At 43.3% G+C, this 288,358-nt stretch overlaps 4 protein-coding genes, 1 long non-coding RNA gene, 3 other non-coding genes and 1 pseudogene across 9 annotated transcripts; 2 read left to right on the plus strand and 7 right to left on the minus strand.

The window, feature by feature from the left end:
• Positions 1-40,953: 40,953 nt before the first annotated feature.
• LYN (LYN proto-oncogene, Src family tyrosine kinase) lies at positions 40,954-174,023 on the plus strand. Of its 2 annotated transcripts, none has more exons than XM_002819091.6 (13): positions 40,954-41,251; positions 104,396-104,532; positions 108,949-108,994; positions 110,157-110,262; positions 112,991-113,089; positions 113,213-113,316; positions 114,507-114,656; positions 116,369-116,521; positions 129,330-129,512; positions 132,354-132,430; positions 160,982-161,135; positions 162,057-162,188; positions 172,532-174,023. In XM_002819091.6, the coding sequence occupies exons 2-13, from the start codon at positions 104,401-104,403 to the stop codon at positions 172,732-172,734; spliced, it is 1,539 nt and encodes a 512-aa protein (XP_002819137.1). In that variant the 5' UTR covers positions 40,954-41,251; positions 104,396-104,400; the 3' UTR covers positions 172,735-174,023. The 2 variants fall into 2 exon arrangements, with proteins under 2 accessions (XP_002819137.1, XP_003777300.1); XM_003777252.5 differs by having other exon boundaries at positions 40,958-41,251; positions 104,396-104,469.
• Positions 63,800-63,932, minus strand: LOC112134800 (small nucleolar RNA SNORA1). Its single transcript, XR_002916151.1, has one exon. It is a non-coding gene; the product is annotated as a small nucleolar RNA SNORA1 (small nucleolar RNA).
• LOC134761929 (uncharacterized) lies at positions 132,437-152,992 on the plus strand. The gene is made up of 2 exons (XR_010141113.1): positions 132,437-138,637; positions 144,374-152,992. It is a non-coding gene; the product is annotated as an uncharacterized LOC134761929 (long non-coding RNA).
• A 38,428-nt stretch (positions 174,024-212,451) lies between the features above and the next one.
• Positions 212,452-213,996, minus strand: LOC100448201 (26S proteasome regulatory subunit 10B-like). The gene is given in 2 exon segments (XM_054561629.2): positions 212,452-213,465; positions 213,468-213,996. Coding segments are annotated over 2 exon segments (1,167 nt in total). The 5' UTR covers positions 213,994-213,996; the 3' UTR covers positions 212,452-212,824.
• A 21,661-nt stretch (positions 213,997-235,657) lies between these two features.
• On the minus strand, positions 235,658-237,207 carry RPS20 (ribosomal protein S20). The gene is made up of 4 exons (XM_009243817.4): positions 236,986-237,207; positions 236,664-236,763; positions 236,299-236,372; positions 235,658-235,876 (listed from the first exon to the last, which is right to left on the minus strand). The coding sequence occupies exons 1-4, from the start codon at positions 236,986-236,988 to the stop codon at positions 235,694-235,696; spliced, it is 360 nt and encodes a 119-aa protein (XP_009242092.2). The 5' UTR covers positions 236,989-237,207; the 3' UTR covers positions 235,658-235,693.
• On the minus strand, positions 236,439-236,505 carry LOC112134835 (small nucleolar RNA U54). The gene has a single exon (XR_002916182.1). It is a non-coding gene; the product is annotated as a small nucleolar RNA U54 (small nucleolar RNA).
• A 29,720-nt stretch (positions 237,208-266,927) lies between the features above and the next one.
• LOC112134656 (nucleophosmin-like) lies at positions 266,928-268,279 on the minus strand (annotated as a pseudogene).
• An 8,282-nt stretch (positions 268,280-276,561) lies between these two features.
• Positions 276,562-277,887, minus strand: MOS (MOS proto-oncogene, serine/threonine kinase). Its single transcript, XM_002819094.5, has one exon. The coding sequence runs from the start codon at positions 277,713-277,715 to the stop codon at positions 276,675-276,677; it is 1,041 nt and encodes a 346-aa protein (XP_002819140.2). The 5' UTR covers positions 277,716-277,887; the 3' UTR covers positions 276,562-276,674.
• A 7,102-nt stretch (positions 277,888-284,989) lies between these two features.
• LOC112134797 (small nucleolar RNA SNORA3/SNORA45 family) lies at positions 284,990-285,100 on the minus strand. Its single transcript, XR_002916148.2, has one exon. It is a non-coding gene; the product is annotated as a small nucleolar RNA SNORA3/SNORA45 family (small nucleolar RNA).
• Between the last annotated feature and the right edge of the window lie 3,258 nt (positions 285,101-288,358).

A 288,358-nucleotide genomic window follows, 5' to 3' on the forward strand; every position in this document is an offset into this window, starting at 1 on the left:
CGGTAGCTCACGCCTGTAATCCCAGCACTTTGGGAGGCCGAGGCAGGCAGATCACGAGGTCAGGAGGTCGAGACCATCCTGGCTAACACGGGGAAACCCCGTCTCTACTAAAAATACAAAAATTAGATGGGCGTGGTGGCGAGCGCCTGTAGTCCCAGCTACTTGGGAGGCTGAGGCAGGAAAATGGCGTGAACCCGGGAGGCAGAGCTTGCAGTGAGCCGAGATTGCGCCACTGCACCCCAGCCTGGGCGACAGAGCAAGACTCTGTCTCAAAAAAAAAAAAAAGAAAATAGAATCAACAATTCCCAGCCAGGCGTGGTGGCTCATGCTTATAATTGCAGCACTTTGGGAGACCAAGGTAGGCAGATCACGAGGTCAGAAGTTCAAGACCAGCCTGGCCAACACAGTGAAACCCCATCTTTACTAAAAATACAAAAATTAGGCCAGGCACAGCTACTTGGGAGGCTGAGGCAGAAGAATTGCTTGAACCCGGGAGGCGGAGGTTGCAGTGAGTCAAGATCACGCCACTGCACTCTAGCCTAGCGACAGAGTGAGACTCCGTCAAAAAAAAAATAATTCCACTTTACAAAATAATCAGGAGGATAAATTAAGGGATTGTGTAGTATGGTGCTTAAAAACTTTAGAGTCATCAGCCAGGCGTGGTGGCTCATGCCTATAATCCCAGCACCTTGGGAGACCGAGGCGAGTGGATCACTTGAGGTCATAAGTTCAAGACCAGCCTGGTCAACATGGTGAAAGAACATGAAAGACCATCAATAAAAATACAAAAATTAGCCAGGTGTGGTGGCACATGCTTGTAATCCCAGCTACTTGGGAGGCTGAGGTGGGAGGATCGCTTGAACTTGGGAGGCAGAGGTTGCAGTGAGCCAAGATCACTCCACCGCACTGCAGCCTGGGTGACAGAATGAGACTCTATCAAAAACAAACAAACAAACAAACAACTTTAGAGTCATTAATACCTGTGTTTGTGGTTCAGTGTCTCCCTGAACCTCCTCTGCTTAAACTGTGACATGGTAATGATGCTGTACTGGCATGGAAGTGCTAAGAAAACACAGCTTATTGTTCCTGTTACTTCCTAAACAGCTTTTAAGAAATGGGGGCCGGGAGAGGTGGCTCACGCCTGTAATCCCAGCACTTTGGGAGGCCGAGGCGGGCGGATCATGAGGTCAGGAATTCGAGACCAGCGTGGCCAACATGGTGAAACCCCGTCTCTATTAAAGATACAAAAAAATTAGCTGGGCGTGGTGGCATGCACCTGTAATCTCAGCTATTCAGGAGGCTAAGGCAGGAGAATTGCTTGAACCTGGGAGATGGAGGTTGCAGTGAGCTGAGATCGCGCCATTGCACTCTAGCCTGGGCAACAGGGCGAGACTCTGTCTCAAAAAAAAAAAGAAAAGAAAAGAAATGGGACTCAGTGCAGAGCCAATATGAAGGGCAGTTAAGGGCAACATCCATGGGCTTGTTCATGAATAGCTCCCCTGCCTAGGAAGCCTGCTAGTTTCCACTGTACACTCAGGGTGGACGAGCTCCAGGTGTGGTTGCCGTATCATGCCCTCAAGTAGAAATGTTAAAACATTCACTGGTATGTGCTGCTGCTTTTTTAGTTTCACTACCGGAAAAACCTGCTTGGATGGAAAGATTTCATTTGCTATGCTTTCTGCTTTTGTGTCTGGGTAGCATTGTAGGCAGGTGTTCTTTCACTCAAAACATGTTGTGGCCCTTGTTGAGAGCTGTCATGCAACAGGCCAGTGCAGCCAGGGGACCCAGCAGGTCCAGACTCACCCACGGCCATCGCCAGTCTCTAGAAATAGTTACAACAAGAAGCTTCACCCTGTGGCTGGCATGCCATATCTTATATACCTTGCACCAAGCAACCGTCCTTCCATTTCTTGTAACTAAGCAGAGGATAGCAGTAAATATTTCAAATTTCTCATTTCTAAGTCAGGGGTTAGCCAACTATGGCCCACAGTCTGAGTCATTGCCCAACAGTTTTTTTAGATGGCCAGCAAGTTAAGAATGGTTTTCACATTTATAAAAGATTAAGGCCGGGCATGGTGGTTCACACCTGTAATCCCAGCACTTTGGGAGGCCAAGGCGGGTGGATCACCTGAGGTCAGGGGTTCGAGACCAGCCTGGCCAACATGGCAAAACCCCGTCTCTACTAAAAATACAAAAATTAGTCGGATGTGGTGGCACATGCCTGTAATCTCAGCTACTTGGGAAGCTGAGGCAGGAGAATCGCTTGAACCCAGGAGGCGGAGGTTGCAGTGAGCCATGATTGCTCCATCGCACTCTAGCCTGGGCAACAAGAGCAAAACTTCATCGCAAAAAATAAAAATAAAATAAAATAAAAACACCGAGGCCAGGTGTGGTGGCTCACGCCTATAATCCCAGCACTTTGGGAGGCCAAGGCAGGTGGATCACGAGGTCAGGAGTTCGAGACCAGCCTGACCAACATGATGAAACCCTGTCTCTACTAAAACTACAAAGATTAGCCGGGCATGGTGGTGCATGCCTGTAATCCCAGCTACTCAGAAGGCTGAGGCAGGAGAATGGCTTGAACCCGGGAGGCAGAGGTTGCAGTGAGCCAAGATCATGCCACTGCACTTCAGCCTGGGACAGAACAAGACTCCATCTCAAAATAAATAAATAAATAAAAGTAAAATAAAATAAATAAATGTCCACTGAGCAGTCTTTTGAGTCAAGAGATGAAAATGGCCTAGATATCCCAAAGCCATGATTTTTTTTTTTTTTTTTTTTTTTAATAATCTTACCCATTCAGGCCAGGCGTGGTGGCTCATGCCTATAATCCCAGCACTTTAGGAGGCTGAGACAGGCGGATCACTTGAGGCCAGGAGTTCGAGACCAGCCTGGCCAACATGGTGAAACCCTGTTTCTTCTAAAAATACAAAAATTAGCTGGATCTGGTGGTGGGTGCCTGTAGTCCCAGCTACCTGGGAGGCTGAGGCAGACGAATTGCTTGAACCCAGGAGGTGGAGGTTGCAGGGAGCCAAGATCGCGTCATTGCACTCTAGCCTGGGCAATAGAGCCAGACTCCATCTCAAAAACAAAAACAAGGGCCTGGCGCGGTGGCTCACGCCTGTAATCCCAGCGCTTTGGGAGGCCGAGGGGGGTGGATCATGAGGTCAGGGGATCAAGACCATCCTGGCTAACACGGTGAAACCCCGTCTCTACTAAAAAATACAAAAAATTAGCCGGGCATGGTGGCGGGCGCCTGTAGTCCCAGGTACTCGGGAGGCTGAAGCAGGAGAATGGTGTGAACCCGGGAGGCGGAGCTTGCAGTGAGCCGAGATGGCGCCAGTGCACTCCAGCCTAGGCGACAGAGTGAGACTTCGTCTCAAAAAATAATAATAAATAAATAAATAAAATAAAATAAATAAAAATAATAATAATAATAATAATCTTACCCATTTAAAGTTTGAGAATAGGTTGAGATCATTTTGGCCCCAGGACCTCTAATATTAACTTTACTGGATAAAACTGTGTGGGTTGGGTTTTGGGAGAGCACCAACTATCCTAAGGGAAACTTCTGAGGGAACCAGCTAGTAGATGGCTCAATTAGTCTTTTGTCCCTATACCCAGGTCGGACAATGGATTTGCACGACAGCACTGCAATGGACCTCCACCAGAGTGTCATCTGGCTTCGCCCTCCTCAGGCACAGTTCACCATCTTTGGGGTCCTAACATGCACCTGTGCTTCACTCCCCCATACCAATTTCCCAACAAAACCATGAATTTTTAAATAGACTGTGGTTCATCCACATGGAGCAATACTATGTAGAAGTACTGTAGAGATGCTATGTAAAACTCAGTGGAGAACTTCTGTGCAGTCATTACAACAATCTGGCAGAAATGAATTTCTGAGTATATCAATCTATTGGTCCCCAGTTTAAGGGCCACCTCCTCTATTAAGAGGTTCCACGCCTCTCCTACCCCTCGGTTCAGCATTTGTAGTCTGTGGCTGTAGTTACCACAGCCCATTCGTGGGCAAAAATCTCCACAGCCCGCGGGGCCTCCTCATTCCAAAGGAATAAGGGAGGGAGAGAGGGAAAAGATAAAAATAATTAAGTTGCAATAAACGTATTGTTTTTCACAAGAGAAGTAGTTTATTCAAATGATAATTTAAATATTTTTATTCAATTTGAATATTTAATACAATATCCTGTAGACATAAAAATAAACCAGGAATTTTATTGAATTTATTTAACTAGAAGATAGCCAAATTTGTAGCACTAGTACAAATAGCACTAATTTATAGTCAGCCTGTCACCAAAAGCACCCAAGAAGGATTGCATGTTTGGATCTTTCTGTAAGAAAACTCCCCTGACAGCATCTAAACCTCTGGTTTGGTAACGATTATGCGCTGAATTCTGTCTCCCCAAACATTCATATGTTGAAATCCTGACCCTCAGGACCTCAGAATGTGACTGTATTTGGAGATAGGGTCTTTAGAGAGGTAATTAAGTTAAAATGGGTTCATGAGGTGAGCACTAATCCCATATAAGTGATGTCCTTATAAGGAGAGGAAATTTGGATACAGGGGGAGCTACTGGGGCACACAGAGGAAAGACCCTGTGAAGACAGAGAAAAGATGGCCGTCTACAAGTCAAGGAGGGAAGTGTCAGGAGAAACCAATCCTGCTAACACATTCAGCTGAGACTTCTGGCCTCCAGAGCTGTGAGAAAATTAATTTCTGATGTTTAAACCACCCCATCTGTGCTACTTTATTATGGCACTCCTAGCAGACTAACGCAGTAATTAATCATTTGCTAAGGAGAGACTTCTTCCATTCTTCTTTCATAATTTGACATGAGTGCCATTAAAAACTTCGAATATGTTTTGTGTGGTTTTTCCCAACTAGATGGTAAGGTTCTTGACGGTGCTGAACATAAACCAATTAGCTCAGTGTCTTGAGTAGAACTCACCAGATGTTTATTGATTAAATTTAATGACAAGATGTGTAGCCTGGTTCTGTGAAAAAGAAGAAGTGAGAAAAGAGGGGAAAGTTAGTTGGGGGTAGACACTGACATTTCTATGTGAGTGCTCCTTTCAAGTTAATATTTAATGAAAGATTGAAATGGTGCTTTAAGGGTTTACAAAGTGACGTTCATAGACCTGATCTCATTCACGCTTCACAACGCCGTCATTGGCTACATTTTGCTGAGGAGGAAACTGAGCTCAGAGCTGTTGCCTCCCCGGCCGCGGTCACACAGGACCAGAGGCGCCTTAGAACTAGGGCATAGGCTGGCTCCTCTGTGGGATTCAAATGCGCTCCTGCTAAACCGCATTCACTGAGCTCACCCCCGCTCTCCTTAAACACCAAGTTGAAGAGGACTCACAAATCATGCACTCTCAACTAAGCCCTTTGTAAGACTCCGGACCTCCGGCTAGCACAGGAGAGAGGTTGCTGCAATTAAAAAACAAAGTATGTGCATGTTTTTAAGTTCAGGTAAAGAAATTAAGCTCTGGTACGGATATTGTGCACTTACTGCAAGTTCTCAGAGTTTCTCGGGGCAGTTTTTCTTTTTCCATTCGCGGTTTTCCGGCCACGGTCAGGGTGGCTGTGCACTTAGTTACTTGGCTGAAACGTTCTCACTTCTCTCTTCCCCGGGCTTCCTCCTGAGTGACCAGCTGGCTAACAGCTGGCCCGTTCTCAGTAGACCTGCTAAGGCGTTCTTTATGCGAAGGCCAGAGGGCGGGCAGCCCCCAGCTCTCCTGGGTCCCTCCCTCCTTTCTTTGGGGCTGCAAGCCCTCTTTTCTCTCATTACAAACCCAGTAAACAAATGAGAATAGCTGCTAAACACTTGAAGTCAGAAAGGATTTATATGCTAATAAAGGGATTTTTTTTCTCCAATAGTTAAGTGTTTGGGAAAATAAAATTAGATCTCAGCCTCCGTGGAAGCCTCCACACCCACCCTAGACACTGAGAAGACCTAGCACCACTTCCCTCCCCACTCAGGGTTGGGTGATGCAAACTAAAAACAATGCTGAAGACAGAGAACACTCTAAATATAACTGCCCAAAGGGTTGTTCACCTTGCCCGCTGCCTAGACAGAGCCGATTCATCAACACAGGGGAATTGCAATAGAGAAAGAGTAATTCACGCAGAGCTGGCTGTGCGGGAGACTGGAGTTTTATTATTACTCAAATCAGTCTCCCTGAGCATTCAGCGAGCAGAGTTTTTAAGGATAACTTGGTAGGTGGAGGGAAGCCAGTGAGCCAGGGGTGCAGATTGGTTAGGGATGAAATCACAGGGAGACGAAGCTGTATTCTTGCACTGAGTCAGTTCCTGCGTAGGGGCCACAAGATCAGAGGAGCCAGTTTATCAATCTGGGTGGTGCCAGCTGATCCATCAAGTGCAGGGTCTGCAAAATATCTCAAGCACTGATCTTAGGAGCAGTTTAGGGAGGGTCAGAATCTTGTAGCCTCCAGCTGCATGACTCCTAAACCATAATTTCTAATCCTGTGACTAAAGTTAGTCTTGCAAAGGCAATCTAGTCCCCAGGCAAGAAGGAGGTCTGCTTTGGGAAAGGGCTGTTGCAGTCTTTGTTTAAACTATAGATCACAGTCAGGAATTCCAGAACAGCCTGGCCAACATGGTGAAACCCCCTCTCTACTAAAAATACAAAAAATAGCCAGGTGTGGTGATGTGCGCCTGTAATCCCAGCTACTCAGGAGGCTCAGGCAGAATTGCTTGAACCCAGGAGGTGGAGGTTGCAGTGAACCGAGATTGTGCCACTGCACTCCAGCCTGGGCGACACAGCAAGACTCTTCAAAAAAAGAACAAAAACAAACAAACAAAAAACGCTGGGTCCAGTGGCTCATGCCTGTAATCCTAGCACTTTGGCAGGCAGAGGCGGGTGGATTTCCTGAGCTCAGGAGTTTGAGTCCAGCCTAGGCAACATGGCAAAACCCTGTCTCTACTAAAAATAAAAAAAAAGTTGCCTGGTGTGGTGGTGCATGCTTGTACTCCCAGCTACTCGGGAGGCTGATTCAGGATAATGGCTTGAACCTGAGAGGTGGAGGGTGCACTGAGCTGAGATCATGCCACTGCACTCCAGCCTGGGTGACAGAGTGAGACTCTGTCTCCAGATAAATAAATAAACAAACTATAAACTACAAACTAAGTTTCTCCCAAAGTTGGTTCAGCCTATGCCGAGGAATGAACAAAGACAGCTTGGAGGTTAGAAGCAAGATGGAGTCGGTTAAGTTAGATCTCGTTCATTGTCTCAGTTATAATTTTGCAAAGGTGGTTTCATAAACTTCAGGAAGATAGCTGATGCTTTTAAAGAACTTTCAAATTCGTTGCCCCCCACCCCTCACTGTATTGTTTTGTCTTGTTTCTAATTTGGATGACCTTGTGGTTATTATTAAATTACCTTTTGGCTGGGCGCAGTGCCTCATGCTTGTAATCCCAGTACTTTGGGAGGCTAAAGCTGGAGGATTGCTTGATCTCAGGAATTCAAGACTAGCCTGGCCAACATGGTGAAACCCTGTCTCTACAAAAAATACAAAAATTAGCCAGGCATTGTCCCAGCTATTCAGGAGGCTAAGATGGGAGGATCCCCTGAGCCCGGGAGGTTGGGGCTGCAGTGAGCTATGACTGCACCACTGCACTCCAGCCTGGGTGACAGTGAGAGACCCTGTCTCAAATAAATAAATAAATAAATAAATAAAATAAATTACCTTTTAGATATCCAGCTTCAGTCTCTAGCACCTGATCTTAAGTACCTTGTGTCTTAAAACAAAAATCCAAAAACGCTCTTCAACTTCTACCTTAAAAGTTTCTACTATATTCTGTAGTTACCCTACCTTTATCTTTCCAACCTCACCAAAAATATGTTATGTACGTCTCCAGGTATATCTGCAATGCAACAGCACACCTACCTTATTTTTACTTTATCTAAGGTGCTTTTTTTTTTTTTTTTTTTGAGACAGAGCCTTTCTCTGTCACCCAGGCTAGTGTGCAGTGGTGTGATCCCGGCTCACTGCAACCTCTGCCTGCCAGGTTCAAGCAATTCTCTTGCCTTAGCCTCCTGAGTAGCTGGGATTACAGGTGTGAGCCACCATGCTTGGCTAACTTTTTTTATATGTTTAGTAGAGCCGCGGTTTCACCATGCTGGCCAAGCTGGTCTCAAACTCCTAAAGTGATCCACCTGCCTCAGCCTCTCAAAGTGCTGGGATTACAGGCGTGAGCCACCACACCCGGCCCTAACGTGCACATTTAACCCTAAAACTTTCCAGGCCCTTCTGTTGGTGGATGAAGTGCTGTCATCCACCCAGATAGAGCGACAGTCATCTTTGTGTCCCCAACGCCTAGCAAGGTACCTAGAACAAAGTTGACCTCATGAAAGGCACTGAGTGAATGAAGTCCTCTGAGCAAGAAATCAAAGTGTCTGTGGGCTGTAAAAAATGATCCCATATCCCTTTCCATTAAGCATCTGTCTCCATGTGCAGATGTAGAATATTTTATGGATAAGAAGTGGACGCTTTTTTGCATAATTAAAGTAAAACCTATATACATCTACACATATACGTGAAATGTGTAGCAATGTGTTTTAACAAAGGGTTAATTACGCAGTCTGAATTCTTTTTTTTTTTTTTTTTTTTTTTTTTGATACGGAGTCTCTTTCTGTCCCTCTGTCCAGGCTGGAGAGCAGTGAGGTGATCTCCGCTCACTGCAGGCTCCGCCTCCCGGGTTCACGCCATTCTCCTGCCTCAGCCTCCCGAGTAGCTGGGACTACAGGCGCCCGCCACCACGCCCGGCTAATATTTTTGTATTTTTAGTAGAGACGGGGTTTCACCGTGTTAGCCAGGATGGTCTCGACCTCCTGACCTCGTGATCCGCCCGCCTCGGCCTCTCAAAGTGCTGGGATTACAGGCGTGAGCCACCGCGCCCGGCCCACAGTCTGAATTCTTAATCTCCCTGCCTCAGGCTGAGTCATGAGGAATCGGGGCAGGGTTGGAGAGATAGTGAGGAGGAAGATAGTGGCTCCAACTGCCATACACTCTCCAGAGAACCCTGTGATGGCTTCAAGGGACAGGGTGGGGGCCCCCCGGAGATAAGTGTAGGTTTCTGAATGCCTTTCATGTAGCTTCTCCTCCTTCCAGTCATCTCACTGATTGCTGTTTTTGGTCTCAGACCATAGGAAGATTTCAAAGGGAAACCCCAGTGGGATATCACGGTATCCTGACCATCCCTGCCAGCTTCCCATTGTAACTCGCTGAACGAGGCTCTGTTGTTCCCCGTGAATGTGAACTCAGGGGAGTTCTGCGGAACGAACAGAGGAGAAAAACTCCACAAACCAAGGGAAGCTTCTCCTGGGGAGAAGGGCAGGGCATTGTCGGAACCTGCGCTCTTCTCTGAGGTTTGCAGGAAAGCTCATTGACAGACCTGCATGCAAGTCCCGGTGCTGAAGTCAAAAGGGCAGGAGGTCTCCATTTGCTCTGCTAGCGACTGGGGGCTTTTCACTGGATTGGAACTTCTGAGCAAGCTGCCTCAGTTCTAAATTGCTGTTCTCCAAAAAAGTGCTCTAATCCCAAGGCCTGCTCCCCAGAAGCACTTTAAATGGCTGTTTACAGTTTATGACGTTTTCAAATGCCTGGTCTGCAATGAAGTTTGGACAAAAGGATTTTCTTTCTAGGATTATATTTTTTGTTTGTTTTGTTTTTATACACTAAATTACCTGTGAGCCTATTTTTTATTACCAGGGGGGTGTCAAAAGCTTTGCTCAAACAATTGATTAGTATAATTATTTCCTTTATTGTTGGTGACAGTAATCCTAGGTGTTTTGCAATTGCCAGGTCACCCTGTGTTCATTCACACTGAATGGTCCAGAAAAGCCCAGGGGGCTGCTCTGCCCTTCAAGAGGGTTTCTTTTACTGTAATTATTATTATTATTATTATTATTATTATTATTATTGTGGTTTTTTTTTTTGAGACAGAGTCTCACTCTGTCACCCAGGCTGGAGTGCAGTGGCACAATCTCGGCTCACTGCAACCTCTGCCTCCTGGATTCAAGTGATTCTCCTGCCTCAGCCTCCCGAGTAGCTGGGATTACAGGGGTCCACCACCATGCCTGGCTAATTTTTGTATTTTTAGTAGAGACGGGGTTTCACCATATTGGCCAGGCTGGTCTCGAACTCCTGACCTTGTGATCCACCTGCCTCGGCCTCCCAAAATGCTGGGATTACACGTGTCAGCCACCGCACTTATTATAATTATTGATCTTATTATATATTATTATATATAATTTATATATTTTATACATATAATATATATTATATTATTATATATTATTGATCTACCTTTGATTATTATAATTATTGATCTACCTTTCTCTTTTATTTCCAGTGGTTTGTAGCATACTCTGAATTATTTGTGCCACATTGAGCAGCAGTCCCAGCATGTGGCTTCTATTGGCTTTGTGTTACTATTAAGCTTACTGTTTCTAGGTCTTTATCTTCCATCAATTACCATTTATTTTATTCCCCTTTCCCTCCATGTTCCTCTATTTCCATGTCCCACTTATCTGATCTCCTGGAAGGGCATTGATTTGGCTGCTCTCCTGGGCTTCCACTGAAAATGCTGGAAAAGTCCCAAGTAGGCAGGGGCCATGAAACCTCCAATGAGGCTCAGAATCCTGTGTGTCTCTCTGGGATTCCCTCCTCATCCACCCAGCGTGTCTCCAGCCCGAGGCTGCTTCTCTCTACATTATTTGAAGTGTTCCCATGAAAAGTCCATACAAGGAACTCCCAAGATTTACTCAGCACAACACAGCAGCCTGGCATTTATAAAACAAAAAGGAGGGCAACAAAAGGAGGTACTACTTAAAGAGTAACTACGGGCCAGGACGCAGAGGTCATGCATTTAATTCCAGAGTTTTGGGACGCTGTGGTGCGCGGATCACCTGAACCCAGGAGTTGGAGGCCGCAGTGAGCTATGATCATGCCACTGCACTCCAGCCTTGAGCAAGACCCCGTCAAAAAAAAAAAAAAAGTAACTACAGTCCAAAGAACCAGGTTTCTGCTAGTACTAATGACATAGTCTCTGCTTTCTGCTTCCAGAAGAGGAGCTGGAAGCTCAGGGTTACAAGGGTGGTCACCTCTGCCCCCGGAATAGCCTGTCTGTAAGGACAGCTAAAGCCACATGCAGCTAAGGGCAACATGTGGCCAGTCCAAGACAAAAACACACACTCGGGGCCGGGCACTGTGGCTCATGCCTGTAGTCGCAGCACTTTGGGAGGCCAAGGTGGGAGGATCACCTGAGGTTGGGAGTTCAAGACCAGCCTGACCAACATGAAGAAACCCCATTTCTACTAAAAATACCAAAAAAATTAGCCAGGTGTGGTGGTGCATCACTGTAATCCCAGCTACTTGGGAGGCTAAGGCAGGAGAATTGCTTGAATCTGGGAGGCAGAGTTGCGGTGAGCCAAGATCACGCCATTGCACTCCAGCCTGGGCAACAACATTGAAACTCCATCTTAAAAAAGAAAAAAAAAAGAAAACACACACTCGATTTGAAGTAATGGTACAAAAAATGAGTGTAAAATATATGAATATTAATAATTCTTAGCCAGGCATGGTAGCTCATGCCTGTAATCCCAATACTTTGAGAGGCTGAGGCAGGAGGATCGCTTGAGCCCAGGAGTTCGAGATTAGCCTGGGCAACATAGTGGGACTCCATCTCTACAAAAAAAATTATTATTATATTAATAACACATTTCATAATAATATTTTAGGTGTTTGGAGGTAAATATATGGTACAGTGAAACTAATTTCCCCTGCTTCTTTTCCTTTTTTCTTTTTTTTTTTGAGATGGAGTCTCGCTGTGTTGCCCAGGCTGGAGTGCAATGGCACAGCCTGGGCTCACTGCAACCTCAGCCTGCCGGGTTCAAGCAATTCTCCTGCCTCAGCCTCCCAAGGAGCTGGGACTACACGTGCATGCCACCATGCCTGGCTAGTTTTTTGTATTTTTTAGTAGAGACGGGGTTTCACAATGCTGGCCAGGCTGGTCTCGAACTCCTGACCTCGTGATCCGCTCACCTCAGCCTCCCAAAGTGCTGGGATTACAGGCCTAAACCACCGCGCCCAGCCCGCTTCTTTTCCTTTTTTTTTTTTTTTTTGGAGATGGAGTTTCACTGTTGCTCCCCAGACTGGAATGCAATGGTGTGATCTCAGCTCACCACAACCTCTGCCTCTCAGGTTCAAGCAATTCTCCTGCCTCAGCCTCCCTAGTAACTGGGATTACAGATATGCATCACCACGCCCAGCTAATTTTTTTTTTTTTTTTTTTGTATTTTTAGTAGAGACGGGGTTTCTCCATGTTGGTCAGGCTGGTCTCAAACTCTCGATCTTAGATGATTAGCCCACCTCAGCCTCCCAAAGTGCTGGGATTACAGGCCTGAGCCACCGCGCCCGGCCACTTCTTTTCCTTTTTAACATGGCTATTAGAACATGAAAAATGAACCAGCCTAGGCAACATACTGAGACCCTGTATCTACAAAAATTTAAAAATTTGCCAGGCGAGGTGGCACATGCCTGTAGTCCCAGCTACTTTGGAGGCTGAGGTGGGAGAATCACTTGAGCCCAGGAGTTCGAGGCTGCAGTGAGCTATGATTACACTACCGTACTCCAGCCTGGCAGCCGGGGTGACGGAGCAAGACCCTGTCTCAAAAAAATAAAAGAACATGAAAAATGGCATGTGTGGCTGGTAGTATATTTCTGCTGGATGTTGCTGCTCAAACAATGGCCTTATCTCCTGCCTGGCCTTCTTCAGCAACGTGCCTACTTCCTGGAACCACAGGGACAAAAATCCTCTGATTGCGCCCCCCACCTCCCGATCTGTTCTACTCTTCATTTGGAGGCAGTCACCTCATTCACAGCCAATCAGATGGACGGCAGTGATCGGCTACAATATACAAGGGAGGAATGGTCTGCCCCTTACAGGCCGGCTTCACTGTTTCGTAATCTCCAAAGCCCTACCATGAGGATTGTAACATCTCCTCCCCGCACCCAAACTCCATATCCCTTTCAGGTCTTTTCTGAGGAAAATGCAACATCCAGGGTGATTGTTTATTGCTGGATAGTTAAGGACCCCATTCTACCGACACAGCCTGTGCATGTCTACATAGAAGAGCCACAGGGCCTCGGCACATCCTTCGGCACAGAGCTTAGGAGAGCAATGGCGACCTCAAGGAGCTTTGTCTGGATTTCTGTCTAAGTTGTACTGTTTTCATTTTTCAAAGTATTTTTAGAGACAGGGTCTCACTCTGTCGCCCAGGCTGGAGTACAGTGGCTGGATCATAGCTCACTGCAGCCTCAAACTCCCAGGCTTAAGCAATCCTCCCACCTCAGTCTCCCAAAGAGCTGAGATTACAGGCATGAGCCTCCGCATCTGGGCTATCTAATTCATATTTTTTTGGTGCATATAAAGGAGGAAAATTAACTTCATATTCTTTTGGTGCCCATAAAGTGTAATCTTTTTACTACGACTTGCCCATGGGATAAGATTTTCTCTACCTTTTAGGGGGTTAGAATGCCTGATGATAAGGGACAGGGAGATAACTGACATGCTCTTAGGACAACAAGCTCTTAGGATGCATCTACATGATGCTGAACAACTGGGTGTCTGGGAACATCTGAATGGTCCATTTTGTCTACCAAAAAATCTGATTAAATATTTCCTTGCCGGGTGTAGTGGCTCATGCCTATAATTCCAGCACTTTGGGAGGCCGAGGCGGGTGGGTCACATGAGGTCAGGAGTTCGAGACCAGCCTGGCCAACATGGTGAAACCCTGTCTCTACTAAAAATACAAAAATTAGACGGGCATGGTGGTGGGTGCCTGTAATCCCAGCTACTTGGGAAGCTAAGGCAGGAGAACTGCTCAAACCTGGGAGGCAGAGGGTGCAGTGAGCCAAGATCATGCCATTGCCCTCCAGCCTAGGCAACAAGAGTGAAAGTCTGTCTCCAAAAAAAAAGCTTTCTTTTTTAAATTATTTAGTTATTTATTATTCTTTTCTAGAGAGGAGCTCTCCCTATGTTACCCAGGCTGGTCTCGAACTCCTGGACTCAAGTGATCCACCCGCCTTGACCTCCCAAAATGCTGGGATTATAAGCATGAGCCACCACGTCTGGCCTGATTAAATGTTTTAACTTTTCATTTACCTATTTGGACCTGGTATAAAGACAGCTGTAGATTTATTAAAGCAGTATAGTCTGAAAAGACTGTAGGAAACTAGATTTATACCGACCACAGACAGCGCAGCACAGGCCGAGGCAGCTCCTGGTCATAGAAGCGTGAGGAAACAGACAGCAACACCCAAATACAGATGGCTCCTGATAATTGACCGGCTCCTTTCCAAGTGGCCAAAAGTTATTTCCGGAATGGAGCACAAAGCAAACCATCTGCTAAGGTTTTGGGAGAGGCTGCAGTTGGTCATACATGTAGAAGAACACAGCATCCAATCCAGAGCCCTCTCCCCGCCACCTCCTTTATTAAAGGGCTGTCACACTTGGGGCCATTATGTACCTGTTCTAATCGCCCAGGGACAGGGACCAAACAACTATGGAACAGCTCATATTCCCCAGGCCCCTGAAATCATCCAAGCCAGCCAATCCTAAGCCTGCTTACCCTGCGGGGTCCTTCCATGGAAAGCGCAGTAAAGTGGATTAGGCCCAGCTCAAGTTCAGCCACAGAAGCTACCAGAAGTCTCCCAACCCCCAGGCTGACAGCAGGGTGGGGGTGGGGTAGGGGTGGGGTAGGGGTGGGGTGGGGATGTGGAATCTCCAGGAAAATGTGGAGGTCTCTTGGAGGAACTGGTTCCTCAGTGGGGCGCCTGCAGGATGGCTGCAGTGACAGAGGGAGGTCTGCCAGCCAGCCCTCTCTTGCCCTGTGTGTCTTCAGGACATGCTACCCTGCTGTCTGTTTTCAGTCACCACAGGGCTGTAGCTTTTCCCCAAAAAGTGTTTCAAGGAATAGTGTCTCACATTCCTAGTTATATAATCACACACATCCTGCAACAGTTAGACAAGGCAAATTAAACAAGGATCATAACACCTCGCAAGTAGCTGTTTAATTTTGCAAAGTCTTGAAGACAGTGAGCTTTTCCAATATTTTTTAAAACCTGTATCCCAGGTGTAAAGTTCTATTTTGAAATGATTGAAAGGCCAAACTGAACTTTATTTTTTGTAGAAACAAGATCTCACTATGTTGCCTTGCCCAGGCTGGTCTCAAACTTCTGGGCTCAAGTGATCCTCCTGCCTCAGCCTCCCAAAGCACTAGGATTACAGGCATGAGCCACCGTGCCCAGCCTGAACTGACCTTTGTAAACATAAACCATGCCTTGCCAGGTCAGACAGGTGGACATCTCCCTCACTGACAGGGTCTGTCCCTGGTGGCTGCATTCCCTTCTCCTTTGGTCTGCCCCTCAGCACACTTCACATGTAGGGCAAAACCCAAGGTATAGAAGAATAAGCCATAAAATAAAAAATATACGTATGCTGAAACAACATACCTTCATTCTAGATATTCTTTTTTTTTTTTTAAGTAGAGACAGGGTCTTGGTATGTTGTCCAGGCTGGTCTTGAACTCCTGGGCTCAAGAGATCCTCCTGCCTCAGCATACCAAAGTGCTAGGATTACAGGCGTGAGCCCCCTTGCCTGGCCTAGATTTTTTGATTGTTAAATTCAAGGTAATGCTTTCCCTCTCTTGCTTCCCACCATCTATTTCCCTTCTTTCTGCCCCTCCCTGCTTTGCTCATGGCCCATGCACCTGCACAGGCTGCCTGGTGAGTAACCCAGCTTTGGCCTCACCTTCAAATACTCATGCATCTCCACACTCTTTAACTTCCTACATAGTTCATTATGGTTCTAGCTTCCATGAATGCCTCTAAAGTGTCAAAATCATCTATCCACACCCCGCCCCTAATACAACATTCCATTCATCAGTTTCTGTCATTCTTGGTATCTCTGAGGGTGGCACAAGGGCCCCTGATTAGCTGTCTTATGTGTCCCAACCTATGGTCATCTTTGAACAGTAACTGACCAGGGAGCAGGGTCCCAGCCAGATGGCTTTATGACCCCAGGGCTTCCTTTTCTTTCCCATTCAGCATCTTGGGGTGCCCTTCCTTCTTCTCCCCCTTCTCCCTCAGTCCACAACCATCCTCAAGACCCATGGAGGATTGGTCACTGGGAATGGAACATGATGTCCCTCCCTGGGCACCCTTTCCCTTCCTCCTTCTGTCAGTCTCAAAGCTGGTCTCATGGCAGCCCTCCCTGCTCAACGGAGATTCTGTTCCATAGCGCATGCAAGAAACGCCACTGCAGCTCCTGTGATACAATGACCAGATGTGACAGAAAGTCCCAATTAAAATGTTTCTTTTAAAATTTTATTTATGGGCAAGTGTGGTAGCTCACACCAGTAATCCCAGAATTTTGGGAGGCCGAGGCAGGCAGATCACCTTAGTTCAGAGGTTCGAGACCAGCCTGGCCAACATGGAGAAACTCCATCTCTACCAAAAATATAAAAATTAGCTGAGTGTGGTGGCACACGCCTGTAGTCCCAGATATTGGGAGGCTGAGGCAAGAGAATCGCTTGAACCTGGGAGGCAGAGGATGCAGTGACCCGAGATTATGACACTGCACTCCAGTCTGGGCGACAGGGTAAGACTCCATCTCCAAAAGAAAATAATAGCAATAATAAAATAAAATTTTTATTTATTTATTTATTTATTGAGACAGGGTCTTACTCTATTGCCCAGGTTAGCATGATCATAGCTCAACGCAGCCTCAAAATCCTAGGCTCACTAATGTAAAATTTTCTGTTTGCCAAATGCTAACTCTCATTTGAGAAATTATGGCCACTTGTCCAGTACAGAACAGAAGGAAAGGCGCTATTAACACCCGTAAGATTAAATCTGATTTTGTAGTTTTTAGAGTCTAAGTAAATGTCCAGTGGCAAAAGAAGAAAGAGGGAGAATCAGAGTTACAACAATTTTACAATTTGACCTCTTGTATTTGCTAGAGACTTTTTTTTTTTTTTTTTTTTTTTGGAGACGGAGTTCTGCTCTTGTTGCCCAGGCTGGAGTGCAATGGCACAATCTCGGCTCACTGCAACCTCTGCCTCCCGGGTTCAAGCGATTCTTCTGCCTCAGCCTCCTGAGTAACTGGGACTACAGGCATGCTCCACCACACCCGGCTAATTTTGTATTTTTAGTAGAGACAGTGTGTCTCCATGTTGGTCAGCCTGGTCTCGAACTCCCAACCTCAGATGATCTGCCCACCTCGGCCTCCCAAAGTGCTGGGATTACAGGCGTGAACAACCTTGCCCAGCCTAGAGAATCTTGAAAAACTAAGTAGACTGTGATTTAGGAGAAAACCCCAAGCTGTGACACCAAACTGTCCACCACATGAACAGAGAGAACAGAAACTGGTCAGGAGCTAACCACACAGAGTGAACAGCAAGACCTTTTTCTTTTTTTTTTTTTGAGACAGAGGCTTGCTCTGTTGCCCAGGCTAGAGTGCAGAGGCGCAATCTCGGCTCAGTGCAACCTCCGCCTCCCGGGTTCAAGCGATTCTCCTGCCTCAGCCTCCCGAGTAGCTGAGACTGCAGGCGCATGCCACCACGCTCAGCGAATTTTTTTTTTTTTTTGAGACAGAGTCTCCCTCTTTCGCCCAGGCTGGAGTGCAGTGGCGCGATCTCCGCTCACTGCAAGCTCCGCCTCCCGGGTTCACACCATTCTCCTGCCTCAGCCTCCCGAGTAGCTGGGACTACAGGAGCCCGCTACCACGCCCGGCTAATTTTTTTTTTTTTGTATTTTTAGTAGAGGCGGGGTTTCACCATGTTAGCCAGGATGGTCTCGATCTCCTGACCTCGTGATCCACCCGCCTCGGCCTCCCAAAGTAATGGGATTACAGGCATGAGCCACCGTGCCCGGCGTCGGCTAATTTTTATATTTTTCAGTAGAGACGAGGCTTCACCGTGTTAGCTGGGATGGTCTCAATCTCCTGACCTCGTGATCTGCCCACCTTGGCCTCCCAAAGTGCTGAGATTACAGGTGTGAGCCACTGCGCCCAGCCTGACCCTTTCTTTTTCTCACTGATGCATTCACTCTTTTGTTCAACCCTTATTGAGTTCATGCTATGTGTTCGAAAGTTCTGAGCCCTTGGGGAATGCAGAGTGAACAAGACATTCTCCTTGCCCTCTAGAAGTTAAATATGGCAGAGAAAGTGGGTACAGTCGGAAATTATTCTCTCTCTTGTTTCTTTTTCTTTTTTTTTTTTGAGATGGAGTCTTACTCTGTTGCCCGGTTAATTTTTGTATTTTTAGTAGAGATGGGATTTCGCCATGTTGGCCAGGCTGGTCTCGAACTCCTGACCTCAGGTGATCCACCCGCCTTGGCCTCCCAAAGTGCTGGGATTACAGGCACGAGTGATCGTGCCTGGCAGTTGGCTAATTTTTCTTTTATGGCACAATCTCAGCTCACTGCAACCTCTTCCTCCCGGTTTCAAGCGATTCTCCTGCCTCAGCCTCCTGAGTAGCTGGGATTACAGGCAAGCACCACCACGCCCAGCTAATTTTTGTATTTTTAGTAGAGACATGGTTTCACCATGTTGGTCAGGCTGGTCTCGAACTCCTGACCTTGTGATCTGCCCGCCTCGGCCACCCAAAGTGCTAGGATTACAGGCTTGAGCTACCATGCCTGGCCTAATTTAAAAAATTTTTTTGCAGAGCTGGGGTCTTGCTATGTTGACCAAGGTGGTCTCAAACTCCTGGACTCCAGTGATTCTCCCACCTTGGCCTCCCAGAACACATTACAAGCATAAGCCACTGCACCTAGCCAAAAAAACTCTTTGTCTCCTGATCTGTTGGCCTCATTATACCTAAATAAAAATAAAACCTGGCCAGGTGCAGTTGATCACACCTGTAATCCCAGCACTTTAGGAGGCTGAGGTGGGAGGATTGCTTGAGTCCAGGAGTTGGAGACCAGCCTGGGCAACATGGCAAAACCCCATCTCTGCAAAAAATACAAAAATTAGCCAGGCATGGTGGAGTATGCCTTGGAGTCCCAGCTACTCAGGAGGCTGAGGCTAGAAGATCACTTGAGCCTGGGAGGCAGAGGCTGCAGCAAGCCATGATTGTGCTACTGCACTCCAGCCTAGGCGACAGACGGAGACTCTGTCTCTAAATAAATAAGTAAATAAATAAATCAATCCTATTTTAAAACGCTATCACCCTTTAATACTTTCTACACAATTCCTACAAAACCACAGAACAAGGATAAAAATTAGGTAATTAACATTGATGTATTACTTCCATCTAATCTTCAGATAACCTTTAGGTTTTGCCAGTTGTCCCAACCATGTCCTTTAGAGCAAGACTTCCAGACCAGAGTCAGGCACTGCATTGAGCGAAGATCTCTTTAGTATCATTTAGACTGGGACAGTTCCTGGGACCTTGACCCTTTGGGATTTTACAAAGGGTCAAGTTATTTGGGAGATTGCAGGTCAGTTATTTCGAAGAAAGCCCTTCACTCAGGCCTGTCTGATGCTTCTTCTTAAGATTGACTCAGGCTCTGCTTCCTTGGTGATGCCATGTCTTTCTGTGTGTCCTAGAAGATCGTAGCAACACCAGTTTGTCTGATTATTTTGACCCCTTGAAATTGATGTCTGCCAGGTTTTTCCACTGAGTGGTTAGCTCTTTCCCCCTTTATAATAAATAAGTATTTTCTGAAGAGAAGCTTTGAAAGTAGGTAAGTATTCTGTTCCTCATCAAGCTTCCCATTTAAATGTCAGCACAGGCCAGGCGCGGTAGCTCATGCATGTAATCCCAGCACTTTGGGAGGCCAAGACAGGCAGATCATTGGAGACCAGGAGTTGGAGACCAGCCTGGGCAACATAGCGAGACCCCTGTCTCTACTGAAAATAAAAAACAAATAGCCAGGCATGGTGCTGCGTGCCTGCAATCCCATCTACTCCAGAGACTGAGGCATGAGAATCTCTTGAACCTGGAAGGTGGAGGTTGCAGTGAGCCAAGATCACGCCACTGTACTCCAGCCTGGGCGACAGAGCAAAACTCTGTCTCTAAATAAATAAATAAATAAATAAATAAATAAATAGAAGTGAATGTCAGCATAGACTTATGGTTTGTATTTTCTTCTACAGGTTACACTCCATTATAATTTGCTACTTACATTATTTTATAATTTAACCAAAGCTGGTTAAATTGACCCAGCTTTGGCAAGTGGGAGCTTTTTTAGGGTGGCTCTGGTATGCTTTTGGGACTGTTCCCATCATGTTTTGAGTCCTCACTTTCAGCCTCAACTAGGTGTTCCAAGCTCATCTTGTACCTTCCTGGCCCCAGCCCTAGCACTGGCCTCTTCCCCAGGGAGTCTTGTATCTTCTTAGAAGTCAAGACCTGGGCACTGGGTGTTCATTTTGATTGAGGTGCAGCATCTCCTAGGGCCTCCTTGTGAGCAGAGGGAGGGTGTATCTGTACATGCACTACATTTACAGTTGTGTCTCCATCTGTGTATTTCTCCCTAATGTGATTTTTATCCTGGAAGAAGGACATGATAGGGGAGATGCTGCCACTGGATTTGGAATCCTGTGCATTTAGTTTTTTCCTGTTTTTTTTGTCTGATTATGGGTTGGTTGACATATTGGTTTCTAGGGCTGCCACAGCAAAGTATCGCAGACTGGGCCATTTCTCCAAATACGGTCACATTCCAAGGTACTGGGGGTTAGACTTCAACATAGGAATTTTAGTCAGACATTACTCAGCTTATAACATTTGGTTTACCAGAAAAATCAGCACGCAATTTGGCAAAAGTCTGTCTATTCTAAATCCAGAGGATCTAGGCTTAAAAGAAGCAAACAATAACAAAAATTAAGAAACAAACAAGATTATGATTCCCACTCACCCTGATGAGTGGGGAGCCCAGTCTAAACTGTGCAGTGGGTCGAGCTCACCCTCAATTCGTGACCTCTTTCCCTTCCAGGACATCCCCAGGCCAGCGGAGGCTTTATTTACCATAGTATGTTTAATGTGGTTATAGTCAACTTATAATTTAAAATTTTACTTTTAGCCAGGCAGGGTAGCTCACGCCTGTAATCCCAGAACATTGGGAGGCTGAGGCAGGCAGATTGCTTGAGCTCAGGAGTTTGAGACCAGCCTGGGCAACTGAAAATAAAAAAATTAGTTGGGCATGGTGGTGCACACCTGTAGTCCTGGCTACTTGGGGGGCTGAGGTGGGATGATTGCTTGAGCCCAGGAGGTGGATGTTGCAGTGAACCATGATCACACCACTGCACCCCAGCCTGGGCAAAAGAGTGAAACCCTGTCTCAAAAATATAAATAAATAAATAAATAAATAAATAAATAAATTTAATATCCTGAAGTGTCCTTTTATAATTTGTTAATTTATTAAAAATTTATTACTTTGACCCTCAAGCTAAGCAGATACAGTACTGAGAGAGTTCAAGTTCTCAAAAATTGTCTTCTTTTCTTTGTTTCACAGTATTGCCAGTTCTACATTTAATCCAAAGTTTCACTTTTAAAAAAACATTTAAACTGGATCAGAAACAAAATTTCTTCTTCATTTATTTTCATCTCACTTTTTTTAGAAACTAGTATTCATTAGACTGAAACTTGTCAGCAACCTCAAAGTCAACCAGAAAGTTATTTTTAGAAAAAAATTATCTTCTAATGAATTTATAGCTTGATTTGATGGTTAACCAGATACTTTGTTTCTTTTCTTTCCTAGTCTCTCTTTTCTCCTTGTGTCAGGGTGTTTGAAAAAGACCAAAGAGTATTCCCTCCCGCTTGGGTTTCTGTATCCTAAGGAGGCAATATGTAGGGTAGAGAATGTTACCTTATAACATTATGTTATATAATGTTATAAAGGCAGCTGCAGAGGTGTCTTGTTTGGGGATGTCACCACATTCATTTGCATTTCACACTGGATAACACAAGTGTGCAACTGCGTTATTTGATCTTCTGACCAAGGCTAATTTTTGTTTGTCAGGACAGATTTTTCACAAAGTTTCCGTGCATCAGGTCAGCTGACCAAGCTGGGGGTGGGGTGGGATGGGGGAGTGCTCAGTGGATGAGCTGGGCTGTGAGCTGGGCTGTGAGCTGCACTCCCACCTGCCAGCTGTGTTGTTAGAGGCAAGTCGCTCAATCTCACCGACATTCCATTTCCTCTGCTACAAAACGGGGATCATTTCTACCTGTCAGAGCACTTGGCACACAGCAAACATTCAACAATAACTTCACATTGAATAAATATGGGAATGAAAAAGAGATAATGTATGCAAATACTTAGGCACCTTGCCTCTAGGATGCACCAAATCTTCTTGCTGTGTCCTCACTTGGCAGAAAGAGGGAGGGACAGAGCTCTGAAGTCTCTTTCTTTTCTTTTCTTTCTTTCTTTTTTTTTTTTTCTGAAGCAAGGTCTTGTTCTGTCACCCAGGTAGGAGAGCAGTGGCATAATCACAGCTCACTGCAGCCTCAACCTCCTGGGCTCAAGCAATCCTCTTACCTCATTTTATGAGTTTTCCAAAGAGAGAAGGTCTCATGTTGCCCAGGCTGGACTTGAACTCCTAGGATCAAGCAATCCTTCTGCCTCGGCCTCCCAAAGTACTGGGATTACAGGAGTGAGCCACTGCACCTAGTGAGGTCTCTTTCATCAGGGCACTAATCCCACTGATGAGGGCTCCACCCTCATTACCTAATCACCTTCTCAGGCCCCACCTCCTAATACCATTACACTGGGATTAGGATTTCAATATATGAGCTTTGAGGCAACACAAACATTCAGTCCATAACAATAGATAAAAGATAAAGTAACTGCTATAAGAGCATAAGGTAGAAATTGGAGGAACTACAGTCCATTTCCTGTGGACAAACACTCCCCTATCCTTATCCTGATATGATAAGTCACACAGCTGTCATTCTTTCTTTTTATTTCATTTTGCACATAGGGCTGATGTGGAGTTGTGCAGCCAGGCTCTTTGTCCTGCAGATGTATTTGCATTTCCTCCCCCCATCAGTGAGCCGCCCCTCACTTGCCATGGCTGGAAGACAAAGTCTGAGTGGACAACACTCCACCCAAGATGGGCAGCGAGTGCCATCCCACATGAATAGAAGGGCATTTCCTTCCCTTCTGGAGTTCCTCGAGTATGAGTTATATTGAGAGTATTATTCCATGCAGACTGGAGGCATTCAGACTCTGAGGCTGAATTAGACACAGTAGGAATGGTTTGAAAGGTTGAAAACAGAATGCAAAGTTCCTTTCTCTACCCAAGTGAAGCATTCCTTGCAAGTCCCTGCATTTTCTCCTCTTCCCTTCTACCTCCTCTCCTTCTCCTTGGAGAAGTTCCCATGAGCCAAGCTACATTAAGTCCTTTATGTGTAGTATCTAATTTAATCCTCAGGCCAGTCTTATGAACCCCAACGCCATGAAATCCAAACCCTCAATGCCCAGGAATAGTGCAACCCTAGTGATGCCCCACAATGATTCCAATAATAAGTCCCCTCCCTGTCCCTGCCAGCCACCAGCAGTGACTCTCCACTGCTCATTAAATGGCATGTCAACTCCTTGCCTCCGTATCAAAGATTCTGCACAATCTGGCCTCCCACCTGTCACCTTTATTTTCTAATTTCACCTCAATGCCTTCCCATGGCTGGCCCACTTTTCAAAACTTCTTTCCCAGACATTACACTCCACACACACACACACACACACACCCCTACACACATACACTGGTATCTGCATGCACTCAAACCTACATATACTCGTATAACACCTCCCACATACATCCTTGCATGCCAACACTCCTGCATACACACATACAAACAGCCTTACACACAACACAGTCCTGCACACACACACTCTTACCCACACAGGTATTCTACATACACCTGTGTGTGTATATATATATCCCTGTATGCACACTCCACACAGCTCTGCACACGTACCTGTATTTGCACACAAAATACCATACACCTACACACATACAAATACCATCCCTACACCCCTAAACACACACTCTACATACACACACATACCTGTACAGATACACACAAACACACACACACAAATATGCCAATATTTGTTTGCATAAGGATGAAAAATGGAAGAAACTAGGGCCAAATATTATCATTTAACAATCCCAGTGACTAAGGGAAATATTTCTTTGTTAAATTATTTGTTTCTTTTTCTTTTTTTAAGAGTTGTTTGGCAATAAATGTACACTGAAAGGAAAAAGATTGAGCTAAGGTAATTGGGAAGCATTTATGCAGAGGAGACATTTTAGGCTCCTTAAATAAGATGGTGTAAACCGATATTAAAAAAACAAAAAAGAGGCTGGGCACAGTGGCTCACATCTGTAATCCCAGCACTTTGGGAGGCCAAGGTGGGCAGATCACTTGAGGTCTGTAGTTTGAGACCAGCCTGGCCAATAGGCGAAACCTTGTCTCTACTAAAAATAAAAAAATTAGCCAGGCATGGTGGTGTGTTCCTGTAATCCCAGCTACTTGGGAGGCTGAGGCAGGAAAATCACTTGAACCTGGGAGGTGGAGGTTGCAGTGAGCCGAGATCGCACCACAGTACTTCAGCCTGGGCGACAGAATGAGATTCCCTTTCAAAAAAAAAAAAAAAAAGAAAGAAAGGGAAGAGGGAAGGGGAGGGGAGGGGGAGGGGAGGAAAGAGGAGGGGAGGTGAGGGGAGGGAAGAAAGCAGCCCAGCACAATGGCTCACACCTGTAATCCCAGCATTTCACAGGAGGATCACTTGAAGCCAGGAGTTTGAGACCAGTTTGGGCAACATAGGGAGACACTGTCTCTACAAAAAAATCAAAACAACAGCAGCAAATTAAATTAAATTAAATTAAAAGTAAACAAAAATAGCTGGGTGTGGTAGTGCACACCTGTAGTCCCAGCTACTCAGGAGGCTAAGCCAGACGATCGCTTGAGCCCAGGAGTTGGAGGCTGCAGTGAGCTATGATTGCACCGCTGCACTTCAGTCTGGGCAACAGAGCAAGGTCCTGTCTCTGAAAAAAAAAAAGAAAAAAAAAAAGAGGAAGAGAACAGATGCATGTGTTCTTCATTTTATTTTGTTTTTTTTTTTTTAAAGGATTCAGAAAATTGAATGCATGGAATTTGTTTTGCTTTATCACAATGGGAAAGTGTTGCCATCCCTTTTCATGTGAAGCTGCTCTTATTATTATTAGATTACTGATGAGTTTTTGCAATGCATCACTTTTGTATGGCTCAAGGCTAAAGAGGTTTTTCAATAGAGTGAGCGCTACCCCGACTTTGCCAAACAATGGTAAAATATATCAATTTAATCAAGAGACATCTTCCTCATATCATTTATTATCATCTACTTAAGAAGGGGTAATTACCAGAGTTTCTGAGAGTTCTGAGACAAGGCTTGACTGGATGCTGCGTATACTTTCTGAGTTATCATTGCATAGAATTAACTTCTCACTTCAAAAAGAATTATAGCAGACACCTTTATATTTGGACAAATATAGCTTGTTATCCTGAAATCTATGTGTTTAATATTTGTGAAGAGAAAAGTACCATGCACAATAAAACCATTTCCGACGTGTCAAGTTTTATAGTGAGTCACGGGTCTGTCTACTCAGATAAATGCAACAGGACATCCTGTAGTCGCTGTGCAGTTTTTCCAATGCTTCTAATTTTTTCTTTTTGGCCCTGCATGAGATGCAAAGGCAACCATATTTTAGCCAAAGACTAAAACATTATAATTATAGTTGCAATTTTGCACAAAAAGAAAGAATTTTAAAGGCACTGTTGAAGGACACTATTTCTGATAAAATCCCTGCAAACTAGATTTTTCTTTTAGAGTACAGATCCTCTTTTTACTGATTTTTTTGTTCATTTGTACTCTCCTCACCTCTCACCCCCACTCTTTATTACTATTATTTTTGAGATAGAGTCTCACTCTGTCACCCAGGATGGAGTGCAGTGGCATGATCTTGGCTTACTGCAACCTCTGCCTCCTGGGTTCAAGCAATTCTCCTGCCTCAGCCTCCTGAGTAGCTGCAACTACAGGTGTGCACCACCACGCCTGGCTAATTTTTGTATTTTTAGTAGAGATGGGGTTTCACCATGTTGGCCAGGCTGGTATCGAACTCCTAACCTCAGGTGATCCACCCGCCGGCCTCCCAAAGTGCTGGGATTACAGGAGTGAGCCATCGTGCCCAGCCTCACACCCACTCTTGACATTTGGCTATTACTTTTTGTTTTTAATGGGAAAATAGGTACTTCTCTAAAAAGCTAAAAGGTATATACTTTTGTTTTGGTAACATGCTATTTTACTGAGAGTTCTCATATTGATTTTGAAATGATTTTCTGTTTCTTCCCAATAGAATGGTGAGAGAATCATCAGATAAATAGGCAACAGCTTACTGGGCTACCAGTCAAAATGGTAGAGGATTTGCAAGAAAAGGACAAAAGTCAGCTAATATGTATAGAAAGAAGAAATAATTAACAAATTAATTAATTATTATTTTGGTTTTGCTTAAAGAATTAAATTCGTGGTTTCTTTAGCTACTGATGATGACAGAGACTATTAGAAAACATTAACAAATTAGGTTGCACTTCACTTTCACAAGTGTTCTCAAATTTCTTAAGCATTTTATTTCATACCAGAAAGTTACATTCACCACTCTAATCCACAGGACAAAGGATGAATGCGTAATCAGTTCACTGTGATTAAACATTTGACTGTTGATATTAATATATTACACAAAGGCAATACATGAATTTGAGAATTATTTTTTCCTGACAATTACTGCCTGTGTGATATTTGGCAAGTTACTTCTCTGAGCTTTACTTCCTCATCTGCAACCTAGGAATTAACAATACCAATTACAAATCATTGTGTGAGAAGAAAATACAACAACATAGGCAAGTATTGTGGTTGGCACGTAATGAGAAAAAGCAAGCATGTGGTAACCGGAGGATCACCAGCTCTGGGGTCAAAAAGGCATTGGTGGCTCATGCCTGTAAACCCAGCACTTCAGAAGGCCAAGGTGGTAGAACAGCTTGAGCCCAGGAGCTTGAGCCCAGCCTGAGCAACATAGCAAGACCCTGCCTCTACAAAAATTAGCCAGGCATGGTGGCACATGCATGTAGTCCTAGCTACTTAGGAACCTGAGGAGGAGGACTGCTTGAGCCAAGGAGTTGAAGGTTGCAGCGAACCAGTCATCGTGCCACTGCACTCCAGCCTGTGCAACAGAGCAAGATCCTGTCTCTTTCTCTCTCTCTCTCTCTCTTTTGAGACAGGGTCTCACTCTGTCACCCAGGCTGGAGTGCAGTGGCATGATCACAGCTCACTGCAGCCTCGACCTCCCAGGCTCAAGTAGTTCTCCCACCTCAGCCTCCTGGGTAGCTGGACTGCAGGTGCATGCCAACATGCCTAGCTAATTTTTTGTATTTTTAGTAGAGACAGGGTTTCACCATGTTACCAAGGCTGGGATCCTGTCGCTTTAAAAAAAAAAAAAAAAAAAAGCCGTGGCGGTGGCTCACACCTGTAATCCCAGCACTTTGGGAGGCCGAGGCAGGTGGATCATGAGGTCAGGAGTTCGAGATCAGCCTGACCAATGTGCTGAAACCCTGTCTCTACTAAAAAACAAAAATGAGCCAGGCGTGGTGGCACACACCTGTAATCCCAGCTACTCGGGAGGCTGAGACAGGAGAATCGCTTGAATGCACGAGGTGGAGGTTGCAGTGAGCTGAGATCTCATCATTGTATTCCAGCCTGGATGACAGGGCGAGACTCTGTCTCAAAAAAAAAAAAAAGAAAGAAAAAAAGGCTATATTCCATCCCAGAACAACAGATTTGCTAGTTTAATGATATCAGATGAGGATATTTTACATCTCTGCACCTCAATTTCTTTATAGTGAGAAGAAACAAAAAATGAGCATGTGAAGCACCCAGTATCCACCTAGCTGTGGCGGCAGCTGCTGTGTTCCTTCTCCTGCACTTTCTTGGCTCTCTGATTCTCTAGCTATGACATTAAAGTGAAAAATGGCAACAAAACTTGACTATTTTTATTGGAAAGAAAAAAATAAGTTGTAGTATTATCATACAGAGATTATTTCAGTCTGTAAGAGGAACCACAGTATCCCCCCAAATAGATCATAGCTTCATATAGATGAAGCTTATATTAAAAAGAGGTGACATCTAAGAGCTTTGTGTGGCAAATGCAGAATAATTATGTACAGAAAGGGTCTCTGATATTTGTAGCTTCCTTTTTTTCCTTTTCTTTCTTTCTTTCTTTTTCTTTTCTTTTCTTTCTTTCTTTCTTTTTTTTTTTTTTCAGGGTCTTGCTCTGACACCCAGGCTAGAGTGCAGTGGCGTGACCTCGGCTCACTGCATCCTCCACTTCCTGGACTCAAGTGATCCTCCCACCTCAGCCGCCCGAGTAGCTTGCACTACAGGCCTGTGCCACCACACCTAGCTAATTTTTCTATTTTTAGTAGACATGGGTTTTGCCATATTGCCCAGGCTGGTCTTGAACTTCTGGGCTTAAGGGATTCTCCCACCTCGGCCTCCTGAGTACAAATACTGGGATTACAGACGTGAACCACACAGCCTGGCTGATATTTGTAGCTTTCACTTACTTCCATTTTATCACCAACCATATAGCTAGTTATTAGCCAATTACAACATTGTTTATGTTGGCTAGGCCACTGTTCGATTAGTACAATGCCAGGCATGCAAAATGTGTAAATTAATGAAAAAGCTGGAAACAATCCAATTTTCTGAAAACATGTAGTGTCTTGGAATTCTCTGCTTCTTGACAGAAGAGCTTTGCCAATTACTGCCTTGGACTTAGAACCTACTGCTCAGAAACTTAGTGTGAAGCTTCCAGCTATTTCCAATAGAGCCTTCTCAGGGGTCCCCATTTCTTATTCCTGTTTCCACACTTAAGTGACACATATATCATCACACGTGGATGTATATGTGTATATCTATATATACATATATAGCATGGCTTCTTTAATTTATTTTAATACATTGTCCTAAAATTTGAATTTTTTCCCCTCAATCTGTGTTAGCCTAAGGTATTTGATTACTATAGCTTATTTGATTAGTTCTCAATCATTTCCTGAACGCATCTCTCTGGGACACCTTTCTCTTAGGGTTGAAAACTGGGTACTGCCAAAGGGATAAGTTAAAATTGAAAAATACTCTTTTACAACTATTTGTACTTTATCAGAAATGTGCCTTATTCAGCCATATATTTTAGCAGTATTCTAAGTTTTTGGGTTCAGATCACAAAATATTCTTAAAGGAACTTTAGAAGATTTCATATTAGTTTTCTAGTCCCTGTAAGATATTCTTTTGTTTAGCACGGGTATCTAGTTGGAATGGCTCATAAAGGATGGTGGAGGTTTAAGTTTCTTCATCCTGGCAATCTTCTTACCACTGTTTTTGTATGCAGATGCCCCTCAAGTGTTTTTCCTTATTGAAAAGCAGCCTCCGAATTGGCCTAAGCAAAATTACTGCTTTACACTGCCCAGTTCACTGCTCCAGGGCACAGTGAATCATTTTCTTAGGTAAAATGCCCTGAACTGGCAACGAAAGTCCTCACACTCAGTGTTCCTCTAAGAAGTATAGCATTTGAGACCTGGAGGTTACTACAGATGACATCCGGACCAACCCCACCTCTTAAAAATGAGCAAATCTGGGTTTCACAGCTAATACATGGTAGAGCTAGGGCCAGCACTGACATCTTATAATTCCCATACAATATTCTTTTACTCAGAGAAAGGTTATTTTTGTGGCTGACTGACACCCTAGAGAACTTAGCCTTAATCAATTTATAAAACCATAAAATTATTTTGTTTATAAAATTAATCTTTAATAAATTGAAAAATGCATTCATCTAACAGACATTCACTGGACATTTTTGTGCCTGGCACCGAGCCAGGCACATGAATGTAAAGGTGGGCAAGGGTCTGTCCTCAACTTTAAAAGCTCAGGATCCTCTTGGATGTGCCTGTGAAATCCTGACTTGGGATATGGCCATGTGCCATGTGCACGTGAGATAAAGAGATGACAGATGAGGTGGCTCATCTTTGAACAATGGCACAGAGACTGCTGGGAAGCACCCTGGGTCTGGCTCAGGAGGCCTGAATTGAGGCGCAGCTCCTCACTCACCAGCTATGTGACCTTGAGCAAGTCTTATCATTTCATCTGTAAAATGAGAGACAGAGTAGCCACACTGGTATGGCTTTGAGGATTAAATGACATATATGTAATGCCCCTTGGATGATACCTATCACACAATAAATGTTAGTTACTTTCTCCCTTGTTGAAAAACTGGGTGGAAATCACATCCACCAGTTGTAGATTTATCAAGATTACTGAAATAATACATTCTAAAATAATTTGTAAAATATTAGTCTCTTTTACCCCAAGATTATTACAACCACCATCTTACTCCTTGTTTCTTTCCAGCCCAAGCATTCCAACCACTTAAACAAAATCCATCTGTGTGGCCCCAACTAGCCTTAAAGCCCACCAAGACCAGAAAAAGTAAGAGGTAGGAATTTAAACCAAGTCAGAAGTTGTGTTTCTATGTTCCTGACTGCATCTCTATTGGTCCAGTTAATTTTTCATTTACTAAGCTCCAACACAGATTACGTAGTAATTGCATTTCATCTTCAGTCTACTTTTGTCAAGATTTTATTTTTGTTTTATTTCTCAGGGAGCTTATTCAAAGATTGGCTTATATTTATAATAAAAATACGTTTAGCATTAAGTACAATACTTCTGTACTATGTTGAACCATGTACATTTGCCAATGTTCGATTATTTTTAACCTGTAAAAATGGCAGTGGTGGTGCTTGCCCTGAGCCGAATGAGCTGAGTCCCTGAGGCATGTCATCGAAGCTCTTGGAATCTCAGGTTCTCATGCCCAACAAGAGAAGCTGGCAAAGATGTATTCCATTCCTGGAGCTCACGAGAAGAACCCTGACCCCATTCCCTACATCATAAAGGGCCTTGCTCTGCGTAGGCCCCCCTGTCAGGAGAGAAGTCTGTGGATTTGTGTTCTTCTGGAGCTCATGAACCTTCCCAGGCCATGCTCTATGCACCACAAACCCCAAAGTCCCTGCCCATGTGTTTGTGGGCAGACCAGGTATTTTGTAGATGAGATTAACATTTAATTCAATAAATATTAAGTAAGGCAGATTACCCTGCATAATGTGCCTGGGTACAATCCAATCAGCTAAAAGTTTTAAGAGAAAAAGACTGAGGTTCTATGAAGAAGAGGGAATTCCGTCAGTAGACTGCCTCTGAACTTGAGTTGCCACATCAACTCAGCCTTGGGTCTCCAGCGTGCTAGCCTGCCTGGTAGATTCCAGACTCACTATCCCCAAAATCACATGAGTCAATTCCTTAGAATAAATCTCTCTCCTTTGAATAGAGATATCTCCTATGGATTCTGTTTCTCTGGAGAGCCTTGACCAATAAAAAGGTACATTTAAGGCTGAGGGCAGTGGCTCATGCTTGTAATCCCAGCACTTGGGGAGGCCGAGGCAGGCAGATCACTTGAGCCCAGGAGTTGGAGACTAGCCTGGGCAACATGGTGAAACCCAGTTTCTGCAAAAAATACAAAAATTAGCTGGGCCTAGTGACGTGTGACATGCACCTGTAGTCCCAGCTACTTGGGAGGCTGAGGTGGGAGAATCACTTAAGCCCAGGAGGTTGAGGCCGCAGTGAGCAGTGATTGCGCCACTGTACTCCAGCCTGGGCAATGGGCGTGAGATTCCATCTCAAAAAAAAAAAAAAAAAAAAAAAGGGTACATTTGTCCAAGTAGAAGGATAGACCATATTTTATTTAATACTTTGTCATTTGAAGGCCGGGCGCGATGGCTCATGCCTGTACCCAGCATTTTGGGAGGCCGAGGCAGGTGGTTAACCTGAGGTCAGGAGTTCAAGGCCAGCCTGGTCAACATGGTGAAACCCTGTCTCTACTAAAAATACAAAAATTAGCAGGACATGGTGGCAGGCGCCTGTAATCCCAGCTACTCAGGAGGCTGAGGCAGGAGAATCGGACCCGGGAGGCAGAGGATGTAGTGAGCTGAGATCATGCAAGAGTGAAACTCCGTCTCACAAAACAAAACAAAACAAACAAACAACAACAACAAAACCTTTGCCACTTGATATACATAGATGAGACACATGGTACTTGGGCCTCCATTTTTACTCTCACAAATCGCCCTGCAAGTATTAGTGTTGAGCCTGAATATTTCCACAGTTCCCACTTTATGGAATACACAGGACCTATGTATGAGTGCTCTCAAGGTAGCTAATATCCCAGAAAGCTCCAGAAGAATCTGTACAATGGAAGGAGATGAGGAGAGGGAGTGTGGCAGCACAGTAGAAAGGCCACAGGCCAGGTCAGCCAAGCCCACAGTCAGATCTTGACTCGATCACTCACTAGCTGTGAGTAACCTGTGTGATCTTGGAAAACTTTCTTAACCCTTCTGTAACTCAGTTGCATTGAAAGTAAGACAGGGTTAATAGCATGTTCCTCAAAGATTACTGTGAGAACTACGTGTGTGTGTATAAAATGTACAGAAGTGACTTGCCCAGCCTGTGAGGCAGATTGAAGACTCAATCGCCATTAGGTTTTTCACCACAAACCAAGCAAAATATTGCCTCTCTGGGTTCCAACACAGTAGGCGTTTCCCCTTACACCATACTAACCTTTCATTTAGCAAACTCGCTCTGAGTACCTTCTGCTTACGTGCACTGCACTTAATGCTTAGGGTAACAAACAATAATCAAAATGAAACCAAACAGACAGGCCCAGATCCTCATTCAGGAGTTCACCATCTGGTATTAAGAACTCTGTGTAGATAAATAACAATACTAGAATAAAGGTATAAACTGACAAGTGTCAACAAGAACTAGAGATCACTTTCCATGGGATTTCTTTCTTTCTTTCTTTTTTTTTTTGGAGTCAGAGTCTCGCTCTGTCTCCCAGGCTGGAGTGCAGTGACATGATCTTGGCTCCCTGCAACCTCCGCCTCCCGGGTTCAAGCGCTTCTCCTGCCTCAGCCTCCTGAGTAGCCCTCCTGAGTAGCTGGGATTACAGGCATGCGCCACCAAGCCCGACTAAATTTTGTATTTTTTAGTAGAGATGGAGTTTCACCATGTTGGCCAGACTGGTCTCCAACTCCTGACCTCAAGTGATCCACCTGCCTCAGCCTCCCAAAGTGGTGGGATTATAGTTGTGAGCCACAGCGCCCAGTCTTTTGTATTTTTTGTAGAGATGGAGTTTCACCATATTGCCCAGGCTGGTCTCCAATTCCTGAGCTCAAGGAATCCTCCTGCCTCTGCCTCCCAAAGTGCTGAGATTAGAGGTGTAAGTCATTGTGCCTTTCTGTGGGATTTCGAGGAAGGAAGAGATATGCTGTGTCTGCAGAAGGCCTCCTTGGTGAGGTGGCATTTACACTGTCCTTGAAAGATGGGTAAGACCCAGCTGTGTGAGGACGGAGGTCAAGAAAGGCAGTGAGTGAAAACAAAGGCATAAAGATGTCTGTTGTTGTGGCCTGAGCCACCCGAAAATACTCTCAATATCGTTTATACTCATAGTATTAGCCAGCCTCCTACTCCTCCTTCCACCTCCTCCTCCACCTCATGCCATCACTTTTCTCCTTAGATTGGGAACACTGGGCCACTTGGCTACCTTCCCAGCACCTGTGTGAGCTAGAAGTGGGTCATTTTATAGATGAGCAAACAGATTCCTGTTGAGTATAGTTTTTCCAGTAATCACAGGTACAGAAAGAACCTCTTCTGACATCCTTGGGTCATGTAAGCAAGCAATTCAGGTTCAAAATCATATTGGTTCAGTCAAAACTCTCCTGCTGGGTTGAAAGGTAAATGAATACAGCTCCCTTTCTGACTTTATGAGTGCAAGTTTTTCCACTTGTAACTTTGCATCCTGTCCACAATCTGATTTGAAGAATCCCTAACTAAGAACCAAATACTATATGTCATAGGACAGTTGTATTTTTAGGATAGTGGTATTCTTGGAGCTTAACAATAACTAATCAAGATAAACAGGACTTCCGTGGAACAGACACACATAAACCATTCAGATCAATGAAAGGACGTGCCCAGAGTCAGAGAAAACCGTAGCCTACCCTGGGATGAGCTTTACCTTGTGGAGGGTGGCTGAGATTTTACTGAGTCACCTGGAGCAATGCTCTGCATTTTCTGGACTTTTCTGGAGGTGGAAGTAAGGAATGGAAAGTGACTATAATGAAGCCATCAAGATGTCCTTAGCACTGTTGCTGGGCACATGATATCATTAGCTTATGGGTCTGGGAAAACCAGCCAATGAGGTTCATATTAAAGCATACCTACACCTCTTCACCCATAATTCAAGCTGTCTTACGGGGTATGAACATCCAGCATTTCTGAATTTAGTTTGGGGTGACGGTGAAACAACAACCAGCTTGCTGGCTCTGAGAGGTCTCTATTGATTTCTGTGAAATATCTCTTGTCTTACAGCAATGCTGGCCACATACAAGAAGTGGTAATAACTACATCATACTATGAGGCTTGAGCACTAGGAGGGATTCAGCCAATGCCTCCTACCAAGCTAAAAACTAGAAGCAGCATTTGAAGCTGTGTTTACTCAAAGGCAACCTACATAGACAGGCCGGGTGCAGTGGCGCATACCTATAATCCCAGCATTTTGGGAGGCCAAGACAGGTGGATCATTTAAGGTCAGGAGTTAGAGACCAGCCTGGCCAACATGGTGAAACCCCATCTCTACTAAAAATACAAAAATTAGCTGTGTATGGTGGTGCATGCCTGTAATCCCAGCTACTCATGACGCTGAGGCTGTAGAGTCACTTGAGCCTGAGAGGTGAGGCGAGGGTTATAGAGAACCAAGAGCACTCCAGCCTGGGTAACAGACTGAGACTCCATCTCAAAAACAAAAAAATACACACAAAAAAACCCATAGACAGAAACTGAACATCCAAAATGGCCACCAAACCAGACACATACATACATGAAAACCACACAACATCAAACAAGGCAGACAATGTTACCAGAACATAAAATCATTATTAGTATTACACAAACATCCTCATCTGGCTCCATCATCATCTGATGGCTGCTACCAAACTGCTTTTGTAGAATTGAATATTGGACCCCATCTTGTTCCTGGCACACAGGAGGTGATGAGTGAATGGAAACATAGTCTAGCTCATACAGTCAACGAATAAATGGGAGGCAATGGCTTTGACTGGACCCTGAAGGGTCCCCGATGGTTCATCATGAAAGGTTACTTTGGACAAACTCCATCCCGATAGAGTGATGTAAAGCTCAATGAAGGAGGCTGGCTTTGCTGTCATACTGGGAACGGAGTGCAGGCACCCACATGTGTCACTTCCATGCTCACGATTTAAACTATTTTGCTGTCAGCCAGGTGCAGTGGCTCACACTTGTAATCCCAGCACTTTGGGAGGCCAAGGCGGGCAGATCACCTGAGGTCAGGAGTTCGAGACCAGCCTGGCCAACATTGTGAAACCCTGTCTCTACTAAAGATACAAAATTAGCCAGGAATGGTGGTGTGCACCTGTAATCCCAGCTACTCGGGAGGCTGAGGCAGGAGAAGTGCTTGAACCTGGGAGGCAGAAGTTGCAGTGAGCTGAGATCATGCCATTGCACTCCAGCCTGGGCAAAAAGAGTGAAACTCCATCTCAAAAAATAATAACTGTAATCCCAGCACTTTGGGAGGCCAAGGCAGGCGGGTCACAAAGTCTGGAGTTAGAGACCATCTTGGCTAACATGGTGAAACCCTGTCTCTACTAAAAATACAAAAAAATTAGCCTGGGCACGGTGGCACGCGCCTGTAATCCCAGGTACTTGGGAGGCTGAGGCAGGAGAATCCCTTGAACCCGGGAGGTGGAGGTTGCAGTGAGCCGAGATCATGCCATTGCACTCCAGCCCGGGTGACACAGCGAGACTCCGTCTCAAAAAATAAGTAAATAAAACATACACACACACACACACACACACACACACACAAAAACTATTTTGCTGTGATGCCTATGCCAGTGGCCAAGGCAGCAGCCCATCAGCGAGCACAGTTCCAGGAGCTCTGCTGGTGCCAGGTGGCAGTGATGCATGACATTCCTGCCCACTCTCAGCTGTCTTACAGTGTATGAACATTCAGCATTTCTGAATTTAGTTTAGGGTGATGATGAAACAACGGCCAGCTTGGTGGCTCTGAGAGGTCTCTATTCACATCAATAGTGTGTCTTCTGCTTGACAGCTGGTCCCAGGTGCAGCTTTCAGCAAATCCATCACCTGGGTATATGAGTTGGGACAAAAACACACTTAGCCCCTTCATGGAGATTGACAGTGACATCATTGTGCTACAAGGAGCTTTGTGAGACTGGGTTCAGCTCAAAAAGTTGCCAAACCTACTTGACCATGAATACTTTCTCCACATAATACCTGTTTTTTTTTTTTTTTGAGATGGAGTCTTGCTCTGTCGCCCAGGCTGGAGTGCAGTGGCGCGATCTCCGCTCACTGCAAGCTCCGCCTCCCGGGTTCACGCCATTCTCCTGCCTCAGCCTCCCGAGTAGCTGGGACTACAGGCACCCGCCACCATGCCCGGCTAATTTTTAAAAATATTTTTAGTAGAGATGGGGTTTCACTATGTTAGCCAGGATGGCCTCGATCTCCTCACCTCATGATCTGCCCGCCTTGGCCTCCCAAAGTGCTGGGATTACAGGCATGAGCCACCGCGCCCGGCCTGTAATACCTGTTAACATTGGATAAGTATTTTTTAAAAAATCTGCCTTGTGGCAATTTATGTATAAATAATATTTCATACAGTTGTTAAAATTTTTTTGTAGCCTAAAATAATTCTTAGCAATTTTTGTTTTTCTTTATTAATTCCTTGTATCTATAATCACTTGTGCTAAAGTCACCCATTTTCCCCAGTAATACAGGTTTAATATTCTCAATCCTTACCACTTTACCCTCACACATAGACATATATCCATGCTACTTTTTTTTTTTTTTTTTTGAGACCGAGTCTCACTCTGTTGTCCAGGCTGGAGTGCAGTGGCATGATCTCGGCTCACTGCAACCTCCACCTCCTGGGTTCAAGCAATTCTCTTGCCTCAGCCTCCCAAGTAACTGGGACTACAGGTGTGAGCCACCACACCCAGCTAATTTTTGTATTTTTAGTAGAGACAGGGTTTCACCATATTGTCCAGGCTGGTCTCAAACTCCTGATCTCAGGTGATCCACCCACGTCAGCCTCCCAAAGTGCTGGGATTACAGGTGTGAGCCACTGCCCCTGGCCACATGCTACTCTCTTAAAGACAGAGGACCTGGGGGCATGAGGGCTTGAGGAAGGTGGACGTTGTTCAGAGAGGTGAGCTCCAGGCTAGGGGAGGGCGGAGCACACTCCACCAGTGGTTCCCAAACTTGGCTGCTCATTGGAACCACCTGGCAAGATTTTCAGTTTCTGATAATTGGGGTTCCCCTCACCATCCCCATCCCCCAAGGACTTTGATTTAACTGGTCTAGGTAGGGCCTGGGCATGGAGATATTTTAGCAGCTCAGGTGATTCTAATGTGCCGCCAGGGTTGAGCACCACTACTCTGTATTATTTGTTACTTGGTAGTTAGGTCTGTGGCCAAGTTGGCAAGAGTTGGATGGAAGAATATTAGAAGAGGCAGCAGGGGCAGCCCACACAGTGGCAGTAGGATGGGTTGCAGCACAGATGATTTGGTGGACCAACATGAAGAGGTGAGCAGCATGACCAATCCTGGCCTTAAGCACCATGACCATGCATGAGATGATGATGGTGGTGCTAATAAAGAAGTTCCTAGAGGTCAGATATTTCATTTTCCCACAATGGATGATGGGATGCTCTTGTATGCTGCGTCCCATTATTTGTGGTAGTTATGTTCTATAGTCACTGTGAACACTGAATTAGCGAATACCAAGCCACTGCTTCTTAGGTTCCTGTGAGTCTCTGGACACAACATTTTCATTACATTATGATTAATACATAACCTTACATGGTGTGTGTTTCTGTTTAATGGACACCTTATTTAATATATGGCTGATTCATTACATTGAGTTCACAGCCAATAGCACAGTAGCTCCTGCCTGCAGGACGGTTCTCCAGTGGGCACACCACAGCCTCTGGTGCTTAGCAACAACAGACAGCACTTCAGCAAGCTCTACGCTTCAGGCCATTTATTTTTTATTTTATTTTATTTTTTAATTGGGGGGGTGTCTCACGATATTGCCCAGGCTGGTCTTGAACTCCTGAGCTCAAGCAATCCTCCCACCTCGGCCTCTGAAAGTGCTGGGATTACAGGTATGAGCCACTGCGCTCGGTCACTTGGGGGCCATTTTAAACAGCAAAATCACCAACAAAAAGCACAGAAGTGTGGAAAGCATAAACTAAATGGACAGCAAAAAGAATACAAGAAGGCAGAGCATTGCCTTGTTCCACCATAGCTGGGAGGGTGTGCGTGGGGCAACTCAAGATTTTTACTGCTCTGGGATGTGCATATCTATGAGTGACTGGGAAAACACCTCAAGTATTGATTTTGGGGTTACAAATACATTTTAGCAAGTAGATAAGTTCACAAATATGATATCTGCAAAAATGAGGATACACTGTACGTAATGTATTTACAATACTTCCTTCTCTTGCCTCACCCATCGTATTCCTTCCTTTCTTCAAAGGCCCACCTATCCTGCCAAGGAGCCTTAATTGATTTGCACCCTGCCTCTGATCACTGCCTTCTGTGCTCAATTTAGAGAAAACCGGTGAGATGAATCAGTCAATCTATCAATTAACCAATCAATCAATACTAATGAACTATTTTAAAGCACCCAACATAATTTCTGGGAGGTAGAGTGGGGAATAGATAAATATAAAAGGCAGTGCCTTCCCAAAAGGGGTTTACCAGTAGTTGAGAAGACAAGCCTAACATGGGCAAACAATGCTAAAAAGTACCTAGGTCTAGTTTAAAATAATGTTGCACACCATACATGCTATACAGATGCTTTAAAAAGTTGCCTATCAATAGGAGCTTTAAATAAAACTTTCCTGAGAAATAGAACTTTCATGGGACATTAAGAAGGAAAGACAGATATGGAGAATGATTGAATGAAGTATTCAGCAAGTATAAATGCAGCCTAAGAAGTGGAAATCAGCATCGTATCGTTTTTTTCCAAATAAGAATGAACAGATGAACTTAGTGAGGACACTTTTGTGAGGAGTTAGGGAGTTGGGGAGCTGGGTGCAAGCTCAGGTCAGCCTGATGATGCTTTGTTCCTTACCCCGAGAGACATTTTACCAAAAACACTGACAGACATTCCTGATAGATTAACCAATACCAAACGTTTTTGAATCCCGTTCTTATTTGCCACACACGTTTAGTCAGGATCTCAAGGATTCATCAGTAGCAGCAGATACTTTAATGTAGGGTTAATATATTTGAGAGGTCATTCTTAAGAAAAGTCTAGGCAATAGGCCCTCAGGTAGTGAATTATTCCATAGGATTCTTTGTTTTTTGTTTCATTTTGTTTTTGTTTTTTTTCATTCTTCTATTTTTCTCCATAGGATTCTTGATAGGTTTCAATCACATACTTTCCCATGGGTATTCCCATGGGTAACCCACCCCTTCTCTTCAGCAGTAAACTAACAACTACATACCAGTGAACATCACAGGTATAAACCACCTTTCTTTTTTTCTTTTAAGGAATTAGTATGCAAACTTTAGTGCTCTTTTCCTAGTAACAAATAACTGCTGTATCAGATTGTGTCACAAGGCAGCTGCTTTGACTTATTGCTCTGTAGCTGGGGCCAGCCTCTTCAGAACATTGTTAATGAGAGAAAGGAAGTGCTTTGGGCAGTGTCTGGCCCATCAGGCCCTCTGTAAATGTTTGCTATTAATGCAAAGACCAAGTCTCCTACAGTGTCCAATTTGTTGCCTTGTAAATTCTTCAAGGTACTGCAATGCTGAGATCCCAGTGAACAGAATCTGGCTTAGAAGAAGTGGGTATCCACGGTGCCCGAGCCTAATCTTACATCTTGGATTTGTAAGTGGCATTTATTGAGTTGAACATGAGCTTGAGCACGCGGTCACACATTCTTTCAGCAAACACTGGTTAGGCACCAGCTGCTACGTGCAAGCACTGCCCTACATGCTGGGACGCAGCTGTAGTAGGAATGAAATAACGCCGGCATTCCTGCATGCGGGCAGTGCGGGCCCTGTACAGAAAGGTACACGAGATAGGCATCCTCACATCCATTGTCCTGGGAGGGAACTGAGGCTTTGAGAAACGGAGAATTTGCCGGGCCATTTGACTCCACGTCATCTCCTCCCCCATCAATGCCCTGAACAGCCTCCTGTACACCCTTAAGGAACTTACTTTGTAATGATTATTAAGAACTCAACGAGCCCCCAAGCATCACCTCGGCATATCGCATCCTTTCTCTAGAGAACCCCTAATGTTGGAAGGGATCAGAGCGCACCTCCTCCGCTCCTGGGAGCACCCCCTTCCTAATACCTTGGGGATGGGTCGGAAGGAAAGGAAAGGAGACGCGAGAGGGGTCGTCGATGTGCCTGCGAAGCCCAGGCTCCTCCGGAGATCCTTCCGTCCGTCCCTACAGGAGAAGGCTGGCCCGGGCTGCTCCACTCCCCGGAGCTGCAGACTGAGTCGCCAGGTTTCTGTGCCTTCAAAGCCCTGAGCGACGGCCACACCAAACACCCAAACCTTGGGCAGGGACCAAACGGTCACTTCCCCGCCCTCCGGGCTCAATATGCAAATCCGAGCACCAGGAAGTAGCTGGGACCTCTCGGCCGAGCCCAGAGACAGCCAGTTCCTCTCCCGCCGCGCCGGGCCGCGCTGCCGCTCGCTCCCCGGCCGTGGCGCCTCCGGGCCAGACGCGCTGCAGCCTCCAGCCCGCGGCAAGCGGGGCGGCCGCGCCACCCCCGGCCCCGCGCCAGCAGCCCCTCGCCGCGCGTCCAGCGTTCCCGGCCAGCAGCCTCCCCCTACGCAGGTCCTGCTGGGCCGCCCCGTCGCGCCCCCCGCTCTGAACTCAAGTCACCGTGGAGCTCCGCCGCCCCGAAACTTTCACCGCGAGCGGGTGAGTCCTCTGCGCGAGCCCAAGGGTGGGCGCGGGCACGCGGGCAGTGGGTGCAGGGGCCGCGGCTGTGCCACCAGCCGGAGTCCCGGGCGCAGGGTCGATTCGGGGCCGGGGGCATCGGCGCGGCCCGCGGCGGCTTCCTGGCCGCACCGCCTCCGGGCCCCGGCGGCGAAGGCTCTCAGATGTCTTCAGCCGGCTGGTGACCGGGCCCGGGGGAGCCAGGGCGCGGGGACTGAGGCTCCGCAGGTGTCCGACGCGAAGCCGCGCAGGGGAGCGGTGGGAGGTGCGGGCGCGGGGGCGGGCTCACCGCGGGTCCTTCCCGGTGAGGGCCCGAGGGCCGGCTGCTGTCCCTGCTCCGGCCGCTCCTCGCGCACAGTGGGGAAGCCCCTGCCCTTGCGGAGGGGGCGCGCGGCGAGGATACTGGAGAGGACTCCTCGGATTGTGTAATCTGATCTCCCCTCTGGACCCTGGGTCCCCTGGCAGTGGGAGATGGGGCTCGGCCGGCGCCCTCTCGAGGACCGCGGACAGTTGCCCTCCCTGGTGGCCCCGGGCAGGAGCGTGACGTCGAGGGGCTGCGGCGGAGGCTGGAGCTCACCCTCCGGCTGCGGCGCCTCTCGGCCTGCCGAGGAGCAGTCCGGTGCTTTTGCCGGCTGAGAGGAAGCGAGAGTTATTTTAAGAATTCAGGGGTTGCCTTTCCTTCGCCTTGGGGGAAGGGCCTAAGAGTCAGTTCCCACTTTCCTGCATTCTCTGGGCCCATGGTGGCATCTTTTGCTTGCGGTGCATTCGTAACTTTCCAACAGCCTGCCTGTCATGCGGATTAGCGGTTGTGTCCTTGTATGTCCGTGTGTGTTAATTATCCCAAATTCGCCCTTCTTCGCCAGCTCAGAATCTAGGCCTTGCACTTTTCTGGCTGTATATTTAGGGGACCGATTATTGAAATTCTCTGTTCGAGTTTCTTCATCTTTGAGAGAGCATATATACCTCAGGGGCTGTTTAGTACACACAAAGCCCCTAGTACATACCAAGCATTTCATAAACGATGTTACTGTTATTTGTTGCAGTGAATTCTATTCATATAAACGAGGCTTCTTGGTTCTTTGCAGCTTGGTGATGTTGAACCTAAGACTACCATGTCTGATTTAGCCATCTGACCTTATTAGTAAATCTGCTTAATAAATACATGAGGGATTTGCTGTCCCAAAGCAGGGCCCAGTAGTCTGACTTTCTCTAAAGAACTAGCCAGTAAACTGGTGGGCTACAGGGATGTTTTCTCTGTACAGCCAACACCTAAAGTCATGCCCTGGGGAATAGGCACTGCAAGAACCCAGGCCTTACTAAGCCCTTCTCTGTAAGAGTAAGCTTTGTTGGGAAAGGGTGGGATCCAGTTAGTCCCTCTATTCTCATTTGGAGGTAAGCAGGTAAGCGCTTTGAGGCCTGAATAAATTTCACTGGATCATAGAGTCTTTGGTGACTTGGCCTCTTTGGATGTAAATGTGTGGCCCTTTTGCTGAGTGAAGGATAGAGTGCAGCAGATGTAAGGGGAGAGAAAATAGAAGCCAGGAAACTTGAGTTTTGGCTTCTTCCATCATTTAATATGCTGTGATTTGGGATAAGCCACTTGGGTCATTTATTCAGCCAAGATTTCCTTTATAGCAGCAGCCAGAGTTATATTGATTTGTCTGCAGGTTGATAGTCTGTATTAACCATTACAGTGGAAGCTCCATGAAAACTGCTTCATCTGTCTTGTCCAAAATGATGGCCCCAGTGCCTGGTACATAGTAGGTGCTCAGTTCGAGATTACTTGGAAGAAGGAATGAAGGCCTCCTGTGAGCTTGCCCTATGCAAAACTGAGAACATAGGGAGATGAAGAAATAGAGCTGGTCCCTAAGGTGTTTGAAGCCTACTGGCCCTTTCTGTTGTGGTTTCTAAAACGGGGATTTGAGAGGCTTTGTTGACTGTAAAGTTACCCAGCACTGAGTTACCCACATTTAGTGTTCTAAATGAGAGTCTCCACTCAGCACCGCTCTTCTCTACTTATTACTGGAAGAGAGGTCCTGATGTGGGGTGGTTAAGATGTTTCCTGCAAAGGTAGTTGGCCCAATCCAGAAGACCTACATTATTTCAGTCATTGGTGTTACAAAGGTAGGTGGAAACTTTGTAATCCCGCCCCTGCCCTCCAATAGCTTTCTTTTAGCAGAAAAGTGGTCCAGCATTGTTCAATGACTTTGAAAGCCTTTTACTTCTATCTGCAGTATTTGTTTTTAGAAATAAATCACCAAAAACATCTGAGATTCCAGTTGGTTCACACGACTATGTGGAGTTGTAACTTCACAGAATTAAATCATATTATTCATGTACAAACCCATACTAACTTTATAAATAAGGACACCATGTATACATGCCCACAGCAGGGAACATTGTTGTAAGCTCACTCCTACTGATGATCTCAGTGATGCATGGATGAGTGTTAACATTGAAAGGCCACCACAATCATTACTCAGGGCATTGATCAATGTCACATTGATAGCAGAGATAGCCTCAGACCTTTTCTGGCTCTTCCTAGCGATGATGGTGAAGGTGTTAGCACCTTTCATTTGTTCAGGGCTCTGAAGTCTTCCTGAAGTCTAATTTCATTTGAACCTCTTGTGGCTCCTATAGGATGGAGAGGGACAGATACAGAAAAAGATTCAGGGGGTTGTCTAAGGTCACGGACTTGGTTAAGTGGTACCATTAGGAGTAGTAGGTATGTTTTTTGGCTCTTTCTACTTGTCCACCTTTGGACTTGTAGTGTGTGCTCAATTACAAATGCCTCTCAACTTATGATGAGGCTGTGTCCCAATAAACCCAATCATAAGTTGAAAATACTGAAAGTAGAAGATGCATTTAATACACTTAACCTACTAAACATTATAGATTAGCCTAAGCTACCTTAAACATGGTCGAAACACTCACATTAGCCTACCGTTGGGCAAAATCATCTGACACAAAGCCTATTTTATAATAAAGTGTTGAATAGCTCATGTAATTTATTGAATACTGTATTAAAAGTGAAAAATGAAATACTGTATTAAAAGTGAAAAATGAAGTAGTTTTTATTGAATGGCTAATGCTTTCGCACCATCGTAAAGTTGAAAAATCATTAAGTTGCAGACCATCTGTGCTTAAAAGCAAATAAATAGTTCATTTAGCAAACATTTTAAAAGTGAAATCATGAGTTAATTTTCTTTTATCACTTGGTAATTGTCTGAACTAAGTGGCTAACTGCTCGGGACATAGCAGATGCACCATCAAGCTGGGCACTTCAAGCTGTCTTCTAGAAATGAATTTCTGTGCTTTTTAGCACTGCTTCTTGGGGGTGGGAAAGGGTGGTCTCCAGTAACTGCTAAGATGACACCTATACTGGCTGCTGTCTGAGCAGCTCTAGTGACTGTCTTGGGGGCAATCAGTTGCTTATTGGTTAATACAGAAGTACCTGAGTAATACTTTGCAAAAGGACTTTCCCCCACCTCTGCTGGGAGTGTCTCCCTGTAAACTTTGCCATCCTCCTGGTTGTTTTATCAGTGAGAGCATCATTTAAGTGAAAATATAAATTAAGGAGACAGGGCTCATAGGACGCACATTAAAACACGTGATCATTTTGAGCACCTGCTGTGTGCAAGGCACTGTTCTAGGCCAACAGTATAGATAATACATTGCCTCCCATCTTTTAAGGCTGATAATGAAGAGAAGAACATGGAAGAGGAAGTTGTTGGGTTTTTTTTTTTTCCAGTCAGAAATACTGAAAGATTTCTTACAGCTGCCTGGTTTCCTGATACTTAAATTGTGAAACTTTGAGTTCACTCCATTATCATTTCTAAAATTTATTTTGAATAAGTTCCCTTTCGGGGGAGATACCCATGTGTAGAGAATGGTATGGAAATCTGCCAATGGAGGGATTAGAAATTTTGTCAGTTTAAAGACTTGGACCTTTTAGATTTTTGTTGTTGTTGTTTTGTTTTTTCTTCTTTTTTGAGATGAAGGCTTACTCTGTTGCCCAGCCTGGAGTGCAGTGGTGCAATCTCAGCTCACTGCAATCTCCATATCCTGGGTTCAAGCAATCCTCCCTGCCTCAGCCTTCTGAGTAGTTGGGATTACTTACAAGCATATGCCACCACACCCAGCTAATTTTTGTATTTTCTGTAGAAATGGGGTTTCACTATGTTGGCCAGGCTGGTCTTGAACTCCTAACCCCAAGTGATCCGCCCGTCTCGGCCTCACAAAATGGTGGGATTACAGGTGTGAGCCACTGCTCCTGGCCTCTCTGGGTTATCTTTGGCTTAAGTTAGTTGGAAGGGCTCTCTTTATTTTTTATTCTGCCTCCCACTGAAGAGGCAGAGTTTTCGCTCTTGTCACCCAGGCTGGAGTGCTTTGGCGTGATCCCAGTTCACTGCACCTCCATCTCCTGGATTCAAGTGATTCTCCTGCCTCAGCCTCCCTAGTAGCTGTGATTACAGGCGCCTGCCACCATGCCTGGCTAATTTTTGTATTTTTAGTAGAGACGGGTTTCACCATGTTGGCCAGGCTGGTCTTGAACTCCTGACCTTAGGTGAGCCCGCCTTGGCCTCCCAAAATGCTGGGATTACAGGTGTGAGCCACCTTGCCTGGCCCTCTCTTGTAATTTAGAAGAGCAAGTTTAAATACTTGGGATGATGTATTAAAAAGCCTCATCCATGCTGACAAGAGCAGGGCCTGTAGTAGCCTTTGTTGTTTATCCTCTTCATCCTGTTCTGTACTTCATTTTCTCTCATTACTGAATTAGCTGGCAGCATTCCTTATTTGCCACAGAGCTATTTCTTAAAAGCTGTACTTACACTCAGGATACAGTTTTCCTTGGTAAAGAACTCTTCCGTGGCATTGCTCTTTCACTGGGCTTTATTAACCCTCAGGCTTCCAGTACCCCTTCTTCTGCTCTCCCCAGTTCGTTCCCTATCATCTTATAAAGGCTTCTTGAACCAGGAATTGGCATGAGCTGACCGTGTATGGGAAGAGATTGTTAGTTAACCTCATTATTGTAAATGCTCAGTGTTCAGAATGCTGCTACTTAAATGACATCCTATAGAACTGCATGAATCGGGATACATTTAAAGAATCCATTTAAGTGACTGTTTTGATGGTTGAGGCTCTGCTTTTGGGTTGTAGAACACTGGGAAGAAGTCTTCATAGCTCAGATAGTTTTTTAGTTGGTCTCATTTCCTTTCTACAGTCCATGCTTCAGGCAAAGTTACATATTGCCTGCCTGCCCACACCTTTCTGTGAGCATCTGAAATCTTGCTCACTCCTCTTTATTGACACCAGACCATACTGGTTGGAAGCTTCTTTCCAGTCCCCGCTTTCCTCCCTCTATTGGTAAAACATCTGGTGGGGAGGTCTTCATGTGGTCTTTGGGCCTACCCTTGGGCGCTGGTACAGTGAGACTGGAGGGATGGGTGTGTATTCATTCTGCCTCCCACTGAAGCAATGACGTCTTCTTGGTGTTTGGGTCTCTGGGTGCCCCCACTCTTCCTGTAAATGTTAACCCCCACAGAGGTGAGGGGAATGGAGAAGCTTGTCTCAGAGAGGCTCTCTGGAGAGGGAGGACCACTTCTGCTTTCCAGGGGGAAGCTGTGTCACGGAGAGCAGAACTGTAGCCCGATGCTGGAGAGAAAAGGCCCCAGAGGAGGCAGGCAAGGAAGTGATACTTCCTCCTCCCCAGGCCCCTGGGTCATTTGCCTGCAGCCCCACCTTCCTTACCACCCAATGCTGTGTTTTCCTCGGGGTTCTTTCTACCCTCTGCCGCCCTCTGCATTTTCGGTTTGCCCTTAAGTGAGGGGTGGGGCGGGGGTGGGAGAGAGGAGGAGTCTGGAGTCTTAAGGGCAGAGCCTGCTTTGCGAAGCCCACCCTGGCCATGCCAGACTTTTTCAGCAACGGAAAAATGTACATTTTGAAATTCCCCGTCATGGAAAGTGTTATGAAACTGTTGGGTAGATGTTTCGAAATCTTTTAATGTTCAGGCTACATAATAATTTTTAAATACTAACTATAATAATTCAGGACTATTTAAAAAATTGTTAAATTCCTTGTTAAATTCTTGGGATAGAACAGTGGCTGTCAAACATCTTTTTTTTTTTTTTTTTTTTTTTGGGATGGAGTCTCGCTCTGTCACCCAGGCTGGAGTACAGTGGTACGATCTCCACTCACTGCAACCCCCACCCCCCAGGTTCAAGCGATTCTGCTGCCTCAGCCTCCCAAGTAGCTGGGATTACAGGCATGCACCACCAAGCCCAGCTAATTTTTGTATTTTTAGTAGAGACAGGGTTTCACCATGTTGGCCAGCCTGGTCTCGAACACCTGACCTCAGGTGATCTGCCCGCCTCGGCCTCCCAAAGTGCTGGGATTACAGGCATGAGCCACGCGCCCAGCCTGTCAAACTTATTTGACCACAACCCACAGCAAGAAACATTTTACCCTGTGCTCAAATACACTTATATCTGTAGGCAAAACAAAATAGAAAAAGGAAAATACAATCTGGTGGAACAGCCCCTCCCCTTAACTTGCAGGGGAATGTGGCCTGGAGCAACTTTTCTGAGGTAGGATTGGCCAACTCCATCAGAGTTTGTTTGTTCTGATGCATAATAGATATACATAGTTTCAGGGCACATGGGATAATTTAATACATTCATATAATTTGTAAAGATTAAATCAGTATTTGAGATAGCCATCACCTTAAATGTTTGTTTTCTTTTTAAATGCTAGAGTCTTTTGAATTCTTCTAGTTGTTTTGAAATGCACAATAGTTAATTGTGAACTCTAGTCACCCTACTAGATCTTATTTCTTCTATCAAGCAGTATGTTTGTATCCATTAATCAACATTTTTTCATCCCCCCTTCCAATGTACAGAGGTGGGCAGTCCAATAGGGAGGTTTATTAAACAAACACAAACTAAGTCACATTCATATAATGGGATACTTTGTAAATATCTTAAAAGATAAAACATTCAATTACAGTTACTAATATGAAAAATTTTTTTTCAAAAGCTGAACAGGGCCAGGCGGCCAGGCGCAGTGGCTCTTGCCTGTAATCCCAGCACTCTGGGAGCGTGAGGCAGGAGGACTGCTTGAGCTCAGGAGTTCGAAATCAGCCTGTGCAATTTGTCTCAAACAAACAAACAATAACAAAAGAGCTGAACACAAACTAGTAGATGACATGATACCATTTCTGAAATAAAATATTCATATATGGACACATCATCTATAAACTGCATTTCAAACAATTTTTATACTAAGATCTTAATAGTGATTATTTCTGGGTGACAGTTGAGTGCTGTTTTTACTTCTGTACGTCTTTATATTTAAAAGAATGAGCATCCCATATATATAAATATATATATAAATCCCACATATAAATATATACATAAATCCCATATATAAATATAACTCTCTCTCTCTCTCTCTCTCTCTCTCTATATATATATATATATACATTTTTTTTTTTTTTTTCTGAGACAGAGTCTTGCTATGTCACCCAGGCTGGAGTGTGATGGTATGATCTTGGCTCACTGCAACCTCCACCTGCCAGGTTCAAGTGATTCCTGTGCTTCAGCCTCCTGAGTAGCTGGGATTACAGGCACACACCACCACGCCCCGCTACTTTTTGTATTTTTAGCACAGACAGGGTTTTGCTGTGTTGGCCAGGCTGGTCTCGAACTTCTGGCCTCAAGTTATCCGGCCGCCTCAGCCTCCCAAAATCTGGGGATTACAGGCATAAGTCATTGCGCCTGGCTCCTTATATGATTTTAAAAACGGCAGGATATAAGGAGCAATGGAATGAAGCCAGTGGGACTGCAGAGGGCAGGTGGAAGCAGACAGGGAACTTTGGAGCTAGAGTGACTTGAAGGACACTTGATGGATATAATTGTAACAGTCCTGTCTCAGGAGAGCTGATGCGCTGTAAATGTTGTAAACAGAACATTTTCTTTAAGAACCTTCCACTGCTATGTTTAGTATTCAGTTTAGCAAACTTTTCCTGGGTAGCTACTGGGAGTCCCGCACAGTGTTAGGAGTTGGGGTTGGTGGAAATCCTGAAGGGAGTGGGCCACACACCCTGGAGGAAGGGGCTTTCCTGAGAAAGGACAGCCTGACTATGCAGGGGTCATTCCACATTACCGGAGCTTGTTTCGGAGAGGCAGTGGGAGGCTCCACAGGCAGGCTTGGAGGGTGCTTGGCCCTAATACTAAATGTTGGACTTCATGGCATTAATGAAGGGGAATTACTGGAGCCTTTTAATATGAAGCTAATTTTTTTGTCCATCACAGGCAACTTCTTGCCTACACTCTTTTACAATACGGCATTTATGACATAGCCAAGAGTGAAGACACGTTGAACACTGACTTAATGCTTTGAGTAGGTGGAGAGTTGAATGACTCAGGGCTACTTCTCTAGAGATTAATTTGAAGCTAGAAAGTAACATTTATTTCTGTTTTCTATGACAGCAATAGGCTTAAGCTTGTAATCGTCTTCTGCAAGTAGGTACTTGACACCTCCCCTAAATGACCTGGAGAGTGACAGATACAGTAATGGGCACAATCCTTGGTTTTTTGTTTTGTTTTGTTTTTGAGACAGAGTCTCACTCTGTCATCCAGGCTGGAGTGCAGTGGCACGAAAAATTTTTAAGCAAAATTTTAATATGGAGTTTATGGTTGTTAGTATAATGAAATGCGGCACCATAGCAGTTGATTTTTGTCTTTCAGAACCACATTGGCTTTTTGTATTGTTTCAAATTTGATAGATGCCCAATGTGTATAACAAAAATTTTCCCTCATGTGTATTTATTTATTTATTTGTTTATTTGTATGTTTTGAGATGGGGTCTCACTCTGTTGCCCAGGCTGAAGTGCAGTGGTCCTATCTTGGCTCACTGCAACCTCCACTTCCTGGGCCCAAGCCATCCTCTCACCTCAGTCCTGGGTAGCTAGGATTACAGGCCCTGCCATCAGGCCTGCCTATTTTTTTTGTTTTTTGGGAGGCCAAGGCAGGAGGATAATTTGAGCTCAGGAGTTTGAGACCAGGTTGTAATCCCAGGCTGGAGTACAGTGGTGCAGTCATAGCTCACTGCACCCTTGCCCTCCTGGGCTCAAGCCATCTTCCCACTTCAGCCTCCAAGTAGCTGGGACTACAGGTGTGTGCCACTATGCCTGGCTTATTTTTTGTAGAGATGGGGTTTGGCCATGTTGGCCAGCCTGGTCTCAAACTCCTAAGCTCAAGGGATCCACCCAAAGTGGTGTGGATCAGCCTCCCAAAGTGCTGTGCTGGGATTACAGGCGTGAGCCACCGCACCCAGCCCATGTATATTTATCGAGTGCTGTATGTCATGGTAGTGGGTGGTTTGGGGAAATACCAACATAAGTAAGTGGGAGGTTTCTATCCTAGAGGAGTTTGTTGTGCTCTGTTCTCTCTGGATTGTTCACAAACCAGAATGCTGATCAATGACTTTGCTAGGGTTGTGGGTGGGCGACTTGCTCAGGAGATCCCTGGCACCCAAATGAGTGACCAGAAATCACTCTGAATGGTCAAAAGTAAGGCAGGGCAGGGCGGTAGAGCACAAGGTGTCGAATTAATTTCACGTGGGGGCTGAAATCCCAGGTCTGTCCCTTCCTAACTGTGGGCTGCTGCTGGCAAGGTGCTGGCCTTGCTAGCCTCAGAGTCCTCATGTTTAAACCTCAGCAGTTTGTTGTGAGTGTTCTAGGTTACAGTGGATTCCAAACTAGCCACAAGTGAAGCACATAGCTAAATGGTAGTCATTGGTATTGTTATCAAAAGCAAGTTGCTTAGCTGGGTGAAGTGGCTCACGCCTATAATCCCAGCACTTTGGGAGACTGAGACAGGTGGATTGCTTGAAGCCAGGAGTTCAAGGCCAGCCTGGGCAATAAAGTGAGAACCTGTCTCTATAGAAAAAAAAATAAGAATAAATAAAAACAAATAAAAATTACTCAGAGTGCAGTGATGTAATCCTATAGTCTCAACTACTCAGGAGACTGAGGCAGGAGGATTGCTTGAGCCCAGGAGATTGAGGCTGCAGCGAGCAATGATTACACCACCACACTCCATCCTGGGTGACAGAGCGACAGCCTGTCTGTAAAATAATAATAACAATAATAAAAAGAAAGTTGCTTAGGATGGCTACTATAAAAAATGAGAAATCATGATGAAATCATGTCATGTTAAAAAAGAACACAATAACAAAAATCAGAAAATAACAAGTGGTGCCGAGGATGTGGAGAAATTGGAATCCTGTACATTGTTGGTGGGAGTGTAAAATGCTACAGCTATGATGGAAAATCATATCGTAGTTCCTCAAAAAATTAAACATAGAATTGCCATGTGATGCAGCAATGCTACTTCTGGGTATATACCCCAAAGAACTGAATGTGGGGTCTCAGAGATATTTGTACACTTGTGTTCATAGTAGCATTATTCACAATAGCCAAGAATTAGAAGTAACTCATGTTCATCAATGGATGAAACAAAATGTGGTTTATATGTACATTGGAATATTTTTTTTTTGAAACAGGGTTTTACTCTGTCACCCGGGCTAGAGTGTGGTGGCGCCATTACAGCTCACTATAGACTTGACTTCCTGAGCTCAGGTGATCCTCCCACCATGCCTGGCTAGTTTTTTTGTATTTTTTGTAGAGATAAGGTTTTGCCATGTTGTCCAGGCTAATCTTGAACTCCTGGGCTCAAGCAGTCTACCTGCCATGGCCTCCCAAAGTACTGGGATTGCAGGCATGAACCACCATGCCCAGCCATACAATGGAATGTTATTCAGCCTTTAAAAAAAGGAAATGCTGCCTGGGTGCGGTGGCTCATGCCTGTAATCCCAGCACTTTGGGAGGCCAAGGTGGGTGGATCACCTGAGGTCGGCAGTTTGACACCAGCCTGACTAACATGGAGAAACCCCATCTCTACTAAAAATACAAAATTAGTCGAACATGGTGGAGCATGCCTGTAATCCCAGCTACTTGGGAGGCTGAGGCAGAAGAATCACTTGAACCCGGGAGGCGGAGGTTGCAGTGAGCCGAGATCCCGCCACTGCACTCCAGCCAGGGCAACAAGAGTGAAACTCCGTCTCAAAAAAAAAAAAAAAAGGAAATGCTGACACATGGTACAACAAGGACAAAACTTGAGGACATCATGCTAAGTGAAATAAGCCAGACACAAAAAGACAAATATTGTATGAGTCCACTAATGTGAGGTTCCTCAAATAGTCAAATTCATAGGGACAGAAAATAGAATGGTGTCTTCCAGGGGCTTGATGGGGGAGGGAATGGGAAGTTACTGCTTAATGGGTACAGAGTTTCAGTTTTGCAGGATGAAAAGAGTTCTGGAGATGGATGGTGTGATGGTTATACAAGAATATGAATGTACTTAATGCCACTGAGTTATATATTTAAAATAGTTACGATATAAATTTTATATTGTGTTTATTTTACCACAACTTTAAAGAATGAAAAAAAAGTTGCTTGATGAGCAAATATGTGTACAAATAGACAGAGGTGTCCTTGAGGATATTTCATTAAGTTTGATAAATTGCCCTTCTTCTGGCTGGGTATTTACCTACCAAGCAGACGGGTGTTTACTTTTTTGGCAGAGAGAGGACAGGATCTTTACTTTTTGTCATTTAATACATGGCCACGTGGATTGCTGGCTGACAGTATATTGAAATGGCTGTGATGTGGGAGAGGGAATGATAATGGAGAAATTTACAAAGGCAGAGATTGTAGATTACAAAGTAAGGAGAAACTTCTAACCATCAAAGCTGCCTGCATGGGTCCTGGAGAAGGGTCCTTCTCCATCATTAAACGTTTGTCAGCAAAGGCTAAGAGATTCTTACAAGACCTTTTAGAAAAGTTTGCATTAAGGCTGGGCGCGGTGGCTCACACCTGTAATCCCAGCATTTTAGGAGGCCGAGGCAGACGGATCACGAGGTCAGGAGCTCAAGACCAGCCTGGTCAACATAGTGAAACCCCATCTCTTCTAAAAATACAAAAATTAGCCGGGTGCAGTGGCACACACCTGTAGTCCCAGCTACTTAGGAGGCTGAAGAAGGAGAATCGCTGAACCTAGGAGGCGGAGGTTGCATTAAGCTGAGACCACGCCGTTGGACTCCGGCCTGGGTGACAGAGCAAGACTCCGTCTCAAAAAAAATAAATAAATAAAAAAGTTGCATTAGATGGCTCTAAAAGGTGCTTCCTGATTTGATGATACGGTTATATTAATATTTCTAGCCATGCACTCATTAACTCCAAATTACATAATAAGAAAGTATCTTTCTTTTGTTTTTTGAGGCAGGGTCTTGCTCTGTCACCCAAGATGGAGTGCAGTGATACCATCATAGTTCATTGCAGCCTTGAACTCCTGGGCTCAAATGATCCTCCCATCTCGGGATCCCAAAGTCCTGGGATTACGAGCATGAGCCATTGTGCCTTGCCAAAGAAAGAATATTTCTGACAGAGTTCTTTCTAACAGGATTCGAGGGAATTTAAAAAAATTTTTTTAAAAGTTTTCCCAATGCAGGAGTGTGTGTGTATGTGTGTGTGTTTAAAATTTAAGTATAACACTTACATAGAAAAGTGCAGAAAACAGAAGAATCTAGCTGAATGCAAAGCCTTGTGTAACCACCCCCATGATCAAAAAGCAGAATGATGTTGACCCTCCCCCAAGCAGTACTCCCCTGAAAGGCATCTGCCATTCTACTTCTAGTTTTTGTTTAGTTTCCAGTGTAGGCTTCTAAACAATAAAGTGTAGGGAATTGAAAAGCAGTACAAAGCCATTTGGTTTGGCAAATAAACAGATTTTCAAGCTGTGGGTTTGGCTACCACCGGCATCTCTCTGTGTGTGGAATTTACTTGCAATTCAACTGGAGAGCAAGACCTCGTCCTGTTTTACCCTGGTGATTCAGTTGCTAAAATTCTCACACATGAGTTTGATCTGAGCCTTATTTAAATACCTTTTTATTCATCCATTAATTAGTAAAATTAGTTGGCATAAGCCATATATAGCTGGTTTTTCTGCACAGCCAAGTAAATTTATAAATGCAAATATGTGGGTGTGATAAGGGTGGTTTCCACTGACCCACATGTAATCAAACATCCTGTTATATGACACAGTGCCAGTCTGTGCATAGGCATTTGAAAGTACTAACTGGGTTTGTGAATTCAGTGATGCTGTTCTTCAGTAAAATAAGGACTTATTTTTCTGATGTTAAGGAACACAGCACCTTTGTTACTGACTGTTACTTCAACTTCTGTTTCATGTAGTTTTGATATTTATTTTTGTTGGGGGTGACAGAGAGAGGCATAATTGACCTGTGGCATTTGTTAATCCATGAAGTCGTGCTTCACTTATGCATCATTCAGAAAACACTTCTTGGATACTCACTACTCATGAATATGCATGCATATGACTTGCAGTCAAAGCCATGAGTTCTCAATAGCGAAACCGTTCCAGATATACTCAGAAAGTTAAAATGTTTAAAAAAAAACTAGGAGTATAATTTTTTTAAAGAAAAATTTCCTTTTATTTTTGTTGTTTTGTTTTGTTTTTTTAGAAGCAAGGTCTCAGTATGTCGCCCAGTCTAGAGTGCACTGGCCATTCACAGGCACCATTATCACTCACACACTATGGTCTTGAGATCCTGGGCTGAAGTGATCCTCCTGCCTCAGCTTCTCGAGTAGCTGGGACTAGAGGCATGCACCACTGCACCTGGCTTAGAGTATAAATTTTTGTGTCACACAAGATATGAAGAACATGCACAGGCACTGGACCCATCTGTGGGTTCATCTTTCTGTGGGACCCACTAAGGGACCCATTTTTCTGTGAAAAAGTCACAAGTGAAGTCTGGGCCGTGCAAGGAATAACCATACCCCAAGAGAACATGCTGAGCCTGTAGTTTGCCTGTCTGCATCCCCCAACCTCCCCAGCTTATTTTTATTTTATTTACTTTTTATTATTTTAGACAGGGTCTTGCTCTGTTGCCGAGGCTGGAGTGCAGTGGCATGGTCATGGCTCTGCAGCCTCCACCTCATGGGCTTAAGTGATCCTTCCTCCTCAGCCTCCTGAGTAGCTGGGACTAGTGGTGCATGCCACTGTGCCAGATTAACTTTTTTAATTCTTTTTTTTTTTTTTTGAGACAGTGGTCACTCTGTCACCCAAACTTAAGTGCAGTGGCTCAATCTTGGCTCACTGCAGCCTCAACCTCCTGGGCTCCAGTGATCCTCCCACCTTAGCCTCCCAAGTAGCTGAGACTACAGGCATGTGCCACTACACCTGGCTAATTTCTTTTTTTTTTTTTTTGACGGAGTCTCGTTCTGTTGCCCAGGCTGGAGTGCATTGGCACTATCTTGGCTCACTGCAACCTCTGCCTCATGGGTTCAAGCGATTCTCCTTCTTCAGCCTCCTGAGTAGCTAGTATTACAGGCGCCTGCCATCATACCCAGCTAATTTTTTTGTATTTTTAGTAGAGACGGGGTTTTGCCATGTTGGCCAGGCTGGTCTCAAACTCCCGATCTCAGATGATCCCCGCCTCAGCCTCCCAAAGTTCTGGGATTACAGGCGTGAGCCCCCACGCCTGGCCTGCCTGGCTAATTTTTGTATTTTTTGTAGAGATGGGGTTTTGCCATGTTGCCCAGGCTGGTTTCAGTCTCCTGTGCTCAAGTGATCCATCCACGTGCTTCAGCCTCCCAAAGTGCTGGGATTACAGGTGTGAGCCACAGTGCCAAGCCTAAAATTTTTTGTATAGTTGGGGATCTCACTGTGTTGCCCAGGCTGGTCTTGAACTCCAGGGCTCAAGTGATCTTCCCACTTGCTTCAGCCTCCCAAAGTGCTGGGATTACAGACGTGAACCACTGCAGCCAGCCCCAAAACCTCCAGTTTAATTTCCTCCAGCCACAGTTCCTGATGCTTGGCATCTCTGCGTTTTAACTGCTTGTCTCTGTTAGCAACTGCTGGATGCTATAGAGGATTTGAACAATGAGTGAATCCTGGGAATGGAGGGAATATTGGACTAAGGAGACTGACCAGAGCAGAACAGTTTCCATGTGAAGAAGTGAGTCCCTCAGTTGGAAATAAAGTAGGAAGAGATGGGGAAAAACTTGGCTGGATTCCTTACTAATCTTGGTGAAGAATATAGGTATGGATTAGTAACACTGTAGTAGCTAATGAAAAATATTCCGGGTTGTGAACTTTGGGGTGTCTGAGGAGCAGCATGATGTCATAGTCATAAACTGAGAGTCAGGAATTGGTTTCTGGGCTGGGTGTGGTGGCTCACACCTGTAGTCACAGCACTTAGGGAGGCCAAGGCAGGAGGATCACTTGAGGCCAGGAATTCAAGACCAGCCTGGGCATCATAGTGAGACCTCATCTCTACAATTTTTTTTTTTTTTTTTTAAAGGAATTGGCTTCTAGTCAATGCTTTGTCAAATACCAGTCTTGGGACATTAGATGAAGTTCCTTAAGCTCTTCAGGCCTCATTTTTCTAATACGTAAAACAGTAATAACAGATTTTTGTTAGGTATCTCATCCAGCTGTTGCAAGGATTAAATGGGGTAATGTACCTGGGAGTTCCTTAAACAGTCTAATTTTCTACCCAGTTTTGGCTGTTGTTTTGGATTAAACTGTACTACCCTGAGCCTTTTCTTGATTTTGGAGGATCCCTGCCCACTCCCCACTCATGGTACCCCTGGCCTGTTTTGGTAGATTCACTTATGCATCATCACCAGTCCTGTGGGGAAGTGGAAATTTGGTGTACATACCAGGTGCACTTTCATTCTTCTCAAAGTGTTATGACAAACAGCAAAGAGAACACCTTTTCTTTTATCATTAGCTCATCCTTAAGCATCTCTTGAGGGGTAAAGCAATTTAAAAAAAAGTTTTAGCTAGACATGGTGGCATGCCCCTGTCATCCTAGCTGCTCTGGAGGCTGAAGCAAGAGGGTCCCTTGAGTCCAGGAGTTGGAGGCTGCAGTGAGCTATGATTATGCCACTGCACTCCAGCCTGGGTAACAGAGCAAGACTCTCATCTCTGAAAAACAATAAGAAAAGAAAACGAAACAACAACATCAAACAAAGAAACAAAAGCAAGTTTATAAATAAAGAAACAGAATAGCAGGGACATGGATGAAGCTGGAAACCATCATTCTCAGCAAACTAACATAAGAACAGAAAACCAAACACCGTGTGTTCTTACTCATAAGTGGGAGCTGAACAATGAGAACACATGGACACAGGGAGGAGAACATCACACACCGGGGCCTGTCGGGGGGTTGGGGGCCTAAGGGAGAGATGGCATTAGGAGAAATACCTAATGTAGATGACGGGATGGTGGGTACAGCAAACCACCATGGCTCGTGTATACCTGTGTAACAAACCTGCATGTTCGGCACACGTATCTTAGAAATTAAAGTATAATAAAAAAATTTTTAAAAAAAGAAACCTAGAATAAAAACCATACCTAATTTAGTAAGAGAGGCATTCCCCCCAAGCTTCTCACGTTTATTTATTTATTTATTTAGAGACAGAGCCTCGCTCTATTAACCAGGTTGGAGTGCAGTGGCGTGATCTTGGCTCACCGCAACCTCTGCCTTCCGGGTTCAAGCGATTCTCCCTACCTCAGCCTCCTGAGTTGCTGGGACTACAGGTGCCCGCCATCACCCCCAGCTAATTTTTGTATTTTTAGTAGAGACGGGGTTTTGCCATGTTGGCCAGGTTGATCTCAAACTCCTGACCTTAGGTGATCCGCCTGCCTTGGCCTCCCAAAGTGCTGGGATTACAGGCATGAGCCGCCGCACCCGGCCTAAACTTCATTTAAATGATGAGGAAATAACTGCAATGGAATGACCTGGTTGGAGAACCATGTTACTCACCTGAACGCTGGCTTTATGCAGTTTCAACGTCCACAGGTATCTTCTGATTGATCGCATTACAGTCTTGACCTAATTTCTCCTGATAAGGAGCTGAAAATCAAGCAACAGTATATTAGAACTTTGATTCATGTGACGCCTATCATGCCACATAAATGAAAATGCAGAGTTTAGATTAAGAACAGTAAAGCTTTCTCTGTTGTACCTTAAAGGTACTTCCCTCCTCCTCATAATAATAAGCTACATGCTTCTGGAAGTTTTACCAAGACTTGAGATCAGGAGGGAGCATTCTGACGCTGAGCACACCTCCGACTTTGCACATGGTGGTTTCGAGGGGTTGACGGCACAAGACCCCCAGAGTCTAGTAACAGTTCTGTCTTACTGTTCAAATTTGCCTTTCCTACCTCAATTTCTCCTCTATTTTAACAGAAAATCTACTACTACTACTACTACTTCATATGTATCTAAAATATTTCATAATCTTTAGTAATGGGATATAAGCACTCTTAGCCATCAGAATAACTTTTAAGGTCAGGCGCAGTTGCTCACACCTGTAATGCTAGCACTTTGGGAGGCCGAGGCAGGAAGATCACTTGAGCGCAGAAGTTTGAGACCATCCTAGGCAACATAGTGAGACCTCATCTCTATAGGAAATTTTAAAAATTAGCCAAGAGTGGTGGCATGGGCCTGTATTCCCAGCTACTCAGGAGGCTGAGGTGGGAGGATTGCTTGAGCCTGAGAGGTGGAGGCTGCAGTGAGTCGAGATCGTGCCACTGCACTCCAGCCTGGGTGACAGTGAGACCCTGTCTCACAAACAACAACAACAACAACAACAAAAACTTAAAGATTAGTAAGCAATTTTTTTCGTTGGAAAAAATTAAAATGAAAATAGACAATTTTAAGAAAACTTTTTATGTTTTTTAAATCAACTTAAAAATTTTGCTATATAGCTCTATGAATTTTAATACATGTGCAGATTCATTGAATTATTTTCATAATGAGAATACAGAAAAGTTCTGTCACACCCTCCCACAAAAAAAAAAACTTTCTTGTGCCACCCCCAGCCCAATGCCTGGCAACTGCTGACCTGTTGTCTGTCCCCATTGTTTTGTTTTTTCTGTAATGTCATATAAATAGATTCATACTGTATGTGATCATTTTATTGTCTTTTGTAATAACAGCTTCATTTTTACTTTTAATTTTGTTTTGAGACAGAGTCTCACTCCGTCACCCAGGCTGGAGTACAGTGGCACACTCTCAGCTCACTGCAGCCTCTGCCTTCCATGTTCAAGCAATCCTCCCATCTCAGCCTCCCAAGTAGCTGAGACCACAGGCACGTGCAACCATGCCTGGCTAATTTTTGTATTTTTAGTAGAGACAAAGTCTCACCATGTTGCCCAGGCTGGTCTTGAACTACTGGACTCAAGTGATTCACCTGCCTTGGCCTCCCATAGTGTTGAGATTACAGGTGTGAGCCACCCACACCCAGCCGAATAATAGTTTTATTGAGATATAATTCACATATTGTGTAATTCACTCAATTAAAGTATACAATTCAGTGATTTTTAGTATGTTCACAGAGTTGTGCAATCATCACCACAATCAATTTTAGAACATTTTTATTATACAAAAAGAAATTCTATATCCTTTAGCCCTCACTACTCTCTTCCCCTTGTCCTAGGCAGTCACTAATCTATTTCTAGGTCTATAATAAATTTCAGGAAACTGGTATTAATGATTTCCTTTTTTTAAATAGACAGTTTCTTGCTCTGATGCCTGGAGTGCAGTGGCACAATCACGGATCACAGTAGCCTCTGACCTTCTGGGCTCAGGCGATCCTCCTGCCTCAGCCTCCCGGGTAGCTGGGACCACAGGTGTACACCACTGTGCCGGGCTAATTTTTTTATTTTTTGTAAGGATGAGGTCTCCATATATTGCCCAAAGTGTTGGGATTACAGGCATGAAACACTGTACCCAGCTAAGTTTCTTTCTTAGTTGGAAGAGTTTTACAGTAATGCCAGCACAGTTACTACCTGTTTTACTTTTGTATCAGGCAATAATTACCTTTCACAGAAAATATAGTAAAAAATATTAATCCTTTAGTAAATATTTGTCCTCTGTTAGGTAGTCAATTCCTTAAAAGGTGTAATATTGATATTCTTGTTATTGATAAGGAAACAGATGCTTGGGGATAATAAATATTATGCTCACTTAACTACTAAGTAAATGGAACCCAAGTCAGTCTGACCCCTAAACTGATGTGTTTGTTTTATTTAACTTTGAAAGGTTATTTTTTAAAAAATCACAATTATAATATGTGGAACATAATGTCCTTGACTTTAGTTTATCAAGCAGAATTTATACATTAACATAAATGTAAACGCAGGAATAAGATCACTTCTGGGAAATGTATAATAAATATAATGCAGGGAACATTTATTGAGTGTACACGGTATGTTATTCGTTCTTCTAAACACTCATCAAGATTGTATTCAACCAATCCTCATAACAAGTGTGTGAAATTGGTACAGTTATCATCCCTTTTCTTTTCTTTTCTTTTTTCTTTTCTTTTTTGAGATGGGGTCTTACACTGTTACCCAGGCTGGAGTGCAGTGGCACAATCTCAGTTCACTGCAACCTCTACCTCCCGAGTTCAAGTGATTCTCCTGTCTCAGCTTCCCAAGTAGCTGGGATTGCAGGCACATGCCACCATGCCCGGCTAATTTTTTGTATTTTAGTAGAGATGGGGTTTCACCGTGTTGCCTAGGCTGGTCTGAGTTTAGGCAATCCACCTGCCTCCGCCTCCCAAAGTGCTAGGATTACAGGCATGAGCCTCCGTGCCCGGCCTTATCATCCCTTTTCTGCAGATAAGTAAAGATTAATTACCTTGCCAATGTCATGTCACTGTATGAGGTGGAGCTGGAACTTGGACCTAGGATGTTTTGCTCAAGCTTAACTACTGCTCCAGGAATCTAATGTGCTGCCACTCTGACTTGAGGAAGACAAGAGCTCAGACACTGAAAACCAGTCAGCATGGCCAAAACAAGAGAGCCCCCAGTTCTGCCAACTTGGTGCAATTTTTACTATAACCATAGCTTGGAAAAATGAAGAAGAAAAAAATTCATTGGAGTTGCAATGAATATTTAAACATTGCATCAAGTTTAAAGCATGATGAGTGTCAAGCCAGTTGAGCTTTTCTGCATTAACTTCAGCTGACAACTTAGTTTATATCTAATATAAATGTCACTATTTGTTGGGGGGAAAATAGTCTTCCTCTTTTTTATTTTTTATTTTTTTTAGAGATGGGATTTCATTGTGTTGCCCAGGCTGAAGTACAGTGATGTGATCATTGCTCACTGCAGCCTTGAACTCCTTGGCTCAAGTGGTCCTCCTGCCTCAGCTTCCCAAGTAGCTGAGACTTCAGAGTCACATCACCATGCCCAGCTAATTTTTATTTTTTATTTTTGGTGGAGATAAGACCTTACTATGGTGCCCAGGCTAGTCTCAAACTCGTGGCCTCAAATGATCCTCCAGTCTTGGCATCCCAAAGTATTGGGATTATAAGTGTGAGCCATTGTGCCCAGTTTAATTTTCTTCTTTTGCCAAAGCAAAGCTAATAATTTTTTTATAGCTAAGATTTAATTATGTTTGGATTAAACCTTCTCTTCAGTATGTATCTCATACTTTTGCTAAATACTTATCTAGCTTGCATTTTTTTCCACATTAAGGAGAGTAGCTCTTGGAAATCTTATATTCTCCTAACTCTTTATCTTAAAATGCTGCCACAAAACCTTAGACATTGAAAAGTTATTAAGGTTCTAGTTGAGAGTTTACTAACAATAAAAAGAAGGATAATTGGCAAAGAAGACGTGGATTGAGTGAACCACATAGCCCCTTTCCTGTTCTGGTTTCTTGGTGGCATTTGCAGCAGTGCCTCTATGATGCCTGAGCAAAACTGGTTGTTTATTGGGAAGTGATATAAACCGTACTGCCAGTGCTTTTGCTCAGCACTTGGGCACTTCGTGGCCGTGTGTCTTATATGATGTTCATAATACTTTTTTTTCCCTCTCCTTCCCCCCATAATACTTTACGAATAGATGTTTCCACTTCTGAATAGTTCTCCGATTAGAATAGCAGTTACAAAATGGATAAGACTTCACCTCATCCTTTAAAACAGGAAAAGTGATAGAATTCCTCCACCTCCTTTCATTACTGAGGCTGTCAGATGATTCTTTAAGCAAAACCCCAGTGTTCTCTTGTCTGATGAAGTCAGTGTAAGTGATGGTATTTTTACATTGACTTTAATATGAAAGGAACTGTTTAATTGAACTGTTTAATCTCAAGGCCAGGCTTTGGACTCTTTCTTGGGCTCATGCATGGGATCCTTCTTTTGCACACCTGTGGCCTCCCTGGAACTACTTCTGGTGGTTTCCCTGGACTTAGTATCCCCCAAACTTGGCAGCTTAGGGCCTGGTGACAGGCAGAGGAATGTATTGCTCTTGCTCTGTGGGGTCAGGTAGGGTAGGAGGAGGTCCTGCATGAATATTTTCAGTGCTGATTCAGAAAGAGCATGGGGCATACACTTCAGGAAACCCTACCTGGAAGCTACAGCAGCACTGCTGTATCCTAGACTGACCACTTCAGATATTTCCAGTGCAGAGCTGGATGTGGCTAGGAACCGGCTCCCAGCTGAATAGCTTGTGCTGAGTCATTATCAAGTTGCATTTCCTGGCTCAACCAAAGATAAATAGGGAAGAACCTAAACCAGAAATGACATTCAGACTGTGATTTGGGTTAATATACCACCTCAGGGCAGCAATGGAGTCATGACTGCACAGACACAGGAAAGGATCTGGTTGCAGAAACGAAGTGAGTCAGTGATGTATCATCATTCTGAAAAACGTACCTGTACTTCCTTTTTTTTTGAGACGAGTTTCACTCTTGTTGCCCAGACTGGACTGCAATGGTGCGATCTTGGCTCACCGCAACCTCCGCCTCCCGGGTTCAAGCGATTCTCCCGCCTCAGCCTCCCGAGTAGCTGGGATTGCAGGCATGCGCCACCACGCTCGGCTAATTTTGTATTTTTAGTAGAGACAAGGTTTCTACATGTTGGTCAGGCTGGTCTCAAACTCCCGACCTCAGGTGATCCACCCACTTTGGCCTCCCAAACTGCTGGGATGATAGGCGTGAGCCATCGCACCTGGCCGTAACAGTGTACTTTCTTTCTTTTTTTTTTTTTTTGAGACGGAATTTCACTCTAGCCCAGGCTGGAGTGCAGTGGCGTGAGCTCAGCTCACTGCAACTTCCACCTCCCAGGTTCAAGCAATTCTCCTGCCTCAGCCTCCTGAGTAGCTGGAATTACAGGTGCGCTCCGCAATGCCCAGCTAATTTTTTTTTTTCTAGAAGTTGAATTGTACAAAGTACACTTACATTTTGACACCTGATCCAAGACACAGTCATGTACCACATTACAATGTTTCAGTCAATATATAGCATACAAAAAAAAACAGCAACAACAGTAGTCCTATGAGATAAGAGCTGAAAATTTCTTATTACTTAAATGTTATTTTTAAAGTCAACATTTTTCTCCTACATATTTTACTCATAAGCATGGCAAAATGTTACAGGTCTCATTATCACCACTGCAATATGCATACTGTGATGGAAACATAACCTGTCTCAATTTAGCCACATTAACTATTTTTGGACACCATGATCAACAGTGCCCATTCTCATCTAGCATGAGGCTTTTTTTTTGGAGAAGGAGTCTCTCTTTGTCACCCAGGCTGGTGTGCAGTGGCGCAATCTCCACTCACTGCAACCTCCGCCTCTTGGGTTCCAGAGAGGCTCCTGCCTCAGCCTCCCAAGTAGCTGGGACTACAGGTGTGTGCCACCATACCCAGCTAATTTTGTATTTTTTAGTACAGATAGGGTTTCACCATATTGGCCAGGCTGGTCTCGAAATCCTGACTTTGTGATCCGCCCACTTCAGCCTCCCACAGTGCTGGGATTACAGGCATGAGCCACTGCGCTCGGCCTACGCCCAGCTAATTTTTATATATTTGGTAGAGACGGGATTTCACCACGTTGGCCAGGCTGGTCTCGAACTCCTGACCTCAAGTGATTTGCCCGCCTTGGCCTCCCAAAATGCTGGGATTACAGGCGAAAGCCACCGTGCCAGGCCTTGTACTTTCTTGAATGGGAAGTTGTCTTCATGGTGAGCAGCTCTTCTTTGAGGTGTTTATTTAAACTATTCAAAAGAACAGAGAGATTCCAGTATCATGCCCTGTGAGGGAAAGTAGACAAAGATTAAATAAACTTGAACAAGAGACTAAAAAACTACTTGAGTGTTTTTGATTACCAACTTTTCATGAGCTGAATAGGTTGAAAATTTGCTACTTTTCTAAGTTTTCCCTTTAAGATCAGGGATAAATCATTTCCTGGAAAGATATTTTTCACCGTAAGCTCTTTCTGTTTCTATGTTGATAATCTAATCTGAATAATTGAGGTTTATTGAGACCTTCCTTTTGAAAGTAACTTGTTACCTATGTATGATTAACCTGGCTATTATTCTAAATGTAGAATTTAAAGTGTTTTATCCAGGCTGGGCATGGTAGCTCACACCTGTAATCCCAGCACTATGGGAGGCCAAGGCAGGAGGATTACTTGAGCCCAGGAGTTTGACACCAGCCTGGGCAACATAGAGAGACCCTATCTTTACAGAAAATAAAAAGAAATTAGTCAGGCATGGTGGCACGGCCCTGTAGTCCCAGCTAGCTACTTGGGAGGCTGAGATGGGAGGATCTGCTTGAGCCTTGGAGGTTGCAGCTGCACTGGGCTGTGATTGTGCCATTACAACAGAGTAAGACAGAGTCTCAAAAAAAAAAGTGTTTTATCATTTATATAGAGCTTGGAGTTTCAAACATAAAGTAGAATTACTTTATCACTTGTAAAAAATTTGTTCTCTGAAAGTTGATAAACAATGAGGTAGAATGACTCCTGAAATTAAAAAAAATAATAGCAGGACTTTTATAGATAAATCTGAAATAAGTATGATGAACAATTTTTTAAATAAAATATACCCTGAAGCTAATACTTTGTAAATACCAACATTTTCTTTATGGCTATAGTGTAACCAAATTCAGGAGTAAGTAACTCAATTATTTGGCTGTCGGGTTGATGGAATGAAAATAAATTTCTTAGAATATGATATGAAATATGATATGAAATTCAACTTTACTAAACTTTACTGAACACCAGCAAATGTATTTACAATCCTGGGTTCTATCTGTCAATCACAGACCACCCTTTTTTCTGAGCATTTTTTCTGTTCTGAGTTCACGTATGGGGTTAGGTTGGCGGTGGATAAATTCCAGTCTCCACTCTTTAATAGGGCATGGAATTATGATGCCACACAAGATAATTTCTGTATGTGTTACCCTGCAGATCATGCACCTATAAAAGATAAAGAAATGGCCAGGTGCGGTGGCTCACGCCTGTAATCCCAGCTACACGGGAGGCTGAGGCAGGAGAATTGCTTGAGCCCGAGAGGTGGATTTTGCAGTGAGCCGAGATTGCGCCACTGCTCTCCAGCCTTGTAACAGAGCGTGACTCCATCTCAAAAAAAAAAAAAAAAAGAAGAAGATAAAGAAACATAACTGGTTTCCATTGCTATTATTTCAATTCTAAGGTGGAGCTCAGGGTTTGGCAAGGTTCCCTACATTATTGGACTGTGCATTTTACCCTTTTTCAAAAGCAGGTAAGGTTGTAGTGTAGGGTGTGGCTAGTGGTTCTCAACCCTGGCTGCTCATTAGAATCAGTGGGGAGCATTTAAACCTCCCCATGCCCAAGCTGCTCCCTAACCAATGAAATGGGAATGGTGGGGGACCTAGGCATCAGTATTTTTTAGAGTTCCCCAGATGATTCTGCTTGTGTACCAAGGATGAGAATCATTTTACTAGATTCAGCTACATGGGAATCTTTGGGCTATTTTAGAAAACATGGTGACCTGGCTGGGCGTGGTGGCTCGTGCCTGTAATCCCAGCGCTTTGGGAGGCTGAGGCAGGCGGATCACCTGAGGTCAGGAGTTCAAGGCCAGCCTGGCCAACATGGTAAAACCACATCTCTACTAAAAATACAAAAAATTAGCCAGGCGTGGTGGCAGGCACCTGTAATTCCAGCTACTCCGGAGGCTGAGCAGGAGAATTACTTGAACCCAGGAGGTGGAGATTGCAGTGAGCCGGTATCGTGCCATTGCACTCCAGCCTGGGCAACAAGAGTGAAACTCTGTCTCAAAAAAAAAAAAAAAAAGAAAGAAAGAAAAAAAGACAAAAGACAACATGGTGATCAGTGAATTAAGGTATCCCTGTTAATATCCAGTCAGTTCCCACCTGAATGTCAGATGTCCTGGAGTGCTGAGATGTGTCCAGAATTGCTAGCTACCCAGCTAGAAAAGCTACTGCAAGGTCATCTTGGGAAAAGGGAACCACAAATGTCCCAGTTAAGAGGAGGGATAGTTTCTCAGGGTTGGAGTCCTTTCTTTTCCCAGTCACCCCCAAACACTTAAGAGGCCTACAGAATGGGCAGGGGAGCAGGGAGAGCCTCACTCCTCTCCCATCTATTGGGAGAGCCTCACTCCTCTCCCATCTATTGGGAGAGCCTCACTCCTCTCCCATCTATTGGGAGAGCCTCACTCCTCTCCCATCTATTGGGAGAGCCTCACTCCTCTCCCATCTATTGGGAGAGCCTCACTCCTCTCCCATCTATTGGGAGAGCCTCACTCCTCTCCCATCTATTGGGAGAGCCTCACTCCTCTCCCATCTATTGGGAGAGCCTCACTCCTCTCCCATCTATTGGGAGAGCCTCACTCCTCTCCCATCTATTGGGAGAGCCTCACTCCTCTCCCATCTATTGGGAGAGCCTCACTCCTCTCCCATCTATTGGGAGAGCCTCACTCCTCTCCCATCTATTGGGAGAGCCTCACTCCTCTCCCATCTATTGGGAGAGCCTCACTCCTCTCCCATCTATTGGGAGAGCCTCACTCACCAAAACAGCGTTGCGTTGTCTGTTGCCTTGTCTGTGTCATATGCATCATGTGAGTGCATGAAGTACCTTGCTCCAGGGACTTCTCATTCAGGCCTGGAGTGTCTCCCATGCAAAGAGCCCACTCCTCTGTTCCTGGGACACACCTCTGGCAGTCCCAGAGGTCGCCCATTCATCTTGACTTCTGGAAAGAAGTCCATAGTGAGAAAGGAGCATGTAGTCAGAAACCACCAAGTGCAGCATAGTTCTACATAACTCACAGCATTCAGTAGTTTTGTGTTGTTGCTTTTCTTTCTTTTTCCATACAGTAGTTTATCTGATATGTGCAGATATGCAGCACCTGTTTAGTCAGAGGGCTGGGATGGTGAGGTCGCCCTGTAAACTCTGGGCAAATTACTCCATTTCTGAGCCATCTTTTGCCATCTGTTAGAATTTCTTATCAGGATTTAATTGGGGTTGGTTGTGAAAGAGTATATGAACATGCTTTGATAAAAAAGAAAATCAGTGGGCCAGGCACAGTGGCTCATGCCTGTAATACCAGTACTTTGGGAGGTTGAGGTGGGAGGATTGCTTGAGGCCAAGAATTTGTTTTCGTTTTGTTTTTTGACAGAGTTTCAATCTGTCGCCCAGACTGGAGTGAAATCACACGCAGCAATGGCGTGATTTCGGTTCACTGCAACTTCCACCTCCTGGGTTCAAGTGATTCACCTTCAGCCTCCCAAGTAGCTGGGATTACATGCGCCCACCACCACACCCAGCTAATTTTTGTATTTTTAGTAGAAACAGAGTTTCACCATGTTGCCCAGGCTAGTCTTGAACTCCTCACCTCAGGTAATCCACCTGTCTTGGCCTCCCAAAGTACTGGGATTACAGGTGTGAGCCATCGCACCTGGCCGAGGTCAAGAATTTGAGATCAGCTTGGGCAACATAGCAAGACCCAGTCTCTACCAAAAAAAAAAGAAAAAGAAAAAAAAAAAGAGAGAGAGGAGAGAGACAGAGAAATAAATGAAATGTACCCCATTTGAACAACAGTTGAGCTGAGGTGTAAGCCTCCAGATGGAGGAAGAAGGAGCAGCCCTCCTGTAAGCTGAGAGCCCTGTCCTTAGTAACCCTGTCCTATTGAGAATGATTTTTCCTCTTCCTGGATCATGAATGCTTGCTCAGTGAGCCATTGCCATCCCTTACAAAACAGACTGACCAAATGCTGGCAAGGATCAGGGAGAAGAGTATAAACAGGTACAGCCACTTGCAGGAAACCCTTTGGTCATTTCTTAGAAAATCTACATACATCTACCTCATGATCAAGGAATTCCACTTCTAGATATTAATCCAAGAGAAAGAAAAACATAGGTCCACAAAAACACATGTCCAGTTCTATATATGGCAGCTTTATTCATAATATTATGCAACCCTGGAAATATCTCAGATGTTCATTATCAGAAGAGTGGTTCAAAACATTTTGATATATTCATAAAATGGGGTACTACTCAACCAAAAAAATGAGACAGTGATATATTCAACATTGATTGAATCTCAAAAACTTTTTTTTTCACCTATAACGTGTTCTATGATAAACATTATTTTCAATAAAATAAGTCAAACAGATAAGAATATGCACTTCATTTCTGTGAAGTTCAGGAACAGGGTCATGAGAGGGGATGCCTTAGAAAGGAGCACAGTGGGTCTGTGAGGTGGCAAGAAAGCTCTGTGTCTGGTTTTGGAAGGTGGTTACGTGGGCGCATACATCTATCAGAACTGATGTCAGCACAGTTAGGATCTTTACCTTTCATTGTAGGTGCTTTTTTTTGATGGAAAATCACACTTGGCTGGGCATAGTGGCTCACACCTGTAATCCCAGCACTTTGGGAGGCCCAGGTGGAAGGATTGCTTGAGCCCAGGAGTTCAAGACCAGCCTAGGCAACATAGGGAGACCCTGTTTCTACAAAAATAAAAAAAATTAACAGGGCGTGGTGGTGCACGCCTGTGGTCCCAGCTACTAGGGAGGCTGAGGTGAGAGGGTTGCTTGGGCCTGGGAGGTCGAGGCTGCAGTGAACTGTGATAGGGCCACTGGACTCCAGCCTGGGTGACAGAGTGAGACCCTGTTTCACATAAATAAGTAGTTTAAATAAATAAATACAAATTTTAAAAAATGTATAACTAAATAAGAGAAAGGGCTGAATTACTATTGCAAACATTTTATTACCTTAGCAGATTGTAAGGGTTGAAACCAAAACTTCAAGTTTTACTTGTTTAGAAACTCCAACAGTTCTAATGAATAAAGAGGATTATAAAATCCTGGGAAGGATTAGCATATGCTGCTTGAGGTCACACTGCTCGTTAGCCATACCATGGAAGATTTGCAGGCAGCCCGTTTTTTCCTCCTAAGCTTGAAAACTAAAAATAGAATTAAAGGTGATAAGGACATCAATTCCCAGACAGCTAAGCTGTTTAAACCATTTATTTATTTGTTTGTTTGTTTGTTTATTTATTTATTTATTTGAGACAGAGTCTCACTGTGTCACCCAGGCTGGAGTGCAGTGGTGCAATCTCGACTCACTGCAACCTCCGCCTCCCAGGTTCAAGCGATTCTCCTGCCGTGGCCTCCCAAGTAGCTGGGATTACAGGCACCCCCCACCACGACCTGCTAATTTTTGTATTTTTAGTAGAGACAGGGTTTCACCACATTGACCAGGCTGGTCTTGAACTCCTGATCTCAGGTGATCCGCCCACCTCAGCCTCCCAAAGTGTTGGGATTCCAGGCCTGAGCCACTGCGCCAAAGCTGTTTAAACCTTTTATAATTGCACATTCCTTTTTAGATATAATTTTCTTTCTTTTTTACTTATACAATATTAAGAGGTACAAGTGCAGTTTTGTTACATGGATATATTGCAGAGTGGTGAAGTCTGGGCTTTTAGTGTAACCATCATCTGTGTAGCACACATTGTACCCACTAAGTAATTTCTCTCTCACCCCTTTCCCATCCTCTTACCCTCCAAAGTCTCCATTGCTTGTCATTCCACATTCTGTGTCCATGTGTGCGGATTATTTAGCTCCCACTTATAAGTGAGAACATGCAGTATTTGACTTTATAAATTGTTTTACTTAAGATAATGGCCTCCTCTTCCATCTATGTTGCTGCAAAATACATAATTTTATTTTTTATGGCTGCAAAATACATAATTTTATTCTTTTTTATGGCTGAATAGTATTCCATTGTGTATGTATATATATATACACACACACACACACACACATCACATTTTCTTTACTTTTATTTCTTCATTTATTTTTATTTCAAACACTAGTGTCAAGGGCTTTCAGTAGATCGCGGCGAATTTGCTGCTCTGCTAAGTAGAAAACCCTGACCCAGAAGCAGGTGGTCTAGGAATGGTTTAGGGCCAGGTTCCCCATGAATGTGTGCCACATGATGGGCCAGGGGCCAACTGCATTTCCAGTTGCACCCTGTTTCCCAGGAGGAGGACCTCTCTGCCCTGGACCCCAGTCCTGGCATTGGGGAGAGTGGTTCTCTAGTGGGGACAGTGGGGACCAGCCATCCAGGGCCAACAAGGCCCATGGAGGCTCTGTGGTGCTGCCGTAGGTTCCGCCTGAGTGGGATTCTGACTTGGACATGTTCAGTCATAATCCCACAGATGGCAGATTCGCCCCATTGGCTCCTCAGCACATTTTCTTTATCTAGTCATCCGCTGATGGACATTTAGGTTGATTGCATATCTTTGCTATTCTGAATAGTGCTCCAATAAACATACAAGCACTTGTTCTTTTTAATGTAATGATTTCTTTTCTTTTGAGTAGATACCCAGCAGTGAGATTGCTGCATCAATGGTAGTTCCAGTTTTCATTATTTGAGAAATCTCCATACTGTTTTCCATAGTAGTTGTACTAATTTGTATTCCCACCAATAGTGTATAAGCATTGCCTTTTCTCTGCAACCTCACCAATATCTATCGACTTCTTGTTTTTCAACTTTTGAATAATAGCCATTCTGAGTGGTGTAAGATGAAGTCTCATTGGGGTTTTAATTTGCATTTTTCTGATGATTGGTGTTAATGATTAGTGACGTTGAGGATTTTTTTCATATGCTTGCTGGCTATTTGTATGTATTTTTTTTTGAAAAATATGTATTCATGTTCTTTGCCCACTTTTTAACGGGGTTGGTTTGTGTGTGTGTGTGTGTGTGTGTGTGTCTTTTTTTTTTTTTTTTGAGTTGTTTGAGTTTCTTGTAAATTCTGCATATTAGTCCTCTGTCGAAGGCATAGTTTGCAAATACTTTCTCCCATTCTGCAGGTTGTCTGTTCATTCCTGTTGAGTATTTCTTTTGCTGTGCAAAGCTTTTTAGTTTAAGTAAGTCTCATTTGTCTACTTTAGTTTTTGTTGCCTGTGCTTTTGAGGTCTTAGTCATGAATTCTTTGCCTAGACCAATATCCAGAAGTGTTTTCCCTAGATTTTCTTCTAGTATTTTTATGCTTTCATGTCATACATTTAAGTCTTTAATTCATCTTGAGTTGATTTTTGTATATGGTAAGAGATATGGAGTCCAGTTTCATTCTTCTGCATATGGCAACCAGTTTTTGTAGCACCATTTATTGAAAAGGGTATCCTTTTCCCAGTGTATGTTTTTGTTGACTTTGTCAAAGATCAGCTGGCCATAGATTTATAGCTTTATTTCTGGGTTCTCTATTCTGTCCCATTGATCTGTGTATCTATTTTTATGCCAGTACCATGCTGTTTTGGTGACTATATCCTTGCAGAATAATTTGAAGTCAAGTAATACGATGCCTCTAGCTTTGCTCCTTCTGGACAGGATTGCTTTGGCTATTTGTGCTGTCTTTTGGTTCCATATGAATTTTGGGGTTGTTAGACATAACTTCCAAGATATGTTCAGGTTTCACTTTTGTTCTTTAATTTTATGTATTTTCTTCCCAATAAGGCTATAAGCTTAAGTCAAAAATTGTTTTGCTTATAGCTGAAGAGTCCCTGCTTTCAGCCTGCCTTGTGATTTTCATCTTGTTGCAGTTGAATTAGGTTTGTGGCACCTCTGCTTTTTGTAGTTTTCATATCAACACCTTGGTTTTTTGGCTTTTTACTAATTTTTTTTTTTTTTTTTTTTTTGAGACAGAGTCTCGCTCTGATGCCCAGACTGGAGTGCAGTGGCACAGTCTCAGCTCACTGCAACCTCTGCTTCCTGGGTTCGAGCGATTCTCCTGCCTTAGCCTACCAAGTAGCTGGGCCTACAGGCGCCCACCACCATGCCCGGCTAATTTATATATATATATATATTTTTTGTTTGTTTGTTTGTTTGTTTGTTTGTTTTAGTAGAGACAGAGTTTCACCATGCTGGTCAGGCTGCTCTTGAACTCCTGACCTCAAGTGATCTGCCCACCTTGACCTCCCAAAGTGTTGGGATTACGGGCGTGAGCCACGGCATCCAACCGGTTTTTTACTAAATTTTAAAAATTACAAGGTTAAAATACAATGAAACACTCAAGGAATTGCGTCAACCATCTCTTTTGTACAGACTGAGATGACTGTCCTGGTGACCCTGAACTCGTAGGGGCAGCAGGTGGAAATGTACATTCACTACTTGGTGGAAAGAAGTCTGAATTGGGGAAGTATTTATACATATGTGAAATGCCATTATACTAAGGTGTCCTGTATTTTATCTGGTAACCCTGGGGGCAGTCCTATGATCTGTGGGGCACCTGCCCTGGAGACTGAGGCAGGCGGTCAAAGCAACATGAGATTGGGGATAGGTTTTGCATGTCCGTGGAAAGGGCTTGCTGATGAATTTGATTTGAAGATTGGGAAACAGAGGAATCAAGGGCAACTTCTTGGTTTTAAACTTCAGCACCTGGTGCCCTTTACTGAGATGGAGAAGATGGGAGGGGAGTGGGTTTCAAGCGTGTTATGATATGGACAGGTCTTATTGACGGGGTGTGGTGGGCGTCCAAATGGAGATGTGGAAGTTTGATTCTGAGTGAGCTCAGTATTGTCGTGGCGTGTTCTACCACATCCCTTCTAGCCCTCTCCGCGCTTTCTCCCATCTAGTGTTTCCCTGCTCAAATGGAAGGAGAGAGGAACAACTTAGAGCACAGTGTGACTGGGGCAAGCTACCTTAGAGATAATCATTTAAACACCAGCTAGACTGCTGCAAGAAAAGAAATGATGGTAAAAATAAATGTACTCCAAAGGAATTTGAGTAAAGAATATTTCATTGTGTAACAGACTTCTGTGTGCCCCTTTTGCAATGTATCTTTAAGGATGCATTGCTAGGCATAATGAAACAAAATGTTTTTCGTAATGAAGTGGTTATTTTGCAATGAAAGCCAGTCAAGGAAAGAAATCAGGCTTGAATACTCCTCGTCACAACCTTTATAAAATTAACATTATGTTTAGACCATACCAGGCCTGCGCTTAAGTAGTTTTTGAAACTTTAACCCAAAGAAGACATTCTTGGCTGGGCATGGTGGCTTATGCCTGTAATCCCGCACTTTGGGAGGTCAAGGCAAGCAGATCACCTGAGGTCCAGGAGTTCGAGACCAGCTTGGCCAACATGGCGAAACCCCGTCGCTACTAAAAATACAAAAAATTAGCTGGGCATGTTGGCACACGCCTGTAATCCCAGCTACTCAGGAGGCTGAGGCAGGAGAATCGCTTGAACGTGGGAGGCAGAGGTTGCAGTGAGCTGAGATTACGCCACTGCATTCCAGCCTGGGTGACAGAGTGAGATTCCATCTTAAAAAAAAAAAAAAAAAAAAAAAAAAAACAGAAGAAAAGAAATTCTTTCATTATAAGGAAAAAAGAAATGCACATAAGCACAGTTACAGTATTATATTTCCTGATTAAAAATATATCTTTTTTAATGGACTACAAATATAATTTTTCTTAAAATGGCCCTTGCATAAAAAGTTTATTCCCCTTGACTTTACTTTTATATAGTAATGAAATTTCATAATTAAATCTATATTTTGTATTATCAATATTTAACCACTAGAAGAATTGATGATGCTACTTATTAAAAATGATAAATGATGTAATAGAGTTAGTGGGATCTCTGCCTGTTGAAACCATTTTACTAGGTAAGTATTTTGATTACAAAGGGGTTGGATATAAACTGGCCTCATATCCAAAAAACTTTTTGCAAAAATCAAAACTGGACATATCCCATGATCATTTCCTTCTCCCCGAGCCTCTCTGTTAAAATCTTTTAGCAAAAAGCTTTTACCAAATAATTCACATTGAAATATAAATAGTCTTAAAGTTTGCTATGTTGCTTTCTTTCCAAAGGTATTCAGATTTTAGTAGGGGACAAAAGTGTCCCCTAAGTCAAGTGAGTATAAGAATTACCTATATTGTTTGCTACAAATGCAAATACCCACAGCCTCCTTGGAAAGTCTCATTCGGGGGCTGCCTACTGCAGGGCCCAAGAATCTGTATTTTTAACAAATACTCTGGTCATTCTTGGGACTGGCAAATCTAGAAAACACCAGCTTGAATAAAACGATTAAAGTTGTGCTTGCTGAATTTCAACTGCATTAAAGGTACCAGTGCTGGAGGAGATTTTTGAGGGGTTGAGGAGAAAAAATTACACATAAATTATTTTATTAATGAAATGATTCAGCAAAGTGTAAATGCCCGTAATGGGCTTGGCGGTGTCCTGGGTGCTGAAGGTACTGAGTAGAATAGGACATGAGACAAGTGCTCTACTTGAAATAAGCACAGACGTGGAAGAAGGGATGTGTAGTTTTGTCTGGGGATTTGGCACAGTTTTTACGGAGGATGTGGTCTGTGAAATGGGTGATTTGAAACATGAAGGAGGCTGCTTATGGGTGGGTTATTCTGGGAGCAAGCAAGTGCGAGGGCACCAGAAGGTATGAAGGGCCTTGGAGTATTGGGCTTCCTTATGGCTGCGAGAGAGGATGAGTTGGAATGAGATGAGCAGCTTATGAAACCAGGCAGACAGGTTATTGTGGAGGAGTGACTTGCTAAGCTCTATCAGATGAGCAATGAGCAGCGAGGAAACAGGGGAGAGATGAAATCATGGTTGCTTTTGGAAAGATAAGTGGACTAGCATGCAGCATGGAGAATGGAGAGGTGGAGGGTTGTTGGTGTGGGGGGGGGTGTGTGTGTGTGTGTGTGTGTGTGTGTGTGCACGTACGACAGAGAGAGAAAGAAGAGGGAATACGAATGGCATGGGAAATGAGAGAAAGGCAGGCCAGGTCAGAGGGTTTTTAGGATGGCCTGTGAGGTGTAGGAGGGTCTGGAGGTTGGCCGTGGAGTGGAGAAGAGATTGAGGACTCAGGCACTAATCTAAGGGGAAGGGGGACACTGTATTCTAAGGGGGCCAGCCCTGCCGCTCCCTGTAAGCACTTTATGTATTTGACATGAAATATACTGAGATGGCCCCCATACTTTAGGGTGCAAATGCTCCCCTAAAGTGAGAATGGAAGAAGAAAAAAGGAGAAGGCTCTTATTTGCTCATGTGAGCCGTGTACAGTTCCTTCAGAGCTCAGAGAGGCACTAGGCAGTGAACCAAGCCAGGTCAGCTGCTGGGACTAGGGGCCTGGGTAGGTCACAGCCCTGCCGGCCATCCACATGCCTTCCAGGATCAGCCCAATCTCTGGAACCTTCCTGAGGCTTCCATTTTCAGGAATTTTGTTGGGAATCCAGATAACAGAATGGCCATAGTGGTGATTATGTTCCTTCTACCTCCTTTCCATCAGCCTCGCTCACCTTCCCCTTCCAGACATGAGAAAACACTGTTTCACTACAATATCCAGTGGATTTACCTAATTGGTAAAATAAGAAAGGCCAAGGAAGTTGCTATTCTCTTCACTCCCACCCCTCCTGTTCATTTTGTTTGTAACAATAGAGCCAAGTTTCAAACAAATGTAGAAAAGGTGAGCAATGCTAATGATGTGTTTCAGATGGGATTCAGGGACAACTCAACTTGAAATCGCCTCTTAGCCATCTGTTTGTGTGCCTGGGGTTTCACCTGCTTTGAATTAGGGTAATTTAATAATTGCCAATTAGACTGGGAGAGTACAAATGGTTTTGTTAATTAGATTAAAAAGTTACATTTTATAATACTTACTGTATTAACCATGGGCTGGTGACGCTGCTTGTACTCTGTGTTAAAGCCTTATCTATTATCTGTTCTTTCTTTTGAAAATCTCTTTTATTTCAGTTTCCATTGCTGTGTTGCAGCTGTCCAATCTCTGTGGCATTCTAGAATGGATGCTGCCTGCCTTCCATATTCCAACTCATAAGGTTCTTTGTCTGATGTCTTGTGAACATACACACTGCAATTCCAGATACCATTAAGCCTCTGCTCTCCAGGTTTATTTATATTAACTATAGTTTGTTTAAATATATTTTATTAAACTCTTTTTTTAAAAAAAACAAACAAAAAACAAATACTTCTGTGAAACCAGAACCAAAGAAGTATTTGAGGTCCTGGATCTTTAAATTTTATGATCTTGGGCCTGGCTCATGCCTGTAATCCCAACACTTTCGGAAGCCAAGGCGGGCAGATCACCTGAGGTCAGGAGTTTGAGACCAGCCTGGTCAACATGGTGAAACCCCGTCTCTGCTAAAAATACAAAAAATTAGCTGGGCATGGTGGCGGATGCCTGTAATCCCAGCTACTCTGGAGGCTGAGGCAGGAGAATCTCTTGAACCCAGGAGGCGGAGGTTGCAGTGAGCCGAGATTGTGCTATTGCACTCCAGCCTGGGTGACAAGAGCAAGACTCCGTCTCAAAAAATAATAAAAAATTAAAAAAAATAAGTAAATTCTTCTTACATATAAAACATATGAAGCAGTGCTGCCAAAGAGAGAGAGAGAAAGAGAAGGAAAGAGAGAGAGAAGAGAGAAAGAGAGCAAGTGAGAGAGAGACATTGAGGATAAGAGAGAACAAAGATGATGATTTCTGAAAAAAAGGAATGGATATTCAATAAGCCTGTACTTACTATCACCATAAGCTCTAAGATATGATATGAGTATGTTTCTATTTTAATACCTCTAAATTCACAATTAATGGCATCTTAATATTTTAAAGGGTAGCCATTGTTTTAAAAGCATATAAAATAATGGTATAAAAATTAGAGCTATCTTAAGTTCAGTAAATATAGAACTTTGAGTAAGTCAATTTGATAATTCCCCTTTACGGTAAATTATCTCATGATAGTTTCATGTTTAACTAAATCTTCAGAAAAAATTTTTATTGAGTTGATCATTGGCTAAAAAAAAATGGTAGTATTTGATTGGTTTTAAAGAGACACTTATTTTGTTTTTTGAGGGGAAACTGAATATTGAGAAAAAATAGTGACTGTGTTCAACGTTATGCTTGTAACATCAGTAAACTGCAACTGACAAGGCTGTTTCCTATTATCTACTGTTAAATGGCCCTGTTTTCTAACTTAAAAATAGTGCTTCTAAGGCTAAACATTCAATTTCTTCTGGACTTTGTCAGGTTACTTTGGGTGATTTTGAAAGATTTCCATACATAATACTGCTCTGGAAGGGTGCATGTGAATATGGTTCACAAAAGCAGTGAAGACATGTATCTACACCGAGGTCAGCGATGTGAGCTACACTGCAACAAATGTTTTAGATGGCCAGCCTGTGTTTGACGACGATCCCGGAGTGCCAGATGTGAAGGAAGATATAAATCCCTCACCATGTCCTGAATTCCACAATGCCTCTCCCTCCTCCCCTGGGAGTGGAGCCCAGGCTGACCTCTCTCTGGCTCCACACTGGAAATGTGTGTGGGAATGGCAGCATTGCCCTTTACCCCATGCCCAATACTGCAATGGCACCTTAGGCTGTGTGTGTGTCAGACAGAAAAATAAAACATCAGATTTTTGTTAATTTTGGGTGATGAGTGAGGTCAGGGATAATTATTATTTTGAGACTGCTATTTTTTTTTTCTCTTTTTTAAAAACAGATGGGGCTGGGCACAATGGCTCATACCTGTAATCTCAGCACTTTGGGAGGCTGAGGCAGGTGGATTATTTGAGGCCAGGAGTTCAAGACCACCCTGGCCATCACGGTGAAACCCCTTCTCTACTAAAAATACAAAAATTAGCCAGGCGCCGTGGTCCATGCCAGTAATCCCAGCTACTCAGGAGGCTGAGGCACAAGAATCACCTGAACCCAGGAGACGAGGCTGTAGTGAGCCAAGATCACACTACTGCACTCGACAGAGTGAGATTCTGTCTAAAAAAAAAAAAAAAAAAAGAGAGAGAGAGAGAAAGATGGGATCTTGCGCTGTCACCCAGGCTGGATGGAGTGCAGTGGTGTGATTGTAGCTCACTGCAGCCTTGAACTCCTAGGCTCAAGTGATCGTCCTGCCTCAGCCTCCCAAGTAGCTGGGACTACAGGCATACACCACCACACCCAGCTAATTTTAATTTTTTGTAGAGATAGGGTCTTGCTATGTTGCCCAGGCTGGTCTTGAACTTTTGGGCTAAACTGATCCTCCTGCCTCAGCCTCTCACAGTGCTGGGATTATAGGTATGAACCACCAAAAACTGCTGTTTGAAAGTGTTTATATCCTGGATACACTAACAGCATTTTGTCCAACTTGTGGAGTGGAGGGAGTAGGGAAGGGGAGGATAGTGCTAATGAACTGTGACAGGGGCTAGCAAGAAAGAAAGAAAAAGAGTTCCCTAAATAAGCTCCTACTGGGTGTCCTCCACTCACATGGAGACAGGGCCTTGCCTTTTAGGCACTTACTCTTCCAGTGTCTATTTTATAATATGTTCAAGAAGGATCCCAGATTCAAAGATTTATAGAATTAGAGTTAAAAGGGATAGATATTTTGTTTGACCCTGAAAAAGTTAAGGCATATGCTTGAGATATTCAATGGCAGAGGCTGGAATAGATTTTCCCAAATCTCATGATGTGAAGTTCTGTGTTTGTCAAACATGACTGTGTAAAAAGATTAATTTAAACTTAATGACGTGTTGTATTCATAGAAGTTCTTTGGGTTTCTGTGGAAACCTCCTCTTGCTAGCTTATGCAGAAATGGGGGATTTATTGGAAGGAAGCTGAGATATTGCACCAAACTGCACAAAATTGAATGAAGAGCTGACTAAGCAAGGCTGCATTGAGAAGGAACCAGGGTGGTCTGGGCTGTGGTAATGGCAGCAGCAGCTTGCAGATCTCCCACCGCTGATGCTGGCTCGACTCAGACAGCTCTCCACTCTCTGCTGTCTGTCTCTGGCTCAGACAGGACACTTTGTGTGGCTGTTTCCTTCCGCAAGGCCTCAGTGGGAGCAAGCCAGCCTCCCATAGGCCTCTGAGACAGACCACCCCATTCCTCCCTCTTCTGTTAACCTGCTTTTATTTCCTTAATTGCACTTATCACCATGCAGAAGCCTATGTGTTTGTTCCCCTGTGGAGATGTAAAAACACTGATGCCCAGGCCTAACTCCCAGAGACTCTGATTGAACTGGTCTGGGCTATGGAGCCGGGACATGCGCATTTTTCTTACGAGCTCTAATGTGCAGCCAGGATTAAGAATCATTGCCTTCTGCATCGACAGGACAAATACAAAATGTGCAGCAAAATGTATGTTTAAGTGAATCAAGAAGACAGATCTAGAAACGATTGTTAAGGAATAATAATGCATTTTGTCCATCACCACACATAAGTGATGTTGACCAGAGCCCTCCCAGATTGAGTGGTGCCAGGTGCTCGGGGTTGTCTTGGTTGATCCTTACTATGGCCTTGTGGGGTAGAGGGCAGTGTCCTCATTGTCCGTATGAGTCACTGAGGCTGAGGCATTCAGGCTCAGTGTATGCCCACAGTTCTTTGGCAAACCCCACCACTGGGCCAGCCAACTACACAGGGATTCTGACCGGCTCCTGATGGGTGCCCATGATGGGCTGTGCAAAAGTGGTGGTGAGATTTCTCCACCTTCATGGAGGTGATACCCAGGGGAAGTGGACTTCAGCAGCGAGAATAGGCTGGGCGCAGTGGCTCACACCTGTAATCCCAGTGCTTTGGGAGTTCGAGGCAGGAGAATTGCATGAGCTCAGTTGTTCGAGACCATGGAAGACCCTGTCTCTACAAAAAAAAAAAAAAAAAAAAAATAGTGATAGTAGTCAGACATTCCCGACAGGCAGGACTATTGAATGTTGGTCTGTGTTACCAGGAGATAACACATTTTAAGCAGAAATAATAGGGGAGAAAGAGGATCTCAATTATTTCAAGAAAAGCAGAACTTGCTGGACTTTCGGGGCTAATTAAAGGAAATAGGAAAAATGAACATGTGTGAGAGTCTAAACCTAACAGTAGTTTATTGAAAAGAAGAGAAAGAGTGGAGAGGGAAATGAAGTTTTGATTTTTGCCTTTTTAGGAAATTGAGATATAATTTGGTGTTTGTACTTTAAGTTAGTGTAGAGTTTGAGTGAGCAGAATGAGGAACATAAATATGAATGCTCTGTTAATATAGTGCTTTTCATAGAAATAATGGAATAGAATACGCTTCACTGCCGGGTCTGGAAACCCTCCCTCCGTCAGGGTGATTTAGAAACTGACTGATTTTACCATGGAGGGATGGGATGGGCCGCAGGCTGGGGTTTGAAAAAAGAATCTATAATCCTTTTGGTCTTAACCATTAGGCAAATTTAGCTTCCTGGTCTCAGAAAGAAAAAACACACCCACAAAAAGAAAAACCCATGCCCGTGGGAACAAGTAACTTCCTCCTCCCGGGACTGCTTGAAAACCCTAATCTTCCTCTCACCAGGCCAAGTCCCTTCCCTTCTCAGCGGGAGGCCGGCTGGGGCATCCAAAAAGCCACAACGGGCCCTGGGGAGGGAGAATGCACCCGTTTGGGTGAGCAGTTGAATGTGCATTGGCTGAGGTGTGAGGCTCAGGAAATGGCTCTCCAGGCAAAGACGCTGCTTGGAGGCGACTTTATAATTCTTTGTACCTGGGAAAGTGAAGGGTTGGGCGGGGGGAGTGGGGGTGGGGGCTTTGTCACGTGGCCCCGCTCTTTGCTTCTTTGTCTGTCCTCCAACTTAACATGGCTTGAGGCTGAGAAACAGAATTCCTCATTTTTTACTCAGTGACAAAATCAGAGAAAAAAGTCAATGCCAATTGAAAAAGACATGTCTGCAAACATAGAACTAATTTTTCTGCCAAATATGTGAGCATGGGCTGTAAATACAGTAAAATAATTCAGCAGATTAATTGTGGGAAGGCCAGTGTGAGTTGGGGAAGAATCTGAAACCTGGACCACTAGAATTCCAGTAAAGTGAAGAGAGGGCTAGAATTGAGGTGGAGCTGGGGGACTTGGGGACGCATCAGACATTATCTGGAGTGCTGTGAATATTACACCACTTTCTTTGTTAGCAGGATTCCCATTCATAAAGCCTCTTTAGCAATTTTTGTTTAACAATTTTGTTTGTGCAGAATGTCACAGGAGCATTTCTTAAGTGTGATCATGTCACTATGACTTGGCTTTCCTTGTTTTGGAGGACGGGGGCGGATAATGGGAAGTAATGCATTGTTTACTGCTCTGAGAGAGCATTTAACATATGCTATTTCATTTAATCCTCATGGTGACCCCTGATGGAGGGCTGTTATTTACCCTTCACAGATGAGGAAAATGAAGTTTAATGAAGTAACTCGCTTATGTTTATATGTCTATTAATAAATGGAAGAACAAGGATAGACCCAATTTCCCCTCATTCCAAAGCCCTTTCCTACTTTACTTCAGGAAATTTATTTTTTTGAGACAGCGTCTCACTCTGTTGCCCAGGCTGGAGGGCAGTGGCATAAATCTCGGCTCACTGCAAGCTCCGCCCCTCCCCCCCTCGCCCTTCCCCACCTCCCCCACCGGGTTCCAGCGATTCTCCTGCCTCAGCCTCAGCTGGGATTATAGGCATGTGCCACCACGCCTGGCTAATTTTTGTATTTTTAGTAGAGACAGGGTTTCACCATGTTGGCTAGGCTGGTCTTGAACTCCTGACCTCAGGTGATCTGCCCGCCTCAGCCTCCCAAAGTGCTGGGATTACAGGCGTGAACCACTGCACCCAGCCAGGAAAATTTTTAAGTAAAAGATTTTCAGCCCACATTCTTTGAATGATCACAGATTCTCAGATAATGGGGGACATTTTGTTTTCATGGTCTAGATATGTCTGAAACTAAAACAATTTTGGGAGTTAACATTTATTAATCATCTATTATAAACTAAATACATTGTAGCTAATAATTAAAATATATTCTATTACAGAATTGCTGCTGACCACAAACTATGTAATAAGCCCGTGGAATTTCTAAATTCACTTTAATTCAACAAATGGTGCTTTGTTGCTGACTTGGTAACCAGGTAGCCCACTGTATATGTTTTATTGAAGCAAGTTGTCTACAAAGAAGCGGGATAGACAGTGTCTGTCCTCAAGGGGTTTACAGTCTATCGAGGAGAGAGCTATACACGTATTAACTGATAGACACCTCTAGAGTTACATAACAGACATAAAGTTGTACTATAAGAGATGTCCTGGGGCTTGGGACGAAATTCCAAATTGATTGTGGAGAGAAGAAATCTGAGGGGAGAAGGATGTGGGCTGCTGGAGACCAGGCAAGATAGGTTTTGAGTTACGTTTGGAAGACAGGTGAGATTTGCGTAAATGGGTAGGAGTGCATGAGCCAAGATGAGAAGGCAGGTGATGCCACCGTGCCAATTAGGAGTCTAACATTTGGAGTAACACAGGTGATGGTGAGGCAGGTTGAGGCCAGCCTGGGAGAGGTACGGAGGAGCAGGTTGAATATTTCAGGTTTTGTCCTTCTGGCGGGAGTGTTGATAGCAGTATTACAAATGATGGTATATTAGTAATCATAATGTTTAAAATTTATTGAGCATTTACTCCACTGGATACTCTTTATTCCACAGATATTTACAGAGCATTTACAAGTGCGGAACAATGTTTCTTGCACTGATATTACAAGGATGTGCAAAACTGACGGGAATCCTTGCTCTCATGGAGCTTACAGTAACAGAGGAGAGATGGACAGATGATAAAATAGGTACATTCTTCTGTGGGTGCTGTAGGGAAGCATAAGGAAAGGAGTGGGTGGAGAATGAACAGATAAGGGAGATCACAGTTTTATTTTTATTTTTTCTTTGGGCAGAGTCTCACTCTCACTCAGTCTGGAGTGCAGTGGCGTAAACACAGCTCGCTGCAGCCTCAACCTCCCAGACACAAGCGATCCTCTCACCTCAGCCTCCTGAGTAGCTGGGACTACAGGCATGTGCCACCACGCCCAGCTAATGTGTTTAAATTTTTTGTAGAGAGGGGGTCTCACTGTGTTACCCAGACCAGCCTCAAACTCCTGGGCTCAAGCGATTCTCCGGCTTAGCCTCCCCAAGTGCTGGGATTATAGGCGTGAGCCACCACACCTGGCTGACATCACAATTTTAAAGCCTGGTTCTATGTGTGCCAGTGTATTAACTTATCTAATCAGGTAAATAATAGGTAGAAGACAGTCTCTGAAGAATTATAAATATAGGCTAGGTGTGGTGACTCGCCTATAATCCCAGCACTTTGGGAGGCCGAGGCGGGTGAACTGTCAAGAGTTCAACACCAGCCTGGCCAACATGGTGAAACCCCGTTTCAACTAAAAACACAAAATTAGCCGGGAGTGGTGGCACACGCCTGTAATCCCAGCTATTGGGGGAGCTGAGGCAGGTGAATCACTTGAACCTGGTAGGCAGAGGCTGCAGTGAGCTGAGATTGTGCCACTGCACTCCAGCCTGGGCAAAAAGAGTGAAATTCCATCTAAAAAAAAAAAAAAAAAAGAATTTTGAATATGAAGTAACGTGAAAATAGAATTCATAAAGATGAGTGTAGCAAAACGGGAGGGTGCCAGCTGGGAGGCAACCTCAGCAACCTGGGATGGTTAGACGTAGCAGGGCTGTTGTAGCAATTAATATTAGGTAGGGTTTAGTAGAGAAAGGAGACCAATATAGGGAAAAGAAATCAAAACTCACTGTCTGCTCCATGCCTTTCCTGAGCCTAGAATCCAAGTGCAATTATATCGCAAAACTGACAGCGCCTGAGGGAGGGTTGACCTAATGAGTAAAATGTGACGCGAAAGTGACAGGATGACTGAGGGTTTGAGCCTCAGGTGACTGGGATGGTGAGAAAAAACAATTTTCGATAAGGAAGATGGAAATTCAATAGAATTGTCTGTCATACTATTTAAGTAATTTAAAAATTTTTTGAAACGAATTGGGGGTGGCCTCTAAGGTACTGATCCTTTCTGAGAGTCAGTAGTTTCTCCTAATGGCAGTGTGGGCAATGTGAGAGATAAAGCCGGTGGGTTCCGGTGCCAGGAGAACTGCTTCCCCTTCCCAGCACATCTGCTCAGTTTCCGTCTCTCTGTCAAGCTACACCTGCTCTGTCCTAACCTGCCATCCACTGCTTCCCACTTCCAAAAATTACTTGCTCACACATTCCCAAATATGCTTGCTTCACAGCATTCTGAGTATCTATAATTTTTTCAAGGCAACCTGAGAGCAGAAGAAACACAGGAGAGTTTCAGTTAGTGAGTATTTAGGTCAAACAACTTTTTTTTTTTTGAGACAGGGTCTTGCTCTGTCCCTGCAGGCTGGAGTCAGTGGCACAATCTCAGCTCACTGCAACCTCCGCCTCCCGGGTTCAAGCGATTCTCCTGCCTTGGCCTCTTAAGTAGCTGGGATTACAGGCGCCTGCTGCCATACCCACCTGATTTTTGTATTTTTAGTAGAGACGAGGTTTCACCATGTTGGCCAGGCTGGTCTCGAACTCCTGACCTCAAGTGATTTGCCCGCCTCGGCATCCCAATTGTTGGGATACAGGCGTGAGCCACCGCACCTGGCCAAGATCAAACAACTTAATAAATGTTTGTTATAATGACTTAGTGCCATTTGAAAAAAAAAATACACATACATTGAAAGAAAAAAATTGTTTTTATATTATTCTTAAATGACCATAGTTATTCCCAAATGGGATGTGTACACCCTGCTGCACAACTTCTCCAACCTTAGAATCATATTGGACATCCACATTCTCACTTTCTGGTGGTACTTGTTTTTTCTTTTTTTTTTTTTATCATAGCAACCACAGAAAACCCAGTTTTACAAATATATGATGCTGTTGAAAGGAAGATAGCATGATCTAATGTTGAAACAGTACTACCTTGAGTGAGCAGCCCTCACGATGTGTGAGAGATGTCATTGTGTTTCCCTTGAAAATTTGAAATATCCCAGGGCACCCCTGTGACTTCACCATGGCACCCTGGAGGGCCTCAAAACACAGTTTGGGAATCATGGTACAGGGCTGTTCTATACCATCTGTTTTCCTTCTCCTCAATTTTATGGCACTTCTTGGCATCCTCATTTTTTTTTTTTTTTTTTTCCTTTTTTGAGATGGAGTCTTGCTCTATGATCCAGGCTGGAGTGCAATGGTGTGATCTTGACTCACTGCAACCTCCACCTCCTGGGTTCAAGCAATTCTCCTGCCTCAGCCTCCCTAGTAGCTGGGATTACAGGCGTCCACCCACCATGCCTAGCTAATTTTTGTATTTTTAGTAGAAAGGGGGTTTCACCATGTTGGCCAGGCTGGTCTTGAACTCCTGACCTCACGTAATCCACCTGCCTTGGCCTCCCAAAGTGCTGAGATTACATGCATGAGCCACCGTGCCCAGCTGCATCCTCATTTTTAAGAAAATAACTGGATCCAGCCATGACCTTCCATTTCCTCTTTTTCACCTTTAAACTCCTAGAGGGAGTTTACAGTGACTCTCCAGTTCACTCCTAGTATCATATACTGCAGATATGTCACTTGGTAAATCACTGCTTTGGCTTCAATCTTAGTCCAAAGAATGGTTGCCTTTTTGTTTGTTTGTTTTGAGACGGAGTCTCTCTGTCGCCCAGTCTGCAGTGCAGTGGTGCGATCGTGGCACACTGCAGCCTCTGCCTCCCAAGTTCAAGCGATTTTCCTGCCTCAGCCTCCCAAGTAGCTGGGATTATAGGCACCCACCACCACACCTGGCTAATTTTTGTATTTTTAGTAGAGACGGGATTTCACCATGTTGGCCAAGCTGGGGTGATCGGCTTGCTTCAGCCTCCGAAATTGTTGGGATTACAGGCGTGAGCCACCGCGCCCGGCCTCCTTTTTTTGTTTGTTTTGAGACAGGTTCTTACTCTGTTGCCCAGGCTGGAGTGCAGTGGTGCAATCACCGTTCACTGCAGCCTCAAACTCCTGGGCTCAGGCAATTTTCCCACCTCAGCCTCTGGAGTAGCTGGGACCACAGGCGTACACCACCATGCCTGGCTAATTTTTAAATTTTCTTTTGTAGAGACGAGTCTCATTATGTTTCCCAGGCTGGTCTCGTACTCCTGGGCTCAAGCAGTCCTCCCGCCTCACCTCTGAAAGTGCTGGGATTACAGGTCCGAGCCACTGCGCTCTGCCAGAATGTTTTCCAATTCTCATTCCACCATATTTTTTTTGCGTTTAAAATCCTTGGCTAGGTTCAAATTATTGCCTGGCTTTTGACCTTCATACTTTACCACAAGCTCATGAATATGCCAGACCTTAAGGGAGAAAGGCTTTCTATGTCTTTGTCATCTGTGAACCCATTTAAACTCCACCACAGCCATGCGGGGATGGGCGTTATTGTTACCTTTTTCATGGATAAGCAAGCAGGCCGCACGTGACAGCAAGCATCAGAATGGAACGGAAACACCACCTAGAGGTGCTGCCTGTCCACAGTTATGGCCAGGTTCCTGAGGACACCCTGGACGCTGGTGACTGGTATAAATAAGTGTCTTGCTGTGTTTGATTTTTAATTTTTACAACTATATTTTTATAAAAGTAAATCATTATAGCTCATTGTGGACACTTTAGCAATGAAGAAAAAGAAAAACCAACTCACCACAGAAGCATAAAAGTGTTTATGTAAAAATTTTTGATTCAGTTTAATCTGATTTTAATATTGTTTCCAAACATTTTTATTATGTAATCATAACGTATATAAAACTTTTTATCTTGTTTTATAAAAATTAAATTATAAGCATTTTTTATTTAATTGCACAATTCTTTTAGCCATCCTTAAGAAATCTTTATCACTTTCAAGGTGATTCTTGCACATAATTTAAAAACCAAATAACTACAAAGCTTTAACATAAAACAGCAGATTCCTGCCCTACCTTCCTGAAGCCCCTCCCACGTAGATTTACCTCCCAGATCCAACCACTTTCTTATCTTCAACTCAATGGCTCTATTATATCCATTGAATGGCATCATGCAGTTTGTGTACCTGCTGCCCATCCTGTGTTTACTTAGTTGAGTTATTGAATGATTGATTGAGAGCAATGGTTCTGCAGGATTACTAAACGCTGATAAAGGCCTGTTCACTATGCATGTATAGATGTGTAAGTTCAGAGCTACATTATCAGATGTACTTTGCCTTGCGATTTTTATAAGCCTAATTTAACTGTGCATTTCACTTATCATAAATGGCTATGGGCATATTAGGAGTAATGACTTTATTATTAAACATTAATAGATCTCCCAGCTCTTGTCAGTTATTTTCCGAACCTAAAATTGAAGAAGTTTGGGAATTAAGCCAAGAAGATCTAATGAAATTCTATTGTATTTTAAATCATAATTATTAAGACACAGCAGGTAACGGCCTGCCCTTGATAACTGTAAAGACTATTGGGTGTTAAGAAGAAGCACATTATGTGGATACATGCAACTTCTTGTAGAAATATTTTCAGGCAGTCCTCTTTTTAAAAATGGAGGATCCCTTTTCAGAAATACTGATTCCCAAGCATGTGGACTGGTGTCTGTGCTGCCACAATATACTTTTAAAAAAATTAATAGACTCTATTTTTTATAGCAGTTTTACATTTGTCTGTTTTTTATTGCTCCTTGTGGAGCCTGGCTAACTCCCAGGCAGTGCGCCCAGAGTTGCAGTTTTAGATTTAGATAAATTAGGCAGAAAATACAGATAATTGCCATCTAGCCATCACTGACTTCCTACCCTCAAGCAGCTTATTATTAACATATAATTAACTCCTATAATGAACATGTTACATTAGTGTGGTACATTTGTTATCACTGATAAGCCAATGTTGATACATTAATTAAAATCTACAGTTTTCATTAGGATTCACTCTTGGTGTAGTACATTTCATGGATTTTGACAAGTGTATAATGACATGTATTCACCATTACAGTCATACAGAATAGTTTCACTGCCTTAAAAATCTCCCATTCTTCACATTTATTCCTGTGTTCCCAAAACCTCTGGCTACCACTGATCTTTTTAGTGTCTCCATAGTTTTACCTTTTCCAGAGTGTCATACAGTTGGAATCACACAGTATGTAGCCTTTTCAGATTGGCTTCTTTCACTTAGTAATATGCATTTAAGGTTCCTCTATGTCCTTTCATGGTTGATAGCTTATTTCTTTTAAGCACTGAATAGTGTTCTGTTGTCTGGATATAAAATGGATAAATATTTTATTTATCCATTTACCTAATGAAGGTCATCTCAGTAGCTTCCAAGTTTTGTCAATTAGGAATAAAGCTGCTGGCCAGGTGCGGTGGCTCACGTCTGTAATCCCAGCACTTTGGGAGGCCGAGGCAGGCGGATCACTTGCAGTCAGGAGTTCAAGACCAGCCTGGCCAACATGGTGAAACCCTGTCTCTATTAAAAATACAAAAATTAGCTGTGTGTGGTGGCGGGTGCCTGTAATGCCCAGCTACTCGGGAGGCTGAGGCAGGAGAATTTTTTGAACCTGGGAGGCAGAGGTTACAGTGAGCCAAGATCACACCACTGTACTCCTGCCTGGGTGACAGAGTGAGACTCTGTCCCAAGGGGGAAAAAAAAGAGAAATAAAGCTGCTATAAACAACTGTGTGCAGGTTTTTGTGTGTACATACATTTTCAACTCACTTGGGTAAAAATCAAGGGGCACAGTTGTTGGATCATATGGTAAGAGTATTGTTTAGTTTTATAAGAAACTGCAAGACTGTCTTCCAGAATGGTTGGGTTATTTTACATTCCCCAGCAATGAATTGGAGTATCTGTTGCTCTACGTCTTTGCCAGCATTTGGTGTAGTCAGTGTTTTAGATTTTTCCTGTTTAATAGGTATATAGTGGTAAAGTATATCTCATTGTTGCTTGGTTTGTTTGTTTTGTTTGAGACGGAATCTCGCTCTGTTGCCCAGGCTGGAGAGCAGTGGTGCAATCTCAGCTCACTGCAACCTCCGCCTCCTGAGTTCAAGTGATTCTCATGCCTCACCCTCCAGAGTAGCTGGGACTATAGGCAAGCACCACCACGCCCGGCTAGTTTTTGTATTTTTAGTAGAGATGGGGTTTCACCATGTTGGCCAGGCTGGTCTCCAACTCCTGACCTCAGGTGATCTGCCGACCTTGGCCTCCCAAAGTGCTGGGATTACAGGCATGAGCCACCACGCCGGGCCCATTGTTGCTTTAATTTGCAATTCCCAGGTGACATGATATGGAGCATCTTTTCATGTACTTATTTGCCATCTGTAGCTCTTCTTTGGTGAGGTGTCTATTCAGATCTGTTGCCCATTTTAAAAATCAGGTTGTTTGTTTTCTTATTATTGATTTTAAGTGTTCTTTGTCTATTTCAGATACCATTCCTTTATTAGATATATATTTTGCAAAGATTTTATTTTAATCTGTGGCTTGTCTTTTTATTTTCTGAAGAAAGTATCTTTCACAGAGCAGAAGTTTTAGATTTTAATGAAGTTCAATTTATAATTTTTTCTTTCATGGATCATTTTTTCTTTCATGATCATGGATCATTTTGATGTTGCATGTAAAATGTCATCACCAAACCCAAGGTCATCTAGCTTTTCTCCTATGTTATCTCCTAGGAGTTTTTTAGTTTTGTGTTTTTGCTTTAGGTCTGTGATTCATTTTGAGTTGATTTTTGTAAAAGATGTAAGATCCGGGTCTAGATTATTTATTTACATACTTATTTATTTACTTACATGTGGATATACAGTTGTTCCAGTACCACTTATTGAAAAAAATATCCTTTCAGTGTTGAATTGTCTTTGCTCTTTTTGAAAGATCAGTTGACTATATTTGTGTGGTTCTATTTCTGGGCTGTTTATTCTATTCATATGTACTGAGTCTTTTTGTTACTTTCAGTGAAGATAAAATCTATTAGTAGCTAATTTTGGTTTGTGTTTGACTCTTAGTTTCCTCATGAGAAGCGGGGATCCATAGAATAGATCATTTTTACTGTTTCTTCCATCTTTACTGCGTGAGATTAGTGAGACTAAGTGAGACTAAGACTTAGTGAGACTAAGAATACAGTCGGGATGATGCTTTTCTCATAGAAAGTCTCTGGGTCTGTTTCAACAGCTACCAGATCTGTGTATGTGTCTTTGTATCTGTCTGTGTGTGTACAGGCATAGTGGCAGACATCTCTTTAGACATGATTTCTGGTTATGTCCTTTACATTTTATAACAGGATATTAAACTTAACATTCACGAATGAGTAAGAAAGCATATTTTGCCCCAATCTGTAACAGAAAATATCAATAATTGAGTTATTACCAGCAATTAAAATATCAGATTTCCTGGCATGAAGCTTTCATAAGGGGACATTTGGCAATGTTTGGAGACATTTTTGGTTGTCACAACTGGTAGCTGGGAGGCCTGGAGAGGTGCTACTGGCATCCAGTGGGTAGAGGCCAAGGATGCTGCTAAGTATCCTACAATACACAGAACTGCCCTCTAGAACAAATAATTTTCTGGCTTGAAATGTCAGTAGTGCTGAGGTTGACAAACCCTGTTGTAGAGAAGCAGATTTATTTATATCCATGGATATGTTTTCCTCTTTGCCTTGTCCTCTAGATCAGGCATCCCCAACCCCTGGGCCATGGACTGGTACTGGTCTGTGGCCTGTTAGGAACCGGGCCACACAGCAGGAGGTGAACAGCAGTTGAGCAAGCATTACTGCCTGAACTCTGCCTCCTGTCAGATCAGCGCCATAGTACATTCTCATAGGGGCGTGAACCCCATCGTGAACTGCACATGTGAGGGATCTAAGTTGTGTGCTCCTTGTGAAACAGTTTCATCCTGAAACCACCACCCCTGACCTGACCCCGCTCTGTGGAAAAATTGCCTTCCGTGAAACCGGTCACTGATGCTAAAAAGGTTGGGGACCACTGCTCTAGCTAACCTAGACTCCTGATGATTTGCCATCTATAGCTAATAAGCAGCAGAAGCTTATGGTGTGATACAACATTCCACTTCTTTTAGGTTTCTTGAGCTGAGTTTCACTTTTTCGTAATTTCATAATAATTTCTATTATGTTACATGCATTTAGATAAGCTGACAACTCTTAAAGTGGGACATAAATACACTATTATGTGTATTTCTGAATATGGGTGGCTGGATTGTTGATCATAAAAATCCGAATCTGGAAGCAAAGTTGATGTTTAATAACTCTCCTTGGTTGGCTGGATATACATAATACAGACTCTGCTTTGAATGTCCCCTTCTGGTCCTTTAAATGGTCTATTTCCCTACCTTACGTAAGTTTCCATGAGCTCATCTTGTTTTCATAGTGTTCCCTTTTATTGTTAAGAGAAACAAAACCAAAAAACCCCACTTGTTTCAGCAATGCCCTGTTGTCTTCCTCTGTGTGAAATTGCTCAACTAAGAGTTACGCAAATGGGGATGCGGCACATGGTGGAGGCTTCTTGTGGCATGTTGATGGGGGACCAAGACCTGGTCTTGCCTCTTCCTTCTCCCCCTGCTGGCTTCATTCCGGTCATACCAGCTCCTGCTGTGGCCCTCAGCTCATCCCAGGATCTTGGCAGGGCCTGTTTCTTTTACCTCACACTGTAGCCCCAAACTCTTAGGCTCCAGTAATCTCCCAGCTTGGCCTCCAGTGCTCTGGGATTAGAGGTGTGAGCACCCATGCATGGCCACTCTCTAACTTCTTACTCCCACAGACAATTAGAGTTTGAAGGACCTTAGGCCATGGGTTCAGATTATCTTATTTTGCTTCAAAATTTTAAAAACTTTTTAATTTTTCTGTTATATACATATATGTGTGTGTATATATATAAAACTTAGTTATATATATATAACTAAGTTATATATAACATATATAAGTATATATATAAGTATACATATAAGTATATATGTATATAACTATATATAAGTATATATATACTTTTATATATATAACTTGTATATGTTACTTTTTATATATAATAAAATACATTATATTTTTAAATAAAATATATTATATTATAAAATATAATATATAACTTGTACATAGCACATATTATATGTAATGTAATATATACATCCTATACATTGTATACATCCTATACATGTATACAATCCTATACATAACCTGTATGTTGTACATAAATATGTATATTGTTTACCTATTGTACTATATGTACATGTATAACTTGTCTATATATTATGTATTATAATAAAATACATTGTATACTTGTATACATAATTTGTACACAATGGAAAACATTTTTAAAATTTTAGACTAAGGGGAACTGAGCACAAAACCTAAGGGCCTCCAAACTCTGATTTTATACATATATAAAATTATATATATATGTATGTAAAATATACCTTTTAAATAAGGTATATATGATGGGAAAATTAAAAATTTGCAAGGGCAAAACCAAAAATAGCTGTAGATGAACACTGTGGTAGTTTAGCCTATTTCTTTTCAGACTTTTTTTCTATTCATTTGTACCTTTTCCCCTCACAAAATGATATCATGCTATATATACTGTTTTTACATTTTTTCACTTAAATATATTGTGAATATCTTTTTATGTCAATAAATATATACGTATTATAATTTAATAGTCACATAGTATTCTTTTGTGTTGAAGTATCATGTTCTAGACCAATTTTCCAAAAGCCAGTTACCAGAAGGGCAATTTGATGTTTTCTCAAATGTTACACCATACCAGAAGACTTGTTTCTTTTAACTACTTGAATATTATTTTTATTTAAAAAACTGTATGCATTTTTAATGTGCTTCTGCTAGTTCTTCAAATGACATATCAACATTGTCTCTGCAATTAGAAAAAATAAAATTTAAATTCATAAGCGTCAAAAAGAAATTGTAAGTGACCAAAGCATTTCCAACACATATGACATGCTTAAACTTTAGTTTCTGAGAAGGTGAAATTAGGATGTGTTAACCTGGCAGCTGTTTGCAAAACCATTTGAGACGAAAGGATAGAACCATCCTGAAATAAGGAAAGGAAGTGTTCCTGTGCATAGGGATACCAGAAAGAAGCAGAAGACTTGAATCTCAAATGTAATAAAAGATGACATTAAGGTTGAAGAATTTTTTAAAAATTAAAATCCTAAAAATGTAAGGAGAGGTAAAGCAAGAAGTGAATTAGGAAACTACAGAAACAACCATATCTCACATTAAACTTAAGCTACTAATTACTAGTAACAGATTAATATAGTTCTAAGAAGACTCAATAATCCTTAGCTTTCTAAAAAATAGAACATTCGTCAAAATCTTTTAAAACAATTTTATATATATATATATATATATATTTTTTTTTTTTTAGACGGAGCCTCATTCTGTTGCCCATCCTGGAGTGCAGTGGTGCTATCTTGGCTCACAGCAACCTCCACCTCTCAAGTTCAAGCAATTCTCCTGCCTCAGCTCCCGAGTAGCTGGGATCACAAGCATGCACCACCACGCCTGGCTAATTTTTGTATTTTTAGTAGAGACAGGGTTTCACCATGTTGGCCAGGCTGGTCTCAAACTCCTAACCTCAGGTGATCCTCCTGCCCTGGCCTCCCAAAGTGCTGGGATTACAGGCATGAGCCACCACACCAGGCCTAAAACAATTATATTTGATAAGAATTATTATACTCGCATGTATATACCAGGGAATACTACACAGCCATAAAAAAGAATGAAATCATGTCCTGGGCAGCAACATGGATACAACTGGAAGCCATTATCCTAAGTGAATTAATGCAGGAACAGAAAACCAAATTGCAGGCTCTCACTTATGAATGGGAGCTAGGCATTGAATACATATGGATGTAAAGATAGGAGCAATAGACACGGGAGACTACTAAAGTGGGGGAGGGAGAAGGGGAGACATTCACCAGAAAACTATTTGGTACTGTGCTCACTACTACCTGGATGGTGGGATCATCTGTACCCCAAACCTCAGCATCTTGCAATATACCCAAGTTACAAACCTGCACATGTACTCCTGAACCTAAAATAAAAGTTGAAATTATTTTTAAAAAAGAATTACTATACTCTTAAGCTAGGAAAGCACCACAACTAATACCAACTGTTATAAACTTAAGCTGTTAAAACTATCCCATCTAATATGACATTACATAAATCTGAAATAATTAAAAGGTACAAATTTTGGTGAACTGATCATCTTGTAAGTTGAAAACCCTCACAGAACTGGCTTTGGTGATGTGAATTTTGAGAGCCGATCTGCATTTATTTAACCAGTGACCTATAATTTGACAAACAAGCCTATTTCTATATGGTATTCCAAACAGTCCCACAATAAGTATTCTCTTCTATAGAGCTTTGTGTAGCCCCCAGTTATTTTATTATAAGTAATTTATTCCAAGAAGTGGTCATGTTGGGTTAAGAAGTGCGTACATTCTAACGGCGTTTAATATGTACTGTCAAGTTAAAGATGGTATCACTTATCCTCTCATGCCAAGCCCAGTGATTTCATTTTATGGTGAGGCAATTACAGTCCAGAGAAAAGAGTGGTTTTGTCGATAATTACAGGACTGTCAAGGCTGGACTCCACTGACAGGCTTCCTGAGTTCACCACTGTCTCATTATCCTCTCTGCATTCCCTTCCAGGCAGAGCCACATTTCCCTTTCAGTTTCTCTGTTCTAGATGCCAATCTTCCATATACCTCTTTAATTGTCTTGCAATTCTTTTCTGGAAACATTCTAGTAAATGCAGTGATTAAAACTGTACCCAGTGCTGCTGCCCCTTCACATTGTGGATAACTACATGACCCCTGGGTCTACCTACGGCTCTGCTTACATTTTGTGGCAAATAATAAAGAAGGAGCTTTGGCCAGGCACAGTGGCTCACACCTGTAATCCCAGCACTTTGGGAGGCCAAGGTGGGCAGATCACAAGGTCAGGAGTTTGAGACCAGCCTGGCCAATGTGGTAAAACCCCATCTTTACTAAAAGTACAAAAATTAGCCAGGCATGGTGGCGAGTGCCTGTAGTCCCAGCTACTCAGGAGGCTGAGGCAGGAGAATCGCTTGAACCCAGGAGGCGGAGGTTGCAGTGAGCCGAGATTGGACCATTGCACTCCAGCCTGGGCAAAAGAGCGAGATCTGTCTCAAAAAAAAAAGAAGGAGCTTCAAATCAGGCAAACACAGCAAACAGAACATAAAAAGAAGTTGGCAAACAGCTTAAGTTTGCCAACAGGGTTTGAATCTTTTCAAATGTAGTCTGTCTTCCATCATTACTGTTTCTTCTTCTTACCCGCTACTCCTTTGCAATCTGGTGTTTAGGTAGGTACAGGGTTGCTGCTGTGCTGTTTGGTAGAAAGAAGCCGTAGGTTCTCTCCATATTCTGTGTATGCTGTTCACCGGCCCGCTAAGATTTGACTGGGCACTGCTGATTCGAGGGATGTTAAATGGACACCCACCGTGCAAGTGCATGCAACTGGGAAACTTGTGGATCCCCTGGAAACCTTGACAGGCAGAATGAGGGGAGCCCTGAGACAGCATCTGGCTGTTTTGTCTTGACACCCCTTTCCTCAGTGCTCAACCCTGCATGAGACATGAAGAGAAGAGAAGAGCCAACTCCTTCTTCAGACCCAGAGACATCCCTCCTGTGTTGAGGGAGGTGCACCCTGTAACTAGCTAGCTAGTCTTAAACCCACTTCCCACCTCACCCCCCTTGCCCAATTGACCCTTAATAGTCAAAGTGGATGGAGGCTGGCAGGCACCTTGGACACAGGTTCTATGCCAGTCTTTACTCTTTCCAACACTCCTTCAGACACCTCTTTCTCACTTCTCCTAAGTCATATCCTCCTCCCTTCTAGGGGGAACCTGATGGCTCACCTTAGTCACAGACAGGAGCTAACACCTAACCATCGAAGCAGCTCTCTGGTGGAGGTGATGCCCACACCATGGACGGAAGCAGCTCCACGGGCCATGGTCGTAGCCTAGAGGTGACGCCCACACCATGGAGGCAGCTCTGTGATCTGAGGGATTCCCAGCACCAAAACAGCATTGCCTTAATTGCCCCCAAACACTGTTCCTATTACACATGACATTTAAACCTTAGGGAGTTATGTTCATAATGTTAGGTTGCCTAAAGAAAAAAACAAAAACAAAAGCAAACTGAAAAAGCCTTAAATAGGGCCTTACATTGCAGGCTGGTCAGATAGAGAAAGCCGTGCTATGGAGCTTGGCCAGCCCGGGTTACCAGCTCACCACCTGTGCCCACCCTGGCTGCTGAGAGATTTTATTGAGGAAAAATATTGGAGAATGTTTGAAAATAATGACCATGGTATGTAAGGCAAAAAATCTTAGTTGTTTAAATAAAGACAGTCTGGCTAAGTCCTTTTCAGTTCTCTCTCTTTTAAAAGTGATTTAGGTGCCGGGCGCAGTGGCTCACGCCTGTAATCCCAGCACTTTGGGAGGCCGAGGCGGGCTTATCACCTGAGGTCAGGAGTTGGAGACCAACCTGGCCAGCATGGTGAAACCCTGTCTGTACTAAAAATACAAAAATTAGTCAGGCATGGTGGCGGACGCCTGTAGTCCCCACTGCTTGTTACTCAGGAGGCTGAGGCAGGAGAGTCGCTTGAACCCAGGAGGCAGAGTTTGCAGTGAGCCGAGATCGTGCCACTGCACTCCAGCTTGGGCAACAGAGGGAGACTCCATCCTAAAAACAAAAAAAAACAAAAAAAAAAACAGGAATTTGGGAAAATTGATGCAAGACCGAACTGCTTGAGTTGGGAATTAATGGGGTTGGTGGTGGAGCTTAGTGCTGGTGTCCTCTCTAAGTCTCTCCAGCGCTGCTGAGGCTGCCAACCAGGCCATTGTGTCCCCATGTCACTTTGATAAGCGGTTTGGAGAAAGCATTCAACTCTTCCGAAGACTTTGTTTCTCTAATCTGAGTCTCCTTTCCTAAAGTAGAGTAAGAAGGACAGTTAAAGAGTATCTAAAGGTTTCTGTGTTGGTGGGCAAAGTAAATCTCTTGAGTTATAGAACTGATACTGAAAGGCAAGTGTGTAGGGAATATACTTTTAGGGACGAATTCCTATAAATGATGCTTGAACCAGGCTTGGACCTAATTTGAAACTCAAGATCACTTTTGTTTCAGATAGACACCACCCACCTCTATTTCCCCAGGCTTCCTTTCTCTTCCTCGTGTCTTTCTAAGCTCTCTAATTCAGAAAACTCTTGGAGTTGGAGCTTCCTCCACAGAGAGGCAGCAAGACCTTGCATCAGTAAAGAAGTGCAGCTTTTAGGCTGGGCGCGGTGGCTCATGCCTGTAATCCCAGCACTTTGGGAGGCTCACGTGGGAGGATCACCTGAGGTCAGGAGTTCGAGACCAGCCTGGCCAATATGGTGAAACCTGTCTCTACTAAAAACATAAAAATTAGCCAGGTGTGGTGGTGGGCACCTGTAATCCCAGCTACCTGGGAGGCTGAGGCAGGAGAATTGCTTGGGCCCAGGAGGCAGAGTTTGCAGTGAGCAGAGATCGTGCCATTGCACTCCAGCCTGGGTGACAGAGTGAGACTCCATCTCAAAAAACAAACAAACAAAAAAGGAGTGCAGCTTTTAGATAGAAGGAATAGGTCCTAGGTTCTACAGCACTGTAGGGTGACTATAATTAAAGACAATGTATTGTATATTCCAAATAGCCGGAAGAGCAAATTTTGAATGTTCCCAACACAAAGAAATAATACATTAAAAATAATAAAAGCAACAAAAAGAGAAAAAGTACAGCTTTGAAGCCAGACCAAGTTCCAGTTGTACCTGAGACCTTTGATTACCTAGCACAGGTTCATCTCTGGGTTTTACTTTCCTCACACACAAAGTACCAGGGATAAAGTAGGCACATACGTGTTTATCCCTTTTCTACCCCCACATCTTTTGTCTCTGACCCTCATAGACATTTATAGCTACTCTGTTTGCTTTAGGTGGGTGACCAGTTGATATTGCAAAGTCAGGCAATAGACCCAGCAGTTGAATTCAGCAATCCAACTCCATAGTCCTTACTTCAGAATATTTTGTGAATTGTATAGTGTCTTCTTTAGGAATTTCAATAGAAAATTTCTATACAGGATCTTTTACCTCACAAGTGGACTTTAGAACCTAACCAACAAGGTGGTGGATGTCCTCTTAGATTTTTTTCCTGTGGACATTAAATATATATACATACATATGGATTGTGTACATATATTAGGTTGGTGCAAAAGTAATTGGCAAAAACCACAATTACTTTTGCATCAGCCTAATTTAAATATGTATATATAATTTTTTCAATCAGCAATTCTTGATTGTTTGATTAAGAATGTCCAAATATACAAATCTCTCTTTTTAACCCACTCATAATGGGTCACTTTGTTCTAACTTAAAGAACTAACCCCTAATGAGGGCATCTAGATTGTCTCTACTATAAGTCATGCTAGTGGGAACATCCTTGTGCCCCTGTGCAGTGTATTTAAAGAACAGATTTTGAGAAGTGGAATTCCAATGCAAGATTGCTTTTTTGTTGAACAGCTGGATAATGGTAAGGCATTGCTAGATTTTATGAAACCAAAACCCTACTGCCTCTGGTAAGAGTGAGTTTTGTTTTGTTTTGTTTTGTTTTTTTGATGGAGTCTTGCTCTGTCACCAGGCTGGAGTGCAGTGGCACAATCTTGGCTTACTGCAACCTCTGCCTCCCAGGCTCAAGGGATTCTCCTGCCTCAGGCTCCTGAGAAGCTGGGACTACAGGCGGGTGCCACCACGCCCGGCTAATTTTTGTGTTTTTTAGTAGAGATAGAGTTTCATCATGTTGGCCAGGCCAGTCTCGAACCCCTGACCTCAGATGATCCACCCGCCTCAGCCTCCCAAAGTTCTGGGATTACAGTTGTGAGCCACCACACCTGGCCAAGGTAAGAGTGATTTTTAAAAACCAAAAAATTATCCCAGAGTCTGGGAATAAAATAAAAGGGATTAAAATCACTCTTCTAATATTCTGAGGCTCTTGAATGAGGATGAACCACCCCTAATGGATATTCGTTCCAATGAAAGAAAGACTTTTTAGAAAGAGAAATCTCCAGCCTCACATTTTCTGGATGGGTCAGTGGATGTTGCTTTGTAATCAAAAGGCTGCCTGGCCATTTGTGTCTCTTTAGACCATATTGTAAAACTTTTGCAATGAACAGACTAGAGTTGTATTTGCTTGTCAAAGCCTCAGTTACTATCTTGTTTTAACCAAATTCTCTACGCATAAAGTATGTCTTTATTTAAAAATGGTTTTGAAGGTACTGCTGACTACATCATCCACAGCACTTGATATAAAGTGCATTATAAGCAAACTTGGAATTCCTGCTGGGGACACACATTCCCATCAGGAACCTGGTCTGCTTCCTCTCTCCTGCTGTGACTCATGACGTCCCTGGCCCTTCCTGCCAGAAAACCCAGGGCAAATGTGCAGGTCAGTTACAGCAGACCTGTTCCCTACAATGTTACCACATTCGCATTTTTCTCATTGCCTTGGCTCTGGTTTTCTGGTTTTATTTTGTTAACTTCATTATTGACTCTTTTGTGGTAAAACATTTTAAAGCTTTTTTCTCTGAGAAAGAGGTAGCCTATAAAAATAATCTCTTTGTTTGGCATTGTTAATAAATAGATGAAACATGCATTTCAAAATAGCCATTGTATGGCAAAGTGGTAAGAGCCCAGGCTGTAGACTTAGCTTCTGACTTAGACTTGAGAGCGCACTCCTGTGTGAGTGAGTCCTAGCCCCACCCCTCCCAGCTATGCTGTGCGCAAGTCTCTTAATCTTTCTGAGCCTCAGTTTTCTCCTCTGTAAAGTCATCTGGCCATATGGTTTCTTCAAGGATTAAATGAGATGCTCAATAAATTATAAATGTGTAATAGAAGAATACTAAGGTGGAAATCATTGTAAAGTGTAGCTCATACCACTTGGAACATGTAACCACTCTCAGTTTTTGTCAGGAGTATATTGTGTTTTCTACATTTCTGGTACTTTCATACAGCATAAGGAATTGCAAGACCTGTTCTGAGTTTGGGTTGCTCATCCCCATGTCACATGGAGGACCTCTCTTGAGGTTTCTGGTGGGAGGGTGTCTGAATGGGGGACCCCAAACACTTTGTGAGCAGAGATCAGCTCTGCCTGAGCAGTGAGGCTATGCTAATTCTCCACATGGCTTTAATTTTTTTAATTTACAGTGCATACATTCGATGTTAAATTATCCATGACAATGGCGGGAAGAAAATAAGCATAAATAAATGGCCATCTGTCGATCTTCCTGTCTTGGATGTCACCACCCCACCCACATCCACCTGCTTTTTGTTTCCGTCCTTCCTTTTCCCAAGACCACTGCCCTTGGACAATTGCCTCCATCTTTTCCTCTGTCCCCTTTAGAGGCTCGGGGATGGATTTCCTTACAGTAGCTCACTCTCCCCCCAACACTTCCTACAGAGTTTCTGCTCAGAAATAAAGATCTCAACATCTGATGCACACTGGATGTTCTCCTGAATAACTACAATACCATCATATTGCACTTACAAAACACAACAACAGTTCCCTGATATCATAATCTCATGTGTAAGTCAATTTCAGCTTCTCCAGTTGTCACATATCACAGCTGTGTGTCCCCCGCCCAGGCCCCCAAGATTCCATCAAGGTTGGTACATTGTCTCTTGGGTCTTCTCTGATATGGAATGGTTCCATCCCTTCCCTTTAGCTAGAGTATCCAGGCAAGTTTTCTTTAGAAAATGGCATATTGTGGGTTTTTCTGATTATCTTATTCCTCTCTTCCCTGTATTTCCCATAAACTGGAAGTTATTTTAGAGGTTTCTGTCTGTTTTAGAACAACAGACCCAGGTGGGTTTTGCCTCCCTTCCTCCTCCTCTCTCACCTTCATCAGGAGGGGTGTTGATGGGCACCTGGGAGTCCCAAGCCCACCAGCCACAGCTGCTCCATGTGTTCTTTTTTTTTTTTAGACCGAGTCTCACTCTGTCACCCAGGCTGGAGTGCAGTGGTGTGATCTCTGCTCGCTGCAACCTCTGCCTCCTGGGTTCAAGTGATTCTCCTGCCTCAGCCTCCTGAGTAGCTGGGACTACGGGCGACCATCACCACGCCGGCTAATTTTTTGTATTTTTAGTAGAGACGGGGTTTCACCATGTTGGCCAGGCTGGTCCCGAACTCCTGACCTCGCGATCCGCCCACCTCAGCCTCCCAAAGTGCGTTCATTCTTACTCTTTGAGCGCCTGCGTGGAGCTGTTTTAGGCGCTGGGGGTACTGCACTGAGCAAAGTAGAGGGAAGCTGTCCCAGTCAGCTTAGATGCTAGCTTAGGGAGCTGACCCTAAATAAACTGATACATGATGGAACGTGGGTGGTAAACCAGACAAGAGTGAGAATTAGTGCAGACCTGTCTGGGGCGATAACATTTCTGTAGGATCTGAGAAAGAGAGAGAGAGAGAGAGGGAGAGGGAGAGAGAGAGAGATGGAGTGAGGGAACGCTGGAGCGAGCAGTGAGGGCAGGGGAACTGCAGGAACGCGGTGGGGTGGGGACAGTGGATTCCCTGTGCCCTCGTTGTGGCGCGGCTCAGTCAGGGCTGGGCCCGTGCTGGGAGGGAGCTGGATCGAGCAGCCCGGTGCGCTGTGGGTTGGCTGCACCCATGCACGGCTCCTGCCCCGGAGCTCGCGGTGTGCGCAGGGTCCTCGTGCTGCTATTAACGTATTTGCCCATTTGTAAAGCACGATTTTAAGGGATGATGAGTTAAACACCGCTTTTTCGGGAGGGTGACGGGGCGTGGGAGGGATGAGACTGGTGAAAAAAGAACTCCCATGCTTACTTAGAGATCAACTCTAAACCCATGGCCATTTCAGAAACCTTAGCGTATAGAAAAATGTGCTGTTTTGAATCAAAGAAGTACTTGCTTCCCCTTTATTTTGGGAACTGCAGCTCGCTAGTTTCAGAAAGAGGTGTGGCTGCTCTTTAGAGGCTTCATACCTCAAGTAATGAAATGATAAACAAGTCGAAGTTCCTAGACCAACTGGAAGCCTGCAGGAAAAAACGCAGGCCTGGACGCGTGGCAGCGATGCAGGAGAGGGCCGAGTTCCCAGAAGAGCTCTTGAGGTTTCTTAGTACAATTCCTCCCCCACGAGGTATTGCCTAATCACACCACCTCTCCCCCTTCCCCAAACTCCTGTCATCTCTCCTTCCTCTAGACTTAACTCTAAGCCCTAGGCACCAGATTTGGCAGTGCTTCAGAATTACACATCACATGGGGAGCGCCATGCTCCCACTGTGCCCCAGAAGAGTTTCCCGGACAGTGTCCAGAGAATCTATTCGGTGAGAACCACCTTCTAATGAAGTTTATGAGATTTTATTTTTTTATTATTTATTTGTTTATTTTTGAGACGGAGTCTTGCGCTGTCGCCCAGGCAGGAGTGCAGTGGCGCGATCTTGGCTCACTGCAACCTCCCCGTCGCGGGTTCAAGCGATTCTCCTGCCTCAGCCTCCCGAGTAGCTGGGACTACAGGCGTGTGCCACCACGCCCAGCTAATTTTTGTATATTTAGTACAGATGGGGTTTCACCATGTTGGCCAGGATGGTCTCCATCTCTTGACCTCGTGATCCGCCTTCCTTGGCCTCACAAAGTGCTGGGATTACAGGCATGAGCCACCGCGCCCGGCTGTTTTGTTTTTAATGCATAGATTTTACCCAATACTGTAAGACAAGAACTGTGTCTGATTCAAATGTTCAAAATCACCTTTGCAGTCCCCAGTGTGTGTGTGTAGTGCTCAGCCGTCCTGCGTTAATGGAATCGCTGGATGACAGAGTTCATGTTTAGATGTGCACCGTGTGTTGTTCTGCCCTGGTCAGGCACCAGCCCCCTTCTTGCCACGGTGGCTTTCCTCCACCGTCCTAGCATGGCTTGCGGAGGCCATTATTTTGCTTTTACCTGAGCTAGTACTCCTGGTTTCCTGACTCAGGTAGCTTACTGGGTAGCCCTACTGGATTTGATCTGAATGTTTTCATGAGTATCTTCTCTCCCATAAGTGTGTTTCCTCAATTCATTTCCAGTCTTGATGAAAGCCAGGCCATCTTCCTAGGCCCCCAGCTATGTTTAACTGGAGCCAGGTTCTGTAGATTCTAGCTCTTCATCACCTGCCGTTGAAGTCTCAAGGCCCCCCACCCCACTCCACCTTGCACACTGCAGATTGGATGTGTCACTTGTCTTCAGGGTAAAAAATCAACTACTCAGCATCACATCCAGCATGGGCCTCCCTCTCTGGCCCTGACTCCTGACCTTCCCTACCTGCTCCTTGACTGCAGTGTTTAGTGTTGTAGATAGAGTTCATTTTCTGAAGAGATTAGGTTGATCTAGCTCTCTGAAGGGGCCATGTTATCTTGAGCTCATGGTGGTTGCATGTGAAGTTTCTTCTTCCTGGAATCTCTTTGCTGACTTTGCAACCTGGCTGCCATCCCTCCCATTTCAACTCACAGAGCATTTCCTTTAGGAAGCTTTCCCTGACCACCTCCTTTTCCTCTTGCCTGAGTTACATGTCCTTTCTTAGATCCTGTGGGTCCTCTGTCGTCGAGTCTTTACACATCTTTGCACAAGAATACGAGCAGAGTTAGAGCTGGATTTTGTCTGGGTGATGGAAAATTAGTGCTCAATAAATATTTGTTGAGTGAATGAATGGACAGGCAAACCTATTTGGGAACAGTATTCACATTTGAGTTTATTAATCTATATATGATAAAGAATAAAAGTATATTTTTTCTACTCTTTTTTACTGGAGAGATTTTGATGGCTTGAAGCAGTTCTGGAATGGTAAAACAATGTCATTGCTTTTATGTTTCAACAGGAAATATGGGATGTATAAAATCAAAAGGGAAAGACAGCTTGAATGACGATGGAGTAGATTTGAAGACTCAACCAGTACGTAATACTGAAAGAACTATTTATGTGAGAGATCCAACGTCCAATAAACAGCAAAGGCCAGTAAGTAGATAGTCTCAGGGGAGAATTCCCACAGCAAGATCAAAGCATGGCTACATAATTTAAACACCAATCTGTAATATGTGCATTCAAAAAAATTCCATTGATTACTTGGTCCTCAAATAATTTTTGATATGCTTTGTAACTTAATCCTTTGAAGAATGTATAAACATTTTAGGGATAACTAGGCCACTCATTGTGCAATTAAAAGGGCCTTTGGTCACATTCTTTTGTGTGAAGAAAGCCATCTTTCATATTACTGGTGCAAAGACCCCACTATATATATGTATGTGTGTATATATATAGTGTATATATATATATACTATACACACGTATATATATATATAAGTATATATATATACACGTATATATAGTATATATATATATACGTGTATATATATATATATACACACACACACACATATATATATATATAGGCTTGTGTGACTCAAGATAGTAGTGAGAGGCCGGGCACGGTGGCTCACGCTTGTAATCCCAGCACTTTGGGAGGCTGAGGCGGGTGGATCACTAGGTCAGGAGTTCGAGACCAGCCTGGCCAACACAGTGAAACCCCGTCTCTACTAAAGTTACAAAAATTAGCTGGGCACGGTGGCGGGCGCCTGTAATCCCAGCTACTCGGGAGGCTGAGACAGGAGAATTGCTTGAACCTGGGAGGCAGAGGTTGCAGTGAGCCAAGATCGCACCACTGCACTCCAGCCTGGGTGACAGAAAAAGACTCTGTCTCAAAAAAAAAAAAAAAAGATGTAGTGAGATTAGCTCAGTGGTTTAGAAGCAAAAGGAAACGTGGGATGCAAGTCAGAAACTAAAATAGGTGCTAATGTGTCTTTTGTTGTATCATACTTTATCCTGTCCTGTCATTTCTTCAATTAATTCAAAATAGTACAGATCCTGAAGTTGTCATCTGTTATTTTAGTGAATTAAAATATTAAGGAAAAACACCTCTAATTCTGTCCCCTAACCTTAGAGAAATAGCTGGACTAGAAATATTTTATGAGTGATGTGCTATTTGGTGTATTTCGGAAATACTTGGCAAAAAAAGAACTGACATCACATTTTATGGAAAGGAAGAACAGAGCTTTGAACAATTATAACCTGAAATCTACTTCATTTCAGAGCTTATATCCTTTGCGTATGTGTATTCTCTCACTCTATACATGTATATTGCCCATAGCCTGCTTTCTATGGAATTCTGCAGCATTTAAGCTGGAAACAGCTTATTCCAGATTAGCCCAAATGCCATTATTAAGAATTTTCAGGCTGGGCATGGTGGTTCATGCCTGTACTTTGGGAGGTCACGAGGTCAGGAGTTTGAGACCAGCCTGGCCAACATGGCGAAACCTCGGTTCTATTAAAAGTACAAAAATTAGCCAGGTATGGTGGTGCGTGCCTGTAGTCCCAGCTACTCGGGAGGCTGAGGAAGAAGAATTGCTTGAACCCAGAAGGTGGAGGTTGCAGTGAGCCAAGATTGCGCTACTGCACTCCAGCCTGGGTGACAGAGCGAGAATCTGTCTCAAAAAAAAAAAAAAAAAGGCATTTTTATAGTTTCTCTAGTCTGACATGTTTTTAAATGCTCGGGTGTTTTAGAAATGTATTCCCATTATCAAGCCTTTCTGCCTGCCCTTCCCTCAATGTGTCCCCATTATCCTGAAGGTAGGAAATATCTGCCATGTATCAAAGTCACGTGTCATCATTGAGATGAAGAAATCAACATTGGTCTTAAGAAGTGGAGATAGGCCAGGCATGGTGGCTCATGCCTGTAATCCCAGCACTTTGGGAGGCCAAGGCAGGTGGATCACCTGAGGTCAGGAGTTCAAGACCAGCCTGGCCAACATGGTGAAACCCCATCTCTACTAAAAATACAAAAATTAGCTGGGCATGGTGGCGCATGCCTGTAAACCCAGCTACTCGGGAGGCTGAGGCAGGAGAATTGTTTGAACCAGGACCCGGGAGGGAGAGGTTGCAGTGAGCCGAGATCATGCCACTGCACTCTAGCCTGGGCTACAGAGCGAGAGTCTCCAAAAAAAAAGGAAGTGGAGATAAAGAGTGGATATATCATGCTATTAAGTTGTCATACATGATGTTTCTTGATAAATTAACATTGTAATTTTATATATAGAAAATATATGTACTTAAAATGTATAAGAATATTAATAGATTTAATAAATTGTGTGATTATAAATATAAAATTTAAAAACCTATTACAGGCAGTGAAAAAACATTACATAAGTATATACAGATATAGAACCATATAATATATAAATATGATTAATAGAAAATAAAATAAGAGAAATTAGTCACAAATAGTCTTCTTATAGACATCAGAGTTCTCAAAAAAGATCTGATTTTTCTCATACCATATGCTATAGATTTTGTATGTTTTAAAACACAAGTTTTTTCGTTTTGCATTTATTTATTCATTTATTTATTTTGAGGTGGAGATTTGCTCTTGTTGCCCAGGCTGGAGTGCAATGGCACCATCTCAGCTCACTGCAACCTCCTCCTCCTGAGTTCAAGCGATTCTCCTGCCTCAGCCTCCCGAGTAGCTGGGATTACAGGCATGCACCACCATGCCTGGCTAATTTTTGTATTTTTAGTAGAGACGGGGTTTTGCCATGTTGGCCAGGCTGGTCTTGAACTCCTGACCTCAAGTGATTCACCCACCTTGGCCTCTCAAAGTGTTGGGAATACAGGCGTGAGCCACCACACCCAGCCTGTTTTTTGTTTTTAAATGATGAACAAAGATGTCCTTTATTCAGAAAAGTCAAGGAGAATAGTGTGCAAACCCACGCACCACTTTTTCCTCTTGTTCAAAGTAAAGGGGATTAAAAATCAAGTTAGAAAGCAGAAGTAGTAAACGCTCTTGAAGTCTTTCAATTCCCTCCTGTATACCATTTTTTGCCCCTTCTGTGGTCACAGATGCCCTCAACTCATGAGCCAGTTAGCTTGGCCTTATTCCATGGCCATAACCAACACTCTCAGCCCTGGCCAGATATGCCAAAATGCACGCTATGAATTGATTAAAAGGGGAATTTGATGAGAAGGTGAGGTAGGGTTGATGCAAATTCAACAACATTCTAGAAAAAGCCATTTTAAGGAAAAATCTAGAGCAAAACACATATACGCAAAACAATATGTGTATATGTGTTTTGGTCTTATAAAAAGCATATTAAAATGTTTGTAAGTTAAGGGCTTTTTGATATTTGAAAAATCAGCTTGCTGCTTTTAAAATGATGTAATTAGTTTCTAGTCTTCTAGTTATTTCCTCTAAATCACATAAAATAGATCATATATCCCAATTATGCAAATCTGAATGACTAAAAAATCAACATAAAACTTCCTGACATAAACATTTGAAGGATAGTATGCAGCCATGGGTTTTTCTGGTACCACAATGTAGTAATTTTTCCTGTCTCACTGAATTGGAGATTTTATGGGCTTTCATCAGAAATTTAAATTTCAGTCCAAACTGTTTTGGTCCCATTCTATGAAGCCACTTTAATCAAAGAGAAACAGAAAAGTTACATGGCTTGTGGTATAGGCCTCTGACAGCATCTATCTTACAAGAGGCCGAGAGGCCTCACACAGCCTCACGTGGCACTGTGAGAAAAGGAATTTGATTTTAAAGGTAATTGAGGTGGCCTTTTGTGCCACCAAATCCTTCCCAATAACTCACCCCCCACTGAAATAACAGGGGATGCTATCTGTTCCTGTGATGGAGTCAGGGTCAGCGCAAGAAAGCCTGGATGGGATGGGACTTGCTGTCAGTCAGCCTCCAGGGACAGAGCCCTGACCATGCAATTTTATACAACTGGGGAAGCCTCAGATGGGCAGTCCCGGGCTGGGACGGCACCTCCACAAAATCACCAGGGTCATGCCACTTCCGTCTCCATCCTGCTGCCCCTGGTATTTGCTTTCTATGTGAAGACTCCAGCCTTCACTTGTTTCTAGGGAGAGAGAAAAAGAGGCAAGGGAAAAGGGGAGCTGACAGCAAAGCCCTGCACAACCGATCTGCAGACCAAAACTCCTTCTGCCCTCTGCCCTGGGCTAGAGAATTTGGAAGCACATTCATTGAGCTGGGCAAACTGCCACCCCAAATGATATTAGGGTTCTGTCACCAAATAAGAGGAGGAGCTAGGATGAGGTGAGCACCTAGCAGCCCCTGCCCAGAACCTCGCTCCCTTCCTGCCACCCACAGCAAGTAATAAAGACCCCTGTCACTGGCTGAGCAGGGCAGGACACACCTCTACAGGTTTTTCCCTATGTGCTCCTGTTCTTTCTAACTTAATAAATGAACCCATCCTAACAGCATCTGCTACTGTTACAAAAATCATATACAACATGAATGTGAGTAAGAAAAGCTAAACAGAATTTTTTTTTCTAACAAATATTCTCTCGTAGGTTCCAGAATCTCAGCTTTTACCTGGACAGAGGTTTCAAACTAAAGGTATGTTTTCATAGCAACATAGTTGAAATTTTTTTTCTTTACTATTAGAGCTTCTATAAAGTGATTGTCCTAAATGTTTTTTTTTTTTATTGTGGGACATATATAACATAAAAAATTTACCCTCTTAACTATTTTTAAGTATACATTTCAGCGGCATTAGGTACATTCACATTGTTGTACAACCAATACCACCCGCCATCTCCAGAACACATCTTCTCAAACTCCATACCTATTAAACAATAAGTCCCCATCTTCTCAAACTCCATACCCGTTAAACAATAAGTCCCCATTGCCTCCTCCCCCAGCCGCTGGCAACCTCCGCTCTTTCTGTCTTTATGAATTTCTCTACTCTTAGGTACCTCCTAGAAGTGAAATCATACAGTAATTGTCCTTTTGTGTTTGGATTATTTCACTTAGCGTGATGTCCTCAAGGTTCATCCATGCTGTAGAAAGTGTTAGAATTTATTTCCTTTTAAGAGTGAATAATATTTCCTTGTAAGTATATGCCCTGGCTGGGTGCAGTGGCTCACACCTGTAATCCCAGCATTTTGGGAGGCCGAGGTAGGTAGATCACCTGTGGTCAGGAGTTCGAGACCAGCCTGGTCAACATGGTGAAACCCCGTCTCTACTAAAAACACAAAAAATTAGCCAGGCGTGGTGGTGGGCACCTGTAATCCCAGCTACTGGGGAGGCTGAGGCAGGAGAATAGCTTGAACCCAGGAGGTAGAGGTTGCTGTGAGCTGAGATTGCACCATTGCACTCCAGCCTGGGCAAAAAGAGCGAGACTCCGTCTCAGAAGAAAAAAACCAAAATGCTGCATGATGTTTATCCATTCCTCCATCAATAGACGTTTGCATTATTTCCACATCTTGGCTATTTTGAATAATCCTGCTGTGAACATGGGTGTATAATTTCTTAAATATAGAGTTGTATTTATAGTTTTAGATTTAAGTGATTTGCAATAACAAATACTGGACACAGTGTATACAGCAAGGTACTCTCTGTGGGCCGTGCAGACCCTGAGCCCACTAGGCAGGAAGCACATGTCCTTCTTCCAGTCGCCCCCTCTTAGTGCTTCCTGTCATCCTTTGTGCCCCATGAGGTTTGTTAAAATGCTTCTGCTGATGGATTCTTACAGGTGTTCTCTTGTGTTCATCTTTAGATCCAGAAGAACAAGGAGACATTGTGGTAGCCTTGTACCCCTATGATGGCATCCACCCGGATGACTTGTCTTTCAAGAAAGGAGAGAAGATGAAAGTCCTGGAGGAGTAAGTGCTCTCAAGCACCCCACAGCTGCTCGTTTCCTCGGGCCACTGAGCCCTGCAGGCTGTCCCCTTGTCTTGCTTCTGGTGCTACAGCCATAGTCCGGCCCCTTTCTTGTAATGGGCATGAGGCCTCCTTGCTACCCACAGGGAGTGGGCAGTGGAAGGAATAGAGCCAAAGGGATTTTCCTTTTAAGTCCGTCTGTGAGCACACTGCAGGGGTTTTTCCCCTTGAAGACAGACAGTGGTTTTTCTTTAAAACAATTTTTTTTTTGAGATGGGATCTCTCTCTGTCATCCAGGCTAGAATGCAATGGCATGATCATAGCTCACTGCAGCCTTGAACTCCTAGGCTAAAGCAATCCTCTCACCTCAGCCTCCTGAGAAGCTAGGACTACAGGCATGTGCCACCATGCCTGGCTAATTTTTAAAATTTTTGTAGAGATGGGATCTTGTTATGTTGCCCAGGCTGGTCTTGAACTCCTGCTGTCAAGCAGTTCTCCTGCCTCGGCCTTCCAAAGTGCTGGGATTACAGGTGTGAGCAACCACACCCAGCCTGGTTTCTTTCTTTATCCACTCTTGCCACCTTAAGAAATTTGGGTCTGTGTGGCCCATGCATGATACTTGAAATGTCACTTTTCTTTTGTTATATTACTCATGTTTAGACTGGGTTCATGGGCCCAGCCTAGTTTGAGTTCTAAGGGTACTGAGCTACAGCAGCTGTGTTGGAAAATTCTCAACTCAGCAGCTGCCATGCTTTTGTGAGGACGCCTGAGTGTCGTCATCTCCTCAACCCCCTCTTGCTGACTCAGACATGTGGCAGTGTCAGACCATAGGCATGCAGGACAGTGCTTAGAATAAGAAACTCCAGTTGCTTTAATTCTAGCTTGCTTTTCTTACTAATCTTGCATTAAATGTCACTGTGACCTGCCAAATAGGGTTTGAGGGGGAGACTCCCTTATTAAGGACAAGGTGTTCCGTGATTGAGAGCAATGTTGCTTATGGGTTGAACAGGAACTTAAGCCTGATCCTGGCCCTGCCACTTGATAGCTGTATGACCTTGACAAGACCCTTAAACTTTATACCTTGGTTTCTTTACTTATAAAATGGGAATGACAGTACCTAGATCATGGGGTTGATGTGAGCATGATGCATGTGTTTAAACATAACATAAGCAAAGAGGAGGCAGAGCTTAGTATTAGTTCTAGTTGCCTTCGTGCCTTACAGAGAAGGATCCTGTCTGTGTGTGGAATTTATAGAGGAATGCAGTTAAGGCTCAAAGGGACCCATTCCTTCCCCTGTTACCAGCTTACCTGCTTGCTTCTTCCGGTGCTCATCCTTGCCTCCTCCTGGCTCCATGCCTGCCTTTCTGCTGAGGACTCGAGCATGGTGATGGAGCTCACTTGCTTGGAATTGTCTTATGGTTTTCTTCTTTTCATGGTGTCCATCTCTATGATAACTAGATGTTTGAACAAAGGAGTTTATAATGCATGAACTATGGACCAGTATTCCCTTGACTCTCATTTCTATAAGGATTTGAAAGCATTTCTTAGCTATCCTGGGGCAAGTTACAAACCTTTTGTTTCTGTGAGATGGGAGCCATTTGTACCAACTCTTCTTTGTGCACCCCTGATCACAGTGATGCATGCTTTAGTTGTAAGGCTGTTTTCATTTGCTTTTGTCTCTAAACATATTTTAATTCCATCACGAAGAGTGAATTTTCCCACTGGATTCTGGGGTTCCAGAGATGTTCTCCACCCGCCTTCACCATCCTAAACAAACATCTTGAGACAATTGCTATTGTAGCTGTTGAGTCTTGGATATAAACACTTTTTTCCTTTTATTTTTAGTTGACATGGAATAATTATATGCAGTCATGGGATACAGAGTGATATTTTGATACATGTATGCAGTGTGTATGGATCAAATCAGCGTAATTAGCATATCCATCATCTGGAACATTTATTCTTTCTTTGTGTTGTGAACATTCAAAACCCTCACTCCTGGCTTCTTTTCTTTCTCTCTCTCTCTTTTTAATAGCTTTATTGAGAATTCACAATACCATACAATCCATCTACTTAAAGCCTACAATTCAGTGATTTTTTAGTATAGTCACAGAATTGTGCAATCATCACCACAATCCATTTTAGAACATTTTAAATACCCCACAAGGAAACCCTGTACCCCTTAGCTGTCACCTCAATTCTCCCATTCTCTGCAGCCCTAGGAAACCACGAATCTACTTTTTATCTCTGAAGACTGACCTATTCTGGATATTTCACGTAAATGGAATCATACAATATGTGGTCCTTTGTGGCTGCCTTCTTTTATTTAGCGTAATGTTTTCAAAGTTCATCCCTGTTGTAGCATCTCTCAGCACTCCGTTCCTTTCACTGCTGAGTAATATTCCACTGGATGGATATTCCAGATTTTGTCCATTCATCAGTTGATAGGCATTTTGGTTGTTTCTACTTTTTGCTTCTACAAATAATGATGCTTTGAACATTCATGTACAAGTTTTTGTGTGGACGTTATGGTTTCATCTTTCTTGGGTATATGTCAAGGAGTGTAGTTGCTGGGTCCTGTGGTACTCTATGTTTTCTTTATTTTTAATTTTTTAATTGATACATAATATCTGTACATAAATACATATTCGTGGGATATCTGTGATATTTTGATACATGCATGGAGCATGTAATCTTCTAGCTTCTTTTTGATGTGTATTTCTATTCTAGGCATGGAGAATGGTGGAAAGCAAAGTCCCTTTTAACAAAAAAAGAAGGCTTCATCCCCAGCAACTATGTGGCCAAACTCAACACCTTAGAAACAGAAGAGTGAGTCCTCATGTGTTGTCATCTTGGTGGCTTTGTTTGCCACATTGGATTTCTTGTTAATATTCTTCAGCTTTTTCTTGCCATGGAACATAATATGCAGGAAATGTTGAAATGTCTTCACAGGTGGTTTTTCAAGGATATAACCAGGAAGGACGCAGAAAGGCAGCTTTTGGCACCAGGGAATAGCGCTGGAGCTTTCCTTATTAGAGAAAGTGAAACATTAAAAGGTAGGAAATTGTTCAAGGCCTCTTTTAAAACACTATTTAGGAAATTATTTTTAGAAACTATTCTAGAGCTACTCAAGGGAAAAAAAGGATATAGTATGCTCTGGTAGTAAAAGTTTTATGGTTTGATAACAAATAACAAACTTCAATGATTAGTTGTGCTACTAAAAGTAATATAGTTGAGTGTGGTGGCTCACACCTGTAATCCTAACACTTTGGGAGGCCGAGGCGAGAGGATCACTTGAGTCCAGGAGTTAGAGACCAGCCTGGGACACACAGCAAGACCCCATCTCGACAAGAAATACAAAAATTAGCCAGGCCTGGCAGCGCATGCCTATAGTCCCAGCTACTCCGGAGGCTGAGGTACGAAGATCACCTGAACCCAGGGAAGGGAGGCTGCAGTGAGCCATGATTGCACCACTGCACTCTAGCTAGCCTGAGTGACAGAGTGAGGCACTGTCTCAAAAAAAAAAAAAAAAGAAAAGAAAAGAAAAGTACTGTAGAAAGCACACATGATTGTGGCCAGTTCTTACCAGGAGTTGTTTGCTGAGCCTTTTGCATTATTATTTGACCAAATCCTGAAATTTTAAGACAAAGAAAATTAGGCTGGGCATGGTAGCTCAGGCCTGTAATCCCAATGCTTTGGGAGGCCGAGACATGAGAATCACTTGAACCCAGCAGTTTGATACCAGCCTGGGCAACATAGCAAGAGCCTGTTTCTATAAGAAATTTAAAAATTAGCCAGGTGTGGTGGTGCATGATCGCAGTCTCAGCTACTTTAGAGGTTGGGGTAGAAAGATCGTTTGAGCCCAAGAGGTCGAGGCTGCAGTTAGCTATGATTGTGCCACTTTACTCCAGCCTGGGTGACAGAGCAAGAACCTGTTTCAAAAAAAAAAAAAAAAAAAAGAAAATCAAAGTAACTTAAAAAATTTTAAATGTAGCTAAATAATAATTTTAAAAAATTATCATGAAGAAAGAAAATGGTATGTTGGCAAGCTACACAGCAAACAAAATGCCAGCTTCATTTGTCAAGTAGAACTTTTATAGGACTTTTAAAATTATGCATTTTATACAAATTTCATATATATATATGTATTTTGCATATTTGTATCACAAAATGTGTACTGCAGTTGTTGTATAATGCAAATCTTATTTGTGAGATATAAACATTTACTTACGCTTTTACCCCATAGGAAGCTTCTCTCTATCTGTCAGAGACTTTGACCCTGTGCATGGTGATGTTATTAAGCACTACAAAATTAGAAGTCTGGATAATGGGGGCTATTATATCTCTCCACGAATCACTTTTCCCTGTATCAGCGACATGATTAAACATTACCAAAGTAAGTAAAAATTGAAGGTTCAACAAGACAAAATATATTTGTTATGATATGTATAAGACATCAAACACTATTTTTATATTAAAACTTTTTATGCATTGTATTTCTCTTAGATACAGTTGCAGGTCATATTCTATAAGTGGTTCTAAATTAATCTATAGTTAGGCCAGGCACAGTGGCTCATGCCTGTAATCCCAGCACTTTGGGAGGCCAAGGCAGGTGGATCACTTGAGGTCAGGAGTTTGAGACCAGCCTGGCCAACATGGTGATACCCCATCTCTACTAGAAAAAAAAAAATTAGCCAGGCATAGTGGTGCGCGCCTGTAGTCCCAGCTACTCGGGAGGCTGAGGCAGGAGAATCACTTGAACACAGGAGGCGGAGATTGCAGTGAGCTGAGATCGTGCCACCGCACTCCAGCCTGGGTGACAGAGCAAGACTCTGTCTCAAAAAACAAATGCTAAAATAAAAGCAATTAATCTATAGTTAAATACACAAAGTAAGATTTGATCCTTGTGAGTAATTCTCCCAGTCCTTCCCACCTACTACATGCTGTTTGACATTCAGTGTTCCATAATTACCAAGAGAAAAATATATATTATCTTTGCATATATTTTTACAATGCATCTGAATATCTGCAATAAGAATGCAGATTTGCAGATCTCTGTGTGTGTGTGTGTGTGTGTATGTGTGTGTAAAAGTAATGTATATTCTTGGTAAAGTCAAACAGATATAACACTACCACTGAAATATTTAGAAGTGCAGGTCAATGTCCCTGTCTCCAGTGCCCTGAGAAGCCTGGGCCTGAGACTCTGGGTCCCTTTCCTGTGTGATTGGAGTCAGTTGAGTGGTTGTTGCCCCGGCTCCTTTCTATGACCTGCTCGAAGGGGATGCACATTATAGGTTTGCTTGAGTCCCAAAACATGGAGACAGCAACGTGCTTCCGATTTTGTAGATTCTTGCCTCCCTCCGCCCTCCCATTCCTGTGTGCATCTGGCACATGCTGAGGGCTTGTGGTACTCTGGCTCTGTTCTGGGGCCTGGGGTCCGGTGGTGACGTGACCGAGTCCCCACTGTGGTGCCCTGTGAAGCTTAATGTGGGCTTAGTAATCTGAAATCACATTTTATTAAGTGTGACAATCTGTCAGCCTGTGGTTGTCTGTTGACTTTGTTGTTTTTGTTCATGTATGTTAGCAGTGCTGATGAATACAATCAAGTATGTTTTAAATGGTTTCTCTTATATAAATTTCAGGCCGGGCGTGGTGGCTCACACCTGTAATCCAGCAGTTTGGGAGGCTGAGGCGGGTGGATCACTTGAGGTCAGGAGTTTGTGACCAGCCTGGCCAACGCAGTGAAACTCTGTTTCCACTAAAAAATATAAAAATTAGCTGGGCATAGTGGTTGGCGCCTGTAATCCCAGTTACATGGGAGGCTGAGGCAGAAGAATTGCTTGAACCCAGGAGGCGGAGGTTGCAGTGAGCCAAGATCACCCATTGCACTCCAGCCTGGGCGATAAGAGCGAAACTTCATCTCAAAAAAAAGAAAAACAAAAAAGCCCACAAATTTCAAAAGTCACAATTATGTCAAGGATGCATTTTAGTTCACAGACTGCGGCAGGTTGGACACTATAAGGCTCCTAGTTCAAACTTTTCTTTATAGACACAGGTAAAGTACAAAGTATTGCATTTCTTAACCTTCATTTTTCCCTTTCAAATTAGAGCAGGCAGATGGCTTGTGCAGAAGATTGGAGAAGGCTTGTATTAGTCCCAAGCCACAGAAGCCATGGGATAAAGATGCCTGGGAGATCCCCCGGGAGTCCATCAAGTTGGTGAAAAGGCTTGGCGCTGGGCAGTTTGGGGAAGTCTGGATGGGTAAGTGTGTGGCTTGGGGGCCTATGTCCTTCTAGAGATGGTGACAGGAGACGTAAAGGCTCAAGCCAATTTCGATCAGCTTCTGAGCCAGACACTAAATTGTGTCAGAAACATCATTTATTTTGTTTTCCTCTGCCCATAGGGGCTGAGAACTGGCCTGCAAAATCTATTTACTTCAGTTCTTGCTCTTTCTTGCGACTTAGTAATTCTCTTAATGTTTGTAAGGAGGGGAGTAATGGGTATTTATCTTGATCATCTGCCCATTTCTTCGTGATTCCTTCGTCGCCAGATCCTCTGGATGCACAGTTCAAGTGCAAGAAATTTGCTTCCATCTCTGGGAAAGGTTATCTTAGGGCTGGAACCCATTGGCTTAATAGAAAGCCTCAATGTATTACAATTTGAGGGTCACCAAGAAAGTTTCTAAGGTTCTCAAAGTCACGTCACGAAGAAATCATTTCTTAACATTAAGTATTGCCTTCTCAGGCTGGCAAGAAGTGCAGCAAGATTATAGCAGTGGCTTTTTCCAGGGGATTCTTTTCATCTACCTACTTTAAAAAAAAGTTTTTATAGTAGGCTGAGCACAGTGGCTCATGCCTGTAATCCCAGCACTTTGGGATTGCAGCACTTTGGGATCCCAGCACTTTGGGTCAAGCAGGAAGATTGCTTGATCCTAGGAGGCTGAGAACAGCCTGAGCAACATAGCAGACCCTGTCTCTACAAATAAATAAATTAGCCAGGTGCCATGGTATGTGCTTGTAGTTCCAGCTACTTGGGAGGCTGAGGTGGGAGGATCACTTAAACCAAGGAGGTTGAGGCTGCAGTGGGCCGAGATGGCACTCCTGTACTCCAGCCTGGGTGACACAGTGAGACCCTGCCTCAAAATAAATAAATAAATAAATAAATAAATAAAAGTTTTCATAGTGAATGTGAACTTCTTTGGCGATAAGAGTTTTTTAGAACAAAAACGCTAAAGCATAACATTCTTTTAATGGTTCTAATGGAATGTGCGGTTATTTCTGGAAAGAGTAACATGTTAGGTCACACACATCTGACTGGGTCACTTTTTCTGTGTCAGCTTTGTTGAGTGAAAGCAAATGTGATTTCTAAATGGAAGGGGCAGATGGCTTTTAAATACTCTCCAGCCCCGGCAGAACAGAAGCTGCAGCCACGTGGGCATGTCACCTCTGCATCCAGATTTTCCCTCTACAGTCTTGGCCCCTGGGATCATAGCCTTGCTCACGTTCTCCTGTTGGCCCCTCTTGAGCAGAAGTGTCTTTTAAACACGGCACATACTGAGCCAGCCTATCATTAATTCTCACTGCACTGTAAGTCTTTCTGCACATATTTGCAGAATTCAGGTAAACTGTAATTACATGACTTCACATTCTCCATGTGGATTGGCATGTGTCAGAACTGGTTGGCAGTGCAAATCAGGTCCTCAGTTTCTGTTCCACTCAGCAGATTCATGGGTGTGAGTGCTCACTCTGAATGTTGTCTCTTCCCATGCACACTCTGTTGTCTTCCTCCTCATTTCTCTATGTGCTTTTTTTTAATTAACATGAAATTCATGTGACATAAATTTATCATTTAAAACGAACAATTCAGTGGCATTTAGTACATTCACAATATTGTGCAGCCACCACCTCTATCTACTTTCAAAATGTTTTCATCATCCCAAAAGGAAACAATGTGCCCAATAAACAATCACTCTTCATTCGCCCCACCCCTCAGCCCCTGGCAACCACCATTCTTCCTGTCTATGAATTTAACCGCTCTAGGTACCTCATATAAGTGGAATCATTTATTTGTCCTTTTGTGTCTGGCTTATTTCACCTAGCATAATGTTTTCAAGGTTCATCCATGTTGTAGAATGTATTAGAATTTTCTTGTTTTATGGCTGAGTAATATTCCATTGCATGACTATACCAGAGTTTGTTTATCTACTTATCCGTTGGTGGACCTTTCAGTTGTTTTTACCTTTTGACTGTTATGAATAATGCTGTATGAATGTTCACATACAAATTATTATGTGGACACATTTTCATTTCTCTTGTGTATAAACCTAGGAGTTCAATTGCTGGGGCATGTGATAAGCCTCTGTTGAACTTTTTGAAGAACAACAAAACTATTATATGCTCATTAAAAAAAATGACTTGGCTTCTTTTTTCCTCCTTTGATGTTTATATTTATTTTTTTCCAAATCTACAGAATGGGGCAGGAATAGTATATTGAATATTGTATACCCTTCACATAGATTTACCAGTTGTTAATATTGTCCTAATTTTCTTGTTCTTTTATATATGTACACGTACATAGATGTTATTATTGCCGTTGACCACCTGCGATTAAGTGCAGACGTGACTTGCTGAGTTTTGTGAAGAGTGTCTAAGGACCTAAGCAGTGCTGTGTTCTCAATGCACCTGTCAGGAGGCATAGTATTAGCCGGTCCTATTCTTAATGATGTTCTATTTGATTTTGTCTACAGTAATCCACCATCACTTTTATTTAAAGTGATCCAAAAGTTTAAATGGATCATTTAAATTTAGTTTCTCCATGGCAACTTTTTACTCCCTTTTGTAGTAAATAAATACTCTGTAGGAAGTTTGTTTAAGATTGTGTAAATAGAACTTTCTCCAAATGGTTTCAGCACGATCTGTGAATTCTCTTCCCTCTTAGAAGCCGTCACTTCTCTATAAAGCTCCGGTCCTTTCTGTCCTCCTCCCTTGCTCCTTGAATATGTCTGTTCCAACCCCACCGGCTCACGTCAAGATCCAGGGACTTTTGCGTTCTCTTCCCAGCTTCCCCGTCTGTTCACTGAGAATATTGGCAGGAAAACCAGGATCCCAATCACACTTAATTGTGCTCTTAGTCCATCTGAGTACTTACTGTGACTTTGTGTGGGGAGAAGGAGGAGAAGACAGGAGGAAGGGAGAAAAGAGTGTACAGGCTCTATGGGCCCTGCTCTAAGTGTGTTTGCATTGACATTCTCACTTACTCATTGCTGTAGCACTGTGAATGAGAGGCATTACTGTGATCATTTGATAAACAACATCACTGAGAATCAGATAAGCAACTTACTCAAGATCATTCAAGGCAGTGAGAGAGCCAGGCTGCTCTGGCATCTGGGAACCCTGGACTCAATTACTTGCTACACTATTTCTAAGCTAATTTGACTTCCCTAGCCTCAGTTTCCACATCAGTGAAGTGGACAAACTCCTATCTTATCAGTTGTTCAAAGGAAGAATGAGATTATGCACCTGGGATGTTTCCCAGAGTCTGACTCCATATGCCCTATTTTTATTATTGTCACTTTTTTGTTTTTGATTCTAGTTATTGGAAGCTATATTTTGATGCATTTTCCCCAATTTTAATCATAAAACAGAGCCATAAATAATCCAATTAGACTTTCCTATGGATATTTGCTGGCAAAGGAATTAATGTGTCTGTCGTGAAAAGAAATGTAGAGGGAGGTTAACCAGGATGTACTGGTTCACCCTAAATCAGTAGATGGCTTGGAATTTTGTTCCAGCCTGTCCTGTTCAGCTGTGAAGCCAGGATAAAGCATCAAATTGCATGCTATTTGCTCCTGAGAGACAAGTAAAGTGAACCAAGTACATTTAAATCCAACTGCTTGAGTGAATTATTTCTCAGTAACACTGTTTTTAAAGATGCAGTTGTTGGCAGGGCACAGTGGCTCACACCTGTAATCCTGGCACTTCGGGAGGTCGAGGCAGGTAGATCGCTTGAGCTCAGAAGTTCAAGACCAGTCTGGACAACATGGTGAAACCCTGTCTCTATCAAAAATACAAAAAAAATTAGTTGAGCATGATGGTGTTGCACCTGTGTTTCCATCTACTTAGGAGGTTGAGGTGGGAGGATCGCTTGAGCCTGGGAGGCAGAGGTTGCAGTGAGCTGAGATTGCGCCGCTGTCACCAAACTGGGTGACAGAGTGAGACCCCATCTCAAAAAATAAATAAATAAATATGCAGTTGCTGCCAGCCTGGATGCCTGGCATCAGAAGTGCTGCTGTCAGCTGTGGTGTCAGTGCGTCCTCCAGGGGGTGCCTGGCGAGGCTGGGAGCAGGAAGTCAGGAGCTAGGCAGCCTGGAGCACACACCTCAGCAGACCTGCTTACATCCCCTGTTCTGTCATAAGGTGCAAGTCTGCACTAAAATTATACACCTGGAGCTTAAGAACATTGGTCCTTTCTGGGATTGAGAAAACCTCCTTGCTTCTAATTCCAGATACACTGAATACTCCAATTTCTCTTCTTTCCTGCACACAGCTTAATTTTAGAGAACTTTTGCTTAACATATATCCAGGTGGTGCCTAGGAGAAACAAGTTTAGAAGAGAAGAGAATGGAGTGTTGGAAAGTATCTGATTGTTCTATACAAATTGTTACTTTTTATTTAGACTGAAACAGGGTAAAAATCTTGAGAAAATACATCACTTGAATAGATTTGCTCATTCTGTTTTTAAAAATTGTGGTAAAATACACGTGACATAAAATTTGCGTTTTAGCAATGTTTAGGTGTACGGTTCAGTAGTGTTAAATGCATCTACATTGTTATGCAACCAATCTCCAGACTCTCTTTTCATCTGATAAAACTGAGAGACTGTGTACTCTTTAACACCAACTCCCTGATCCCCTCTCCCTCCAGCTTCTGGCAACCACCATGCTACTTTCTGTCTCTATGAATTTGACTACCTTAGGTACCTCAAATAATTAGAATCATACAGTATTTGTCTTTTTGTCTCTGGCTTACTTCACTTAGCATGATGTCTCCAAGGTTTATCTGTGTTGTAGCATGTGTCAGAATTTCTTTGCTTTTTAAGGCTGAATAATATTCCTTTATATGCATACATAACATTTTGTTTATTCATCTGTTGATAGACAATTAGGTTGTTTCTACCTTTTGGCTATTGTGAATATGCCACTGTGAACATGGGTGCACAGATACCTCTCTGAGACCTTGTTTTCCATTCCTTTGAGTGTAAATCCAGAAGTGGAATTGCTGGATCCTGTAATTCTTCTATCTTTAAAATTTGGAGGAACTGCCATACTGTTTTCTATATCGGCTGCACCATTTTACATTCCCACTGACAGTGTATAAGTGTTCCCTTTCTCCACAGCCTGACCAACAGTTGTTATTTTCTGTTTTGGGGATTTTTTTTTGTTGTTGGCTGGTTGGCTTTTTTGATAGTTGTCATTTTAATAGATGTGAGATGGTATCTTACTGTGGTTTTGATTTGTGTTTTCCTAATAATTAGTGACCAAGCATCTTTTCATGTCCTTCCTGGTCATTTCTACATCTTCTTTGGAGAAACGTATGTTCAAGTCCTTTTCTCACTTTTTAAATTGTGTTTTTTACTTGATTTACTAATAACGTTTTAAATGACAGAGGCAGTAGAGCCTCATCTAAAATGGGGTTTAATGGAACCTATCTCAGAGGGATTACATAACAATTGAAAGAAATTGTGCAGGTAAGTTCAATTGACAGCATTCAAAGCACTGTTATTAAATAATATCTTTAGAAAGAAAATATGTCACATTAGTGCAAAGGCTATATAGTAGAGGAAAGAAATTGCCCAGGGTTTCCCCACTAAATAGAAGTTGTTTGTATTTTTGCTTTTTAATTTTTTTTATTTTGAGACAATTGTGGATTTACATGCCATTGTGAGAAATAATACAAAAAGGATAACATATGTCCACACAAAAACCTGTACATGAGTGTTCATAGTAACATTATTTGTAATAGCCAAAAAGTACAAACAACCCAAATGTCCATCAGATGATGAATGGGTCAATAAAATGTGGTATATTCATACAATGGAGTATTTGGCAATAAAAAAAAAAAAATGACCTGGCATACTTCAACATGGATGCCATGCTGTTTTATGGATAACTTATAATAACACTATGTTAAGTGAAAGAAATCAGGCCCAAAGGAGCACATATTATACCGTTCCATTTATATGAAATGTCCAGAATAGGCAAATCTAGAGTTAGAAAGTAGATGATTGGTTGCCTAGGGCTGGGGGGCCTGGGAGTATGGTAGGAGTGACTGCTAATGAGCATGGGATTTCTTTTTGGAGTCATGACAACATTCTAAAGCTAATTGTGGTGATGATTGTACAATTCTGAATATGCAAATAACTGATGAACTATATACTTTAAATGGGTAAATGGCATGGTATATGAATTATATTTCAATAAAGCTGGCAAATATATAAAAGAAATGATACAGAGAGATCCCGTGTACCATTTACCCAGTTTCCCCCAGTGGTAACATCTTGTAAAACTATAGTACAACATCACTACTAGGATATTGGCATTGATCACTGTTCATTTTTTAATTGTGCTTTTCTTCCAGTCTTATATTGAATGGAGGAAGGAAGGAAAAGAAGGGAAGGGGAAGAAAAGAAAATAGAAGAGAAAAAAATAGAAAATTTTGACTTGGGATCTTTTGCTTGTAGGGATTGAGTTTGCCTGTCAGTCAGCAAGCTCCTTCTTCACTCCTGAAATAATTTAAATATGTTGAATACACATAGCAGAGGAGTATTGGGAATACAACCAAAAGAGTTGTGATTGGTGATTTTATGTTACAAATAGGCTGAAGGATACTCCCTCTCCCAATTTTGAGCTGCCAGAATTTAGTTTTCTCTTACCCTTTTTAGTTTCTCAAGGGATAAGCAGGCCAGCTTTTCTCATTGATAGAAAAAATACAATTAAAATTCTATCACTGTTAACCAAGTAAGTTAATATTTTTGTTAAACATAAGGAATTGTTCATGGACAACCCATTTCATTTTATGGTCTGCATTTTTTTGGCCTGAAATGCAGTGAACAAATACTAGGAAGTGACCTGTTCTTTGGGGGAAGGGGCTGGGTGGGAATAAAAGAAAGAGGTGTCTCTGCTTCAAGCTGTTTCCTCTTGTTTGTGTGATCCTTGTGACATCTGACTTGGGTGACATGCTTCCTCTGCGGATTGTCCTATTCCCAGGGAATCAACTGGGCAGCAAGGCTAAGGACGATGTTTCCTCTGACTGCTTGGTCTATGAAGAGACCCTGAGGAAGGAAGGAAACTTATTTTACATTGAATTTTGCTTGATAAATTCTCATTTGAGCCAACTGCCTTGAGATTAATCACCAACCCACCTCCAAAATCAACTGCATGCATTTTTTAAAAACCACTCTCCCTTTTGTGGTATGTGGGCACTTTTTAGCAAGCCAGTCACAGCCGGAATTAGAGTGCTCTCAAGGTGCCACATCAGCTTTCTTTAACTGTGGCAAAGTGGCACTCCACAAGACACTTTTTACTAGCTCAAAAAGTTTTTTTTAACATAATTTTTCATCTATATTGACAACCCAAATCTCCATGACTAGGTTAATTTGAACCTTCAAACTACCAGAGAGTATCTTAGAAACCTATGATTTGATCCTTAGCACTGAATAAAAATCATGCCTTTAACGGAGGGATGAAAACCACCCTATTGTTTCAATGTCACAGCCCTAAGGGATCATCTGGGAGCTGCCGCCATTCTTGGGCCATGTTTGACACAGCTGCTTTATCTACCACTCACCTCAAACTCCTTATCAGTATTTAAAATATATGCAGCTGCAATATTTCCTGATAACTTCCCCCCTAACCTTGGAAAGCGTTTTTTTTCCTTCGTCCTTTACTCATACTTTTCTATTGTATAAGTCTCCATGAGCTTCATTGTTTTTATGATGGCAAAAGGGAAATGGTTTTGTTTTTTTAACTTTTATTGCTACGTAATGTAACAAGCAGACAGAAAATGCAAACACAAATATCTAATTTCACAAATAATTACAAAGCAAAAACTGGTGTGCCGACCTCTGAGAGGAAACTTGCTAGCCCCAGAAGCCCCCACCGTCCACCCATCCCCTCCCACCCACACCCTACCTGTCCCCCAGAGACAACAGCTATTCCGACCTTCCTGATGGTTTTCTGACTTTTCTTCTTAATTTTACCACTTTTGTATATGGGGATGTATGCATCCCCCCAAAATATAGCTCAGTTTTGCCTGTTTTTGTACTTTGTATGAACTAATTATACCAAATGTGCTCTTGTACGTCTTTGCCTCTTTTACTCAACGGGTTGGTGAGACATATCCATGCTTTTGGGTGTGGCTACAGTTCATTCATCTTCATTCCATATGGTGTTGGTAAGATGCATGTGTGCTTTTGGGTGTGGCTACAATTCATTCATCTTCATTCCATATGGTGTTGGTGAGATGCATGTGTGCTTTTGGGTGTGGCTACAATTCATTCATCTTCATTCCATATGGTGTTGGTGAGATGCATCCATGCTTTTGGGTGTGGCTACGGTTCATTCATCTTCATCCTATGTCATGTTGGTGAGATGCATCCATGCTTTTTGGGTGTGGCTATGGTTTATTCATCTTCATGCCATATGGTGTTGGTGAGATGCATCTTTTCTTTTGCGTGTGGCTACAATTCATTCATCTTCAGTCCCTATGATGTTGGTGAGATGCATCTGTGCTTTTGGATGTGACTACAGTTCATTCATCTTCATCTCATGTCGTGTTTGTGAGATGCACTCATGCTTCTGGGTGTGGCTATGGTTTATTCGTCTTCATCCCATGTCGTGTTGGTGAGATGCATCTGTGGCTACGGTTCATTCATCTTCATTCCATATGGTATTGGTGAGATGCATTCATGCTTTTGGGTGTGGCTATGGTTTATTCATCTTCATGCCATATTGTGCTGTGCTGCATGTGTTTTCAAGATATATGATCATTTATCCATTTATTTCACCATTTACTGATGAAATTGGAGTTCATGTTCGTCCATTTTGCTTTGCTAAAGGAATACCTGAGACTGGGTAACTTATAAAGAAAAGGTTTATTTGCTTTACGGTTCTTCAGATTGTATAAGAAACATGGCACCTGTCTCTGCTTCTGGTGAAGCCTCAGGAAGCTTCCCTTCAAAAAGGAAGGCAAAAGGGAGTGAGCATGTCACACAATGAGAGCAAGAGAGTGACCAGAAGAGGTGCCATGCTTTTAGACAACCAGTTCTCTTGTGAACTAATAGAGCGAGAACTCACTCTTTACCATGGGGATGGCCCCAAGCCATTCATTCACATGACCCAAATACCTCCCTCTAGGCCCCATCTCCAACACTGGGGATCAAATTTCAACATGAGATTTGGAGAGGACAAACATCTAAACTATATCAGAGTTTTTCCCAGTTTGGGCTGCTATGAACAATGTGCTGCACATTTTTGTGCTGATCCAAGCATGCATGAGCTCTAGGGTGAGTGGGAGTGGATTTGCTGGATCGTAAGGTGTATGAATCTTCAGCTCTTCTAAGTTATTGCCAACTTATTTTGCAAAGTGCTGGTCCCAGCTTAGCTTCTCACCAGCAATATGCTAGTCCCCATGTCCCCTTTCCTGACTAGCAGAGTTGTACTTAGAGAGATGTGGGCCCCAAGGCAGCACAGGCAGTGGGTGGTTATCCAGAAGGAAGTGTGCACTCAGCATCCTTCATGGACACCTTGGATGTTGTCACAGAAGCTCTGCAATTGAATTTCAGTGATGCTCAGCAAAGAACACAGAATGAGGCCTAGGGCAGCTGCCCCAGAATCCCTCCCAAGGGGCAGGTGCTCATCAGCACTTGATATTACCAGACTTTAAAAATTTTTGCTAAGCTCGGCAGTGGTTTCTCATGACTTTATTTGCATTTCTCTGGTTACTAATAAGATTGAGTACTTTTCACATGTTTATTACTTATATGAATTTCTTCCTTTGAAATGCCCATCCAAGCCTTTGCCTATTTCTTCTGATTTTTCTTACTGATTTGTAAGAATTCTTTCTATATCCTGGATGCCAGTTCCTTGCAGTTATATGTATCATATAGTTTATGTATTTTCATGTATTTTATATCATGTATTTTCCTGCTGTGATTTGCTATGGATATGCTGTGATTTGCTATGGATATGCTCTAACTTAGGGTTAGAGTTAGGGCTGGGGTTAAGGTTAGGGTTTATAAACGTTAAAAAATTTATAATAAAACCTTTTTGATTTAAATGTAATATTAAAAGGCTTTTGTTGGTGGAATGTACTTTACAATAACTCTTAAGATCTACAGAAAAGGCCATATTGCTTGTAATTATGCATTTAGGTGGCAGAACAATTTAATATATTCATAATTCCATTATTTTAGGTAGTTGGTAGCTTTTTAAAAGGACCTAGGATGGTTTTTTTGTCAGCTTTAAGTTACTATCTTCTCCATATGTTCTAACACTTATTTTATACTGCATTCTTCTTTTTCTTTTCTTTCTTTTTTTTTTTTTTGTTTTGTTTTAGAGATGGGGGTCTTGCTATATTGCCCAGGTTGGTCTTGAACTCCTGGGCTCAAGCAATCCTCCTGCCTCTCAAAGTGCTGGGATTATAGGCATGAGCCACCTTGTCTAGCCTCTTTTCTCTATAGAGCACTGCAAGTCCCTAAGTATTAACCAAAGTGGAATACAAAATAAAACATTTTAATAGAGGAATCAGTCTTAATGACCAAAAGAAACATCATTGGATAGGTTGACTGCTAGCTGTAAATTAATTTTTTCTTATTTGTTTGAAGGCTTGGAAATAGATGTATAATACATTTCTTTATTATTTTTAAAAAATCATTTTTTAAAAAGTACATACTTGGCTGGGCACAGTGGCTCATGCCTACAATCCCAGCACTTTGGGAGACCAAGGTGGGCCGATCAGCTGAGGTCAGGAGTTCAAGACCAGCCTGGCCAACATGGCAAAACCCTGTCTTCTCCTGGAGAAGAGAAAAGAAAAGAGTACATACTCATTGACAAATCCAATCAGAATAGTAAAGAACAAGAGAAAGCAGAAGTCACTCCAAATTCTACCAGCCAGGGATAATCACTGTTGGTCTACTCAGCAGGCTTCCAGTCATCTTTCTATGCTATTCACATACAGATACTCTTGCACCCTAAAAAGGGGACTGTCCACTCCACATCACCTTTCCTTAGGGCAGGTGCTATCTGGCTGTTCCGCATCAGGCAGCAGGAACCTGCAGGAAGATTTGCAGTGGCACCAGCAGCTACTACTCCCTTCTCCCCATTTTTTTTTTTTTTTTTTAACATTTCCAAGAGAAAGATGGAAACAGAAGAGAGGACAGGAAGGAAGAGTATGATTATTAATATTTCTGCTTTGCCAAATTACTGAGAAAAGGCTTTCCCAAGAGAAAGTCAGGATTAAAATGCTCAATCCCAGTCCCAGAAGGGTGGTGCCTCGGGGGAACTATACTAAGGACTCAGTATTGCCCAGAGCATGTTCCATGTGGTGTAAGAGGCTACTTGAACAAGTGTTCTGAAGTCAAGAAATTGTGGGAAATGCTGGGGTGAACAAATGCAGGCTTTTCCCCTGAAGGCCTCCCAGGGCACCTGCTGCATCTCCTGGGTGGGGGAGGAGTGGAGGGAGTGGCTCCCTGTCCTTTCAGTGGGGGATCTTTTCTCACTAACAGTCACCCAAGTCCAGTTGTCTGCAAATTTTGGGAAGTGCTTGTTTGACTCTAGCATATTGTACTTTAAAGTTAGTATGTATAAGTTATTTTTATAAAGAACACCTTTTTTAAAGAAAATGTGGTAAATAGTTAAAGATACAGTGAGCAAAATTAAAATCACTTGTAATCACACCATTGGAAATAACCAGCATTTGGTGTATTTTGGTGTCTTTTCTTCCAGACCATTGTTTATATGCGTGTGTCTGTGTATCTATAAAATATGTCTGTATTTTAAAATGGGGATTATAATGTGAGTGTATGCCTGTGTGTGTATGTATACGTATGTAAGGGATTATAGCATATATAGAGTTTTGTTTTGTTTTTTTTTGGTCTTGAATACAGAACATTTTATTATTAGAGAAAAATATTAGTCCTCAACTGGGCACAGTGGCCCATGCCTATAATCCCAGCACTTTGGGAGGCCAAGGCTGGCGGATCACTTGAGGTCAGGAGTTTGAGACTAGCCTGGCCAACATGGTGGAACCCCGTCTCTACTAAAAATACAAAAATTAGCCAGGTGTGGTGGCGGGCACCTGTAAACCCAGCTACTCAGGAGGCTGAGGCATAAGAATCGCTTGAAACCAGGAGGTGGAGGTTGCAGTGAGCCAAGATCGTGCCACTGCAATCCAGCCTAGGCGACAGAGCAAGACTTAGTCTAAAAATAAATAAATAAATATTAGTCCTCATGGTAGAGTGCCAATAAAAACGTTTTTTGCTACTATTTCATAGAAACCTTTTGATTTTTGAATAATTTAAATATTTTTTGGTAAAGAAAGAAAATTCCTAGATACTTTTCATATAGCCTCCCCTAATTTTATCACTATGTAGTGTTTTAACTCAGGCTTTTTTCTATCTGTAATTAAATTTTTTGCTAACTCTGCATCTACAAAGTGAAGTTTTAGTTTTTTTTTTTTTTAATTGAGATGGAATCACACTCTGTCGCCCAGGCTGGAATGCAATGGTGCGATCTCAGCTCACTGCAACCTCCACCTCCTGGGTTCAAGCAATTCTCCTGTCTCAGCTTCCTGAGTAGCTGGGATTACAGGCGCCTGCCACCACGCCCGGCTAATTTTTCTATTTTTAGTAGAGATGGGGTTTCACCATTTTAGCCAGGCTGGTTTCAAACCCCTGACCTCAGGTGACCCACCCGCCTCGACCTCCCAAAGTGCTGGGATTACAGGTGTGAGCCACCACCCCCGGCTAGATTTTCTGTTTTATAAAGCATGCCCGCCTTCTTTTTTCTTCCTAGGTTACTATAACAACAGTACCAAGGTGGCTGTGAAAACCCTGAAGCCAGGCACTATGTCTGTGCAAGCCTTCCTGGAAGAAGCCAACCTCATGAAGACCCTGCAGCACGACAAGCTTGTGAGGCTCTACGCTGTGGTCACCAGGGAGGAGCCCATTTACATCATCACCGAGTACATGGCCAAGGGTGAGTTCCTCCCACTGCCCAGAGCTTGCAAGGACTTCAAACTCAAAAAGTAAAATGTGTAAGTGTTCAGAGGTCACTCAAATAGTTTAATTATTAAACAGTATACCCACTACTGAAAAATCAGGAAATATGGGAAGACAAAGCAGTTTATAAACCTAATCACCAGAAGTAATCCATGTCACAGAATTGAAATCTAATCCTCCTGTTTTCTCTGCATCTACCTGCGTGTACCTATTGCCCTGAGAATAGTACCCCATATCTAGTAGCCCCCAATAAATATTTATCAAATGAATTACTATGTATTTCAAAAAGGAATTTTTTTTTTGTCATATGCTTAAAATGTGAAGAGTTCCCAGAATTCTAATACTACAGATTTAGTACAGATTGTTCAGTACCAAATTCCTCTTTCTTTTATTTTTATTTTTTTGGAGACAGAGTCTCACACTGTTGCCCAGGCTGTAGTGCAGTGGTGCAATCTCTGCTCACTGCAACCCCCGCCTTCTGGGTTCAAGCGATTCTCCTGCCTCAGCCTCTTTAGTAGCTGGGACTACAGGCACGTGCCACCATGTCCAGCTAATTTTTTGTATTTTTAGTAGAGATGGGGTTTTGCCATGTTGGCCAGGCTGGTCTCAAACTCCTGAGCTCAGGCAATCTCTGCCTGCCTCAGCCTCCGAAAGTGCTAGGATTACAGGCATGAGCACCCAGTCTCTATTTGTTCTTTAGCGTTATCTAATATTCATTTTCCTTTTCAGCATTATCTAAATGTTCAGGGTGTCACTTTTAAATATTAATGTTTTTTAAAACTTGTGGAGGTTAAAGTCCTATGTAATCATAGAATTGCTGGAGAATAGACTTCAAGCAATCAATTTTTCTTCTACTGTGATCACCTTCATATAGAAGACTTTGAATCAACATCCTTCTTCCTTTGTTCACCTCCAGTTCAGGAAACATACTAATAAACTGTCAAATTATTTTTTTAAAAGTCCTCAGAAGTAATGAAGAAACATAAACAATGATCCAGGATTAACAATCATCTCATGCACAATGGAGATGATAGTATGATGTCATAGCTGAATAGATTCAAAAGATGAATATTACATTTTCTTATTTAATATCTGTGAGTATTTCAAAATATCAGTCACTCAGAGTCTTTCCAAACAATGACATTGTTTGTTTGTTTTAAAGCAAACAAACCAATTAGCTCTTGTGGCTTGGGTTGCTATAGCCCAGAAACCAGGCTTAGGGCCAGACACCTTATAGGAGTTCAGTAAATATTGTTGAATTAATTAACTTAGAGTATTCTTAATGATAGGTATAAATATGAGTTTTCCTATGTAACAATGCCTAATATATATATGTATATATATATATATATTTTTTTTTTTTTTTTTTTGAGACAGAGTCTCGCTCTATCACCCAGGCTGGAGTGCAGTGGCACTATCTTGGATCACTGCAACCTCTGCCTCCCAGGTTCCAGTGATTCTCCTGCCTCAGCCTCCCGAGTAGCTGGGATTACAGGTGCCTGCCGCCATGCCTGGCTAATTTTTGTATTTTTTAGTAGAGACAGAGTTTCACCATGTTGGCCAGGCTGGTCTCAAACTCCTGACCTCAGGTGATCCGCCTGCCTTGGCCTCCCAAAGTGCTGGGATTATAGGCGTGAGCCACCAAGCTTGGCCAACAATGCCTAATATTTATTGAGCACTTACTATATACCAGACTGCTCTTGGTGCTTTCCATGGGTGATCTCACTTAGTCTTTTCAGCAGCCTGAGGGCTAAGTACTATTGTTCTGTGTCATAGATAAGATAGCATAACGTTTACTGAGTACTTGCTACCTGTCAACCATCATGGTATGTGCTTTGGATGCAACCTTTGATTCCAACCTCCCCAAAACTCTAATATAGCCTCTAGTACATGCCCATTTTACAGAGACCTAGATGAGGTAAACAGCTTGACCCAAGACTACCCGTGAGGCTGGTACTGAAAGTTCTAGGGGAAAAACAGGTTTTGTTTTAGAGATGAAGCCATGGGAGGTTGGAGAGTTTGTTCAGCAGCACACTCCTTCTTGGGTAGGTTTCACTTTTTTCCAAAGCACAGTTCACTCATCAAATACTCTTTGAGGCTGGGTGTGGTGGCTCACACCTATAATCCCAGCTCTTTGGGAGGCCAAGGTGGGAGGATTGCTTGAGTCCAGGAATTTGAGACCAGCCTGGGCAATATGGTGAAATCCTATCTCTACAAAAAAATAAAAGAATTAGCTGGGTGTGATGGCATGTACCCTCAGCTACATGGGAGGCTGAAAGTGGGAGGATTGCTTGAGCTTGGGAGGCTGATGCTGCAGTGAGCTGTAATCATGCCACTGCTCTCCAGCCTGGGTGACAGAGTAGGACCCTGTCTCAGAAAACATTCATTGAGCACCTACAATAAGTGCCAAGTTCTGTGCTTTTTGCTGGATACAGATGGGAGTGAGCCTGGCCAAGTGTCTGCAGAGGGCAGGCCTTCCAGTGAGCTCGCTAAAGATTGGGAGGCTGCAGTGAGTGGATCATGGTGGCAAGTACTCTGAAATGCATGGTTCTCATACACCTGTAGTGAGAAAAGTGGTATCCACCCACATTCTTTCTCACCTGGAGCACATGCCGTGTTTCACATCAGGTCAAAGGTAACAGATTAGAGGGGACTGGGTTTGACCAATTCCAGGAAAAGGCTTTATATAACCATACAGAATTGCAAAGCCAATCATTTTGTGGGGGGTTCCCCTGTAATAGTAATGATGATGTGAATTTTGTTTGAATTTTTTCTTGTGTATTTGAAATGCACTAACTTGTTCTTTCTTTCTCCATAGGTAGTCTGCTGGATTTCCTGAAGAGTGATGAAGGTGGCAAAGTGCTGCTTCCAAAGCTCATTGACTTTTCTGCTCAGGTAACATATTCAAAAAGCCCTGTGCGCATGTGCATTTGCAAAGACTTCCCTGCGTCAAATTCATGAAGGAGTTATTGTTCCAGGGAGAAGGAATTTCTGTTGAATGTTTCCCAGCAGCAGTTATGAGAAAAAGACCTTCCACAATACAATTCTTGGAGATAGTAATAGGAGATTCACATGGATTGTGTGCACGTGTTGAGTTTTGACCTGGATATCATCTTCTATAAGCCAAGTCAACCTCTTTATGTTCATTTCACAAGTCATAGAAACAGTGCAGCTGAATCAATCACTTTCTCAGCATTTGGGAGAGGCAGTTCTATGCTATGTTTTTTAAATGATGCTTTTAAATGATGCATATGTTTTATTTAAGTTACGGATCGAATGTATGGATACTTTTAAGTCCTCTGTATTCTTGAAAACAGAGGAACTATGTCACTTTCCTGCTCCTCTTCTTCTCACTCCTTCTTGTTGGATGTGCCATCAGGATTCTGTGAAATATTCATTTGTACTATTTTTAGTACTAGCCTAGGAGTTGCCTGTTTATTTACTTTGGAATCACATGTTTCCTGAAGTGTATTTAAGAGCAGAAGCAAGTTATCCAGAAGCCCCGCAATGTGCCCAAAATATCAAGGAAATGCACACTTGAATGATGCCAGCTGCTGGCTTTTACTAGTTTCATTGTGTCCATTAGTAATGTTCAGCAATTTGCTTGCTTGTTTCTCAGTATTGGCAATGGGTGGTTTCATGAAGCCCAATGTATGTAGCAAAAGAGAACTTTATAGAAGTTCTAGGGAAGGCTGGTCCCTATAGTCTTCCTTTTTCACTCCCACTTCTTCCCTCACACCTCTTTCAGTTAGGAAATTGCTACGGCCTTCTTGGGAATACAAGATCCAAGGAATGCATGAGTACAGAGGTAAAGCACCTCACGTAAGGTAGGGCTGGACACAGGTTCTGTAATAGAGCATCGTGGGCTAAGCTGGCATTCAGCACCTGGAGACTGGAGTTTGTGTTCTTGCTCTGCCACTTGATAGCCATACCGCTTCCATTTCAGAAGCTCTTTGCCTTTTTAGGCTACTTTATATGCCTGTAAAACAGAATGGTAATTCCTGCTTTAAGGAGATGTTGTTGAGGGTCACATCAGACACAGATGTTGTTGTGTCACATGCTTGGCACAGACACAAGCACCTCAGAGCCTGCTAGTGGAAGCTGGGAAAACCCAAGGGAGGGCAATGCCCGTCCTTCCAGTAAAGGTGTGTGATGGGTGAGTCACACTGCTCAGGCATCCTCTCTGCCTCCGGGACTTGGCAAGCCTAACACGTTCCTCATCTGAGTTGGAAATTCAAGTGTGCCCTGAAATGCCAACATCTAATAAGAAAGAAGCATAATTGCTGTGGTGGAACAGAGGGGCAAGGAAAGAACCCAGCAGCCCTGCCTTTTTAGCCCTGTCCTCAAAGTCTATGCTGGCCCCTGGGAGGCTCCATGGGATTCCAAGGTTTCCAGAACTATAGTTTGAAAACCACCTCTCTGCAGTAAGAGGAATAGGTGTGTTTGGGCACAGCTCTAGAACCCATGTAGAAAACAGATCAGGAAATGGAGAAAGCAGAAGTCTGATAAACTTGGGCCATACTTACACGGATCAATGAGGCCCTCTACTCAGGTGGTGATTTGGGTGTCCCCATGGGTCAAGAGACTTGAGGAGTGTAACAAAGGTTTGTCACACTTGGACAGGGCTATGGAACATCGGGACACATGGCCTGGAAGGCCTGAGTGGTCACAGCCATTCCATCTGCTGGGGGTCTGATCTGTACCCACAGTTCTTTAGGGTAGAAATTACACACATTGGGTAGTATTGTACCCAGAGAATGACTTTATTTTGTCACATGGGTATTTTGTATTGGGTTTTGCATGGCTTATCTCGTAAGACTTTATCTTGACATAGTCAAAGCTTTTAAGGTCCAAGTCAAAGCCTCTATGCTGAGTCTTTAATTTAGTGAATTACTACCATTACCTCGAAAAGTAATTTTTCTAACCTCGAAGAGTAATTTTTCTAACCTAGAAATGAATAGGGGGCGAAGCTACTTTCTAGACCTTCATAGCTTACGAGGAAGGTTACCACAGAGCCTGACATTGACTGTGACTGTTGTGCTGTGGATTCCAGGGGGCTTCAGTTGACTCTCCTGTCAACTGATGGGGCTGAGCCCCTCGGTGACAGGAGGGGCTGGGGGCAATCAAGGCCAGCACCAGTGGTCTCCATCCAATCAGTTTACCGAATCCAGCCCGTGCCAGGTGAACTCATGTTCACAGGTCCAAGGTCTCTTTCCTAGCAGTGGCCCCTTGGTGGAACCCATAGGACATCTGGCTCAAGTGCATGAACTGCTCAGTGTCACTGGGAGAGTCACAGGTGAGCAGCAGCCAGCAGGACCCTAAGTATGTTCATTCAGCACAAAATTCATTTTCCTTACAACTAAGCACTGGCTCCATTTGAGTTCATCTTTGCTCAAGCTGCAAACCTTACTCAGACTCTTTCCCAGCCCTTCCCTCAAGGTGGCGCTGGTGAGACCACCTGGTCTCCATCCTTTATCTGCTTCTTGTACCTGTGGCTTTTCTTATGATAATACAGATAATTTGAGAAGGGGGTCTTACCCTTGGCAACAAGGAGTAGGGCCTGTATGCTTCAGCTTCAGCCTGAAATCCCATACCTTCCACTTCCACTTTCTGCTCACTGCGCCTGCTCCCTCGTCCCCCTGGAATGCCCTCACTGATGACCACTGCTACCCAGCGCTCCTCCTCCTCCTTCACACACCTTTCTGAAATGGTCTGTCTGTGCCAAGAAGGCCATCTCTGCATTATCTTACCTTTCCTTCTCTATCGTGTGCCACTAATTAAATCTATCACTTTTCCGTAGTGAATAACATGACAATAGAATTATTATTAAAGCTGCCCCACGGTGACAGAGATACCTGGGGCCCAGATACTTCAATAATCCAACCTTTTCTATACTTTCCCCCCACTTTACTATTTAGGGTGGACATTTAGGGATAAAGCAGAAGAGGAATTACAGAAGTCCATTTGCTGTGTTAGCTCTAACTAAACAGTTAGTAGGCTGTGTGATAATGATGCGACTTGCTGTCTTCCATAACTCTTGTCAATAGCATCAGAGTTGGGAAATTGAATGTTCACAAGGGGTGGTTAAATTCAGCAGATTTTCACAATGAGAGATTGGTCACTGGGAGTAGAAATAACCCAGTTTACTTAATCCTAGCCCTAGAAGAACAAGGGAAACTATGAGGGGCAGAGTTGGGACTTTTCCCGCCATCTGTATCTGGCCTCTTCTTGCCGCTCCCCACTACCCACTTCCTCATGCCTTACTCTCCCCTCCGCATTCCCCTGTCGCCCATTGAGACAGAAAGTGGCTAAGTGCACATGACAGCCTCACAGTTCATGTGAGAGCCGATTTCATCACTTCCTGTCTCAGGATGAGTTCTGAAAGACTTGTCTGAGCTCAAGTGTAGTAATCCACACTCTCCAACCATCCATAGCCCATTCAACATAGATCAAGAAATCCTGACTACAGCAGCTTTACCCATTGCTTTTCTCTTTGTATTAAATTAAGCAATTTAGTGCTTTTTGTGCTGAAATAGGAAAATACCTCTTTGCAAAGGAAGTTTGATACTTTCAGAGCAGAGAGACTTTGCATAATTCCCTTTCAGCTTTTAGGCTATGTCAGAGAAGAAAAATGAGCTTGGAAAGAAAAGGGGTTAAAACCAGTGGGAATTTCCTTCACCAGAAGCTGAGATGGAATCATAGACATGTCAAACTGAGAGGAAAAAGAAGTGAAAAATTTACAGTTGCAGTTTGGAGAGCAAATAAATCATCTTGTAATTCAGACCAAGTGAATCAAAGCATTTATTACTCTTTGGTGGCGGTATCTCTGAAGTACAAAAATTACTAAAAATGAAACAATTGTTTGTGAGTTAAATGTCAGTAAAAACTGCAAAATCAAGCCAAACAAAGTGGCATGCACCTATTGTCTCAGCTACTTGGGAGGCTGAAACGGGAGGATTGCTTGAGGCCAGAAGTTCAGGACCAGCCTGGACAACGTGGCAAGAATCTCTCTCTTTAAAACAAAACAAAGCAAAACAAAAAACTTGCAAAATCAGAGTTGTTGTTATTATCATGACAACAAGTAACATTTATTTTAGCTTCTTCTGGTTGATACAGCACTTCTACCTCCATTATCTAATTTGAGCCCAACAGCCTTGAAAGCATATATTTTGTTGTTTATACCTCTTACAGATAACGAGGTGAACTTGGACTTGGCCAAGGTTACCGAGCTAGTATGCGGAATTGCTGGGACTTGATCCAGGGACTTCTGACTCAAGATAACTGATTCTTTCCTCTGCAGCCTGCTGTTGTCTCATGGTTACAGTTGCTGCTTTGGTCATTTTGCACTCAACACTACTGTGATATGCATTTTCCCCGTTATGGATTTTGACCATCAAAATTAATGTTTTCTTTAGCTTTTTCTACTTCAAAAGTCTTTATTGCCAAGATGGAGGTTATGCTCAAGGTATATTTTACCCCCAGTATTAAATTTAAAGCCACATTTTAAGGTGGAAATTGGTAAAATGAGGAAGGTAGGAAAACTCTATCTAGGAAGTTCTTGACCTTTTTGAGTAGGAGGGCCTTTTAACAGCAGAGCTTTCTGAGCACACCCTCATAGTTGTAGCTACTGAGTGAGAAAACAGTCTATAGATTGGGAATCCCTTGTAATATCTCTTGGTTGAAACTCACCAGTTTGTTGGTGGTAAATCAGGATTGAAGGGTCTAGAGAGGGAAGTTCTTGGGAAGTTTCTAGAATATTTGCCAATATCATCCAAAGTGGGTCTCTTCTTCTGTCTCTTTGTCTGGAACGTAAGAGATGTGTTAGACACTCATATTCCACCTCAAGGCTATTATCCCAGTGAATCAACTGCTTTATCTTCAAATCCTTGATTAGTAATAACCTTTGATTGATAGTGTCCTCATGTTTAGTTCACTTAAGCTGGAGGGAGAGTTGCATTGAGATGTCGAGTCAGACATGGTGGCAAGTGGAAGCCGCAGGTGATTGACATGGTTTGTGGTTTAACCAGGAGGCCAGATCCACTCCCCACTCCATATATAATCTCCCCTCCACATGGAAATTCTCATACATGACTCTAACTGAGGCCTACACATTCCCAATCACTCTTTCAAGCACAAGAGGCTCCTTAGAGAGAGAAACAGCCAGCACTGAAGAAAGCATTCAGGAATTTCATAGAGGAATCTGAGCCGGGTGCCGCTCTGGATACAGGAGCCACATAGTGGTCAGAATGTGATGGTCCCTGAGTGGGCATTGCTGGAGCTGATGCTTGGAAACCTCAGCTTTCTCAGTATACAAATGTTAACACAGCTGGTGGTTAGCTCTTTCTCAGAATTTGAGAAATGTTGCCCTAGATGATGCTAATGATGGAGAAATCACTGAGCCAAGAACCAGAAAACCTGCTTCTGCATGGGGAAAATCACTTGGTGGGCACCAGTGTCCTCGTCTGTGAGATGGGAGGCACAAGTTGGGTTTCCCACAGCCTCAGCTCTAATATTCCATGACTAGGGACATCTCCTTCTATTTAGACTATCTATGTGAATCGTCACCAAAAGTTGCAACTAATGATTCTGAGGCTATACAGATGACATTGATATAAGACTTTAACATTGCTCTAAATAAAGGAACACAAATATATCACTTTAATGCAGTACCTACATGTTGGGCACTTAAATGCTCTATTTATCTTTTTTGAGTAATGAGTGCTATGTTTTCAGCTTAAACTTTGACCATGAAAACTTAGAAAATGGACAAATGAAACTAGTTACTGTCAGAATTGCAAAAGTGGATCATATGCAGTTTCCTTCTGAAAAAGCCAAAGGAATAGGAAACTGTCATTTAAAAATAGTATAAAACAGGAACTCTTTTTTTTTTTTTGGTAAGGGGGGATGGGGCTGTTTTGCATATTTAAGCAAGAGGAATCATGACTGGCTGTTAAAATAGCAAATAAGGCAGAATTTATTTTTGCTTTAAATTTGATTGGGAAGCTTTGGGTTAGTGTATGGCGGAGGTGGTGGCGCTTTTGGCCTGCAGGCAAGATCTGTCTCTTATCTTAATGTTATTTTGACCAGGGGTGGTGATTTCTGGTGAGTGCTACCGTAAGTCACAAAATACTATTCTCTTTGGGTACTTATCATGGAAGCTTGCAGGGCTAGAATTCAACTGAAGTGGTTTAGGAGTGGGCAGAGTTTATCACCAGCTGGTCACAGTTGAAAAGTGGAGATGAAAGCAGTTTGAAATTAGCCGGGCTTGGTGGTCCGTGCCTGTAATCCCAGCTCTCCGAAGGCTGAGGTAGGAGAATCACTTGAGCCCAGGAGGCAGAGGTTGCAGTGAGCCAAGATCACACCACTACACTCCAGCCTAAGTGACAGAGCAAGACTCCATCTCAAAAAAAAAAGAAGGAAGGAAAGAAAGAAAGCAAGAAAGCATTTTGAAGAGAGCAGTGGAGAGTAAATTCCAGCTGACCTTTGTCTCCAGCACTTGGCTTGCTCTCCCTGAGCCCCCTCACCCTCTTGGTGTGGCCCCCTCCCTTTCAGCCACACAGCTATCCTGAGCACAGCCAGGCACTGTGTCAGGAGGGATGAGCAAAGGGCACATGGCATGGAGTAGGGGGCAGGTGAGTTGCAGGCAAAGACAGAGTACAGCCCTGGGATATGGCAAGGGCTGTCAGAGTGGGCACCGCATGCTACTTTCAGAGTACATGGAGGAGGATGGAGTGTAGTAGGGTGGGCTAGCAGGTGGAAGGTGGGCTTCCTGGAGGAGGTGGTCCTGAGAGCCAGGATTAGCCCTGCTAGCTTGGGAAGGGGTGTGGCTGCAGGGATGGGTCTTCAGTTGTAGGAACCTGGTGCATAAAGGCACAGAAAAGGAGTACACGGGGATGCAAGTGGGGGTATATGGAGAGAATAGCTTAGGGGGCACTCTGAGAGATATGGACATTAAGGAAACTAGGCCGAGCACAGTGGCTCATGGCTGTAATCCCAGCACTTTGGGAGGCCGAGGTGGGTGGATCACCTGAGGTCAGGAGTTTGAGACCAGCCTGGCCAACATGGTGAAACACTGTCTCTACTAAAAATACAAAAGTTAGCCGGGCATGGTGGTGTGTGCCTGTAATCTCAGCTACTCAGGAGGCTTAGGCAGGAGAATCACTTGAACCCAGAAGGCGGAGATTGCAGTGAGCCAAGATCGTGCCACTGCACTCCAGCCTGGGCAACAAGAGCAAGACTCCGTCCCAAACAAAACAAAACAAAACAAAACAAAAAAAACTAGACCGGTTCATTCTCAGTTGTGGAAGACTAAACTGTTTTGTAGATAACTCTGGTTTAAAAAATGTATCTGTACAAAATAAAAATGCTTATACTCAGCAAATAGTTTCAACAGGACTTATAGTTTTACCCTTTTAGTCAAAGTAGGCCTTTTAGTCATTAGTGGATGCTTTTTGTATTTACTGTAATATGTATTCGTGTTACCTCTGTTCTTCCCCGAAACACCAAGGTGTTCTTTATAGAAATTGGTCTGTTTTGACTATTGGAGAATCACAGAGTTCTCAGCTTTTCATGCTCCTAACATTTTGTTTTATTACTGTTTTTGTTGCTGTTTTCGTTTTGTTTTTTAAAACTGAGACCAGGAAGGGTGGGATGGAAAAGGAATGGGAGAGTTTGGGTTCTAGCCCAGAGCTCGTCTCTATCAGGCACAGTGGCTGATGCCTGTAATCCCAGCTCTTTGGGAGGCTGAAGTGGGAGGGTTGCCTGAGGCTGGGAGTTTGAGCCCAGCCTGGGCAACACAGTGAGACTCCTATCTCTACCAAAAAAAAAAAAAAAAAAAAAAAAAAATTAGCCAGGCCTGATGGTCATGCCTGTAATCCCAGCTACTCAGGAGGCTGAGACGAGAGGATCGATCGAACCCGAGAAGTTGAGGCTCAAGTGAGCTCAACTCACTTGATTACACCCACTGCCCTCCAGCCTAGGTGACAGAGCAAGACCTTGCCTCTAAAAAAACAAAACAAAAGCAAACAGAGCTCGTCTCTAAAGGGTACACTCTGAAACGGACAGGACTTATTCTGAGCTTTTTCAATTCAGAGCTAGATTCTCAGGCCCTCTCCCCAACCCCTCACTAAAGCCAAGAAGCACCTGAAGGAGTTCAGCCCAAGTCTGGAGATAATTAAACCTCTCAACCAAGAGGCTTTCCTGGTGCTGTCCCTGAAGCAGGTGTGAGGCCTGAGTTATGAAACTGAGGTGGGTTGCCTGGGGATAATAGGGATCGACTGAGCATTTCAGCAGGAATGTGATAGGATGAGACCTGTGCTTTAAAAGTTGCCCCAGCCACCATATACAAAAATGATTAGAAGGGGTGAAAGCTAGAGTCCAGGGATGAGGTAGGGAGGACGGGCCTGAGCGAGGTCAGTGTTCCCTATCACAGGCACATAGAAATAGAGAAGGAATGTGCATGGGGCAGCTGAGGACCGCCATTGCGGGCACGGGGTTGAGGTGGCTGATGAAATTAGTTTTGCCGTACTGGGTTTGAAGTGCCATGAAACATCAGCTAGAGTGGGCAGCTAGCGTGGACAGGCATTTTAGTATAGGGGTCTGGGGCTAGAGGCTTCAAGGAGGCTGGCGCCGCAGACAGTCATATAAATAGGGGTTGGATGAGGTCCGCTAGAGAGTATGGGAAGGGGCAGAGGACAGCCCCAGACAGACCTCAAAGAAAGGGCTGAGAGGGACAAGTCAGAGAGCAGGCTGGGGACACCAGAAGCACAGTGGCCCGTAAGGAGGAGGTGGGGTTGCAGCGCAGGTGACAGGGAGTTCTGACATGCAGTCAGAGAGCAGGGAAACTGCCACGGTACTTTGCGACAGGGAAGTCTTTGAGAACCTGGCTGGACCCTTCTCAGTGACATGGTTTGGGTGGAAGCCAAGCCCTCGGCCTCTCTCCCTCTTCCTGATTCCTAGAACCCTGTTCTCTGCCTGCACAGGCTCCTGCCTAGCCCTGGCTGACTCCTCTTCCTTTTTCTTTCTCCTCTGCTGCCGCTTTTCTCTCCATGCCTCCCTGACTGCTCAGCACGTCTCACTCTTGAAAAAACTGTGATTTCTCTTTGTACTTAAATGGAACCATGCACTTCTCATTCTTTTTTTTTTTTTTTTGAGATGGAGTTTCGCTCTTGTCACCCAGGGTGGAGTGCAATGGCGAGATCTCGGCTCACCGCAACCTCCGCCTCCCGGGCTCAAGCAATTCTCCTGCTTCAGCCTCCCGAGTAGCTGGGATTACAAGCGTGTGCCACCACGCCCAGCTAATTTTTGTATTATTAGTAGAATTGGGTTTCAGCATGTTGGCCAAGCTGGTCCTGAACTCCCAACCTCAGGTGATCCACCCGCCTCAGCCTCCCAAAGTGCTGGGATTACAGGCGTGAACCACCGTGCCTAGCCTCATTCTTGTTTTTTAAAGTGGTTTTCTTCTGTGATGGAATAAAATGAAATAAAATTACTGAGAGAGGAACTTAAATTATTGGTTTTTAAAAATATATGGTTCTGTAGACTTCTGTAGAAACACAGCATTCTTCGCCTACCCTCGGAGCACGTGCTGTAGCTATGCATTTGTGTCTGTAGCTCTGCAGCTCGTGGGGCTTTGTGAAACACAGTGAGAAGCATCTAAAAATTGAGTCACCAAAAGTAGCCCTTTCCCCCATTTAAGACCGGTTTGACTTAAATGTGTATTCTGAGGTCAGTTTGGTGCCTGGAATGCGTTTCCCCAGGTTTCACTGAGGTTCCAATCTCAGGCCTCCACCCAGCACAGCTCTGCAGATCTCACCCTGATTCAGCGTCACCCCAGGAAATGGTGTGTCTGGGCTCCTTGGTATGGTTTCTAAGGCAGCTCCTCTCTGCCAAGCAGCAGCCTGACACCCTGCCCAAGGCTCAGAGGGATGCCACAGCATCTCCGGGGCTGCCAGAGGGCCGCCCACCCTGGTGCGGAAGACCCCAACCGAGCTCCTGCCATAGTTGCTGCCTCCTGGCCTCTTCCCCTCCCCACAGCAAGACCTGTTCCTTGGAGATGAGGCCTGCAGCTGACAGCCCTCCAGAGGCCCTGCCCCAGGAGGGCTCAGAGCCCATGTGCACAGGCGGCATTCCACCTAGGCAGGCCACAGTCCCCGGGAGGTGGCCACACAGGATCCCCCTGAGCCATGGCTTTCTCAGCCAATGGTCTGCCCAGCCCTCCTCACTCATAAGCAAGTCCTCTCATTTCTTCTTCCAAAATAGATCTCCCTCCTCCAGGTCACCATTGTCTCTCATCTGCACTATTGCAGTTGCTGCTTTTTTTTTGTCCTTTTTGAGATGGGGTCTTGCTATTTTATCCAGGCTGGAGTGCAGTGGCTATTCACAGGCATGATGCCACTACTCCTAAGCACAGGAGTTTTGACCTGCTCCGCTTCTGACCTGGGCTGGTTCACCCCTTCTTAACCAACCTAGAGGTCCTCCGCTCCCAGGAGTCACCATATTGATTCCGAACTTAGTGCAGACACCGGATGGGCATAGCAAACTGCAGCCCAGAGCTCCTGGGCTCAAGCTGTCCTCCCACCTCAGCCTCCCAAGTAGCTGGGATTACAGGCACACACCATCGTGCCCCACAGTTGCTTCTTAACTGGCGTTGTCCAGTTTGGCAAACAGAAGAAATTCAAGGTATACAGTCAAATTTGGATTTTGGATGAACAATAGCTTTTAACAGAAGGGTGCCCATGTGTCTTCCCAGGCAGCCCTGCTCCTAATGAGCCTCCCTCCTGTCTCTTTGGCTACCCTCTTTCCAGGCTCCACAAAGTAGGCAGGGACAATTGGATGGTTTTAAAATTTTTGCCTCTTTAAAATTGTGGTGGTAAAATAAACACAAATTACACCATTTTAACCATGTCTAAGTTTACGGTTGTTGGCAGTAAGAACATTCACACTGTTGTGAAACCATCACCAACATCCACCTGCAGAACTCTTTCATCTTCCCAGACGGAAACTCTGTGCCCACTCAATGCCAGCTCCCCGTGGCCGCTTGCTAGCCCCTGGCCACCCCCATGCTGTTCTCGGTCTCTGTGAATCTTACAGACTGGATGGTTTTGCATTCCTGCTCAGCTCCATTCAGTGAGTTCCCACCACACCCAGAGAGACTCCCAACACCTGTGCATATGACTGATTCCTCAGCACTGAGCCCACCGCGCTCTTCCCTATCCCAGTGCCTCTCCAGAGCCTACTTCCTGGAAGCTCCCACCCTTTGTTCTGAGCCACACCACACCTCTTATCAACAGACGCCTTCCCTAACCTTCCTTCTGAAGCAGTTCCATCCCAACTCCTGCTTACTCCATTCTCCTCAGTCTCGGCCCCTGCCCATTTCTTCCATAGCATGTACTGCAATTTGAATTTTTTGATAAGTTCTTCTTTACCTTTTTATCCCCAGCACTTGGTGCAGTGCCTTGTATATAGTAGATGCTCAAAAATGCTTGTTGGATGACTATATTGGCCACTTAAAATGGGGATTGACTATATTCCGTTTAAAACAATAAATTCTTTTTCTCTGCTTCATACAGCTCTGAATGAGTAACTAGAAGAACGTATTTTTTGTGTGTTTAAAAAAAAATTTTTAATATAGAGATAGGGTCTCACTCTGTTGTTTAGGCTGGTCTTGAACTCCTGAGTTCAAGCAGTCCTCCCACCTCGGCCTCCCAAAGTGCTGGGATTATAGGTGTGAGCCACTGTGCCCGGCCAGAACACATGCTTTTGAAAAGGTTTTCTGAGTCATTATTCAGGTGTATTTAACCATAAAGTATTTTCTTCTTCCCCTTCCCCTAACTATAGGTTTACTTTCCTGAACAAAACTTACTTCATTGGTTGAAATAAAAGTGAGAAAAGAAGAAGAAAGTAGAATACAAGTATCTGGGCCTGTGGGAAAAACAAAGTGCCACTTTGTTTCGCATTCCTTGTGGCATAAAGAACACCAGGAGGAATGAGAAATTATAAATGAAGTATTTGACATTGAAGCCAATGGCAGATGCATTCTGCTTAATTTGGAGGGAAAAAACCCCACAACTGAACAGGTTTGTCCTCCCCCAGTGTCATGGAGGGCCTCTTGTGGCCTCTCCCTGGGCACTGAACAGAGCCCTTTCTCAGCACCTGTTGGCAGAGGTTGATGCTAGAGTTCCCACGGTGATGGGCTGGCAGATTCTTAACAAAGTCAGGATTTCCAGCTCTTGTTCATTTTCCACCCAGAGCCCCCAGTGTCTGTAACATCATTATCTGGCAATGTTATATGTTACAGAGCCAACTACTTGCATGATTATTAAAATTACATTTATACTTCAGGTTGAGTATCTCTTATTCAAAATGCTTAGGTCCAGAAGTGCTTCAGATTTGGGTTTTTTTTTTTTTAATCCTCAGATTTTGGAATATTTGCATTATACTTACTGATTAACCATTTCAAAAAGTTTTGAATCTTGGAGCAATATGGATTTTGGGTTTTTGGATTAGGTATGTTCAACCTGTAGTATTGTCAATGGAACCAATGGTGTGCTGAGGTATTTTTGATGCATTACAAGGAACTGTACTGCTTGATCTTCTTTACCATTTCCAGACCTTCTACCTCCCCCACCCAGGACCCCCAGCTTTGGAGTCCATGCCATCAGACTGTGCCAGTCTGACTCACCTCACTGCTGTGGTCCTCAGATCCCCGAACACTCCTCCTTGCTGTGCTTAGCTCCGGCTGGCTTGCTGTTCCCAGCACAGCCCTGTCATCATTCCATCATTTGTAGCCATCCCCACCTTCAAATGCTGGCTTCTCTGTGTCTTGACTTCCTCTCCTCCAAGACCCTGTCCTCTCCCCTCGAGCCGCTCCGCGGGCTGACCAATTCCACTGCCCTTTGCTTCATTTGATTGTTTCCACTTCAGCCATCGCCTCCCTTCTGTCCACTCACCCTCCTACAGCCGCTCCAGCCCCTACAGCCTCAGCCTGTCGCCAGCACTTCCCGTCCCTTGAACCTGCCCGTCCCTACCTCCCCTCCACTCCTGCTTCTCTTCTCTCCTCCCCTAGCTTGGAGACACTCATTGCCCCTCCCCCATGTCACATGCACCTGGTAAAATCCCAGCCCTATGGAAGTCCGACCCTTCACCTATTTTGCCCCCACGTCCACACAACAGCTGTGACCTGCATTGAGGTGCCTAGCAGCTTTCTGCATTTCCAGTTCAAGAGCACCAGCCTGAGGAGCCTCATGAACCCAGACATGTGCCCAGTCCGCTCCCTCTCACTGCCTGCTAGAAACAATGCCCCACCTTCCCTTTCTCTGCCCTCAAACCTTCCCCTACTTGCCTCTCTCTCTGTGGATTCCCTGCTGTCTCTTTCCCTGAGACAAGAGAAGCTGCCAGCCAAGAGCCCTGATGTGCATCGGGTCCTGTGCTCTCTTGCTGTTTCAAGACATTGTTCTAGAAATTCCGCATTAGCATTTTCCCTCACTTCTGCACTTTCCATAGGAATCAAAGTAAAAGCGTTCACTTTCCCCTACATCCCTCTCCAGCTACCTCAGCCTCCAGGTGTCTCCTCCCCCTGACAACAGAAGTGTTTTAGGAACTATGCTCAGTTTCCCCCAGTTCTTCCCCACCCACCCTCTCTTGAATCTCCCACCCCTCAACCCCAGCAGCACAAGTCAGCAGTGACCCTCAGGACACTACATCCAAAGGGCACCCATCTCTCAGCATCTTCCTAGCTGCCCACCAGCAGGGTCTGCTATTGTCGGTCTCACTCCCCCATGGCACGTTTTCCTCATTTGGCTTCTGGGACACTGTTCTCTGCTTTTCCTTCCCCCTCACCAGCCAGCACCTCATTTGCCCAGTGGTTAAACCTTGCAATGTCCCAGAACTCACTCTTTCAACCTATTTTTTCTCCACACTAAGTCTCCTAAGTGAGTCCATTGAAAGCATTGTATTAATTTCCTGGGGCTGTCAGGGCGCTTAAAACAACAGAAATGTATTTTCCTACAGTCCTGGAGGCCAGAAGTCTGGAATGAAGGTGTAGGCAGGGCTGTGCTTCCAGGTTCTTGGGAAGAATCCTTCCGTACCTCTTCCAGCTCCTGGCAGCTCCGATGTTCCATTCCATGTCTTGTTGACCGCACTGCTCCTCTTCCCACCTCTGTCTTCCTGTGACGTCTGACCTTCCTCTGCCATTCTTTCATAAACATACCAGTGGTTGGATTTAGGGCCCACCCTAAATCCAGGGTGGGATTTCATTTTGAGATCCTTAATTAAATCTGGAAAGACTCTATTTCCAAGTAAGGCCACATTCTGAGGTTCCAGGTGGTCGTGAGTTTTGGGGGGACATTAGTTATTCCAGCACAGCTGTCTAGACTCCGGCCACTCCGAAGCTTCTAGCTCAGCCCAAACTGCTCCCGTGAGCTCCTGCTGGCTCAGCATCTGCCCAAAGATGTGTGTTGGGCATGTCAAACTCAATGCACCCCAACTTAGTGCCTATTACCCCCTTTTCCAAAACCTGTGCCAGCTGCCATCTTCTCCCTTTTGTTGATGGCAGCTCTGTCCTTGGAGATGTCAGGTCCCAACACTCAAAGTCATTCTTGACCCTCTTCCTTTTACATTGTATATCCAATTCCTCAGCAAGTCTGGGTTTCTGCCCTCAAAGTAGATTCACCTTCCTAAGTCCTGCACGTGGTCACTCTGACCCAACTTGAATACACACTCAAAGTGAGTAATCTAGGAGCTGGCTCTCTACTCCTGTGCTCAGCTGTGGCTCCCCCTAGCCCAGTGGTCACACAGCAGTCAGAGCAATGTTTTGAGGCATAAATCAGATAACCCCCTCACTCTCAGCCCTCCAGTTCTTCTTGGCCTCACTCGGAATGCAGGGGGAAGCCCCCGTAAGGCCATTTGCCTGCAGTGTGTGTCAGTCATGATGTGGATTTGCTTTCAGAAGTTACTCCTTTTCATACATTTTTTATTGTCTTATTTGTTTGGAAATCTATGTTTCAGGGTTTCATATGCTTATCATTAAACTCACCTTGGATTCTTGTTTAAAATCTGCAGGTGTCTAGGTAGGTCCCTCTCCCTGTTAGCAGTCATTAAGGACTAGGGCCCCGAATAAGCCGCAGGGGTCCTGTGGGCTTCAATAGTCGGGAAACACTGCCATTGAGAAGTTACTGAACCGAGCAAGTGATCCTTTTTCTAGGTCATGCATCTTGCAAGGGAATGCTGCTTTTCCCCATTAGAAAGCTGCATTGCTGGGGAGGAACTGTACTTCTCTCACTGCTCTAAGTGAGTGAAGCCCAGTAATTGTTTGCCCAAATCACTAGGCATGGACAAATCCTACCTGGTGGGCAAAATGCTTGACCTTGCTTCTTCCTCAGCTTCAGCCCTTGCAGCCACACCCACCTGCTCTTGCCCCCACATCCTTAGGAAAAGGAAAATGCAGGAGCAGCCACAGAGAGCAGACATCACAGGCTTCCCTCGCAAACACACGGTATTTTGAAAACGCACTTCAAAGGGGTTGAAATATAAATAAAGAGGATAGCAAATCTGTTTCAGGTATATTTGGAATTTGTTAGATCTTGTTACAGATTTCCTTTAAGTTTGTCACAGGACAAATAAGTCAGGGATTGTTTTCGGAGCCCAGGCACTGTCTTTGTACAGGAATTCTTTTCAGAATAACACATCAAGTTCTTTAAGGTATTTTGTCTTAGTTGAAATATAGCACAGCTGCCAGCTATGTATTTTCTTCTTCTCAGCTATCTGACATGGTATATATTCATGTGCTGAATTATTATTTTCTGTCTTCCCCCATCAAAGAGTAAACTCTGCAGGCAAGGACTGTTTAGTGGACCTGCAACTGGGTGGGGCTTGTGGCATATAGGCAGGACTGTGTGTGGTTGGATAGAAGGGAGAATGTCAGTTCTCATAAGCTAATGGAGATACCTTGACCTTCAGTTTTTTAATATACTAAGGGTGACCAGGTTCAGTGGCTCATGTCTGTAATCCCAACATTTTGGGAGGCTGAGGCAGGAGGATCAGTTGAACCCAGGAGTTCGAGACCTGCCTGGGCAATATAGTGAGACCTCATCTCTACAAAAAAATAAACAAAACTAGCTGGGTGTGGCAGTGAGCACCTGTGGTCCCGGTTACTCAGGAGGCTGAGGTAGGAGGATTGTTTAAGTCCTGTAGGTTGAGGCTGCAGTGAGCTGTGATCCTGCCACTGCTCTCTGTCCTGGGCATCAGAGTGAGACCCTGTCTCAAAAAAAAACCCACCAGAATCCCCCCCCACAAAAAAAAAAAAACCCTACCTTATGTATATACTAAGGGAGTAGTCATGGCATAGCATCCTAGTGACATTACAAATAGCAGCTATATCCCTTTACATTCCTGCCAGCAGTGTGTGAGATTTCCAGTTTCTCCACATCCTCATTAACACTTGTTATTTTCTGGGTTTTGATAATATCCATCTTTGGGGCAGTACAGTGAGTTTTGAAATATCTATCCCAATGACATAGTTCAGTGAGTTTTTGCAAGAGAAAGTAAACGGATATTCATTGACAAACTTTTCTTCCTGTTTTCTAAAGAAGGTAATTCTGTTTCATGGACACTTAATGATTTAAATATGGGTATTTGGTGAAGCTGTCATTTTGAAAATCATCTCTCCCTAAGGCATTGCAGGTCCTTGCATGCTGATGGATTGACTAGATTTTGAGCAGTCACAGAAATCTCCACCAGCCCTAAGCTTAGATATGCCAAACACTGCCTCATCTTTGAGCTATGAAGGTAGTCTAACAGACTGCAAGCTTTAACTTGACTGTTTATTATGATTATTATTATTTTAGAGACAGGATCTCTTTCTGTTGTCCTAGGCTAGAGAGCAGTGATGTGATCATACCTCACTGCAGCCTCAAACTTCTAGGCTCAAGCGATCCTCCTGCCTCAGCTTCCCAGGTAGCTGGGACCACAATCATGTGCCACTACACCCGGCTAATTTTTAATTTTTTGTAGAGATAGGGTCTTGTTACGTTGTCCAGGGTGTTCTGAACTCAAGTGATCCTTCCTGCTTGTCCTCACAAAGCATTGGGATTACAGGTGGGAGCCGCCACATTCGGCCTAAGTTGACCACTTTTTAAATTATCTGACTTTCTTTTTTCTTTTTGCCTCTTTTTTTTCCACTGCCAACTTGGTGAGCATTGTATTTTTAGAATAGAATAAAAAGAATATTTTCTTGCCAGGCACGGTGGCTCATGCCTGTAATTTTAGCACTTTGGGAGGCTGAGGCAGGTGGATCACCTGAGATCAGGAGTTCGAGACCACACTGGGGAACATGATGAAACACCATCTCTACTAAAATACAAGAAATTAGCTGAGTGTGGTGGCGAGTAGGTCCCAGCTACTGGGGAGGCTGAGGCACAAGAATTGCTCGAGCCCCAGAGGTGGAGGTTACAGTGAGCCAAGATCGGGCACTACACTCCAGCTTGGGCTACAGAGTGAGACTTCATCTCAAAAAAAAAAAATAATAATAATCTTTTCTGTTTATTTATTTATTTTGAGACAGAGTCTCACTCTGTTGCCCAGGCTGGAGTGCAGTGGTGCAATCTTGTCTTGCAACCTCCGCCTCCTGGGTTCAAGCCTCAGCTTCCCAAATAGCTGGGATTATGGGTGCCCGCCACCACACCTAGCTAAGTTTTCTATTTTAGTGGAGACAGGGTTTCACCACATTGGGCAGGCTGGTCTCGAACTCCTAGCCTCAAGTGATCCACCCACCTCGTCCTCCCAAAGTGCTGGGATTATAGGCATGAGCCACCATGGCCGGCTCAAATCCTTTCTTTTTAAAGGAAGGAGCCAGTGTGGATGAATGCTTAAGAGCACAGACTCTTAAGCCTGGACCAGCCAGACTCAGGTTGGAATCCTGGCCTTTCTAGGGAAATTGTAACCTCTCCAAGACTCAGCTTCTTCATCCTCATTACTATGAATATAACCTACTTTATGGGCTTGTTTTAACGACTAACATGCCTAGCACAGTGCCTCGGCAAGTAGTAGCTAATACATGGTAGCTATCATCATCATCATCAAAGTATAGATTTCACTATTTCTTAGCAGTTATACTTGGAAAAGGAGACTATTATGATAACCAAATAAAGCTAAATTTATAAAATTATAATTATAATTTATAAATTATAATTATAATTTATAAAATTATAAAAATTATTATAATTAATTTATTATAATTTCCAAGAAATTTTGATCCCCAAAAAGTAGAGTACAAACAAGAATGCATGAGCTCTCTGTTCCATCCTTTTCCTCCATCCAAATTATGGATTGAAGATTAGAGGAATCTAGTGTTGGGGAATCAATGAATATTAACAAGTAGAAAAGTGTTTCTGTGACAACTGTTGAGAGGTATAAAACAAATGCTGTCATATTTGCAGTACAGACAAGTTGAGTTCTTAAACTTTCTTTTTGCAAACTCCCTGGTGTGTGTGTGTGTGTGTGTGTGTGTGTGTGTTTACATCCTATTTTTTTGTTATCATTAAATGGTCTTTTTAGGTCAGTTTGGGATTGACTCCAGGGGCTTCCTGTTATAAAAAAATCCTTTAGAGAGACTGTAGGTTTTACTCAATTTCTACTTATTTTTCAGTTCCAACTTATTAATATTGTTATTTTATAGGCATCCTAGGGCTTTTGAACATCATTAATTATGTGAATTCTTCTTTTTCTCAAGCATAGGAAGACAATACATCCTTAGAGAGTAAGGTAAACAGTGCCTACTAAAACAGGTAAAGCACCAGGAAAATCAGATCTTCATTTTTCCTACTTTTTGACAGGTTTCTCATTTAATTTTTCTTACTGCTTGTCTAGATGACAAATGTTTTCCAAGCAGCCAATTCTAAGACAGGTTGCGTTTTCAGTTCCAGTTTCTCATTTAGGCTGGAATTTCCTGGGGTAGTTTTTAGCTTTGCTTGAGAGATCACATTCAGCCCCTCAGTGAGGTTCCTTTGATCCCTTTTTTCCCTCAGTCATCTGACAGAGATGGGGGTTCTTCTCATTAAAGTGAAAAAAAAAAAAAACCCAAAAAACAAAAAACTCACCGAGCAAGATAGCCTTGCTTGTCTTTGCCAATTTCTCAAAAAGCAATAGTAATTAGGATGAACAGAAGAGCACTAAAGCAAGATTTCCAGAGTGAGGTCATCCACACAACACTTCATTATTTGTCCAAAGCATTGCTCATGTTCTCTGGTGGTAGCAGCCGGGTATGTGTGCTGAGAAAACGGTCCACAGGGCACATGCCCAGCAAGGCTGATGATGGCTCAGAACCTGCGCCTCGTGTGGGAGAGAGCTTGCTGGAAGCCAGTTTCACTGTGTGGGGTGCTGGGGTTGACAGACTTCTCATTGGGCCTTTCAGAAAAGCGGGAAAAGATGAGTAACCTGGATGGTCATCACTAGGAAGCTACTAGGCAGGGGCATTATTTGAGCTCTGCTTGGATTTGTAAAACATAATTGAGATTGCCCTCTCCATCAAACCCGCATAAAAGAAGTCCATCTGATATATTACCTAGGGCCTTGGTGGTTAGGAATTTCCCATCTCTGGTGTGGTCATAGGCAACCCACTTCTCAGTGGATGTGTTTGATGACACAAAACCGCAGTCCCTCATGAGGGAGAGCCCAGTTGCCTTTCCTCGAGAAGGTCCAGGCAGGTGCATGTGGATAGGGCTTGCTGAGCCTACTCACATGGGCACTCCCCATTCAGGAAATAGCAACTTGGACTTTCTACTTTAACATTGTTAGAGGAGAGGGAATTTAAATGAGTGCATTCCACTCAAATGTTTTCTAAAACTTTGGTCTAATTTAACCAAACCAAAAACCATCTGAGACAGGTCTCAATCAATTTAGAGGTTTATTTTGCCAAGGTTGAGGACCATGGCTCATGACACAGCCACCGGAGATCCTGGGAACATGTGTCCAAGGTGGCTGGGATACAGCTTGGTCTTACACATTTTAGGGAGACAGAAGTTATAGGCAAAGACATAAATCAGTACACATAAGGTGTACATTGGTTCAGCCCAGGGAGGCGGGATGTCTTGAAGCTGAGAGGGAAGGCTTCCAGGCCATAGGTGGATTCAAAAATTTCTTGATTGGCCAGGCACAGTGGCTCATGCCTGTAATCCCAGTACTTTGGGAGGCCGAAGTGGGTGGATCACCTGAGGTCAGGAGTTTGAGACCAGCCTGGCCAACATGGCAAAACACTGTCTCTACTAAAAATATAAAAATTAGCCAGGCATGGTGGCGAGCACCTGTAGTCCCAGCTACTCAGGAGACTGAGGCAGGAGAATCGCTTGAACCCAGGAGGTGGAGGTTGCAGTGAGCTAAGACTATGCCACTGCATTCCAGCCTGGATGACAGAGCGAGACTCTGCCTCCAAAAAAAAAAAAAAAAAAAAAAAAGTCCTGATTGGCCATTGGTTGAAGGAGTTAAGCTTTGTCTGAAGAGTTGTAGTAAGCTTGAGTTAAGGTATGGGAAGTGGTGGTTGTAGAAGCAAAGGTTCTTATTATGTAGATGAAGACTTCAGGTAGCAGGCCTCAGAGAGAACAGATGTGAATGTCTCTTATGGGACCTTAAAAGGTGTCTGTTAAATCTCTCCTGGATCAGGAAAAGACCTGGAAAGGGAATGGGATTCTCTACAGAATATAAATTTCCCCCATAAGAGATGGCTTTGCAGGGCCGTTTCAAAATTTGTTAAAGAAATATATTTTAAGGTAAAATACTTTGATCTTCTTTAGAATCTGTTATCTGTCATGCGATGTTATACTAAAGTCTGGTTGGAATTTGGTATCTTATTGCTACAAAGAGTCTGTTTATCAGTCTCAGGATCTCTATTTTAATGTAAATGCTGGTCATTGGTGTCTACACTCCAAAAGGGAGAAGGGCATAATGAGTCATGTCCAATTCCCCCTTCTCATCATGGCCTGAACTAGTTTTTCAGGTTTCTTTGAAATCCCCTGGGCCAAAGGGAGGTTCTACCCAGTTGGTTAAGAGGCTTAGAATTTTAATTTTGGTTTACATATTTTAAACCTCATACCCTGGGGAAAAACTTATTTGCAAAGTAAATAGGACTTTAAATTTTGTATTCTGTCCCCACCCTGCCCAGCATAAGTGTGTGCCTATATAAGGGTGTCTGTGAGTGTAAAATCGTACTAGAGATGTGAATATACCAACAAATAGAGACACGCCGGCAGCACTACCATGTCAACTTAAGCAGCTGTGTCCACAGTGGCCTCTGAGATGCTGCTCGGGGTCTGAGGTCTATCCCTGATCCCACTCCACCACCAGCCCTGACAGCTGGGTTGCCTCCACCTGGAGGAAGTGGCACCTTTTCTCACCTGCTGTGGCCCCAAGGGTATCTCTGTTGAAGGGTTGACACTTCCTGTTTCACACCAGCAGTGGGGGAGAAAGTCTTGCCCCTTTGGGGTCAGAACGTTGGGTAAGACCTTACTTCTCTCTTTCTCTGGTCCACTTGTGCCTCTAGCTGCCTCAAAGCCCTGACTTATGGAAGGCATCTGTTCAGCTGACTGGCAGTGGAGGAAGAGGCAGACACTTAGTGACTAACTCCTTTTCTTCTCATTGTACATTACAAAGGCCACTCTGGATGACTGGAAGTCTATCTATCCAGCCAAACAAGATAAGGCTGCCTGTTAACTCAGGAAGCATTATTATTAATATGTTCTGTGTACCTAGACTTTTCATTGTGTACAAGATGCCGAGAGTTTCACCAGAACCCCCCACCCTCAGGATTTGCTCTCTGACCCAGTAGTTCTGTGCCTCCTCCCAGGACAGCAATGGGCTCAGCACAGTCTTCTTTGTCATTGGCTTCAGGCACAGGCGTTTTCAGGAAACAATCGCCTTGCTCCACACTCAGAGTTTTGGTCATGGTGCACCCCCACAGGCTCCTTTGTCCCTGTGCTCAGTAAACCGCTTTTTAAAAATGAAAATGAAAAACACAGAAACAGCACAGGTAGAAAATACCATCATATGTTTTCACTGAAGGCAAAAAAAGAAACTAAAAAATGTACATCGGCCATGCTATTTGAATCAAAGAGCACAAGAAACATCAGCACATCTCAGCTTAAGTCAAGAGTACAGAAACCTCACTGACATCGTCTCTTTACGTGATTAGTCTCATTTTTGGTAACAGGGATGCTTTTTAAAAATTCAGATTTCCAGTAGCTTCACACATCAACTTTCTAAGACAGAGTTAGACATCAGCACTGGATGAAAGAGACAGTTTAAATTAGTTCTTTGGTGTCGGCAGGTGGTTTAGAAAGTTGGGGTTTTCTTGTCTTTATTCACCCCTGGGCCTGACATTATGATGAAGAGAATCACATGGCCTAAGATGAAGAGAATCTCCTCATTTGGTTTAGAACTAAAAGATTGTATCGATTTCCCAAGCCCTGTGAGTAATGGCTCCAGGCCCAGAGCCGCGATAGAGAGGGAGAGGAGCTGGGGCCTGACCCTATATCCCCTGCCTCTAAGCCATGAGGCCCACAGGGTCCTAACCTAAGTTGCAGGAAAAACAAGCTCAAGCCATGTATTCCAAACAGTTGATGGGCTTAGGAATTCTTCCAAGGTGTTTGGAGAACCTTCCTCACCTGCCCCTTCCCTCACCCCAGCTCCATATGGAGCCTCCTTCTCCCTGCCTGGGCTCCTTATGCTGGCCCTGCACATCTTACTCCTTCTTTTGTTAAGCTGAGTTGCATCCGGACTTCCTCCCCAACCATTATGATGGTAACAGTCCACCTGTGAGGTTGCTCAAAGGCAACATGTTGAGACTAAGATTTTGTTGCAATCCTAAAATAGCTTAAGCTTTCAAGCCTATGATGTAGTGCTGTGCTTCTCAAACTCTTAGCTCTGGAGGCTGGGAAGTCCAAGATCAAGGCGCCAGTAGATACAGTGCCTGGTGAGGTACTTCTTTCTGTGTCCTCACATGGAAGAAGGTGGGAGGGCAAAAAAAGGGTCAAACTCTCTGTGAAGCCTATTTTATAAGGGTCTTAATCCAATTCATGAGGGAGGATCTCTCATGACCCAATCACATCCTAAAGGCCCCCCCTCTTAATACGATTGCATTGGAGATTAAGTTTCAACATGAATTTGGAGGAACACATTCAGACCATAGCATCATGCATTTGCAATGGGGGTAAGATTGCCCCCAAGGGAGCAAAAATTGATCCCTTAGGGGTGATAAAAATCTTAGATATTACAATAGTTTGTGGCCCTCCAAAGTTCATACCTACCTAATACAACCTTCTTTCCTCTTATTTAATTTCTCCTGTTAAGGATGCCTTAACTTTAAATTTTAATTTTAATTCAGTAATTCTTCCTGGAGGAATAATAAATGAAAAAAAAGTTTGAGAAACAATGTTCTAGACAGAGACAACCTAAACAAACTTTTGCATGTACTTCCTAAAATGGGAACCAGAACTTGACCCGGGGAGAGCTTGTGATTCCCTTTCTGAGGGGTGAAATTTGGACTTAACAACAATGAGAGGAAACCTCAGAAGTCTCTTTTTATCTTCTCAGAGAAAAAGTACTCTCTCAATGAAATCTTTGGGTTCCAGAAGCATTTAGTTATCTCTTGGTACTGAGCTCTCTTGTGGATCTGACATTCTGGAGTGTGGTGTTAGAAGCGTGGACTTTGAGGTCAGACACACCTGGTGTAAATGGGAGCGTTCCCCTTCACTCTGCAGCTTTCAACTGGTTCTTTAATTTCTCAAAGCCTCATTTGCATCTGTACGATGGAAATAAAACCTACCTGGTCAATTTGCTATTAAGATGAAACATGAATTGAGTGTAAAGGATGTGAAGCAGTGTTTGGTGTATAGTAGGTGTTCAATTAGTGGTGGGGAAATGGTGGTTATTAATATCCATCTACCTACCCACCCACCTATCGTCATCATCTTAGTAAAATGTCCGTGGGCACAAAACAACAAAACAATCTTCTGAATCAAACACATCCTCTTCTCATCAAGCTTGACCAACTCCATGTAACTCCCACAGAAGTCAAGCTTTCCAAGCTGCTGGAACAATAGGAAGTGGGAGTCCCTGGGGACAGCTGAGCCTTGGTTTATGTATTTATGTGACAGCTCTTTCTGTAGTGCTGAACACTACATGGCCCTGGAAGAGGAAGAAGGTATTCCACGAAAAGTTGACCCTACATTCAATCAGCCAAAGGAGTCTCTGATTTCTTCCTGCTGTTTGAAACAGAGCTGGATTTACTTTAGCCATAGTAAATAGACCACCTTCAACAACAACAAATTAAGGTTTTTAAAAAAATAAACCAAGAAAGAACAATACACAAAGACCAGGGAAAGAGTAAAGAGAATGAATTAATTTTATATAAAAGGAGAGTTGTGATATTTATGATCTGAAAAGCAAGTCATATCTGAGAGCTTTTATTTTGCTCCCATATTCATTATTTATTCAACTTGGCTAATGCTGTTGTTTCTAATCCTGTCTTGGTGAACGCTTCTATTACTGTGTGGAATCTGAGCTCCTTAAAGCACTCTGGCATGGAAAAGAAGGCCAAAATACACTAGGCTTGTTGCAAGTCTGTTATTATTTCTGAGAATCATTTTTTTAAATGCACTCAGATTTATGCAAATGCGGGATGTGGGTAGGTGTGACAAAAGCCTTACTAACAAGTCCCTGGAGTGCTTTTTGTAATGAGTTGATCATCACGTGTGTCCTTGCTGCTGTGTGGGACGCTGGGTCCCTGCCACCACGCCCACCTGTGTGGCTGATCAACAGCCCTGGGAGAGGGGCGGCACAGGTTCCTGGTTGCTATTGTCAGCTGCGGTTTCAGGCCCAATTTGGGACTTCAGCCAGCTTTGGCTTCTTTGGGTTCTTGGCCCAGTTTATATATAATTATTGGAATGTTAGGTAGATAAGTGTCTAAGAGCTAAGAATTTTTAAAGGCTGCACTACCATGGAGTGGAGCCGGGAGGCTGGGACAGAGTCAGCTATGACCGCTCAATTGCTGCTGACTCATCTGGGCTCCTGTAACCAACTCTGGTCTGTTTGAGCCAGGCATCGTGGCTCTATCGCCAAAAGCCTACTTTGTTATAATCATACACTCCTTTCTTTCACACATGCTCAGCCTGATCTTTGCTCTCCACTTTTCCCAGTTTTACTGGCTTTTTCTAACAAGTCTTGTTGAACTTGGGTTACCAGCAGACAAAAGGAAACAGAGGCAGGGCTCCTCTCTCCCAGCCGCCACCAAAATTGCCACCCTGTGTCATCTGTTTCAGTAGTGCCCACTCTAGAAGGAGCTATCCTAAACTTCCTGACGCCCTCACCATGCCACTGCCTGCTGTTTCTGGGCAGCAGAGGCTTCCTAGAGAAAGTCAGACTCAGAGGAGCTCTGCCCTCACCTGGTTATCACCACTGCCCACCTCCTGTTGACTTCCCATCGAGGCTGTTTGAATCTTTTCCAGGGTCAGGTAAAAGTTGTGCATCTCCCCAGTGCTCAGGGTTTGTGACAGTTGGGAGAAAGGCAGGGGACATGAAGTCACTGCTCTCCAAACCTGCCCTGTCCTTTTCCTGCTGTCCGTCTGGTTTCTGCTCCGCTCAGCCTCTGTCCCACTTCTCAAGTACCTCATGAAATGAAGCCTCCTCCTGTGCTCAGGGCTGTGCTGTGCTCAGTGCTGGGATGGGTTCATGTTCCTGCAGAAATTGTGGACAGGTAGTCAGGTGAGGAGCAGGGAGCACTGGGGACGCATGCACACCTGGCAGGAGAGGGTGTGCCAGGCATGGCTTCCGGGAGAAGTAAAATCTCAGCTGAGATAGAAGGACTGCGTAGGTCGGGTGAAAGGGGCGGGGAGGGAATGAGCGTTCCACACAGAGGCAGGGGGTGTAGAAGCACAAAGGAGGGGGTCGTGGTGAGGAGGTGGAGGGCTGAGCGTGGGCCGGGTCATACGGGGCCTTGGCAGCAGTGCAAAGGAGCTTGGACCACATTCTTTGTTTCCACTCAGAAGTGAAATACTGGACTGAATAGTCTTTGAGACTGATGTAGGCCACACTGATTATTTTACTTGAGATTTTTGTGACCATGAGAATGTCATCTGCCAAATCCCTGCAGTAGTGGGCTAACAAGATAGTGTTCTGGTCATGTGAAAACCCCAGCCCATTTCCCAAAGGACTTACTTTGTCTCTGATAAGAGGTTTGGTGACAAGTTTGAAGGTTCCAATGTATACAAGTGAGAATAGAAAAGATATTTTCAGCCCTGGAGGTGTTTATCGACTGACTAACATGACAACACTGAGAGCATTAAACAGCATAAAAATAATGACAAAGCTGTGATCAGCAGCTGCAGATGGTTTTTGTACACATTGACCATCTAGGGTAAGTAAAGGGGAGTTCAGGGAAGGCCCACGGGGCAGAAGGTGAGGCCAGGGATTGGCCTGGAGGGGAAGCAAAGGCAGACCCAATACCAAGGAGCTAATCTTTTGCTAAGCAACGTGGTCTGGAACTGGTGGCCTGAGTTGCTTGATAACCAGGGATGCTGTTGCAGATGACTGGGGAAAGTCAGATCCTCCAGGCCAAGCCACCTGCAATTCAAGGTAGAATCTGGCAGAATACATTCATTCCTGTGTGAAAAATTCAAATCAGAGTTTTCTCTGCTTACCGGATAAACTACTACTTGGCTGTCTTTCCTTCTTGCCCTTTTTCTTGCTTCTTACTTCCCTCCCTTCCTTCTCTCTCCTTTCTTGTTTCCTTCCTTCCTTCGTTTCCTTGTTCCTTCCTTCTTTCCTTGCTTGCTTTCTTCCATCCTTCCTTCCCTCCTTCCTTTCCTTTCTTCCTTCATTCTCAACTTTATAATTTGGTAATGTCTTCCTTAAAAACCTGACTTTGGAACGATACTACACTTTCTATTCAGCAACAAGTAGTAGTTTTGCCTCCCTATGTTATTGTTGTGTTTAAATCCTGGATTCTTTCCTGCTGTCATACTTTGTCATGAGAGTGAATCTTGCCGGGCGTGGTGGCTCATGCCTGTAATTTCAGCACTTTGGGAGGCTGAGGCGAGTGGATCACCTGAGGCCAGGAGTTTGAGACCAGCCTGATGAAACCCCATCTCTACTAAAAATACAAAAACTAGCATGGTGAAACCCTGTCTGTACTAAAAATACAAAAATTAGCCAGGCGTGGTAGCGCGTGCCTGTAATTCCAGCTACTCGGGAGGCTGAGGCAGGAGAATCACTTGAACCTAGGAGGCAGGAGGTTGTGGTGAGCTGAGATCATGCTGCTGCACTCCAGCCTGGGGGACACAGTGAGACGGTCTCAAAAAAAAAAAAGAGTGAATCTTTGTGATTATCCTGGAGGGAATGTGCAGAGAGAACTTGGAGAACCAGTTCCATGGGCTGTTGATTAACCTGACAGAAACAACATCCTGTTCTTGATACCTTAATAATTTATTTGTATTAGCATGTCACTTTCTCCAACTCTATTTTCATAGTTGGTTCAGGCTGCCATAATAAAATTCCATAAACTGGGTGGCTTAAACAAGAGACATTTATTTCCCACAGTTCTGGGGGCAAGGAAAGCCCTGGCAGGTTTCGTGTCTGATGAGGGGCCATTTCCTGGTTCATAGATGGCTCCATATAGCTGTGTCCTCACATGGTGGAAGGGTCAAGGCAGCTCTCTGGGGTTTCTTTTACAAGGGCACTAATCCCATTCATGAGGGCTCCACCCTCATGATCTAATCACCTGCCAAGGCCCTGCCTCCTAATTCTACTGCTTTGGGGTTCAGGATTGCAACATTTGAACTTTGGGGTAGGGGGCGGGGAACAGGACGCAAACATTCAGACCATATCATCTGTTTTCTGATTTGAAAAACTGGCATAATAACATCTATATATCTACATGGATGAATTTAGTAGGGTCTTGAAAAGATTCTTCACACATTAGAAAATGTTAAGACATGGCCAGGCGCAGTGGCTCGCGCCTGTAATCCCAGCACTTTGGGAGGCCGAGGCGGGCGGATCACGAGGTCAGGAGATCGAGACCATCCTGGCTAACACGGTGAAACCCCATCTCTACTAAAAATACAAAAAATTAGCCAGGCATGGTGGCGGGCGCCTGTAGTCCCGGCTACTCGGGAGGCTGAGGCAAGAGAATGGCATGAACCCGGGAGGCGGAGCTTGCAGTGAGCCAAGATAGCGCCACTGCACTCCAGCCTGGGTGAAAGAGCGAGCTCCGTCTCAAAGGGTGGTCAGTTATTTTAGAAAGGGCTCAAATGGTGATTGCTGTTACCCGCTGTCTTTAAAACCTGAATGATCAAAATAGTATACATGAAAAGATTTCAGGAATTCATAAGTTTTCTGGTTTTCGTTGATGGCACTTTCCAGTCACCTACCCTACATATGAAAATGGGAGCCTATTTCTGTTTTCAGATTGCAGAGGGAATGGCATACATCGAGCGGAAGAACTACATTCACCGGGACCTGCGAGCAGCTAATGTCCTGGTCTCCGAGTCACTCATGTGCAAAATTGCAGATTTTGGCCTTGCTAGAGTAATTGAAGATAATGAGTACACAGCAAGGGAAGGTATGTTCCAGTAACGATCTTTAGATGTTTTATTATTGTGTTTTACTTTGTTTTTGTCTGTTTTTGACAAAGCAATTACAATAGTCACCATTAAGAAAAACTTATTTGGTACAACATTTAAGCTGTACCATAATTGTCTGCTTATGGTTCTATTCTAATAGTTTCTAGAAGGTACTCTCTTGATTAACTCCACATGATACTTTTGTTAGGCTTACAAATGCTATCAGTTGTATTTCAATTAAGCAATGCAAAACACAAATAGATTCAGCAAGATGAAGATTCTTGTTTATTTTATATTGTTAAAGTTTTCACTCAAACAATGAATATACGGGGCTGTGGAGAAAATATTTGTAACATTAATTCTATGTTCTTTATTCCAGCCTTTTAATTACAAATTAAAACATGAACATTATCATACACACAGAACTAAATATAATGCAAAAAATCTTCTTCTTTATTTTCCCACATTCTGTATTATATATGTGAACCAAAAATGCACAGAGAGGCCTAAGTTCCCCAGCCTGTGGCACACTGTCAGGGGGCCGAGCATGGTCGGGACTGCATGGGACTTTCTTGGGCTAGGATTGCCCATGTAGTTATGACTGAGGATTCTTATGCTCTCACCCATGAGAGCTGAGCAAATATTTTTGCAGTGCTCACTCTCTTCTGGAAGAGACAAGCACTTTCTTGAAATTCCTAAGCATTGTTGAACAAGGATTATTATTATTTTATTTTTTTGAACCTGGGAGGTGGAGGTTGCAGTGAGCCAAGATCGCATCATTACACTCCAGCCTGGGTGATGAGAGTGAAACTCCACCTCAAAAAAAAAAAGAAAAGAAAAGAAAGTATGAGGTCACATGTTCATGACTTTTTTGTTTAAGTTTAAATACCCAAATAAGAACCACATATCTTCTTCCTTAGGTGCTAAGTTCCCTATTAAGTGGACAGCTCCAGAAGCAATCAACTTTGGATGTTTCACTATTAAGTCTGATGTGTGGTCCTTTGGAATCCTCCTATATGAAATCGTCACCTATGGGAAAATTCCCTACCCAGGTATGGTTTACTTAGCTATTTACAATCAAGCTGTATAAATGAGAAAAAGTCAGGTCGCATGAAGGCATTAAAAAGTAATAATTATTTCATCTACCCGATAGCAAAGAATAAGCACTTTGAGCCAGAACTTAATTTTCACGGGCCGGGCGTGGTGGCTAACACCTGTAATCCCAGCACTTTGGGAGGCCGAGGCAGGCGGATCACCTGAGGTCGGGAGTTGGAGACCAGACTGACCAACACGGAGAAACCCCGTCTCTACTAAAATTACAAAATTAGCCAGGCATGGTGACACATGCCTGTAATCCCAGCTACTTGGGACACTGAGGCAGGAGAATTGCTTGAACCCAGGAGGTGGAGGTTGCAGTGAGCTGAGATTGCGCCATTCCTCTCCAGCCTAGGCGACAGAGCGAGACTCCATCTCAAAACAAAAAAAAGACTTGATTTTTATTTTCACTCTCTTTAGCATAAGTTGTTCTAAGAGTGCTTAGACACTTCTTTGCCTTCTTATTTTGAGTGTGTGTTCTTTTTCTGCACTGATTAATTCCACCACATACTAGAATGTTCCTGGCATGGTTGTTGGTGTCGAGATGAGGATGGATAGACACAGGAGGACCAAGGCAGTCCCCCTGACTGGAAGGAGGAAACCCACATGAAGACGAGGATTTCCAATGCTTGGTTTTGTAATAAGTGCCCCGGAGTCTCTCTCTCTTCAGGAAATAACCACCTTTGTTTATCAGTGGGAGGCCCTTCTGCTCTTTAACATACTGGTATCAGTGAGGGCATCATTCAGTATTTACTTCCAATTCCTAACACCTGAAGCCTGCAGAGCCAGATTCTGACCATCCCTCCCTTTTTCCATGGTCTGTGCTGTCATGGTTAAGAAGAGGGATTTCGGCCAGGCGTGGTGGCTTACACCTGTAATCCCAGCCCTTTGGGAGGCTGAGGTGGGTGAATCACGAGATCAGGAGTTCGAGACCAGCCTGGCCAACATGGTGAATCTCCGTCATTACTAAAAATACAAAAAATTAGCTGGGTGTAGTGGTGGGCATCTGTAATCCCAGCTACTCGGGAGGCTGAGGCAGGAGAATCACTTCAACCTGGGAAGCAGAGGTTGCAGTGAGCCGAGATTGCACCCCTGCACTCTAGCCCTGGCGACAGAGTGAGAGGTCTCAAAAAAAAAAAAAAAAAAAAAAGAAGAAGAGGGATTTCTCCCAGAGCCTTCATATTTTCATTCACGTTTGACTGTTAACAAAATATTTGCATGAGGGGAATTTAAAATTAAATTTTTAATGTTTAAATCATTCTCCTATTCAAAAAATATTTGAGTATGCTAGGCACTCTTAGCTGCTAGGATGCCATGGTATCTGCCCATGTCCTTGAGAGTGAATATTGTAGTGGGGAGAGACTGATGATTATCAAACACACAGCCAGCCTGTAGGGTGGTGAGAGTGGAGTGGAGCCTGCGTGGAGTGGCTTAGGGATTGGCGAGTACTCACAGAAGGGGGTGGGGAGCTGCTGGTTTTATTCCATGGTCCTGGCAGCAGCAGGGACTCACAGAGGGAGGGAGCCTTGGGCTCTCTGAGGTCTGCATGTCCCCATGGGGAGAGCAGCCAGAGCATGGGCTTGGCCAACAGGAGCAGGAGGCCAGCGTGGTTTGAGCCTCTGTGAGTATTTGATGGATGGATGGGTGAATGAATGAATGAATGAATGACTCACCTAGCCCATTTGATCTCTAGACAGTCGATGGATGAGAAAGAACGCTATGTAGCTGAGGGTTAGAGTGGCTCAGGGAGAGACTTACTGGCCATGTAAAAGCAGCCTGTCTTACTCTGCTGAGGTGCAAACCAGGGAAGGCTTTTGGACAGAGCAGCCACACAGTCTGTGTGCTCCCATCACTACTGTTGCATGTGGGGATGAGCCACAGAGAAACTGGGGCAGGGACCAGCTGGCAGCTGAAAGCCTTTGGGTGGTGTCTGCCTGCACAGTGGACCGGCTGTCCCAGGAAATCCCTTTAGTGCCAACATTTCATCTTCCAGCTGCTCTAGACACTGAGATTAATGAATTAACAATGCTGCAAAATAGGAAAAATATTTCTAATCAGCCCCAGGGTCTGATGTTATATATCTCTATCTCCATCTATGCCTACATCTCTTTCTATAATCTGTCTGTAGAGAGAGATTATATAGTCAGATTATGTATATAATCTGACACCTGATAAACATATAATCTCATAAAAGAATGTTTTGTGATATTCGTGGTGTGCTGCATGTGATGTGCCACCATGGCCCCTGAGGCTTCGAGAAGGTGATTGGGTCCCTCGCTGGTGGCAAAGCTGCTCTGAGCCCCAGATCCATGTGCCTCCCTAGACCCCTCAGCCAATGTGCACAATGCCCAGGATTTGGAAATATTTGGGGTGAAAAATCATTTTTTGAAAAAAGAACTGGCTGGGCGCGGCGGCTCACACGTGTAATCCTAGCACTTTGGGAGGCTGAGGCAGGTGGATCACCTGAGGTCAGGAGTTCGAGACCAGCCTGGCCAACATGGCGAAACCCCCTCTCTACTAAAAATATAAAAATTAGGCTGGGTGCAGTGGCTCACACCTGTAATCCCAGCACTTTGGGAGGCCAAGGTGGGCGGATCACAAGGTCAGGAGATCAAGACCATCCTGGCTAATATGGAGAAACCCCATCTCTACTAAAAATAAAAAAAAATTAGCCTGGTGTGGTGGCGGGCGCCTGTAGTCCCAGCTACTCGGGAGGCTGAGGCAGGAGAATGGCATGAACCTGGGAGGCGGAGCTTGCAGTGAGCCGAGATCGTGTCACTGCAATCCAGCCTGGGTGACAGAGCGAGACTCTGTCTCGAAAAAATTAAAAAATGAAGAATAAAATAAAATAAAAATAAAAACTAGCCAGGTGTGGTGGTGCATGCCTGTAATCCCAGCTACTCGGGAGGCTGAGGAAGGAGAATCACTTGAACCCAGGAGGTAGAGGTTGCAGTGAGCCAAGATCCGCACCACTGCACTCTAGCCTGAGCGACAGGAAGGAGACTCCATCGCAAAAATTAAATTAAATTAAATTAAATTAAAAAATAAAAAGAGAACCAGTAGAAAAATGGTGAGAATCATAAAAATATGTTTCTCTCTATATGGAAGAACACACCAGAATCCATCGACTAGTCTGTTCCCTGACTGGCTTGTCCCTGGAAGGACTGGGGATATGAGATATCTTCAGGAGATCGGGATCAGTAAATTTTTTAGTCACAAGAGTTGTATGTTATGAGAGCCTCTAGCATTAGGGTTATAAACGTGATCAAGCAATCCTATCTACTTCATATGAGAAGACTTGATTCATAGAGAGCATAGAAATCGGTAAACATTGTCAAAATATGCCATTTTCCACACAGTTATAAAACTGCGTATGGGAGAGAATCCACTGATGAATGGAATTATCTGAAAGTACTTTCTTTATGCAGTAAACTGCTGGCTATGTTTTCGTTTTTTGTTTTTTTTGAGACAGAATCTCGCTCTGTTGCCCAGGCTGGAGTGCAGTGGTGCAATCTCGGCTCACTGCTAGCTCCACCTCTCAGGTTCATGCCAATCTCTTGCCTCAGCCTCCCAAGTAGCTGGGACTACAGGTGCCCGCCACCACGCCCAGCTAATTTTTTTTTTTATTTTTAGTAGAGACAGGGTTTTGCCATGTTAGCCAGAATGGTCTCGATCTCCTGACCTCGGGATCCTCCTGCCTTGGCCTGCCAAAGTGCTTGGATTACAGGTGCGAGCCACCTCACTCAACCTGTTTTGTTTGTTTTTAAAGTACTTTAGAAGCTATACAGTCCAGGTGTGGTGGCTCATGCCTGTAATCCCAACTTGAGTGGATCACTTGAGGCCAGGAGTTCGAGACCAGCCTGGACAACATGGCGAAGCCCTGTCTCTACAAAAAATACAAAAAAATTTAGCCCGGCATGGTGGCCAACACCTGTAATCCTAGCTACCTGAGAGGCTGAGGCAGAGAATCGCTTGAATGCTTGAACCCAGGAGACAGAGGTTGCAGTGAGCTGAGATGCGCCACTGCACTCCAGCCTGAGCTACAAAGCAAGACTCTGTCTCAAAAAAGAAAAGAAGAAGCCATATCATATACTTAGCTTTGTAAAATAAAAAAGAGATAAAAGAAAGGAGGAAAAACAAAAAAGAAAAAAGAAAGTCACATATAAGGCAAACTCATTTTTAGAGGAGATAGAAATACTAAGATAATATACTGAAATGTTAGCATTGGGTCAAGAGATAATAGGTTATATTAATTTTCTTCTTGAATTTCTGAAATTTCTAATTTTTTTTTACAATGATATTGTTATTAAATATTTTATTCTTTTTTTTTTTTTTTTTTTTTTTGAGATGGAGTTTTACTCTTGTTGCCCAGGCTGGAGTGCAATGGCGTCATCTCACCTCACTGCAACCTCCTCCTCCTGAGTTCAAGCGATTCTCCTGCCTCACCCTCCTTAGTAGCTGGGATTACAGGCATGCGCCACCACGCCCGGCTAATTTTGTATTTTTAGTACAGATGGGATGTCTCCATGTTGGTCAGGCTGGTCTTGAACTCCCGACCTCAGGTGATCTGCCTGCTTCGGCCTCCCAAAGTGCTGGGATTACAAGCGTGAGCCACCGCGCCCGGCCTAAATATTTTATTCTTATCTAAGTAATATATGCACGTTAAAAAAGTAGTACAGAAAGACTTCTTTTTTTTTGAGACACAGTCTCGCTCTGTCGCCCAGGCTAGAGTGCAGTGGTGTGATATCGGTTCACTGCAACCTCCATCTCCCGGATTCAAGCAATGCTCCTGCCTCAGCCTCCCGAGTCGCTGGGACTACAGGTGTGCACCACAATGCCCAGCTAATTTTTGTATTTTTAATAGAGACGGGGTTTCACCATGTTGGCCAGGCTGGTCTTGAACTCCTGACCTCAGGTGATCCACCCATCTCAGCCTCCCAAAGTGCAGGGATTATAGGCATGAGCCACCGTGTCCAGCCACGAAAAGACTTCGAATGAAAAATTGCCCAAGCCTGCGGGTGCTCCTCAAAGTAATCTACTTTCGGAAATTTTGATTCCTTATTCTAGCGTTTGCTGCATATTGTTCTAAATATTCTACTCATAACTTTTATCTCTTAATTAAGTTTTTTCCACTTATTATTAGATAAGGATATGGCCACATACTTTTATTTTTCATGTATTTATTTATTTGACAGGGTGTTGCTCTGTCACCAGGGGTGGAGTGCAGTGGCATGATCATAGCTCACTGTAGCCTTTAATTCCTGGGCTCAAGTGATCCTCCCGCCTCAGCCTCCTGAGTAGCTAGGACTACAGGCGCATGCCACCACACCCAGCTAATTTATAAATTTTTTGTAGAGACAGGGTCTCACTATGTTGCCTAGGCTGGTTTCTAACTCCTGGGTCAACTGATCCTCCCTCCTCAACCTCCCAAAGTGCTGGAATTACAGGTGTGAGCCACCACGCCCGGCCAGCCACATGGTGTTAAATTCAAGAGATACAAAGAGGTGTAAGCTGAAAGGTCCCCCACTCTATTCCCAGCCACACAATTCTCTCCCCATAGGCAACCAGTGTTCGCAGTTTCTACTTTAGAGACATCCTATAAGGGGAGTCATACTGTTTTGCCCTAATGTCTGATTTATTTCACTCAGCATAACCGTCAAGGTCCATGCATGGTGTGGCCCATGACTTCAGCCTTTCTTCTCACTCCTGGTCTTCCATACCACACTTTCCCCACTTCCACTTGGGCCCAGCATTCCCTGCATGAAGCTTCTCCATTGTTTCTTCTGGCATTTGCCTGGGCACTGCCAAGTGGGCTCCAGGTACTGTCCTGCCCTCGGCGCTGGCCTCCCTCCCTCGTGGTGTATGCTGACCACACAATGTGTGCCTTCCCGGGCTGAGTTGGGATGGGCCGCCTTGCCTGTTGTCCGTGCCCCTCTCTGCAGGCTGTTGGTTGCACTTTCTTCCTCTTGGCTCAGACCACGTCTTCCTCTGGCTGCCAGGTGTCTCTTAGCATCATCAGAGATGGAGTTTAAGTTTCTATTTCTTGTTCTCTTTTTTGTTTTGGGATGAATTACAGAAAAAAGAAAATAGTGGGGAGGAGGCAAAAGATCTTTACTTCATTATCTTAAAACCAAAACTATGATTATATTTCTCTATGAATTTTATACAGAAAAAAAGAGGGGTCTGACTGGGCATGGTGGCTCATGCCTGTAATCCCAGCACTTTGGGAGGCCGAGGCAGGTGGATTGCTTGAGGCCAGGAATTTGAGACCAGCCTGGGCAACATAGCAAAACCCTGCCTCTACAAAATAATTTAAAAATTACCGGGTTATGGTGATACACACCTGTAATCTCAGCAACTCAGGAGGCTAAGGTGGGAGGATCACCGAGCCCAGGGAGTTTGAGGCTGCAGTGAGCCATGATTGCACCATGTACTCCAGCCTGGGCAACAGAGTGAGACCCTGTCTCAAAAAAAAGGTGGGGGTGTCTTGTTGGGGTCCTGGTTGGGGTCTTGTTTTGCTTTGTTTGTGTAAAGCAAAAGATTTGAAAGTGAAAAAATTTTCTGAAGCATCATGTCTTTTCTGGCTGTTTCTGACCAGATATATCTAGCATCTTAATAGCCAGCTGAATTAGAATCACGAAATTTGTCCTGCTGCAAACACTCACCTTGGTCACAAGCAAAGCTCAGAAAATAATAATAGTAATAATAATTTGCCCTTTTGGAAGGAGTATGATTGGGTGGGAGACTGTAGTCCCAGGGTATCTAGCTCTTCCTGATACACATACACACAAAGGGCCCTGTGTGACTGAAGACTGTCATAGTTTGTGGTGCAGCTGTGCTCCTCCCTGTCGCTAGCTGTCTGTTCCTTTTCTCTACTGTACCACATTTTTCTCCTTCTTCTGCTCCTTTACCAACTTGTAGTCTCTGCTGATTTCTACCCACTCCAGATGCCACCTTCTGCTCCCCACCACCTCCTTCTAGTGAGGGCATTGTCCTGACTGGGCTGTGTGCCATTTGAGGATGATGCTCTGTCTTAACTATCTCTGCATGTCTCAGAGCTCAGCGCTAGTTCATGACCCGTAGTGAGCACTCAGTAAGTGCTTGTTGAAAGGAGGAAGGATGGAGAATGAAACTGTGTGCCTTCTAAGGAGATCACCAGCCAATGGTTGTTTACTTTCTTTAACTTAGCAACAGGCCAACGCCAACTATCACATGTAATCTTAGGGTCTGGTTGAGGTCCCTCTCCTTTTCTATTTCTTTCTTTCACAAGACTTGTCATTTAATAGCGGATTTTATTTATTGCTTTCCTTGTACATAAAAAGATAGGCTTCAGATTCCCTTCTTCCAATTCTTCTTATCAAGTCGAATTCCCCAAACAGGGTGGAGCATGTCCGGCCTTTACCAGCATCATCAAGAGTCCTTCAGAGCTAGGAGAACATACTGGAACCAGGAAAAAAAAAATCTGCTGTGGGGCTAGGGTGACCTAGAAAGCTTTATCTTCTGCTGTGGCTGCATTCTGACCTTTTATGCAAATGAGGGATCTCCAGGAAGGAAGTGAAAGAGATTTTCCAAACTGAGTTTGCAGGTCCAGTTGCTATTTATATTATACTGGATGTTAGTCCTCCCCCCACGATCCCAGAATTTCACCCAAGAAAGCAGAAGTATACACAGATCTTTCTTCTGAAATTTATCCATGTTATAAGAGCCAGAGCAATGCTGAGGCCATATCATTTTGTGGAGACTAAAACTCCCAAATAAAGAGGATGATACAAATCTGTCTTTGGCTTTAAGCAATGAAAATCAAATGAAGTCTTTTAGTTAGAAAATTCTAGTCACACAAATATTTGAAGATAGTGTTTCAGAATTAGACTCAGGAAGATTGATTCGCTATATAAATAATTCTCAAGAGATCTGAATCATTATAAAGTTTGCTTAGATCTTTCAATTTCAAAAACAAGGGCTCTTCCAAGACAGAAATGATCATGTCTTCTTTCAGCGGTTTAAATTCAGGAAAGGTCACTGTGTCCTTAGATGAAAAAAGGTAAGTTAAAGGCAGAGGATCTCAAAGTTTATTGGCCATAAGCCATTGTGAGAAATACACAGAAACCTACTCTGTATATAAAGCAAACGTTTCATGAAACCATATTGACCTTTCCTATGTGCAGTGCTTTCTGACCTTTTCTGTTTTATTCTGTTGTAATTCATTTTAAAAAATACTGGTAATTGGCTGGACGCGGTGGCTCCCGCTTTTAATCCAGCACTTTGGGAGGCCGAGACAGGCAGATGACTTGAGGTCGGGAGTTTGAGACCAGCCTGGCCAACATGGTGAAACCCCGTCTCTACTAAAAATACAAAAATTAGCCGGGCATGGTAGTGGGCACCTGTAATCCCAGCTACTTGGGAGGCTGAGGCAGGAGAATCGCTTGAACCAGGGAGGCGGAGGTTGCAGTAAGCCAAGATCGCTCCACTGCACTCCAGCCTGGGTGAAAGAGGGAGACTCTGCCTCAAAAAAAAAAAAAAAAAAAAAAAGAAAGAAAGAAAATACTGGTAGTACTGGTAGTACCCTAAAAAAATCAATTTGTTGATCCCAAATTGTTGATCCCAAATGCAGATAGTGCCCCACAATTTGAAAAACACTGATTAGAAAATACATTCAAAAGAAGGTTCTGTTTCAAATCTGGTAAAAAACCATTTCCACTGAAGCTGCCACTTATTTAGAATCCTTCCAGTGACCACTGATGGTAAAATCTACAGCTTTGAAAAAGAGATAGCTATGGAAAGGAAATTCATTGTGAGGAATGGAGCCCCTCCCATATGCCAGATACTGTATATACTTTGCATGACATACAGTCTTCTCTAGAGAGGTTCACATCCTACAGAACAGGGTATCCACAAAATATGCAAAACATACAGGTGTGGATAGATACTGCTAGATGAGCACATAATTAAAAGATTAATCTCCTTTATTATGCAGGAAAATGTCATTATTATAATGATCTTTTTTACCCCTTAAAGCTATTCTCAGGATCAAAGATTGACAGTTCAGCTTCTGAATTACCCTGAGACATTTGACCACATTAAAAACATTCTCTATTACCAGGCCTTTTGCAGAGCTTTAGAGGAGTAATGAGCACCTTACTTCTCTCCTGGAGGTCAAGAATATGCAAATCCAGAGTCAGAGTGAGCTGTCACTCTGGCCAGGTACTGCAGATTGGAACAGTTAACTGCATCTGTGAAGTAGCTCCACTTGAGAGTATGATTGGGGTTCAGTTTTCCTCCTCAATTAATATCTTGCTCTTAAAAGACAGTGACGTCCACAAGATATGTAGCACAAACTACAGACAAGTGTCCTTCAGATTAACTGAACCATCGTTATTTTCCAAAATAATCCCTAAGTTTTTAACTATTTGGCAAGCATGTAACCAATTTGTTGGGCTGACTTAAGGATGCTGACTTTAAGTAAATGAAAATACCAATTATTAAATGAAAAGCCAATTTTTGAAAAATGTCTGTATAAGATAATATGTGGTAAAATTATTTTTTTCCTAAATATACTACAGGTTGAAGCTGAAAGCATGCTACCCTGCAAACGTAATTAAAGTTGAGAGTTAGGATTAGATTTGGGTGACTTATTTGAAATGTGAGGCAAGTCCAATATCCTTTTGTTATTAAAGAGAACTTGGCTGTGGCTCCTACTTAACAAATTTTGGCAAACTGAATGCTGTCTTGATCCCCTCCGTGCTAAAATTTATTTATTGAGTTGCTTGCAGAAATTTCTTTAGCTTCTATATTAGTTGGCAAGGGCTGCCATAACAGTACAACACACTGGGTAATTTAAACAACAGACATTTATTTTTCCAGGGTTCTGGAGTTTCAGAGTCCAAGTTCAAGGTGCTGCCCGGGTTGGCTTCTCCTGAGGCCTCTCTCCTGGACTTGTAGATGGCTGCCTTCTCCCTGTGTCTTCACATGGTCTTTCCGCTGTACTAGTCTGTGTTCTAATCTCCTCTTGTAAGGATACCAGTCATATTGGATTAAGACCCACCCAAATGGCCTCATTTTAACTTAGTTACCTCTCTAAAGGCCTTATCTCTAAATATGGTGCAGTCAATTCTGAGGTGTACTCGGGGTTAGGACTTCAACCTAGGAATTTTGGGAGGATGGTGTTCAACCCCTAACAGCCTCAGTAAAGCTTGTTTCAATCATGGTTGCAGGATGTGAGAAGCAAAAAGACCACTGCAGTGCTTGACCCTCTGCCAGGTTTCTAAACGGCATGGGTTTTTGTTTTTTTTTCCCACCCTAGGGAGAACTAATGCCGACGTGATGACTGCCCTGTCCCAGGGATACAGGATGCCCCGTGTGGAGAACTGCCCAGATGAGCTCTATGACATTATGAAAATGTGCTGGAAAGAAAAGGCAGAAGAGAGACCAACATTTGATTACTTACAGAGCGTCCTGGATGATTTCTACACAGCCACGGAAGGGCAGTACCAGCAGCAGCCTTAGAGCACAGGGAGACCCGTCCATTTGGCAGGGGTGGCTGCCTCATTTAGAGAGGAAAAGTAACCATCACTGGTTGCACTTATTATTTCATGTGCGGGGATCATCTGCCGTGCCTGGATCCTGAAATAGAGGCTAAATTACTCAGGAAGAACACCCTCTAAATGGGAAAGTATTCTGTACTCTTAGATGGATGCTCCACTCAGTTGCAACTTGGGTTTGTCCTCAGCAGCTGGTAATCTTGCTCTGCTTGACAACATCTGAGTGCAGCTGTTTGAGAAGAAAACACCTATTCTCTCCAAAAATGCACCCAACTAGCTCTATGTTTACAATTGGACATAGGACTCAAAGTTTCAGAGACCATTGCAATGAATCCCCAATAATTGCAGAACTAAACTCATTTATAAAGCTAAAATAACCGGATACATAGCATGACATTTCTTTGTATTTTCTCTATGCTTTGGCTTACTTGTTTAAAAACAAAAAAACAAAAAACAAAACTAATCCAACCTGTTAGATTTTTCAGGTGAAGTCAGCAGCTTAAAAATGTCTTTCCCAGATTTCAATTTTTTTTTTTTCCGCTACCTCCCAAAATCTGAGACTGTTAAAACATTTTTCTTCTATGAACACTGCTCAGACCTGCTAGACATGCCATAGGAGTGGCGTGCACATCTCTCTCTCTTCCAGCAGGAGGAGCCCGTGAGCAGGCACAGCTGCCCTGTGTGCTCACCGGAAGACACCGGGCTCACCTGGACCTCCCAGGAAAGGGAGAAGAGCCTCAGAAACTGCTCTGTGTTTAGAAAGAATATTTTTAAGAGTCCAGCTTTTTCATTTCCACAATTTCCTATATCCAGATTTGTTTTGACAATGTAGTTTGGAAGAACTAAGATTCTAATCTCTGAAGAACCTTATAGGGCCTTCTAAAACATAAGAGTTTCCTTTGTTGCTTCAAAGATTTGAACATTATGTTAAAGATCAAGTATTAATTTTAGTTGTACTCTAGGAAGCTAAAGTGCCACATTTGGGGCTATTTTTATGATTCAGCAATCTTTTCTAAATTGTGTAGCATGTGTATGAGACTATTTATACCTGAGGATATGAAGGAACATAAGTGACTACGAGGCTCTAATAAGCCATGGTGGCTGGAGGTTCAAGCAGTTCTGTTCACTAAATTTTTCTCCTGTAAGGTTTGAATGGAAACTTCTGTATCACATGATATGTTTCACTTATGCTGTTGTGTATATACCTAATATTTCTATTTTTGATTTTATTTTAATACACCTCGTCCAATAACATCTCAAGCTTTTTATTTGCATTTACATTTTCAGCTGTGGTCAGTGTAAAAATTGGTCATCAGCTGGAGACGGGGTGGTTAGAAGTGATTCAACAGAGCTACATGCTTTAAACTTGCCCAAGTTCTACCTCCTTCCTTTGAACATTTCAGATTGGAGAACCAAGGAGTTGATCACCTCAATGCCTGAACATCCGTTTATGGGGGCCAGATAGAATTTGTTTTCAAATGGGCTTAACAGGCATCATTAAAATTTCATTCTGTGTGTTTTGTTTAGGCTTGAGGTGCTTAGAAGATGGGATAAAATATTCTACTTTTCTCTAAATTTTAACTTTGTTTCCTATGTGATTTTTAAAAATGTCCTTTCTAAAATATTCTAAAATTATTGATTCACAAGTGCCATGTTCACAACGATAGAATATTATCGTTACATAATGTCTGCACAGTTGGTCCCTTGATTCAGTGGTAAGTTTTCTGTGTACACCCTCTGCTCGCATTTTATTTCAGAACCACAAGTATTACACGATATGTTACATGGAGAGGAACTATAAAGAATCCCTAAGGCAAAAAGAAGTCTCTAGAAAATGACTAGAGGTTTTTTTTTAGCATAACAAATTTATTTAAAGAAAATTATTAAATTTATCTTCACCTTGTTATGCTTCTCCCAGTTCCTCCTCTTCTTGCCATTTTCCACTTGACTTTCCCTCTCAATCAAGCATGTGATCCTTCCCTCCATGTGGGCCCTTCACCAGCTTGGGCCTCATCTCTGGTGTCCAGCATGTGTGGAAGTCACATGTTCCCTTGATGAACAGCACACACAGTCTCTTTACTTAGCTGTAGGTTTCCAGCCTCCCTGTGACAGACAGGCATAATGAGGGGCTGAATAGGTGTTTGTAGCGTTTTTGGGTCTCCAATGGTGTGCAAAATGGCTCATGTCATCACACCTCAGGTTATGTAGAGAACTGGAAAGACAGAATCCATACTCCCTACCGCCAAGATTCTGACTTAGCTGTTGTGCAGCGGGAGATGTATGTCAGTCTATTTTAAAAGTTTCCCCAGTCAACTAGGCACAGTGGCTCATGCCTGTAATCTCAGCACTTTGGGAGGCTAAGGCAGGAGGATCGCTTCAGCTGAGGAGTTAGACACCAGCCTGAGCAATACAGCAAGTCCCTGTCTCTACAAAAAATTTTAAAAATTAGCTAAGTGTGGTGGCACACACCTGTGGTCCCAGCTACTCAGGAGGCTGAGGTGGGAGGATTGCTTGAGCCCAGGAAGTCAAGGCTGCAGTGAGCCATGATGTGCCACTGCACTCCAGCCTGGACAAGAGTGAGACACTGTCTCAAAAAAAAAAAAAAAAAAAAAAAAAACAGGAACAAAAAAACCCTTCCCTGGTGAATATAATGTATGCTCAGTCTTGAGAGTCACCATTTGGGTTGTCCCATATTACAAAGCCCAGCCTTCTTTTTCCTCAGATGGTTTCATTTCTCAAAGGGGAGTGGAAGAGAAGGAAGGAGGAAAAAAACGTGCCTTCCTTCCTGGTGAACATGAAGCTCACTGAACCTAAAGGAGACTCACAGGCTAGAAACCGGTGTCCTTAGTAGTAGGGGCCACGTGGGGCTTCCGTGGCTTCTCCAGGCATACCTCCTGAGGTTCTGCAGAATCCCCTTGCAGAAAGTACTTCTGATGAGCCACTGGGAACGTGTATTGTCCAAGCCCCCTTCTAGGGGAAATTCACTGCCACAGAAGTCAGCAGCCCTGGCTGTCCCAAGGGTGCATAAAAGGATAATAACTAAAAGGAGGGAATTAATTTTGTTGCCTACACCAGGGATAGATCGAGGGCACTGAAAGCATCATAAGTGTAAACTCATTTCCATGTCAGCTTCTGGGGTCTGCTTTCTCGCTCTCTTTTTTTTTTTTTTTTTTTTTGACAGTCTCACTGTGTCATGCAGGCTGGAGTTGCAGTGGTGCGATCTCAGCTCACTGCAACATCCCCCTCTGGTTGGAGCGATTCTCCTGCCTCAGCCTCCCTAGTAGATGGGACTACAGGCACACACCATCTCGCCTGGCTAATTTTTGTATTTTTAGTAGAGATGGGGTTTCACCATGTTAGCCAGGCTGGTCTCGAACTCCTGACTTCCTCCTGGAGGAATCAGGCAATCCGCCTGCCTCGGCTTCCCAAAGTGGTGGGATTACAAGCGTGAGCCACTGTGCCAGGTTGGGGTCTGCTTTCTCTTTATTCCCCTTCCTCTCACAAACTACATCCGGGGCGGTAGCTGCTAAAGGGAGCCAATTCTGCAACCTCAGCTTCTGACACCTTCAAATAAATTAAATGATGGTCCTAGGGCTCGCTCCCCAGCTCTTCTGACTGTCACTGCCAGGTTCTACAGCCAGTTCTCAGACATCTCCTGCTTCCTCAGTCAAGAACACCTCTCAGATGAGATCAAACCGCCCAGCTTTCCTCTTAGCATCTTCCTTTATTTTCTACTTCTGGCTGGTGGAAGAGAGATTGTAGTTCTCTATTTCCTACATTTTAACTCCACGAATATTTTAGATTAAGTGAAGTCTTGCTGTTCTTCCTGATGGAAATGGTAATTATAAACATACAAAGATACCCATATACACATTCTTTACTCAGGGCCCTCTTGTGCTTTGGCAAATTATAAAAATTACCTCTAACTCACACAACGACCCTGGAAGATGTGGACAATGCGATCGCTGTTTCACAGCTGAGAGATCGGGAGCATTTAAAGCCACAGAAGGAATAGATTGGCTTCACTTCATATTGTTTTCCTTGTGAAATAAAACCAGTGAAACACCTTTATGTAGAATCTCCCTGACTCAGTTGAGTGTTCTGAGTAGGCAAGGGTATTACTTACAAGATGCACTATTTGAGCCCACACAGATGGAAGGGGAAATTTTTCCTTAAGTAATTTTATTTGTGAAGAAAAGTCATGCAAGAATTTAACTTACCATTCACACTTTAAAAGACAATTTGTAGAGACTACACTTCAGAATAAAATGTTTTGGCCAGGTACAGTGGCTCACACCTATAATCCCAATACTTTGGGAGGCTGAATCAGGACAATCACTTGAGGCCAGGAGTTTGAGACCAGCCAGGACAACATTATGAGACCCTGTCTCTACAAAAAAAAAAAAAAAAAAGAAAGAAAGAAAGAACAAAAATTAAGTTTCAATAGCATTTTCATTCCATTTCATAACATGAATATTACTAAAACTGATAAAAATTTTATCCCGAAAAGTTTTAACTTGATAGACATGTAAGAGGAAAAGCCTTCCAATTTAATTTCCTGTGTGCTAATAAATCTATTAAATACTTCAAGTCAGAGTGCCAAAAAGTGTCACAGAATTCCCGAAATGGCCACAGATATTCATGGATCTTGAATATTTCTCTTTAAGGGGGAAATGACAGGGAATCCTGGCGGCCTCTATCTCTAGGTCTTTGGAAAGACTTTAGAAATAATCTAGATTGGCCAATGTTCAATGTTAACACAGAACTTTTAGAAATAAAAGAGGCCTTAATCTACAGCCCCAAAAGTAGATACCATGTCACACAGCAAGAAAATTATCTGTGATTTTTTTTTTTATTATCATTGTTAGACTTACGCTGGGCTTTGACAATAGGTCCTTTATCCCTTATCTACCACCCTTAGGGTCAGGTATATTTTTGATGTCAGGTTTTTTAAAAAAAGATTAGGGCCAAGCATGGTGGCTCATGCCTGTAATCCCAGCACTTCAGGAGGCCGAGGTGGGTGGATCACCTACGGTCAGGAGTTCGAGACCAGCCTGGACAACATGATGAAACCCTGTCTCTATTAAAAATACAAAAAAAATTAGCTGGGCATGGTGGCACATGCCTGTAATCCCAGCTACTCAGGAGGCTGAGGCAGGAGGATCGCTTGAACCCGGGAGGCGGAGGTTGCTGTGAGCTGAGATCATGCCACTGCACTCCAGCCTGAGCAACAGAGCGAGGCTTTGTCTCTAAATAAATAAATAAATAAAAACAAATTTAAAAAGATTAATACAGTGAGTATATTGAATATTTGGTGGTAAAGCCTCAGTGAACACTGAGGAAGAAATCTTTTTTGTTGTTTTGTTTTGTTTTGAGATGGAGTCTCGCTCTGTCGCCCAAGCTTGAGTGCAGTGGTAAGGTCTCAGCTCACTGCAACCTCCACCTCCCAGGCTCAGATGATTCTCCTGCCTCAGCCTCCCGAGTAACTGGGATTACAGGCATGTGCCACCATGCCCAGCTAATTTTGTATTTTTTAGTAGAGATGGGGTTTTACCATGTTGGCCAGGCTGGTCTTGAACTCCTGATCTCAGGTGATCCGCCTGCCTCAGCCTCCCAAAGTGCTGAGATTACAGGCATGATCCAGCGTGCCCAGCCAAGGAAGAAATCTTTAATCAAAACATGTATGCATAAAAATGCCTGAATATTCACACTAAGTGAAATTGACTATAGCCTATAAATAGCTTCGGCTCAGATTTTGCCACCAAATGAGTTCTTAAAAGACCATTTGATTTGTAGAGTCTTTTGGATTTCGGCATTATGGATAAGGGCATGTGGACCTGCACCCCAACAGCTTGAAGAATATGCAAGACCTTTTAGTCTCAGGGGTGGATTTGATTCAAACAGAGGACATCCAGATTGTGGCCCAGAAAAACCCATTTTATGCATCCACATTCAAAAATGCAAAAATATGTATGCTGCTAATCATATATGTATGCTATTAATCATATAATCTCTGATCAAATACTGCCCTGGTGTAGTCTGAGATGTAGCAGTCCAAGTGGCGGGGGTGGGGCGGGGGGTGAATCTGGTGGTTTCAGCTGACCACAAGAGCTCCCAGCATGCTATGGGAGCTCAGACGGTGAAGAAGTGCAGTCCTAGGCTACCTTAGGAGTGCTGAAAGGCCACACCCAAGAAGAGATGCTCCTCTGTCACATGGAAGTCAGACCACACAGGAGCATAACCTTCAGGTCTGAAGCCTTGATGGCAGCTCCTCCAGTCTTAACCTGCCCTGGACAAGTCACTTTGGTTTAAGTGTTGGGCTGTGCCTGAAAGGACACGACTTGCCAGATACCACAGAACAGAAGTTTCTCCATTCAATGGGAGAGAGCAATGAAATCATTTTAAAACATTGGCTCTGTCAAAGAATTATGTTTCGAATCCTGCTTTGTAAAACTCTTTTTTTTCTTCTTCAAAGTAATTGCTCTGGTCTTTTTCTGTCACTGTAATTTAACTTGAATTCGTGTCCTCCGTGGGCTAATGGTATTGGTTCCACACAATGGTTAATCCAGTGCTTCCTAGAACACAGGAACCGCAGTAGGTGTGTGAGAGACACAGACATTGGCCTTAAATGGCCTGCTTTATGGTGACAAGTACAATGACATAAGGTATAGCAAGGAGACTGTTACCGGGAGAAAAAAATAGGTATAAAGTATGGTTAAGAAGACAGGAAAGGAGATAAGGAGAAAAAAAAGCTTCCTAAATAAAGTGACATTCAGGTTTGGCCTTAAAGGATGGACAGGTCAGTGGCAGCCAAAAAGGAGACATCAGGGAGAAGTTTCAGGAATGGAGTACAGTCAGGACAGTGAGGGCAAGGAAGTGTGGGGTCATCAAAGGACAGAGCCCCCCAAGACTTGTAGAATGAGAGCTGGAGCATGCCTCTGAATCGCCAGGAAGGCACATTGCAATGGATCACTGGGTGCCCCGCCAGGGTTTCTGCTCTGGGGTGTAGATCTGGAATGGAAGTGAGGAATGGCAGCTGACATTGCTGGTCAGGGACCTCCTTTCAGACCCACTGGATGTCCAGGTGCTGAGCGGTGGGAAACCTGGTAAGGCAGCATGAGGCCACGCCTTGGAGAGAAGGTACTGTCCCAGGTGAGCGTGAGCTTCTCAGACCGTGCTGGTGGCAGCACTCCACGGTGGAGGACGGCCTCTCCAAGGAGCGCAGCACAGAGGTGACGCACCATGGCCCAGAGCCACACTGCTGGTGTCCCGGCCCAGCTCTGCTTATCGTGCTGAGCTGCAAAGTGGGGACGATGAGAGTCCTTACCTCATAGGGCTGTTGTGAGGAATAAATGCAAGGATATTTCATTTTAAGCCAGGCATATAGTGAAGCCAATGTTTGTGAAATAAAGACATGAAATTAAGAAGTTTGTTGAATCAAGATGTTAAATAAGATGCAATGTCGGAAAAGCATGTTATGAATTCCAGTCAGTGGGCAGTGTGAGGGAGAGATTGAAGGAAATCCTATGAGGAGGCCATTATGGTGGTCCCAATGGAGGAGAAATGAGAGCCCAAGCTCCATGTGGCCTGCTGTGGGAGATGTTCTAGCAGCAGACCCTCCGAGGGTATTCCCCAGCACCCAGAGATTGAGTTTCTCTGGATTTGGGGAAGGGTGCAAAAGTCTGCTTGTTTTTTGTTTTGTTTTGTTTTTAACGCCACCCCCATCTGTGACATTTTATGTATGTATGTATGTATGTATGTATGTACGTATGTATGTATTTATTTATTTATTTGAGATGGAGTCTCACTCCGTCGCCCAGGCTAGAATGCAGTGGCGCGATCTTGGCTCACTGCAACCTCCGCCTCCTGGGTTCAAGCGATTCTCCTGCCTCAGCCTCCCAAATAGCTGGGATTACAGGTGCCCGCGACCACACCCAGCTAATTTCTGTATTTTTAGTAGAGATGGGGTTTCACCATGTTGGCCAGGCTGGTCTCGAACTCCTGACCTTGTGATCCACCTGCCTCAACCTCCCAAAGTGCTGGGATTACAGGCGTGAGCCATTGAGCCTGACCTTATTTTTATTTTTCTAGAGATAGGATCTCACTCTGTCTGGAGTGTACTGGCATGCACTGGTGCAATCATAGCTCACTGTAGCCTCAAACTCCTGGGCTCAAGTGACCCTCCTGCCTTGGCCTCCTAAGGCAGGGACTTCAGATGTGAGCTGGGACTTCTGCGGGAGCCACCATGACAGTGATTCTAGTATTCAAATAAGAACTCTGAAGAAACTCAACTAGGGAATTAGATTTTGGGTTGGCAGCTATTATGAGTTGAATTTTGTTCTCCCAAAATGACATTCTGAAGTCCTAACTGCCAGTACCTTATGTGACCTTACCTGCAAGTAGGGTTAATATAGATGTAACTGGTTAAGATGAGGTCACACTAGAGTAGGCTGGCCCCTAATCCAGTATGACTAGTGTCCTTATGAAAAGAACCACGGGAAGAGTCAGATGCACATAGAAGGAAGACTATGTGAAGAACGTGGGAGACGACGGCCATCGCCAAGACAAGAAGAGAGGCTGGAACAGACCTTCCTTCAAGCCCTCAGAGAAACCAACCCTGCCGACACCTTGGTCTCAGGCTCCCCGTCCCCAGAACTCTGAGAGGAGGAATTTCTGCTGTGTAGGCCACCCAGGGCCCCCAGGGCCCGGGGCAAGGGCTCCATGAGGAGTGGCTGCTCGACACTGCGTTTACACGCAGGTTTTATTATTACTCAGGTGTGGTGAAACCAACAGATCAGGAGACAACTGTTGTTGAAAGGAGAGTTTGCTATTCACAGTTCTCAAGAAGAAGAGGTTCACCGCACCATGCAGGCCACATGGGGAAGCACCATGGTGGGTCAGGAGGCAGAGGGAGCCAAGGGGAAATGTGGGAAAGAGCTTTTATTGTGGTTTCCGTGGGAAGGACCCAGCAGGTAAGCAGACTCAGGGTTGGCTGGTTTGAATAGTTTAAGGGCTGGGGCATAGGGGCTGTCCCTAGTCACCTGGTTCTGGCCCTGGAGGGATTAGGAGGGCAGATAAGGGTCCAGAGTGTGACAGCCCCACAGAGGAGGTGGTGGGAATGGGCGGCTCCGGATTGGTTGCTTTGCATTTGAATGGTGAGCTCCCCGGTGAGTTGTTTGCTTTCTCTAGGAGTCCGCAACCCTGGGAGGGGCAGTATCTCCAGGTCAGCAGGGCCCCAATGTCAAAGCATCAGAATATAGGAAATAAAAAGCATGCTTAAGGCACATGTCAAAGGCAGCAGCAGAGGAAGGGAACAAAAACAGGGCAGACCAGGGAGGGGTTTTGTCCTCAGAAGGGCATAAGTTCCCTGAGGGCAGAGATTGGGCCACACTGGCCTCTCACCCCCAGCACTTAAAATGCCTCTAAAACAAGCTATTTTTGCAAAGTGGCAGCAGAAAGAAAGGCTTGCAAAGGGTTAAAGAGAAGGGAGAAAAGGGAAGGAAGAGGAGGAGGGCAGAGATGCTGGGCCTCAGGTGGGGCCCGTGGATGGCTCCATCTGTGCAGCAGAGGCAGTCACGCAGCATCCCGGAAGCCCCGGAACTGACCGTACACACAGAGCAAACAGCTCAGAACAGCTGAGGGAAGTGTGGGAGAAATGACCGAATAGAAGTCCTGCACCATGGTGCCATCAGAGCCACACACTGGCAGAAAGCCGTGGTAGCTTCCCTGGGGACATCCTGGTGGTTGCTCTGAGCCATCGGTGCACACTGCCAAGCATGCACATCCTGCCCAGTGTGGAAGCCGTGCTCTGGCCATCTCCAAGACAGCACCCGCCTCGGATCCTGGATCTTTTTACCGGGATGCTCGTGGTAAAAACAATGTCAGCCAGCACCAAGGACTTCTGCTGAAGCTCAGCATCTTAGTTTGCCAGGGCTGCCATAACAAAGTACCACAGACCAGGAGGCTTCAACAATAGACATTTATTCTCGCCCAGTTCTGGAGGCTACAAGTGGAGATCAAGGTGCAGGCAGCGCTGCTTTCTCCTCGGCCTCTGCCCTTGCCTAGCCTTCCCGAGGCCTTCTCCCTGTGCTTCTCAGTCTTCTCTTCGTGTGAGTCGTGTCCAAATTCCCTCTTTTTATAACAGCACCAGTCCTGGAAGATGAAGGCCCATCTAAATGACCTCATTTGAACTGAATGACTGCTGTAAAGACCCTATCTCTAAATGCAGTCACATTCTGAGGCACTGAAGCTGAGGACTTTGATGTATGAATCGTGGGGACACATTCAGCCCACAACACCCAGTCTCAGAAAACAGAGGCAACCAGAGCACATCAGGCTGCACCAATGTGTGAGGACGCCAAGCTTTCCCCAACTCAGTCCTAGCCTCCTGCGGGGACAGTTCACAGCCTGGTCACTGCCATGGCCCCTTTTGCAGCCCAGCCACAGGCCCGGGGCCTGGCTGGCCCGTGTGAGCCTCCCTGAGCCGGGGTTTACTGAAGACTTGTTCTGCCAGGTTTGGGGACTGTTGCATCTCAACTCAGAAAAATGATTTGAGGCAAGACACAGTGGCTCACACATGTAATCCCAGCAGTTTGGGAGGCCGAGGTGGTTGGATCACCTGAGGTCAGGAGTTCGAGACCAGACTGACCAACATGGTGAAACCCCGTCTCTACAAAAATACAAAAATTAGCTGGGCATGATGGCAGGTGCCTGTAATCCCAGCTTCTGGGGAGGCTGAGGAAGGAGACTCACTTGAACCCAGGAGGTGGAGGTTGCAGTGAGCCAAGATCGCGCCATTGCACTCAAGCCTGGGCGACAGAGCAAAACTCCATCTCAAAAAACAAAAAATAAAAGATTTGTGAGTGCATATCGGACTATGTTGTTCCTAGCAAGTGGGAAGGGGTGTCACTAAAATCACTGCGAACACTGGGGGGTGATACAATTTACAAGACGGAAATGCGATTGTGGGGGCCAGTGCAGTGGCGCGGCCTCACTGGCTGCTTCGTGGGGGCTTAAAACCAGGACAGTTTAAGCCAGAGAGTGAGAAGCGAGAGAGGGGCAGCATCTCCTCAAATACTCCTCTGGCTCCCTGAGCAGGTGCCCCGCTGGGCCTGTCAGCTCCTCAGGCAGCAGGACCCCAGCTTCAAACAGGATGGTGGAGTCACAACTGTGTGAGGGCCATGCCACCCCCTTGATAGCCACTCATCTTTCCTCTGGTCATGGAAAAACACTATGTACACACTCGTGTCAGCCACATTCTTGCGCCCACATAGGCAGAGGTAGTAATTACTGTCCCGAGTGATCACCTTCCACTATGTCATTATTCCAAGGGGTATGTAAATATTCCAGGCTCTTTTTTTTTTTTAACGTAAAATGATTTTGGGAGCCAGAACTCTTTGCTATTAATTCTTGGCACAATCCTCAGAGATTGTGTATTTCGTTGTCAGTGTTGTTGTTTAAAACGATTTACCTTTCCTAAAGAAACCAGAACTCTTGGACAAGAAATAGGAGTGAATTATTCTCAATCTTGGAAAATGTATAACAATAGAATACCATAATCTCTTTTATCAGTTTATTCAGTCAACCAATATTTATTTATTGGCAAGGCAAAGTGGCTTATGCCTATAATCCCAGCACTATGGGAGGCCGAGGCAGGTGGGTCACTTGAGCCCAGAAATTTGAGACCAGCCTGGGGAACGTAGAGAAACCCCATCTATACTAAAAAAAAAATATTACAAAAATTAGCCAGCAATGGCGGTGCGCGCCTATAATCCTAGCTACTTGGGAGGCTGAGGGACGAGAATCGCTTGAACCCAGGAGGTGGAGGTTGCAAAGACCCGAGATCATCCCACTCCACTCCAGCCTGGATGACAGAGAGACACTCTGTCTCAAAAAAAAAAGAAAAAAATTATTTATTATCTAAAATAGAGACAGGATCTCACTACGTTGCCCAGGCTGGAGTGCAGTAGCTATTTACAGGTGAGATCCCATTACTGACCAGTATGGCAGTTTTGACCTGCTCCGTTTCCACCCTGGGCTGATTCACCTCTCCTTAGGGAACCTGGTGGTCTCCTACTCCCAGGAGGCCATGAAATTGATGCCAAACTTAGTGCAGACAACTGATAGGCATAGCACACTACAACCCAGAATTCTTGGACTCAAGCGATCCTCCTCCCTCAGCCTCTCAAGTAGCTGGAACTACAAGCAGACAACCACACCCAGCTATTTATTTTATTTTATTATTATTTTTTTTTTGAGACAGAGTCTCACTCTTGTCACCCAGGCTGGAGTGCAATGGCACGGTCTCGGCTCACTGCAACCTCTGCCTCCCGGGTTCAAGTGATTCTCCTGCCTCAGCCTCCCCAGTAGCTGTGATTACAGGCATGAGCCACTACGCCTGGCTAATTTTTATATTTTTAGTAGAGATGTGGTTTCACCATGTTGGCCAGGCTGGTCTCGAACTCCTGACCCCAGGTGATCTGCCCGCCTCAGCCTCCCAAAGTGCTGGGATTACAGGCTTGAGCCACCACACCCGGCCCCCAGCTATTTATTTTTAAGACAGATTCTCACTCTATCACCCAGGCTGGAGCGCAGTGGCACAATCATACCACACTGCAGCCTCGAACTTCTGGGCTCAAGCAATCCTCCCACCTCAGCCTCCCAAAGAGCTGGGATTACAACTGTGAGCCCCTGTCCCCAGCTTATATTCACTGATGACCTACTGTGTGCCAAGCCCTGTGCTGGGTGCTGGGACTAGTTGGAATGTACAGTGACTTAGGGTATAATAATCTGTTTTGGTCAATGATGATGGTCTCTCATAAGATTACAAAGGACCTGAAAAAATAGCCGTCATAATGTCTGTCTTACCTGTTTGTGGCAATGCTGGTATAAACAAACCTACTGCACAGCCAGTCATATTTTCATACGCCTATAATCCCACCACTTTGGGAGGCCGAAGCGGGCGGATCACGAGGTCGGGAGTTCGAGACCAATCTGACCAACATGGTGAAACCCCGTCTCTACTAAAAATACAAAAATTAGCCAGGCATGGTGGCGCACGCCTGTAATCCCAGCTAGATAGAAGGCTGAGTCAGGAGAATTGCTTGAACCCGGGAGGCGGAGTTTGCAGTGAGCCGAGATCATCCCACTGCACTCCAGCCTGGGCGACAAAGGGAGACTCCATTTCAAAAAAACAAAAAAGTGCAGTGCATAGGATTATGCACAGTACATGATACTTGATAATAAACGACAGTTCCTGCTTTCTGTATTTACTGTATTATACTCTTTATTGTTATTTTATTTTATTTTTTGAGACAGAGTCTCACTCTGTCATCCAGGCTGGAGTGCAGTGGCACCATCTTGGCTCACTGCAACCTCTGCCTCCTGGGTTCAAGCAATGCTCCTGCCTCAGCCTCCTGAGTAGCTGGGTTTACAGGCACCTGCCACCACACTCAGCTAATTTTTGTATTTTTAGTAGAGACAGGGTTTCTCCATGTTAGCCAGGCTGGTCTCGAACTCCTGATCTCAATTGATCCGCCTGCCTCAGCCTCCCAAAGTTCTGGGACTACAGGCGTGAGCCACTGTACCCGGCCTTTATCATTCTTCTAGAATATACTCCTTCTGCCTCAGGCAGGTCCTCCAGGAGGTGTCCAGAAACAGCACTATTATCACAGGAGATGACAGCTACATGCTTGTCCTTCCAGTGGAACAAGATGTGGAGGTGGAAGACAGTGATATTGATGATTCCCGACCCGGTGCAGGCCTGGGATAATGTATGTGTTTGTTTCTTCTTGTTAAAAAACAAGAAGGTTTAAAAGGTTAAAAAAATTTTTTAATAATTTAAAAATAGAAAAAAGCTTATAGTATAAGGATATAAAGAAAATATTTTTGTACAGCTGTACAATGTGTTTGTGTTTTAAGCTAAGAGCTATTACAAAAGAGTCGAAGAGTTCAAAAATTTAAGTTTATAAATTTAAAAAGTTATAGTAAACTAGAGCTAATTTATTATTATTTATTATAATAATTTATTATTATATAATTTATTATTGAAGAAATAAATTGTTTTCATAAATGTAGTGTGGCCTAAGTGTGCAGTGTTTATAAAGTCTACAGTGATGCACAGTAATGTCCTAGAGGCCTTCACATTCACTCACCACTCACTCACTGACACACCTAGAGCAACTTCCATCCTGCAAGCTCCATTCATGGTAAGTGCCCTAGATAGGTATACCATTTTTTATCTTTTATGCCATATCTTTACTGGACCTTTTCTATATTTTGAGATGTTTAGATACACAAACATTTACCATTGTGTTACAGTTGCCTACAGTATTCAGTACAGTAGCCTGAGGTACAGATTTGCAGCCTAGGAGCAATAGGCTGTACTATACAGCCTAGGTGTGCAGTAGGCAGGACCATCTAGGTTTGTGTAAGTACACTCTATGATATTCACATGACAAAATCACCTAATGACACATTTCTCAGAATGTATCCATGTCTTCAAGTGACACATGACTGTATTTTAAAGAATACCTAGGCACAAACATCGCCCCCCCCAACACACACACACACACACGAAATCCCATAGTGATTTATGTTATTTAGCTCTCCAAACAGCAGCTTCCCATCTGTCTTTAAAAATATTCTAACCAGGCCGGGTGCAGTGGCTAACACCTGTAGTCCCAGCACTTTGGGAGGTTGAGGAGGGTGGATCACCTGAAGTCAGGAGTTCGAAACCAGCCTGGCCAACATGGTGAAACCCTGTCTCTACTAAAAATACAAAAATTAGCTGGATGTGGTAGCACATGCCTATGATCCCAGCTACTTGGTAGGCTGAAGCAGGAGAATCGCTTGAACTGGGGAGGCGAAGGTTGCAGTCAGCCAAGATTGCGCCACTGCACTCCAACCTGGGTGACAGAGTGAGAACCATATTCTACATTCCATGCAGTCTTGGTAGGAAATAAAGGAAAAGGAAGTACGAAAAATGTAAAAACTAGATAATTAGATTAAAACTGTCAACTCCAAAGAGTCAGATAAAAAATATTTTTCTTCTTCTTAATTAATAAAGTCACAAAGCATTCCTTTAGGAAGTGAATTCACAGATATACAAACTTCCAGGCAAGTGCTATGGACTAAAACAACAGAGCCTTCTTTCTAGGACACAGCCTAAGCCTGAGGCTGAGTAAGAAGGAAAAACCCTGCAGCTCCTCACAGAGGAGAATCTGAGGGGGATGATTTTCCCCCAGGCACACATCCCAAACCAACGCTCAACAGCGAGCATGAGATTTAAAGTCTTACATAGGTCAGGCATGGTGTCTCATGCCTGTAATCACAGCACTTTGGGAGGCTGAGGTGGGTGGATCACTTGAGGTCAGGAGTTTGAGACCAGCCTGGCCAACATGGTGAAACCCTGTCTCTACTAAAAATACAAAAATTAGCCAGACTTGGTAGTGGGCACCTGTAATCCCAGCTACTTGGGAGGCTGAGGAGTGAGAATCGCTTGAACCTAGGAGGCAGAGGCTGCAGTGAGCAGAGATTGCGCCACTGCACTCCAGCCTGGGCGACAGAGTGAGACTCTGTCTCAAAAAAAATAATAATAAATAAAATAAAATAAAATCTTACATAAATGTGAATATAAAACTCCACAAGGAAACTCCCATGTTATTACACCAAGGAATGCCAAACAAGGACTGGACTGATCTTTAAGAAAAGAATAATACTTTTTATACTTAAAAAAACAGAAAGAAATGTTTTCATTTCTTTGATATACCAGCTCCTATCCAATGTACAAGTTTAGCTTCCAGAGTTCTCTCTCTCTCTCTCTCTTTTTTTCTTTTTGAAATGGAGTCTCATTCTGTCACTGAACACGATCTCAGCTCACTGCAACCTCCACCTCCTAGGTTCAAGTGATTATCTCACCTCAGCCTCCCAAGTAGCTGGGATTACAGGTGCACTACCACCACGCCCAGCTAATTTTTGTATTCCTAGTCGAGATGGGGGTTTCACCATGTTGCCCAGGCTGGTCTCGAGGTCCTGACCTCAAGTGATCCTCCCGCCTTGGCCTCCCAAAGTGTTGGGAGTACAGGTGTGAGCCACCACGCCCGGCCTCTCTGGTGTTTTCAGGCATCTATGTTAACTTTGTAATGAACATTTTGGACAGCCAGGCAGAGATCGCAGGGAGAATGGGAATTCTCAGTGAAGACTGACACTGGCCTCTGGTGTTCTGCCCACCTGACAGAGCTGTGGAGAGGCTCGGCGACCCATGCTGCACAGGACATGGATTATTTTCCTCTTGTCTTTTGTTGAACTGAGTTGAATTAAATCAGTTGCACAAATTTCCTGGAGTCTCAGCATAGCAGTGAGAATGGGAGCTGAGAAGGGCAGTGCTCAGGCTTTGAATTAGACTTTCTAGGAAGTGTTATTTCTCATTGATCAACTGGTTTTGTTTAGATTCTCAACCAGTGACCCCTTGCTTATTTGCATAGACTGGACAATATCCTTCCCTTTCTTTCCTTGGGTTAGTCTCATACAATTTACCCCATTTGTAAAATCTAATTATGAATCAAAATCTTCAAAAATATTGGTGGCCGGGCATGGTGGCTCATGCCTGTAATCCTAGCACTTTGGGAGGCCAAGGTGGGCGGATCACCTGAGGTCAGGAGTTCAAGACCAGCCTGGCCAACATGGTGAAACCCCATCTCTACTAAAAATACAAAAATTAGCCGGGTGTGGTGGTGCATCCCTGTAGTCCCAGCTACTTGGAAGGCTGAAGCAGGAGAATCGCTTGAACCCAGGAGGCAGAGATTGCAGTGAGCCAAGATCACACCACTGCAATCCAGCCTGGACAACAGAGCGAGACTCGGTCTCAAAAAATAAAAAATAAAAAATAATATTGGTGCTATTGGACCCAGCTCACCTTTTACAAATCTTAAATATGCAAAATAATGTACAACTGCTTAAATAACTCTAGGCTCAGATGTGGTAATTGCATCACTGTTTATGATTCAAAAATATTGAAACACAGCCAGGCACGGTGGCTCACGCCTTTAATCCCAGCACTTTGGGAGGCCGAAGCAAGAGGATCGCTTGAGCCCAGGAGTTTGAGACCTGCCTGGGAAACAAGGTGAGACCCCATCTCTACAAAAAATAAAAATTAAAAAAAATTAGCCAGGCATGGTGGCACATACTTGTGGTCTTAGCTACTCAGGAGGCTGAGGTGGGAGAATTGCTTGAGCCTGGAAGGCAGAGGTTGCAGTGAGCCGTGATCACACCACTGCACTTCAGAGTGGGTGACAGAGAGAGGCCCTGTCTCAAAAATAAAAAAGAAAAAAAAAATTGAAAATCTGTAAATGGCTAATTCACCTGATCACTATGTAGTAAAAGTCAGCTATGTGTCCAGAATCAAGCAATGCACTGAGGATACTTAAGGGCGGATGTTAGTCAATTATAAAGGGAAGGTTAATTGAACTATGTAGAATATTTTATATAAATGTAAGAAAGTGGAAAAATGTTCATAGTGTATTGTTAAATAGAAATAATCAGAATACACATTATTTAGAAAAAATAATTGGGCCTATTTTTAAAATAAAGTTAAAAAGTATGCCAAGTAATAAAAATGAAAACAGAAAATAAGAGAAGAAAAATAAAACATTTCGAGAGAACACACTGAAATAATAACAAATATTTTTCTTCTTCCTTTCATGTGTCTTTCAATTTTCATTATTATATAGCACTTTAGTAAGAGAAATGCTCATATAACAACAGGGCTAAATTCTATTTGTAGACTAAGCAAAAGCTGTCTATTAAAAAATAAACAAGTTGCTAAAACAAACAAAAATCCACGATGACAGGGATTTGTCAATGGGACACAGGAGCCAAGTAAAAGAGCCTCCAGGGGCCAAACGTGGAACAGTTTGAGTAACAAGATAAATAAAATAGTATTGGATTATAATCCAGAGTGTAAAATAAATATCCACGAGTCCACCCTAGTATAAGTAAATAATTCAATAAATAAATAAATGGGAGAGAAGAGAAAAATTTCCCATGCAGAAGAATTCAAATAATTTATGTAGATATTTTACCCTCAAGGAGCTGAAGCATAGCTCCCTGCTCCTTAGGTGCTCACTGCGCAAAGCGGCTTCTTTCCAGTGTGGAGGGAGAGAGGACGGTAACTGTGCAGTGGAGAAACCTCACAAATGCTTCCCCAGCCAGGTGATCAAGGTCAACATCAACAGTCATCTGTCACGTGGATACTATGCACCCTTGACACGATGTGATGAAGACACACTACCTCTGTCGCCTTCATCCTGTAACCTCTTGCTAATCATGAGAAAAACACCAAACTCCAATAGAGGGGCATACATACCCAACCAGTAGCTCTCAAAACCAGCAAAGTCATCAAAAGCAAAGAAAGTCTGAGAAACTGCCACTACCGGGAGGAGCCTAGGGAGACATGACTTGATGACTCAAATGTAATGTGGGATCCTGAGACAGAAAAAGGGCAATAGGTAAAAACAAAGGAGGTCTGAATAAAGTGTGGACTTCAGTTAATAATAATGAACGAGGCTAAGCACTGGGGAGCACGTCTGTAATCCCAGCACTTTGGGAAGCCGAAGCAGGAGGATGGCTTGAGCCCAGGAGTTTGAGATCAGTATGGGCAACAAAGTGATACCCCCACCTCTACAAAAAAATTTAAAAAAATTTAGCCGGTGGCACATGCCTGTAGTTTCAGCTACTTGGAAGGCTAAGATGGGAGGATTGCTTGGGCCCAGGAAGTTGAGGCTGCAGTGAACCATGATGAAGCCACTGCACTCCAGCCTGGGCGACAGACCACTAAACCCTGTCTCAAAAAAAATAAATAAATAAAAAAGGACTCTTGGTATGCAATTCTAGTCAATTCCTTCAAGGAACAGTGCCACCTAGTGTTCTGTCACATAAATCACCAATGGTAGTTCTGGTTACTTGACTTTCCACAGCTGTACATTAGCTTAAGCCCTCTTCAGAACTGAAAAGAATAATGATTCGAAAATGTGTTTCCCTCCACCCCCCAAGAAAGCATTCATAATTTCAAATAACTGCTGGGTAATTAAACTTATATTACTTGGATTTATTCACAACCTCATCCTAGAATCTTTCTGTTTATAAAATACCTATTTCTATTTTCAAAAATCCAGTCCAAAAATAATGTGAATGAAAGAGATGTTATCAGAAATACAAGCTCACAAAAAAGTAATATAGTAATAACATATTGCTGTATAAATAATACAGTCACTTTTTTATTTTTATTTTTATTTATTTATTAAAATTGAGATGGGAGTCTATGTTGACCAGGCTGGTCTCAAACTCCTGACCACAAGCGATTCCTTCATCTCAGCCTCCCAAAGTGCTAGGATTACAGGCATGAGCCACCAGGCCCTGCCGAGTCAATTTTTTAAAGTTACAAAATAGCTTAAGCTTTATAAGATGGTTGATCTCAATTATAAGTGTCAGTTCTAGAAACTGTAAAGCTACAACAAGTTAACATTGTTATTTAACTTTAATCCAACACTCACATAAAGTTCCCTTGCTTAATAACTGCATGGTTATTTTAATATCAGATTGTTATTTATAAAGTTAAACCTTTATTAATAAACAGTAAGAGAAAAATGAATTCGATCAAAGTCTAAAACACGCAAATGAAAAAAATCAAATGATTAGCTAATATATATTGTTTATTGAACCTGAATAAATTTCAAAATATGTTATAAAAGAAAGAAACACAGCTGAAATAACAGGCACCTTGCAATTGCAAATTACCAATGTAGCAGTTGCTTACAACATAAATGGCAAGAATTGACCTTTTCCCCTTATTTCCTATACACTTGGCAATATGGAATAAAAAATCCCACTCTAGTTAATTTGAGTGCCACTTCTTGCCCTCTTCTGACCAGAGCAACAAACTGAGATAGGCCCTTAAAGAGATTATCTCCAGCCTGGCATGGTGGCTCAGCACTGGTAATCCCAGCACTTTGGGAGGCTGAGGCAGGAGGATCATCTGAGGTCAGGAGTTCGAAACCAGCCTGGCCAACATGGTGAAACCCCATCTCTATTAAAAATACAAAAATTAGCTGGGCATGGGGGCAGGTGCCTCTATCCCAGCTACTCAGGAGGCTGAGGCAGGAGAATCGGTTGAACCCAGGAGATGGAGGTTGCAGTGAGCTGAGATCACACCACCACTGCACTCCAGCCTGGGTGACAGAGCAAGACTCCGTGTCAAAAAAAAAAAAAAGAGATTATCTACATCACACTTTGGACTAAGAGATGTACCCATGTGTAGGAAATCATCTTCGAATAAGTGTTTTTAAATTATTATTGTTGTTTTTTTTCCCAGATTTCACTAATACTTAGTTGGTAGAGAGCACAAAGGCATTGCTAGCAATGTGTCCAGGTTATTCTAGGTGTTTTCGTTTGGCTTTTCACATAATAATTTCTTTTAGATTGAAGCTTAAAAAAGTTTTCCTGAAAGCAAGAAACTTACTGCCTAACTTAAATAATGACATGTGTCTGCTGATAATTTGTGCTATTAGTTGACATCTTTGCCCTGGAAATATTAAAACTATTCAGCTAATATACAAAAATCAGTAGCATTTTTATAGGCCAACAGCCAATAATCTGAAGAAGAAATTGAGAAAACAATCCCATTTACAATAGCTACAAAAAAATAAAATGCCTAGCCAGGCGCGATGGCTCACACCTGTAATCCCAGCAGTTTGGGAGGCTGAGGTGGGCGGATCACCTGAGGTTAGGAGTTGGAGACCATCCTGGCCAACTTGGTGAAACCCTGTCTCTAATAAAAATACAAAAAAATTAGCCGGGCGTTGTGGCGGGGGCCTGCAGTCCCAGCTACTCGGGAGGCCGAGACAGGAGAATCTCTTGAACCCAGGAGGTGGAGGTTGCGGTGAGCCGAGATCGTGCCATTGCACTCCAGCCTGGGCAACAAGAGTGAAACTCCATCTAAATAAAATAAAATAAAATGCCTAGGGATAAACTTAGTCAAAGAAGTGAAAGACCTCTACAATGAAAGTTAGAAAAACATTGATGAAACAAGTTGAAGAGGACACAGAAAGATGGAAAAGTATCCCATGCTCATGAATTGCAAGAATTAATATTGTTTAAATGTTTATACTACCTAAAACGGTCTACAGATTTAATGCAATCCCTATCAAAATACCAATTACATTCTTCCTGGAAATAGAAAAAAAAATCCTAAAATTCATAGGATCACAAGATTCCAGCTAGCCAAAGCAATCCTAAGCAAAATGAAAAGCTGGAGGCCCCACATTACCTGACTTCAAGATATGCTGCAAAGCTATAGTAATCAAAACAGCATGGAACTGGCATAAAAACAGACACATATACCAATGGAACCAAACAGAGAACACAGAAATAAATCCACACATTTACAGCCAACTCATTTTTGACAAAGGCACCAAGAATATATGTTGGGGAAGGACAGTATCTTCAATAAACAGTGTCGATGAATCTGGATATCCATATGCAGAAGAATGAAATGAGACCCCCTAACTCTCACTATATACAAAAACCAAATGAAAATAGATTCAAGACTTAAATGTAAGACCTGAAATTATCAAACTACTGAAAAAAAAATTGGAGAAACTCTTCAATACATGAGTCTGAGCAAAGATTTATTGAGTAAGACCTCAAAAGCACAGGCGACCAAAGCAAAAATTGACAAATGAAATTACATCAAGCTAAAAAGATTCTGCACAACAAAGGAAACAATGAACAAGGTGAAGAGGCAACCCACAGAATGGGAGAAAATGTTTGCAAACTACCCATCCAACAAGGGATTAATAAGCAGAGTATATAAGGAACTCAACCCAATAGCAAAGAAACAAATAATCCAATTTAAAAATGGGCAAATGAGTTGAACAGACATTTTTCAAAAGAAGATATACAGGCCAGGCAAAATGGCTCATGCCTGTAATTCCAGCACTTTGGGAGGCCGAGGCAGGCAGATCACGAAATCAGGAGTTCGACACCAGCCTGACCAACATGGTGAAACCCCGTCTCTACTAAAAATTAGCTGGGCGTGGTGGCACATGCCTGAAATCCCAGCTACTCAGGAGGCTGAGGCAGGAGAATCGCTTGAACCCAGGAGGCAGAGGTTGAAGTGAGCCGAGATGGTGGCATTGCACTCCAGCCTGGGTGACAGAGTGAGACTCTGTCTCAAAGAAAAAAAAAAAAGAGAGGTACAAATGGCCAGCAGGTATATGAAAAAATGACCAACTAATCACCAGTGAAATGCAAATCAGGGCCGGGCGCAGTGGCTCACACCTGTAATCCCAGCACTTTGGGAGGCTGAGGTGGGTGGATCACGAGGTCAGGAGATCGAGGCCATCCTGGGTAACACGGTGAAAACCCGTCTCTACTAAAAATACAAAAAATTAGCTGGGCGTGGTGGCGGGTGCCTGTAGTCCCAGCTACTCAGGAGGCTGAGGCAGGAGAATGGCATGAACCCAGGAGGCGGAGCTTGCAGTGAGCCGAGATCACGCCACTGCACTCCAGCCTGGGTGACAGAGCGAGACTCCATCTCAAAAAAAAAAAAAGACATGCAAATCAAAATCACAATAAGATATCATTTCACCCCAGTTAGAATGGTATTATCAAAAAACCAAAAAATAATAAACGCTAGCAAGGATGCAGAGAAAAGGGAACACTTGTACCCTGTTGATGGAAATGTAAGTTAGTACAACCACTATGGAAAACACTATGAAGTTTCCTCAAAAAACTAAAAATAGAGTTACCATAGGATCCAGCAATCCCACTGCTAGGTATATACCCCAAAGAAAGGAAATCCATATATCGAAGAGATGTCTGCACTCCCATGTTTATTGCAGCACTATTCACAGTACCCAAGATATGGAAGCAACAGGTGAATGGATAATGAAAATGTGGTACATGTGCACAATGAAATATTATTCAGCCATAACAAAGAATGAAATTCTGTCATTTTCAGCAACATGGATAAAACTGGAGGACACCATATTAAGTGAAATAAGCCAGGCACAGAAAGACAAATATCACATGTTCTCACTTGTATGTGGGAGCTAAAAAGAAAATAATCTCATGGAGGTGGTGAACAGAATGGTGAAGGAGAGTGGGGATGTGGATGAAGAGGAGTTGGTTAAAGGGTACAAAAATCTATTGATATGGAAGGGATAATTTCCAATGTTCATCAGCACAATAGGGTGACTAAGTATTACCACAGTACAAGAATTTGGACAAAGTTGATTTGACAGACAAATGTGATGATTACTGGAAAATTTTCCTTTCCAACTATGCCCTTGCCCTGAACCCTTTCTTACCTGGAGCTTGCAACTCACTCTCCCCGTTCAGGGTGACTCCTACCCCACACAGATCCACCCTGAAATCAGGACTGCAAAGAGGCGCCCCTGAGCTAGGTGCCTTTCCATTGTCCACAGCACCAGATAAGTGATGCTTTGTTCTCCAGGTCTTGTCTTATTCATGGTGACATTTACCATATGGTATAAACACAGCTGGTTTTCCCTGATATAGAAAGAGAAAGCTGAATAGTTTTCCTGGTGATAGAAATGAACAAAAAGTGAAGCCATCTGAGAAAGTGATGCCTCTGATTGAGGAAATAAGGGCATGGGACAGTCAGCTGTCTGGCTGGGCAATGGCTCTGACATGCACTAGGAATCTGCAGAAAACCAAGAAGCAATTGACAAGTCTCTTACTGCGAGACTCTAAACAGTGCAAACAACAGGTAAAACTACTAAAGACTCTACACACAGGACACAGGTGACCTGCAACAGAGCTATCAGGCAGAAGGCCCTGTTTGTACCAATGCTCTGGACAAGTCCCCAGGGACACAGATCTAAGGGCTTCCTCCTGCCAGCTACTCCTGGGGCACAATTCTTTAAAGTCCTTCCAGAAACATTTTCCTTTTCACAGCATGAACACATCAGAACAACTATCAATGCTCGATCACTCTGCACTCCCTCCTGAGCTAAAGCAGGTCCAGGTATAAGCTGGTGCCAATACCTGACAGCCCACAACTGCCCAAGGTACAAGAAACACTCCTGAGATTGATCCTCTAGGCCCCAGAAGGAGAATAGAGCCTGGGTTTTATGATGACTGAAGATAGAGAACTTTTGTTTTGCAGTAACACAGGTTTTATGAGTATAAAGAGTTTGCTTTTTCGTCTCAAATTCCAGGGCATGGTAAAGAAAAGACTGGGACTATTTGTGTGTTATCAGGCTAATAAAAGCATGGGCGATGGTGCATTTCTGTGGAACTGGTGTTGTAAATGCTCTGTACTCCGATAGTTTCCACTGATTTCAGGGTTTCCAAACCTTGAGACCTATTGGTGTCAAGAGTGTTGGCACGTGGAGAAGAGAATGAAACAAGCCTCCAATGCATGCAACAGAGAGGCAGTTTTTCTGGGCTGGGAAAGGTGTACAGGACAGAAAGGAAAAATGCTGTGAGATGGAGATAGACTCCACAGCCAAGTCTCGCAGAAATAGAAAACAACGAAGTGTACTGGTAGGGCCTTCAAGAAGAAAGGGCTGGGAGGAGTGGCCTTTTGCTGTGCCAAGTTGTGCTTACTAAGAACAGTAAGTGGGTCCTTAGTGAGGAAGACAGAATTCATCTCCTCACCAGAGAGCAGAGCCAGCAAACGGCCAGGAGAGCTGCCAGGCCATGATGAGATGCAGCAGCGAGCCCAAGGGGCACGCCACAGGGCTCCCTGCAGTGATGCGTGGGCTCTGTGGGACTCTCCAATCACCGTCCACCAAGGGCAGAGGTGACATTTGTTGTTACTGCATTTTGTTGGTTACACCCCATCTCTAAAGTGGGGATAAAGCCATCTACCTCAGAAGGCCATACTCAGGGGCCAGTGCATGTGAAGATGTTTAACACAGGTCCTGACACAGAACAGGCACTCAAAAAAGATTGTAATTTTCTTATCTAAGAAAGTGATGATAAGGATACTTGCAAGTGAATAATGCCAGGCTATAACTGTCATGAGTATGTCTTCCTTATTTTGTTACCAATATGTTTGTGGGTCTGTATACACAGATTATTTCTTTCCTCTCTTATTCCCTTATCGTGTAACATAACATGCAGTGACTTTAGGACAGGCGCCGTGGCTCACACCTGTAATCCCAGCACTTTGGGAGACCGAGGCAGGTGGATCACCTGAGGTCAGGAGTTCGAGACCAGCCTGGCCAACATGGCGAAACCTCTTCTCTACTAAAAATACAAAACTTAGCCAGGCATCGTGGTGTGCAGGCAGGCAGAGGTGCGTGAGGCAGGCAGAGGTTGCAGTGAGCTGAGATCATGCCACTGCACTCCAGGCTGGATGACAGAGTGAGACTCTGTTTCAATTTAAAAAAAATGAAGGCCGGGCATGGTGGCTCGCGCCTGTAATCCCAGCACTTTAGGAGGCCAAGGTGGGTAGATCACGAGGTCAGGAGTTCGAGATCAGCCTGACCAACATGGTGAAACCCTGTCTCTACTAAAAATACAAAAATTAGCAGGGTGTGGTGGCGGTGCCTGTAATCCCAGCTACTCAGGAGGCTGAGGCAGGAGAACCACTTGAACCTGGGAGGCGGAGGTTGCAGTGAGCTGAGATTGCGCCATTGCACTCCAGCCTGAGTGACAGAGTGAGACTCTGTCTCAAAAAAAAAAAAAAAAGTATTGACCTTATATCAATATTTAAGTATTGTTAATTTTACGTCGTAGCATTTAATTTATGAAGTATCAGGAGAAGAGTAAACATCACTCTAGGACTTTGCCTCCTCCCCCTAGGAAGGAGTTAGTGTGTTTCTCCTGGTACACAGTAGAGTTGTATCATGTTAGACCCAAGTATGACCTTGTTACTGTCTTTATTTGGAGATGAAGTATGGTTTAAGGAGATAGTAAGAAGTGGACAAGAGAAGGACTGGGCTGGTTAACTTTTTGTGTCCACTTGACTGGGCTGAGGGAAGCGCATATCGTGGGGAAAACCATATTTCTGGGTGTGTCTGTGATGGACTTTAGAGGGGCTCACACTGGAATCGGGGAGGCTGAGTGAAGAAGCTCCCCTTCACAGCATGGGTGGGCGTCACTGATCTGCTGGGGGCCCCAACAGAGCAAAAGGCGGAGGAAGGTGCATTGGCTTTCTCTGCTTGAGCTGGGACATCCACCTCCTCCTGCCCTCAGACATGGAGCTCCTGGTTCTTGGGTCTTCAGACTCGGAGACTGAAACCAGAACCCTCAGAACTCCCACGGTTGCAGATGGCAGATCATGGGACTTCTCAGCCTCATAATTGTGTGAGACAATTCTCAGAATAAATGTGTGTGGGGGGGTGTGTGTGGGGGGGTGTGTGTGTGTGTATTTATATACACACATCTTATTGGTTCTGTTTCTTTGAAAGACTCTGACTAATACAGCAACCAGTGGGCATATTTTGTCAGGTGGGGCTGCAGCCAAGTGAAATATGACTTCCCCCCTCTCCCACAAGGCAACCAGGCACCCTCAGGCCATGACGTGGGGAGCATTTTCTACTCCTCACCTGCGCCTTATGCCCAGGCAGCTCCCTGTCATCTCCTCTCTTCTTTGCAGAGTGCCCCTAGGATACCCAAGAATGAATTCCTCTCAATGGTGCCGCCGCTGGGTCCATGCTTTGGGCTTTTGGCCTCCAAAACAGGATTCTCCTCAGCTCCCACTTCTTGCTCTCTCCAAAGATGAATACAAGGCCCTTTCTACTTTAAAGATTTCTTATCATAGAGGAATAAAAATTATGAAATAGTCACAAACTCCTGACACAGTGACTGCTGGTCTGTAGTGCCCAAATTCTGAGCCAACAGAGAGAAGGTCCAATGGACCTGGGCTGTCCCTTTGTGTCCCCTGAGACAGTGGGCTTTCAACAAGTACACCTCCCTTCACTCTCAACATCAGAAAGTGGGGTGGATTTAGTGGAATTTTCTTTGCAAAATGTTTATAAGGGTCAAGAGCTGTGGTTCACGCTTACAATCCCAGCATTTTGGGAGGCCAAGGCGGGCGGATCACTGGAGCTCAGAAACCAGCTTGGGCAACATGGGGAAACCTCACCTCTACAGAAAATGCAAAAATTGGCCAAGTGTAGTGGCATGTGCCTGTAATCCCAGCTACTTGGGAGGCTTAGCTGGGAGGATCAATTGAGCCCAAGAGGCGGAGTGAGCCAAGATCACACCTAGTGAGCCAAGATCGCACCACTGTACTCCAGCCTGGGTGACAGAGCCAGACCCTGTCTCAAAAAAAAAAAAAGTTTATAAGGATATTTATGAAAGGACATATGGTTATATCTTTTTATAAATTAACTTGTAAGTCAATTTAAAAATAAGTAAAAATTATAGACAACAAAAGTGTTTCCTTATGAATGAAGTGTGATTTCAGTTGTAATGAAACTCCTCACCATTTTGGTGTTTGTTGAACAATAATTTCAGAAATTGTTCACTGGTTTTACAAAATATCACACATAACTGAAGTTATAAAGCTATCCCTTAAGAATTGGGTAGATTTAAAACATTACAGCGTTGTCATGACTTTCAGTTCCATGGGTAGGTGGGTTGAGGTCCCAGAGATTTATAATGGAATGAGATGTGGAGTGTGCCTCACTACAGGTGTGCACACATTCCACTGACTGCTCGGGCAGATTCCTGACCCAGGGTTATGTTATTAAATTTTCAGGGAAAAAAAATCCCCCTCAGGAATATCTTCAATGTTGAAATTAAATTGTGCAATTATCTAAATGTGCTCTAATAAATATTATACCAATCCTGAATCCCTGGGTTTAATAAAAACATAGAAAGATAGATTGTGCTGTGAGTGAATTCTGGGGGCTGAGGAACTAGAGACGTTTCAAAGAAACAGGTTGGGTGGAGAGGGAGAGGGGACTCTGAGAGCTGGTCTAAAACTCCACTCCCAGTGAGGGGCCAGAGAGTGCCAGCGCAGGACACTGTAGTCTCCAATCCCACAAAACGGCCCATGAGAAGGAAAGCATGAGCACCCTATTTAGAGAATGTGGGAAATGGAGCCAGGGGTGTTGGTCTGATTCCCTTGGTTCTTGGGCAGATCCAGTGAGGAGGAGGAGAAAGATGACCTCAATTCCAGATTGATTTTGTTACTACAGTGTATTGTAGACACCTTCCACAGCACCCTGGGAGCCTCAAGGGAGAAAGAGAAAAAATAAGCAAAGCAACTGGCTCCACTGAGTGAGGCTGCTTCTCTTTGGTCAAATCCAGGACATTGGACCATGGATCTCCAACAAAGGAATCCACAGCCCAGGAGATGCAGGGAGGGAATTACAGGCAGGCAGTTCTGTTTGCTCCCCATGGCTCTCCCAGCTGTTTTCACGTGAGGACATTTTCGCTTTTTATCGATTACATGCACAATTCGATATTTTGACAAGTCTGTGCCATCATGTCACTGCAACTACGATCAAGATGTAGAATGTTTCCATCATCCCAAAGAGTTCCTCCCTGTTTCTTTGCACCCTCCGCCCTTATCCCACCCCAGGCAACCGCTCCTCTATCTTCTGTGCCATAGTTTTGCCTTTTCTAAAATTTCACAGACATGGAATCATATAGTGCGAAGACTTTTTGCTTCATTTTTAAGGAAGAATTACTTGGGGGTTCACCTGTCCTTTCCTGAGTCCCTGTGGCCTTCAGATGTCATCATGGTTCTGGCAACCCTACCCTCATGGTTGCAAAAGCCCCCCAGTCACGTTGACAGCTGGCTGCCCTGCAAGGTCAGGGCAGACAGGGGTCTTGCATGTTCTTCAGAAGGGAGCCTCTAGAAGACTTCTAGGACTCTCTCAGCATAACTTGGACAACTCTTCACTCTGCCTTTTCAAAGATCTCCCTCCCAGCCTGGCATGAGGAAGGAAAGAAAAGAGTGATGTCCAGGCACAGCAAACTCCGTCCTGGCCTAAGAATTTAGCAAAGGTGACAGAGGCATTGAAAGCCACCATCAGGTTACATGGAGTGAGTGTGTTGGGCAGAGGGAATAAAACACCAGTGCAAAGTTGGGTTTGTCTGTTTCCCCCCGAAATCATACAACAATTTAAATTCTCATCAAACAAAGCACCTTTTTGAAAGACTTGTCCTGAGTGAAGAGAGTGTGAGGAAAATTCTTCCTTGGATTAAGTCCATGATGGGGCAGAAGAGGCTGAACGAGAGTGATATCATCTGAAGAGCACTTTGACAGACAGGCCAGAGGCCAGGCTCAGCCAATGACAGGCTCCCGCCCTGTCCTCTGAAAGTGTGGAAAACTCACTCTGGGCTGAGATGGGTGCAGCCCATGGGGGCCCCAGAGCCATGTGAAGGCCTAGAGAGAAGCGCTTCTGACAAAATCAGATTGTTTATGTTCTTACAGATGGACCTTCTTCCAAGAGGAATCAGCAGAGCCAGAAAGCAAGAGGAGCCAGAAAGCAAGAAGGTTGGATTTTGTTTTAATCCTTTCTAGGGAAAGGGATAGAAATCAACAGGTGCAGTTCATCTGCTCTATGTCAGGAACTATGCTAAGTGTTTTATGATGAGAACATATCTATGTTCTCATCAAATTAAAGAAAAAAATGGTTTTTCCAGTTTTTAAATTGTTTATTTTTATTTTTCTTTAAAGACAGGGCTTCTCTCTGTTGCCCAGGCTGGAGTACAATGGTGCAATCAGAGCTCACTTCAGCCCCCACCTCCCAGGCTCAGGCTCCGGCTTCAGCCTCCCAAGTAGCTGGACCATGGGTGTGGAACCACCCATGTGTGGAACCACCATGCCCAGCTAATTTTCATATTTTTTGTAGAGACAGAGTCTCGCTATGTTGCCCAGGCTGGTCTTGAACTCCTGAGTTCAAGCAATCCTCCTGCCTTGGTTCCCAAAGTGCTGGGAATACGGGTGTGAGCCACTGTCACTGGTCCTTTTTCTTTTCTTTCTTTCTTTTTTTTTTTTTAAAGAAGGGAACAGCTGACGTGGCAATGAAAAGACAAGACTTTTATTTTATATTTTTTAAAGTAAAAGTGGAAGAATAAAGAAGGGATGAGAAAAGCTCACCGTTTCTCCACACAGGCTGCAGCCTCATAGCGGCATGCTCTTATGCTCTGCTTTGTTTTGACCGAATCAGCTCTATAGGATGGATTGATGAACAACAGAATTTTTAGATTCAATTAAGGAAGGTAGGTCCTTATAGAGAAAAGGTCCTTATAGAGAAAAGGGTGTCCAAGAGTCCAAGATTAGCCTCACCAGTCACTCCCAGAATCACACAAGAGAGAGCTATCTTAAGCCAATTAAGCCAAGAAGAGCGATAAGTCATACATTTCTGTGGACGTTTCCATCACATACAGTTGACCCTTGAACAACACAGGTTTATGCTGCAAAGGTCCACAATATATTGCTTGCCAGTGTATTGGTGTGTGCCTGTAACCCCAGGTACTTTGGAGGCCAAGGCAGGGGGATTGCTTCAGGCCAGGAATTCTAGACCAGCCTGGGCAACATAACGACATACCACGTCTCTTTCCTTTCTCTTTTCTTTGTTTCTTCCTTCCTTCCTTCCTTCCTTCCTTCCTTTCTTTCTTTCTTTCTTTCTTTCTTTCTTTCTTTCTTTCTTTCTTTCTTTCTTTCTTTCTTTCTTTCTTTCTTTCTTTTCTCTCTTTCTCTCTTTCTTTCTTTCTTGAGATGGAGTCTCGATCTTGTCACCCAGGCTGGAGTGCAATGGCGCGATCTTGGCTCGCTGCAACCTCCACCTCCCAGGTTCAAGTAATTCTCCTGCCTCAGCCTCCTGAGTAGCTGGAATTACAGGCGCCCACTACCACACCCAGCTAATTTTTGTATTTTTGGTAGACAGGGTTTCACCATGTTGGCCAGGCTGGTCTCGAACTCCTGACCTCAGGTGATCCGCCCACCTCGGCCTCCCAAAGTGCTGGGATTACAGGCGTGAGCCACCGCATCCGGCCATCTTCCTTCCTTCCTTCCTTCCTTCCTTCCTTCCTTCTTTCTTCCTTTTTCTCTCTTTCTTTCTTTCTCTGTCTCTGTATATATCTAGAGAGAGAGAAAATTTTCATATATATATGAAAATTTTTGGAGATTTGTGACAATTTGAAAAACTCAAAGATGAACCTCATAGCCTAGAAATATCAAAAAATTAAGAAAAACTGCCAGGCACGGTAGCTCACGCCTGTAATCCCAGCACTTAAGGAGGCCAAGGCAGGCAGATCACGAGGTCAGGAGTTCAAGACCAGCCTGACCAACAGGGTGAAACCCCATCTCTACTAAAAATACAAAAATTAGCCAGGCATGGTGGTGCACGCCTGTAATCCCAGCTACTCAGGAGGCTGAGGCAGGAGAATCGCTTGACCTGGGAGGCAGAGGTTGCAGTGAGCCGAGATTGCAACAGAGTGAGACTCCGTCTCAAAAAAAAAAAAAAAAAAAAAAATTAAAAATGTAGATATGTCATGAATGCATAAAATGCATGTAGATACTATTCGATTTTATTATTTGCTATGATAAAATATACACAAATCTGTTATAAAAATCTATCAAAACTTACATACACACACTTACAGACCATACATGGCACCATTTATAGTTGAGAGAAATGTAAACAAATGTAAAGATGCAGTATTAAATCATTAATACATAAAATTAACTACAGTACATGCTGTACTACTCTAATAATTTCATAGCCACCTTCTGTTGCTATTGCACTGATCTCAAGTGTGTGAGTACCCACTTAAAATGCCCTGTCCCGCTAATCATCTTCCCATGAGCAGTCTCTCCAGTAAATTGCATATAGCAGTAAAAGGTGATCTCTCATGGTTCCCTCGTCTTTTTTATCTTGTTTAGTGCAAAACTGTAAGCCTTGAATAACACCATGGGACCCATATAAAATGCCACTAGTGATGAAGTAAGTATCCCAAGAAGCAGACAAAAGTGATGACATTACAAGAAAAAGCTGAATTGCTTGATATGTACCATAGACTGAGGTCTGCAGCTGCAATTGTGGGCCATTTTAGACAGACAATTCATCTTATAAATAGACAACATAAACTTAGATCAAGTACTGTAAATGTATTTTCTTATTTTTATGATTATTTTTCTTTTCTTTTTTTTTTAGAGACAGGGTCTCACTCTGTTGCTCAGACTGAAGTGCAGTGAGCTATTTACAGGCATGATCATACCACGGGAACATCAACTCTTGGGCTCAAGGCATTCTCCTGACTCAGCCTCCAGACTAGTTAGGACTGTAGGCACATGACATGTTAATAGTATTTTTTAATGGGAATTATACTTAATTGTAAACGTTAGTGTTCTTATACATAGAATAAAGAAAATTTCATTTACTACCTTCCACTATGTATTAGGTTGGTGCAAAAGTAATTGCTGTTTTTGCCATTACTTTTAATGGCAAAAACCGTAATTACTTTTGCACCAACCTAATAAAATGGTTAGTATCTTTGGTCTCACCTGAATATATAAATGATGGCCTAATGGTTTGTGGATGGGGCCATGGGGTATGCACCTTCTATATAATATATAGGAATGGGGAACCTCCTAGTTCTAAGACATAAAACTTCTGTCCTGGCTGGGCAAGGTGGCTCATGCCTGTAATCCCAGCACTTTGGGAGGCCAAGGCGGGCAGATCACCTGAGGTCAGGAGTTCTAGATCAGCCTGGCCAACATGGTGAAACCCTGTCTCTACTAAAAATACAAAAATTCGCCAGGCGTGGTGGCGGGCACCTGTAATCCTAGCTACTTGAGGGGCTGAGGCAGGAGAATTGCTTGAAACCGGGAGGCGGAGGTTGCAGTGAGCCAAGATCGCGCAACTGCACTCCAGCCTGGGCGACAGAGTAAGACTCTGTCTCAACAAACAAACAAACAAACAAACAAAAAATCTGTCCTTATTTAGCTTTTACAGCTTTTCCTCTTCAGTGCCTTCTTAGTTTTTTTGTTTTTGCTTTTGTTTTTGTTTTTGTTTGAGACAGGGTCTCGCTGTGGTTCAGGCTGGAGTGCAGTGGCACTAGCTGGGCTCACTGCAACATTCACTCCTCAGCCTCAAGGGGTCCTCCCACCTCGGCCTCCCAAGTAGCTAGGACTACAAGAGTGCTCCACCATGCCCAGCTAATTTTTTATTTTTATTTTTTTATAGACGAGGCCTCTCTATTTTGCCCAGGCTAAAAAAAACCCAAAAACTTGTTTTATTGAATGTTACTAGACTCTTTGCAATGGCTACTTTAAAATAAAAACTTGTAACACTTCTCTAAACTTGTTAATGCCAATATTCTCAGTTATCTCGTCAGAATTCAAACAGTAAAACCTCTTGTAATTATTCATGGAGCATAATAACATCACCCTTACTAATTGTGGTTTTTTTCTTTTTATTTTTCTTTTTTGCGATAGGGTTTCTCTCTGTTACCCAGGCTGGAGTGCTGTGGAGCAATCTCAGCTCACTGTAACCTCCACCTCCTCGGTTCAAGCGATTCCCGTGCTTCAGCCTCCTCAGAATTACAGGCTGGTGCCACCAGGCCTGGCTAATTTTTGTATTTTTAGTAGAGACAGGGTTTCACCATGTTGGCCAGGCTGGTCTCAAAGTCCTGGGCTCAAGCGATCCACCTACCTCGGCCTCCCATAGTGCTGGGATTACAGGCGTGAGCCACCGTACCAGCCACTAATTGTGTTTTATAGCCAGAAGAGAAAATTGGCATCACATCTACTTGGGATCATGGAAAAATGATTTATCTTCAATATAACCACAGAATTCTGGAATTTCAAAGCTGAGAGGGACTTCTGAGGTCGTTTAGTTTAAAACTTCGTACAGCAGGTATCTGAGTCCCAGAGGTTAAATGATTTGCTGAAGGACCAACCTGAGAGAAGAACAGGAACTGGAACACATGTCTTTCAATACCAAATCTTGTGATCCAAAAACTCCATGTTGCATGGTTGATTACAAATATATAATCACAACTTGAATGCTGCTGCTATATTATTGACACATACTTCAATGCTCTCTCATTCTACCAGGATGTAATTATCAGGATCTGCCTCTACTGGGCATCTTTCCTTTCTTTCATTGATTTCATGGTCTATCACTTGGTAATATTATTGATAATATACTCCACTCCCTTGTCATTTCTTTCACCATTGCCATAATCTAGTAAACCCCAATCTTGGATTAATACAACAATTTGCTTTCCCTGTGTCTAAATCTTTTTTTTCTTTTTTTTAAGATGGAGTTTCACTCTATTGCCCAGGCTGGAGTGCAATGGCGCAATCTCGGCTCACTGCAACCTCCGCCTTCCAGTTTCAAGTGATTCTCCTGCCTCAGCCTCCTGGGTAGCTGGGATTACAGGCGCCCGCCACCACGCCCAGCTAATTTTTGTATTTTTAGTAGAGATGGGGTTTCACCATGTTGGCCGGGCTGGTCTTGAACTCCTGACCTCGTGATCCGCCCACCTCGGCCTCCCAAAGTGCTGGGATTACAGGCATGAGCCACCACAACTGGCCTTTTTTTGAGACAGAGTCTCAGTCTGTCACCCAGGCTGGAGTGAGGTGGCACAATCTCGGCTCACTGCAACCTCCAACTCCCGGGTTCAAGAGATTCTCGTGCCTTAGCCTCCTGAGTAGCTGGGATTACAGGCACCCGCCATCATGCCTGGCTAATTTTTGTGTTTTTAGTAGAGATGGGGTTTCACCATGTTGGCCAGGTTGGTCTTCAACTCCTGACCTCAGGTGATCCACCCGCCTCAGCCTCCCAAAGTGCTGGGATTGCAGGCATGAACCACTGCACCCAGCCGCCCTGTGTCTAAATCTTGATCACCAAGGGCAACTGGAGAAAAAAATAACAAAGTTGCTCATATTGGTGCCACTGTAAAAACTAGGTCATATATCCCAGTAATCCTTCTGTTTTCTGATCAGCTCTATATTGCTCCTGTTCATCCCCATGCTTTTTCAAACTTTCTGCATGCTCTGCCAATCTTAGATCCCACCAGATCCCTCCTAATTTAGCATCTGAGGCTTTCTCTTATTCACAGAGACACTGAGAATCACATAGGAGAACTTTCTGAACTCTGGGCATAAACAAGTGAACTGACCTGCCACGGGCCTTGTCCTTACCTCATTCCTTCTAGTTACAACCAGAAAAGGGTTGTGGTATCCCTCTCCTCTCCTAGTTCATCCCCTTGCCAACTTATGTGTCATACCCCCGACATTCTTGGGAGGCTCACTCAGTTACTCTCCACGCTGTTCACCTCTTGTCTCCCAACTGTCTCCTTCCCAACAGCATTTTTTTTTTTTTTTTGAGATAGAGTCTCACTCTCTTGCCCAGGCTGGAGTGCAGTGGTATGATCTCAGCTCACAGCAACTTCCGCTTCCTGGGTTCAAGTGATTCTTCTGCCTCAGCCTCCCAGGTAGCTGGGATTACAAGTGCCCACCACTGCACCCGGCTAATATTTGTATTTTTATTAGAGAAGTTTTCACCATGTTGGCCAGGCTAGTCTTGAACTCCTGACCTCAAGTGATCCACCCATCTCAGTCTCCCAAATTGCTGGGATTACAGGCATGAGCCACCGTGTCCGGCCCCCATCAGCATTTAAACAGCTGAAACCTCATCTGAAAAATACAAACCTTGCATTGCTGCCTTCCAGCTTTTGCCCTCTTTTTTTTTAAATTAATTTACTTTCGTAGATGGGAGTCTTGCTATGTTGCCCAGGCTGGCCTTGAAGTCCTGGGCTCAAGCAGTCCTCCCACCTTAGCCTGCCAAGTAGTTGGAATTATAGGAGAGCCACTGTGCCTGGCTCTTGTTCTCTTACCTCTTCTAGAGCCAAACATTCCAAAGGATTTCTTTGTGCACTCTCTCTCCATTCTTTCAGCCTCCTCCCACTCTCAGTCTTCTTCTGTCTACCTCCCATCCCCACACCTCTTTGACATTATCTCTGTATAAATTTTTGCTAAATTTAAGACTCTTATTTATGTTGTACTTTATCTGACCCAGTTGATACCTTGCTCATCTTGAAATATGTCCCTTGGCTTCCCTCATTCCCCAATCCCTTCGTTTTTCTCCATCACACTTATGCATTTGTTTCCTCTCAGGACTGGTATCCTGCAGGGCTTTGTTCAGCTCCTTTTCTCATCTCATTCGACACAAGTCCCCGGGGCCTCTTGTCCATCCCCGGGACTGCCATTATCATCCTTGTGCGAGGTCCCCATACCTGCATCACTCTTCATTTATCTGTCTTTCTCAGATTCAACCAATTTCCAAATATAGTAGATTATACTCCTGAAAACATCTCATGGTGATAGCGCTTTCTCTATCCCAACGCCCACTATTTTAGTTCAAGTTGCATTCAGCTCTGGCCTGAAGTCCTCTGATGGTCTCCCCAAATTCAGGCTTCTCTCTCCCTTCCTTTCTGTCTTTTTTTTTTTTTTTTTGAGACAGAGTCTTGCTCTTTTGCCCAGGCTGGAGTGCAGTGGTATGATCTCGGCTCACTGCAACCTCCACCTCCAGGGTTCAAGCAATTCTCATGCCTCAGCCTCCAGAGTAGCTGGGTTTACAGGTGAGTGGCACCATGCCTGGCTAATTTTTGTATTTTTAGTAGAGATGGGGTTTCGTCATGTTGCCCAGGCTGGTCTTGAACTCCTGACCTCAAGTGATCTGCCCGCCTTGGCCTCCCAAAGCACTGGGATTACAGGCAAGAGCCACCGCGCCAGGCCCAGTCCATTTTTAATAGTGTATCTGATCAACTTACTCTTCTCACCAAAACCCCCTGATATTCTCCCCTCTCTACGAAGATAAAGGTTATATTCCTCAGCATAGAGGAAAGGCCCTGCATGATTGGTCCTTCTTATCTCTCCAGCCCTCTCTGTCCACATGAACTCCAGACCTGAGGCTCCATTCATACTGACTTCTCTCAGACTGTGCTCCTGCTCACCTGTAAGCTACTCCAACCACCTGAAACACCACTTCACGTTTTCCTCCTCCTCACTACACCACCCCCAATCTAATTGATTCCTTCTTATATTTTACTTTACTAATGAGTCCTTGGAAGACTCCAAAATCTGAGTTAGAAGAAACATCTAGCTTTGAGTTGTGCAGATAGTAAAACAAATTCTTGTTAAATTGAAACCATGATTTTAACAAAACCAAGTTGAAGTTTACAGAAAAACATATGATTTACTAAGTATTGCCTTCAACACAGAGCTTAAGCTTCTTCCTCCTATAGAATCAAATTCTTAATATGCTTTGAAATAATTCAAGTTCTGGGCCGGGAGTGGTGGCTTACGCCTGTAATTCCAACACTTTGGGAGGCCAAGGCGGGTGGATCACAAGGTCAGGAGTTTGAGACCAGCTTGACCAACATGGTGAAACCCTGTCTCTACTAAAAATACAAAAATTAGCCGGGCGTGGTGGCACGAGCCTGTAATCCCAGCTACGTGGGAGGCTAAGGCAGGAGAATCGCTAGAACCCAGGAGGCAGAGGTTGCAGTGAGCCAAGATCACTCCACTGCACTCCAGCCTGGGCAACAGAGCGAGACTCCATCTCAAAAAAAACAAAAAAACAAAAAAAGAATTCAAGTTCTGCAGAGAGCCCTCTCCTGGGCTGCAGGCTGCTGCCTTTCTCCTTGTAGCCTCTGGAGCCTCTTTATTTATTTATTTATTTATTTATTTATTGAGGCCGAGCTTCACTCTTGTCACCCAGGCTGGAGCGCAGTGGCACAATCTCGGCTCACTGCAACCTCTGCCTCCCGGGTTCAAGCAAGCCTCCTGCCTCAGCCTCCCAAGTAGCTGGGATTACAAGCACGTGCCACCATACCCGGCTAATTTTTTTTTTTTTTTTTTTTTGCATTTTTAGTAGAGATGGGGTTTCACCATGTTGGCCAGGCTGGTCTGGAACTCCTGACCTCAGGCGATCTGCCCGACTCGGCCTCCCAAAGTGCTGGGATTACAGGCATGAGCCAAGGCGCTTGGCCTGGAGCCTCTTTTATAAGGGTGTGAATTCCATTCCGGAGGACTCCACCCTCATGACTCAATCACCTCCCAAAGGCCTCATCTCCGTTATAATATCATTACCTTGGGGATTAGGATCTCAACATAGGGGTTTTGGAGAGACACAAACATTCAGTCTGTTGCAGAGTACCAGATAAATAGATTGTGCTGTAATCATACAATGGAATCCTGGGTAATCACTGAAAAAGAATAGTTCTATAAACACAAAAATAAGATTTTTCCAAGATACATTAAGTGAAAAAAAGCAAGGTGCAGGATGTGTGTAGACAGTGCTATAATTTGAGTGTGATACACATTTACACAGGCTTCAGGGGCTGTTTCTATAGTGGGCAGTTGCATTTCACTCAGAATTTAGCTATGCCCCATGCTCATCTCAGACTGAGACTAGTCCACAAGACTAGGGCAGCTTTTGCCATCACTTCTTTTTTTCAGGAGTTACAAGAGTAACATCTCAGCCCATCTCATTCCCTCTGAGAATCCAATGAAAGTTTTGGATCTTCTATGCAGTAAAATAAGTCATTTTTATCTATAACCTCAAAGTGAACTAACTGAAGTCCATCCACAATTTAGATCCAAAGATCCTAAGTTACAAGCCTTTTGTCAAGCAAGAGCTCAAGGTGCAATACCATATAGAATACTAAGAAAGCAGCCAGGCACAGTGGTTCATGCGTGTAATTCCAGCACTTTGGGAGGCCGAGGCGGGCAGATCACCTGAGGTTGGGAGTTCAAGACCAGCCTGACCAACATGGAGAAACCCTGTCTCTATTAAAAATACAAAATTAGCCAGGCATGGTGGTGCATGCCTATAGTCCTAGCTACTCGGGAAGCTGAGACAGTGAGAATCACTTGAACCTGGGAGACAGATGTTGAGGTGAGCCGAGATTGTGCCATTACACTCCAGCCTGGGCAACAAGAGCAAAACTCCATCTCAGAAAAAAAAAAAAAAATACTAAGAAAGCTTATGGCTGGACCTGGATGGTCGTGAACACTCTCTTGAGTTAAGTGGCTGTGCAGCCCCAGATATGCCCTCAAAGCCTTGGAAGGGCAGCCTTGCCCTCAGAGCTGACCAGGGACCTACATGGATTCTAGTCCACTCTACTCCTACTTGCTCTACTGCTCCATTCCATTTGAGAGCTAGGGTAATCCACTAGGCATTATGTCATTGCAGAAGACGGCCTTTAGAGGTTTTCCTGAAGAAAATAATAGCTAGATTAGCATATCTTTAAATGAATTCAAGGGCTTCTCCTGGTGCTGTGGCCCTTAAGGACATGATGGTTTTCAAGCACAGTGCAGCAATGAAAGTTCAGAGGATCCGCTAGCCTATACATGTGTAATTATTAGTATACTCTATTTAATAAAGGAGGGAAAAGTATAGCGCATTTCAGAAGAGTTCCACTGGGAACTGATAAAAACAAAGCCTTGGAAATTATGGGATTAAACTTTGATTGTCTGAAAAATTATTTTTCAGAATGCAATATTCCCTTCTTGAGGTGTTTATGTATTTAACTATTGACTATTCAGATGATTTACATTAAACTCATGAGACCAAACTTGCTTATAACTTGACCTATACAAATTACTATATGAATATATAGTAAACATTACAAAATACAGAGGAAACTTAGAAATTATAAAGAATGAAAAATATTTTTTCTTGAATCAAACAGATTTTATTCAACTTTTTAGATGAGGAAAACAAATGATACAAAATAAGTCATAAGAAATGCTTTCTTATACCACTATCTCAAACCACTTTCAATATTTTACAAAATGCTCACACAGCAAAAATGAAAAGCTTCAACACTCTCCCTTTGTAACTTGCTGCAATAAATGCAGCTTTAACAAACATACAAATTTCTTCTGTATCTTAAAAGTTGAATTACTAATTTTTATGATTTTATCATATTTTTATTCATATACTTTCAATGACATCATTGCCAATACATACATTATTTTCTTTAACTTTATTTTTACATTAAGCCAACATCTGTCATGCAGCCATCAAAAATCTTACAGTAAATTACACAGGTTTGTAGTCCAATTTAGACTCCAGCTTCTTAGAATCAGCCACTTTTCTGACTGCTTTCATGAAGTCTTCCTGTACTACAAAATCATGATCAGCACGAATTGCGAACATATTTGCTTCAGTACAAACATTTCTCAGGTCTGCTCCATTAAAGCCATCTGAAAGCTTCACAATTGCTTCATAATCTATTTCACCGTGCTTTGTAATGGGACCTGCATGGATTTTCAGTATGTCTAATCTTGCTTGTTCATTTGGTAAATCAATATGTATTTTTCTACCTAATCTTCCTGGATGCAGCAAAGCAGGATCCAGTGTATCTGGTCTGTTTGTAGCCATGATCATTTTAACTCTATGCAGAGTATCAAATCCATCCATTTGATTCAGTAACTCCATTAACGTTCTCTGAATCTCTCTGTCAGCTGAAGTACCCTCAGAAAACCGACGACCACCAATAGCATCTATTTCATCCATAAAAATGATGCATAGTTGATGATCTCTAGCATAATTAAACATTTCTCTGATCAAACGAGCACTTTCACCAATGTACTTGTCTACAATAGAACTAGATACAACCTTTAAGAAATTGCAGTCCAGCTGGCTGGCAACGGCTCGTGCCAAGAGTGTTTTTCCCGTACTGGTGGTCCATATAACAAACAGCCTTTTGGAGGTATTATTCCTACACGCTGAAATAACTCTGGGTTTGTAAGAGGTAATTCTATCACCTCTCTTAATTCCCGGATATGTTCTGATAGCCCTCCAATCTCAGAATAAGAAACATTCCCAGGGTCCTCATGAGACATGTTATAAACCAGTGGATCCACCTTTCTTGGCAAATATCTCATGATAGTTAGTGTAGTCATATCCAAAGCAACTCTTGTTCCTGGCTTCAGCTTACTTTCGTCAAGCTGTCGACGACAACCCACAACGTATCTTGGTCCATTGGTAGCTTTAACAATGAATTTTTCTTCAGTTAACTGTTTAAGCACTTCACCCACAATCTGCCCAACACTTTGTAGGGCCTTCAGATCATTTTCAGACTTTTCATACTGCTTGGTAAGTTCTTTTAATTGTTCCCTTAACTCCTTAAAACGGCCGTCGATCTCCTTGTGCTCAAGCAGCTTCTTGCGGTAGTCCTGAAGCGCCTTATCGCTAGGGTCCGCCATGATGAGAAGAAGAATGAAAAATATTTAATTTGTCTTAGCAACTGCATCTGGCCTAGGGAAGCAAAGGCTTGCATTTTGTCTCTCTCAGCAGGCCCCCATCTCTCCTTAGATTTCAAGCTAGTTGGTTGCCTTAAGATCTCAGCTTGGCAAGGTATGGTGGCTCACGCCTGTAATCCCAGCACTTTGGGAGGCCGAGGCAGGCAGATCACTTGAGGCCAGGAGTTGGAGACCAGCCTGGCAACATGGCAAAATCCCATCTCTACTAAAAATACAAAAATTAGCCGGGTGTGGTGGCGTGCACCTGTGGTCCCAGCTACTCAGGAGGCTGAGGCAGGAGAATCTCTTGAACTCAGGAGGCAGAGGTTTTGTGAGCTGAGATCATGCCACTGCACTCCAGCCTGGGCAACAGGGCGAGACTCCATCTCAAAACAACAACAACAACAACAACAACAGCATGGCTGGGTGTGGTGGCTCATGCCTATAATCCCAGAACTTTGGGAGGCCAAGGCGGGTAGATCGCTTGAGGTCAGGAATTCAAGACCAGCCTGGTCAACATGGTGAAACCCCGTCTCCACTAAAAATACAAAAATTAGCCAGTGTGGTGGTGACCGCCTGTAATCCCAGCTACTCAGGAGGCTGAGGCATGAGAATTGCTTGAACTGGGGAAGCGGAGGTTGCAGTGAGCTGAGATCACACCATAGCACTCCAGACTGGGCAACAGAGCGAGGCTCCGTCTCAAAAACAAAAACAAAAACCAACAACAACAAACCAACCTCAGCTCCCCTATGGGTTCAAGAAAAGTCACGAACTTGCAGTTGGTTCAGGTGAAGATGACTCCCTTTCTAGTTCTGTATATTGTCAGCAGAAACTAGAAGTCTCTATTACAGAAGTTTAAACAGAAAAGTTATATGATCTGATTTAAATATTTGAAAGATAATTTTAGCCTCCATTGAAAACACAGAATGAGCCTGGGGATGGGGGCAAGGGTGAAAGCAGGAAGACCAGCAAAGAAGCCATTGCAACAGCCCAGGCAGGAGGCTCTAGAGGAATGGACTAGTAGTTGCAATAATCACAAAGGGACTCCTGTGGGAACGGACAGTTTGCCATTGCAGAATATAAATCCACATTTCAGAATCTCTTGCTAGTTTAAATATATGTATACAATAATTTACTGATTTCATTTCAGTTTGAACAAAGTAGATAGAATATCAATTTTGTGTACACAAGCATTTAAGATATGTGGCTTCTGTGTGTGTTTTTAATAATCATAGTCAAACATGACTTTTTTTTTTGAGACAGGGTCTCGCTCTGTCATCCAGGCTGGAGTACAGTGGCATGATCTCGGCTCACTTCAACCTCCGCCTCCCGGGTTCAAGAGATTCTCATGCTTCAGCCTCTGGATTAGCTGGAATTACAGGCGCGTGCCATTACGCCCAGCTAATTTTTGTATATTTAGTAGAGATGGGGTTTCCCCATGTTGTCCAGGCTGGTCTGGAACTCCTGGCCTCAAGTGATCCACCAGCCTGGGCCTCCCAGCAAGACCTGGTCTCAAAAAAAAAGTCATGGTTGACTAAAAGCACAAACAGAATTCACATGTCTTAAACGTGTGTGTACACAAAAATGATATTCTATTGACCTTGTTCAAACTGAAATGAAATCAGTAAATTATTGTATAAATACATTTAAAGTAGTAAGAGATTGTGAAATGTGGATTTATTTTCTGCAATGGCAAACTGTCCATTCCCACAGGAGTCCTTTTGTGATCATTGCAACTACTAGTCCATTCCTCCAGATCCCAAAGTGCTGACATTACAGGCTTGAGCCACCACGCCCAGCCCCTTTTCCTTTTCTTTTTCTTCCCCTTCTCTTCCCTCCGACAGCAATTCGGCCCCTGCATGTGACCATCCTTACAGGGCAGTAGGGAGCCACAGTGGCCCTGCTGCAGAGTGTCAGAGCCTGAGCTGGGCGAAGTGGGTGTCTGTGGAAGGGGCTCCCAGGTGCAGGGTGCTGGTGTCCCAGTGGGTAAAAAGGGTGCCTATATGGGGGAAGGGGACACGGAGTCAGCCCTGAGTGAGGGGCTGGAGCCTGAGTGGTGCTAGAAAGGGGTCCAAGTGGGGCAGTGCCTTGTCATCTCCTAAAGTGTCAAGGCCAGGAAAATCAAAGGCAGGCTGAAGAGCTGTTCTGAGCCAAATGAGACTAAAGAGACCTGTTATGTTAACTCAGTGTGATGTCTGATTCTCATCTGGATCCTTGCACTCTAAAGGCAAGTCGAAGACAATTGGTGAAATTGAATAAGGAGGACTAGGTACGATGTGTCATTGTAATATTCCTAATTTTTATGTTTGCATTAGGGTTGGAATGGAGAATGTATGTTTGTGTAAAAATACATGTTGAAGTGTTTAGGACAGTGGAGCATCATGTTAGCAACTTATACATAATGGCTGAGAAAAATGTTCTGTGGACTGTTCTTTCAGCTTTTATGTAAATTTGAGATTGTTTTGAAAGAAAAATAAAAAGAAGAATCTTTAAAGAACTTGTGCTTGTCAAGATTATTTTCTGGCATTGTGGTAACAACTGTGATAAATCAGGCTCACAGCTTTTATAGAACTGGTTTATGTCTCTTTCCTCATTTTTTTTTTTTTTTTTTCTGAGACAGAGTCTCGCTCTGTCACCCAGGCTGGAGTGCAGTGGTGTGATCTCAGCTCACTGCAACCTCCACCTCCCAGGTTCAAGTGATTCTCCTGCCTCAGCCTCCTGAGTAGCTGGGATTACAGGCACCTGCCACCACGCCCAGCTAATTTTTGTATTTTTAGTAGAAATGGGGTTTCACCATGTTGGCCAGGCTGGTCTCGAACCCCAACCTCAGGTGATCCACCCACCTTGGCCTCCCAAAGTGCTGGGAATACAGGCGTGAGCCACCGCACCTGGCCTCTTTCTTCAATTTTAGGAGACAAAATACTTTTTGCTCCTGTGAGTTTTCCCTTATTTTCTTTAAAGCAAAGCTTAATGGGATTTGTCTCTGAAAAAGATTCAAGCTCACAGTGTGACTCTTGGAGATGAAAACACTTGAGACTTGATTAATGTACAAAGTGATAAATCTTAAGTGAACAAATCATAAGAAATATATAATTTTAAAACATCTGACAAATCACTTATAGGAAAACAATGCACAGTTCTTTTTTTAATTGCAGTTTTGTTAGATCTATGTCTTTTATTTTTTATTTTTTAGATCTATGTCTTATGCTAAATATTTTTTTATGGGCTTTTTGTTGAACTTATTTAAATAGGTAGAGCTCTCACTTTCCCCAGGCTTTGGCTGAAATATTGTGAGAATGCAATGATTAATAAATATAAAAGGAAACAGATGTTTGGAATTTATTTCATTGAGTGTTTCTTTGCCAGATTGTTTCTCTTGCTTCTATTAGTTTGATGTATGGTGAATTCATTTCAGTGGCTATCAAGGTGCCTGAGTGTCTTATCAGGGATACACATAGTTATTCAAATAGAGAAAAATTTAGTTTTTATTAACCACCTACTTAACTGCAAAAGCAGTCACCCCAGGTTGATTTCTAAGCAGAAAGAAAAAATGTAACCTTCTTGTGTTCAGGGAATGCTGTACCAGATAGGAGCGAGACAAGAAATTCAAGGCATTGCATTTTCAGATACATTTTGTTTCTAAGTTCAAATTCATTAATTTTCTTCTTTTTTTTTTTCTTTTTGAGACAGAGTTTTCTTCTTGTCACCCAGGCTGGAGGGCAGTGGTGCGATCTGGGCTCACTGCAACCTCCGGCCTGGGCTCAAGAGATTCTCCTGCCTCAGCCTCCCAAGTACCTGGGATTATAGGCACGCACCACCATGCCCAGCTAATTATTGTATTTTTGCTAGAGATGGGGTTTCGCCATGTTGGCCAGGCTGGTCTCGAACTCCTGACCTCAGGTGATCTACCCGCCTTGGCCTCCCAAAGTGCTGTGATTACAGGCGTGAGCCACTGTGCCTGGACTCATTCATTTTCAAATACTTACATAGCTCGTACTCTCTGCCAAGCACCATCCTAGCTAACATTAAAAATATTAGCTAATTTACTCTTCAAGCAATTCCATGAGGCATTATTTTATAGATGAGAAAACTGAGGTACAAGAGTGTAAGTAACATAGCCAAAGTATCAGCTGAGAAAGAGCAGAGTCAAATTTGAAATCCACATAGTCTGGCTCAGGAGCTTCTACCCTTAAGCACTGTGCTACCCTCCCTCTCTTCATAATGAGAAGGGTCCTAGAGGAGTTATCTACATAAAAGAGACACTTGAGAAACTTTAAGAATCAATTAAATCTCAGCTTAGAATTGCAGACTCAGTAATGATATTTGCTTTCTGTCTGCCTGGAGACCTCACTGAAATTCTTGCAGAGGAAAACCAACGAATAAATCAGTAACAAAGAGAATGGATACAGACTTGTGATTTCAACAACTTTCTGGAATTCAAAAAGTGGTGGAAGGCCTGCTGAAGGATGAAACAGAATGAAGGAGGCCACACCCAAGAATATGGTCATATTGGGGTGTGGTGGTGGGAACTGCCTTTCCTGGGTCTCTGGCAGCTGTAGGTGGGGATAAGTCTGGTGCAGAATGTAGGATTTAGAAGAAGGCTGAAAACAGGGGCTTACATTAAGACTTAGCAGTGTGTTAATGAAATACCTATGCCAGGTAGACTCTGCCACAAGCTCCAGCCTCACCAAGGATAAAGGAAGCTGTACCCATTTATAAGTTGAAAAAACCCTGGGAAGAGCTAAGGTCTGAAGTGTGAGGATTGTTGCTCTTCGTTTTAGTATTTTCGTGGTGTCTGTTGTGAGGGATCCCCCATATCGCTTCCTACAGGTGTACCTGAAAGGGAAGTCCATGCAAATCCTTCAAATGTCGGAGGAGGACATTATAAGAGAAACTGGTATATCTACATAAGGACAGGGAAAATTCAAACCTGTTCCTAGAAAGAAAAATTTAATTTTAATGCTTAATTATAAATAAAAGAAATCCAAGATTCCCAGAAATATAGGGAAAACAGCAGCATTAGAGAGAAAAGCCAAATGAGACAACTGCTCCCTGAAGAATCAAAGCTAATCCTAAAACAGGCACTCCTTGCTTTTCAAAGTTCTGATAAGCATGAATTTCAATTATAATAGTGTAGTTAAATAATACCAATCCTTCAACAACACATTTCAAACATCAGTTAGTACTGTATATTAATTATGAGTAACTGCATAAAGTACAAATTTCATGGCTAGCTCTTCAGTCCACAAATCACTAAGTAAATAACGTACACATAATGATCAGTCATCAATCATGATCATGTCACTTCTTTCAAAGTCTGGTGATTGGTCGTCACACATCTGTCATTCAGTTCTCATGGAGACTGCAAAGATAGCAAAGTGTGTAGTTGTGTCACCTCCTTATCTCCCAGTGATAAACCCACATAACATTTCACAAAAATGAATGTCAGAACAGGGAACTGGACAACAAAGACAAAAGCATATCAAAGAAACAAAAAGTGATAATGCTGGAAGTGAAATTTAAATCAAATGTAAATGGAGTTTAGAAAAAATAATTGACCACGAGCATGTGGATACTACCAACATCTGAGAAGTTCCTCTGGCTGTGTAGCCAGAGGAACTTAGTGAAGGCAGATTTATTGACATGAATGAGGAAAGTTGTTGTGATGAAAAGAATGAAAATGCCCCAGAAGAGGCTGGGCACAGTGGCTCACGCCTGTAATCCCAGCACTTTGGGAGGCTGAGGTGGGTGGATCACTTGAGGTCAGGAGTTTGAGACCAGCCTGGCCAACATGGTGAAACCCTGTCTCTACTAAAAAAAAAAAATACAAAAATTAGCCAGGTGTGGTGGCGCATGCCTGTAATCCCAGCTACTCAGGAGGCTGAGGCAGGAGAATCGCTTGAACCCGGGAAGCAGAGGTTGCACTGAGCCAAGATCGCACTGCTGCACTCCAGCCTGGGCAACAGAGTGAGACTCTGTCTCAAAAAAAAAAAAAGAAAGAAAGAAAATTCCCCAGAAGAAGTGACGCCATCAACAAACTTTATAATAATGAAAATCTAGAAATATTTCATGACATGGAAAGCACAAAGGATAAAATGTTGGAAGCTGATTCAAAGTTAATAGTATGATGGTTCCTCAAGGCATGGAAAAAAAATCTTTTTTTTTTTTGAAACAGAGTTTCTTGCTTTTGTCGCCCAGGCTGGAGTGCAATGTCTTGATCTCGGCTCACTGCAACCTCCGCCTCCTGATGGATAGGAAGGACCACAGGGAAGGAAGAGGAGGACGTGTTTTCTATCAGCAAAGGGGAAGAAAAAATATTTCTTGGTTATTTGGTCACAGAAAACGATTCTTTTTTTTTTTTTTTTTGAGACGGAGTCTTGCTCTGTTGCCCAGGCTGGAGTGCAGTGGCGCTGTCTCGTCTCACTGCACCCTCTGCCTCCCGGGTTCAAGCAATTATCCCACCTCAGCCTCCCACGTAGATGGAATTACAGGCACACACCACCATGCCCAGCCAATTTTTGCATTTTTAGTAGAGACAGGGTTTCACTGTGTTGGCCAGGCTGGTCTCAAACTCCTGACCTCAGGTGATCCACCTGCCTCGGCCTCCCAAAGTGCTGAGATTACAGGCATAAGCCACCGCACCCGGCCTAAAAAATTCTCATAAGTTATATGATGAGTGAAGAAAGCAAACACTGTTCAAATAACAACTGAATATTTTGAAGAAAGAAATATAATGCTTTAATTCTCAATATTGCTAACGCATTAGATGACAGTGTGTTAAATATTAGTTTTACTTTTTTATTATTTTCCATTTCCCTTTACATTTATAACTCACAGTAAGAGGCTTTTTAATGTTTTCACAAAAATTTTACAGGTCCATAGAACAATAAAAAAATTCCCTATTGATTATTATGATCCTCTTGCATATTCTCAGCTTCTATGGTTCTTTTTTGTTTTTGTTTTTGTTTTTGTTTTTGAGACAGAGTTTTGCTCTTGTCACCCAGGCTGGGGTGCAGTGGGATGATCTCAGCTAACCACAACTTCTCCCTCCTGGGTTCAAGTGATTCTCCTGCCTCAGCTTCCCGAGTAGCTGGGACTACAGGCGAGTACCACTATGCCCGGCTAATTTTTGTATTTTTAGTAGAGACGGGATTTCACTACGTTGGTCAGGCTGGTCTTGAACTCCTGACCTCGTGATCCACCTGCCTCAGCCTCCCGAAGTGCTGGGCCACCACACCCGGCTGTATGGTTATTTTCTTTGGTCTCATACTACTGAGCAAAATGAGGATTGTCTGTATCTATATGCCTTTTTATATGGAAAGAAACTACTAGATTAAAAGAGATTTAAGAAACATGTCAACCTATTTGATCTTGATTCAAACAAGAAGTAAAAACACTCAAGGAAATTTGAACGCTATTGGCTATTTCATGATATTAAAAATTGTTGAGGGCCAGGTGTGGTGGCTCATGCCTGTAATCCCAGCACTTTGGGAAGCTGAGGTGGGTGGATAACCTGAGGTCAGGAGTTTGAGATCAGCCTCGCCAACATGGCGAAACCTTGTCTTTATTAAAAATACAAAAATTAGCCAGGCATGGTGGCACAAGCCTATAATCCCAGTTACTTGGGAGGCTGAGGCAGGAGAATCGCTTAAACCTGGGAGGCAGAGGTTGCAGTGAGCTAAGATCACACCACTGCACTCCAGCCTAGGCACAAAGCAAGACTCCGTCTCAAAAAAAAAAAAAAAAAAAATAGAATTGTTGACCCTGCACAGTGGCTCATGCCTGTAATCCCAGCATTTTGGGAGGTCACAAAGGGAGGATAGCTTGAGCCCAGGAGTTTGAGACCAGTCTAGGCAACATAATGAGACACCCATCTCTTAAAAAAAAAAAATTAGCCGGGCATGGTGGCACACGCCTGTGGTCCCAGCTACTCAGGAGGCCAAGGTGAGAGAATCACTTGGGCCTGGGAGGTCGAGGCTGCAATCAGCTGTGATCACACCACTGTACTCCAGCCTGGGACACAGAGCGAGACCCCCATCTCATTTAGAAAAACAGAAAAAAAAGAATTTAAGAATTGTTACTGTTAGCTGTTATAATGATATACAATTATGTTTTTAAAAGAGTCATTCGAGCTGGGCGCAGTGGCTCACGCTTGTAATCCCAGCACTTTGGGAGGCCGAGGCAGGTGGATCACTTGAGGACAGGAGTTCAAGAGCAGCCTAGCCAACATGGTGAAACCCCGTCTCCACTAAAAATACAAAACAATTAGCCAGGCATGGTAGCGGGCACCTGTAATCCCAGCTATCAGGAGGCTGAGGCAGGAGAATCGCTCGAACCCAGGAGGCGGAGTTGCAATGAGCCGAGATCATGCCATTGCAATCCAGCCTGGGCAACAAGAGTGAAACTCCATCTCAAAAGAAAAAAAAGAGTCATTAGAGTGATAATAGCAAGGTGGCAGAATAGGAAGCCCCAGTCCCGTTTTCCCACGGAGACACCAACTTAACAACAATATGCGGACCAAATTGCCTTTGTGAGAGCTCCAGAAACCAAAGAGGTCGCAGCACTCAGGTGCGTACAAAGCCAAGACTAACTACATCAAAGTGGGTAGGAAAATGTCTTACATTTTGCCAACCTTAACCCCTCTCCATTCCCAATGCAACATGGAGTGGAAGAAAACTCACAACTCCCAGCTTCTCCCTGCCAAGGGGAAAAGAAGAGTGAAACATGAGCCCAACATCCTGGCTTTCTGGGGGCCGTCCAACAGACTACTTTCTGCCTTGCCTGACTCAGTGAACTCAGAGCAGAAGACGCATAGTTTGGATGATAGGTTGGGGACCACTGAACAAAGATAAGTGTCACATGAGTTGCTACAGGATAGCTGCAGTACTGAAGACAGACACCAGAGGGAGTAAGAGATCATGAACTCCTGAGAAAACAGGGGCAAGCTTTTTAACTAGAACATTGCACACACACACACACACACACACACACACACGCACACACACACACACACGCGTGCCAGGAGCAGTAGCTCATGCCTATAATCCTAACGCTTTGGCAGGCCAAGGCAGAAGGACGGCTTGAGCTCACGAGTTTTGAAACCAGCCTGGGCAACATAGTGAGAACTTGTCTCTACAAATAAAAAATAAATAAAAGAAAATTACACACACAGGCCCAGAGAAAATGCATCCCTGGCCGGGCGTGGTGGCATGTTCCTGTAGTCAAAAATTAGCCGGGTGTGGTGGCGCATGCCTGTAGTCCCAGCTACTCGAGGGTGCTGAGGCAGAAGAATCGCTTGAACCCGGGAGGCAGAGGTTGCAGTGAGCCAACATCATGCCACTGCACTCTAGTCTGGGCAACAGAGCGAGACTCCATCTCAAAAAAAAAAAAAAAAAAAAAAAGAAAAAAAAAAGAAAGGCAATGCATCCCCAAGAAAGGTTTGAGAAATCACCCACCATCTATGTCAGGCTTCTTGTGAAGATCTCCTATATGAAGCCAGTCCATATGGACTGGAAGAGACAATCCCAACAAGATGTCACAAGACATACAAAAGAGGGAAACATGGCTGATACGGTTCGGATGTTTGTCCCCTCCAAATCTCGTGTTGAAATGTGATTACCAATGTTGGAGGTGGGGCCCGATAGGAGGTGACTGAATCATGGCAGTGGATCCCTCATGGATGGTTTAGCACTATCCCCTTGGTTATAAGTGATTTCTCACTCTGAATTCACACAACATCTAGTTGTTTAAAAGTATGTGGCTCCTCTCCCCTTGTTCTCTTGCTCCCGGTTTTGCATGTGATGTGCCTGCTCCCACTTCGCCTTCCGCCATGATTAAGTTTCCTGAGGCCCTCACCAGAAGCAGAAGCTGGAGCCATGCTGGTACAGCCTGCAGAACCATGAGCCAATTAAACTTCTTTGCTTTATAAATTACCCATCCCCAGATGTTTCTTTACAGCAACACAGAAACAGACCAACACAATGGCGCAATAAAATGAACAAAATAAATCTTCAGCAACCAACTCTAAAAAAGTAGAGAACTATGAATTAGCTGATAAACAATTAAAAATAATCATTATAGAGAAGCTCAATTAGCTAAAAGAGAACACAAATAGACAACTAAACAAAGTCAGAAAGACAATGCATGAATAAAATGAGAATATCAATAAAGAAATGAAAACTATTAAAAAGAAAAACACACATTCTGGAGTGGAAAAATAGTTGAACTGAAAAATTCACCAGAGGACAAATATGTAACAAAGTAGAGTTTTTGTAAGTGATTAAAGTTAAGTTGTATCAGTTTAAAATAGATTATTATAACTTTAGGATGTTTTATATAATCCCCATAGTAACTACAAAGAAAATACTTATAGAAGATACACACAAGAAAAAGAGGAGGGAATCAAAGCATGTCACTACAAAAATTAATAAGGCCAGGCAAGGTGGCTCACACCTGTAATCTCAGCACTTTGGGAGACCGAGGTGGGCAGATCACCTGAGGTCAGGAGGTGGAGACCAGCCCAGCCAACATGGTGAAACCCCGTCTCTACTAAAAACAAAAAATTAGCTGGGCATGGTGGTGCGTGCCTGTAATCCCAGCTACTCTGGAGGCTGAGGCAGGAGAATCACTTGAAGCCAGGAGGCGGAGGTTGCAGTGAGCCGAGATGGTGCCATTGCACTCCAGTTTGGGCAACGAGAGCGAAACTCCATCTCAAAAATAAATAAATAAATAAAAATAAACTAATGAAACACAAAGGAAGGCAGTACAAGAGGAAGAGAGAAAAAATAGTTACAAGATACACAGAAAACAACAAAATGGCAATAGTAAGTCATTCATTATCAGTAATTAATTTAAATATAAATGAATTAAACTCCCCAATCAAAAGACACAGATTGGTTGAATGAATTAAAAAGTAAAAACAAGATCCAACTATATGCTTTCTATAAGAGATTCACTTTAGATCTAGGATGCACATAGGCTGAAAGTGAAAAAATGGAAAAAGATATTCCATGCAAATGGTAACCAAAAGAGAGCAGAGGTGGACATTCTACTGTCAGACGAAGTAGACTAAGTCAACCAGATGGAAGATCAATAAGGAAACAAGACTTGAACATTATAGACCAATTAGACCTGATAGACATATAGAGAACACTCCATCCAACAACAGCAGAATACACATTCTTCTCAAGTGCAGAGATCATTCTCCAGAATAAATCACAGGTTAGGCCACAGAACAAGTCTTAACAAATTTAAGAAGACTGAAATCATACAAAGTATCATTTCCAACCACGATAGAATGAAACTAGAAATCAGTAGCAGAAGGAAAACGGAAAACCCACACACATGTGGAAATTAAACAGCAAACTATTAAACAACCAATGAGTCAAAGAAGAAACCACAAGAGGCTGGGCGCAGTGGCTCACGCCTGTAATCCCAGGACTTTGGGAGGCCGAGGCCTGTGGATGACCTGAAATCAGGAGTTCGAGACCAGCCTTGCCAACATGGTGAAACCCCATTTCTAAGCCAGGCACGGTAGCTCACGCCTGTGATCCCAGCACTTTGGAGGCTGAGGCAGGCAGATCACTTGAGGTCAGGAGTTCGAGGCCAGCCTGGCTAACATGGTGAAACGCTGTCTGTATTAAAAATACAAAAAATCAGCCGGGTGTGGTGGCAGGAGCCCGTAATCCCACCTACTCGGGAGGCTGAGGCTGGAGAATTGCTTGAACCTGGGAGGTGGAGGTTGTACTGAGACAAGATTGCACCACTGCACTCCAGCCTGGGCAAAAGAGTGAGACTCTGTTTCAAAAAAGAAAAAGAAAAAGAAAAAAAGAAATCACAAGAGAAATTAGAAAATATCTTGAGACAAATGAAAATGAAAATACAATATATCAAAACTTATGGAATGCGGTGAAAGCATTACCAAGAAGGAAGATTATAGCTGTAAATGCTTACATTAAAAAAGAAGAAATAGGCCAGGTGTGATGCCTCATGCCTGTAATCCCAGATCTTTGGGAGGCTGAGGTAGGAGGATTGATTAAAACCAGGAGTTCAAGACTAGACTGGACAACATAGTGAGAGCCCATCTCTACAAAAAATAATAATAAATAAAAAATAGCTGGACATAGTGGCCCTGTAGTTACAGTTGCTAAGGAGGCTGAGGTAGGAAGATTGCTTGAGCCCAGGAGTTCGAGGTTGCAGTAAACTATGATCCTTCCACTGCACTCCAGCTGAGGTGACAGAGCCATACTGTATCTCTAAGAAAAAAGAAGAGGAAATAACTAAAAGAAACAACCTAATTCTATACTTCAAGAAACCCCTAATTTTATACCTCAAGAAATGCTTTTTATTATTATTATTCTTATTTTTTTTATTATTTTTTTTGAGACAGAGTCTCGCTCTGTCGCCCAGGCTGGAGTGCAGTGGCGCGATCTTGGCTCACTGCAAGCTCCGCCTCCCGGGTTCAAGCAATTCTCCTGCCTCAGCCTCCTGAGAAGCTGGGACTACAGGCGCCCGCCACCACGCCTGGCTAATTTTTTTGTATTTTTAGTAGAGATGGGGTTTCACCGTGCGTTAGCCAGGATGGTCTCGATTTCCTGACCTCATGATCTGCCCGCCTCGGCCTCCCAAAGTGCTGGAATTACAGGCGTGAGCCACTGTGCCCTGCAAGAAACCCTTTTAAACCTCAAGAAAAAGGAGAAAAAAATGAAACCTGAAGTTAGCAAAAAAAAAAAAAAAAAAAAAAGGGGAAAATAACTAAGATTAGAACAGAGATATAAATGAAATTTAAAAATGAAACTAAGAGTTGGTTTTTTGAAAAGGTCAAAAAATTGGCAAACTGTTAGCTAGATTAACAAGAAAAAGGAGAGAAGATAACTAAAATTAGAAATGCCATATGGGACATTATAAATGATGCTACAGAAATTAAAAGGATTAACAAGAATACAATGAACAATTATACACCAGCAAATTGGGTAATCTAGAAGAAATGGATAAATTCCTAGAAATATACAGCATACCAGAACTAATTCATGAAGAAATAAAAAACCCAAACAGACCTATGACTAGTAAGGAGATTGAATCAGCAACCAAAATACCTCCCAACAAAGAAAACCCCAGGACCAGAGGGCTTCACAGGTGAATTCTACGAAACATTTTAAGAAGAATTAAGATTTAAAAAAATTCAATAAACTAGAATAGAAGGAAACTACCTCAACGTAATGCAAGCTGTATATGAAAAGCTTACAGCTAATATTACACTCAATAGTAAACAACTGAAAGCTGTTCCTCTAAGATGAGGAACAAGGCAAGGATGGCTCACTCTTGCAACTTCTATTTAACATAGCAGTGGAAGTCCTAGAGCAATTACACAAGAAAGAGAAATAAAATACATCCAAACTGAAAGGAAAGAAGTTATTTATTCACAGAAGACATGGTATTATATCACAAAAGATTGAAAACTAATGAACAAATTCAGCAAAATTGCAGCACACAAAATTAATACAAATATCAGGTGCATTTCTATACACTAACAGTAAATAATCTGGCAAGTAAACTAAGAAAACAATCCAATATTCTTGTCTTTTTTTGTTTTTGTTTTTGAGATGGAGTCATACTCTGTCGCCCAGACTGGAGTGCAATGGCATGATCTCGGCTCACTGCAATCTCTGCCTTTAGGGTTCAAGCAATTCCCTGCCTCAGCCTCGTGAATAGCTGGGATTGCAGGTGCCTGCCACTGTGCCCGTCTAATTTTTTTGTATTTTTTAGTAGAGACAGGGTTTCACCATCTTGGCCAGGTTGGTATTGAACTCCTGACCTCTTGATCCACCCACCTCGGACTCCCAAAGTGCTGGGATTACAGGGCATGAGCCACCACTCCTGGCAACAATCCAATTTTCAATAGCACCAAAAAGAATAAAATGCGTAGGAATAAACTTAACCAAGGAGGTGAAAGACTTATACGCTGAAAACCACAAAATATTGCTAAAAGAAATAAAAGAAGACTCAAATAAATGTAAAGACATCCTGTGTTTATGGATTAGAATACTGAATATTGTTAAGATGTTAATACTACCCAAAGAGGTCTATCTACAGATTCAACACAATACCTATCAAAATACCAATGGCATTTTTGCAGAAATAGAAAAATGTATCTGTAAATTCATGTGGACTCTCAAGGGATAACAAATAGCCAAAACAGTTTTGAAAAAGAATAGGATTGGAGGACTCACACTTCTGATTTCAAAACATATTATAAAGCCACAATAATTAAAGCTCTGGTAGGTAGCATGAGCATAACAACAAATAGGCCAATGGAATAAGATAGAGAGTCCAGGAATAAATTATTGTGTATGTGGTAAAATTGTCTTTAGCAGGGGTTCCAAGTCCACTGAATGGAGAAAGAACAGTCTGTTCAAAAAATGGTGTTGGGAAAACTGGATATCTACAGGCAAAAGCCATAAAGTGGAACCCTCACACGATACACAAAAATTATGCTTACCTTACACAATATACAAAAATAAACTCAAAATGCACTAAAAACTGAACTGTAAGACCTAAAACTATTAAACTTCTAGAAGAAAACATAGAGGAAAGTCTTTATGACGTGGGATTTGGCAATGATTTGTTAGATATGATGCCAAAAACATAGGCAACGAAATCAAAGATTTTAAAGTTTGATGTGATTACATTACATCAAACTTTAAAGCTTTTGTCCATGAAAGTACATAGCTGAGAGAGTGAAAAGGCAACCTACAAAATGAAAGAAAATACTTGCAAATCATCTACCTGATAAGGGGTTAATATCCAGAAAATATAAATAACTCATACAACTCACAAAAACAAAAATAACCCACTTTAAAAAAAAAATGGGCAAACAGCCAGGTGCAGTGGCTCACGCCTGTAATCTCAGCACTTTGGGAGGCCAAGGCGGGTGGATCACCTAAGGTCAGGAGTTTGAGACCAGCCTGGCCAACATGGTGAAACCCTGTCTCTACTAAAAATACAAAAAATTAGCTGGGTGTGGTGGTACATGCCTGTAATCCTAGCTATTTGGGAGGCTGAGGCAGGAGAATCGCTTGAACCAAGGAGGTGGAGGTTGCAGTGAGCCAAGATTGTGCCATGACACTCCAGCCTTAGCAACAAAAACGAAACTCCGTCTCAAAAAAAAGGAAAAAAAAAAAAAGGGCAAAGGACTTGAATAGGCAGTTCTATAAAGAGGGTATAGAAATGACCAATAAGCTGACCAAAAGCGGTGGCTCACACCTTTAATCCTAGCACTTTGGGAGGCCGAGGTAGGCAGATCACGAGGTCAGGAATTCAAGACCAGCCTGGGCAACATGGTGAAATCCTGTCTCTACTAAAAATACAAAAATTAGCTGGGCGTGGTGGCATGTGCCTGTAATCCCAGCTACTTGGGAGGCTGAGGTAGGAGAATTGCTTGAATCCAGGAGGCAGAGGTTGCAGTCAGCCAACATTGTGCCACTGCATTCCAGCCTGGGTGACAGAGTAAGATTCTGTCTCAAAAAAAAAAAAAAGAAAGAAATGGCCAAGAAGCATATAAAAAAATGCTCAACTTCATTAATCATTACAGAAGTACAAATCAAAACCACAATGAGATATCACTTCACACCCATTAGGATGGTTACTATAAAAAAAAAAATGAAGTGTTGGTGAGGATTTGGAGAAACTAGATCCCCTGATGGGAATGCAAAATGGTGCAACAGTATCGAGATTCCTCAAACAATTTAAAATAGAATTACCATATGATCCAGCAATCTCACTCGGTATATATCCAAAATAATTCAAGGCAAAATCTCAAAGACATATTTGCATACTCATGTTTATTATAGCATTATTCACAATAGCCAAGAGGTGGGAACAATCTAAATGTCCAACAGATGAATTAATTTTTTAAAAGTGGTATATATACATACATTGAGATATTATTCAGCCTTAAAAAAGAAGAAAAATCGTGGCCGGGCGCAGTGGCTCACACCTGTAATCCCAGCACGATGGGAGACCGAGACGGGCGGATCACGAGGTCAGGAGATGGAGACCATCCTGGTTAACATGGTGAAACTCTGTCTCTACTAAAAATACAAAAAAATTAGCCGGGCATAGTGGTGGGCGCCTGTAGTCCCAGCTACTCAGGAGGCTGAGGCAGGAGAATGGCATGAACCCAGGAGGCGGACCTTGCAGTGAGCCGAGATCACGCCACTGCACTCCAGCCTGGGCGACAGAGCGAGACTCCATCTCAAAAAAAAAAAAAAAAAAGGAGAAAAATCCTGCCACATGGTATGGCATGGGTCAAACTTGAAGACATTAAGCTAAATAAAATGTTAGTCACAAAAAGACAAATATTATATGATTCCACTCACATGAAGTATCAAGTAATCAAACTCACAGAAAAAGAAAGTAAAATTGTGGTTGCCAAGGGTTCAGGGTGAAAAAAAAATGGGAGTTAGTGTTCAATGGGTAAGAGGTTCAGTTTTGCAAGACAAAAGATTTCTGGATATTTGTTGCACAACAGTATAATTAATGCTACAGAACTGTTAAAAAAGAGTCTCTTTCAGATTTAGATGCTAGAAAATGTATAAGTAAAATACGATGTCTGAAATTTGCTTTCAAATAATCTGAAGGCTGGTTGGGGAAGTTGTTGGAGTCATACATGAAATAAAACTGGTATTAGTTGACAATCCTTAAAACTGAGTGGGTTTATTATACCATTCTCTCTCTACTTCCGTGTATGTTTGAAATTTTCCATCATAAAGGAGTTTTTAAAAACCCAACATTATCAAAATGAAAAATTATCAATACAAGTGCTGGATAACAAAGTCAAGGAAATATCACAGAATGTATAATTTAAAAGATTTGCTGAGGTGTGTATATCACCTGAGCTCAGGAGTTCGAGACTAGCCTGGCCAATATGGCATAATCCCATCTCTACATAAAATACAAAAATCAGCTGGGAACACTGGTGCACACCTGCAATCTCAGCTACTCAGGAGGCTGAAACAGGAGAATCACTTGAACCCAGGAGGCAGAGGTTACAGTGAGCTGAGATCACGCCACTGCACTCCAGCCTGAGTGACAGAGAAAGACTCTGTCTAAAAAAAAAAAAAAAAAAAAAAAAAATTAAGAGAAGTTATGAAAAAAAGGTAAGACATACACAAGACCTTCAGAAGGTCATGCAATCAATAGGAGTCCCAGAAAGAAAAGAGACAAATGGAGGGTAGGGCTAAAATAATGAGCGATTTTTTTTGTATATCAGATATATGATATTGTACTGACTCCTGGGAGGAATACAAATGTGCACAGTTGCTTGAAAGCATCAATTTGACAGTGTTTCTTAAAATTAAAAATTTCCATATTCTCTTGGTGAAAATATCTTTTTTTTTCTTTTTTTTTTGAGACAGAGTCTCAGTCTGTCGCCCAGGCTGGAAACCCTCACCTCCCGGGTTCAAGCGATTCTCATGCCTCAGCCTCCCAGGTGGCTGGGACCACAGGCACGCACTGCCACGCCCAGCTAATTTTGCATTTTTAGCAGAGATGGGGTTTCACCATGTTGGTCAGGCTGGTCTCGAACTCCTGACCTCAGATGATCCATGGGGTGAGTTCTTTTTAAGTTAATGAAGAAAGAGATGCACAATATGTAAGGCAAAAATAAGTAAATAAATAGCAGTTTACAGAACAAAAGGTATAGAAGGATTTGGTTTTCTAAGAGTTTAATTTCTATGAAAGTGAAATATGCTATTATTCCTAGGATAAAGGAAATAAGGATTCATTTTGCGCCTCTGACTTACTTTTTCCTTTATTTATTTTTTTTGAGACTGAGTTTAGCTCTGTTGCCCAGACTGGAGTGCATCCACTCGATCCACTGCACTTTGCGATCTTGGCTCCACTGCACTCAATCCACTGTACTCGATAATCTCAACTCCCTGCAACCTCCGCCTCCCAGGTTCAAGAGATTCTCCTGCTTCAGCATCCCAAGTAGCTGGGATCACAGGAGCGTGCCACGCCTGGCTAATTTTTGTATTTTTAGTAGAGGCAGGGTTTCACTATGTTAGCCAGGCTGGTCTTGAACTCCTGACCTCAGGTGATCCGCCCACCTTGGCCTCCCAAAGTGCTGAGATTGCAGGTGTGAGCCACCCCGCCCAGCCATAGTTCCTCTTACTTTCAAAAGATAAAATTTCATTTGCATCCACTGAAGTACAATTAAACAAAAAAAGAATACACTTCAGCTGTGGCTGTTTCTCCACTTATACCTGCTTGGTCACTTTTTTGGCGGAGGAGAATGCAGTTAAAAAGGACATGTCCCCTGGGATTCAAATACACTTCTCAAAGTATACTGCTGGCCCTCCGTATCCATGGGTTTTGCATCTGTAGATTCGATCAACTGTAGATCAAAAGTATTCAGAAAAAAAATGGCCTCTACTGCACATGTATAGACATTCCTTTTCTTGTCATTATTCCCTAAATACAGCATAACTACTTACATACCATTTACATTGTATTAGCTATTACAAGTAATCTAGAGATGACAAATTATACAGGATGCCACAGATTATATGCAAATACTATGCCATTTTATATCAGGGACTTGAACTTCCTCAATTTTGGTATTCAAGAGAGGTACTGAACTGATCTCCCACAGATACTTAGGAAACACTGTAATTCAATGCAGTATCATGGGCCAGCTAGAGCACATCCTATACCAGTGAGAGAAATCTATTCCCTTAACAAGTTAGTCTTGGTTTGTTTGGAAAATGTCTCCCAGAGAGGCAGTGAACACCCATATATGCATTTGAGATAGATACTATTAGTATCCTCATTTGGCACATAACTGAGGCTCAAAGTCAAGTAACTTGATCAAGTTTCCATAACCAAGTAGCTAATTTTGGAGCCATCTGTCTCCATGGCTAGAGATTCTACTTCTATACTCTTGCCTGTTCATTTTACATCCACAGAGCATACACACGGGCACTCTACGGATGTCATGTGAAGAAATCTACTCCAGTCTGGGTATAGTGGCTCTTGCCTATAACCTTAGCACTTTGGGAGGCCGAGAAGGGTGGATCACCTGAGCACAGGAGTTTGAGACCAGCCTGGGCAACATGGCGAGACCCCGTCTCCACAAAAAAAATTAGCCAGGCCAAGCGTCACGGTGTGAGCCAGTAGTCCCAGCTACTTGAGGTTGAGGCAGGAGGATCGGTTGAGCCAGGGAGTTCAAGGCTGCAGCGAGCCATGATCGCACGACTGCACTCCAAACTGGGTGACACAGCGAGACTGTCTCCATTTAAATTCAAAAAAAAAAAAAAAAAAAAAAAAAAATTCTGACCCAGCAATGAACAGCCATGGTGGTTTCTGTTCCCTTGGTTATTGCTAGCTTACATTTCTACACCAGAAGCAGTGCTCTGCAAATCCAAATAGAGTAAGCACTGGAGAGACATCCTATTTTCAACCTTCCTTTAACTCCCCATCCATACAAAATGGCCTGTTAACTTGCATAGAATTATTGGCATCATTACCACTATTTAATCTATCCTGAATTTCCTATATTCAAAGGCCCTGCAGTTTTATTTCCATGCAGGTGTTTTTAAGTGTTTGAGAAATTGAAGATAATAGCAGTTTCAAATTTTTTAGTGCTATTTTAGCTGTAATACAGGTTCTCAATTATGTATAGCCTTAATCCAACACTTTCACCATTGTGAAAAAACACAACTGCTCATGTTCACAATTCCGTGAACGCCATGAAGCTGTCCTTCCACTATTTTCTGATTTACTGAAGTGTATTTTTCACAGTGTATGTTCTCTGGACCTCAGTGACATTGTTTTCAGAATTTCATTTCCTCAGTCAGTTCTCAAGATGTGTGCTCTAAAGACTGCTATGCCGCATCAAAAGAAGTTCATAGGTATTTCTGTCTGGGGGCCATGTATTGATAGGTATTCCATTTTAAAATGGTCTTATTAACTGCTAGCTAAACAGCTCCCAAAGATCAACTGTTTGGTTTAAATTTAGCAATGTGGCGTAATTCATTCCAGACTCAGTTCCATTCAAATCCTTGATGTTAACTGGGTTTGTCTTGAGATCTGAAGTAGACTCAGAAGGAACTGGATGTTGGGTAACAGCAGTAGGGGAGGGGCAAGGGGTGACTACAGTTTGAACTGTGAGACTTCAGTGGACAATGGATTCAGACTAGGAACACAGGACAGAGCTTCTGGGAGGGAAGATTTCATTTTAGACACATTAGCTTTTCAGCTGTGGGTTGCAGGTGCCTAGCATGCAGTTGGTTGTATACAGAAATCTCAACTGAAGTTCAATTTGAAAAGATAGCAGAGTTCAGCGTGAAAGCCTAGGCCCAAATCGAAAAGGAAAAATCTTGAATTACCTAACTTTGATCCTATTAAAAATCTCAAAAATTTTCTGAAGGCAATCTTAACAATTTGTAAATGTTCCATTTTTCCAAAATAAGTCTATAGAAACTTTCCCCAATAAATTTAGCAAACGTGTAAGGATAGCTATCTGATTATAAATTCTAGGCTGGGTGCAGTGGCTCACTCCTGTAACACTAGCACTTTAGGAGACTAACACAGGCTGATGGTTTGAGTCTTAAAAGAGTTCCAGACCAGCCTGGGCAACATGGCAAAACCTCACCTCTACAAAAAACAATTAGCTGGGCATGGTAGCCACATGCCTGTTAAGTCCCAGCTACTAGGCAGTTTGAGGTGGATTGCATGAGCCCAGGAGGTCAAGGCTGCAATGATCACACCACTGCACTCCAGCCTGGACCGCAGAGACCCTGTCTCAAAAACTGAAAATATAAGTATTTTTTAAAAAAAAGTAACAGTGAAAATGGGCCAGGCATGGTGGCTCATGCCTGTAATCCCAGCACTTTGGGAGGCTGAGGCAGGTGGATCACCTGAGGTGAGGAGTTTGAGACCAGCCTGACGGGGTAGGACAATACCCCGTCTCTACTATAAAATAAAAAATTAACCGGGCTTGGTGGCAGGCACTTGTAATCCCAACTACTTGGGAGGCTGAGGCATGAGAATTGCTTGAACCTGGGAGGCAGAGGTTGCAGTGAGCCAAGATCACACCATTGCACTCCAGCCTGGGCCACAGAGCAAAACGCCGTCTCAAAAAAAGAAAAAAAAAGTGAAAACTTTATATTTAAAATATAAAACACTGAAAATATAAGTATTTTAAAACTAAGTTTTAGTTCCTAAAACCCTAAAACTTAGTCCTGCCTCTGCCAATTAATCCTTTTTTAAGGACGTTAAGCTTGGTTAATTTAAAAATATTAGTTACCAGTTTTTTAACACATGCCTAATAGCACACTAGGTTCTCAACCATGGCTGTGCAAACACCCCAGAAACCTTAATGCCCCATACCAATCAGAATTTATCTAGAGTATGCCAAAGTTATAAACTGCCAGTGTCCAATAAAACTGGTCAGGTCTCACATATCATGTAGTTAACGGAATCCAGTTTTCAAATGACTCAAACGACAATGAAAACAGGATACACCACTCTTAAGATACCCATATATTCCACCTGAAAAGTGGAAGTCTCATAGTACACCTTTATATTCCTAAAATCTGCCAGTATTCTGAATAAAAACCAACAGAAGTTAACAACTGGTAATCAATTTATTAAAATAGTTGACTTAAGCATCTGCAATGGTGACTTCCACCTCAACTCCTGGCTCAATACTGATGGAAGTAATCTGCTTAACAATCTCAGAAGGACTGTGCAAGTCAATGAGTCGCTTGTGAATTCTCATCTGGAAACGATCCCACGTCTTAGAACCTTCACCACAAGGAGTTTTTCTTGTAGTGATTCTCAAAGTCTGTAACAAAAGACAAAGGAAACCAAGTGTTTATCGTTTTATACTTCTCCCTAGAACATCTGGAAAATTATTACTTTTAATCATTTCATTAGTTTCCCTTTGGTATGATTCCAATTTACACTAATAGATTTTCAGGTACCATGGGTTGAAAAAGCCAGGTCTGTTTTCACTGTGCTAGGACACCACCCTTAGAGCTTGCGCCTGTTAAGCACCAAACCACACCAACAACACAGCAACAATAATTCCACAAACACATCTAAACATTAGATACTTACTAGGAACCGAAATCTACCACCGATTTCTATGTGCATTTGTAGACAGCATCGGTGTTAACAATTTCGGCAGCCAAACCCCTTAAAATTCCTGAATTTATGCAACATCCGGAAGCAACTCCTACTTCCTGCCCCTCCGATTTACTTTACCTTGGTCGGCATTCGAACTGGTCCTTTCACTTTGAGATTCTTTTCTTTTGCGCCTCTGATCAAGTCAGCACACACTACAGAAAATAAAAGACCTCTCAGTATAATGAAAACAATTAAAATCGGCTTAAGGCCTTCACTTCTGCTGGCTCAGAATAGCGTATAAAATTATCACTGTTACTCAACACAATAGGTACCTCCTCATCGCCAGCTGTATGACAGTGAAAGCAGTTTTAGGCCAAGTTTTACTTTTTTAAGTAACTTGTCACTTTAGTTATTTAAGTCCACCTTGTACACTAACATTAACGAGTAAAGCTCGTCGCTTTTTGCCCAATTCCCGCCCCCCACCGCACAACGACTGCACTGACCCTTTTCCAAGGATTTTACGTTGCGGCTTGTTAGGGTGATTCGAATTCGGTGAATTGCCACTTCCGGCTCCACGGGTGTTTTTCCGGTATCTTTAAAAGCCTATTGTTAGATACATGAGAAAGAACAATAAGCCAAAAATGGTCTGCCACTTATGGAGAAACGCAGCCTCCGGAAGCTTCCCGGGTTTCCCCACAATTTCAGAAGCGCCTTTCCGCCCCTACACGCCCCGGCATCTGCCCTACAGGAGAACGAGCTCGAAACTGGAGTCCCCCCGGTGCCCGAGCCCTGCGTTGCGCCGCCCGCCGCCGACTGCCGCCTCACCATGGCTGCTGCGCGGCTTCCTGACCGACTTGTTCCTCTACGAGAGCGAACAGCGGTGAGTCAGGAGCAGGAGCGTACGGACCACAACTCCTCAGCACCCACAAGCGCGTCTTCCTCAAAAAGAATACTGTGAGATCTGAGCAACACTTATATAGCACGCTTGCATCCGGGTCCTACACGCCCCGGAACAGGAAATGTCCCGGGCCCTAGAGGCGGTCGCACAAGGCCGAGCTGGAGCACTAGTGGAGTTGGCGGGAAAGGCACGGCTGCGGGCGCCCCCTGTCCGCACGGAGGAGCCGAAGTCCCGCAGGGTGGGGTCCCCGCCTGCGCTGAGATGGCCACCTGGTCGAGAGAACAGGCGAGACGGAAACCAGAGAAACTCCTCTGTCTGGTGCACCTAACCCTCTCCCTCGTAAAGTGCACACGAACTCTGATTTTTTCCGTTGCAAATTTTGCTTTCTACACAGACCATACCACTCGTTGCTCTCTGAGGATGAGGTAACTTATCTGAGTTTAGCTGACATGAGCATTGGCAGAAATGCTTCTCGTAATCTGGACGCCTTACGTTAGAATTAGTAAGCAGTTATTTTTCATAGCCTGAAACGTCCTGTTGTGATATTTCAGTTCCTGGCTTCCCAGTCCAGCAGCAGTATCTACATCTATTTCTGGAAAGGACTTGAACTTGGCTTCTCGTCCTTCTGGAAATGAGGCGAAAATGCCAGGCTGTGCAGCTATCCTGAGGCCCGGCCTGGAACCTGGCTAGCCACCCAGTCCTGATACCTCATCTCCTTTCTGTTGGATAAAGTCATTGGATAAGATCCCCCAGGGTCTTCTTAATACTGAACATCTGTTCATAATCACGTAAGTGACCAAGTATAGTGGAAAACCCGAATGGTCAACTGAGCTGAGCAGTGGGAGAGAGCGCAGGGTGAGCTCACCTACACCTGAGCAAGAAGCTGGGGCTAAATACATGGAAATCATTGAGATGGATTTTGATACAGGGCAGAAAGAAGAGTAAAATCATCTCATATTACTTTCCACCTGAAGCTCTGAGCCGAAAGAGTTATCTGCTCAAAAACTCTGAAATGGGGAGGGAGAGAGCTCTGACCCATCCCTCCAGGCCTGGTTTTTTGTTTTTGGGGTGTGTGTGTGTGTGTGTGTGTGTGTGTGTGACGGAGTTTCACTCTTGTGCCCAGGCTGGAGTGCCATGGCGCGATCTCGGCTCACCGCAAACTCCGCCTCCTGGGTTCAAGCGATTTCTCCTGCCTCAGCCTCCCGAGTAGCTGGGATTACAGGCATGCGCCACCATGCCCGGCTAATTTTGTATTTATTTATTTATTTATTTTTTAGTAGAGACGGGGTTTCTCCATGTTGGTCAGGCTGGTCTCAAACTCCAGATCTCAGGCCCGCCTCGGCCTCCCAAAGTGCTGGGATTACAGGCGTGAGCCACCGCACTTGCCCCATCAGGGCTCTTTCTTGAGGTTTTGTCTTCTGTTCCTTGGTAGGAAATTATGTTTGAAACTTTAATCAAATAATAGCATTGTCTTATTTGGTGATAATTGGAACATAACTAATAACTGGGTTATGTTGGCCAGGCTGGTCTCGAACTCCTGACCTCAGGTTATCTGCCCACCTCAGCCTTCCAAAGTTCTAGGATTACAGGCGTGAGCCACCGTGCCCAGCCTGAATGAATCAATATTATTCAGCCTTAAAAAAGAAGGAAATTCTGGCTGGGAATGGTGGCTCACACCTGTAATCCTAGCCCTTTGGGAAGCTGAGGCGGGTAGGTCACCTGGAGTCAGAAGCTCGAGATCGGCCTGGCCAACATGGTGAAACCCTGTCTCTACTAAAGATAAATATACTGTGTGAGTTCACTTATATGTGGAGTCAAAAAAAAGTCACATTTGTAGAAGCAGACAGTAGACTACTAGAGTCAGGAGGTGGGATCTAGTGAAGTTTGGGAATTTTAAAGTTTATTAGTTTTAGTTTCAAACACTTTGCCGTATTTTTCTCTTGAAAACCAGCAGCTTCTGTGGCCCCCAATTTCTCTTTAAAATGTTATGTTTGGGCCAGACGCGGTGGCTTATACCTGTAATCCCAGTACTTTGGGAGGTCGAGGTGGGTGGATCACCTGACATCAGGAGTTCGAGACCAGCCTGACCAATGTGGTGAAAACCTGTCTCTACTAAAATACAAAAATTAGCTGGGTGTGGTGGTGGGCTCCTGTAATCTAAGCTACTCGGGAGGCTGAGGCAGGAGAATCGCTTGAACCCAGGAGGCAGAGGTTGCAGTGAGCAGAGATCGCGCCATTGCACTCCAGACTGGGCAACAAGAGCGAAACTCCGTCTCAAAAAACAAAAAAAAGGTATGTTTGAATACTAGATGTGAGATATCCATTGGAGAAAAAAGTAACAACAAGCCAAAAATAAGAAGAAAATACATAATTCCATCATTCAATGTATGTTTCTTTTCTTTTTTTTGAGGAGTCAGTCTCGCTCTGTTGCCCAGGCTGGAGTGCAGTGGTATGATCTCAGCTCATTGCAACCTCTGCCTCCCAGGTTCAAGTGATTCTTCTGCCTCAGTCTCCCGAGTAGCTAGGATTACAGGTACCCACCACCACCACGTCCAGCTAACTTTTGTATTTCAGGTGAGACAGTGTTTTGCCATGTTGGCTAGGCTGGTCTCGAACTCCTGACCTCAGGTGATCCACTGGCCTTGGCCTCTCAAAGTGCTGGGATTACAGGCATGAGCCACCATGCCAGGCCAACATGTCTTTTAATGACGGTGTTATCATGAATTGTATGAATGGTTCTTTTAAGATTTGTTGAACCTGTCTTCTGTTTTTAGGCGTTTAGGCTGGTTTTCCCATTTTTCAGTCTATAAACAATATCATGAGGTAAATCCTGGTAGATCAGGGTTTCTCAATCTCAGCACAATTGACATTTTGGGGGCCGGATAATTCTTTGCTTTGGGGGACTGTCCTACGCATTTAGGAGGTTTGGCAACATTTCTGGCCTCTATACTCACTGGGTGCTAGGAGCAACCCCACTCCTCCACTGCTGACAATCAAACATGCCTCTAGACATTGTCAATAGTCCCTGTGGGTAAAAATAATGCCCGGTTGAGAGCCACTATTGTAGATGAATATTTTAGCTCCTACTTAATGCCTTAGGTCAATTACTAAATAACTTATCCTCTGATGGCTTAATCAAAGAATAAGCACATTTAAAATACTTTGGTGTTAAGTAAGTTGCCCTCTGGGAAGGTTGTACCCAAATAGATATTTCCTCCAACAGCCAAATGAGGATTTCAGTGTGAAAAACATTGAATTAGATATCAGGTTCATTTTAACTTTTGAAATATTCCTAACAACTTTATGAAATTTGTGTTTTCAATATCTCTATGTATAGCCTTTCTTTACTGATTTTTGCAGATCTTTTAAAATTATCTTGTAAAGACTTTTACTGCAGGTATTTGTGTGGGTCCGTGGATGGCCATCTACTGGTCTTTCACTGCAATGACAGTGTCATCCTACTTTTTCCAAAAGGAAATTTACAGCAGTCAAAAACTACTGAATTCATGGTACACATGTGTAAATGTCTGAATCACATTGAAAAAGGCAAATTGTCGAATGAATGTGGATGAGTCTGTTTAGACACAACAGTAGTCCCCGCCTTATCCCTGGTTTCACATTCTGAGGTTTCAGTTACCTGCAGCACAGTTCAATAAGATACTTTGAAATCAGAGAGACCACATTCACTTAATTTTATTACAGTATATGACTACCATTGTCCTATTTTATTATTAAAGTATAATAAAATATTATTAATCTCTTCATGTACCTAACTTATAAATTAAACTTTATCATAGGTACGTATGTACAGGAACAAACGTAGTATATATAGAGTTTGGTTCTATCTGTGGTTTCAGGCACCCAGGGTGTCCTGGCACCAGCTCTGTGGATAAGGAGAAACTCCTGTATTTTATTTGTGGAATTTAAAAATCTAAATACAACATTTGTATGTTAAACTTCTTCAGTCTGAAATGCTTTCAGCCATCTACTGGGGGGCTTGGCACTACCTCTGTGGATAAGGGGGAACTCCTGTATTTTATTTGCAGAATTTTTTAATCTAAATACATATTTTTTATGTTAAACTTCTTCAGTCTGAAATTTAAGAATAAAAACCAGAGACAGTATGTGAAGATTTAGAATGGTACTCAGCATATGAGAGTAGCTAGCACCAGGCCAGGTGTGGTGGCTCATGCTTGTAGTCCCAGAGCTTTGGGAAGCTGAGGCAGGTGGATCACTTGAGGCCAGGAGTTCTAGACCAGTCTGGCCAACATGGTTAAACCCCATCTCTACTGAAAGTACAAAAATTAGCCAGGTGTGGTGGTGCACACCTGTAGTCCTGGCTACTTGGGAGACTGAGGCATGAAAATTGCCTGCCTTGGAGGTGAAGGTTGCAGTGAGCCGAGATTATGCCCCTGCACTCCAGCCTGGACAGAGTGAGACTGTCTCAAAAAAAAAAAAAAAAAAAAAAAGGAAGAAAAAGAAGAAAAGAAGAAGAAGAAGGAGGGGGAGGGGAGGGGAGGAGGAGGAGGAGGAGGAGAAGGCGGAGGGAGAAGCACTATTGTTGGGAGTGTTCTAACTGTAATAGTAATCCATTTGATCCTCACATCAACTGTAGGTGATAAGTGCTGTTATTCACTTTCTATTTATGAGGAAGCTGAGGTTAGGTCACAGGAAAACTAGTGTTTGCATCAAAGCAGTCCAACTCTAGAGCCTGCACTCTTAGCCTCTGTACTATCAGTGTATGTTAGCAGTCATCTTTATCATTAGAAGTGGCAGTATATCTGAGAGATACAAAATCCTGTTGTGTTAAAGAACATGGCATAGAAGGGCTTTATACATTTCTCTATAGCTGAGATTAGAAATTTTACACTTGATCTTAGCCAAAAGGCTGAGAAGCGATGAGGTTAGAAATTTTACTGAGCTACTATTGTGTCCATTGTAAGGTAGAATGCCTTTTAAAGTTCTCATCCTTTCATTTGAAGTTCCATAGATACCAAGGCCATTCAACCCTATTTGCTCATTAAAATCATTTCACTAAAGTGACCAAAAGAACAGAAGTAGGGATACAATAATATCTTTCTACGGAGAATGATTCATATGGAACATATGATAGATTGGTAATTTACAATTATATTTAATGGCAGAGCTCACGGAATTCTCTGTAGGGGTGGGAGCTGAATGTCCTGCCCACAGGCCTCACTAGTGCCCCCGTCCCCTCTCTTTGTCCTGCTCCCCAGCCTGCATAAAATCTGAAAAGTCACTGGTCTACTTCTGTCCCAGCTAGAGCTGTTTCCTAGCTCTAGCAGAGGACCTGCAGAGGATTTCCATGGCACAGCTTTGTGATCCTGACATCATGTGGGAAAGCTAGGGATATGTGATTTACCAGTCATTTTTGCTGGGCTTGTGCTTTTCATGTTGTACAGAATTAATATAACTCTTTAGGAAATATTTCTACCATTTGCCTTCTTTTGTGAGAAGACTGGACTTTATGGCTCTCCCCACATAGTAATTCTGCTGTGTTGCTTTTGTGCTTTGGACTGACTCAAAAATGGCCCCAAGAGTCCCCACCTGCTTTTCATGCCCTTGTGAAAACTTCTCCGAGTGTGGGAAACCGTGACTTGCTCCCAAACACTAGAATTTGGCAACAGTACTGGGATATCACTTTCACAAATAGATTAAATAAGATTCTGGTTTCTGTATTGCCAATGGACTGTCCCTTGCCAGCCTTGAGGAAAGAGCTGCCATGTTGGAGGCTGCCCTATGGAGAAGCCCATGTAGCAAGGACATAAGGGTGGCTGGCGGCCCAGCCAGAAAGGAGCTGAGGCTCTCGGCCCAACAGCCTGAAAAGAACTGAAGTTACACCCACAATGACATGACTTTGGAAGCAGATCCCTGAGTCTTCAGATGAGACCTCAGAACTGGCCAACAGCTTGATTGAAGCCCTAATGAGAGACCCTGAAGCAGAGGGCCCTCCTAAGCCATGCCTGGATCCGTGACTCACAGGAACTGTGAGGTAATAAATGTGTGCTGGTTGCTAAATCTGTGGTAATTTGTTATCAGCAATAGGTAGTTAATACATATGTCTACACAACACTTTGATACTGAGGAAATCAGATTACAGTAGTCCCCTTTATCCAAGGGGGTTTAAGTTAGGACCTCAGTAGATGCCTGAAACTGAGGATAGGACTGAGCACTGGATACACTGTGTTTTTTCACCCATGTATACATATATATGATAAAGTTTAATTTATAAATGAAGTACAGTAAGAGATTAACGACTTCTCTTTGGCATATATTTGGCTTCTCTTTGGCATGTCTGAATTGCCAGTATCACTACTCTTGCATTTTGGGGCCATTATTAAGTAAAATAAGGGTTACTTAAACACAAGCACTGAGCTACCACCACAGTTGATCTGACATCCAAGCCGGCTACTAAGTCACTAATGGGCGGGGACTGTGGACGGCCTGAGTTGCAGGGCAGAGGGAGGATTCATGTTCTGAGAGGGACAGAGCAGCATTTTTTTTTTTTTTTTTTTGAGGCAGATTCTCACTCTGTCGTCCAGGCTGGAGTGCAATGGCACGATCTTGGCTCACTGCAGCCTCCGCCTCCCCGGTTCAGGCGATTCTCCTGCTTTAGCCTCCCAAGTAGCTGGATTACAGGTGCCCGCCACCATACTCAGCTAATTTTTGCATTTTTAGTAGAGACAGGGTTTCACCATCTTGGCCAGGCTGGTCTCGAACTCCTGACCTCAGGTGATCCACCCACCTCAGCTGCCATTATAGGCATGAGTCACCGCGCCCGGCCGATGCTGTGAGATTTTATCACGCTACTCAAGATGGCATGTGATTTAAAACTGACGAGTTGTTTATTTCTGGAGTTTTCCATTTAATATTTTCAGGCTGCAGATAACTGTAACCATGGAAAGCGAAAGGGCAAAGAGGAGGACTGCTGTATAACAGACTCTCAAAGGGACCTGGGCAATGCATGATTCGACAGTGCTTCTGTTTTGCCTGTGCTCTTGCAGTGAACACCTCCCAGGTTCAAATGATTCTCCTGCCTCAGCCTCCGGAGTAGCTGGGATTACAGGCACCTGCCACCATGCCCAGCTAATTTTTGTATTTTTAATAGAGATGAAATTTCATCACGTTGGCCAGGCTGGTCTCAAACTCCTGACCTCAGATGATCCGCCTGCCTTGGCCTCCCAAAGCACTGGGATCACAGGCGTGAGCCACCACGCCCCACCGTGTCTTATCTTTGATTGTATTCCCAGTGCCTGGAACCCTGCCTGGACACTGTAGCCAGCCTATACATGTCTGTGAAAATAATAGTCTTATTAAAAAAACTAGAAAAAAAGGCAATCACTAAACTTTAAGTGGGTTTCGGGTGACCAAGAAGTTAACAGTGAAGAAGCTCAGATTATGATTAAGAATTTGGCTTTAAAAGAGCTGTACTAGATAGAGGTATTGAAATGACTCTGAGGTCACCCCCCAGCCTACCATGAAGTCGCCGGGGATGGACAAACTGGAGGACGACTCTGCACCTGATGTTTAAGAGAAAGTGCAGCCTCTATGCTGCTGGCAAGTAAACAATGTTCCAGAAAGGCAGGAAGAAGGAACTCTTAAGGGTGAGTTCTCACACCATCAGCCTGCAGTGCTGTGTTCCTATTTCTTTATGCCAACTTGTGACAGGTAAAACCTAGCTCACATAGTCAAGGCCAAGCTGCAAGGGAGTCTGGGGAAGTGAGCATCTCGAATTTTCAGCTGTGTAACTGAAGAGAATAACAAATGTCTACAGAGGAGGAGGTATTAGAGCGAAGGTGGAATAACCAGGAGGAACCAGCCATGCAGTAATCTGGGGGAGGGGCTTCCTAAACAGGAAAGAGCAGATGCAAATTCCCTGGGTGGAGGTGAGCTTGCTGTGTTTGCGGAACAGAGAAGGCCAGTGCAGTTCAGCACAGTGAGTGAGAGGAGGGGAAGGAGATGAGAAAGAAAGAAGTCAGGGGCCAGTTAATGTAGTACCTTGTGAAGTAGGATTAGGAGCTTGCATTTTATTGTAAGCACAGTGGGAAGATGCCTGTACTAGTTTCCTAGGACTACTGTAAACATTTACCACAAAGTTGGTTACTTGAAACAACAGAAATTTATTCCCTCAGAGTTGTGGAGGCCAGAAATACAAAATGGAAGTGTTGGCAGGGTTGAGCCTTCTGAACCCTTTTGAGGGATAATCTGTTTGTGCTGCTCTCCTAGCATCTGCTGGCTGCTGACAACACCTGGCATTCCTTGGCTTGTAGACACATCACTGCAATCTCTGCTTTCATTGTCACAGGGCCTTTTCCGTGTGTGTCTGTGTCAAATCTCTCTCTCCTTTCTAAGGACACTAGTCACTGGATTTGGGGCCCAATCTACATCTAAGACTGAACTCATTCTGAGATCCTTAACTTAATTAGATTTGCAAAGATCATATTTCCAGGCCAGGCATGATGGTACGCCTGTAGTCCTAGCTGCTTGGGAGGCTGAGGCAGGAGGGTCCCTTGAGTCCAGGAGTTTAAGGCTGCAGTGAACTATGATTGCACCACTGCACTTCAGCCTGGGTGACAGAGGGAGAGCCTATCTCTAAACAACATAACACAGTACAACACAACGCAACACAACACCACACTGTGCAAAGGCCATATTTCCAAATATTCATAGGTTTTGGATGCGAGGACTAGGACATGTCATTTGGGTGACACTAAGGATTTTTGGCAGAGTGGGTGGGGGATGTGATTACATTTTGTTTATTTTAATTTTTATTTATTTATTTGTTTTGAGGTGAAGTCTTGCTGTCTTGCCCAGGCTGGAGTGCAACGGCGTGATCTCTGCTCGCTACAACCTCCACCTCCAGGGTTCAAGCAATTTTCCTGCGTCAGCCTCTTAAGTAGCTGGGACTACAGATATGTGCCACCATGCCCGGCTACTTTTTTTTTTTGGTATTTTTTTTTTTTAGTAGGGACAAAGTTTCACCATGTTGGCTAGGCTGGTCTTAAACTCCTGGCCTCCAGTGATCTGCCTGGCCTCGGCCTCCCAAAGTGATGGATTATAGGCGTGAGCCACCACGCCTGGCCTGGTTTACATTTTGAAGAGATGGACCATAGGAGGATAAGAGTGAAAACAAGAAGGTAGTAGCCTTTTGCAGGGATGTAGGTGAGGGATGATCTTGGTGAGGGGCACAAAAGCGGAAACCTTGAAGGCGGAGACAACTGGAGATTGGAAACATTGTTTGGAAGCAGATTCTGTATGCTTTGCTAATGGGTTGGATGTACGTAGTGAGGAAACAGGAGGAATCAACAGTGACTTTTGGGTTTTGAGCCTGATGAACCAGGCCATTTACCGAGACTGGGGAGGCCTGAAGCAGGGACAGGTTGGGGGTGGCAAATGGAGGGTTCTGTCTCTTTTTTTTTTTTTTTTTTTTTTTGAGATGGAGTCTCGCTCTGTCGCCAGGCTGGAGTTCAGTGTTACCAGGAAGTATAATAATAGATTTCTTCCTAGATTTTTATTAAGGGATGGGAAAAGATGCTTTGATACAACATAATTCAAACCAGTAATTGGGAAAAAAAAAGGCTTTTATGGTGTTCCATGAAAAAAGAGGCTGGTTCAGTTTGCAACTCAGTTCATAACTGCTTTTCCTCCAAACAACCATAAAACAGCTTGCAGCAAGCACTGTATGTGTTCTCCCATTTGATCACATAGATTATTAAAAGGACAAGAATCAAGATTTAGCAAAATCTGGCCCGGCGCGGTGGCTTATGCCTGTAATCCCAGCACTTTGGGAGGCCAAGGTGGGTGGATCACCTGAGGTCAGGAGTTTGAGACCAGCCTGGCCAACATGGTGAAACCCTGTCTCTATTAAAAATACAAAAAATTATCTGAGCATGGTGGCAGGCAACTGTACTCCCAGCTACTTGGGAGGCTGAGGCAAGAGAATTGCTTGAACCTGGGAGGTGGAGGTTGCAGTGAGCCAAGATCACGCCATTGCACTCCAGCCTGGGCAACAAGAGAGAACTGTCTCAAAAAAAAAAAAGGAGATTTAGCAAACTTCATCACTTTTACTGCTTGCCACTAATTTTATCAACCACCCAACCACCCAAAGTTGTGTTTCTATTACTAAGAGTGAATTAAGCATCATTTCATTTATTTAAGAGTCATTCATATTTCTTTTTCTGTGAATTATCTGTTCATATCTTGTACCAGTTTTTTTCTATTAGGTTATTGATATTTCAACTCATTGATTTGATAAGCGCTCTCTGTTATGGAAGTTAGCTCTTTTTTTTTTTTTTTTTTGAGATGGAGTCTCACTCTGTCACCCAGGCTGGAGTGCAGTGGCATGATCTCGGCTCACTGCAACCTCCACCTCCCGGGTTCAAGCAATTCTCCTGCCTCAGCCTCCTGAGTAGCTGGGACTACAAGTGCGTGCCACCACATTCAGCTAATTTTTTGTATTTTTAGTAGAGATGGGGTTTCACCGTGTTAGCCAGGATGGTCTCGATCTCCTGACCTCCTGATGCTCCTGCCTCGGCCTCCCAAAGTGCTGGAATTACAGGCATGAGCCACTGCGCCTGGCCGAAAATTAGCTTTTAATCTGTGATCTGAGTTGCAGAAATTTTATTTCAGTTTATCAGTCTGTCTTCAATTTGTCAGTTCCTCATCATGGTTGTTACTATCAAGAAATTTTATTTTTGTTGTTGTCAAATTAGATAATATTTTCTTTTCTTGCTTTGGGTTTTGGGTCTTTGTCTCTCACAACTTCATTTTTTTAAAAATCGCCATGGTTTTGTTATGGTACATCTGAGGTTTCATTGTCTACATTGATTTCATTGATCTTTCTGACACGTATTCTGGTGTAAGATATTAGGAGATTCAAATTATTTTTTCTAAATGTTTACCTAATTGTTCCACTCTATTTTTTATAAATCTTAGAATTTATTGTTCTCTCTTATGTATGAAAATAACTTGGTCAACAGTTGATGGCTAAACTCTGAGTGGTGCATAGGAGTGTGCTATGTGTTATGTGCTTTTCTGTTAAAAACATGGTTATCTTTATCTTACCAGTGTTGACTTAAAATAGTGATTGAAATTGAGCCCATTGATGTGCATTTATTTTTGTTTTTGTTTTTAACAGCTTTATTGTGGTATAATCACATACTGCACATATTTACTAGATTATTTTATTTTAAAATTTCACAAATAGACAGTTCCTGGTTCTGTCCACTGTAAAGGCCTAGGGGTAATGATAACCCAATAGCAATGAGCACAACTGGTGTCTGGATTGGAGTCTCTAAATAGCATTTCCCACTAAAAACATCAGGGCTCACTGGAGGAATGCTTGATTCTAAATCTGGGTAGGAATTTATAAGATGAGTTAGGGACATATTGTTATGTCAAAAAGCAAGGAAGATTTATGGATTATGTCCAAAGAACAGGGGCCAATATAAATAAACTCCCATTAATCAATTATGAAACCATTTAAGCATCAAAAAGAATTAAGACTATAATTGATAGATATTGAATATATAAAAAACAAATTTATGATAGAGAGAGAGACAGAATGAGATCAAAAAGAGAATAACTCTAATAGCTCATTGGATGCCACAGTAAAAAACTAGGACACCAATTCCTTACTCTGAAATATGATAATTAAAAGGAAAAAATTAGCATTTGCCCTAACTTTCTTTCTTTCTTTTTCTTTTACTTCTCTTTTTTTTTTTTTTTTTGAGACATAGTTTCACTCTTGTTGCCCAGGCTGGAGTGCAATGGCACAATCTCAGCTCACCACAACCTCCACCTCCCGAGTTCAAGCAATTCTCCTGCCTCAGCCTCCCGAGTAGCTGGAATTACAGGCATGCACCACCATGCCCGGCTAATTTTTTGTATTTTTTGCAGAGACGGGGTTTCTCCATGTTGGTCAGGCTGATCTTGAGCTCCCGACCTCAGATGATTCACCCACCTTGGCCTCCCGAAGTGCTGGGATTACAGGCATGAGCCACCGCACCCGGCTACCCTAACTTTCTTATACATACTGCATTTCCACCAAATAGCTCTATTTTATGTGGAAGAGTTTTTTGTTTTTTTTTTTTAAACAGATTTCCAAATACTGCATAGGGTAGGAGTGATAAAATTAGGATTGCCTCATTTTGTAAGTCCTAAATAGTTGAGTCAGGTGATACGTAATGGATGGAACCATTACATGAGAGAAAGCTGGAGGATGCCCTTACAATGGACAGATTTATGGAACCCCTCGATCCATCTCATTATCTCTGAAGGTGGAAAAACGAATGTATTCTTCCTCAGGTTGGGCACACAGCACCACATATGAAGAATTCTTCCCCTAAATGTTGAACCTGAACTTAGTCAAGGCTCTAAAACCAAATTCCCCTCACAGGGAATAGGGGGGATAATAGGAAGATTTAAATGTCACCACAAAGAAGTTGATACGGTTTCGATGTTTTGTCCCCTCCAAATCTCACGTTGAAATGTGACCCCCAACGTTGGAGGTGGGCATAGTGGGAGGTATTTGGGTCATGGGGGTGGATCCCTCACAAATAGCTTGGTGCCATCCTCATTGTAATGAGTGAGTTCTTTCAGTTCACGTGAGATCTGGTTATTTAAAAGAGGCTGGCAGCTGGGCACGGTGACTCATGCCTGTAATCCCAGCACTTTGGGAGGCCAAGGTGGGCGGATCACCTGAGGACAGGAGTGCAAGACCAGCCTGGCCAACATATTGAAACCCCCTTCTCTACTAAAAATACAAAACTTAGCTGGGCATGGTGGTGGGTGCCTGTAGTCCCAGCTACTTGGGAGGCTGAAGCAGGAGAATTGATTGAACCCAGGGAGGTGAGGTTGCAGTGAGCCGAGATCAGGCCACTGCACTCCAGCCTGGACTACAGACCGAGATTCTTTTTTTTTTTAATTTAATTTTATTATTATTGTACTTTAAGTTTTAGGGTACATGTGCGCAATGTGCAGGTTAGTTACATATGTATACATGTGCCATGCTGGTGTGCTGCACCCATTAACTCGTCATTTAGCATTAGGTATATCTCCTAATGCTATCCCTCCCCCCTCCCCCCACCCCACAACAGTCCCCAGAGTGTGATGTTCCCCTTCCTGTGTCCATGTGTTCTCATTGTTCAGTTCCCACCTATGAGTGAGAACATGCGGTGTTTGGTTTTTTGTCCTTGTGATAGTTTACTGAGAATGATGATTTCCAGTTTCATCCATGTCCCTACAAAGGATATGAACTCATCATTTCTTATGGCTGCATAGTATTCCATGGTGTACATGTGCCACATTTTCTTAATCCTGTCTATCATTGTTGGACATTTGGGTTGGCTCCAAGTCTTTGCTATTGTGAATAGTGCCACAATAAACATACGTGTGCATGTGTCTTTATAGCAGCATGATTTATAGTCCTTTGGGTATATACCCAGTAATGGGATGGCTGGGTCAAATGGTATTTCTAGTTCTAAATCCCTGAGGAATCACCACACTGACTTCCACAATGGTTGAACCAGTTTACAGTCACACCAACAGTGTAAAAGTGTTCCTATTTGCTCTCCCTCTCCCTCTCCCTCTCCTCTCCCTCTCCCTCTCCCTCTCCCTCCTCTCCCTCTCCCTCCTCTCCCTCTCCCTCCTCTCCCTCTCCCTCCTCTCCCTCTCCCTCCTCTCCCTCTCCCTCCTCTCCCTCTCCCTCCTCTCCCTCCTCTCCCTCCTCTCCCTCTCCCTCTCCCCTTTCTTCTCTTTTTTCTGTCTCCCTCTGTTGCCGAAGCTGGACTGTGCTGCCGTGATCTCGGCTCGCTGCAACCTCCCTGCCTCGGGCTCCTGTGATTCTCCTGCCTCGGCCTGCCGAGTGCCTGGGATTGCAGGCGCACGCTGCCACGCCTGAATGGTTTTTGTGTTTTTGGTGGAGACAGGGTTTCGACGTGTTGACCAGGCTGGTCTCCAGCTCCTGGCCTCGAGTGATCTGCCTGCCTCGGCCTCCCGAGGTGCTGGGATTGCAGATGGAGTCTCGCTCACTCAATGCTCAATTGTGCTCAGGCTGGAGTGCAGTGGCGTGATCTCGGCTCGCTACAACCTCCACCTACCAGCCTCCTGCCTTGGCCTCTTAAACTGCTAAGATTACAGCCTCTGCCCCGCCGCCACCCCGTCTAGGAAGTGAGGAGCGTCTCTGCCTGGCCGCCCATCGTCTGGGATGTGAGGAGCCCCTCTGCCCAGCCGCCCCATCTGGGAAGTGAGGAGCGCCTCTGCCCGGCCGCCATCCCATATAGGAAGTGAGGAACGTCTCTGCCCGGCCGCCCATCGTCTGGGATGTGAGGAGCGCCTCTGCCCGGCCACCCCGTCTGGGAGGTGAGGAGCGCCTCTGCCCGGCCGCCCCGTCTGGGAGGTGAGGAGTGCCTCTGCCCGGCCGCCACCCCATCTGGGAGGAAGTGAGGAGCACCTCTGCCCGGCTGCCCCATCTGGGAGATGAGGAGCACCTCTGCCCGGCCGCCCCATCTGGGAAGTGAGGAGCGCCTCTGCCCGGCCGCCCCATCTGGGAGGTGAGGAGCACCTCTGTCTGGCTGCCACCCCGTCTGGGAGGAAGTGAGGAGCGCCTCTGCCCGGCCGCCCATCGTCTGGGATGTGAGGAGCGCCTCTGCCCGGCTGCCCCGTCTGGGAAGCGAGGAATGCCTCTGCCCGGCCGCCCCGTCTGGGAGGTGAGGAGTGCCTCTGCCCGGCTGCCACCCCGTCTGGGAGGAAGTGAGGAGCACCTCTGCCCGGCCGCCCCGTCTGGGAGGTGAGGAGCGCCTCTGCCTGGCCGCCACCCCGTCTGGGAGGAAGTGAGGAGCACCTCTGCCCGGCTGCCCCATCTGGGAGATGAGGAGCACCTCTGCCCGGCCGCCCCGTCTGGGAGGTGAGGAGCGCCTCTGCCTGGCCGCCACCCCATCTGGGAGGAAGTGAGGAGCGCCTCTGCCCGGCCGCCCCATCTGGGAAGTGAGGAGCGCCTCTGCCCGGCCACCCCGTCTGGGAGGTGAGGAGTGCCTCTGCCCGGCTGCCACCCCGTCTGGGAGGAAGTGAGGAGCACCTCTGCCCGGCCGCCCCGTCTGGGAGGTGAGGAGTGCCTCTGCCCGGCTGCCACCCCGTCTGGGAGGAAGTGAGGAGCGCCTCTGCCCGGCTGCCCCATCTGGGAAGGGAGGAGCGCCTCTGCCCGGCCGCCACCCCATATGGGAAGTGAGGAGCGCCTCTGCCTGGCCACCCTGTCTGGAAGGTGAGGAGCGCCTCTGCCTGGCCGCCACCCCATCTGGGAGGAAGTGAGGAGCGCCTCTGCCCGGCCGCCCCGTCTGGGAGGTGAGGAGTGCCTCTGCCCGGCTGCCACCCCGTCTGGGAGGAAGTGAGGAGCACCTCTGCCCGGCCGCCCCGTCTGGGAGGTGAGGAGCGCCTCTGCCTGGCCGCCACCCTGTCTGGGAGGAAGTGAGGAGCGCCTCTGCCCGGCCGCCCCATCTGGGAAGTGAGGAGCGCCTCTGCCTGGCCACCACCCCGTCTGGGAGGAAGTGAGGAGCGCCTCTGCCTGGCTGCCCCATCTGGGAAGTGAGGAGCGCCTCTGCCCAGCCGCCACACCTTCTGGGAAGTGAGGAGCGCCTCTGCCTGGCCACCCCGTCTGGGAGGTGAGGAGCGCCTCTGCCCGGCCGCCCAGTGTGGGAAGTGAGGAGCACCAATGCCCGGCCGCCCCATCTGGGAGGTGAGGAGCGCCTCTGCCTGGCCGCCACCCCGTCTGGGAGGAAGTGAGGAGTGTCTCTGCCCGGCCGCCCCATCTGGGAAGTGAGGAGCGCCTCTGCCCGGCCGCCCCGTCTGGGAGGTGAGGAGCGCCTCTGCCTGGCTGCCACCCCGGCTGGGAGGAAGTGAGGAGCGCCTCTGCCCGGCCGCCCCGTCTGGGAGGTGTACCCAACAGCTCCGAAGAGACAGCGACCATCGGGAGCGGGCCATGAGGACGATGACGGTTTTGTTGAAAAGAAGAGGGGGACGAGTGGGGAAAGGAAGGAGAGATCAGATTGTTGCTGTGTCTGTGTAGAAAGAGGTGGGCATAGGAGACTCAATTTTGTTCTGACTAGGAGAAGTTCTTCTGCCTTGGGATGCTGTTGATCTATGGCCTTTCCCCCAGCCCCCTGCTCTCTGAAACATGTGCTGTGTCAACTCAGGGTTAAATGGATTAAGGGCGGTGCAAGATGTGCTTTGTTAAACAGATGCTTGAAGGCAGCATGCTCTTTAAGAGTCATCACCACTCCCTAATCTCAAGTACCCAGGGGCACAAACACTGCAGAAGGCCGCAGGGTCCTCTGCCTAGGAAAACCAGAGACCTTTGTTCATGTGTTTATCTCCTGACCTTCTCTCCACTATTATCCTATGACCCTGCCATATCCCCCTCTCCGAGAAACACCCAAGAATGATCAATAAATACTAAAAAAAAAAAAAAACAACAAAAAAAAGTGTTCCTATTTCTCCACATCCTCTCCAGCACCTGTTGTTTCCTGACTTTTTAATGATTGCCATTCTAACTGGTGTGAGATGGTATCTCGTTGTGGTTTTGATTTGCATTTCTCTGATGGCCAGTGATGGTGAGCATTTTTTCATGTGTCTTTTGGGTGCATAAATGTGTTCTTTTGAGAAGTGTCCGTTCATGTCCTTCGCCCACTTTTTGATGAGGTTGTTTGTTTTTTTCTTGTAAATTTGTTTGAGTTCGTTGTAGATTCTGGATATTAGCCCTTTGTCAGATGAGTAGGTTGTGAAAATTTTCTCCCATTTTGTAGGTTGCCTGTTCACTCTGATGGTAGTTTCTTTTGCTGTGCAGAAGCTCTTGAGTTTAATGAGATCCCATTTGTCAATTTTGGCTTTTGTTGCCATTGTTTTTGGTGTTTTAGACATGAAGTCCTTGCCCATGCCTATGTCCTGAATGGTAATGCCTAGGTTTTCTTCTAGGATTTTTATGGTTTTAGGTCTAACATTTAAGTCTTTAATCCATCTTGAATTAATTTTTGTATAAGGTGTAAGGAAGGGATCCAGTTTCAGCTTTCTATGTGTGGCTAGCCAGTTTTCCCAGCACCATTTATTAAATAGGGAATCCTTTCCCCATTGCTTGTTTTTCTCAGGTTTGTCAAAGATCAGATAGTTGTAGATATGTGGTGTTATTTCTGAGGGCTCTGTTCTGTTCCATGGGTCTATATCTCTGTTTTGGTACCAGTACCATGCTGTTTTGGTTACTGTAGCCTTGTAGTATAGTTTGAAGTCAGGTAACGTGATGCCTCCAGCTTTGTTCTTTTGGCTTAGGATTGACTTGGCGATGCGGGCTCTTTTTTGGTTCCACATGAACTTTAAAGTAGTTTTTTCCAATTCTGTGAAGAAAGTCGTTGGTAGCTTGATGGGGATGGCATTGAATCTATATATTACCTTGGGCAGTATGGCCATTTTCATGATATTGATTCTCCTACCCATGAGCATGGAATGTTCTTCCATTTGTTTGTATCCTCTTTTATTTCATTGAGCAGTGGTTTGTAGTTCTCCTTGAAGAGGTCCTTCACATCCCTTGTAAGTTGGATTCCTAGGTATTTTATTCTCTTTGAAGCAATTGTGAATGGGAGTTCACTCATGATTTGGCTCTCTGTTTGTCTGTTATTTGTGTATAAGAATGCTTGTGATTTTTGTACATTGATTTTGTATCCTGAGACTTTGCTGAAGTTGCTTATCAGCTTAAGGAGATTTTGGGCTGAGATGATGGGGTTTTCTAGGTATGCAATCATGTCATCTGCAAACAGGCACAATTTGACTTCCTCTTTTCCTAATTGAATACCCTTTATTTCCTTCTCCTGCCTGATTGCCCTGGCCAGAACTTCCAACACTATGTTGAATAGGAGTGGTGAGAGAGGGCATCCCTGTCTTGTGCCAGTTTTCAAAGGGAATGCTTCCAGTTTTTGCCCATTCAGTATGATATTGGCTGTGGGTTTGTCATCGATAGCTCTTATTATTTTGAGGTACGTCCCATCAATACCTAATTTATTGAGAGTTTTTAGCATGCATGGCTGTTGAATTTTGTCAAAGGCCTTTTCTGCATCTATTGAGATAATCATGTGGTTTTTGTCTTTGATTCTGTTTATATGCTGGATTACATTTATTGATTTGCATATATTGAACCAGCCTTGCATCCCAGGGATGAAGCCCACTTGATCATGGTGGATAAGCTTTTTGATGTGCTGCTGGATTTGGTTTGCCAGTATTTTCTTGAGGATTTTTGCATCAATGTTCATCAAGGATATTGGTCTAAAATTCTCTTTTTTGGTTGTGTCTCTGCCCGGCTTTGGTATCAGGATGATGCTGGCCTCATAAAATGAGTTAGCGAGGATTCCCTCTTTTTCTATTGATTGGAATAATTTCAGAAGGAATGGTACCAGTTCCTCCTTGTACCTCTGGTAGAATTCGGCTGTGAATCCATCTGGTCCTGGACTCTTTTTGTTTGGTAAGCTATTGATTATTGCCACAATTTCAGAGCCTGTTATTGGTTTATTCCGAGATTCAACTTCTTCCTGGTTTAGTCTTGGGAGGGTGTATGTGTCGAGGAATTTATCCATTTCTTCTAGATTTTCTAGTTTATTTGCGTAGAGGTGTTTGTCGTATTCTCTGATGGTAGTTTGTATTTCTGTGGGATCAGTGGTGATATCCCTTTTATCATTTTTTATTGCATCTATTTGATTCTTCTCTCTTTTCTTCTTTATTAGTCTTGCTAGCGGTCTATCAATTTTGTTGATCCTTTCAAAAAACCAGCTCCTGGATTCATTAATTTTTTGAAGGGTTTTTTGTGTCTCTATTTCCTTCAGTTCTGCTACAGAGCGAGATTCTATCTCAACAACAAAAAAAGAGGTTGGTACCCCCTTCCTGGCTCTTGCTCCCTCTCTCGCCATGGGATGCCAGCTTCACTTTGCCTTCAGTCATGAGTGGAAGCTTCCTAAGCCCTCCCTGGAAGCAGATGCTGGAGCTATACTCCTGTACAGCCTGCAGACATGTGAGCCAAATAAACCTCTTTTCTTTATGAATTACCTATTCTCAGGTGTTCCTTTAGAGCAGTGCAAAGGGACTAACCCAGAAGCCAATAGGCAAACCCAGTATGTGGGACATTTAATAGAAAATAAACCTGGTTTGGTCAGGTGCGTTAGCTCACACTTGTAATCCCAGCAGTTTGGGAGGCCGAGGTGGGTGGATCACTTGAGGTCAGGAGTTAGAGACCAGCCTGACCAACATGGCAAAACCCTGTCTCTACTAAAAATGCATTAACTGGGAGTGGTGGCTCGTGCCTGTAGTCCTAGCTACTCGAAAGGCTGAGGCAGGAGAATCGCTTGAACCTGAGAGGCAGAGGTTGCAGTGAGCCAAGATCATGCCACTGTACTCCAGCCTGGGCGACAGAGCAAGATTCCGTCACCAAAAAAAAAAAAAAAAAGAAAGAAAGAAAAGAAAAAAGAAAATGAACCTAGTTTCTGCAAACAAGCAAACAAACAATTGGGTGGGGAGAGGAATCTATATTAAACGAACACCTAAAAGAAATGTGTGCATCTTCATTTGGATTTTGATATAAACAAAACAACCATAAAACATATTTTGAGCAATTAGGGAAATTTGATTATTGATAAATCATTTGATATTAGTGAGAAATTGTTAATTAAGAGTGATAATGACATTATGGTTATGTAAGAAATTGTCCATATTTTAGAGATGCTAATAGAAGGATGAAATAAAATGATGTGACTTTTGTGTTTGCTTAAGTTACTTTGGTAAAGAAAGAAATAATAAAAAAACTAAATGAAGCATATTTATTGAAGATCATTTGACCATATACACAAGAGTTTATTTCTGGGCTCTATTTTATTCCATTGGTCTATTTGTCTGTTTTCATGCCAGCACTACACTGTTTTGATTACTATGGCTTCATAATATGTTTTGAAATCAGGAAGTGTGAGTCATTTAACTTTGTTCTTTCTTTTCAAAATTGTTTTAACTATTAAAGATCTTTTAATATTCCTTATGAATTTTAGGGTAATTTTATTTCTGCAAGGAAAGATATTTAGATTCTGAAATAGGATTCCACTGAATCTGTAGGTTGCTTTGGGTAGTATGGACATTTTTATAATATTAAGTCTTCCAGCTGGGCACAGTGGCTCATCTCTGTAATCCCAACACTTTGGGAAGCCGAGGCAGCCAGATCACCTGAGATCAGGAGTTCGAGACCAGCCTGGCCAACATGGTAAAACCCTGTCTTTACTAAAAATACAAACATTAATAATGCATGGGGGTGGGTGCCTATAATGCCAGCTACTTGGGAGGCTGAGGCAGGAGAATTGCTTGAACCCGGGGGGCAGAGGTTGCAGTGAGCCAAGATCACGCCATTGCACTACAGCCTGGGTGACAACAGCGAGACTCCATCTTCCAATTCATAAACACAGGATGAGGCTGGGTGCGGTGGCTCACGCCTGTAATCCCAGCACTTTGGGAGGCCGAGGTGGGTGGATCACGAGGTCAGGAGATCGAGACCATCCTGGTTAACATGGTGAAACCCCGTCTCTACTAAAACTACAAAAAATTAGCTGGGCATGGTTGTGGGCGCCTGTAGTCCCAGCTATTCCGGAGGCTGAGGCAGGAGAATGGCGTGATCCTGGGAGGTGGAGCTTGCAGTGAGCCAAGATCGCACCACTGCACTCCAGCCTGGGCAACAGAGCAAGACTCCATCTAAAAAAAAAAAAAAATTTAAACACAGGGTGTCCTTCCATTTATTTGTGTCTTCTTTCAGCAATGTTTTATGGCAATGTAAAAGCCTTTCACCTCCTTGATTAGGTTTATTCCTAAGCATTTTGTTCTTTTGATGCTATTGTAAATGGAATTGTTTTCTTAATTTCTTTTCAGATTGGTGTTTATATTATAAAGAATTTCTAGAAATTGGTAAACAAGAAAAGTTTTTTTTAAAAAAAATAAATCCACAGCCCTCCAGACAACTAGCCCCAGACAAACAAAACTTTAATTTCAGTCTTTTCTCTGTGTATTTTAAGAAAAATTTCTTGATTTTAAAAAACACTTATAATCAAACAATGTGTAATTTTGTACTCTGCCCCATTCATTGAACACTATAGTACAGCCATTTCTGTTATCACAATTGTCATATCCTTTTGAATCAACTGTTCTATTGCAATTTATTTAACTAGTTTAAAACATTTATCTTTCTTTGAATTTCTTACCAGAATAAATGGCTCTTGGTGATTTTTTTCAATTAAAATTCTTATTTTGTAGTATTTCATAGGATGGAGGTCCAGAAGCAGAATTACTGAATCAGTGAATATAAATATTTTTGAGGTTCTTGATACACTGCTAAACTGCAGTTATTTTCCGAAAAGCTTTAATAATTTATATTGTCACTAGGAGTGGTGAGATCTTCTTTTACCACAACTTTATTCAAATTAAGAATTGTGTATGTGTGGGTGTTTTAAAAAAAGATACCTTATTTTAAATTTGCAATTCTTCAAGTACTTGTGAGATCATGTTTTCCTGTTTTTCATATTTGTCTCCTAAATGCATATTCTTTATTATGAATTGACCTTTCAAGATTTTCGTTCATTTCTCTATTAGGGCATGATGATTTTTATTTGTGTGTGTTCTTTTTCAATTATTCTTTTCTTTTTTCCTTCCTTCCCTCCCTCCTTTCTTTCTCTTTCTTTCTTTCTTTCCTTCCCTCCCTCCCTCCCTCCCTTCCTCCCTTCCTTCCTTTCTTTCTCTCTCTCTCTCTCTCTTTCTTTCCTTCCTTTCTTCTTTCTTTTCTTTCTTCTTTTTTTGAGACAGGGTCTTGCTCTGTCGCTCAGGCTGGAGTGCAGTGGCACAATCTCAGCTCACTGCAACCTCCACCTCCTAGGTTCAAGTGATTCTCCTTCCTCAGCCTCCCAAGTAGCTGGGATTACAGGCGCATGCCACTACGACAGGCTAATTTTATATTTTTAATAGAGACAGGGTTTTGCCACATTGGCCAGGCTGGTCTCAAACTCCTGACCTCAAGTGATCCACCTGCCTCGGCCTTCCAAAGTGCTGGGATTACAGGCATGAGCCACTGCACCTGGCCATGTATGCGTTCTTTATATAATAAAAATATTGACCTGTTGTCACATTTTGACAAAATATTTTTCTCCACCCATTGTCTGTAGTTTATTCATATTTTAATAATCAGAAGTTACCATTTTTTGTAATTACATCTGGCAATCTCCTCCATAGTTTTTTCATTGTTTTTAAGCTTCTCTGTTCATATTCATAACTTTTCAATTCTATATATGCTCTTTAATCCATCTGGAAGTGATTTTGGTGTGTGGGATGTAAAGTATTTATTGAAAAAACATATAATTTTAGTAAAACCAATGGTGGAAGGCTAAAACCTTGCAAACAGGAAACATATTTTATTCACTCTTGGGTTTCCCTGACTTTCCCAGGCAGAAGAATCACTAAAGGCAGCTTTTGTTTCCTCAGGCTCCAGCAGCCTAAGCTACATTCAGGAAACATAGGTCTCCACTCCCTCCATCTGCTCTTTCTGCTGGAAGACACTAAGAACCTGTCCCCTTGCTGGTGTCATGACATCTCCCGGGGGTTGCTGGTCTCTTGTCCTTTGTGGACATCTTCCACCATGAGCTTCTGTAGAAGCAAGGAAACAGCTACCTTCCCGGGGGCTGCCCAGCCTTGAGCCAGCAGCGCCCCTTGGCACCTTTTTCGTTTTAATTGTTCTCACACTGCTCCACTCTCTCCGCTGGTCATTTTTCCTGGAAGGCACCTCAAAAGATCTCCTTCAGCCTCTGGGGTAGCTTAGGCTAGTTTGCTCTGACATTGCTCTTAGGGTTAATTTCTTCTTCATTTGAACAGCTCCTCCTCAGTTAAGGAGAAGCCATTATTTCTTGGTTGCCTCTTTCTTTTTTTGATATGGAGAGGCAGAGGGGTTGTGGGTGGAGGCCGACTATTAGCCTCATCTTCTTAGTGATCTCTTCCAGGAACTCTTTTTTTTTTTTTTTTTTTGAGACAGGGTCTGCTCTATCGCCCAGGCTGGAGTACAGTGGCCTGATCTCGGTTCATGGCAACCTCGGCCTCCTGGGATCAAGCGATTCTCCTACTTTAACCTCCCAAGTAGCTGGGATTACAGGCATGTGCCACCATGCCTGGCTAATTTGTGTCTTTTTGGTAAAGACAGGATTTCACGATGTTGCTCAGGCTGGTCTTGAACTCCTGACCTCAATTGATTTGCCCCCCTTGGCCTGCTGGGATTACAGGCGTGAGCCACCGCGCCTGGCCCAGGAAATCTTTGAAGCTTTGTACGAATAAAATCCCAATAAGGATGTCCTGCTGTTTGAGCTAGAACTACAGGTCTTTGTACAAATAAAATCCCAATGAGGATTTCCTGCTGTTAGAGTTAGAACTACAGGTCTTTGCCGGGTGCGGTGGCTCACGCCTGTAATCCTAGCATTTTGGGAGGCTGAGGCTGGCAGATCATCTGAGGTCAGGAGTTCGAGACCAGCCTGCCCAACATGGAGAAATGCCGTCTCAACTAAAATACAAAAATTAGCTGGGCGTGGTGGCAGTCCCAGTTACTTGGGAGGCTGAGGCAGGAGAATCGCTTGAACCCGGGAGGTGGAGATTGGAGTGTGCCAAGATCGTGCCATTGCACTCCAGCCTGGGCAACAGTGCGAGATTCTGTCTCAAAAAGAAAAAAAAGAAAAGAAAAAACCATAAAACTCTTTAAAATTGAATTTTTTTTCACTAAGGAGGAATCTATAAAATAGGATGGGGGACAGTTCAAATAAATGAAACCTAGAAGTAGTCCTCAAATCTAATTAAAGCCAACACTGGAGATCAGTCCTGTTAGAAAACAGAAAAACAAATTGTTGAATGTATCTGCATCATTTTCTCTCCTACCACCCTGGCAGAGGTACTGAGTACCAGAATGGCCAAAACATGGTGGCAAGAGAGCCAGCAGGGAAAATCCTGAACAATCCACTAATTGCATACTCAAGCCTACATTCAATTGACTCTATATTCAGAAACAGAATTGTCCTAGCCATGGATTTATCCTAGCTCAAGTTAAAAGAGCAGGAAATTATGAGATAATTATGGAAAGATATACTCCAGTAGACAATTAATAATAGACCATCTACCATAGTAGACTAGCATTACCCTTGTCACAACATTCAATTGAATATGAGAGAAAGCAGGTTATTTTTCTTTCTTTTTTAAACAATTTATTCTTCAGGTTGTTTTGTGGCAGAATTAACATTTCTTAAGGCCTTAAAGTAAAGATTACTCAGTGTTGGACATATGTTTGCTCAGACTGACTGTGCAATATGTTCTAATATGGTTCACCATTTCTGAAAGTGGGAAAATCTACTTCCAGTTCTTAAGTCAGGGAAATTCTGTAACTTGACCCCTATGTGAGGGGATGTGCTTCTGGCATTGGTTGCTATTATTCTGTCAAGTTTTTTTCTTCCTTCTGTTTAAATTTCTGCTGGCTGCACTCAATTATTCCATAGACCTTTAGGTTTTCCTTCTTTGTAATTTGATGCCCTATTCAGCAGTATTCAGGAAGCTGTCTTGCTTTAGTTTAGTCCTCCTCAACTGCTTCTGCTTTGCTTAGCTGAATGTGTGGCTTGTTTCGTCTTTTCAGTTTTCCCCTTTCACGGGAGCTTGTATTATTTCAATATTCTTTATAAGGAAAGTATAAATTTCACATGAGTTGATTCACATATATCAAGGTATTTAAAAAATTTAAGGTTTTTGATATTGTTTGCTTAAAAAACATGCCCATACATACATTTTCTTTTCATTCTTTAAATTTAGTTTTAATTTTCATCAGTTGTACATGAATGTCAGTTAACAAGTCAAATAGCTACACTCGAATTATTGCATAGAAAAGCTGGCCTCTAGGGTGCCACATCAATTCTTAGAGTCTCCCAACCATGCTCAACTCGTTTTTGCTGTTGGTTTTGGTATTTAACTGCATACCTCTAAATATAGCATGATTATATGACTACGTCATTATTATTATTATTACTATTATTATAGTTTTCAGCATTATCTATTGACATCCCTTTTTGGGAAATAAGGATTTACTTTTTTTCCACTCCTATCCCCAGTACATCTGGTCACAATTCCCCTCCATCTTTCCATCATAGTTAAGTTATAACTTTGGTTAGATCAATATATGATGTTACAGTATTACATCTACGTAAAGCCATTTGGGATTGTTCCATTCCTTATGCAATGTTTGCTTTCCTTTTGTTACCCAACTTTTTGTTTCTCCTAAAGTTAATAAACTTTTTTGTTTCATTTGCTTTGTTTTCTCTATACTCATCATTAAGTTAACCCCCAACTTGCCTCAAATTCTGGAAATGTTCTTTCAGTTCCACTCAAACACAGGGATTCATTAGTTTTATCTTGAGTTTTTGGACCTGCTCTAATCTGTACTGGTGCACAACTGACAGCTCATGGTCTTTATTTGCCGTAATCTTTGGGGATTCCCTTTGTTTCTTTACTGAGTCCTATTTATTCCCTGGTTCCCAAGTTTTCTTCTTTCTTGGATTATGTTTTTGCTTTGGTGGAATGAACCCCCTCAAGTAACTTCCTGGAAAAGGGTACACAGATATAAATTTCTGAGATCTGACATGTCTGAAAAGGTCTTTAGTCAACTTGCACATACAATCAATAGTTTGTCTGGGCATACAATTCTAAGTTGAAAGTGATTTTTGCTTAGAATTTTGGAGGCAATGTTCTCCACTGTCTTTTAGTGTTTTTATCTTTTGTATGTGACTTGTTTTTGCCTTTAAATTCTGGAAACTTTTAGGACTTTGCTATTGTCTCCAGTATTTCAAAATTTCATGATTGTATACTTTCTCATAGTCTGTTTTCATTCATTGTTTGGGCAATCAGTACATCCTTTCAAATGGAACACATTTGTTTCTTAAATGGTTCTTTAATAATTTTCTTCTGTTTTTCATGTTTTCTCTTCCTGGAACTTCTATTAGTTAGATGTTGGACTTCTCAGATTGATCCTCTAATTGTCTTGTTTTTGCTATTTTCAATTTCTTTTACTTTTCCTCTACTTTCTATTTCCTTACCTTTATGTATCAATTTTTCTAATGAATTATTTATTTATATTATAGTGTTAACTTCCAAGAGCTCTTTACTATTTTCTAGCTTTAAAAAAATCCTGTTTGTTTCACGTAGCCAACACTCCTTTCACATGTCTCCAAGGATGGTTAAGATTAAAAAATCTTCCTCTTTCATAGTAAAGCCTTTACTCAGAAATAAATTAGGCTCGTTGCTTCTATTTAAGAGTAAGGCGGGCCGGGCGCAGTGGCTCATACCTGTAATCCCAGCACTTTGGGAGGCCGAGGTGGGCAGATCACAAGGTCAGGAGTTTGAGACCAGACTGGCCAAAATTGTAAACCCCGTCTCTACTAAAAATACAAAAATTGACTGAGCATGGTGGCAGGCACCTGTAATCCCAGCTACTCAGGAGGCTGAGGCAGGAGAATTGTTTGAATCCAGGAGGTGGAGGTTGCAGTGAGCCGAGATCACACCATTGCACTTCAGCCTGGGTGACAGGGCGAGACTGCATCACACACACACACACACAAAAAGAGTAAGGCACTAAAAGCTGATTGCTAACTCTGCACATGTGGACGGACCTTTAAGAATGAAAGCTTCACTGTCAGTTATTCTACTGTTTTACTGGGGAACGTCCATCATCAGTATCTTTAGGTCTATTTTCTTGAACTATTCATATTTTCCTGCCTAGAGAGTGTTAGCTTGGTTGCCTGATCCTGTGAATTTAAACTTAAATAAGTATCTATAAAAATCTTGAGTTAAATTTAGTATTGTATGATCTCTTCAGTACTAGACTATAATATCAAATCTTGGGTCTATGTATGTTTTTGCTTTTCCCCAGTGTTCCAGGCATGATGCTAAGGATATAGTGGATGATGAAATATATGCTTGCTGACTATGGGAATAAGAATTATTGTATGATCAGATTTTCTTTTTTTTTTGAGATGGAGTCTCGCTCTGTCACCCAGGCTGGTGTGCAGTGGTAGGATCTCAGCTCACTGCAACCTCTGCCTCCTGGGTTCAAGTGATTCTCCTGCCTCAGACTCCTCAGTAGCTGGGATTACAGGCACCGCCACCAAGTGTGGCTAATTTTTGTATTTTTAGTAGAGGCGGGGTTTCACCATGTTGGTCAGGTGGTCTCGAATTCCTGACCTCGTGGTCTGCCCGCCTTGACCTCCCAAAGTGCTGGGATTACAGGTGTGACCCACCGCACCCAGCCATGATCAGATTTATGTGAAGGAAAGGAATAAGTATACACTTAACTATTTCCTTTTCAGCATGGGGCACTGATATAGTTTGGGTATTTGTCCCCACACAAATCTTATGTTAAAATGTAATCACCAATGTTGGAGGTGAGGCCTGGTAGGAGGTGTTTGGATCATGGGGGCAGATCCCTCCAATGGTTTGGACCATCGTCTTGGTGATAAGTGAGCTGTTGCTCTGAGTTCACACAAGAGCTGTTCATTTAAAAGTGTGTGGCACCTCCCCCACACTCTCTCACTTGCTTCTGCTTTCACCACGTGAAGGGGCTGCTCCCTCTTCACCTTCTGCCATGATTGTAAGCTTCCGGAGGCCTCCCTAGAAGCTGAACACATGCCAGCACCATGCTTCCTGTAAAGCCTGCAGAGCCGTGAGCCAGTCAAACCACTTTTCTTATAAATTACCCAGTCGCAGGCATTTATAGCAATGCAAGAATGGCTTAATACAGGCACCACATTATATTTCTCATGTAACTTCTTTTTCTCAATTACACTATTCTAATATTTGTACCAAGTAATACCCTAGACACTAATTTTCTTTTTTTAATGGATTAGATAAAATAAGTTGTTTAAACATTTAAAATAATGAAAGTGAAAGTAGGGTATTTCCTGCCACCATCACTACCCCAGGTGGCGGAGTGTAAGGATTAAGGATTAAGAACATAGCCAAATGCCCTGTCATTTGGCTACGTGACCCTCCGCCAAGTTACTTACTCTTTCTGGGTATCAATCTCCTAATCTTTAAATAAATAATCATAGTAAATAGGTTAGTTGTGAGATTTTAGTCTATGTAAAACACTTTACAGGTTTTGGATTATAATGTTCTCAATAAATTTTAGCTATGACAATAATAAAAAGTGATGATTTTTCTGAGCCGTGAGGACATTACAAGAGTGATGAGTGTTATGAAGGGGAAGTGTAGTGTGACGGGAACATTTACCAGAGGGGCATAACTTAAACGGGTGCATTTTAGTCTTTTTCCTTCATGGCCTTGTTAGCTGCTCCCTGCCTTTTTTTTTTTTTTTTTAGATGGAGTCTCGCTCTGCCACCCAGGCTGGAGTGCAGTGGTATGATCTTGACTCACTGCAACCTCTACCTCCCGGGTTCAAGCAATTCTCCTGCCTCAGCCTCCCGAGTATCTGGGACTACAGGCACCTGCCACCATGCCTGCTAATTTTTGTATTTTTAATAGAGATGGGGTTACACCACGTTGGCCAGGCTGGTCTTGAATTCCTGACCTCAGGAGATCCAACCGCCTCGGCCTCCCAAAGTGCTGAGATTACAGGCATGAGCCACCATGCCCAGGTTGCTGCCCTCTACTTTCGACTTTAGCAAGTGGCTGGAGAAAAGTGAATTCCTGGCACAGTTAAAAGCATATTTACCATGATTCAGTTAGCTTGAGAAAACTGGATGAAAAGGAAGGCAAGTAGTGTGATACACAAGAGCAAGGAACAGTTAGGGAAGTGGATTAAAGGCGCTTTAAGGCAGGCTTGTGCAGATTGAGGTTTATGTTTCAATATTTGTTACTATTACGTTCTATTATTTTTGAACAAGCAATACATTGACATAAAATCAAATATAAATGGTATGCAGTGAAAACTCCCATTCCTATCCTTGCTCTGTCTGTCTCTTTTCCTTACCACAGATAATGACTTTTTTTTTCCTTTCTGGAGTTATTATGTAAAAGTACAAAAAACATGAATGTCTATTTTTATTCCCCCTCTTTCCTTCACAAAAGGAAGCATATTGTAACATACTCAGTTGCATTCATTACCATCTTACATCTTGCTTTTAATTTAAAAACATATTATGCAGCTTTATCAGTAACAGTAAAAGGCTTCTTTTTTTATTTCTTCTCATGTGCATAGTGTTTTATGATATAGATGTATCATCAGCTAACCAGTTCTTATTGATGGAGACTTGACCTGCTCTCATTTTGCTCTTACCAAAATGCTGCAATGAATAAACTTGCTCATATGTCTATATAAATAAATCTCCAGAAGTGTGATTATTGGATCACAGGGTAAATAATTTTGTAATTTTTTTTATTCATTCAAATATTTATTGAACAGCTAAGGAGATACAAAGGTGATTTAAAACATGGTCAGAGGTGGCCGGGCGCGGTGGCTCACGCCTGTAATCCCAGCACTTTGGGAGACCGAGGCAGGTGGATCACGAGGTCAGGGGATCGAGACCATCCTGGCTAACATGGTGAAACCCCGTCTCTACTAAAAATACAAAAAATTAGCCGGGCGTGCTGGCGGGTGCCTGTAGTCCCAGCTACTCGGGAGGCTGAGGCAGGAGAATGGCAGGGTGAACCCAGGAGGCAGAGCTTGCAGTGAGCCGAAATCGTGCCACTGCACTCCAGCCTGGGAGACAGTGAGACTCTGTCTCAAAAAAACAAAAAAACAAAAAAAAAAACAAAAAACATGGTCAGAGGTGAGGCAAATGCACAAGTAATAGAAAGCAAAGGGCAAGGTTCACCAAATCACAGCAGTCAGAAGAAAGTGCTTTAGGGAACCAAGAGTGAGATTGTTTCCAGCCTGAAGAGGCATGGGTGGCAAATCAGAAAAGGGGATTGGGATTAAAATAGAAGACTTCAGTCTGGATTGTTGATGACACTCAATATGGACTATATTGGTCTCTCCTTTTTCTTTCTCCCCATCTTTGGGCTTAATTTACCAGTAGTGCCCAGGACTGTTCAATGCACTTTTTCTATACTTGCTTCCATTTTTGCTCTGATGTCTTCTACAGAACTAGGTCCTTTTGGTGTTTTAGGAGTTTTTTCCTGTTTTTTGAAGGAGTCTTGTCCTTTTGATCTTGGTGTTAATGATGGTTTTGAGTCTTTTCCATTCTGATTTAATTTTTGTCCTTTTTTGGCTGGGGTGTCTCGTATAGATTGCTTCACTGGTGCATTTTCTTCAGTTCCCTCATCATCAAAATCATCATCAGCTTCATCATCATCATCATCTTCATCAGCAGCAAGTTTTACTTTTTTCTGTGGAACCTTGCTACCACCTCCAGTAGCAGACCACTTTCCAGATATACTTCAGAGTTTCACATCCTCCTCCTCTTCATCTTCTGGCTCTGCATCTTCTACCACAGCTACTAAGTGCTGTCCACTAATATGCACTGGCCCTGAACCACACTTCTACTGTAAGACCACTGGTTATGTTATTTCAAATCCTCCAAGGGAAACCGTTGGCTGTACAGACATTTTCAAAGTTGCCAGTGTTACTTTAATTGGACTGCCTTCGTAATTCATTGCCTCTGCTTCAATAATGTGCAGTTTCATCCTTTGCACCAGCCCCTAAACTGACCATTCTTTTTTTTTTTTTTTAGATGGAGTTTCACTCTTGTTGCCCAGGCTGGAACGCAATGGCACACTCTCGGCTCACCACAACCTCCGCCTCCCGAATTCAAGTGATTCTCCTGCCTCAGCCTCCCAAGTAGCTGGGACTACAGGCATGTGCCACCATGCCCGGCTAATTTTTGTATTTTTAGTAGAGATGGGGTTTCACCATCTTGGCCAGGCTGGTCTCAAACTCATGACCTCGTGATGCACCCACCTCGGCCTCCCAAAGTTCTGGGATTACAAGTGTGAGCCACCGCGCCCGACCTTAAACTGACCGTTCTTAAAGATAACTGGTGCTCATTTTCATCATTATCCACCTTAAAGTGATAATCTTTGTTGGCCTTTAGTTCACAACCGAAAAGATAGTTCTAGGGCCTCAGGGGGCTCATGTCCATGTCCATCGAATCTTCCATCGGGTGGCAGCATGCACTTAGGTGGGAGAGAAGGTGGACAGAGATAAATGACCACTGCTCAAGAGAACAGCTGCACAGGATGGAATCACACCAGCAATTTTGTAATTTTAATAGATGTTCCCAGATTATTTTCCCTAAAGTTTGTACTTCCACCAGCAATATCCAAGAGTGCCTAGGCATTTCCCCATGGTCCCCATGTCTCACCAATTATATTTGTCAAATTTTTTTATTTTGGCCATAATGGAAAATGGTATTGAAAGGTAGTTTTAATTAGCAATTTTCATATATTTAAGAATCACTCATATTTCTATGGCTGTGAACTGATCATTCATCTGTTGGTCTTTTCCTTCTCAAATTCCAGAAACTCTTTTTACACTAGAGGGATTCACCTTTTGCTGTAATATGAGGTACAATTCCTCTCCTCCAGTTTGTTATTTCTTGTTAATCTTTATTTATATTGTTAATTTTCTATGAAGACATGTTCCCTGTTTTTGTAGTTGAAAACATCAATTGTTTTATTTATGGCTTTAGGAAGACTTTTCTACTATGATGTTATAAAAGAATTTACTGTTCTGGTACTTCTTATGACTTCATTTTTGACACTTAAGTCTTTGATGCATTGAGAATCTATCCTAATTGACATGGTTTGAATCTATGTCCCCACCCAAATCTCACATTCAATTGTAATCCCCAGAGTTGGAGGCAGGGCCTGGTTGGAGATGATTGAATCATAGGGGTGGATCCTCTGTGAATGATTTAGCACCATCCTCTCGGTGCTGTTCTCATGACAGTAAGTGAGTGAGCTATCATGAGAACTGGCACCACCTGACCCCCAGTCTCTCTCTTGCTCTTGCTGTACCCATTTAAGACATCCCTGCTTCCCCTTCGCCTCTACCCTGATTGTATGTTTCCTGAGGCCTCTCCAGAAGCTGAGTAGTTGCCAGCATCATGCTTCCTGTACAGCCTGAGGAGCTATGAGCCAATTAAACCTTTTCTTTTTAAACCACCCAGTCTCAGGTATTTCTTTATAGCAATGTGAGAACAGACTAATACACTAATAAATGATGTGAGGTCTAGATCTAATTTTGGTAGTTGGCCACACAAGTTTCCCAGAATAATTTTATTGAATGGTCCAACTTTTTTGGCCAGGTGCCATGGCTTGTTCCTGTAATCCCAGCACTTTGGGAGGCCAAAGCAGGAGGATCTGAAGCTTAGGAGTTTGAGACTACCCTGGGCAACATGGCTAAATCCCGTCTCTACAGAAAATATAAAAATTAGCCAGGCATGGTGGTGTGTGCTTGTAGTCTCAGCTACTTGGGAGGCTGAGGTGGGAGGATCACTTGAGCCCAGGAGGCAGAGGTTGCAGAGAGCTGAGATTGTGCCAGTGCATTCCAGCCTAGACAACAGAGCCAGACCCTGCCTCCAAAAAAAAAAAAAAAAAAAAGAAAAAAAAAAAGAAAGTCCATCTTTTCTCCACTGACACTGACTCGAGACACCATCTTTATTGCAGACAGAATTCCCATATGTGCTTGTGACTGACTTCTTGGACTTCTATTCTGTGTATTTTAATTTTAATTTTAATTTAATTTTTTTTGGAGACAAAGTCTCACTGTCACCCAGGCTGGAGTGCAGTGGCACAACCTTGGCTCACTGCAACCTCTGCCTCCCAGATTCAAGCAATTCTCATGCCTCAGCCTCCTGAGTAGCTGGGATTATAAGGGCCCGCCACCATGCCCGGCTAGTTATCGTATTTTTAGTAGAGACAGGGTTTCACCATGTTGGCCAGGCTGGTCTCAAACTCCTGGCCTCAAGTAATCTGCCCACCTCGGCCTCTCAGAGTGCTGAGATAACAGAGGTGAATCACCATGGCTGACCTATTCTCTTTAAATGGTCTGTCTATTCATATATCATGCCACAATATTTTTATTATCTAGGTTTTATAGAACATATTAATAATATCTGATGGAGCTAGTACTCCCTCATTGCTTGTCTCTTTCTGAACTTTCTTGATCTTTTTAAACAAAAAAATTCTTTAATATAAATTTTATGGCCAGGAGCGGTGGCTCACACAGGTAATCCCAGCACTTTGGGAGGCCGAGGCGGGTGATCAATTGAGGTCAGGAGTTTGAGACCAGCCTGGCCAATGTGGTGAAACACCATCTCTACTAAAAATAAAAATTAGCTGGGTGTGATAGTGTGGACCTGCAATCCCAGCTACTCAGGAGGCTGATGCAGGAGAATCACTTGAACCCGGGAGGCGGAGGTTGCAGTGAGCCGAGATCGCACCACTGCACTCCAGCCTGGGCAACAGAGTGAGACCCTGTCTCAAAAAAAAAAAAAAAATTTACAGTCAACTTGTCTCATTTCCAAATTAAACACATCAGTTTTATATTTATATATAAATACTAGTTTATATTACTTTATATATAAAATTGGAATTGTTTTAAATATATGTTAACAGGGTGAATAGTCATCTTTATGGCAAATCTTTATTCAAGTATATAGCAGTCTTTTCATTTCTTTGAGGCCTCTTATGTACCTTTCTAGTATTTTTAAGTTTTTGCCCTAAAGATTTTGCACATTTTTATTAAGCTTTACCTAGGTATTTTTATTTTTTAGTTTGAAATAATTTCAAACTTACAGAAAAGTTGCAAGGGTAATACAAAGATCTCCCAAATTCTCCTTGTCAGGCCTCTGAGCCCAAGCCAAGCCATTGTATCCCCTGTGACCTGCACGTATACATCCAGATGGCCTGAAGAATCACAAAAGAAGTGAAAATGGCCGGTTCTGATGACATTCCATCATTGTGATTTGTTCCTGCCCCACCTTAACTGAGCGATTAACCTTGTGAAATTCCTTCTCCTGGCTCAGAAGCTCCCCCACTGAGCACCTTGTGACCCCCGCCCCTGCCCAGAAGAGAAGAACCCCCTTTGACTGTAATTTTCCACTACCCACCCAAATCCTATAAAACAGCCCCACCCCTATCTCCCTTCGCTAACTCTCTTTTCAGACTCAGCCCGCCTGCACCCAGGTGAAATAAACAGCCTTGTTGCTCACACAAAGCCTGTTTGGTGGTCTCTTCACACTGACGCATATGACCCTCCTCATTCAGCAATGGTTCCCCGATTGTTAAATTTGACATTTACTTTATTCTTTCTACATACAATTATTTCTTATTCTGAACCATTTGATAGTAAGTTGAAGACATAATACCTTATTACTCTTTAGCATTTCACTATTTCCTAAAAACAATGGCTTTCTCCAACGTAACTACAGTGTAACTATCAAAATCAAGAAATTTTGATATAATACTCCCGTGTAATCTAGAGATCTCATTTAAATGCATCAGTTGTCCTAATAATGTTTGTTATAGGACCACAATCCAATCCTGGATTATGTGTTGGACTGGGTTGCCATGTCCTTTTATATGGAACAGTTCCTCAGTCTTTCCTTGTCTTTTATGACCTTAATACTTCTGATATGAGCAGGCCAATTTGAGTGTATAATTGTTTCCTCTTGATTTGGGTAAGATTATATGTCTTTTGCAGGACTACCACAGAAGTGGTGCTATGTTCTTCTCAGTGCATCATATCAGGAGGCACGTAATGTTTGTCAATTTGCCCCATTACTGGTGATATTAACTTGAGTAAGATATCTTTCTGTATATCTTTCTACATCACTTGTAAGATAATGTCAGTATGACTTCTTCACTGTAAGGATAATTATTTTGTGCTTATTTGCAATTAATATTAGTTGGTATTCTATTGTAAGGTAGAGCTTTCCTTTCTCCAACATTTATTTATAAAATTATTTATATCATTATGGATTCCTATTTCCTTCATTATGACTATTCATTTCTAATTGATAAGGATAATTATTTTGTGCTTATTTGCAATTAATATTAGTTGGTATTCTGTTGTAAGGTAGAGCTTTCCTTTCTCCAACATTTATTTATAAAATTATTTATATCATTATGGATTCCTATTTCCTTCATTATGACTATTCATTTCTAATTGATTTACCATCATTAATCATTTTAATGCTAAAATTATCTCAGGTCAGCCAGTAGGAGATCATTCAAGCCAGCTCCTGTGTCCTTATAACAGGTGTCTGTCATTCCTGAGCATTTCTTTATTTGGAGGCACAAGATGTTCTGGTTCATTTTGTATTTTCCCTGCTCTGGAATCAGCCATTTCTCCAAGAGGCCCTGGTTTCCTCCTGTTGTGAATAATTAAAAATTCAGAAACTAAAAAGTCAGAATTCAGAACTGACGTTTGGTGTTAATCTGCTCCAGAGTGTCATTACTTTAGGTCCTGTCAAAAGACAGAGCTAGGAAATACATGTATGTGCGTACACACACACACAGACGCACACACATTAATGTCTGTTACTCTATCTATCCCTGTCTCTACTTTCATCTACCTCTATTAAAAACTACATGTTCATACTGATATTTCTAAACTCAATCTGACATTTCCTATTTCAATTTCAATAGGGTTTATTCTAGACTTCCTCATTTCTATACTTGTAACTTCCTTTTCTAACAGTTACAAATCCTGGCTCCCATTCTCCTCGATGTATTTTCTTACTTGTTTAACCCTCCTGTATATGACTAATGTCCCCACCATATTAGCCAAGTATCTCATCCTCCAGCCCTGCTATCACCAAACATGCAGTCTGTGGCTGTGTCAAAGGGAATATTTTATCTTTTTCAATGGTATTGTAAAAGGAATTTTTCTTTTATAAATTCTAGCTGATTTTTGTTTACATAGTTGAAGTCTGTTGATTTCTGTATGTTAATTTTATATCCTGCAAACTTACATAATTATTTTGTTTTAGTTTTTCTATTGTCTTGTGTTTCTTTTCCAAGTATACATCCTGAAAATAGAATCTGCAAACAGAATTTGTTTTTCTTCTCTCTTTACAGTTTTAGACCTCAAGTTTAATTTTCTTTTTAAATATCACTGACCAATAAAACGTTAAATCATAATAGCAGTAGTGGGCATTCTTACATTATTCATGACTTTAGTGGAATGATTTCCTGTTAATATGGTAGCTATTGGGCTGAAATGTGTGGTGTTCTATACATTTTTAAGTTTTTATTTTGAAATAACTTTAGACATAGAAGAATTGCAGACAGTACATAAAATTCTTGTATAACATATCCTTTATTCAGTTTTCCCTATGTTATATAACCATGGTATTAATACATTTAAAAAAATAAGAAATATAAGAAATTAACATTAGTTATGTATTTTTTTTAAAAAAAGCGGGTTAGGTAAATATCTATTCCTCCTTGAGTCTCTTTTTAAAAACCCGGAATGAACATTTAATTTTGTCAAATGTATTCTCAGCATATGTTCTTACTCTTTTAACCTGCTAATATGATGAATTAGGTCAATAGATTTTCTAATATGAAACTATTCTTGCACCTTGGAAGAAATCCACTTGATTAAAAATAACATGTGCATGATTATAAAAATTAACTCTTAGATTCTGTGTGCTAATATTTACTTAGGACACTGATAATTTTTTACACTGATAGTTTTAAACAAGATTGATCTGTCGTTTCTTTTTTAAAAGCAGTCTTTATCGGGTTTTGATGTAAATGTTATTCTTTTTTTTTGAGATGGAGTTTCGCTCTTGTTGCCCAGGCTGGAGTGCAATGGCGCCATCTTGGCTCACCGCAACCTCTCTATCCCGGGTTCAAACGATTCTTCTGCCTCAGCCTCCCAAGTAGCTGGGATTACAGGCATGTGCCACCACGCCTAATTTTCTATTTTTAGTAGAGATGGGGTTTCACCATGTTGGCCAGGCTGGTCTCGAACTCCCGACCTCAGGTGATCCACCCACCTTGGCCTCCCAAGGTGCTGAGATTACAGGCGTGAACCACCGTGCCTGCCTGTATTATCTTGCTTAATACTTATCTTTGCACTGTTAAGTATGCCCTTACCTCTGACTTGATGTGTATGTCAAAGAGCATACTTTGACTCTTAGCTGCTACAGAGGGAGCAGTCATGCGCCTGTTCTACCTCTCACCAGGGTGATTTTCCAACAACTCAGACTTCTTTCATCTGTTTGTTTCCTTCCAATATGGCATTTCTGTGGGTTTCTTCATGCAGCCACAACCTTCTTTCTCTCCAAAGCAAACCGGGCCCAGAAGGCTTCTGTGCCTGTCCAGTATTCCCTGCCCTGTCCCCAGGGTGACCCCTTCCTGTCCAGCAGCTGAATTTTGCTGCCAATTTCTGAGCTCTGCATGGCTGGATCCTCTGTAACACCTATTCTTCCTTCTTTTTCTACCAACTCCTTTAACCTCAGCACTGTTTGATCTCATTCCTGTTCTCTGATTTCTTTCCCAACATTTGCACTTCCTAGTGGGCTCCTGTTCTCCAGGGCCCCTAATTTTGCAGGTCTCTCTGGGATCTATCACTGCTGGGTCCCTTGGTCCCCACCCCCCTGCCCTGACGCCGGCCACCCCTTACCCTTTCTGCTCTCTTTCCTTAAGGCTCCATTCAGTCTTTAGTTATCACATTTTAGAGTTTGTTTTCTCTACCCCAGTTTCACTGATTATGGAGCCTATAGTGTTTATTCCCCCTTCTTCACCTTGTCATTCTATGTGGTCTCCAGGTGAAGGGAAGATACTATTGTAATTTAAACTTACCAACATTAACTCCTATTGCCACAATAGTCAGAGAAGGGGGCTGGGCACAGTGGCTCAAGCCTGTAATCCTAGGACTTTGTGAGGCTGATGTGGGGGGATCACTTGAGGTCAGGAGTTCAAGACCAGCCTGGCCAACATGGTGAAACCTCGTCTTTACTAAAAATACAAAAATTAGCCAGGTGTGGTGGCACTTGCCTGTAATCCCAGCTACTGGGGAGGTGGAGGTTGCAGTGAGCCAAAATCGTGCCACTACACGTCAGCCTGGGTGATGGAATGAGACCCCATCTCAAATAATAATAATAATCAGAGAAGGGAATTCTTTATCGGTATAGGTGGTTTGTTCCCCCCACTACCTGGACAGAGTTAGCAGCACTCTGTCAGTGTTTTACATGGCCACAGACAGCTCCCTTTTGCTTTTCTGAAGAACAGTTCCAAACCATGTTCTCACTCTGTAGACCCCCCCTACCCTCAACCACTCTTAACAGAAAAAAAATAGAAGTTCACAGATGTGTGCTTCCCCAGTCCCCTTTATCCTATGGTAAATGTATCTATAATACCAGTGTGCCCCCCACCCTTGGCTCCCATCCTGGGAAGAGATGTCCTTTCTCTCCAAGATGACAATCTCTTCCCCTAGGTACTATGCTTCATCCCTTCTACAAGTATCTAAACTTTATCAATTATCTTTGCCTCTGGTGGCTCATTTTACAAATAAAATTATTTCTTTCAACCTAAAACTAAATGAAACCAGATAAAAAATCTGAAAACATTTCTGTGTCTCTGACCCCCTTTTACGGTTCCTGCCTCTCCCTCCTTAACAGTGTATGCACAGCCTCTGCTTCAGGGCCTTGCCATTCCCTCTGCCAGCCATTGCATCAGCCTTGCTTTCTACCATGCACAGAAACTGCTGTTGCTAAAAGAAAGTCAAAGTTGTCCCAATGACAAAATCCAATCACCTTCTCCTTTAAATCCTACGTACCAACACCCATTGTTTTGATGTCTAGAGTGGGCAATCTAGTTCTATTTGTCTGTTCTCTTCCATCCGAATGTTAAATTTCATGATTCCTGACATCATATAATCTTTATCTTCTACTCCTACATTTTCCTCTCACATCATATAATCTTTATCTTCTACTTCTGAGTCCCAATACCAGGTAAAAATGACCCAGTTTAGAAGTGTTTTAGCAAAATGTTTCTACTCATTGCAATGCACAAGTTAAAAATATTACAATAAGTCATTTATGATATAATTTCTTTGAATGTAAATGTACCTGAGTGTATGATTTTATGTGTGAAGGTCATTACAAACAAGAAGTTTTACTGGGGGGAGTAGTAGGAAAGCATTACTTATTTTTTTTTAAAGTTTTTACTGATTTGGTGTGGGAGCAACTACACCATTAATAGTTGGAATTTATGTGGTAGGTATGGGATATATATGGATTTATAGAAAATTTTGACATTTCTGCAGTGGAGTTCTGTTTTGCACAAACTTTTATCAGTAACAAATTTAAATAAATGAAATGCTAGCAATGAAAAGCAAAGCACATGACTATATAAATAAGATTAGTTACTAACAGTACTGAGACAACAGGTACTAGACTTGTAGCTTTGCTAATGTGTCCTAGAAAAAGCACTGGAGACTAAAGGAGTTTTTAGTAACTTTATTTTCTAAAACTCCATCCTACAAATATGTTTTCTTGGACATCTCCACTTCCTTTAAAAACAAATAGAATCAGACAAAAGCTTATCTTGACCAGGTTTTCAGTCAGCCGACTTCAGCTTTCAAAGAGGTGAGATCCACCAAAAGCAGCCGCGCGCTCGGCCTCTGCGCCGCGCTGGGTCTCCAGCAGCGCCGGATGACGTCCCCAAGGCGCTGCCCGGGGAGCGAGTCCTCGAAGACTGCAGCGGAGAGGGACGGGCGCAGGTCGTAGGCCACCACTGCGTACAGTATGTGCTGCCGCTCCCCCGAATACGGCGCCTGCTTGGTAGTCATTTGCCAGAGAGTGATGGCAAAGGAATAAATGTCGGCTTTAGGCGTCACGCCCTCTCCTTTCAGGAGCTCCGGGGCGCGGTGGGTGTATGTGCCTCCTAGAGGGTAAGAGGGTGTCTGGAAGCACAGCAGATCTTCCAACTTCTCAGAGCAACCGAAGTCACTAATTTTACAGACATCTTGCTCACTGATCAAGATGTTCGCGGGCTTCAGGTCCAAGTGCACAATGCTTTGCGAGTGGAGGAAGAGCAGGCCGTTCACAACATCTAGGGAGTACTTGAGACACTTTCCCAAACTTAACTGTCCTCCAGTGCAGCAGTGAGGCTCCCCTGCGTCCCCCTCAGGGTGGCCGGCGGCGCCATAGATGACTTGGTGTAAAGTGACGTTGCCACCGAACTCCATGATGATGGTCCCTAGGCTATTGGACCCCGCGGGCGTGCGCGTGCTGGCAGCCACCACGCGCACGATGTTATCGTGGCGCAGCCTTGCTACGTTGAGCTCAGCCCAGAAACTCCGCCGAGATGCTAGTCGGTTCTTGGTGCACTTGTTCACTTGCTTTATGGCCACAGGAACACCGCGGTAAGTCGCCTTGTACACCGAGCCAAATCCTCCGGCTCCCAGCCTCTGCAGGAAGCACACCTGCTCCCAGTCAATGGAGCACCAGGCCAGCCGGCGCGGCAGCCGCGGGGCCCGAGGAGGAGTGGCCCCCAGAAGCAGCTTCGCAGGAAGCTCGGAGGGACTGCTGCAGGGCCGCGCGTCCACCGATGGGGAAAGCTCGCTCCGGAGGTAGGGGCGTAGGGCCAGGGGCGAGGGCATCGCACTTTGCAGGGGGACACCAGGGCCGCTGGGGTGAATGAAGAGACCAGGGGAAACCGCGGGACTTTGGAAACATGACTGACTACTCCTTCGCTCCACCTCATCCCTTTTCTCCTTTTCCTTCACTTGTTCCAAATGAGCTACATCTGTGCTGTCACTCAGCGAGAGTTTTTATCAGATGGAGGGAGAAACCGCAATGAAGCACAGCTATCCCTTTCAGATGAAAGCATTTCCCTTCCACACTTGAAGTGAATTCTTATAAAAACAAGCTCATGCCAGATAAACAGCATGGAGCTGCCCCAGAACTCATCCCTCTTTTACATTATTTCTTTAATTATAATAAAATACGTTTTTTTCAAGTCTCATCCGCTGCACATTATCAGTCCTCAGACTAAAGAGACCACAAAGCACAATGAAATTGTTTCACACTTTGCAGGCTGAAATGATTGTTAGTGTCATTCTCCAGCTGCATTAAATCACTTCCAGCAGTTATTGGCTAAGAGTTAAAATGCAAACAGCAGACATTTGTTTAACCAATTACAGGGAAAAACTAGGTGCAACATTTATATGGATAAAAAATTGCAACCTTAATCAATCCAAATAGAATCACTGATACAGGTCATAACACACACCTAAATTCATCAGAGGAAAAGAGAATCCCCTGACACTCTATGCAGCTTACATAGCAAATTAGCAAGACGTCTTAGCAACATACTGACTTCCTAACAGTCCTTCCCTTCCAAGGCGATTTGGCCCACCCAGTCAGCTCATTTGCAAGAGAGATTCTAGACTTCGTAGCAAATGAGTTATGGAAGTTTTGAATCAGAGTTGGGGGAGAAAAAAGAATAGAAATGATTCAGAGCTGTGATCAGGGCTTCAAATAATAACACATATGGGAGAATTGTAGAAGAGGAAAAATCTGAAGAAATAAAAATGGCACAAAATCACTGGTACCTACATATAATGTAGAAAACCAGAAGTTGGAATGAAATTCAGGGTATTGGCCATCAGACAATAAGATCTTCCTTTCTGATTTTTATAATGAAAATTAATTTTCTACCAAGTGCAGTGAGTCATGACTGTAATACCAGTGCTTTGGGAGGCTGAGGTGGAAGGGCACTTGAGGCCAAGAATTTGAGACCTTCCTCTACAAAAAATAATAGTAAAGTTAGCTGAGTGTGGTGGTGCACTCCTATAGTCCTAGCTACTTTGGAGGCTGGGGCAGGAGGAGACTTCAACTGAGGAGTTTGAGGCTATAGTGAGCTATGATTGTGCCACTGCACACCAGGCTGGATGATAGAGCAAGACCCTGACTCTAAGCAAAAAATTAATTTCATACCATATCTTTGGAAAAAGGACCAATAATATTACCATATTCATGAGAAAACACACACACACACACAAAAGTGTTAGGATCTATATTTTAAAAAATCAAATGGTAAAGTTCCCTTCTTCTAAAGCACTTATGTGCTAGGTTATGTGTAACCACATTTTAATGATAGCAGTTGTATGTGTTTGAAGTATATTGACTTTGAGAAGGTAAATTAATAAACATGAACCATTTACAGAAGCAATTTGAGGTCTGTGAAGCCCTGGAATAGGATTTCTATTCTATACTACCTGTGTGGCTTACTATGTGATCTAGTGTGTGTATAATATTTAACCTGCTTGAGCCTCAATCTTTTTTTTTTTTTTTTTTTTGAGACAGAGTTTCCCTATTGTTGCCCAGGCTGGAGTGCAATGGCATGATCTCGGCTCACTGCAACCTCCGCCCCCTGGGTTCAAGCGATTCTCCCGCCTCAGCCCCCTAAGTAGCTGGGATTACAGGCGCATGCCACCATGCCCACCTAACTTTTGTATTTTTAGTAGAGATGGGGTTTCACCATGTTGGCCAGGCTGGTCCCAAACTCCTGACCCCAGGTGATCCACCTGCCTCAGCCTCCCAATGTGCTAGGATTACAGGCGTGAGCCACCATGCCTGGCCAACTCTATGGAATATTTTAGTAGAAAGATTGTTGTGTGCAATTGTGTCAAACCAAATATAAAAGGATGCCAATGAATAGAGAAAAATAAAGTAATACAATTATATTCTATAATAAATTTACATTGCAAAATTTACTCAGTAACTGTCACCTAGTTGGGATTATAATTCAGGGCTCTGAAATGATTATATAATAGGAGTGCTGTGAATATTAGCAGAATAAGAGTGCCTTAACCCCCTAGATATTACACATAATGCAAGATAATGTGACTTATTATATAATCTTTATTTTTAAGATAATCACCTACACAATTCATTTTCAAAGTTGGTTTTACTCTTTACACAAAACATAAGGTATTAGTGAAAATGTGGCATTCTGTGTATTTATAAACCCCAAGTTCATTAGATCTATCATCTGCCAATCTGCCCAAGAATATTTAATTGAATATCCAATTTACAACAGCCTTTGTTTTATTTTTTAAGGTATGTTAAAATATTTCTTTTACTCAGCAAATTGCACTTACCCTGAAAGCAGGATCTATCTCCCTATTTATTTTTTCTCCCCGTAACACAGTGCCAAACATATTTCTTATTATGTTCTTCCTTTAATTTTGCTTTTTTCTTTTTGAGACAGTGTCTCACTATGTCACTCAGGCTGGAGTGAAGTGGTGTGATCTTGGCTCACTGCAACCTCTGCCTCCTTGGCTGAAGCGATCCTCCCACCTCAGCCTCCCAAGTAGCTGGGACCACAGGCACACACCACCACACCCAACTATTTTTGTATTTTTTTGTAGAGATGGGGTTTCACCATGTTTTCCAGGCTGGTCTTGAACTCCTGAGGTCAAGCGATCTGCCCGCCTCAGCTTCCCAAAATGCTAGGATTACAGGGCACTGTGCTCGGCCCTTAAGTTTAATGTTTAATCCTGATTTGGTTACCAAATATGTGTGCACTATGTAATATTTTGGATCTCAAAAATGGGTAAAGCTTTAGCATGGTGGTAAAAGGCTCTTAGGGGCCAGATGGCCTGGGTTTCTTACCATCCCAGTGCCTGTTTCCTTATCAGCAAAATGAGGAAAATATGCCTACCTCAGGATTGTTGTGAAGAGTAACGGAGTTTCAAATACTTAGATCAGGGCCTCAATGTAATTATTATTTATAAAACTCATTTAAAAAACCATGTGTATGGGCTTATACGAATAAGAAACAGATCTGTTAGGTAGTATTGGTTGAAAAGTATCCTATCAGGGCTGAAGTAACTCGTTTTCATGTTAAACTAACATAAAATTTGAGTATTTTTCTGCTCTTGAATTTTGCGGTTAAAGGTATAAAATCCTGCTGTATTACTGGTACAGTATATAGTAAAAACGTGGGTGGAAGGTTAACACTAATCTGATCAAATGCAATGTGCTTATGTCATCCCCCAAACAAAGGCAAAGAGCAAAATGTGTTGATAACAAGGAATTCTCCCTGGAATTATATATGAAACAAAGGAGACAAGATAAACTGCACCTCCTGAGGAGCGAAATGCTCTCGTGTTCTTAGCGCAAAGGCTTTACGTGTTTTGTTCTTTGATTGGCAGCATGACTATTAAGATACTTCCGTATCAAACACCATATTTATCACAAGAGTAACAACAGATACCAGAACGGATAGCTCCTTTTAATTTGACTTTAATCAGAGCCTGAGGATCGCGGATAGTGGGAGAGCGTCCTCCTGACCAACGTGGTTGGCTTTCTGGGCACGCTGGGCCTGAGCCGCCCCAGCTCCCGGGGCGCGCACCTGGTTCCACGAGTACCGGGGACGGCGGGGCGCTGCGCCCTGCCTGCCTCCTGCATTTGCTGCGCTGGGGCCGAGGAGGTGGCTCTGCCTTTCTTGATTCCCCAGTCTCTGGAAGACAAGCCGCCCTCGCCGCCTCCTGGCTGCCCGTGGACTCGCCCGCGGGCTCGCCCGCCGGGGCTTTTGTGCGTTTCCTAGTGGAGGGGCTTTCGGCGCGCTGGTGCCCGGAAGCACGTGGGCGAGGCCGTCGGTCCCCGAAAGACGCTCAGAGTACGCCCAGCCTGCCCTTCTGCGTACGCAACAAATTTTCCTTTCTCTTTAGAGTCATCACGTCGTCTTTTGGAAGGCAGTCTTAAAAAGGTCGAGAAACTCAACAGCAGTCTCAACAGCACATAAAACCCCACCGACGGCGGCCGCGCTTACGCCTGCGCACTCTTGACGGCCGCCAGAGTCCTGGCAGGGGACCGCCCGGTTAAGCGATCTCGGGTTACAGCGGATTTGAGAGGTTACAGTGGATTCCAGAGGTTACAGTGCGAAGAGCGCGAGTATTGCAACCGTGCAAGTGTGGTATTGCTGGTTACAACCGTGGATTTCATCGTCGAAATTTCACTTTTGCCTTTTTTAAGACTGAAAAGTTAAGCTGTAGATGAATATATACGCTTTACTAAAAATTCCCATACAAAGATTATAGAGTCGAACTTGAAAAACAAATCAATTTTTTTTTACTTCAATGGGATTATACTATTGACATTCTAAAATTTGAATTTTATACTTAGCAATATAACATAGACTTGTTTCTATGTCAGTAAAGTACATATACAGCTACTTTAATTTTTATATGGTCCATATAATATGGTCAGGGGCAGATCTAAGTTTGTGGATTGCATGGAGCACGTCCCTGGATGTGACCAGCGCACACTATCTGTTTCCATGCGGGGAGGTTGGGGTTGGTTGCTTCCACTTTGCCCTGATCGCTTGGGTTTTGTATTTTGACTCTGGAGATACGTAAATAAATTTTTACTTCTCTAAATACAGCTAAACTTCACAAAAGGTTTTAAGACATACAAATGTGTTTCAAACTGGTTTTGGAAACGTTTGAATTTAATGATATCTTGCAATTTTCTCATATTTTTAAGAACATAAAATGCTTATAGATATTTGAAAATTTGAAATTTGATCTGATTAAAATGCGGCTGTCTTGAATGATTTTGTCCAATTTATGATCACATACTGGCATCCTCCCTCAAGCCAGACTATGTTTGCTTGCTTGTTTTTGTTTTGTTTTGTTTGTTTTTTGAGACAGCGTCTCACACTCTGTCTTCCAGGCTGGAGTGGAGTGGCGCGATCACAGTTCACTACAGCCTCCACCTCCCTGTGCTCAAGCTTTCCTCCCACTTCGGCCTCCCAATGTGCTGAGATTACAGGCGTGAGCTACCACGCCCCGCCTCAGAAAATGCTTTCTAACTTTGTATTTAATATTTACTAAATTCTGTATTTTTCACTGATAAATGTGTCAAAATAATAGGATGTTTGAATAAAGGATCCAAAAGTAATATACTCTATTCAATTCACCATCTTTACTCAATTTTAAGCAAAATTTTCTCATGCGTATCATTATGGACTCGTGGCCTCTCATAGATTCAATGTGATTTAATCAACTGCAATAATTATTATTTTTGCTGCTCAAATTGACACACTTTGGCCAGTGGGGGGCCCTGTTGTGTTCTTTTGACACAGTCCCATTACTATGAATTATTTCTTGCCTCTTGGTACATACAGCAAGTTGCCTCAGGCTCATAATGGCTCCTGGAATCAGTCATTTCTCCAGGGTATCCTGGAAAGATGCCATAATCTCAGCATTAAGTGCACACATTAGGTTTATTCTCTTAAGCCCTTGTTACTAGTTCATTTTAGCTGACAGAATTGGAAAACATATACTCTTTTTTTTCTTTTAAAAAGCATGGGTTTCTATTGATATTTCTAATTCAGTTCTGACAGTATGACTCCCAATTAAAGCATTTAGATTTTATTATTTCCTTCTCTTTCCTTATACTTGAAATCTTGATTCCAAACAAAATTAATCTAATTACTAATTTATCTGATAAAATTATTAAATAAAATTTAAGATTTCTTTGTAGTTGTTTTTATCCTTTTACTGTATGCCACTAAGATGTGTAATCAAATTATTTTCTTGTAGAGTCACTCCTCATAGCTTATTCTGTGAGGCTTTGTTTTATATAAACCATGTATGATTAATTTGTTTTCAGTTCTGGGAGGTTGTCAGTATAACTAGCTGGCAGTTTTCCTAGAAGGTGGCAGTTTTCAGCCAAGAGGTTTTTTTCTTTTGTGATAATAAACCTTTGAGTATGGTAGAAAACTGTTCTCAGAGTCTACCTTATGAGACGCGGGTGAAGGGAAAATCAAGCAAACGAATTTACCCAGTTCTGTATGAAAATTTCATTTAGCCATTATCTGATTCTTATGTAGTGACCAGGTGCAACATTACACACAGAAGGTTCATATGCACAAGTTCTGGATGGCACCCAATTCTATCTTCTACTATTCAATTTCTGGCAATATTAGAACCCACGTAGCTTCATGTATTTCATTACAATTTAATTTAGTAAATAGTAATGATATTAAAGCCTTTAAAATTTATTCTCTCTCTTCTTTGAGCTTCCCTTTATAATATATAACATTTCCTACCAACATATTATTATATTATACCAAAGTTTACAATGCATAAATCCAAGTGATTCTCTAAGCTGGTTTTATCATAACCTAGTCCCCAAATCTTTAATTTTCCTTTTTCTCTAGTTTCTCTTTATCTATATAGAATGTATCTTCTTAATGCCTCTTAGTCGACTAAGATTTTTTTTTGAAATACAAACAATTCCTTTCTCTCCTGGCCTTCTGCAGCCTAGACTTATCTGAAAAGAGACTTAACTTTATTTTCAGCCATTCTGAAATATTCAAATATTCTGCCTTTTCTTTCTTTCTTTTTTTTTTCTTTAGGCAGAGTTTCACTCTTGTTGCCTAGGTTGGAATGCAATGGCATGATCTCGGCTCACTACAACCTCCACCTCCTGGATTCAAGCAATTCTCCTGCCTCAGCCTTCCAAGTAGCTGGGATTACAAGTGTGCACCACCATGCTCAGCTAATTTTGTATTTTTAGTAGAGGTGGGGTTTCACCATGTTAATCAGGCTGGTCTCGAGCTCCTGACCTCAAGTGATCCACCTGCCTTGGCCTCCCAAAATACTGGGATTATAGGTGTGAGCCACAATGCCCAGCCATATTCTGCCTTTTCTAGATGGAAAATATTCTAATTATTTCTAGGATGTGCCTTCTTAATGGCTTGAGGATTGCAGTGCTAATGGTTTGAGGCTGAATTTTTCTTTGTTCTTTTTAATTTTTTTATTTTTTAAAACTTTACAATACACCATGGCAGGTACCATCTGCCTGATAGGTGTGAGGAAAGATGACTGCCAGCCTGCTGTCTAAAACCCCAGGCAGGGCATGTTTCTAATCTGGGCACCAATTGCCCCCACCAGTGAATCAAGACCAGCAGATTCTCTGCAAGTGCCCTAACACACCGGGACACTCGAAATGTGACTTGAGTCTTGGTGAGGCCGAATTTTATATGAGATTAAGAGGCACTTTATAGCAAAGCTCTGGGCATCTCCGGTTGGCATCTTTGAAAGTGGAACATCAGGACACTTGTTGGAACTCTACTCAAGGCGATTTTGGGTGACTCTGGGGGCAGAGAAGGAGGAGGAGGTCAATTATTTGGTCTTTAGCTGTTGTGAGATCGGGGGCGGAGTGTGGTCTTAGTGGGTCACACTTGAACAGGAAATTGACAGGACTTCTCAGTGGTTCTCTCAACATCTTTAGTGAGGTTTTGGTTACTTTCTTGGCAACTTGTGTCAGAACCTAATCTTTCCATGTATACATGAAACAATCTAGTTGGCATGGTGACTTCCCTGGTCCTCCTTTAAATGTTTCAGGATATCATAGTTCCAGGATCCATAAAGGGGAAATTAAAATTTGGGGTCACCCCTGGTGTACCTATTGCAGATTTAAAAGACCATGCACCATAATGGTCCGTTACAAACTGAGGAAGGCTGGAAGTGTCCTGCTGACATTTAGACATGGTGGTGCCCATGGCGAGTCGATCTAGGTTAGGGAGGAAAGCAGGATATCCTCTTATTGGATGTTATAGGAAAGATATAAGGGAGGGGGTGTGAAATCAAGGCTAGACAAAAAGATTTAATTTTTGATACCTACCCAAGACCAGAGGGTGCTGAGCTAGAGTTGAGTCTAAACATGGTAACCCAGGATCGCAAAGGCAGGTGAGGAGGTGAAGTCTACAGGAAGACAAGAGGCTCACCAAAGACTGGAGGCTCGTCCGCAGCCTCCTTTGCTGAGCTCAGGTTCCCTACTACTACAAATTCTCGTGGAAATGAGGATTATAGTTTCAAACTTTAAATTAAGACTCTGTCACATCCTAATCTGTACACAGGAAGAGGAGATAGAGAAGCACGCACACATCAGTGGCTCAACTCCCCAGCCTTCTTAGAATCTTTTGTTGGCTCTGTTGATATTTTTGTGTGTGTATGTAATAAATATGAGAAATTAATTTAATGACTTACATAACCCATTTACTGAGTAACCCAGAACATAACTGAGAGTCACTTTTCTCTGTGCAGGAGATCCCTGGGAAGCAGTGAAGTATGTGGGGAGGGGCACCTGCCTCAAGTGGGGCTGCAGTGCTTCTGGGAGTGGGGAGTGGGATAATCATCATGCAAAATCCTTGCTCCTCCACTCAGACCAGTGGACACTTACTAAATGTTCCCCTGTTATTCACAGTAACATTTGCTTTAGGCTTTTGTACTTATTAGCTCACCACAGTGTAATTCTTAACAATCCATGGAACGGTCAGCGGGAGGCTGACTTGAGGTTTATATATCCCAATTATCATTGACACTTATTTTCAGAAAAAGTGAGTTGCCAGTTACCAAAACAGAATGGCTCGGTCCCTTCCACCATTGAATATTGATGCAGCTCTTGCCCATTGACTATGTCCTATTATATAACCAGATGTTATAATAACTTGAGTCCATATTCGTCCTCACATTCGGCCCAACCCAAGCATGGTGGGGAAAGGGCAATAATTTGCCCCAGATGGCCCCACAGGAGATAGCAGACATATTGTAGCTAGCGTCATTTTTTCCACCAAAAGGATCAGTGTTGAGTTCGTGTATTTAGCAACCTTGTCGATCCAGGTGAAGTAGGACTGCGACTCCAGATTTTAACAGCAGCCAGTGTCAGAAGAAGTAGGGGACCAGGCTGCTGCCTCACGCCTGTAATCCCAGCACTTTGGGAGCCCAAGGTGGATGGATCATGAGGTCAGGAGATCAAGACTATCCTGGCTAACACGGTGAAACCCCATTCCTACTAAAAATACAAAAAAATTATCCAGGCATGGTGGTGTGTGCCTGTAGTCCCAGCTACTCGGGAGGCTGAGGCAGAATTGCTTGAACCCGGGAGGTGGAGGTTGCAGTGAGCTGAGATCACGCCACTGTACTCCACCCTGGGCGAGAGAGCGAGATGCCATCTCAAAAAACAAAACAAAACAAAACAAAAGTAGGGGCAGGGAAACACTAGAAGAAATATAGGAAATTATTCGAAATTAGTCACCATTTTGAATAACTTGGGTTTTACGTTGTATTGTCCCTTGTTGTTTCCTGTGCTTTTAACTTACACTTCTGTACTCCTTGGTTTGTTTTATTAAATGACCCACACCTTGTCTTCTATGTTCCTATCCTCCCTAATCAATATATTACCATGTAATGGGTAATTATAATATTTGGCTCTAGTTTAGGCCATCGGTTTAAATTCCATTGCACGACATGATGACATCAAGCTGGAGTAGGTACATCAACATATTATTGTTAGTGGTGTTAACAGGGAGAGAGAAGACTGTATTCGCCTGATTCCTAAGAGAGCTCATGAAAACTGAGAATTACTTATGATAATTTTTCAATATAGAAACAAAATTAGGCATAGCATTGACAGAACAGGAATAGCCGCATTCAATTTACTACAGTCCACAGTTAACCACTGTATTAATTAGAGTTCTTAGGTTCCAAGAAGTAGTAGAACCTAACTTAAGCAAAGAAATTTATTGGAAAGATTCTGGAGGATTACAGACCCAATAGGAACCTTAAGAACCATGCTCCAAAGTAGGCAAGAAGTTAGTTCCTAGAAAACTAGGAAGCAGGAGCCATGGCAGTGGTCCCAGCAGAAAGCTAGGGCCAGAATACCACCATTGGATTGATCCTTCAGCCCTTCCTTTAGTCTTCAAAGGAAGCAACCCACAGGCCAATTTTGTTCATTTTCTGACTTCCTGGCTGTACCGGTGTACCGATAGGTCAGGAGACATCATTTTGCCTCCTTTTTTGGGAGGCAGGCACCTAAAAATACTATTTCAACCAGACCATGAACATTTGGAGGGAAGTAATTTCTCTAAATGTGCAGCCAAAGGCAACGAATGTCCTCTGCATTTACCAGGGAACGCACCTCTGGCAAAGACCAGAGCAATAGAGGGGAGTGGAGGTTTAAGCTACCCCAGGGTACCTAATTCCTGCATTCAGCTGTGATGGGTCTCAGTCCTCTAAGCCCCTTGTGCTATTTCATGCTCATTGTTTAGGTTACAATAGAGGATTCTGGCGGGGCGTGGTGGCTCATGCCTGTAATCCCAAAACTTTGGGAGGCTGAGGCGGTAGGATCACTTGAGCCCCAGAGTTTGAGACCAGCCTGGGCAACAAACACCCCATCTCTACTAAAAGTTAAAAAAAAAACTAGCCTGGCGTGGTGGCACACA

Source organism: Pongo abelii, chromosome 7 (assembly GCF_028885655.2).
Source record: "Pongo abelii isolate AG06213 chromosome 7, NHGRI_mPonAbe1-v2.0_pri, whole genome shotgun sequence".
Lineage (NCBI taxonomy): Eukaryota > Metazoa > Chordata > Mammalia > Primates > Hominidae > Pongo > Pongo abelii.

Coding starts and splice junctions, on each gene's coding strand:
- RPS20 (XM_009243817.4), bottom strand. Junction 236,373..236,663: donor CGTAAAATCCTTGGAAAAGG/GTCAGTGCAGTC, acceptor TATTTTCTGTAG/TGTGTGCTGACTTGATCAGA. Junction 235,877..236,298: donor CAGTTCGAATGCCGACCAAG/GTAAAGTAAATC, acceptor CTTTTGTTACAG/ACTTTGAGAATCACTACAAG.
- MOS (XM_002819094.5), bottom strand. CDS start 277,715: ATGCCCTCGCCCCTGGCCCTACGCCCCTACCTCCGGAGCGAGCTTTCC.
- LYN (XM_002819091.6), top strand. CDS start 104,401: ATGGGATGTATAAAATCAAAAGGGAAAGACAGCTTGAATGACGATGGA. Junction 161,136..162,056: donor TGAGTACACAGCAAGGGAAG/GTATGTTCCAGT, acceptor CTTCTTCCTTAG/GTGCTAAGTTCCCTATTAAG. Junction 162,189..172,531: donor TGGGAAAATTCCCTACCCAG/GTATGGTTTACT, acceptor TTCCCACCCTAG/GGAGAACTAATGCCGACGTG.